Raw genomic sequence first — 226,987 nt, 5'->3', positions numbered from 1 at the left:
GAGGTCAGGAGGTCGAGACCAGCCTGACCAACATGGTGAAACCCCATCTCCACTAAAAATAAAAAAATTAGCCGGGTTGGTGGTGTGCCTGTAGTCCCAGCTGCTAGGGACCCTAAGGCAGGAGAATCACTTGAACCTGGGAAGTGGAGGTTTCAGTGAGCCAAGATGGTGCCACTGCTGCACTCCAGCCTGGGCAACAGAGCAAGACTCCATCAGAAAGAAAGAAAGAGAGAAAGAAAGAAAGAAAGAAAGAAAGAAAGAAAGAAAGAAAGAAAGAAAGAAAGAAAGAAAGAAAGAAAGAAGGAAAGAAAGAAAGGAAGGAAGGAAGGAAGGAAGGAAGGAAGGAAGGAAGGAAGGGAGAGAGAGAAAGAAAGAGAAGAAAGGAGGGAGGGAGGGAGGGAGGAAGTTAGGAAGGAAGGAAGGAAGGAAGGAAAATAAAAGAAATGGAATCTCTGTTTCCAATCCTTGAATCTGGGCTGGCTTTGAGACTTGCTTTGCAGTGGAAGCAACATTATGTGAGTTCCAAGCATGAGGCTCAAGAGGCCTTGTGTTCTTTCTACCTTGTTCTAGGAAGTCCTACCACCACTGCCACATGGGCAAACCCAGAACAGCCTGCTGGATGATGAGAGACCATGTGGAACAGAGATGCTCCATCTCATCTGAGCCATCCTAGACCAGCCCACCCTCAGCTGACCTGGCCACAGACAGCAAATACATGAGCGAGCCCAGCCAAGTTCAGCCAAGCTTGGCCCAGATCAGCAGAATTGCGCAGCTGAGCCCGGTCCAAATTGCCAAACCACAAAATTGTGAGGTAAATAAATATGTGTGTGTGTTTGTGTTTTGTAAGCTACTAAATTTTGGGGGGTAGTTCCTCTCTCAGCAAAAGCTAACTGATAAAATTGGTTTCCCATCTTCTAGTTTTGGCCCCACTACAATGGAGCCTCACCATTGCCACTGTGATGGTCTTTCTAAAGCACCACTCAATCACAATACTCCCCCAACATTTTCCCATTGCCTCTATGTAAAACCCAAACTTCTCAGTTGTACTTCATCTTTCACCAAACAGCCACAGGCTATAACAAGTACCTGCGATTTCCTGGGCCTACAGTGTATTCTTTCACCTCCATACTTTTGTGAATGCTCGCTATGTGCTGAATTGTGTTTCTCCAGAATTAGTGTGCTTAAGCCCAACCCCTAGTACCTCAGAATGTGACTATATTTGAAGATAGAGTCTTTGAAGAGGTGACTAAGTTAAAAAGAGGCAATTATAGGGGACACACACACACACACACCCCCCCCCCCCACACACACACACACAGGGATGGCCATGTGAGGACACAGTAAGAAGGTGATCATCTGGCCGGGCGTGGTGGCTCATGCCTGTAATCCCAGCACTTTGAGAGGCTGAAGAGGGTGAATCACTTGAAGTCAGGAGTTCAAGACCAGCCTGGCCAACATGGTGAAACCCCGTCTCTACTAAAAATACAAAAATTAGCCAGGCGTGGTGGTGTGTGCCTGTAATCCCAGCTACTCAGGAGACTAAGGCAGGAGAATCACTTGAACCCGGAGGGCGGAGGTTGCAGTGAGCTGAAATCACGCCACTGCACTCTAGCCTGGGCAATAGAACGAGACTCAGTCTCAAAAAAAAAAAAGGTGATCATCTGCAAGCCAAGGAGAGAGGCCTCAGAAGAAACCAAACCCACCAACACCTTGGTCTTGGACTTCCAACCTGCAGAACTGAGAGAAAATACTGTTATTTAAGCCACCCAGTCTTTGGTATTTGGTTATGGCAGCCTGAGCTGCCATGTTTTCTTTCTACTGGGAAGTCCCTTCAAACTTTAGTACATCCACACTTGCTACTTCCTCACCTCGCTAATTATGACTTGTCCTTCACACTGAACTCACCACCTTGGGGAAGCCTTCTATTATTCTCTTTAGGCTGGTTAAGTGTCCCTGGTCTGTGATTCCTTCCCTGTATTAGAGCACTTATCTAGATGCTTCAGTTTTTTTTATTGTGGTAAGAACACTTAACATGAAATCTGTCCTCTTAACAAAATTTTAAGTGAACAATAAAGTATTGTTAACTATAGGCCCAATGTTGTACAGCAGATCTCTAGAACTTCTTCATCTCACGTAACTGAAACCTTCTCTCTGTTGAATAGCAATTCCCTATTTCTCCCTACCCCCATCTCATGGCAACAGTCATTCTACTGTCTGCTCCTGTGTTTGACTACTTTATATACCTCATACAAATGATGTCTTGCAGTATTTGTCTTGATATGATTGGCTTATTTCACTTAGCACAATGTCCTCAAGTTTCACCCCATGTTGTTGCATATGGCAGGATTTCCTTCTTTTTTAAGGCTGAATAGTATTTCGTTGTGTATATATACCATGTTTTCTTTATCCACTCATCTTTCAATGGATATTTAGGCTGTTTCCATATCTTGGTTATTGTGAATAATGCTGCAGTGAACATGGGAGTGCAGACATCTCTTTGAGATCTTGATTTCAATTCTTTTGAATAAATACCCAGGAGTAGGAATGCTGGATCATATGGTATTTCTATTTTTAATTTTTTGAAGACCCTCCATACTGTTTTCCACAGTGGCTTCACCATTTTATATTCCCCACCAACGGTGTACAAGTTTCCCTTTTCTCCATATTCTCACCACTACTTACCTTTATTTTTTTGGTACTAGCCACCCTAACCAGTGTGAGGTAATATCTCACTATGGTTTTGATTTACATTTCCTTGATGATTAATGATGTTGAGCATCTTTTCATATATGTGTTGGCCATTCGTATGTCTTCTTTGGAAAAAATGTCTATTCAGGTCCTTTGCCCATTTTTCAATAGGGTTATTTGGGCTTTTTTTGCTACTGAGTTGTATAAGTTAATTGTACATTTTGGATATTAACCCCTTATCAGATATATGGTTTTCAAATATTTTCTCCCATTCTATCGGTTGCCTTTTCATTTTGTTTATTGGTTTCTTTGCTGTGTAGATGCTTTCTAGTCTGATATAGTCCCACTTATTTATTTTTGCTTTTGTTGCCTATGCTCTTGGTGTCATATCCAAAAAATTATTGCCAAGACCAATGTCAAGTGGCATCAGTAACTTTAATGGAACAGGTAACAGCCCTGTAGGTAGACTCATTCTTACTTTGGAATGGAATATGTTACTCATGCCCTGAGTTGCATTATCTTTAATAAGTTTTAATAATATCTTTAATAAGAATTGTTTGAGGAAGTTATATTGCTGTATCAGTTACAAGTAAGATTGGCTGCATAGAACAATGCTTTTCTCCCAACAAATAACAAAATAGCATTTTTCTCTCCCATTTCTCTCAGGTAAAGGAAATCTGGAGGTAGGCTGTCCACAAATGGTATGGTATCTTCGGGTTGTCATTGAGCACTCAGTCTCATGTTTTCATCCTACCATACACAGCACACAGCTTTCATTTTCAAGGTCACATCATGATCCAGATTCGCTGGTGGTGCTTCAGCCATCAAGTCTGTTTTGCAGGCTGGAAAGAAGAAAAAAAGGGGAAGGACAAAAGGTCATGCACTGTTAAAGATCCTAGCTGGGAGACCTGCCCAGAGCTTCCACTCACATTTCACTGAATGGATCTTAGTCCATGGCCATACTTTGCTGTAAGGGAGTCTGGGAAATTTAGTGTTTTGTTTTTGTTTTTTAGCTGGACACATTGACTAGGTGTTTTTTTTTTTTTTTTTTTTTTTTTTTTTTTTTTTGAGACGGAGTCTTGCTCTGTCACCCAGGCTGGAGTGAATGGCATAATTTCGGCTCACTGCAACCTCTGCCTCCCAGGTTCAAGTGATTCTCCTGCCTCAGCATCCTGAGTAGCTGGGATTACAGGTGCCTGCCACCACACCCGGCTAATTTTTGTATTTTTAGTAGAGATGGGGTTTCGCCATGTTGGCCAGGCTAGTCTTGAACTCCTGACCTCAGGTGATCCGCCTGCCTTGGCCTCGCAAAGTGCTGGGATTACAGGCGTGACCTACTGCGCCTGGCCTAGGATTTAGTTACTAAAGAAGAAAGGGATAGAAGAAAAGGATATTGGAGGGTGACTAGTTGTCTCTGCCTCAGCCACAGATAAGTGGCTCATATTAAAACTACTACTGCCAAGATGAATTTGTAGGGACTGAAGTATAAATGCTGTACAAAGCTGATTGGCATAAAGCTCGTAATATTTTGTTCAGCAGAAGGGAAGAGAATATTCTTTTTTTTTATTGAGGTTAAATTACATGTAACCCCAAACCAACCACTTTAATGTATACAATTTGGTGGTGTTTAGTACATTCACAATGTTGTACAACAGTCACCTCTATCTAGATCTAAAACATTTTCATTATTCCAAAAGGAAACCTTAAACCTGTTAAATGCTTGCCCTCAATTACCCCTTCCCTCTCACCCCTAGTAACCACCAATCTGTGTTCTGTCTCTATGGATTTGCCTATTCTGGATATTTGATATAAATGGAATCATGTGTCTGGCTTCTTTCACTTGGCATAGTGTTTTTGAGGTTCATCCACATTATAGCGTTCCTTTCTATTGGTGAATATGGGAGGAGAATCCTCTTAGCAGACACAGTACCATCCTCCATGGCACATTCTAAACAAAGGCTCCAGCAAAAATCGGTTGCCTTATAATTGGGTGTAATGCTCCTGATTAGTCTCGTGGAGGTAGAGCTTAGCACTTGCCTACCCACTCCCTTCTTCATAGCTACTGGATCCTTAATTTTCTTTGAAGCATCAGTGTGCCCTGCCAGGCAATGTCTTGCAACTGCACCAAGCCAATTGTGACAAACTGTTCCCCATTTTTCCAGCCTCTCTTGCAGCCAGAGGTGGCCACTTAATCAAGTTCTGGGCAATGAGATCCAAACAGGAGTTGGCTGAGCCTCAGGGAGATAGGGTTGAGGAAGCTTTCACCTTCTTGATAAAAGGAGAGAGGCTGCAGGGCCCTTCCCACTTTTCCCTGCTCTAAACCTATACCTGATGTTTCCAGTTGCAGTATCTCTTTCTCAATCCTAACAGCTTGGCATGTTAGGATTGCATCCTTGAGTCGTGTTACATCCTTGAGTCACTGAGCTGGTGGTTTCCTACTGAGAGAATGCCTGTTATATGAGCAAGATAAAGTCTTACTCACTTCAGTCTTTGGGAGCAGGTTTTCTGCCACTTACAGCAAAAGCATTTCTAATAAACCTTAAGAGTTCCTTTTAAGTGATCAATTTTCCCATACATGGCAGAGGCAAAAGTTTGCAGCTGCCATGGGAAGAGGATGATCAGAAGGGACTCCTAAGGTTACTGTAGCTAACCCTGAATAGGGTCTGAGGTAGCATTTTTCTAACATGGCTACTGAATCCTAAACATACAGTCCATGTGGGTCTGTACAGACATGAAGGCAAGGGTGCCTGGGTCTTCTCCGTGTCTTTCTGCCTCTCTTGCTTTAAGATAAGGATTATCTATTTATGTTTATGGTATTCAACACATCTGCGAAGGTTCCCCAGGGGCTGTTCGACCTTGCCTGTCATCGACTCACAGAGTGGTGCACTGCAGTGGGAGCTTGGATGGAAGCCCAAATCTGGAAGATGCTAAAAGGAGCTAAAAACTGCAATTCCTACATTTTGCTATCTGTAGTGAGACAGGAACAGGCAGATAGAAGGGACAATCCTGAACTGTTAATAAAACCTTTAGGGAGTATCTTGAGTTCATAATAGGCTCTTCTTGATTTTAAAACATCTTGCTAATAAGGGCATTCTCTCCTGCATTTGCTGAAATATTTTCAGATGAATTTAAGATAATTAAAAAGGAATCTGGAGGTTTCCCAAGGTTTTGCTTAAATGACTCACATTTAGAGGAATCTCAATGTGCATAATGAGAAACATAAAACAAAACTATGAGTGCCTAGAAATGACTTTGCTTTTGTTCTAGAGAATCTGAACTAAGATTATATTTTGAAATTGACTTGGGAGGGATATTTGGTTTTTGGAAATAGAATAAAAAATGAACAGCTCTGGTTTGGAGGTAATAAAGCAGCTGACAAAAATAACCCCTTTATATTTAAAAGTAGCTTTTATTTAATTTGAAACATGCTACAGGGTTACTATAGCATTAAATATATTTAAATCTTTAAATATATTTAATTAAAGATATTTAATGAAATATCATTAAACATTAAAGATATTTAATTAAATATCATTAAACATTCAAGATATTTAATTAAATATCATTAAACATTCAAGATATTTAAATCTTTCCAGTTTCCCCGGACTGAATTGAATTTTAACTATACATATTTACCAACATAGATCAACTAAGTGAATGTTGCCAGCTGATATTCCATAGAAACAGAGCAACAAAAGTAAGAAAGAGGCAGAAAATACATTAGAAAAAAAGCAAATAATGACTAAGAGATATGAATTCTAAATAAAGTAGATGACCAAGAATCCACATGGGGTACCTTGACAAAATATAGAATGCACAAAATGACTTCCAATTAAATTGCATTATAAGTATATAGCTAAATTTTTAAAAACATATCCTCTGCTTTATTTATACTTTATAATAAATGTATTTATTTATTTTGTTGAAATAATTTATTCTTTCAACAAATATTTTTGAACATCTGCTATGTACCAGGCATTATGCTCAATGCATTTTTTAAGCTAGAGCTAAACAAATAAAACAACAGCAAAAAATACAACAGAAGACACTCCATCCCTGCCTCCAAAGAGCTTAATATAAAGTGGGTATATCAATAAATAATCTGATAATATGATACAATGTGGGAAATGTCATGTTAAAAGTAAACAGGAGGCCATGTTTACTTTATAGGTGTGGCGGTGGCTCACGCCTGTAATCCCAGCACTTTGGGTGGCCAAGATGGGTGGATCACTTGAGCCCAGGAGCTCGAGACCAGCCTGACCAACATGGCAAGACCCCGTCTCCACTAAAAATACAAAAAGAAAAAAAAATTGGCCAGGCGTGGTGACGCACGCCTGTAGTCCCAGTCACTAGGGAGGTTGAGGCAGGAGAATACCTTGAACCCAGGAGGGGAGGTTGCAGTGAGCCGAGATCGTGCCACTGTACTCCAGCCTGGGTGACAGAAGACTCTGTCTAAAAAAAAAAGAGTAAACATGAGCTATTAGGAGAAAATATAGGAAACATCCCAGATCCAGATGAAGGAGGCTTCTTGGAGTAGGTAGCATCTGAATTGGGCTTTGAACAACTAGCAGCAGCTGCCAGGTCAAAATGATTGGTAAGGCAAGAGGTGGAGCATAGGCACAGCCCAAAGGTGTAAGGTATCTTGATGCATTTAGGGAAGAGTGAGACGGAGGGGAGGTGGCAGGGGGTGAATCACAAATGTATTATTAGTCAGGATAGGCTACTTTACACTGTGGTGACAACCGTGAAGTAAAATAAAAATTATCTCCCAGACTACATGTCACACAGGCTTTTCCACCCTATAATTTACCATCTCAGCGTGAGGCTTTAGGACTCACTGCAGCAGGTGGAGAGAACACATGCATCTGCTCTTAAATACTTTTGCCCAGAAATGACATTCACCACTTCTACTCTCATTTCGTTGGCCAAAGCAAGTCATAAAGTCACCTCAAACGTCAAAGAGGTGAAAAATGCAATCAATGCAATCCATCTGTTTTGCAAGAAGGGAATCAGAAATATTAGGAACCACCAGCAAAGTCTACCATAGGCCCTGTGTACCGCGCTTTGAAATTGTGATTTTATCTTCAAGTGCAGGAACAAATGCAAGCAGAGGCCAAACAAACACAAGGAATTCAGGGTCAGCTTCACAACTGGTTGCCCTCTGACTCTATACTTCAAGTCTCCAAAGGCTGAGTATCAGTCAGCGTCCACAGGAAAACAGGCCACTACATGTTCCCACAGAGGAGGTTAAGATAAGGAATTGGTTACATAGGTAATGCAGAAATGAGATAGCAAAAAGGCAACTGTGAGAGAACCCAGAGATAATAACTACAAGAAGCAGCTACTATCCCTAAACTTGGAAAAACAACAGGGAAGAGGTAGGATTACCAGAACCTGGCGGTACAGAGCAAAGGCCATGCAGAATAGATATGAGGTCCTCTTAGGATGCCTGGTTGCTGCTGCTGAGGTGCTGCCAATGGGAGGCACTTGTGGGAGAGTGGAAGGCAGCCAGAGGGGAGAAGCTTCCTTCCTGGTTCTTTTTTTTTTTTTTTCCTTGAGACTGAGTCTCCCTCTGTCACCAAGGCTGGAGTACAGTGGCGCAACCTTGGCTCACTGCAACCTCTGCCTCCTGAGTTCAAGTGATTCTCCTCCCTCAGCCTCCTGAGTAGCTGAGAATACAGATGCCGCCAACACACCCGGCTAATTTTCCTATTTTTAGTAGAGATGAGGTTTCACCATGTAGGCCAGGCTGGTCTCAAACTCCTGACCTCAAGTGATCCGTTCGCCTCGGCCTCCCAAAGTGTTGGGATTACAGGCGTGAGCCACCACGCCCCGCCAATGCTAGTGTTTATGCCCATATATTTCATAGTATCCTGTGGGTGTGCCTGAATTTAAGGTTTCAGTTTTCCTCATCTGCCACATTTCAGGGTAACTGAACCCAGGACATAGCTCTTGGGGACTTCTTGAGGCCTTAACCACCGTCTTAAACTAATATAAAGTTGTAGCATGTCCAAGGGTAAGCAGAGGATTTGTTAACACATGACAGAGAGAAATTATTTAAGTTAACTTACAGCAATATTTATTTTTCTTGTACAATTATTTGAATTTAACACATGTACAGATTCATACGACCATCACTACAATCAGAATATAGAATGGTTCCATCATCCCCAAACCTCCCTTGTGTTATCCCTTTATAGTTATACGCTTCCCCTCCCACTTAGCCCCAGACACTACTGATCCATTCTCTGTAACTATACTTTTATCATTTCAAGAATGTCATAAAATGGAATAATATAGTGTGCAACCTTTTGAGACTCACTTCCACTCAGCATAATGCCTTTGATATTCATCCAAATTATTAGTATATCAATTGTTCATTCATTTTTATTGCTGAATGGTATTCCATTGTATGAACATACAACAGTTTTTTATTCATTCACCCACTGAAGGACATTTGGGTTGTTTTCAGTTTTTGGCTATTATAAATAAAGCTGCTAATAACATCCATGTAAAAAGCTGGGCGCAGTGACTCACACCTGTAATCCCAGCACTTTGGGAAGCCGAGGCGGGTGGATCACTTGAGGTCGGGAGTTCAAGATCAGCCTGGCCAACATGGTGAAACCCTGTCTCTACTAAAAATACAAAAATTAGCTGGGCATGGTAGCACATGCCTATAATTCCAGGTACTTGGGAGGCTGAGGCATAAGAATTGCTTGAACCTGGGAGGCGGAAGGTGCAGTGAGCCAAGATTGTGCCACTGCACTCCAGCCTGGGTGACAGAGCGAGACTCTGTCTCAAAACAACAACAAAAAAATCCATGTGCAGGTTTTTGGATGAACACATTTTCACTTCCCTTGGATATATACATATATACCTAGGAGTGAGATTGCTTGTTCTTATGGATAAATGCATGTTAACTTTATAAGAAACTGCCAAACTCTCTTCCAGTGTGGTTTACCATTTTGCATTCCCACCAGCAATGTAAGAGAGTTCCAGGGGCTCTTCGTTCTCATCTCCAATTGGTGTTGTCAGTATTTTTTATTTAGTCATTCTATTTCTAATATTCTAAGTCAATCTAATAGGTGGCAATCATGGTATTAATTTTTATTTCCCTAATGGCTAATGGTGTTAAACATCTCTTCATGTAATGATTTCTCATCCACATACCGTCTTTTGTAAAGTGTTAGTTTAAACCTTCTGCCCATTTTTCAACTGGGTTGTTTTCTTATTAAGTTTGGAGAATTTCTTATGTACTATGGATATAAGTCCTTTGTTGAATATGTTTTGTAAATATTTTCTCCCACTCTGTAGCTTGTCTTTTCATTACTTTAAAAGTGTCTTTTGCAGAGCAAAAACTTTTAATTTTGATGCAGTCCAATTATCAATTTTTTCATATAAGGATTGTGCTTTTGGTGTCATATCTAGGCACTCTTTGCTTAATCCAAGATCAGGAAGGTGTTCTTATGTTTTTTTGTAACTGTTTCACAGTTTTGTATGTTACATTTAAATCTATAATCTACATAAAATTCATTTTTGTACAAGGTATAAGATTTAGCTCAAGGTTCATTCTTTTTGTGTATGGATGCCCAATAATTCCAAACAATTCATTGAAAAGAACGTACCTTGTCCATTTAATTGCTTTTGCACTTTTGTGAAAAATCAATTTTGTATGTAGACCTATTTCTGGACTCTAATTTTGTCCCATTGATGTATATATCTATTCCTTCACCAATGCTACCCTGCCTTAATTATACTTTATTACTTTACATAGTAGCATTACAGTACATCTTAAATTGGATAGTGTGAGGCCTCCAATTTTATTCTTCTTTTTCAAAATTGTTTTGGCTAGTCTGTTACTTTGACTTTCCTATTAATTTTATATTTCACATGGCTATATTCACCAAACATTTTGCTGGGATTTTTATGGAAATTTTATTAAATCTGTATATCAATTTGGAGAGATTTGACATCTTTGCTTAGTCTTTCAATCCATGAACATGGCATGTCTCTTCATTTATTCAGGTCTTCTTTGATTTCTTTCATCAACATTTTATAGATTTTAGCATATAGATCCTGGACATGTTTTGTTAAAAATTTATACCTAAATATTTTTCTTTTATGCTATTGTGAATGATACATTTTAAAGATTTTTTGGCCAGGTGCAGTGGCTTACACCTATAAACCCAGCACTTTGGGAGGCCGAGGCAGGCGGATCAGGTGAGGTCAGGAGTTCGAGATCAGCTTGGCCAGCACAGCAAAACCTTGTCTCTACTAAAAATACAAAAATTAGCCAGGTGTGGTGGTGGGTGCCTGTAATCCCAGCTTGGGAGGCTGAGGCAGGAGAATCACTTGAACCCTGGAGGCGGAGGTTGCAGTGAACCGAGATCGCACCACTGCACTGCAGCCTAGGTGACAGAGCCAGACTCCACCAAAAAAAAAAAAAAATCTCCAGTTGCACATAGCCTGTATATAGAAATATGATTGGTTTTTGTGTGCTGACCTTGCACCTTGAGACCTTGCTAAACTCGCTTATTTGGTTCTAGGATTTTGTAGATTTCATGGGATTTTTCTAAGTAGATGATCATATTATCTATGAATAGGAGAATTTTTCTAATATCCTTTGAGAATTTCTCTTTTTTCCTCCCTTTTCTTTTTGTTCCCTCTGTTTTTAGTTCCTCTGTTTCCCCAGCATTCCATTAAAATTTACATATTGTGATTTTTGCTATATACGTATGCCTTTTATTTCGTTTTTCTGTCTTAGTGCACTGACTTGGAGTTCCAATACAATGTTGACTAAGAGTGGTGATAGTGGACTTCCTTGCCTTTTCCCGACCTTGGGGGGAAAGAATTCAGTCTTTTAAGAATAATGCTAGATATTCTGTGCGGTTTTTTTTTTTGGGGGGGGCGGGTATCTGCTCTTTATCAGGTCAAAGAAGTTCCCTTTTATTCCTATTTTGCTGAAAGCTATCATGAATGGATGTTGAATTTTGTCAGTGCTTTTTTCCGCATCAGTGAATATGATCAGGCAGCTTTTCTTCTTTAGACAGTAAATATGGTGGATTGCATTGAGTGATTTTCTCATGTTGAACAAGCCTTGTAATCCTAGGATAAATACCACTTGGTCATGGTGTACACTTCTTTTTATACATTGTTAGATTCAATTTACTAATATTTTGTTAAGAATTTTTATGTCTAAGTTCATGAGAGATATTGGTATGTAGCTTTCTTTTCTTCAACTGTCTGACTCTCTAGAAGAGACTGTACAGTATTGGTGTTATTTCTTCACACGGAAATCTATTTTTGTTGGATGTATTATTTTTGGTTAACAGTTCTTTCAGCACATTAAAAATGCTGTGCATGTCTTTATGACCTTCTTGGTTTCTGATGAGAAATCCGTAGTCATCTGAATTGTTGTTACCCTGTATGTAATATTTCATTTTTATCTTTCTGCTTTAAACATATTTTTTTGTTTTTCTTTTCAGCAGTTTGAATATAATGTGTCTGTGCTTTGATTCTTTGGGCTTATCCTGCTTGGGTTTTGCTGAGGTTCTTCAATCTGCAGGCTTGTGTCTTTTGCTTTATCTGGAATGTTTTCAGTTATTATATTTTCACATCTTTTTTTCTGTACCACACTGTTTCTCTTCTCCTTCTGTAACTCTAAAGACACAAATGTTAGATATTTTATTATCTCCTATAGGTCTTTGTGGCTCTATTTATTTTTCAGTTTTTCCTCTCTGCTATTCAGGTTGGATAATTTCTATTGATCTATTTTCATATTTACTGACTCTTTCATCTCTATTCTGCTATTGCATCCATCCAATTTTAAAATTCCAGCTATTGTATTCTTCACTTATAAAATTTTTTTTTTTTTTTTTGAGATGGAGTGTCACTCTGTCACCCAGGCTGGAGCGCAGTGGTGCGATCTCAGTTCACTGCAAACTCCACCTCCCAGGTTCAAGTTATTCTCCTGCCTCAGCCTCCCAGTAGCTGGGATTACAGGCACATGCCACCATGCCCAGTGAATTTCTGTATTTTTAGTAGAGATGGGGTTTCACCATGTTGGCCAGGCTGGTCTGGAACTCCTGACCTTGTGATCTACCCGCTTTGGCTTCCCAAAGTGCTGGGATTACAGGTGTGAGCCACTGTGCCCAGCCTAAAATTTCAATTTGGTTCTTCTTTTATCTTTTACTCCTGTGCTGAGCCTTTTATCCTTACATTCATTTCAAGATTATTTGTCCTTACTTGTTGGAGCATCATTATAATAGCTGCTTTAAAGTCTTTTTCAGATAATTCCAACATTGGTGTCACCTCAGCAGTGGTGTCTGTTGTTTGCCTTTTCCCACCCAAGTTAAGATTTTCATGGTTCTTCAGGTATTGAATAATTTTGGGTTGTATCCTGGACATTTTGAATATTATGTTATAGGACTTTGTATCTTGTTTTAATACTATGGGGAAATATTCATATTTTTGTTTTAGTTTGTAATAGACATGCTTGGGTTTAGATCACAAGTTCTGACATGCCTTTTGTGGATAGTGGCTCCAAAGTCAATTCAGTTTTCAAAAGTTTGTAATGCTATTCAGATCTGTCCTACATGTGTTTTATCCAGTGGCTAGTCTAGGGCTTGGGTGGTGGTCTGCCTCTTAGTTCAGTTATCACAGTCTTTGGTATGCTGTTTAGGATCAGATCCATGTGCAGGTTGGGGTGAACCTAGGAGTTCATAAAAACTTTATGAGGACCTTTCCCAAGGTCCTCTCCTCTCTACTGTCTCCTTGGTACTTTGTAATGCCTTGGAGTTCCCCTTTTAATCAATTGGCAAGAAATCTAGACTATTTAATTTATTTAAAGACAGGGTCTCGCTCTGTCGCCCAGGCTGGAGTACAGTGGTGTGATCATAGCTCACTGTAGCCTCGAACTCCTGAGCTCAAGTGAGCCTCCCACCTTAGCCTCTTGAGTAGCCAAGACTACAGGCAAGCACTACAGTGCCCAGCTAATTTTATTTTTAAATGTTTCATAGAGACAGGGTCTTGCTACATTGCCCAGGCTGTTCTCCAACTCCTGGCCTCAACAAATCCACTCACCTCAGCCTCCCAAAATGTTGGGATTACAGGGGTGAGCCACTGTGCCTGTCCAGAAATCTGGGTCTTTATTTAATCCTCTCTGTTATGTATTTCCTGAAACTTTGCCCATGTCTTGGGCCAAGCATCAGGACAGAGAGAGTGAAAAAATATATATCATTGAGGTTTTGGCCCCACTGTCTTGGGACCAGAGCTACTTCAAACAGAGAGGAAGGTTCTCCCCTCCCTTAGCATTTTTTGGGTGCTTGAAGGTATTGCTGTCTCCATTGTCACTGTTGACTGAGGTGCCACAGTGGGATTGCTTATTGGCTAAAATGTAAGAGAATGGAGAAAAGAAAAAAAATGGCACATTTCTCCTACTTTCTCTGAATATTAGGAGACCAATTTTCTGCTTTTCCTGGAGCTCTCTCTGTCCATGTTGATGCTCCCTTCCGGGTGTTAAGCTGCCTTGAGTCCAGTCTAGTGGAGACTGGAGGAAAAAAATGGTAAACTCACCGCCAGTTCAGTTTTACTTCAAATTCTGTTGTTTTTCCTCAGTTTATGTGGTACAATTTACTTTCCAGAGTCCTCAAATAGTTGCTGCATGCATTCTGTTCACATTTTATAGCTGTATTCAGTAGCAGGTAATGGGTTTAGTGTGATTATTCTGTGTTAACTGAAATCAGAACTCCTGTATTATATAGGTTAGTTTTCACACATAAATATGTAGAGATAATGGAGTGTTTTCTTTGGTGTGTATTTGTGAATGGTTGGGACTAGTCTTTTCATACTCTACCCAAGGGAACTACTTTACATAATAAATACTCTTCTGGTTATCTATTGCTGTGGAAGAAACCACCCTCAAACTTAGTAGCTTAAAATAACACCAATCATTTTATTATGCTACAGTTGCAGATGTTGGTTAGGTTCAGCGACATGGTTCTTGCTTGGGGCCTCTCATATGTCTACAGTAAGATGGTGGCTGGGAATGAATTGATTTGAAGACTCATTCATTCACATGTGTGGCATTTGGGCTGGGAACACTCAAAAAGTTGGGTCTCCTGTGGCATCTACCTCTATTGCTACATGGTCTCTCTACATGGTTTCTTCAGTATGTCAGCTTCCAGGTAGCTAGATTTCTTTGTCTGTTTGTTTGTTTTTTTGTTTTTGGAGGCAGGGTCTCACTCTGTCACTCAGGCTGGAGTGCAGTGGTGCAATCTTGGCTCACTGCAACCTCTGCCTCCCAGGTTCAAGTGATTCTCGTGCCACCACCTCCCAAGTAGCTGGGATTACAGGCACACACCACCACACCCGGCTAATTTTTGTATTTTTAGTGGAGACAGGGTTTTGCCATGTTGGTCAGGCTGGTCTTGAACTCCTGACCTCAGGTGATCCGCCCGCCTTGGCCTCCCAAAGTGCTGGGATTACAGGCGTGAGCCACCGTGCCCAGCCTAGCTAGAGTGGAAAGTGACAGAATGAAACAGGCAGGAGCTAGATTACCTTTTATGACCTAGCCTCACAAATCACATAATCTCCATTACCACATTATATTCTTTGAGGGAGTCACAAAGGTCCACTGAGGTTCAAGGGGAGGGAACATAGATGCCCCTTCTTGATGGGGGATGGTAAGGTTCTGGGATTGGAAATATGATTGTGGCCATCTTTTTAAAAAATACAATCCGCCACAAATACTAAGAAGTCTGTACTTTTAAGGTAGCTCCTGAGTTGCCCTTTTCTAAAGAGAGAAATTCTGTCCTTGAGTACTGGGCACCCAAAGGGGCATAATATTATGACCAACACAGTGCCCATCCAGGTTTTAAGTATTTGCAATTTTATTGGAAACCTGTGTGGAACTTCAAGGTATACGGATGTTTGCAGGGGCTGAGTGACTGCCTAGAGGAGTTGGGAAAGGGGCTAGCTAAAATGTAGATGAAGAGATTTCCCTGCTTTAAAGAAACCACTAAACAGCTTTGGCAGAGTGCTCACCTACAGGGGAACCAGGAAGGCTGCAGTACTCCAAAGAGTTTTCTTACCTAATGCTACCTCTACCCTATTATTTCATTTGGTTAAGCATCACCTTCTTCAATGAATCCTCTTAAAAATGCAAACTCCCCTGGGAGCGAAAACATGGGCAGTTTTGGTAGAGATTTCAGAGTGGTTCAATAAACACATGAGTACAGTGCTAAGCACTGGGAACTCAGTGATTAATCTGATCTTGTTTCTTCCTTGACCAGAGGAGCAAGGTGGATTGAAGATTCTAGTTTTCCTGAGAATTTGTTCCAAGAGGCTTCATCCTTCAGAGTCCACGCCATAATTTTGTTCAGAGCTGGGTTTGGTCTTAAGAGTCATTAAAAGACTCTCTGAGCTACCAGGTGAGCAACATAAAAGAAAGGGTCATCAGGGTAACCCCCACCCCCCACCACCACCTTAGGACCAGCTACTGCTCATCTACCAGGAATGGCAAGCGTTCAGTTCCTTCTGGTTCAACCCTATTCCCCAAGGGGATTAGTAGCACAGCGCAGACGAAGTCTATTCCCTCAAGTGAGGAAGGAGATACTTCAATGCCCTCCCCCGATTCCAACTCCTTATCAGTCCTCACATTTGAGTCTGATGAGAACAGAGGTTTGAATGAAACCTAGCAGATTCTGGGGCTGGAAGGGCAACCTGAGAGATGAGGAAAGAGAGGTGTAGGGGCTAACGTGGCTTCGGGGCTGCTCGGTTCACTGACAGCCCCCACTTTACTGGGCCCAGGGCGGCTGCACACTGGCCTGAGATTAAACACTTCGCCGTGGCGCCAGAGACGGGACTCGAGACCGCAAGGCTAGTCACTCCAAGCCGATGCTCCCGCTAGGCGCCGGCGACCTCTGGCGTCCCCTTTCGGAAGTGCGGCGGCGGCTGCCCATGAACTGGCCCCACGACCCCAGACTGCCTGGGCAGGTGCGCCAGGACGGGGTGAGAAGCGCAGAGAGGCAAGCAGCCGGCGGCCGGCCCGCAGACCCGAGGGCAACACCCGGCCCCGCCTGGGTGGCTCGGTTGGCCCGCGGGGCGGTGCGGCGTGGCGCGGCCGGGGGACGAACAGGTGCGCGGGCGGGGGGCGGTGCTTGGGGATCCTGCGCACTGCGCGCGCCCCTCCCCCGCGCGGCCCCGGGCGCAGCCCCGGCCCGGCGCGAGTAGGAGGAGGAGCTGCAGCGGCCACGGCCACTCCGGCAGGTCCGCGGTGCTGCCAGAACCCGCCGACGGCGCGGGCTGCTGGTCCCCGCTCGGAGGAGGCGCGGGGGGCCCCGGGACCATGGAGCCTGGTGACGCGGCGCGCCCTGGCTCGGGTCGGGCTACCGGGGCGCCGCCGCCGCGGCTGCTGCTGCTGCCGCTGCTGCTGGGTTGGGGGCTGCGAGTCGCGGCCGCGGCCTCGGCCTCCTCCTCTGGGGCGGCGGCGGAGGACAGCAGCGCCATGGAGGAGCTCGCTACTGAGAAGGAGGCGGAGGAGAGCCACCGGCAAGACAGCGTGAGCCTGCTCACCTTCATCCTGCTGCTCACGCTCACCATCCTCACCATCTGGCTCTTCAAGCACCGCCGGGTGCGCTTTCTGCACGAGACCGGGCTGGCCATGATCTATGGTGAGCACCCCTGTTACACCCCCCGCCCTCCACACCCCTCGGCCGCCGCGCTCCTCCTGGCGCCGCGCGGTGCTCCCCCTTCACTTGCCAACGTGTTCCGTTTCTTTTACGTTTCCCGCTGCGACGGTGTTGGTTCCCAAGGTCAACTGTCTGCATTTTCTGGCTCTCTGCTACCGTTAAAAACAATTCCACCCCTATTCCACGTTTCTGCATTGGGAACCCAGGAAAATGAAAGGGACAGAGGTGGTCCGGTTCCGTCTGCCCCGTTCGGTCTCTGTTGCAAACCTCTTACCCACCACCTCCCGCTCCAGTTGAGCTCGATAGGGTGTGTGTGCCTGCGTGGTGGCTGGAGGTGGGTGGCTTCCCAGGTGACTGCATCACCTCAGGGGACAGGCCACAGTAGGGAGTGGGGACGAAGTCTGAAAGTGTCTTTGCTTGGGTATGGGTTAGTGGGGCCTCTTGGACGCCACATCCATGGTCAGCCTGGGTGGGTACCCACTCCTGAGGTCCACATTCCCAGGTCTCTTAATGATAAAGTCAGAGCATGAAGTGTGGTGAAAGGTGAGCAGTGGTCCAGGACCCAGAGTGGGTGGCACCACCATGTCAGGCCTGGACGAGGAGACAGGCACGCCTCCTGCTCTTATGTCCCGAGTGGAAAGTTATACCCAGTTACTTGCTTTCTCAAACGAAGAGGAGCTTTTGTATTCCTAAGACGGTAACAGGGAGTGAGTTTGAGATACATTTCCGAATGTATGAAGGGGAAAAGTCGTGGTTTTAATTCCGGAGTCAGCCATCTTTTGTTGTTAGGGGTGGGCTGATGCTACCATCCTTTTCTAGATTTAATGGTACACAGTGTGTTACATGCACAGTGGTCAGTACAAATCTCCCTTTATTACATGGATGTCAGCCATAATCTGAGTCATCCCTCTTCCTCTTCTGTGCCCCCTGCCTCCCCCCTCGCCCTGCCCATGACTCCAAAGTGGAGTCAGGTATTCTCTTTTTGAATGTAATTCAGTGGTGTTAAAGCCCCTGAATTGGCATCCTCACACGAAATAGACGAGCCACTTCATGATTGTTCCCAACGGGGAAAATTTTATTTTATCACATATACTGAGGGATTTCTTTATTCAGTTTCCATCCAGGTGCCCTGATAGAGAATGGAAAGCAGAAACCTTAACCTTTAATGTGAAAATTACCCTTGGTTCTGGGCCTTGCTTCTCATGTTTCTTGATTAGTTGTTGACAGCCGGGGCTCATGGCCACCAGGCCCTCGCAGCCAAACCGTGTAAGGGGCAAGCGCTGTTAAGAGCCCTCCAGTTTTGATGAAGTAGTGACCTACACAGATCTTGAAACAGGACCAGGTCTAAAACCGAGTTTGGTGATTGCGAATTATAGGTCTCAACACAGACTTTGGCCTCCATCCCTGACCGTTGTTGAGCTCTGTGGTTTGTGTCAGTTGGTGATAAATGACTGATGCCAGGCCTGCAGGTAAGCTGGGAGGTTTCCTGAGAAGACAGACAGGGGGGAATTGAAGCACGTGGTCATTGCAGGTGATTGACTCCAAGCCATGATGCAAATGAAAATTGCCTTTATATAGATAACCGTGAAAATATTTTTATTTAATAGGCCCTAGACCCAGTTTCTTAAAGGACAATGTGAAATAGGAGGTAGATTTGTCAGATTCGTAAACACATGCTCAAGGGATGGAAAATAAATGGGGATTTGAAAATATATTTTCTGGAGAGTACTCCGTGTTCTGAGGAGTTCAATCACCTTTATCTTAAGGCTTAAAGACAACAGTGGAATTTTCCTTTGCTGATACGTACTTTTAAAACTCACCTCCATCTTTCAGCCATTTGGTTGTGCTACAGTGTACTGTTTTATTTTGTGAACAATCAAGTTACAAATCTAGTGTAACTGATGGCTGTTCAGAAAAGGCAATATCATCTCAGCATTCCTGTGTAATTTTGTTCTATATCTTTGAGTATTAGTGTTTCTTTAAATGTATAAAGAAATTTAGTTTGTCAATATGTGATGTCTCAGGTTATGCCAAATATTAATATTTTAAGGACTGTCTGTAATTGTGAGAAAACATTTCTTCTTTCTCTCAGGTATGTTTGGTCTTCTACTGCAAGGTCCCCCTAATCTGAATTCTAATGTCATGTGATTAGCTAATTATTCATAGTATACTGAAGACTATTGGGATGGGGATTTTAAACTGATCTTAAAATTCAGTTTGCAAATCTTTTAAAAAATTGTCTGCATTTAAGATGTACAACATGATGTTTTGATAAACACAATGAAATGATTACTACTGTCAAGCAAATCTTTGAACACAAGTAAATCCAGTAAAGATTTTTCAAGACTTCTCTTTTTTAATAGTAAAAAATAAAATTTGATTTCTCTATATCAATAGAGGAAGTGAGTAATTGTCCTCTTGGCTCTGAATAAGGAACGACAAAAAGACCTAAGGAAACATTTTTAAAGTATCCACTGTGTGCTGGGAACCCAACTTAATTTCTGGAGGCAAACAATTTAACTTTTAAATGTTTATGAATGAAAGAGTTCAACTGTGAATTTCAAAACTCTTTATTTTGAGAAAAAGTTTTAAAATGTAATTTCTGCCACCTTTTTGTGTTTAAGTGACACTTTAATCTGAGAAGAACAGCGTTTACATTTAAGATAAATTTATATATATATAAATTTATATATTTGTTGGTATAGTCGTAAAATATCTCTGGAAGGACATGCAATAGATGAGTAACATTGGTTTCCTTGGGGGAGAGGAACTAGATGGCTGTGAAATAGGAGTGGGAGGGAGAGGTCACCATATAACCTTGTATGCTTCTTGGTCTTGTAATAGCTTTTTTTTTTTTTTTTTTCCAAGACGGAGTCTCACTCTGTCGCCCAGGCTTGAATGCAGTAGCGCAATCTCGGCTCACTGCAAACTCCACCTCCCGGATTCAAGCAATTCTTCATCTCAGCCTCCTGAGTAGCTGGGATTACAGGCGCCCGCCACCATGCCCGGCTAAATTTTGTATTTTTAGTAGAGATTGGGTTTCACCATCTTGGCCAGGCTGGTCTTGAACTCCTGACCTCCACCCACCTCAGCCTCCCAAAGTGCTGGGATTACAGGTGTGAGCCACCGCACCCGGCTGTAATAGCATTTTAACGTGCTCCTCAAATCACTCAATTTGACGCCTACTTCTCCCTATTTAAATCACATTATGTTATCAATTTTCTTCATGACTTTTCAATTCTTAATTGTGCCCTTGGAGCTTTTCTGAGCCCTGTGTCTGGGATGGAGATAAAATGGGGAAAGGGGAAGAGATTTCTCTCTCTCTCTCCCTCCCTCCCTCCCTCTCTCACCCTCTCTTTCCCACTCGCTCTCTCCCTCTTTTTCCTTCCCTTTATTCCATTATCCTCAGAGAGTAGTCAATGTTACATTAGCAGTGATGTGCACAAATAGACCCCATAATAAGTGCTTGCTTGGATGCAGAGGACCTAAGGAAAATAAAAGACACACTGTGAATGCTTAACGTTTAAACAGAAAGGAACTCCCCCACCCACCAAAGGACACTTATAAGCATTCCTCCCTGACAGGCCAGGGCAGCTACAAGGGAAGGTAGCTACAGACCTAACTCCCCAGGAAGGTTGAAAGCAGCCCCCAGACCCCACCACTGGAGCTGCAAGGCAGCGGGGCCAGGCACTTGCCTGCCACCAGTCTAACCTGTTTTGTCAGGCCAGGGAGCTCCCAGCTGTCTGTCTCTGTTATGTGATTAAGTGCCATCCTAAAGTTACTGGGCCCTACATGTCTTTGCAGCAGAAATAGAAAGTGTTTAGGGCAGGGAAAGTTGGTATAAACAGACTGTGCCAGTTCATTGTGGTTCTCTCTCAGATGTACGGTAGTTCCACTTCCCCCATAATGTTTTTGTGACAACTGATATGGATCCAAAATAATCTGACTCTGCCATGCTAACCCACCACCTGCTTCTCGCTTCCTCCTCCTCCACCACCCCATCACCTTTCCAAAAATATGTTGATCAGCCCCTCTAGGTTCTATGGGTTGTGGGCTCACTGTTGCTGTGGTGGAGCTGGATTGCTAAGCACAGCCTGAGAGTGGGCTCATAGGCAGAGTCTGAAGGGGAAAAAGATGACTCTTTGCGGTAACATGAAATTAACATTTGAACCTGTAAGCAAACATTTTGGAACCATCTCCTTCCTGGTTAATCAGGAGTCCCCCCTTTTAAGAGCCCCTCACTTTGGCCCCAGTTGGGAGCAGCTTCTGTATGGTCTCACTTTGGTACCAGATAACCCTGGGTTCAAATGCTGGCCCTGTTGCTTATAAAACTGTATAGCATTGGATAAACTCTCTGAGCCTTAGCTTCCTCTTTTGGAAAATGGAGATTATGTTACCTCACAGAATTGCTGTGTTATTGAGATATTCTAAAGGGTCAAGTGCAGTGTCTGACACTTAAGCACTTGGTAAATATTAGTTCCCATTCTCATTTTAGGCTTTGTGATTCTTTGGCAGGCTTTACTACTTGAGGTTTGTTCAGTAGTGGACTGTTGTAATTTTAAAATGCATTAGGACACAGTTAGTGGAAGTGAGGAAAATTGTATATTTTGGGGTGAGCTTTTGGTTAATACCTAGAAAAAAATTTACAACACACCTACCCTTTTAAAATTTTATTTATTATTATTATTATTATTATTATTTGAGACAGAGTCTCACTCTGTCGCCCAGGCTGGAGTGCAGTGGTGCGATCTCTGCTCACTGCAAGCTCCGCCTCCTGGGTTCATGCCATTCTCCTGCCTCAGCCTCCAGAGTAGCTGGGACTACAGGCACCCGCCACCATGCCCGGCTAATTCCTTTTTGTATTTTTAGTAGAGACGGGGTTTCACCATGTTAGCCAGGATGGTCTCAGTCTCCTGACCTTGTGATCCGCCCGCCTCAGCCTCCCAAAATGCTGGGATTACAGGCATGAGCCACCGTGCCCGGCCCACACCTACTCTTTTATTCAGCATTTTCAATTCTTGGACTTTCAGAAATCTATCAGAAATACTTGTGCTAGCATGTTGCAATATATAGACAGCAATATTTGTTGCAGTGGACATAAGTTGCAGAACTCATCAGATGAGACTGGTTAAATTGTAGCACATTCCCATTAAGGAATACTATGCAGCGATAAAAAGAGGTGTTTTGAGATGTCCTTTTAAGGCTACTGTCCACACATAATGTTGTGGAAAAAAAGCAAGGCACAGAACATCATGTATAGTATTATTCTATTTGATCTTTCAATAACTATATACTGTATATACACAAACATGATGTATGTAATTTATATATGATATATGTGCTTTTATGGAAGGATATGCAAGCTTTATCCTTTGGGAGCAGGATGAGTTGTTGGGAGAGAGAGAGGGGAGGTGGTACTTTTCCTTTATATTATTCTAAATGGCCTGAACTTTCTTTAATACTGACACATTACTTTTGCAATTTAAACATTATTTAAAAATGAAGCAAATAACTTATGTAGCAAAAAAATGCTTTATAAACAGAAGATTGTACTATGTGGTTACATAGCATTTTCCTTGGATTGTCGAAATGTTCTTTGTAAAGCGGTCTCTGGATATAAAGAATACTTTTACTTATTATTTGAAAGTTATAAATGGAAGTAAAATGTTTGTATCTTAAAAAATAGAAAAATGACATTTACTAAAAGCATTTCTTAGAATATTAAAAAGTTAACCTTTGTGGAACGCTGTAATTAGAAAAATCACAATTTTTCAACCTCTAGTGATAGTTTATTTAGACAAGGGTTTTCAATGAATTCCAGAATCCTAGGTGAAAGGTTATTGGGGAACATGGTACTTGCAAAGTACTATCACCCCACAGGTTACTTGCCTGTTGCAAAGAAAAGAAGGTACCTTTACAGTGAAGAGGTCTGGCAGTCACCATCTTATAAGCAAGTCATCAAATGTATCCTTGCTCATTGTGGGACTATCTAGTATCATGGTATACAGGAAGTGTACAGCTTTACCTATGTAGTATCCTTCCTGTATGTGTTTAATCTGAATCAAATCAAGGACTTAGACACATCTTCCAGTTTCCAGGAAATGCAGAGGATAGAGAAACAAGTTATAAAACACCATGAGAAAACAATCAGATAAATCCAATATATGGGATGATCTGTAAGACAGTTGCCCCAGACTCTTCAAAAAGTCAACGTCAAAGGAAACAAAAAGGCAGGGTGAGTGTTCTAGATTAAGGGAGGTCAAAGAGACTAAATGTAGTACGAGAAACTTGATTGGCTCCTAGTTCATGAAAATGAATTATAAAAGATGTTTTGGGGATAGGTAGGGATATTTGAATGTAGACTGGGTATTAGATGATATTAAAGAATTACTATTATTTTTTGTAGGTGTGATAATTGAGGTTATGCAGGAGAATGTACTCATTCTTTGGAGATGCAAGCTGAAGTATTCAGGGGTAAAGTATATGAATCCTAACATATGCAACTTTCAAAAAGTTCAGTAAAAAAATATACATACCACCTATATAGAGAAAACAAATATTGCAGCCTACTAGCTAACTGTTAAATGTAGGTGCCTAGTGAAAGGGTATGCTTTATATACTCTTCTTTCAACTTTTCTGTATGTTTTGACATTGTCATTAAGATGAAAGATTGGAAAAGAAGTTAATCCCCCTCTTAGCTTGCAACCTATTAACTTCCCTGCCTGGAAGATTGTACAGGTGAGGCTGTACACATCCTGTCTGTTACTCTCATTAAACTCTTTCTAGCACTGATTAACACTGTTTGACATTAGTTTACCTGAGGTGAAGTTAGGCTTACGTGACTTGAGAATCAGTAACTTCTTTCTTCTTTTTTTTTGAGACAGGGTCTCACTGTGTCATGCAGGCTGGAGTACAGTGGTGTAATCCTAGCTCACTGTAGCCTGGACTTCCTGGGCTCAAGTGATCCTCCCACCTCAGCCTCCTGAGTAGCTGGGACTACAGGTGCTCACCACTACGCCTGGCTAATTTTTTGGTATTTTTTGTAGAGACAGGGTTTCGCCATGTTGCCCAGGCTGATTTCGAACTCCTGCGCTCAAGCCATCCACCTGCCTCGGCTTCCTAAAATGCTGAGATTACAGGCATGAGCTGCTGCACCTGGCCAGTAACTTCTTTTTCATTTTACTTTTTGTTTGATTCTTAAGTTCATGTATTTTTTAAATTGCCTCTGTTTAACATACAAGAGAATATGTGTTAGGAGAATTTTCTCTTTTAGTTAAAGCATGCTACCTGGCTTTTAATCAATATGGGTATTTATATTAGAGTAATACTAGATGTTAAAACAAACCAACCCCAAATTTCAGTGACTTAACATAGGAGAAATTTGTTTTTCACGCATGTAATGGACCAGTGCAAGGGACTGGCAGGTGGCTGTCTCTACGTTGTGATTCAGGGACCAGATGCCTTCCATCTTGTGGCTTCCCCATCCCATATGGCCTTGGAATCCTCCTCCTCCAGTTGATGAATGAAGCAAGGAAATGAAGATCATATGGGGAAGACTTATGTGCTAAGCCTGGAAATGTTCTGCATCACTTTGCCCACTTCTGTTGGACAGAACTTGGTTACAAGGCCACATCTAACTGGAAGGGAGCCAGGGAAACATAGTCTAGTTGGAAGAAGAGGAACAGGTTTGGAAAGCAGCTAGCCAATCTCTATTGCAGTATTTGATGAGTACTTTGTTATACATAATCCAGAAAAGAGAAGTAATAGGATTTGCATGTGATTTGTGTGTACCACAGTTTACATACAAATGTAAAGGACACTGAAGGACATCTTGGTTGCTTCCAAGTTTGGGCAATTATGAATAAGAATATTTAAGTTTTCACCCTTCAAAAACATTCACTATGTTGTTTCTAATAAAATAATAGTAGAAAAAAATAGTAACTGTTTATTGAGCACCTGTTAGAATAGTCTGTCACCGTGTTAAGTACTTTGCATACGTTAAGCCATTTAACCTTCACATCAAATGTATGAAGATCAGGCTGGGTGTGGTGGCTCATGCCTGTAATTCTAGCACTTTGGGAGGCCGAAGCGGGAGGATTGCTTGAGCCCAGGAGTTGAAGACCAGCCTGGGCAACGTGGCAAAACCCTGTCTCTATTAAAAATATAAAAATTAGCTGGGCATGGTGGCATGTCCCTGTAGTCTCAGCTACTTGGGAGGCTGAGGCTGATGGAGGATTGCTTGAGCCTGGGAGGTCAAGGCTGCAGTGAGCTGTCATTGCAGCAATGCACTCCAGTTTGGGCAACAGAGTGAGACCCTGTCTCCAAAAAATAAAAATGTTTGAAGATCCTAATATTGGTCCCATTTTCCCAGGTAAAGAAATTGAAACCTAGGTCAAGTACCTCCTTTGTTTAAGGTCACATGTTTGAAATTGGGAAATTGGGATCTATTAAAGGATGAACTCAATATAGCTGAGGATGTATTTGGCCAGGATAGAGCAGAACCTGAATCCCGCCCATTACCACTTCCTAGGAGGTCTCTGAGGGAAATCTATGCCCAGAGTAGAAAACAAAGCAAAGTTGACCCTTTTTTTTTCTTTTTTCTTTTTGAGACAGAGTCTTGCTCTGTCCCCCAGGCTGGAGTGTAGTGGCACGGTCTCTGCTCATTGCAACCTCCGCCTCCTGGGTTCAAGCGATTCTCCTACCTCAGCCTCCCGACTAGCTGGGATTACAGGCATGCTCCACCACGCCTGGCTAATTTTTGTACTTTTAGTAGAGACGGGGTTTCACGATGTTGGCCAGGCTGGTCTCAAACTCCTGACCTCAAGTGATCTGCCCACCTCGGCCTCCCAAAGTGCTGGGATTACAGGTGTGACTACTGTGCCTGACCCAAAGTTGACTCTTTTATGTTAGCTAGGACTTTTGCTCTCAAGCTCCAGTGTAGAACAGTGAGGAATGAGGCAGGATGACAAGGAAAACTTAGTTTTCCTGTGCTAGATCAGCCTGGGGGCCTTGGATCCAAGTAGGAGCAAAATGCCTGCTCCTTTCAGCCCAAAGGTCACACTCCAGGTGTTATTCCATTGATATGACAGAAGGCTACCAGTGTTTTAGGGGAAAAAATGTTAAGAGCTGTTCAGAGTGGCAGCACCAGGCCTTCGTACATGAGAGTAGTTGCTTGAAAGCATTCTCATCTCTAGACCTCACTATCAGAGAGGTGGGGAGGCGGATAGGGTTGGGTCTGTGCAGCTCTCATGTCTCTCCACTCTATGCTAGTTGTGATGGGCATATCAGAATCTTCTGGAGAGCTTTTCCAAAATGCATTAGAATGTAAGCCCTGGGCAGACAGAGATATCTATCTTTTGTTTGTGCTGTCTCCCCAGACCCTAGAACAGTGCCTGACACCTAGTAGATGCTCCAGAAGTGTTTGTTTAGTGCATTCTATTTTGTCTATCAAAAAATAAGATGCTATAACGCTACCTAGCATTAAAGGTCCTTCCTTCAAGTTCTTCCCTCCCCTCCTCCTTCAAGTTCTTATGCCTCAGCTTCACACTGACAGTGAAGTTTCTGAGAAGGAAACCTTTGTGTGTGAAAACATTTGCCTGAATTGCAGCAGACTGTTTAAGGAAGGAGGATGAAGGAATAAATGAGTACACAAATAATGTGTGTTTGCAGAAAAGTATGTGTTTGGCTGATAAGTCACGTGGTAGTTGTTTATTTTTTTTTTGGTAAAATATACATAACATAAAACTTGCCGTTTTATCCATTTTTAACTGTATAATTTAATAACATTTATAATATTCACAAAGTTTTATGGCCATCTCCACTATTTCCAAAGATTTTTTATTGCCCCAAACAGAAACTCTTCCAGTTAAGTAGTAACTCCCCATCCACCCTTCCTTCTAGCCCCTAATAGTCTCTAATCTACCTTCTGACTTTATGAATTTGCCTATTCTAGATCATTCATATAAGTGAATTCATATAATATTTGTCTTTTGTGTCTGGCTTATTTCATTTGGCATAATGTTTTCAAGGTTCATCCATGTTGTATAGCCCATATATGAACTTCATTCCTTTCTGTGGCTGAATAATACTGCAGTGTGTGTGTGTGTGTGTGTGTGTGTGTACACGCACACACACACACACACTCCACATTTATCTGTTCATCAGTTGGTGGACACTCGGGTTATTTCCACCTTTTGAATAATGCTACTATGAACACTCACATAGAGGTATGTGTTAGAGTCCCTGTTTTGTTTTCCTTCCTTCTGTCTGTCCTTCCTTCCTTCCTTCCTTCCTTCCTTCCTTCCTTCCTTCCTTCCTTCCTTTCTTTCTTTTTTTTTTTTTTGACAGAGTTTCACTCTTGTTGCCCAGGCCGGAGTGCAATGGCGCAATCTCGGCTCACTGCAACTTCTGCCTCCCAGGTTCAAGCAGTTCTCCTGCCTCATCCTCCCAAGTAGCTGGGATTACAGGCATGTGCCACCACGCCCAGCTAATTTTGTATTTTTAGTAGAGATGGGGTTTCATCATGTTAGTCAGGCTGGTCTCGAACTCCTGACTTCAGGTGATTCACCCACCTCGGCCTCCCAAAGTGCTGGGATTACAGGCATGAGCCACTGTACCTGGCCATTTGTTTTCATTCCTTTTGGCTGTATACCTAGGAGTGGAATTGCTAGGTCATATGGTAATTCTATGTTTGACTTTTTGAGGAACCACCAAACTGTTTTCCACAGTAGCTGTACCATTTTGTATTCCCACCACAATGCACAAAGATTCTAATTTGTCCACATCCTCTTCAACACTTGTTGTTTTCCATTTAAAAAAAAATGATAGCCACCCTAGTAGGTGTGAAGTGGTATCTTGTTGTGGCTTTGACTTGTATTCCCCTAATGACTTATTTGTATTTCCCTTCATGTACTTTTTGGCTATCTGTATATTTTATTTGGAGAAATGTCTATTCAAATTCTTTGCCATTTTTAATCAGGGTTTTTTTGTCATTGAGTTATAGGAATTCTTTATATATTCTGAATATTAATCTCTGCCTCCTTCCATTATATTGTCATTGTCAAAGAGCAGATATTTATATATTGTGTGCTCATTAACATAGGTTTATAATTTTTTTTGCATTTGCTTTTTTAATCATGTAGGAAAAATGAGGAGTTTGAAACCCAAATTGTTATGTTTACCTGTTTTTTTAAAAACAATATTATTTTGTTTATAAACGAATTATTTCATGTTGCTTTATTTTAAAACAATTTAAAAATTGATGCATAATAGATGTACATAGTTTTGAGGTATGTTATAATTTAATAAATTTGTATAATTTGTGAAGATTAAATCAGTATATTTGAGATGCCCATCACCTTAAATATTTGTCTTTTCTATATGCTAGAAACATTTGCATTATTCCCTTCTAGCTATTTCAAAATGCACAGAGATTATTGTAAACTGTGGTCACCCTACTGATCTACCAAACACTAGGCTTTGTTTCTTCCACCAAACTGTATATGTGTACTCATTAATCACTTTCTCTTCGTCCCTCCTCCCTACCCTTCCTGGCCTCTGGTAACAACTAGTCTACTCTTTATCTTCATAAAATCCACTTTTCTGGCCCCCACATATGAGTGAGAGCATGTGATATTTATCTTTCTGTGCCTGGCTTATTTCACTTAACATAATGACCTCCAGTTCCATCCATCCTACTGTGAGCAAGAGGATTTCATTCTTTTTTATGGCTGAATAATATTCCATTGTGTATATATACCACATTTTCTTTATTCATTCGTCCATTAATGGGCACTTAGGTTGATTCCATATTTTGGTTATTGTGAACAATGCTGCAACAAACACAGGAGTGCACATGTTTCTTTATTATATTGATTTCCTTTGTTTTGGGTATATACCCAGTAAGTGGAATTGCTAGATCATGTGGTTGTTCTAGTTTTAGTTCTTGAGGAACCTCCAAACTGTTCTCCATAGTGATTGTATTAATATACATTCCCACCAACTGTGTATGAGGGTTCCCCTTTCTCCACATCCATGTTGTCATCTGTTGTTGCCTGTCTTCTTGATAAAAGCCGTTTTAACTGGGGTGAGATGATATAAAATTGTAGTTCTTATTTGCATTCCTCTGATGATTAGTGATGTTGAGCATTTTTTCATATGCTGGTTGGCCATTTATATGTCTTCTTTTGAGAAATGTTTATTTAAATCTTTTGCTCATTTTTAATAGGATTTTTTTTTTGCTGTTAAGTTGTTTGAGCTCCTTATATATTCTGGTTATTAATCTCTTGTTGGATGGATAGTTTGCAATTATTTTTTCCCATTCTGTGCACTGTTTTTTGTTTGTTTGTTTGTTTGTTTTGAGATGGTGTCTCGCTCTGTCGCCCAGCCTGGAGTGCAGTGGCACCATCTCTGCTTACTGCAACCTCTGCCTCCCGGGTTCAAGCGATTCTCCTGCCTCAGCCTCCCGAGTAGCTGGGATTACAGGTGCCCACCACCACGCCCAACTAATTTTTTTTTTGTATTTTCAGTAGAAATAGGGTTTTGCATGTTGACCAGGCTGGTCTCAAACTCCTGACCTCAAGAGATCTGCCCACCTTGGCCTCCCAAAGTGCTGGGATTACAGGCGTGAGCCACTGCGCCCGACCTGTTTTTTTTTTCTTGATTGTTTCCTTTGCTGTAGTACATTTTTCATTTAAGTTACTGTACTTTTTGGCTTCAGAATTCTAATGCTTCTTTTTTATAATTTCTGTCTCTTTACTGATATTCTTATTTTGTTCATACATTGTTTTCCTGGCTTCCTTTATTTATTTGTCTGTGGTTTCCTTTAGTTTTTTTTTTTTTTTAATAGAGACAGGGTCTCTGTCACCCAGGCTGGAGTGCAGTGGTGTAATTGCAGCTCACTATAACCTTGAACTCCTGGGCTCAAGTGATCCTTCTGCCTCAGTTTCCCAAGTAGATAGGACTACAGGCACATACCACCATGTTTGGCTAATTAAAAATTTTTTTTTTATAGAGACAAGTGCTTACTATGTTGCCTAGGCTGGTCTTGGACTCCTGGCCTTAAGCAATCCTCCTGCCTCAGCCTACCAAAGTGTTGGGATTACAGGCGTGAGCCACTGCCTTTCATTCATTAAGCATATTTAAGACAGCTGATTTAAAGTTTTCATCTCATATATCCAGTGTCTCAGCCTCCTCAGGGATAGTTTCTATCAATTTTTTTCCTTTGAATGGCCCATACTTTTCCTCCCAGGTAGCTGCAGGGTGTTTTTGTTAGTTTGTTTGTTTGGCCTACCTTACAACATTTTTCAAGCAATGCTTGCTGCTTGTCCGCTATGAGTGGGCTCCAAGTTAGGCAAAATGGAGATGAGAACCTCAAGTCATTCCTTTGGGTAGTCTTCAGACAGGTTAGAACAAACACAAAAAATTGCAAACAAGCCCTGCTCTGCTCCATCTGGAACCAGGGACCAGGGGATATTGGCTGCTGTGTTCAAGACCACTGCTGAGCTGGTGAGGGGGTGGGACAAGGGCAAGCAAAATGCCACACAGCCTTCCTGCCATTTTAAAGTTGCCTTGTTCTTGAGTCATTGTTCACTTGGTTGCTGTAAACCTTTGACTCTCTTCTAGAATTCTGACAAAATTGGCTCTGACAGCTTCTGCTTGTTTTTCAATGTTTCTGTGGAGGAATGGGAGTTTGGAGCTGTCTACTCTGCTATTTTGCTACACAGCCTTCCTACCATTTTAAAGTTGTCTTGTTCTTGAGTCATTGTTCACTTGGTTGCTGTAAACCTTTGACTCTTTTCTAGAATTCTGACAAAATTGGCTCTGACAGCTTCTGGTTGTTCTTCAATGTTTCTGTGGAGGGATGGGACTTTGGAGCTGTCTACTCTGCTATTTTGCTAATGCTCTTTACCAAACACGGTATTTTTAAAAAATTAAGATTCTGTATATCTTCAGAGACACTGCAACCTTTGGGGAAGAACAGTGTTAAGCGCTATGTTTTGTTAAACTTAACATGTTACTGAGATAGTAAATGTCCCAGAGGTAGTCTTTCAAATTGTATCATAGGCTCTTATCACATATTTTCACTGAGAAGCTAGAGATCGAGAAACATCTAACTAGTGTGTAACTTCAGGTTCATAGTCAACAAATTTTCTCCTTTTACTTCTTCATATCTACCCCTAAAACTAATTTTAGGTAAAGACACATTTACTTCAAATTGTCTTGGGTTATTAAAAGGATTGATTCTCAGATTACTTTTGTTGAGTGTAGAATGAACGAGGTGTAGCAGACTCCAGTTACCTCCCAATATCCATTGTTCCTTTCATTGTTCCAGTAGAACCCTGTTCTAATTAGCTCAGCATATTGCTGTGCAATAAGAAAACTACATTTCCTGGCCTGTCTTGCAGCTGGGTGTAGTTATGTGATCAAGTTCTGGCCAAAGGTAGGAGGAGAAGTATGTGGGATTTATGCAAAGTATTCTTAAAGGAAAGGGGCGTGCCCCTCTTCTACCATGCCTTCTGTCTGCTTCCTGGAATGTGGATGTAATGGCTAGAGCTCCAGCAGCTGTATTTGGTCAAGAGGTAACCGTGGGAATGGAGAACACTTCTGGCAATACAATAAAATAGATGACGCTGTAGTCTCTGATAGCATAGAGCTGCCATGCCAGATTTGGACTGAATACTTATGTATTTCTTATAAGTAAGAGAGAAATGGGTTTTTGTTATTTGCTGCTGAACCTGAATGTAACTTTTACATCAGGCACTGAGTTGCACTTGGAACTTGGGTGTGACATACAGGGCTGTTTTGAGGACTTGGTGCAGATGTTCGTACCTATGATGAATGTGGCACTGCTTGGGATTCTAGGGGAGGCCAAAGAGTAGACAGTACAGGGCCAGAGAAAGGATTTGAGGAAAAGATTCAGATTTAAAGTGTTGCTTATATTTGGGAACTTTGGGGCATCTAACAACTACCCATGCATTTGATGATGTGCCAGAAAGACTCACAGGATCCAGAGACAGTTGTATTAAAGCCATGACTTATTACAGTGAAAACATACACAGCAAGATCAGCAGGAGAAAAAGACATAATGGGTGGAGCCTGAAAGAGTAAATGTGAGCTTCCTAAGTTCTCCCTTAGGAGGTTGGGGGTGGGGCTGCATAGAACAAACTTTTTCCACCTGCAATTAAATGTAGCGGCACATATGCAGTGTTTCTGTTTAGGGAAGCTTGCTTAAGACACAGGCTTTTCTGTATTGAGGGCTGATCAGGCGTTCTTATTGAAATTTCTGAGTTTCAGAAGGAAAGCAGGTGTTCACCATAAATCACATTTGCAAAAGCAATTTAGCCTGGCTGGTACAGCAGAATTCAGTGTTCCAGGCACACAAAACAACCTTATCAATTAGTAGCATAGGTAATATCTCACAGGCCAAGTTCCCAGGACCTATTGGAATATGAGGTCATGCAGGCATGCCCTCCTAGAGATAGCAACATCAGGCCTGTTATATTAACTTTTTCCTGCAGAGTAATATGTGGTGTCAACTGGCTGTTAGCTTTTTGTGTTCTTGAGGCTTCCTCAGTTTCATCCACACTCTTATTTTTTTCATCATTACCTTTTTAGGCTCATTAATTTTTTTTTTTTGAGATGGGGTCTCACTGTGTCACCCAGGCTGGAGTGCAGTAGCATGATCACAGCTCACTGCAGCCTCACACTCCTGGATTCAAGTGATCTCCTGCCTCAGCCTCCTGAGTAGTTGGGATTACAGGTGCATGCCACCACGCCCGGCTAATTTTTAAGAACTTTTTGTAGAGATAGGATCTCACTGTGTTGCTCAGGCTGGTCTTGAATGCCTGGGCTCAAGTGATCCTCCCACCTTGGCCTCCCAATGTGTTGGGATTATAGGCATGAGCCACAACACCTGGTCAGATTTATTAATTTAATTTTTAACATTATCACAAGTAAAATTGACTTTTTACTTTTGATATACAGTTTTATGAATTTTAACATATAGATAGATAGATATGTGTAACCACCACCACAACCAAGATGAAGACTTGTTCCAGTGTAAAAAACTCTCTTGTACTACCACATCACTTGGACAACCACTGATCTAGTCTCCATCACTGTAATTTTGTCTTTTCAAATATGTCATATAAATGGAATTGTACAGTATGTAACATTTTGGGACTAGCCTTTTCACTCTTCATAATGCCTTGGAGATTCACCCTTGTTGTTGCATGTATCTATAATTAGGTCTTTTTTTTTTTCTCTGTGGGATTCCATTTTATGAATGTATCACAGTTTATTTGCCAGTTGAAGAACACTAGGCTTGTTTCGAGTTTTTGATAATTATGAATAGGGCTGCTATAAACATTACTGTACAGGTTTTTGTATGAATGTAAGTTTTTATTTTTCTATGGTAAATACCCAGGAATGGGATTGCTGGGTCAGAGGGTAGGCATATGTTTAACTTTATAAGAAACCTGCCGAACTGTTTTCTAGGGCAACTGTACATTCCATCTAGCAACATGTAAGAGTTTAGTGCTCCACATTCTCTTTAGAACTCGGTATTGTTAGCATTTTTAATTTTAGCTATTCTAATAGATGAATAGCAGTATCTCATTGTGGTTTTAATTTATATTTCCCTAATGTTGAATATATTTTCATGTGCTTATTTGTCATTTATATATCCTTTTTGGTGAAATGACTGAGTCTTTTGCCCATTTTTAAATTGTACTGTTGTTTTTCTTTGGAGTTTCGAGTGTTCTTTATATACTTTGATGGAAGTACTTCATTAGATGTGTAATTTGCAAATATTCTCTCCTAGCTTTGGGGTTTTTTTTTTCTTTTCAGTATCTTAACCATATCTTTTGGAGAGCAAAACTTTTAAATTTCGATGCAGTCCAATTTATCAACTTTTATTTATCATGCTTTTGGTGTCATGTCCAAAACTATATAATCCCAGGTTGAGAAGATTTTCTCCTATGTTTTCTCCTAAATGTTTTATGGTTTTGCATTTTATATTTAGATCTATGATTTATTTTGAGTTAATGTTTGTAGAAGGTATGAGGTTTAGGTTGAGTTTTTTTATGTATAGATGTTCAATTGTTCCAATATTTTTGATGTTCTTTTGTTCCAAAAGATTGTTGTTGACAATCTTTTCTTCACTGAATTACTGTCACAACATTGTCAAAAATCAATTGTCCATATTTGTGTGGATCTATTTCCGGACTTTCTATTTTATTCCACTGATCTGTGTATCTAGCTCTTTGCCAATACCACACCATCTTTCTTACTGCAGTTTTATAGAAGGTCTTAAAATTGGGTAGTGTGAATCCTCCAACCTTACTCTTTCTCAAAATTGTTTTAGCTGTTCTAGTTCCTTTGCCTTTCCATATACATTTTAGAGTCAGGTTGTCTCTACCTGCGGAATGTCTTGCTGGTACTTTGATTGGAATTGTATTGAATCTGTTAGTCAATTTGAGGAGAATGGACATTATTACTGTATTGGATTTTCTGATCCATGATCATTATATTTCTCTGCTTAGGACTTCTTTATCTCAAAAATGTTTTATAGTTTCAATGTACAGGTCTTACATATATTTAATGGACTTATCCTTAAGTATTTCACATTTGTGATGGTATTACATTTGATATTATTTTCATAATTTCAATTTCCAGTTGTTCATTGCTAATATATAGAAATACAATTAATTTTTATGTATGAGTCTTGTATCCTGTAACCTCACTAAACTCACTTGTTCGTTTTAGTAGCTTTTTTTTTTTTTGCTTATTTCATACATAGACAATCATGTCATCTGTGAATAAGGACAGTTTTATTTCCTTCTTTGCAATCTGGATGACTTTGATTCCCTTTTTCTTGCCTAATTGCATTGGTTAGAACCTCTAGTACAGTGTTGAATTAGAAGTGGTAGGGCCATAGTGGACATCCCTATCCTGTTACTGATTTTTGGGGAAAGCAAAGTTTTTCACCATTAAAGCTAGCTGTAGGTTTTATTTGTTTGTGGCTATTGTAAGTGGGGTTGCCTTCTTGATTTCTTTTTCTGCTAGTTCATTATAATGTATACATATACATATACAATGTATATATTACAATATATGGTCGATATATAGAAATGCTACTGCTTTTTAATGCTGATTTTGTATCCTGCAAATAAATTGAATTTGTTTATATCTAAGAGTTTTTTGGTGGAATCTTTAGGTTTTTCTAAATATAAGATTATGTCATTTGCCAAGAGGGATAATTTGACTTTTTTTCCAATTTGGATGCCTTTTATTTATTTCTCTTTTCTGATTGCTCTGGTCAGGAATTTCAGTACAATGTTGAATAGGAATGGCGAAAGTGGGCATCCTTGTCTTGTTCCAGTTCTTAGAGGAAAGGCTTTCAGCTTTTCCCCATTCAGTATGATGTTAGTTGTGGGTTTGTCATATATGGCCTTTAGGGAAGCTTTAATTTTATAAACGTGTTTTGATCTTTCTTGTTATTGTAATCCCCATATACATACACTCTGTCCTTTGGTATTTATTTTTCTTGAACTGTGGACTTCGTGTGTGTGTCTGTATGTTTATACAGTTAAGTATATGTAAATGTGTTTAAATACACATTTAAAACAAGTCTACCATGGACTATCTTTTTCTAGTCTAGGACTCTGTTGACTGCTGTACATTTTTGCTGCTGAGAGAACTAGGGGGAAAGAAAAGATTGCATTCATTAATAGAGTGGGCTATGAATGAGCCAGAATGATTCTCCCCAGTGGTATGAATAAGACAATTGTCTATTTTCAATGGCAGTGTTATGCTGAGTGTTTATGATGGCTCTGAAGAGAGACAGACAAGATGGTGATACTGTAGTGATTTTTATCCATTGTGGGAAAATCTGGTAAAGAGTCAAGGTCTGTTATAGCAGATGAAGTCCTCCCAGCAAAGTTGGGGAAAAAGAGACAGGTAGTTCAGTAGGAGACAACTGTTTACCAAGGCATTGGAAGAGCTGAGAAGCCAAACAGAGTGTGTTGAAGCAAGCTAAAGATGAGCAACAGCAGAAAGCTACTTTCATCCCTGGGGCTGACACAGGGAGAAGGTAGTATTACCAGAGCCCAGGAATGAGGTTGCCTGGCAAGAACAACTATTGTGAGGGCTGTTGGGACCTGGTCGGAGGGCTGTCTGATGGGAGCTTCAGCCATGGAGAACACATAGCCACCACCAGAGAGAGAGAGAGAGAGAGATGATAGGAGTCACTCCTTACCCTGTGACATGTGCAGAGCAAGAAAGGGCATAAAATGGATCCAAGGGCCAAGACTAGCATGAAGATTCTTCTTCAGATTGAATACCTATTCTGGTGTGTAGTATATCCAATACCTACATACAATATGGAAGGGAGGAAAAAAACTGTGTGGTCAGGGTCAAGAAGAACTAATATGTCTGTCACCAAACTCAGGGGGAAAGGAAATCAGGTATCGAGGCACAAGCTGGAACTGCTGTGGTAATATATGCCTGAAGGATGGGATGAGGTAATTATGACAAATTTCTCATTTAAAATATTAAGCATATGTGTTAAAAAACCTCACATCAGCTATTTTGTAAGCTTATCTGTCGTTGTTTTATTGAATTATTATATATTATTTAGGGAGAGGAAGTGGCGGTAGATATGGAGATAGAAGGAAGAACACTTTTTATAGTGTAAGTAATGTTGTAATTTAATATACACATTAATCTTTGTAGGCACAATGGTAGGTATTTCTGTAACAATGCCTTTTTTCAGAGAGCCACATTAACAGTGATACCCTGGTATCTCCAGGACCGTTTTTGATGAGTTTAGCCAGAGAAACTGTGCCCGGGGTGGGTACTAATCTCTCTGAATCAATGCTATTTGGTGTTTGTTTGTTTGTTTTGTTTTTTTTTTTTGAGATGGAGTCTTGCTCTGTCGCCCAGGCTGGAGTGGAGTGGCATGATCTCAGCTCATTGCAACCTTTGCCTCCTGGGCTCAAGCGATTCTTCTTTCTCAACCTCCCGAGTAGCTGGGACTACAGGCACGTGCCACCACACCTGGCTAATTTTTGTATTTTTAGTAGAGATGAGGTTTTGCCACGTTGGCCAGGCTGGTCTCGAACTCCTGACTTCAGGTGATCCACCCACCTTGGCCTCCCAAAGTACTGGGATTACAGGCATGAGCCACCATGCCAGGCAATGCTATTTGGTTTTATAGTAATGTTTCTTCAATTTCTATAATTCAGGCAGTTCTTGAAAAATTCCTAAATAGAGTTGGGTTTCCGTAAAAGAGGACATTTCCACAGGAGTCCTGTAATTAAGCCCTTGCTGGTGTGGAGGGCTTGGTCTGGCCAGTGACACAAGGTCAAGGGATGATGTAAATTTGAGAAGTTTTTTCTGCCTCAAAAGGCCAAATGGACATCAAGCATTTATGTGTTACAAGAACATATAAGTTAACGAAAACAAGTTCTGTCTTTGAATTATAGCAACTCAGGTGAGACTATTAGTTATTTCAAATTGATCACAATTCTTGATTGAATGTTAATACTATAGATGTCCAAACTTTTCTTTTCTTTTCTCTTTCTTTCTTTCTTTCTTTCTTTCTTTCTTTCTTTCTTTCTTTCTTTCTTTCTTTCTTTCTTTCTTTCTTTCTTTTTTTTGAGACAGGGTCTCACTCTGTTTCCTAGGCTAGAGTGCAGTGGTGTGATCTCTGCTCACTGCAGCCTCCACCTCCTGGGCTCAAGTGATCCTCCCACCTCAGCCTCCCAAGTAGCTGGGACTATAGGTGCATGCCACCACACTTGCTAGTTTTTTTTTAATTTTGTAGAGATGAGGTCTCACTATATTGCCCAGGCTGGTCTCGAATTTCTGGGCTCAAGTGATTCTCCCACCTCAGTCTCCCAAAGTGCTGGAATTACGGGCATGAGCCACTGCACCCAGCCCCAAACTTTCTGTGTATGACTGATTAGCAAAATATTCAGTGAGTTATTACCTAATGCATTGTAATTTGCTTGATGCAATCTTTCAGTATTTCAAATATCCAGTCCTTGTGGGAAAAGGCTGATAAAACTGGAAATACTAATAAACAGACTTCTGGTTTCAGCCTAGATATGTGGCATGCAGAGCTGTCATCATTACAAAAAGAAAAAGCTGGACAAATGGAAAATTAATAACTTTTCCTGAACCTAGGAAAGAAATGGAGATTTCAGGGCAAATGATTAACCCAAAATCAGGAGAGAGACAGGTACCACTGAAGAAAGAAACAGGACCTGAACATTTGCTTACTTGGGACAGATACTGTTGAATGGCATATAAACCAGTAAGAAGATTAAACCAGAAATTTGTAATGAATTGCTCAAAGTTGGGGGCCACAGATATAGGGATTTCTTGCCCTCTTACAGGCTTTTCCTCCAGGATTCCTGCCAAATACTCACAGGGAAGATCAGGGAGAATCCTGAGAAAGTTTTTCCTGTGTCTTGGCTGGGGTAGAAGAACAAAAGCCACTGCCAAAATCTGCCTAGATATCTCTCCATCTCCCTAAGGAACAAAAGTCTTAATCTGCAGGAAGAAAGTAACAGAAAGTGAGACTACTGGTGGAAACCCACTGTAATTGGGGAAGGAGAAGAGGAAAAAGAAAGAAGATCTACTTTCTTGGGAAAGGAAATGAATGCCTGGTAGGCCTGGCATTGTGTTTGGAGGAGGATCAGGAATGCTTATGAAGGCCACAACCCCAAGACCCAGGTTCACAGTATCTGCATAATATTGCAAATTAATCAGAATATCAGAATACCCCCATTTCTCACCTCCTTACTATAAAGCTAACAAGCATCAAATAAAAATAACAATGGAATAAGGCCTGGGGAGCTGCAAGAGAGAGATTGTCTCTGGGGAGCAGTACAAAAACTTAAAAGTCAAGTATGGAGACCCAAAGCCAAGCGAGGGGAAGACATTGAGAAAAATCTTGTGGCAAATTACCCAATGCCATAAAAACAAGCTATCAGTACAGGAATATGAAGGCTCCTGAGGCCCTGAGCATAACCATGGAAACAATAATCTTCAAACCTAGCCCACCTCCTGATTACATTAATACAAACCTCAATGCTAAAGGCCTATCAGAAAAAAAGGTGTACTCATCTTCAAGTATAAAAAATATTTACCTCAGTACCATTTTGATACAAAATATCTGACCATCAGAAATACATTACAAGACCAAAAAGGCAAGAAAAGGCAAGAGACAAAGCAGTCACCAGAACCAGGCTCATGTATGACACAGATGTTGGAACTATCAGAGAATTTTTTTTTAAACTATGATTAATATTTTTGAAGCTCTAATGGAAAAAGTAGATAACATGCAAGATCAGATAAGTAATTTTAGGACAGAGATGGAAAATAAAAGAAAAAATCAAATTCAAATGCTAGAAACAAAAAATACAGTAACAAATGAAGTGGACTGTGGACTGTAAGAGTCAATGAACTTAAAGATATTGGAAGGCAAAGGGTGAAATGATCAGAACAGAATATCCAAGAGAAGAGTAACAATGTCAAATGGTCTAACATTCACATAATTGGAATCTTGGGAGGAAGAGAGAGAATGAGAATGGGACAGAAATATTAGAAGAAGTAATAGCTGAGAGTTTTCCAAAATTAGTGACAGATGCCAAACCACAGATCCAAGAACTTTAGAGAACACCAAGCAAGATAAATACCAAAACAATAAACAGATACCCAGGCATATCACATTTGAACTGCTTAAAACTAAAGACAAGGTGTCTGGGTGCGGGGAGAGGGCAGGGGGAGGAGTAGAGGAGGAAGTGCTATATACAGAGGAAAAGGATAAGAAATACAGCAGACTTTTCAGTAAAAGACCATACAAGCAAGAAGACAGTGGGGTGGCTTGTTTCAAGTGTTGACAGAAGAAATTGTCAACCCAGAATTCTATATCCAGTGAAAATGTCCTTCACAAATGAAGAAGAAAAAAGACTTTTTGAGACAAACAAAAACTGAGGGAATTTATTGCCAGCAGACCCACTCTACAAGAAACGTTAAAGGAAATTCTTCAGGCAGAAAAAAGTGATATAATTTGGAAAACTGGATCTACAAAAAGAATCAAAGAATGTCAGAAATGAAGTAAGTGAAGATGAAATCTTTTAAACATTTAGTTGTTCTAAAAATAAGTGATTTTTAAAAAATAAAATTTATAACAATGTGTTGTGTGTTTATAGCATATGTAAAAGTGAAATGTATGACAACAATGGCACAAAGATGGAAGGGAGGAATTGGTAAAATACTGTTATAAGGTCCTATGCTCCTTGTGAAGTGGCTATATTATTTGAACTCAGATTATTTAAAAACATTGTAAACCCTAGGATAACTATTTAAAAAGTTTAAAAAGAGGTATAAATAATAAGTCAATAGAGGTGATAAATTGAATAATAAAAAATGCTCAATAAAACCCAGAGAAAGCAGAAAAAAGAGGAAAAAAGGAACAAATTGATCAAATAGAAAACAACTAACAAGATAGTAAATTTTGACCCTCCATATAAATAGTTGCTTTAAATGTGAAAATGTGAATCATCTAAAAGACAGAGATCATCAGATTGGATTAAAAAAAGCAGACACAATTTATAAGCTGTCTACAAGAAAAAGCCCACTTTAAATATAAAGACATAGATACATTATGCTAAATGAAAGAAGTCATGCACAGAAGATCAGCCACTGTGCGGTTTCATTTATATGAAATGTTTAGAAAGGGCAAATATATAGAAACAAAGTAGGTTAATGGTTGCCGAGGGCTGGAGGTGGAAAACTGGTATTTACTGTTCATGGATACCAGGGATCTTATTGGAGTGATTGTGTTGATGGTTGCATAACTTGTTAAATTTACTAAAAATCATTGAATCGTATGCTTAAATTGAGTGAATTTTGTGGGATGTGAATTATAACTCAATAAAATTGATTTAAAAAAACAATAAGTGTGGTGATGCAAAAAAAAAAATGACTGTGGCCAGTTTGGCCATTTCTTGTAGAAGAGTCTCAGCCACCTGAAGGCTTCCAGATCCTTAATAACTCATCAGGTCCCTGCCAGCACAGGGAACATCATAGACCTGTCAGCACTTAAAGGAACAAAAGTAATGAACATTTACATTAAAAAATGAGTGTGAAATAATGACATTCCCAGAAAAACAAAGATTGAAATGTTAATGTCTGTTCATTTTTGCTTCAGTGATTTGGTATTCTGTTTTTAGATGTGTCCACTTTAATAATTTTTATATCTTCCTGATGACATTATGATGAAGGGTCTTTCCGTCTATAATATTTATTGTCTAGAGTTTATTTCATCTGATATAAATGTAGTTACTGTAGTGCTTTTATGATTGGTGTTACCTGGCATATGTTTTCCAGTCCTTTTACTTTAAACGTATGTGTGTGAGTGTGTGTGTGTGTGTGTGTTTTAATCTACAACAATGGTTCTCAACTGGGCAATTTAGCCCCCTTGTGACATGTGACAGTAGCTGGAAATATTTTTGGTTGTCATACCTGCATGGCAGCTACTGACATCTAATGAATAAAGGCCAGGGCTACTACTAAATATCCTATGATGCACAGAAGAGCTCTTACAACAAAGAATTATCCAGCCTGAAATTTCAGTGGTGCTAAGGTTGAGAAGCCCTGATCTAAAATGTGCCTCTTTTAGATAGCATAAAGTGGAATCTTGGTTTTTTCCCCAGTGTGACAATTGCTGCCTTTTGATTGCAGTGTTTAGTCCAGTCCCCTTTAATGTAAGTATTCGTATGGTTGGATTTATATCTGCAATTTTGCTATTATTTTCTATATATTTCATGAAAGTTTTGATTCTTTGTTTTTTTTTCACTGCCCTCCATGTGTGTGGGAGAGATAGTACTAGTTTACCATTTTAATTCCTTTGTGTTTTTTCCACTATATTTTTGAGTTAGTTTCATAGTGGTTGCTCTAGGGATTACAATAGTCATCTTAACTTAATCTACTTTAGTGTGATGCTAATTTAATTCCAGTAAAATATTGAAACTTTCTTTGATTCTAACTCCATTACCACATCCCTCCATCATGCTAGTATCATAAAATATGTATCATCTATATAAGCTACAACCCTAACAATACAGCATTGTAATTATTGTTTAATTCAGTTTTATGTCTTTTTAAGAGTTTAGAGAAGAGAAAAAGGTATACATGTATATAGTGTTTTATAGTTACTCATATTTTTACATTTTCCAGTGCTCTTAATTTCTTTGTGTGGCTTTGAGTCATTGTCTAGTATCATTTCCTTTTACCTAAAAGACTTCCTTTAGTATTTCTTGTAAGGCAGATCTGCTAGCAACAAATTCTTTGCTATGGATAGCAGCAAATAGTCTTTTTTAGGTTTGTAACGTGTATATAGCCCTTAATAATGTATTGTTTAGTCTTGCCTATTTTTGTGCTTCCTGAGTCTTTTTTGCCAATATTTTAAAAATGTTGAGTAGTTAATACATTTACATGGTCTACATATAAAAGCAAATTTAAAAGGGACAGATTGAAAAGGTATACCTCACCCCCAACTCTCCATTTCTCCTTAACATTGTAGTAACCACTTTTCTTAGTTGTTTGTCATTTCAGTGTTTCTTTACATAAATAAAAGCAAATACAAATATACGTGCTAATTTCCACCTTTTCTCTGACCAAAGGTAGTATACCATGTGTCCTGTACTGCACCTTGTGTTTTTCATTTAATTTGTCCTAGAGATTTTGCCATATTGGTACGAAGAGGTATTCCTCATTCTTTTCTTTCATAGCTGCGTGGTATTCTATTGTTTGGATGTACCATAATTTAGTCCTTTGTTGGTGGGCCCTAGGGTTGTTTCTTATAGTAATCGAACAATACTGTAGCAGGAAACCTTGAGCATCTTATGTATGTGCGGGTGTATTTGTAGAATAGATTCCTGGGAGTGGGACTGTTAGATTAAAAGGTATATGCATTTGCAATTTTAGATGACATTGCCAGATTCTTCTCATTAGAAGTTGTAGCATTTTTTACTTCCTCCACAATATATGAAAGTGCTTATTTCCCCATCTTCTCACCAACAGGGTGTGTTATCAAACTTTTGGATTTTTTTTTTTTTTCTTGAGACAGTCTCAATCTGTCGCCCAGACTGGAGTGCAGTGGTACGATCTTGGCTCACTGCAACCTCCGCCTCCCGGGTTCAAGCGATTCTCTTGCCTCAGGCTCCTGAGTAGCTGGGATTATAGGTGCCCACCACCATGCCCAGCTCATTTTTGTATTTTTAGTAGAGATAGGGGTTTTACCATGTTGGCCAGGCTGTTCTCGAACTCCTGACCTCAGGTGATCCTCCCGCCTCAGCCTACCAAAGTGCTGGGATTACAGGCATGAGCCACCATGCCCAGCCAAACTTTTGGATTTTTGTAAGTATGAGTGAATGATGTCTCAACGTCATTTTATTTTATTTTTTTGAGACAGGCTGGAGTGCAATGGCACAATCTCAGTTTACTGCAACCTCTGCCTTCTGGGTTCAAGTGATTCTTATGCTTCAGCCTCCCTCTTGAGTAGCTCGGATTACAGGCGCCTGCCACCATGCCTGGCTAATTTTTTTTTTCTTTCAGTAGAAACGGTTTCTCCATGTTGGCCAGGCTGGTCTCAAACTCCTGACCTCAAGTGATCCACCCGCCTCAGCCTCCCAAAGTGCTGGGATTACAGGCATGCGCCACCACACCCAGCCCTCAGTGTCATTTTAATTTGCATTTCTCTTATAAGTAATGATGAATATCTTCTTAAAAGTTTTAAGGGCCATTCGTATTTTTTTTTCTGTGAATTGCCTACTTATATTCTTTGTCTATTTTTTTTCCCATGGGCTTGTCTTTTCTCTTGAGTCCTAGGAGTTTTTTGTATATTACAGAGATTAGCCCTTTATCTGTGATAAATTGCAAATATTTTTTCTGTTTTTCCTTTTTAGCTTTGCTTATGTATTTCCTCCTTCTTAGAAGTTTGTTGTTATAACTATCAAGTGTTTAGAATCTTCAATTTTTTTATTTTTAAATTTTTATTAAATTTTTATTTTTTAGAGACATGGTCTCTGTCATCCAGGCTGGACTGCAGTGGCATAATCATAGCTCACTGTAATCTCAAACTCCTGGGCCCAAGCAGTCCTCCTGCCCCAGCCTCACAAATAGCTAGAACTACAGGTGCACACCACCACACCTGGCTAATTTTAATTTTAATTTTTTTTAATTTTTTATATGGAGTATGGCTATGTTGCCTAGGCTGCCCTCGAATTCCTGGCCTCAAGTGATCCTCCCACCTTGGCCTCCCAAAGTGCTGGGATTACAGGCATAAGCCACTATACCTGGCCCATTTTTTTTTTTAAGATGCCTGGACCTTATCATTAGAAAGATATTCCCCACCAAATGGCTACCAAATTGTCCCAACACCAGTGACTAAAATGTCCATATTGACCCCACTGATTTGAGATGCCTTCTCTTTCATCCACTACCTGTATATATTTCTGGACTTTCTGTTCTGGTCCATTGGTATTTCTCTATTCATGAATTAATACCACAGTACCAATTGTTATGGACCTTAGAACATATTTTAAAATCTGGTAGGGCTAGTGGCTTCTCATTGCTTTTTTTCCCCCTGAGTCTTCCTGGTTCTTCTTGTTTGTTTAGTTTTGTGTATGACTCTAAAATTAGCTTTCCTGTTTTCTGTCCAAATGCCTATTGGTATTTTTATTGGATAGCATTGGATTTATGAGTCGAAGTGGGAGAATCATTTTTATGATGTTGATTCTTCCTATTCAAAGATATCCTGTGACTTTCCATTGGTTAAAGCCTTTTGTGTTCTTCTGGAGTGTTTTTGAGTCTTCCACTTAAGTTTTGTACATTTCCTAAGTTTATTCCTGGATATTTTATATTTTTGGTACTATTATAAACAAGGTCTTCTCATCCATTTTATATATATATATATATATATATATATATATATATATATAATTTTTTTTTTTTGAGACAGTCTCGCTCTGTTGCCCAGGCTGGAGTGCAGTGGTGTGATCTAGGCTCACTGCAGCCTTGACCTCCTGGGCTCAAGCAGTCCTCCCACCTCAGCCTCCTGAGTAGCTGGGACTACAGGCATGCACCACTCTGTCCAGCTAATTTTGTTCATTTTTTGAGAAGACCAGGTCTCACTTTGATTCCCAGGGTGGTCTTGAACTTTTGAGCTCTGGTGATCCTCCTGCCTTGGCCTCCCAAAGTGCTGGGATTACAGGCATGAGCCACCACACCCAGCCTCATCCATTATGTCTTTAACCTCTATTGTTGTTCTAGATTTCCTTTATTTTCTTTTTTTAAAAAGATTTTGCTTAGCTCCATTTTTTTTTCATTTTTAACTCTCATTTTCAGGATATTTTCTGAAAATTTTCAAGTGATTCTTACTATATTTCTGTCTTACAGTGAATTATCTTGAAAATTAATGTAAGAAATCAACATTGTGAAGATTGATTAGGATTTCTAGTGTAAATGTTGGATGTAATGGTGAGTTTATCATAAGTCCTTAAAGGGTATGAAGGCTGAACCCCAGAGTGTATTTTGACATTGGTTTAGTGAAGGCAGGCTGAGCATGAACCAGAACTTGAAACCGTGAAAGTTAACAGATTAGCTACTGAATAACTATTTTAGCTAAATGTTGAGTGGCAAGGGTTAAAAAATAAATATTTATCCAAACCAAAATATCACCAACTTAGAATGAACCTCTGAGTTAAATAAATCTGAAATTTTATTCAGAAATATATTATTATTGCAATTTTATTAAAAATTTCAGGAATCATCTTTTTAAAGTTTGACATTGAAGGCAAGAGATCATTTCTTTTCTTTCTTTCTTTTCTTTTTCTTTTTTTGATGGAGTCTCGCTCTGTCTCCCAGGCTGGAGTGCAGTAGCGTGATCTTGGCTCACTGCAACCTCTGCCTCCCTGGTTCAAGCGATTCTCTTGCCTCAACCTCCCGAGTAGCTGGGATTGCAGGCACCCACCACCATGCCCAGCTAATTTTGTATTTTTAGTAGAGATGGAGTTTCGCTGTGTTGGTCAGGCTGGTCTTGAACTCTTGACCTCAGGTGATCCACCCATCTCGGCCTCCCAAAGTGCTGCGATTACAGGCATGAGCCACCACGCCCAGCCAGCAAGAGATAATTTCTCAGCACCATCAGTTGCTAGATTGCATGTGAGTTCATTAGATTGTATGTATGTCATACGAAAGACATAACTAGAAATTAAATGCAACTCTAAAAGTTTGTTTTGCAATGTTATGTTAATGCACCAAACAATTCTACAAAGACTAGAATTATGTTATAATCTAATATCTATTATTGTATCTTGTATTGTTACTTAAATTTTTAGGTATTTATTGGCTTAACCAAATATATTGTTTTTCCTTAAGTTATTTAATTATTGCACTCTTCATTCATTAATTCACTCAAATATTCACTGGCTGTTTACCTATTTTTTAAAGTATTCCCTTTTTAAAAGCCAGGTTTATTGAGGTATAATTTACATACAACAAAATTCATTTCTTTTAAATATACAGTTCAATGAGTTTTGACACTGCGTACACTTGTGTAACCACCACCAAAATCAAGATAATAGAACATTTCTATCCCCCTGGAAATCTGCTTTTGCAGAACATGCCCTTCTTCTACCCTAGCTCTTGGCAACTACTGATCTGTTTTCTGTCTCTATAGTTTTGCCGTTTTTAGAACATCATGTATTAGATAACCTTTTGTTTTCTAGCTTCTTTCACTTAGCATAATGCTTTTGAGATTCATCTGTGATGTAATGTGTATCAATAGTTTGTTCCTTTCTTATTGCTGAGTAATATTCAATTGTCTGGATATATCACAGTTTACTTATATATTCACCATTCATTGAACATTTGGGTTGTTTTCAGTTATGAGGTATTATAAATAAAGCTGCTATGAACATTTGCTTACATGTCTTTGTGTGAGCATGGGTTTTCATTTCTGTTGGAATAAATACCCAAGGTGAGATTCCTTGGCTGCATGGTGAGTGTATGTTTAACTTTAAAAACCTGGCAATCATTTTTAGAAGATCTGAACATTTTTCATTTCCATCAGCAATGTAGAAGCTTTTCAGTTGTTCCACACCTTTACCAACTTTTGTTATTTAGGAATTTTAAATTTTATCAATTCTAGTATGAAGTGGTATCTTACTGTTTTAATTTGCATTTCCCTACTGACTAATAATGTTGAACATCTTTTCTTATGCCTATTTGCCATCCATATATCCTCTTTGAAGTCTCTGTTTGTACTTGTTTGCCCATTTTAAATTTATCTTTTTTTGTCTAATTGAGTTGTGTATTTTATATTTTCTGGATACCAATCCTTCGTCAGATAAGTAGTATGCAATATTTTCTACCTGTCTGTGGCCTGTCTTTTCATTTCCTGAACTGTGTCTTTTGAAGAACAGAAATTTTAAGTTTTTGACAAAGTCCTGTTTATCAATTAATTTTTCCTTTATGGCTTGTGCTTTTTGTGTTTATCTTAATACATTCTTAATAGGTTAACTATTTTGTATATCAAATTAACCGCTCTCACAGTCATTAATTGGTACTTTATTCTTACAATAATAAAGATCAATATATCTCTCAAGAGATTAATACAATTTTTATTCCATCTTACATATAGACTTAATAAATACAAATGGTACACTTTTTTTATATTACTCAGATTGTTATGCTGGTCACTGTGCTATCGTGCAATAATTGGTCACTAACAGTTAAGGGATACCAAAAATGATATTGCAGGAGACGTTCAGTTACTTCTGAAGATCAGAGATGATTTTTGCCTAAGTCAAACTTTGGGATATCCCTAATTTACATTGGCTAGTTCTTTGTGTTTATTTTGGCATTAAGTACAGATTTAAATCTTTCCACGAAGAGACTCAAGCGCAATCATAATTTTTCACAAGACTAAGTCATATGCTGGTTACCCAAGCATTTGCTGACTATTTGTTGTACAGGGACACAGGCTCTACTCACAAGGATGGCTATGGGAACATTGTGCAAAGGGAGTTATTAAGCAATTAGCTTTGCGATCCCTCTGGCGTATCTTCCTCCTGCTGTGGAATCAAGAGAGTGGTTTGGATGAGGCTTGTGGCCTTTAATATTTCATGTGTATAAGGATCACTGTCATCCAGACATCGGAACTTTTAAAATTCCATGACTTTCCTTCACTGTACCAGAGTAATTGTGACCCAGCTTCATTTGCTTAAATGCAGTTAAGGTTTTGCTGAATTTTTAGTGTTTAAGAGATTGCATTGGGGTACCAGGTGATAGGAAGAGAAAATAAAAGGTTTCTGCCCCCGAGTTGACACTCTTGAGTGTAACACAACTGTGCACAGTGAGCCAAAGGGTGAAGCAGGCTGTGTGGCTGAGTTTAGGGTATGCGGGGATCAGTTGTAGGAGATGAGACAGGAAACATATTCAGGCAATAGATTGTGGGGGACCTTGATTGCCCTTTTGGGGCCCAAGGCTGCATTCCATTAAAAAGTGAATTGGCATTCATGAGTGAAGGCTTGGGCTGATATAGGCCTACCTGAGAGTGACCCTGGCCTCCTATGCTCTATGTTGTTGAAAACAGTAAGAGTTAAGATAATTGGGGGATGTTGCGCCTGCCTTGGTTGTCACATGGAGCTGCCCCTCCACTGGGAAGCTGTAAATTGGCATGGGGACATTTGGCATGCCTGAGGGTGGTATAAAAGATTGACAGGAAAAGGGGCTGTTTTTTTCATCAGCAAAATCCGCAAACATCTTGCCTATCATCCGTGGCAGTCATACGTGACCTGTGTGGATGAGGGACACAAGTAGCTGTAGACTTGGGTAGCTGCTGGTCCTCCCATTGAGATGAAGCTGCGGTCCCTGATGGGTTTCCTCTCCTGTGTCCTAATATAAAGATAAGTAAATATTGTATTAAATGGAAACCAGTGTGTGTCTTGGGGCTCTGGTTGCCGCTTGGTCTCATCACCATAGCTGTGCCACTGCACTGACACCTTGAAATGGAAGGTTAGCATTACAAACTGGGCTAACTGGACTCGTGTTGGGGATGCAGGGGATCTGAATGGGGGTTAGAGCAATGACAAGGTGAGAATAGGGAGGATCATCTGCCTTCAGGACAGACACTGAGACTCCTGTCAGCAGTTCTGGCACATGGTCTGGGGAAGAAGGAAGAACAGAACTTCCAACTTTAGCTCTGGTGAGAGGTCTGAATGGGGCCAAGGGCTCTTCTTAGCTGTTTAAACATTTTAAAAGTTTTTATTTTAAATAACAAAATTTAACAGTGCTTATATATGCCAGGCACCATTCCAGGCATTTTATTTTATTTATTTTTATTATTTTGTTTTTGAGACAGGGTCTTGCTCTGTTACCCAGGCTGCAGTGCACTGGTGTGATCATGGCTCACAGCAGCCCCAATGTCCTGGGCTCAAACGATCCTCCCAACTTCGGCCTCCCAAAGTGTTAGGATTGCAGGAGTGAGCCATGGCTCCTGGTCCATTCCAGACATTTTATAAATATTAACTCATTTAATTCTTCTAACAACTCAATACCATTTATAGTTTCCTGATGAGAAAATTGAGGCACAAAGAAGTTGAGTGACTTGCCCAGGTCATGTAGCTTAGTAAATGATGAAGCTGAGCTTTGAATCCGGGCAGTCTGCCTCTAGACTCCCTGCTCTGAACCCTTCTGATTCCTATAGCTCCTCTTCCCCATTTTTCCTCATAAGAAATAAGTGGTTTATGGTTTTGCTCCAGTGTTTGGGTTTCTTTGCGGCCGCTCAAGATCAACCAATTCTTCGGGAAAGTGAAACCCAAGGCTCCACTGCCCAGCCTGACTGACTGCATTGACATGGTGGACAGCAGGGCAGAATCCATTGACAAGAAGATTTCTCGATTGGATGCTGAGCTAGTGAAGTATAAGGATCAGATCAAGAAGATGAGAGAGGGTCCTGCAAAGAGTATGGTTAAGCAGAAAGCCTCGTGAGTTTTAAAGCAAAAGTGGATGTATGAGCAGCAGCAGGGCAATCTTGCCCAATAGTCATTCAACATAGAACAAGCCAATTATACCATCCAGTCATTGAAGGACACCAAGACCACGGTTGATGCTATGAAACTGGGAGTAAAGGAAATGAAGAAGGCACACAAGCAAGTGAAAATCGACCAGATTGAGGATTTACGAGACCAGCTAGAGGATATGATGGAAGATGCAAATGAAATCCAAGAAGCACTGAGTCGCAGTTATGGCACACCAGAACTGGATGAAGATGACCTAGAAGCAAAGTTGGATGCACTGGGTGATGAGCTTCTGGCTGATGAAGACAGTTCTTATTTGTATGAGACAGCATCTGCACCTGCAATTCCGGAAGGTGTTCCCACTGATACGAAAAACAAGGATGGAGTTCTGGTGGATGAATTTGGATTGCCACAGATCCCTACTTCATAGATTGGCATCATTCAAGTATATCTTGTAAAACAAACACATATTATGGGACTAGGGGACTAGGAAATATTTATCTTTCCAAATTAACGTAACAGATTTACGTTTCTTTCCTTTCTTTGAAGGAAAGTTTAATTACATTGCTCTTGTATTTTTTCCATTAGGAGACTCATTGTTTGGGAAACGCTTTTTTTGTACTAAAATTTGATTCCTTTTTTCTTATGAAAATTGAACTTAGTTTAAAGGTATCTTTGGCTTGTATGACTTGTTTTCATTCATTAGTAATAATTTGAAATAAAACTAAGGAAATGGAATGTTAAAAATCTATGACACTATAACTCTGCAGTCTCAAAATGACCTGATAAACTGATAAGACAAAGATGAGATTATTGGGGCTGTTCATATTATGTTTCAGAACCATTTTCTATTGTGGTATTATAGGTTGGTTAAAGTGATGGCCTTTTTGATGGGTTTTGTTGTGTCTTGTGAACAAATCATTACTGTGTCCAATATTGGAATGGAGTTATCACTACTGTATCATGAGTGGGTATTTTTATTCTATGGTTCCCTCAGTATTACATCTTGACTTGTAATCAATAATGAATATTTCTTGATATTTAATGTATAGGACATTTATTTATACTCAATAAATATTTTTCAAAAGGATATAATTTTAATGATATCACTTCAGCTTAAAACCTCTACTGCGGAAACCACATTTAATAGAATTTTAATGTCATTTTAGCCTATAACTCCACTCCAGAAACCAAGTTAACCATTGTGAGGAAAGAGCAAGGAACAATCTGGGCTTGGGCCCTGGGTCTACCATTTACTAACTACTGAGTAGTCTATTCAACTTCTCTAAGCTTCTGTTTCCTTATTAGTAAAATCATGCTTATATCTCATAGAGCTTTTGTGAGGAATAATTGAGGTAATGGTCATAAGTACCTTATTAACCGCAATGGGCTATTCTCATATGAGGGATTGTTAACAATAAAAAAGCAACTGCTTCAAAAAAAAAAAGTGGAATTAATTGTTTTTAAAATGTCATCGTTGCTGCTGTTGTTGTTTTGAGAGGGAATCTCACTCTGTTGCCCAGGCTGGAGTGCAGTGGTGTGATCTCTTCTCACTACAACCTCTGCCTCCTAGGTTCAAGCAATTCTCCTGCCTCAGCCTCTCAAGTAACTGGGGCTACAGGCGTGCGCCATCACGCCCAGCTATTTTTTTTTTTGTACTTTTAGTAGAGATGAGGTTTCACCATGTTGGCCAGGCTGGCCTTGAACTCCTGACCTGAAGTGATCCACCTGCCTCAGCCTCCCAAATTGCTGGGATTACAGGCGTCAGCCACTGTGCCCAGCCAAAATGTCATTGTTATGACTGAGTCAGAACACTCACACAGGTTACAGCTGCACAGGGTGACATCAATGGGCAGTTTCCAGGAAGCATGGATTCCTTATGGTGTGTGTGGGTGAATATAGCACCTGCCCTTTGGCTTGTACCCCTGTCCTACATACCGAGGAAGTCCTATGCTATGGTTTTAGGGCCTCATATCACATTTCTTGACCCGCTTTGCTACTGAGACAGCCCCCTCTCCAAAATTCTTGAGGTCGGAAGGTGTATTTCCCCCTCCTCTTGGCATCCTTGACAGGGTCCATGGCTTTGATGCTCCTGTAGTCTCCTACTTTGCCTTTCCATAGGAGAGTGAGTAAATTTTCTTTGGGAGGAAACCCGGGCAAGTCTGAACAATGAGTGTGCATTTGGGGCTGACTCAGGGATTCAGACATTGCTTTGTGGTGGTGTTTTTGCTTTCTTTTCTTTTCTTTCTGTTTTTTTTCTTTCTTTCTTTCTTTTTTTTTTTTTTTTTTTGTAGAAATCTTATTGCCGATACACCACGGGCTGCCCCACCCAGACACATTAGTCATGGCAAAGGGAGCAAATCATTCCTTTTTGAAGATGAGCCTTATATTACATGAATCATTATATTAATCCTTACATGAAGTCCACCTGTTATATATGTGGTGGTGATTGTATTTTGTCCATATTTCCTTTGCTGGGTGGGGAGATCAACTGTAGCTTTTTCATCCTGATTTTCATTCCTTGCTACAAAGCAGTGATTTGGTTTCTAGGTCGGCATTGTAAGGAGCCTAATGCTTTGTCACAGTACTCCAGCTCCTCACACTGATGGCTGAACAGAGGCTGCTAAAATAGGTTGATCAAGTTGTGTTTTTCATTGTCATATTTTGCACCAAATGAAGTGTGACACATCCCACTCTGTGACAGAAACTGTGAGTGACAATTGGTTCCGTGTGGTGGCCTAAAATTACAGAACGTTACCTGCTGCTTACTAAGGAAGAATCTTCTGGAGGTTTTCCCTGTACCTCTGATTGGAGCCCACAATAGAACTTGTGTATGGCATCTAATAAATTGCAATCCCAGTGTGACAAAGACCTGTAGGCACAGAGAAGAAATAACTTGGTCACATAAAGTTTTGGAGTTCCCAAATCACTCATTTAATGTTATTTTTAAACATCCATCTCTCATTTGGTTACTTTCTTTAATAGTCCAATTCTTTATGTGTAATACAGAAATCAAATATAAATGGGATTGATAAAAGTCCTTCTTTGCCTCGTGGAATTTTAGTTTTTACAAATAACCTTAGAATAATTCAGGTAACTAAGGTATTTGGAGTAACAGTGCTTACTTGTACATGAAGAACTCAACTATCACTCTCTGTTCCCCATTTTTCTGCAAGTAACTCAATTAGCTAGATTAACAAACATTGTCACAGAAACAAAGTGTTTTTTTTAAAGCTATGGATCCTTGTGTTTATATTTTTAAAAAGCCATAAACAGGCATTTCTACCTTATTAAGAGGACTTAAACAGGTGTTTAAACACTAAGACAGTGATGATTTTAAAACATAATAAAACTCTAAGTTAAGGCTTTTGTTTTGAAACCCACATTCATAGCTACTTATATGTGGAACACCTTTGTATTTGGGGGCAACGTGCTATTAAGGCTGTTGTTGACCCTAGTACTCACTACTCGCCCTTACACACACACACACCCCCACACCCACACACACACCCACCAGAGAGAAACAGTGTTTTTTTAGAACCCAGGACCATCAAAATAGTTTTTTGACTTATCAAGCCTTGAACTGGAATAGGAAACCCACATTTGTTCTAGTGTTTATGTGTTTAATAGTTCATACCATGAAGTTATATGTTGATTGCAGATGTGGGAAGCAAAATGGAAAAAAATGCATCTTGCTGACAAACATCGCCGACTGCCTTCACTAACTGCACTTAGCACAATACGTAATCATCTTTTCTCTTTGTTTACTCATTTATGGGCTACCCCTCCCTACCTGCTCTAGACTGAAGTTGAGAAAGGCAAGGCCTTTGCTTGTCTTCCTCGAGATTGCTCAGATATTGTTTGCAAGAGAGTCCCCATAGCCTTTGGTGGGTTGGTGGCTGTGATAGGGAGGGTCTTTTGTCAACCCTGGGCCTTCACTTTGGAAGCTGTGCTGTGTTGCAATTAATTCTAATAAACCCATGCAGCATCTGAAGATAACCCCACAGGGAATTGAATTTTGAAGCAAACGTGTTTATTTCTTGGAAGCTTAATGGATGGATTGGAAAAAAAAAAAGAATCATTTGCTTCTAGCTTTGGAAGCCAGAGAAACCACAGGCTGAGGAGCATGCCCTTGTCCCTCAGTCTCCTATTAGCTTGCAGCTCTAATTTCTATCCAGGGTAATATGACCGAGGGGAACTATTTGCATCTTTGAAAATTCCACTCTTCTGCTGGCTTATAACAATAGAACAGTGCAAATGTATCTTGTGTGTTCTCTACCATTATGGATAATTACTAATGAAGTCTCTTTCTGGCAATTCTCATTAAGTGATTTAATTTTAGAAGTGGAAAGAACCATACCTATTGGAACACTTGAATCTCAACAGACTATTAAACTTTATTAAGAATAAGAATTATTCCCTGGAATTTTGTAAGATCACCTTAAATCAAATTATATTTTCAAAAAGGACCATAAAGATAATTGCAGTAAGAAAAAATGTTTTAAATCATTATTAATGTAGTTATATGTATAAGGACCAGAGGCGATCCTTTTGTGGGCATGCCGATTTGAAGTCCTTTGTTCAGCCTGTTTGTTCTTAAGTTTAGATTTTGTTGTACTGTGAGGCCTTACGTTTAACATCCACTCATGTGATGCTTTATCACTTTTTTGAGAGGTTTTATTCTGGAAATTCAGGATATAGTCTTGGCAGTCTAAAAACGTAGGTGGTTTTGCTTTGTTATATCATCTCAGTGATCTTCAGGAGTTATTTGGATGATCAGTTCCATCAGCTAGGGTCCCCTTCTTTTCTCTTCTCTGCCACGGCTGTGAGGGAGGTCTTGGAGGACAATAATGCCAGGTAGAGGAGGATGCAAGGTGTATGTGGGGAATTCTGAGGAGTTGAATATGAGTGTTTATGTGTAGGGGCAGATGGCAGTGGGAAGTGAAATTGGCAGGTGCCAGTGCTTTGTGGGCCTTGAATGCCATGTTAAGGAGCTTGGATTTTTTTTTTTCCCATGGATGATGAAGCTGCTGAATAATTTTAAGCAGGGTCATGGCGTGACTAGCCTCATTTGTGATTCAGAGAAATTAGTCTGGTGGCTGATGGAGAAGGAATGATTGGGGAATCAGGGGAGAAGCAGGGGGGATAGTTAAGAAACGACTGCAGAAAATCCAGTCAGGGAGCTTGAACCAGAGTAATGATAATAAGGAGAAGAGGGGGTGATCAGGAAAATACTTGAGAAGTAGAGTTGGCAGGAGTGGGAAAGGACAGGATATGGGTGTGATGAGGTGCTACTCAGTGGCACTAAGTTTTTATGCTTGAATCAAATAATTGCTCAAGTCCTAGAACCAAAGTTAGTTTCTGAGGAAAGTCTTGTTTGTGATTATAGAACTTCTCTTCAGCAGACAAGAATATGCAGGTCAAGATCTTTGATTTCTTTTTCATAACAAGTATCATTACAACCAACATACCTGGAAGATGTAGCCTATAGATCTTTTATGTTACCAGCTATTGAGGTCCTCAGTAATGACCTTAATCATGTTTGTTGTTCATCTTGTTCTTGTCAGAAGGCTGGCTGAAAATTTTGGTATTTGAGAGAGGAATGTTCTTAAGGAATATATTACTTACTAGTTTCTCAAAAAACAATTTAAGTCAAAACATCAGGAAATGACAGATTAGACCATGTTATTGTGCCCTTCAGCCTTTCACTCCTGGAATTGCCCTTATAGAACCAAACTAACTTTATGTCTTTAGTTTTCTCTTAGAGCTACTCATATATGGAATGCCTTCACATTTAGGAGAAAAATGTTATTAAGGCTATTGACCTTCGTGGCCCCCTCCCCCTAATTTCCACAAAACCCTGAGATAGTTTCTTCTTAGAGCACAAGACCAACAAAATATTTTTTTGAGTTATCAAACCTTAAGCTAGAGTAGGAAACCTATGTTTGTTCTAGTGTTTTCTATTTTGTTCTTGTCAGCAAGAAGCACAAAGTTTTAAGCTTATTTTCTATGGTTTTCCTCAAACAACTTTTAAAATTATTATTTTTGTTGTGCTCTTTTATTTATTTTATTTATTATGCTCATATATTAACTGGTTTTGTGTTTTTAGTTTAACCCATTTTAGTCAGTTGGATAAATTTTTTTTATTATACTTTAAGTTCTAGGGTACATGTGTACAATGTGCAGGTTTGTTACATATGTATACATGTGCCATGTTGGTGTGCCGCACCCATTAACTCGTCATTTACGTTAGGTGTATCTCCTAATGCTATCCCTTCCCCCTCCCCCCACCCCACGACAGGCCCCGGTGTGTGATGTTCCCCACCCTGTGTCCAAGTGTTCTCATTGTTCAATTCCCACCTATCAGTGAGAATATGCAGTGTTTGGTTTTCTGTCCTTGTGATAGTTTGCTCAGAATGATGGTTTCTAGCTTCATCCATGTCCCTACAAAGGATAGGAACTCATCCTTTTTATGGCTGCATAGTGTTCCATGGTGTATATGTGCCACATTTTCTTAATCCAGTCTATCATTGATGGACATTTGGGTTGGCTCCAAGTCTGCTATTGTGAATAGTGCCACAATAAACATATGTGTGCATGTGTCTTTATAGCAGCATGATTTATAATCCTTTGGGTATATACCCAGTAATGGGATGGCTGGGTCAAATGGTATATCTAGTTCTAGATCCTTGAGGAATCACCACACTGTCTTCCACAATGGTTGAACTAGTTTACAGTCCCACCAACAGTGTAAAAGTGTTCCTGTTTCTCCACATCCTCTCCAGCACCTGATGTTTCCTGACTTTTTAATGATCGCCATTCTAACTGGTGTGACATGGTATCTCATTGTGGTTTTGATTTGCATTTCTCTGATGGCCAGTGATGATGAGCATTTTTTCATGTGTCTGTTGGCTGCATAAATGTCTTCTTTTGAGAAGTGTCTGTTCATATCCTTCACCCACTTATTGATGGGGTTGTTTGATTTTTTCTTGTAAATTTGTTAAGTTCTTTGTAGATTCTGGATATTAGCCCTTTGTCAGATAGGTAGATTGTAAAAATCTTCTCCCATTCTGTAGGTTGCCTGTTCACTCTGATGGTGGTTTCTTTTGCTGTGCAGAAGCTCTTTAGTTTAATTAGATCCCATTTGTCAATTTTGGCTTTTGTTGCCATTGCTTTTGGTGTTTTAGACATGAAGTCCTTGCCCAGGCCTGTGTCCTGAATGGTATTGCCTAGGTTTTCTTCTAGGGTTTTAATGGTTTTAGGTCTAACATTTAAGTCTTTAATCCATCTTGAATTAATTTTTGTATAAGGTGTAAGGAAGGGATCCAGTTTCAGCTTTCTACATATGGCTAGCCAGTTTTCCCAGCACCATTTATTAAATAGGGAATCCTTTCCCCATTTCTTGTTTTCGTCAGGTTTGTCAAAGATCAGATGGTTGTGTATGTGTGGTATTATTTCTGAGGGCTCTGTTCTGTTCCATTGGTCTTTATCTCTGTTTTGGTACCAGTACCCTGCTGTTTTGGTTACTGTAGCTTTGTAGTATAGTTTGAAGTCAGGTAGCGTGATGCCTCCAGCTTTGTTCTTTTGGCTTAGGATTGTCTTGGCAATGTGGGCTCGTTTTTGGTTTCATATGAACTTTAAAGTAGTTTTTTCCAATTCTGTGAAGAAAGTCATTGGTAGCTTGATTGGGGGTGGCATTGAATCTATGAATTACCTTGGGCAGTATGGCCATTTTCATGATATTGATTCTTCCTATCCATGAGCATGGAATGTTCTTCCATTTGTTTGTGTCCTCTTTTATTTCATTGAGCAGTGGTTTGTAGTTCTCCTTTAAGAGGTCTTTCACAGCCCTTGAAAGTTGCAGTTGGATAAATATTTAAAGTATGTTTCTGAAATGAATAAAGATTGGGGCCAGGCATGGTGGCTCACACCTGTAATCCTAGCACTTTGGGAGGCTGAGATGGGTGGATCACTTGAGGTTAGGAGTTCGAGACCAGCCTTGCCAACATGATGAAGCCCCATCTCTACTAAAAATACAAAAATTAGCCAGGTACAGTGGCGCACATGTGTAATTCCAGCTTCTCAGGAGGCTGAGGCAGGAGAATCGCTTGAACCCCAGAGGTGGAGGTTGCAGTGAGCTGAGATTGTGCCACTGCACTCCAGCCTGGGCCACAGAGCAGACTGTGTCTCAAAAAAAAGATTTTGGATGACCCTACATCAGTATTTTTTGGGACATTTAAGAAGATGACTGCTCCTTGTGCAGTAATTTTCTCTTAAAAACTTCAAAACACTTTATTACACAAATACAAGAAAAATTAACACAAGTATCAGGGTGATTTTTGTGGTACAATGTGGCATTTCTAATCACCTGACCTTTGGTATAATTAGTATGTATAATGTATCTGTCCATCTTATAGAACTCAGAGCACCTTTTGAGTATTTTCCAGGAATATGTAACACAATTTCAACTTTGGTTTTTATGACATAGTTCTTGTCTGCAATGCTGATTACTTACTCAAGAATGGGACACCCCCTTCCCAATTATTTCACAATTTCTTTAGGAAAATGCGGTTATTCTGGTGGATGCGTGTTGCCATAACTCATGAGACCAGGTGTCCACAATGGAGAAGTAGGGCTAGGATTTTTTGTTTCATTTCTGTCCTGGGCAGCCTTTATCGTTTTGGTCAGAGTTCTGGCTTTATCCAGAAGCCAAGTGACTTCAGTACAAGGTGGTTTCCCCTTCCCCAAACAGCAGGGAACTAGAATCAGAAACAGGAAAAAATAAATAAATAAAAAGAAACACATTATGATCAAAATAGCTTCAAATAAGGTTTTAAAGCCACTTGGGTACTATTTGCCTATTGATATCAGAATCGTCCCTTCTTGTTTGGGTATAAATCAGTTAGATCTCCAATTTGCTAATGGTTACAATGGATATTTTAAACCAGAAGAGTCAGTACATTTATGATAGCCATAGAGTCTGCATGATTCTATATTTAAAGTGTTTTAGGGGGTGAGTGAGTGGGAATTTGAGAACAGACTTGGGCAAGGAAATTCCTTCCCCTCTGTGCTTTTGTAGCACCTGTGTCTGTTGCAGCATTTGTGCTGTGTGCTAGAGCTTCTGGTCTTACTGAAGAGGATCCTGCCTAAGTCGTCTCAGGGTTCATAGCATCCAGTGGCTGAATGTTTATTGAATTAAGGCAGGCAATAGGGATTCCTTTCTTGGTTTATCAATGTTTGTTTCTTCTCTTTTTAATAAAGAAACTGGCTGGTTTCTATTTGCGTGCTCAAAATAAGCATATCTTTACCAAGTCAGAGCCCTCTAAGGCCCTGCAAATTCTCACCTTACCACTTATCCCCTTAATGATATATCATGCATCTAGGTTTATGCATCTGAGCATTGGACTGGGATCTAGAAGTCTCAGGTCTGAGTCACTCCTTCAGTCTTCAGTACCCATCTTCACTTGAGCAGACCACTTAATATCTCTAGACTTCAACATCTTGATTTATAAAATAAGATTACTATTATAAGTCAGGGGCTGTCTATATGTGCACTGCCTGCCTTAAGGACTTTTGCCAGAAATAAAATTAAGTAATGTACAGATGTTCCTTGACTTATGATGGAGTTATGTCCTGATAAAGCCATCATAAGTTTAAAATATTGCAATTTGAAAATGCATTTAATGCACCTTACCTACCAAACATCATAGCTTAGCCCAGCTGACCGAAAATGTGCTCAGAACACTTACATTAGCCTGCAATTGGGCAATATCATCTAACACAATGCCTGTTTCATAATAAAGTGTTGAATAGCTCATAATTTATTGAATACCATACTGAAAGTGAAAACAGAATGGTTGTATGGATACTCAAAGTTCAGTTTCTACTGAATGTGTATCGCTTTTGCACCATCTTAAAGGGGAAAAATTGTAAGTCAATTCTAAGTCAGAGGGCATGTATAAGGCTTCTCAAGACTGAAAAATACACTCTGTGCGACATTTGTCATTTTCAACTAACCGAGAATGAGGGCACATTCGCAAAAATTTGATTAGATTCAGAATTTAACCTTATACCACTGGACTCATATTTTTGGGATCAGTGAATCATAATGTAGTTATTAACAATTTTGTGACCATTTCCAGGAACTAACTGTAACTGAGCCATTACAAAGAAAAAGCTGTTCAGTTATAGGGACCCAAAAATATACCAAATCAGTCAAGTGTTTATTGAATGCCTACTGTATGCCTGTTACTGTGCTATTCCACATGTGAAATAGAAAAGAAATCTTACCTATAGGTCTGATCCTCAAGGAATTTACAGTCTAGTTAGGGAGGGAATAATTTAAGAACTGGACTAATCTGTGATATAAATAAATACTTTAAAAATTCTTTAAAAATTATTTTTAGGATACTTATTGAGAGAAATGAGATATCAATGTGAGTAAGGAGCTTGGGTAGGGTCTTAAAGAGTTGAAATTAAACCTGGGAACATAATCCAAGTGGAAAGGAATTTTGTCAAGATGGAATAATTTAATCTAGCGCAATGTCTGATATATAGTACATGCTCAATAAGTATTAATTTGCTTGATGAATGAATCTCTTTCAACAAATTTATCTTCTAGTTTGCCAGTTCTCTCTTTACTGTGTCTAGTCTGCTGTTGAACTTGAAAATGAAATAAAAATGCTAAGGTCATGTTTTTCTTTTCCAGGATTTCTATTGGTTCTTTCTAAACTCACAATCCTCTACTCCACACTACACTCCTTAACCCTTTCCCTGCCTTATTTTTAGCCATAGCACCTACCGTATTCTAACATACCATGTAATCTACTTATTTTGTTTCTTATGTTTCTTCCCTTATTAGAAATATAACGAAGTCCAGAAAAGCAGGAATTTGTATTTGTTTCGTTCACTGACATATATCTCCAAACACTAGAACAGTGCCTGGGACATAGTAGGATCTCAAAAAATATTTGTCGGGGATCTCAAAAAATATTTGTCGGGGATCTCAAAAAATATATGTGTTGTCCATAAGTATGGAGGCAATAGTGAAACCTGCCAAATTAGATTGGGGTGGAGATGAGGTCCTTGTAGAGTCCAGTAGGAAATAAAATTTGGGGAGGGGCTTCATTATGGCCAGATTATATAGAGCATCCTGTGTTGAGGGGAGGTTTGGGGCTTCAACGTAGTAGGCATGTATATTATTTACAAAGCTGAGCCAAATATCCATAATTTACTTGTCATCTGGGAGACATCAGGAAATAGCAGAAAGAACTCTGGCTTTGGAATTGGAAGTATGCAAGTTGGAATCCTACTTCTACAGTTTACCAGCTATGTGGTCTTAGGGCAGTTACTTACTCTTGAAGATCCAGTTTTTTTTTTTAACTGTAAAGTGGTGTTAATAATCCCTACCTCATAAAGTTGTGGTGAAAATTAAGAGATAATATTGTAAGTAAAACCCCTAATACAAAGTGGGTGCCCAGTAAGTAGTTCTTAGACTACACTGACTGATTTGAAACTATTAGCATACTAAAATGTACTTTTTCTGTTTGGGGCACATTACTTAGAGTAGTAGGAAGAAGCAGAAAACATTGAGTATAGTATATTGAGGTAGAGTATTGTAACTGTGGTTTAGGAAAAATAACTACCAACTGTGAGTAAAAATGAAAAGGAAGATACTATATTTGGGTGTTTTACAGTCACGAAAAAAAAAAACCCACAGAAATAACTAGTATCTTTTCACTTCTCCAAAACGTTTTGAAACCTTGAGTTAATTAAGAAGGGAGAGGAAAATCCCCTAATAATACTAGAGTCACTAATAGTGTGGTCTCTGAAAGTACCGAACCACAGGGAAGTCACCGGGTTCTGGAGGAGATCAGCTTTCCTGGAGTGGTCCAGTCCTCATGGATATTCTCTTCTGGGTAGGACCTGCATGTTGACATGAACCTAGGGCACTAACTTGACCCTCCGCAGAAAAAACTTTCAATGTTAAGTCCTCTGCTTGCTAAAGGTCACCCAAGAATATTTCTCCTGGAGAAGCCTTGTGCATTTTCTTTTCTTTTCTTTTGTCTTTTTTTTTTAATTTTTTTTGAGATGGAGTTGTACTCTTGTTGCCCAGGCTGGAGTGCAATGGTGTGATCTCAGCCCACTGCAACCTCCACCTCCCGGGTTCAAGCGATTCTTCTGGCTCAGCCTCCCAAGTAGCTGGGATTACAGGCGCCCGCCACCATGCCCAGCTAGTTTTTTGTATTTTTAGTAGAGACAGGGTTTCACCATGTTGGCCAGGCTGGTCTTGAACTCCTGAGCTCAGATGATCCACCCGCCTCAGGCTCCCAAAGTGCTGGGATTACAGGCATGAGCCACCATGCCCAGCCTGCCTTGTGCATTTTCTATATAACTGGTTGTTAAAGATGTTATCCTTTTTTGCTAATTGACCCATGGATAAGGGGCCATCTGACAGCTTTGAGAATTTAGGATTAAGCAAACATTTATTTCTCTTAACTGGTTATTCCCTCTTATCAGATTATGAGAATTAAATAGCACACAATGCTTCCTTTTTGTTTCAGTTATCAAGAAACTCAGAGCACCATGTAATGCTTGATTACAATAACAAAAAGTCTAGGAGGACCATAAATTTACTTCCTCCTTGTATGCTATAGTTCAGTACTGTCGTTTTCTATTTTAAGTGGCTTGCTGTGTAGAGCATCTTAAAGGCTTTACAAAATAGCCTGAGTATACCTAATTTGGCATTTGACTAATTTAACATTTCCCCAGATGTGACTCAAACATTTTGTAAATGTAGTGAATTTAAAAGACCCAGGTGTCTAGCAGTAGGGACATGGTTTAATAAACTGTGGCATATTAATACACTGCATTTAGAATTTTTATCTTAAATTCTAAAGCAAATCTGTCACTGAGCCCTTATACAAGACTCAGTGCACAATGTATAACTGAACAGCAGTGAACATGAATGAATTTATGTTTCAACGTGAGTAACTGATATGGTTTGGATATTATTTGTCCCCTCCAAATCTCATGTTGAAATGTGACCTCTCATGTTGGAGGTGGGCCTGGTTGGAGGTGTTTTGATTAATGGGGGTGGATCCCTCATAAATGGCTTGGTGCCATCCCTGCCACTAATGAGTGAGTTCTTGATCTGTTAGTTCAGGTGGGATCTGGTTGTTTAAAGAACCTGGCATCTCCCCACTCTCTCACTTGCTCCCTCTCTTCATGTGACATGCTGGCTCCCCTTCGCCTTCCACCATGGTTATAAGCAGCCTGAGGCCCGCCTCAGAGACAGATGTGGACACTGTGCTTCCTGTACAGCCTGCAGAACCATGAGCCAAATAAACCTCTTTTCTTTATAAATTACCCAGTCTCAGGTATTTGTTTATAGAAATGCAAATAGACTAACACAGTAACCTGCAAAAAACATAATATGGAGTTAAAAAAGGGAGATGCAGCAAAATTCATTCAGTTAATACAACAGAAAATGCTGCTTGTCCCCCAGTATCTGCTTTCCATTTTTTTCCTCATAATAGACTTTTAGAAGGTTCAATGACCTCCCAGAAAGAAGACTTTATTTTCTTGCCTCTCTTGCAGCCAAATATGATCATATGACCAAGTACTTGGCCAATAGGATATCAGTGGAAGTGTGTGTGTGTGTGTGTGTGTGTGTGTGTGTGTGTGTGTAATTTAGAGGCTGTGCCGTTAAAGGGAGTGCCTTCCCTGGTTGTTTTCTCGTTTCCCTTTGCCTGACACGTGGGCCTGATGGTGAGGGCAACACCCTCTTGGTGGTAGAGCAGGAAGATTAGGGAGGGGTAGTGAGGGAGGAGTAGGGAGCCACCACTTCATCCCAGGAATACTTATGCACTGACTCTTCTGTGAAGGAAAGAGAAACTTGTCTAAGCCACCATTATTTTGGTCTTTGTTCCAGCAGCTACACCTGCTTCCTAATTCTATATGATACTATTTATGTAAGTTAAAATGAGCAAAAGAATATTTATTATGTATCTGCGGACATGTATATTTAGTAAACCTGGACTGGATACAGACTAAAATGAATGACAGTTGCCTCCGAGGTAGAAGGGAAGGAATGGGACCAGGGAAGGAGGAAATACAGCCTACTTCCTCTCTTTACACTAAGCCACAAGGGATTCTCTCTTTTCTGTGTGTCGTGCTCAGTCAACTATGTCAGAGTAGGACAGTCAATTCAATGATGAAGAATCTGTATGTTTGTGATCTTTGTGATTGCTTTATGCCACGCGGTTTTCTGTTGGCTTTTAACAGTGACTTTTACCCCATATGAAGTGATTGGATTAAGAGAAAATAGTGGCTCACCCTTAAAACAAATGTGGAGGACAGAGCCATGGCTGTCATAACAGGAGTGAGCTATGAAATAGACCTGGGAAAACAGATGCTATTGCAGTTTGATGGTAAGGCCTGTGGCACAGGTGTTGCTGGCAGGCTGCAAGAGGCCCCAACAGGGGGCCTTCTCCATTTGCCCAGACTCTAGACAATGCCATTGCTGGCTCAAAAGCTGAAATCGTCAGCAGCCTGGGTGACTGTCTCTTGGGGTCAGGCTCACGTTAATCAGGCTCAGAGAGCCTGAGGCTAAACCAGAGTGCCAATCGATTAATTTATGATAAGAGATTTGGCTGTTGCAGAGCAGAATGTATGTTCAGGCTGAGCAGAGCATTTTTTTTCTGAGTAGGCAAGTAGCAGGGGACCCCAGGTTGTCATCAGAAAGTTGCTTAGAAAGGACAGAGGAAGAACAGAGGCAATTGGTTATGGTATGCTCATAAATAGACTGGAAAAGCCTGATGGGTCCATCTCCTTGCTGGAATAGCCTTGACTCCACCTCTCCCCACTAACAGCCACTGTATCCTTTCCTTTATCAGTGGTTACATGCATGATCTCATCATCTGACTTTTGGAGTCAGCCTTTCTTCTCTCTCTCTCTCTCTTTTTTTTCCCACAGTATTTTTTTCAAACTAGATTCCACAGAATGGACTGGGTTTTCCCTAAACGAATCTCAGGTGCATTCCAGGTGAGTCACATTGCAGTTTGGGGATTCCCAGGCTCTTAAGGGCATACAAACAGCTCATCTGGTTTACTCCCTCAATTTGCCAGTTACATCCAACATATGACAATTTTGCTGGCTAACACTGAGGGAACCTTCATTCTCTTACCTCTAAATCTATGGGGGCCCTCACTGTCCACTTCCCTATTCCAGGTACATTCCATGATGCATTTAGTTGTATTTCTGAATGCGGTTCTTCTTGTCACATGGCAGTCCTTCTGTCTTCCCACTTGTCCCTGCTTTCACTCTGTTTACCTAAATGTGGAAGTGCCTAAGGGGCAGTCCTTGCTCACATAACTTTGGCTCTCTGATGTGTGGCTTTAGAGATCATTTGTGCACAGCTAGCTTCCAGGTCTTTATATTCAGTCCTGAATGTATTCTTACAATACAGTCCTAAAAGTCACTCCTTTTATAAGTAGTTGTTGGACAAGATAATACATATGATAGTACAAAATTCAAAAGTTAGAAGGCAAACTGAAAAACCGGCCTCCCTTTCTCCCTGGAGATAAATGTATTCCATTGTCTTCTCTGGAGACAAATACACTCATCAGTTGAGCCATTTCTGCCTGAATGTGCCATGCTGTATTTAAAATCAGCGTATGTAATAACGCAGTTGGCACTGTTGCTCTAGAGTGCCATCAACACCCACCTAGATGTTGAGGTGCCCTCCCTTCTCACATTGCCTAATGGTTCCCCGGAGAACCTTGAGAACCCCACTGCTATAGTATAAACTAAAAGAATGGCTGCTGGAATTTCCTTACGATGCTTTTTTGCTTTTGTAGAATTCACCTTCAGTTAGCTATGAACTCTCAGAGGATAGCAATTGTTGTATGCTGTTTCTGGCATATCCCCTTTAGTGCTTTACACAGTCTTATACATACAGTAGGGTTTTTTTTTGTTGTTGTTGTTATTTTAGGTAACATTTTTTGAACTTTTTTTGTTAGTTTAGGTAATGGGTGTAGGCATTTGTTTTTAAAAACATCAAAAAAAGTAACTGCTGGCAGAAAATGTAATGAAAAGAAGATGAGCAGCTGCCTGTTGTATTATGTATTATGATAGCTTAGTACCTTTAAATTTTTTTTTCTGAACTTATTTTTATTTTTGAGAACAGAGTCTCACTCTGTCACCCATGCTGGAGTGCAGTGGTGTGATCTCAGCTCACTGCAGCCTTGACCTCCTGGGTTCAAGCAATCCTCCCACTTCAGCCTCCTGAGTAGCTGGGACCACAGGTGCGCACCACCGCAGCAGGCTAATTTTTGTATTTTTTTTTACAGAGACAGAGTTCCACTTTGTTGCCCACGCCGGTCTCGAACTCCTGGGCTCAAGTGATCCTCCTGCCTTAGCCTCCTAAGTAGCTGGGATGACAGGCATGTGTCACCACGAGTTTAGTGCCTTTTTCAGTGGAACTTCTTTCCTTGTTCTCTGATAGTGTACCACTGTCCTACCTCAGCACATCCCACGACACTGCCTGAGCTCCTTTCCTCCTTACCACTTACAACATACTATTTAACGCATTTATCTTATTTTTAAACATCTTTCCCCCTGCTAGAATGTAAGCCCTATGAAGGGAGGGCAGGATTTTTGTCCCTGTTGTTGACTCTTATGTTCCCAGAGCCTAGCATATGGTAAGCTGCTCAACAAATATTTGTTGAATGTATAACCTGGTGAGATACCAATTGTTTATGTTGTCATTGAATTGATTACCATCACCAATCCTAGATTTCTCTTTGTTCTGTCCCCCACTGATACTAGGTATCAGTGCTTTGAGACCAGGAAGACATTTTTCGTTTCTCTGCAAACAAAACCTGTAGTTTGGGGCTGAGTGACTTAGAGGCATGTGGAAGGAAGAAAGAACATAATCAGTGGTGCTAGAACACAACGCCTTGCTTGGGCTCTGCTGTCAGTGCCTGACATATTCTCCAAACAACACTCCCCACTTGTATTTTACTAGCCTAGTTTGAGTACCTCTTTTTTTTTTTTTGAGACGGAGTCTCACTCTGTCGCCCAGGCTGGAGTGCAGTGGTGCGATCTCGTCTCACTACAACCTCTGCCTCCTGGGTTCAAGCAATTCTCCTGCATCAGCCTCCTGAGTAGCTGGGATTACAGGCACCCGCCACCATGCCTGGCCAATGTTTTTGTATTTTTAGTACAGCTAGGGTTTCGCCATGTTGGCCAGGCTGGTCTCCAACTCCCGACCTCAGGTGATCTGCCCACCTCGGCCTTCCAGAGTGCTGGGATTACAGGTGTGAGTCACCATGCCTGGCCTTGAGTACCTTTAATAAAGGTGATTCATGTCCCTATTTGTTATTTCCACCACAGAGTATATCATTTTTCGTGGCTTAATTTTTCTTTTTTAAAAAAATTTTTGAGACAGGGTCTTGTTATGTTACCCAGGCTGGTCTCGAGCTCTTGTGCTCAAGCAGTCCTCTCACCTCAGCCTCCCAAGTAGCTGGCACTAAAGGTACATGTCGGCCGGGCGCAGTGGCTCACGCCTGTAATCCCAGCACTTTGGGAGGCTGAGGGCGGGTGGATCGCTTGAGGTCAGGAGTTTGAGACCAGCCTGGCCAACATGGTGAAACCCCTTCTCTACTAAAAATACAAGGATTAGCTGGGCATGGTGGCGTGCACCTGTAGTCCCAGCTACTTGGGAGGCTGAGACAGGAGAATTACTTGAACTCGAGAGGTGGAGGTCGCGGTGAGCTGAGATCGTGCCACTGCACTCCAGCCTGGACGACAGAAAGAGACTCTTGTCTCAAACAAACAAATAAATAAAGGCACATGTCACCACACCTGGCTCAATCTCTCCTCTTTTTATGGTTAATATCTCTTTTGATTCTTTTGCTTAGATGCTGTCACTCTGATATTAAGGAGAAGGCCAGTTTATTGCATTTGAGTTTGAGCTTTAACTAGGTTATTTAGTCTCACACAGAAAAATTCTGTTTTGTGGCCACATTTTGCCCATGTAGTCAGGCAGCTGCCATGAATATGTGAACCTTGGGCTCCCTTTCCTGAGAGGGCAGCCAAGTAGACCTTGGCATAAATACAGAATTGAGAGGATGCTGGCTAGTGACGCGGGCTTTTTGGTAGGGGCTGCCTGGCCACCTTGCCTCAAGTGATCTCCTACTGTCACTGTGGATGTCACATGCCTCCTGGCTGTGCCACTTACTAGTCAGATCCTTAATTAGTTCTAAAATGGATTTCATGTCCTTTGTGAGAACGGAATTCACCAAGATGATATCAGGGAAATCTCATTACCTTATAAACACAAAGAGATCAGATCAACAGATCTTACTTTGCTGAAGAGTTGGGCTTTTGTCCTCTAGCTGGCGAGGAGCCATTGGAAGCCTTTAAGCCAGCAGAGGTGTTTCTTTTAGAATGACTATCCTTGCAGTGGTTTTCAGGTAAAGTACTGAGGAGTGTGAGATGGATGCAGGGAAGGCAAGAAGCTGTCAAAGAAAAAGTTTACCTGAGGCTGGGTGCGGTGGTTCACGGCTGTAATCCCAGCACTTTGGTAGGCTGAGGCAGGCAGAACACCTGAGGCCAGGAGTTCGAGACCAGCCTGGACAACATGGCGAAACCCCACCTCTATTAAAAATATAAAAATTAGCCAGGTGTGGTCGTGTGTGCCTGTAATCCCAGCTACTCGGGAGGCTGAGGCAGGAGAATTGCTTGAACCTGGGAGGCGGAGGTGGTGGTGAGCTGAGATCATGGAGAATAAAAGAAAGAAAGAACAAATAAAAAGTTCACCTGAGAAGAATGGCTGCCCCTGGGCAGAACCTAGATGCCTCCAGTGCAGGTGAATGACATAAGGATAACTCCCAGGTATCTGGTTCTCACAGGGACAGGGAATGCAGAGAAGAAACAACACTGATGGGGAGGAGAGAGACTTACTCTTGGATCTGTTGAGTTAGAGGTGTCAGAGAGATGGCAAGCAGAGGTTTAGATGTAGGTTGTGGAACACCATGGGAGAACTCTGTGCTCAACCTACAGTTGCTAGAACTGCTCCTTTAAAGTTCCTGCTGGGTGAGTGACTTTTAAAATATAACCTCTTATTATGGAAGGTTTCAAACACAGTAGAGACAATAGTATAATAAACCAAATCCCATGTACCCATTACCATGCTTTGTTAATTACCAGCTCATGATCCGTCTTATTACATCTATACCTTCCAGCTACCTCTTCCCATGTCAAGGTGATTTTGACACAAATTCTAGATGTCGTGTCATTTTATTAGGTTGGTGCAAAAGTAATTGCGGCTTTTGCCATTACTTTCAATGGCAAAAGCCGCAACTACTTTTGCACCAACCTGATATTTGTAAATATTTCAATATTTATCTCTGAAAGACAGTCTTGTAAAAATATAGCTACAATACCTTATCCATCCTTAAAAACCATAGTAATTTTGTGATATTTGTCAAATATCCAGTGAGTTCGCATTTCCCCAGTTGATTTTTTTTAAGCTTCATTTATGATGTAACTAAGGGCCCTCCAACAGCATTTGGTTGATATGTCTCTGTGTCTCATAAATCTCTCTTAATCTGTAGATTTGGGTGTAAAACTTTTCAGAGCATTTTGGGATCTATTTGTGTGAACCTGAACTATAACCAGCACTTCAACAAAAGAAAGAGGTAGAGGAATATGGGATAATGTAGGGATCTTCTCTTTTTTTCCTTTTGAGACAGGGTCTCACTCTGTCATCCAGGCTGTAGTGCAGTGACCCAATCATGATTCACTGCAGCCTCAAACTCCTGGGCTCAAGTGATCCTCCTACCTCGGTCTCCCGAGTAGATGGAACTATAGGTGCATGCCACTGCACTCAGTTGATTTTTTAATTTTTTTGTAGAGACAACATCTCACTGTGTTGCCCAGGCTAGGCTCAAACTCCTGAGCTCAAGCAATCCTCCTGCCTAATTTTTTAAATTTTTTGTATAGATGTAGGGTCTCCCTATGTTGCCCAGCTGGTCTCAAACTCCTGGACTCAAGTGATCCTCCCACCTCAGCCTTCCAAAGTGCTGGAATTACAGGCGTGAGCCACCACACCCAGCCAAGATCTTCTTAATTGGAGGTGTGATTTTAAGTTTTTTCCCCTGGGAGGTATGATGCTTCCAGGAAAGCTTGATAAAGCTCTTGTACTTGTAGCCTCTCTCTCCTGCAGTCAATTCTCTGTACTGCTATGGTATCTTCTAAAAGTCAGTCCTGATTGTACCCCTTTTTAGTCCAGAAGTCTATGTGGCCTCTGTTTCCTGTGTGATAAAGTCTTATCTCATGAGCTTGGCTTAAAGGGATGGCTGGCCATCTTCCTTGTGCCAACCTCCCTGCTTGACATTTGGTCTCCACCCTTCCCCTTTCTCCCCTGTGTGGGCTAGCTCCAGCCATGCCACTGTATCTAATGTGCACTTTCCTACCTCATGCTAAGGGCTTTCTCTGAAATATACTTCACGCCTCCTCTTTCCTCTGTACAAGTCTGACTCATCTTGAAAGGCCCAACTGTGAAGTCACCTTTTCTGTGAAGTTTTCCTCAACAACTTTTTCATCTGAAAGACTTATTCATTCTGTTGTCTGCTATGTCGCCTTTTTATGCCTCTGTTTTGTGGTGGTTGTTACAGCCTGGTTGGCTTTATTGTCAGTAGTGTGTTGGCAGGTAGGACAGGTGTGTGTTTGTGTGTTTGTGTGTGTCTCAAGAGGGAAGATACTGTGTCCCGGCCAGGCCTGTGTCTCCTTAGCACTCAGCACAGAGACCTTCCCTCCTGAAATACAGGGTCCACCAGTTGGGTACAACTCTTAGGAGGATGAATAACAGATTTCCTATTCTAGATACTCCACTCCGTGTTCTGTTTTAAAATAAATTTATTAAGCAGCCTATTAAAAATGACATAGTTTAGAGCTAGGCTGAATTAAAACCAGTATATAATTAGATTTTATTCTGTCTTTGTAAATGCATAAAGGATATCACTGGGTATGTGATATGAAGCATTCCTTGTGTCCCAGACACCAATTTCATGACTCAGGAAATTTCAGCAAAAACACAAAACTCTAATCTTTCCAGATACTGTTTTGTTGCCTGCCAAAACTTAGACATAAATTGCAGGGGGAAGAAAAGCATTATGTCCACAATTAAGAGAATTGACACTTTATGTGTATATAATCTGTTACTATTATTTGTGCTCAGATTACAGTTTTTGATGTTCATTATTTCATTCTTTCAGCAAACATCTGTTGAGTGACGACCACATTCCAGACATTGTGCTGGGTTCAGTGGAGCTTGTAGTCTCATGAGGAGGACGTGCAGTAACAGTTGTATAGGCAACGACAGCACAGGGAAAAGAGTGGTTGACTTTGTGACACAGGTGGTCCTGCAGGGTGAATAGGAACTGATCAAGTAGACAGGGTAGGGAGGGTGGAGCTCAGGAGACATACCTGACAGAGTGGACAGTGTGCGCCAAGAATGGAGAAGTAGGAAATGGCATGGCTTACTTTAGTATTTAGCTGTCATTTTCATTTTTAATAGGAAATATATATTGTACATGTTGTAAAATGCAAATAGATCAACAGTGACAGTTAAGTCCTATCTTTCCTCTGACCCTCAGCCACACAAGTCCTCTCCTTAGAGAGAGCCACTGTTACATTTTCTTGTAAATGCCCTTCCACGGAATTATGATACATTTATAAACCTGAGATAGATTTTTATCTCCCCTCAAAAGGTAACATGTTATGCAACTTGTTTTTCATCTTGCTTTTTTCCACCTAATGCATAGGATGTGTGTAGAGTGGCTGCATTCTTTTTAATGTAATGGCTATAGACTCCATTATGTGAGTGGACAACAGTTTATTTAGTTGGTACCCTTTGGAGGAGACATTTAGGCCTTTTATAATAATGTGGTGTCGCCTATCCCATGATGTAGATTGGAATAAGTGAGCAACAGCCAGACTACAGAGCTGAGGGTTGTAAATATATTCAACTCTTAGTTCAGATTCTGCTAACAAACAGAAAGTCAAGCATGTTGGAGAAAGAACCAAATCGAATTCCAAGAAATGCAATATATTCATTGAAATTACAAACTCAAGATAAAGAACTGAAAAGACAGCACTGAATCCTAACCACTAGACTACCAGATTTAAATGTAAACTATATTAATCCTAGTAGAAAACCTAGAAAGTACCCTTCCTGACATCAGACTTGGCATAGAATTTTTTGGCTAAGTCCTCAGAAGTAATTGCAACAAAACCAAAAGTAGGCAAGTGGGACCTGATTAAAGAGCTTCTGCACAGCAAAAGAAACTATTAACAGAGTAAACAATCTACAGAATGGGAGAAAATATTTGCAAACTATGCATCTGACAAAGGTCTAATTTCCAGAATCTGTAAGGAACTTAACAAGCAAAAAACAAATAATCACATTAAAAAATGGACAATGGAACAGACACTTCTCAAAAGAAGACATACAAGTGGCCAAGAAGCATATAAAAAAAGTTGATTATCACTGATCATTTGAGCAATGCAAATCAAAACCACAGTGCAATACCCTTCCATACCAGTCAGAATGGCTGTTATTAAATAGTCAAATAAAACAGATGCTGGCAAGGCTGCACAGAAAAGGGGAACACATATACACTGTTGATAGGAATGTAAATTAATTCAGCCACTGTGGAAAGCAGTTTGGAGATTTCTCAAGGAACTTAGAACTACCATTTGACCTGGTAATCCCACTACTGGGTATATATCCAAAGGAATATAAATTGTTCTATTATAAAGACACATGCATTCATATGTTCATTGCAGCACTATTCACAATAACAAAGACATGGAACCAACCTAGGTGCCCATCAACAGTGGATTGGATAAAGAAAATGTGGCACATATACCCCAGGGAATACTACACGGCCATAAAAAAGAACAAGATTACGTTCTTTGCACCAACATGGAAGTAGCTGGAGGCCATAATCCTAAGCAAATTAACACAGGAACAGAAAACCAACTACTGCATGTTCTCACCTGTAACAGGGAGCTAAACATTAGTACACATGGACATAAAGATGGAAACCATAGACACTGGGTACTATGAGAGGGGGAGATGGGGGTGTGGATTGAAAAATTACCTGTTGGGTACTATGTTCACTACCTGGGTGACAGGATCCATACTCCAAACCTCAGCATCATGCAAGTATACCTGTGTAACAAACCTGTACATGTTCCCCCTGTATTTAAAATAAAAGTTGAAATTATATTTTTAAAAACAGAACTGAAAAGAGAACTGGTGAACTGAACAGTGGATCTGAAGAAATTATCCAGAAAGTGCCACAGAGAGGCAGAAAGAAAATGTATCCATATGCTGAAATACTACACAGCAGTGAGACCACATGAACCAGAACCATGTGTCAATCTGGTTGACTCTCACAAGTGTATTATGGGGAGAAAAAAGGCAGGTTACCTAATAATCCATACCATATATAGTTTAAAACATGCAAAGTTAAACAACATATATCTGTAATACTACTCTAAGGGCACAGTAAACACCAAATTCAGTCTAGCAGTGTCCAGAGAATGGGGTATGGGAATCGAAGGACTTGGGTGGGAAGGGATACCAAGGATGCTTAGCTCTCTTGGTAATGTGCTATTGATTAAGCTGAGTGGTGGACACCCAGATGTCCAGTAGACCATTTTTATCCTGATAAATTCTTGTAAAATATATTAAATATACAAAATAGTATATGTAGCTTATATGCAGAAAAAAATGAAATAAGCATGTCCATACTCACTGCCCGGCTTGAGGAACAGAAAATTACCAGTGCCTTTGAACCACTCCCCCCATGTATTCCTTCCCAATTATGGTATACTTTGCCCCTGAGGTGTACTATATCTAGTCCTTCATGTAGCTGATATATTTCATAATAAGGGTTTCTTTTTGTTTTTGTTTGTTTGTTTTTGAGACAGAGTCTCGCTCTGTCGCCCAGGCTGGAATGCAGTGGCGTGATCTCGGCTCACTGCAACCTCCGCCTGCTGGGTTCAAGCAATTCTCCTGCTTCAGCCTCCTGAGTAGCTGGGACTACAGGCATGTGCCACTGTGCCCAGCTAATTTTTTGTATTTTTAGTAAAGATGGGGTTTCACCATGCTGGCCAGGCTGGTCTCAAACTCCTGACCTCGTGATCCACCCGCCTCGGCCTCCCAAAGTGCTGGGATTACAGGTGTGAGCCACCGCGCCCGGCCCATAATAAGAGCTTTTAAGGGGATAAAGCATCTTACTAGTATATTTGATAATTAATTTGAACTCAAATTTTCATCCCCCTTTTTAAGAATTGTTGTGTTGGTCATCTAAGTAAAAATTATATCTTGTGTGCCTATGATAAAACTTCTAAACATAACATATTTTCAGCATCTCCCCAAAATATGTGATGTTTCAAGAGCATAGTGAAAATTAATCTTCCATCTGGCCCCATCAGTTTTAATCAGGGAGAACCAAAGTTAAGTAGTTTCTTGGTTAGTGCCTTAGGATAATACCATCTACAAAAGTGGAGTTCATGTCAGGAGGTTATATGTCAGAAGTCTCCTTTGGAAGATCAAAAAAGCTCATTTTGATGGTGGTGTGGGAAGAGGGAAAAAGAAACTTAAAAACATATCTGGAATAAGGGTTAGGGACCCTGTGTTAGAGCAATGGTACCTTAACTTCTCATCTGTAAAAGAAATGTTTACTAATTGGGAGGTGAGATCTGAGTTAGCAATAGGGATGTTGTTGATGGTCTAGAGAAGCTATGTGCAGTTTCCCAAAAAGATGGTGTATTAGTCAACTTGGGCTGCCATAACAAAATACTATAGACTAGGCGGCTTAAAGAAGAGAAATTTATTTCCTCACAGTTCTGGCGGCCAGAAGTCCAAGATCAGTGTACCTGCATGATTGAGTTCTTACAAGTGATGTGTACATTGTGACTTAAAGAATGGTTAAGAGTTAACCTGGTGAAGATAGTTACGGAGGAGAGAATGGAAAGAGAGTCCCCGGCAGAAGCTCAGAGGAAAAACTGATTAATCTATTTCAAAGCGTAGCTGATGTTTAGCTGAAAATCTTGACCTGGGTCTCTAAAGAGTGACAAACAGGTCAGGAAAGTTTGTGTTCATCTGTAGTAACCTTTTTAATCCAGTCCTTAGGTAACTGACTTGGATTTGATTAATAAGTTTAATTAAAGGGAGAAATAGACAAAACAGCAATAAAAATGTGTTAAATGATCCCTCAGCCACAGGCACACTGTCCTTGATTTTGGGAAATGTCAGAGTGTGGGACAGAAACAAATATTCATACAACTGATTTAAAACAGAAAGCTGATATTATAATTCCAAAGGGCCTTGGACCTAACCCAGGCATCTGCTGTCCTCCCATTATTTTCTGTTCAAATATATCTGTGATTTTTTTTTTTTTTTGAGACAAGGTTTCGCTGTCACTCAGGCTGGAGTGCGGTGGTGCAATCACGGCTCACTGAAGCTTCAAACTCCTGGGTTCAAGTGATCCTCCCATCTCAGCCTCCCGAGTAGCCACACACCACTATGCCTGGGTAATTTTTTAATTTTTTTGTAGATACGAGGTCTCACTATGTTGCCCAGGCTGTTCTAAAACTTCTGGGCTCAAGCAATCCTCCCACCTCAGCCTCCCAAAGTGTTGAGATTGTAGGCATGAGCCACTGTGCATGGCCTGTGAATTTTATTTTAGAAGCATTTTAAAGAAAATGTGTTTAAGAGTACGTATGGGTGCCCCTCCATATTGTTGGGACTTGAGGGGTCTAACTAGTGATACTCTAAATTCTCTACCAAACTGAAGCAGTTGGGAGATAAAGGAGCCAGATGGGTAGCAATCCCAATGTCTCATTTATTAGTGGCAGAGCTAGTAGAGTATGGCTTAGGTATGTGGCAACAATTGACTTCTTGAGACCGTAGTCCTGGAATAGGCAGCAATAATCCCTCCAGGTCCTGGGACTATTGAGCTAGCACAGGCCCCAACTAGAATGAGGCAAGTATAATCAACCTACACTTGGATACCATATTGAACTCAGTAAAAAGTTCAGTTGTGAAGCCCAAGTCTTCCTCCTTGGTTCTAGTTTTCAATGAGCACCTCTTCCATTCAACATTAGAATGGGCATGTTCTTTTGCAAAGACTATCAGAAGAAGGTATGTGGTCTCCCATAGAGAAATGCTGTGCAGCACAGCAACGATGGCAAGTTCTTCCTGGTGTCTCACCCAAGAGCTTCATGGCGCAATATAACTACATTTTCCATGTCTAGTTTTCTTAAGTAGTATATAAGACCTAAAATCATTTCCCCCTCTTATTACTAACTGTAACATTTTGTATATGAGGAAACTACTTAAAATTGATGGTGTATTTTGAATCACATGAACTTGTTCCATCTTGGTTTGAGTTAAATCTTTGGAATTTCAGCTGTTGAAGAAGAGGGGCATTGGATTGGAGGTCAAACTCTTGGCTGATGGGCTTGAATTTCACTCTTTTAGTGTATTGTTCTAAGGGGATGAGATAGAACTTTTGTCTTGAAGAGCGATTGACTCAGGTTATTTCTTTAATTAAACTCAGCCACTGTCAGAGCAGCACTATTCCCAGGTTGGTGAGTCACAGATTTTCTATTGTATTGTCAAGAGTTATCAGTAGCTACCTCTCCCCCACACTCCAGATTCTGAGCCCTTTTAAGGATGAATTTCTGCCTACTGTCCAACAAAGTGGAGTGAAAAAAATGTACGCAAATCCCTTTCCCCAAGAAATTATTGAAAAGGTAATATGTTAATTCTTAATACTTAAAAGATCACGTCTCAGCACTACAAAGGTGTTTAGGCACTGGAATATAAATCCATGGTAATAGCTAAACTATTCCAAAGTGTAAGTCATTTCACAGGCTGGGTGTCCATATGCAGTAGGGGTTCCCGGGCTTGGGAGAGAGAACAACCAGTCCATAAATGACAAACTTTTATTATGATATATTTATGTCCCATGTACTTTAAAATTTTTAATTGACAAAAATTGTATGTATTGTGTACAACATGTTTTGAAATATCTATACACTGTGGAATGGCTAACTCTGTCAGGGAAGTTGCCCCAATATTCACGTAGGTTCTTTTCTATTTTCCTTAAGCGTCGGCCAGCTTGAGAAATAAAGGGACAGAGTACAAAAGAGAGAAATTTTAAAGCTGGGCATCCGGGGGAGACATCACGTGTCGGTAGGTTCCGTGATGCCCCACAAGCCGCAAAAACAAGCAAGTTTTTATTAGGGAGTTTCAAAAGGGGAGGGAGTGTGTGAATAGGTGTGGGTCACAAACATCAAGTACTTTACAAGGTAATAGAATATCACAAGGCAAGTGGAGGCAGGGCGAGATCACAGGACCACAGGACCGGGACGAAATTAAAATTGCTAATGAAGTTTTGGGCACCTTAGTCATTGATAACATCTTATCAGGAGACAGGGTTTTGAGATCAACCAGTCTGACCAAAATTTGTTAGGCGGGAATTTCCTCTTCCTAATAAGCCTGGGAGTGCTATGGGAGATTGGGGTCTATTTCACCCCTGCAGTCTCGACCATAAGAGATGGCCATGCCCAGGGGGGCCAGTTCAGGGACCCACCCCCAGGTGCACATTCTCTTTCTCAGGGATGTTCCTTGCTGAGAAAAAGAATTCAGCGATATTTCTCCCATTTGCTTTTGAAAGAAGAGAAATATGGCTCTGTTCCTCCGGGCTCACGGGAGGTCAGAGTTTAAGGTTTTCTCTCTTGTTTCCTAAACATTGCTGTTATCCTGTTCTTTTTTCAAGGTGCCCAGATTTCATATTGCTCAAACACACATGCTGTACAATTTGTGCAGTTAATGCAATTATTACAGGGTACTGAGGCGATATACATCCTCCTCAGCTGACAGGATTAAGAGGTTAAAGTAAAGACAGGCATAGGAAATCACAAGGGTATTGATTGGGGAAGTGATAAGTGTCCATGAAATCTTTACAATTTATGTTTAGAGATTGCAGTAAAGACAGGCATAAGAAATTATAAAAGTATTAATTTGGGGAACTAATAAATGTCCATGAAATCTTCACAATCCACATTCTTCTGCCGTGGCTTCAGCTGGTCCCTCTGTTTGGGGTCCCTGACTTCCCGCAACATAACTCGAGCTAATTAGCCTATGCATTACCTCACATACTTTTCACTTGTTTGTGGTGAGAACACTTAAAAGCTACTTTGTTAGCAATTTTTGATAATACAACACATTTTATTAACTATAGTTATGTTGTCCAATAGATCTCTTGAACTTATTCCTCCTAACTGAAACTTTGTATCCTTTGACCACTTTCAAAATTGTATTCAGTTTTTGTAATGTAGCATTTTATGTGTCTTAATAAAAGTCACCTTCTTATCCCAAATTGCTTCAGCTAGGAACCTGGTAGTCATCATTAATTCCTCCCTGTTTATGATCTCCCACAGTCACTCCATCGACACGACCAGTTAGGAGGTTACTGAAGAAGTCCAGGCGAAAGACGGTTGGGGTGGATTGGCACATTGGCCATGACCAGTCCTGGGACTCTGGAGCCAGACAACCTGGGATTGAATCTCAGGTCCTTCGTTTGCATGTGACCTATGTGTAACCTTGGGCAAAGTCCTGTTTCTCTTTCTGCCTTGGTTTCTTCAGCAATGTAATAGGAATAGTCATAGTACCTTACTCAAGGGATTGTTGTCAGTATTAACTCAGTTAATATGCCTAAGATGCTTAGAACAGTGTCTGGCACATGGTGCTAGCAGTCACTATTGTTTTTGTTTATCTGCTCTTTCAGATTGTAAACTCCATGACAGCAGAATATATGTTTCACTACCATATGTCCAGTTTCTACCATAGGGCCTGACACATAGTGGGTACCCAAATATTTTTTGAATGCATGCACGAATGAAGAAATATTAATTCATCAATATATAAATAAATAAGGAAGGAAGGAAGAAAACAGTGATTGTGAGCTATGTTTAGTAAGCAAAACCAGGATTATGATATCTAATCACTTTCACAGGATAGAATTATTGATTTATTTTTTGGTTGCTCCTAAGCACCTGGTTGGTAGAAGCTTTCATGTATTGTAACGCTAAACCTGTAATTTTTCAGGGCTGGGGAGTGGGAAGGGGGTTTTCATTTAAGGACGTCTGTGCTTTAAGAATATTTTAGGTTTGTGGTCCAGCTGACGTTTTCTTTATTTTAAAGTTGGAGAGGCTGGGCGCAGTCGCTCACGTCTGTAATCCCAGCACTTTGGGAGGCTGAGGCAGGCAGATCACCTGAGGCCAGGAGTTCAAGACCACCCTGGCCAACTTGGAGAAACCCTGTCTCTACTAAAAATACAAAAATTAGCCGGCCGTGGTGGCGGGCGCCTGTAATCCCAACTACTCAGGAGGCTGAGGCAGGAGGATCGCTTGAACCCAGGAGGTGGAGGTTTCAGTGAGCCGAGATTGCGCCACTGTACTCCAGCTTGGGCAAGAGAGTGAGACTCTGTCTATAAATAAATAAATAAATAAATAAATAAGTAAAAATATAAAGTTGGAGAAATGAGATTCAAAGAAATTTTTCTAAAGTCAGAAATGTTTTCTCATGTCCAAAGTGGGATACCAACTCTTGTTATATATTTCATTGTGGGTACTCTTAATATATAGGTTTGAGTGTAGTTCAGCCTCTATCTGATTGCCAGCGAGCAAATATGTTTTGAGTACCTAGTATGCCAGGCACTTCCATGTGCTAAGGATACAGAGGGGAATTCAACAGATCCCCCACACCCCACCTTCCATGGAGCTGACAGTTGGACCAGCTAGGCAGACCAACTGTCCAGATGTTTATAACAAAGTGTGGCATGTTTACAAAAGAGGAAGCACATAGTGCAGTGGGACTACAAAGCCTTGGAACCTAGCCTAGCTTAGGGAGTCAGGGAGGGCCTCTTGGAGGAGGTGGCATTTAGGCTGTGTTTCCCATTGGAAAAAATAATAGTAAAGTTGCATTTAGATATACCACCTATATAGTTAACCTGCTATCACTTCCTGAGAGTCATTGTATATTCCCCTCTGTTTCTTCCAGGGTCCTGAAGGATTTACGTTTGTGTTACATATTTGATCTGCATATAGGTATTCATGCGTGTAGCCCTTGCACTACAGAATATATTGTCTGCTGGTCTTACATCAGTTCAGTTCTCACTTTGAGAGATACTTATTGGAAAAGTATGGAACACTAGTACTGGAAAAGGATCGCACATGCGATCTCTAGATTCATTTTCTCATTTGCTCTTTTTTTAAAAAAAAACTTTATTGACATATAATTTACATATCATAAAATGCACTCATGTATACAATTTCAGTGATTTTTGGTAAAATCACAAAGTTGTGTGACCATGATAATTCAGTTTCAGAATATCTTAATCATCCCAATAGGATCCTTCATGCCTTAGCCCCTGGCCACCATGAATCTACTTTCCATCTCTGTAGATATACCTGTCCTAGACACTTCATAGAAATGGAATTATACAATATGTGGCATTTTTGTGACTGGCTTTCACTGAGCATGTATGCTTAGTGTAATATCTTTTAGGTTCATCCATGTTGTAGCATGTATCAAGTTCGTTCCTTTTTCTACTGTATGGATAGACCACATTTTGTTTATCCATTCATCAGTTGATGGACATTTGAGTTGTTTTCATTTTTTTGCTGTTATGAATAATGCTAGTATGAACATTTGTCTGCAAATCTTTGTGTGGACATCTGTTTTCAATTCTAGTCTAGGGTAGAGTGTAAATTGCTGAGTTGTATGGTAAGTTTGTTTTTAACTTTTTAAGAAACTGCAAACTGTTTTCCAAAGTGGCTGCACAATTATACATTCCCACCAGCAGCGTATGAGGGTTAGGTTTGCCACATGCTCTCCAACATATGTTAGTATCTGTATTTCTGATAATTGCCATTCTAGTGGGCATGAAATGGTATTTCATTATGGTTTTAATCTGCATTTCCTGAATGATCTATAATGTTGACCATCTTTTCGTGTGCTTATTAGTCATTCATAATTTCTTTTGGTGAAATGTCTATTCTAATCTTTTGCCCATTTTAAAATTGAATTATCTTATTATGGAGTTATATATTTATATATCCTAGATACAAGTTCTTTATCAAATATGTGTCTGCAGTTTTTTCCTCGTCATTTTCTTAATAATGTCTTTTTTTCTCTCTTTTTTTAAGAGACAGGTTCTTGCTCTGTCACACAGGCTGGAGTGCAGTGGTGTGATCATAGCTCATTGTAACCTCAAACTTCTGGGCTCAAGTGGTCCTCCCACCTCAGTCTTCTTTTTTTTTAATTTTGACTTTTATTTTAGATACAGAAGATACATGTGTAGGTTTGTTACATGAGTATATTGCACCCAGGTAGTGAGCATAGTACACAATAGGTAGTTTTTCAACCCACTCCCCATCTTTCCACCCAAGTAGTCCATCATATCTATTATTCTCATGTTTATGTCTGTATGTGTTCAGCATTTATTTCCCACTTATAAGTGGGAAAATGTGGTATTTGTTTTTCTGTTCCTGCCTTAATTCGCTTAGGATAATGGCCTCCAGCTCCATCCACGTTGCAATTTTTTTGTAGAGATGAGGTCTCACTGTGTTGCCCAGGCTGGTCTTGAACTCCTGGCCTCAAGTGATCCTCCCACCTTGGCTTCCCAAATAATGTCTTTTGAAGCACAAAAGTTTTGAATTTTGATAAAATTTAAATTATCAATTTTTTATTTTATTGTTTGTGCTTTTCATATCATATCAGTGAAAAATTTACCTAACCTAGGAACTCACAGATTTTTTCCCCTAGGCTTTTTTTTTCCTAAAGGTTGTATAATTTTAACCTCATAGATTTAGGTCTTTGACCCATTTTGAACTAATTTTTATATATATAGTATTAATTTTTATATATAGTAGGAGGTCAGAGTCTAAGTTCATCTTTATGCATGTAGATATCCAATTGTCCCAGCACCATTTGTTGAAAAGATTGTCCTTTCCTCAATTGAATTGCATTGTCATCTTTATCGAAAATCAATTAACCATAAACACACCATTTTATTTTTGGACTCTCAGTTTTGCTCCATTGAGCTATGTGTCTATCCTTATACCACTACCACACTATCTTTGTAGTGAGTTTTGAAATGTGGAAGTGAAATTCACCCAGCTTTGTTATTTTTCAAGGTAATTTGCGATCTTCTGGTGGTTTTGCATTTCCATGTATGTTTTAGGCTCAGCTTGTCAATTTCTGCCAAAAAATTTGCTGGAATTTTGATAGGAATTGCATTAAGTCTGTAGAGCAATATGGGGAGCATTGTCATGTTAGCTATATTGAGTCTTCTAATTTATGAATATGGGATGTTTCTCCATTTATTTGGGTCATTTCATTTTTCTCAGCAGTGTTTTGTAATTTTCAGTGTATAAATCTTACATTTTGGTCATTCATTTTTCACAGAACGAGTATTTGTACAATTTGGATTTTTTCATACAACTGGCACTTAGAAAATTCTGGTGAGGTGGGAATCCAGAGCTTGGAGAAGTATGGCTTCTCAGTGGTCATAATAAAAGGGGCCTGAGACCAGTGGGCAGAAGCTACAGGGAGACAAACTTTGACTCTGTTTAGAGAGCCAGTGTTGTCCTGCTGCAAAAAGGATAGACCTGGAAGATGGTGAGCCCCCTCACTGTCTGTATTTAAACAAGAGCTGTATAATATCATGGTAAGAAGCTTAGAGACCATTCGTTCTCATTTCTGAGCATGCATTGAAATCAGATATGGAACTTCTTTAAATCAAAATACCTCAAACACCCCCTAAACCTACAGGATGAGAAGTTACAGGAGAGACTCTAGACACCTGTACTTTAATTGGTTCCCCAAGATGACTCTGAATACCACAGTATAAGACCTGTCTGCTGTTGAACAGAGTGTTTTATAAATGTGATGGATAATTGGACTTGTATTGTCCCTTCCAACATTGGCATTTTGTAGTGGCATGAGATCTGGATAAAATGAGTGTGGGGCAACTGTAGACATGCCTTAGGTATGTAGGAAACACAAGCAGAGGGATTTTCCTTGGACAAGCAGGCAGGACCTGTGGTTCTGTTTGTGGTGGGCTTCATATCTCATTCGGATGGTTCAGTGCCAATGCTGAATCTCAAGCAATTCTGAAAAAAATCTTCCTAATGGTGCCATGCAGGTCATCTGATTTTAAGTGACCTGAATGCATTAGAGAAATTGAGCAATAAAATCAGTGGCTTGTGTCTCACACTTCAGGTTTAGCCCATTATATGGCAGATACTTATTTCCCATTTTAATGGGAATTTTTAATAGTAAGGTTGCTAGCTCCATGAAACCTGTCTTCCTTGCAGTCTTTTAATTCTTATTAAAAGAAAACTGATAGAGTAAGGTTGCTTACTTTTTGGCCTGTTTACCAATCTACAGTGCCACAAAGATTGATGATGATACATTATATGATGATACTGTTTTATTACTATCATTATGTGTTTTGCTAAATCCCTGGGAGAGTCTTCTAAATAAATCAGCATTTATACAAGGACAATTATGCCTACCCTTGAAATTTTCCTCTGGTGAAAACCCTATATAACTGTAAAATTGCTGTAGAAGTGCTCATTTTACAGGCACCTGGGAAGCTGCTAGAGGGACAAATAAGGAAGTTATGGTGTCCTGTGCCTTTGCTGGACAGGACAACTTCAAAAACAGTGAGTTCTGTAGCTACTTTTCTAGAGATATTTTTTCTATTTTGCTCCAGCCCACATATCACTTGTCTTCCTAACCTCCATCCCCAATATGCACTATTTTTATAGCAAGAGATGATGCAAAGGAAAATAACTAATTCTAAAGGGCTCATAAAAAGCAGCATTTGTACAGCTTTTGACAGTTTATAAAGGGTTTTGACATATGCATGTTCTCACTACATTCTTACAACAGCCCAATTTTAGAAATGAGCAGCAGAGAGGTACTTTGTGCTGGATTGTAGCTAGGTGGAAAGTGAAGTTACCTACCCAGGTCTTCTGTCACTGAATCTACCAAATTCTTCTCCATTATGCTTCCTCATTACTACCAGACAAAATAAATATATCAGGAAAAGTTGGTAAATAGCAACAAATAATGCCTTAGAATTAATTTGCTACAATATACAAAAGCAAACATTTTCAGTAAATTTTTGCTTCTTATACATTTATAAAACATGGCAAGATAACAAGCATGTAGGAATTCTGTTATTCATGCTCATGGGAGGACTTCTGGAATGACTGTGTGAGAGCTCAATAAATCTTCTTCCCAAAACACAGCAATAAAATTGGACAAAGTTGTCAAAAATAACTATTTAGTCTCTGTAAATTGATGAAAGGTCAATTAAATTGAGGAACATTTATTAAAGAAAATCTACTGAATCTTGGTAAGAATAGTAGGTGTCTATGGCATTTAAGATTGCTCCCATCCCTGCCAGATCCATGTTCTGGATGATTTATCACAGGCAGGTGGAATAGACTGCAGTGACCACCAGCTCCCATTTCTCCCACCAGCTCCAGAAATAAACCATTGTGTTTATGGTCAGTTGATTTTCAGCAAAGGTACCAAGAGAATTCACTGGAGAAAAGACCGTATTTTTAACAAATGGTGCTGGAGCAATTAGATACCCGTATGCAAAAGGATGAATTTGGACCTTAACCTGACACCATACACACTAAGTTAACTCAGATTGTATCAGAGATCTAAATGTAAGCATCAAGGCTATAAAACACTTAAAAACATAAGAAATATTCATAACTTTGGGTTAGACAAGTGTTTTTTAGATATGATACCAGAGCCACAAGCAATAAAATAAAATGGATAAATTAGATTTAATCTATCAGAGTAAAAAAATTTTGCTCTGCCAAAGACAATGTCAAGAGGCTGGAAAGACAAGCTACAGTCTGGTAGAAAATATTTGCAAATCATATATCTGACAAAGGACTTGTATCTAGAATATATAAGGAACCCAAAATGTATAAGGGAACCCAGAATATATAAGGAACCCATAAGAAAACAACCCAGTTTTTAAAATGGGCAAATAACTTGAAGAAACATTTCTCTGAAGAGGGTATTAGGATTGCCAATAAGTACACAAAAAGATATTCAACATCATTAGCCATTAGGGAAATGCAAATTTAAAGTATGGTGAAATACCACTACACACCTATTACAATAGAATGGCTAAAATGAGAGATATTGGCAATACCAAATGTGGATGAGGATGTGGAGCAACTAGAACCCTCATATGATGCTGTAGGGGACAGTGGTTAAAAAATGGTATAGTTGGGCATTTGGGTTGGTTCCAAGTCTTTGCTATTGTAAATAGTGCTGCAGTAAACATACGTGTGCATGTGTCCTTATGGTAGAATGATTTATAATCCTTTGGGTATATACCCAGTAATGGGATTGCTGGGTCAAATGGTATTTCTTTGATAGAATGGATAAAGAAAATGTGGCACATATATACAATGGAATACTATGCAGCTATAAAAAAGAATGAGTTCATGTCCTTTGCAAGGACATGGATGAAGCTGGAAGCCATCATTCTCAGCAGACTAACACAGGAACAGAAAACCAAATACCGCATGTTCTCATTCGTAAGTGGGAGTTGAACAATGAGAACACATGGACAGAAGGAGGGGAACATCACACACCAGGGCCTGTCAGGGGGTAGGGGGAAAGGGGAGGGAGAGCATTAAGACAAATATCTAATGCATGCGGGGCTTAACACCTAGATGATGTGTTGATAGGTGCAGCAAGCCACCATGGCACATGTATACCTATGTAACAAACCTGCACGTTCTGCACATGTATCCCAGAACTTAAACAAAAAAAAAAAGAACTGAAAAAAAAAAAAGGCATAATTACTTTGAGAAATGGCTTGCAGTTTCTCATAAAGTTAAAGATATGCTGCACATATGACCGAGCAGTCCCACTCTGGGTATTTACCTTAGAGAAATGAAAACATGTTCATATAAAAACTTGTTCATGGGTGTTCATGGCAGCTTTATTTGTGCCAGCCAAAAGCTGGAAAGAAGCCAGATATCCCTCAGTAGGTGAGTGTTTATACAATGGAATACAACTTAGCAGTAAAATGAGATGAAGTGTTAATTCACACAATACTTGGATGAACCTCAAAGGTGTTACGCTGAGTGAGAGAAGCCAGTCTCAAAAGGTTACATACTGCATGGTTCCATGTATTTAACCTTGCAAAGACAAAACTGTATTAATGGAAAAAACAAAACAAAACAAAACAAAACAAAAAGCAGTGGTTGCTGGGGTTAATATGTAGGATGAAGGTATCAGTGTGAAGAGATAGTACAAGAGAGTTTTGGGGGAGTGGTAGAACTATTTGGTATCCTTGTTGCAGTGGTGCTTACATGAATCTATATGTGTGTTAAAATTCATAGAACTGTACACCAAAAGAAAAAATAATTCATTGTATAACAATAAAGCAAAAAAAAAATTTTAAGACAACATCAGAGAAATTTTAAAAAAGAAAGGAAAAATATAGGTCATAGATTTGGGGAAAATATTTTCAAATTGTATTTTCAATAAGGGACTTCTATCCAGAAAACAAAAAGTTTGGGTTTTTTTTTTACCATTCAATAAGAGAACCTGAGTTAAAATATGGCAAGAGATTTGAATGACGAGACATTTCACCAAAGAAGATATACAATGGCCTATAAGCACATAAAAAGATGCTCAGCATCTTTAGGCATTAGGGAAATGCACATTAAAACTACAATGAGATACCTCTGAACATTCTCTAAAACAGGTATGATCATAAGACAATAACAAGTGCTGCTGTGCCTGTAAACAAACTATAACTCTTTTTTTTTTTTTTTTTTTGAGGCGGAGTTTCGCTCTTGTTGCCCAGGCTAGAGTGCAATGGCACGATCTTGGCTCACCGTAACCTCCACCTCCCAGGTTCAAGCGATTCTCCTGCCTCAGCCTCCTGAGTAGCTAGGATTACAGGCATGTGCCACAACGTCCAGCTAATTTTGTATTTTTAGTAGAGATGGGGTTTCTCCATGTTGGTCAGGCTGGTCTCGAGCTCCTGATCTCAGGTGATCTGCCCGCCTCGGCCTCCCAAAGTGCTGGGATTACAGGTGTGAGCCACTGCGCCCGGCCAACAAACTGTAACTCTCATGTGTTGCTGGCGAGAATGTAAAACAATACATTTTTCCCAATGTAGTTTGGCAGTTTCTAAAATATTAAACATAGATTTATCATATGACACAGCAGTTCCACTCCTAGGTATCTACTCTAGGGAAATGAAAACATGTCCACAGACTTGTATGCAAATGTTCATAGCAGCGTTATTCACATTAACAAAAAAGGGAAACAACTCAAATATTTATTGATTAGTTAATGGACAAATAAAATATGATACACTGGTACAGTGGAATACTATTTGGCAATAAAAAGGAATGAAGTACTGATACATGCCTCCAACATAGATAAACCTTGAAAACATACTAAGTGAAAGAAGCCAGACACAAGAGGCTACATATTGTATGACACCATTTATATTAAAAGTCCAGAAACGGCAAATCTATAGTACAGAAGGTAGATTAGTAGTTGCCTGGGAATTGGAGTAGGAAGCAGGAAGTGACTGCAGATGGAAATGTTTCAAAATCAGATTGCAGTGATGATTGTGCAACTCTGTGAATATACTAAAAATCATTGAATAGTATACTCTAAAATGGGTGAATCTTATGGTATGTAAATTGTACCTTAATAAAATTGCTTTTTAGTTTCACCACATATTCAAAACAAGGAACAAAAATATTTTGAATGAATTCTCCTTGAAACTAATATATCAACGAATAACACAGCTGCATAAGTAGCAGAACAAGTAGAACAAGGTATTGAAAGGGCTGTAATATTCACTCTCAAAATCCAAGTCATGTAAATTACCCCCAAACCTGAAAAGTCATTGTCAACTGCTGGAATCCATTGGATTCTCTTTATTCATTGAATTAGAAATAGTTATCACCATCTTCAAACACTGTGTAACTGGATGCAAAATGAGATACTTTCTTTTCTTGGAATTTCAGATGAAGCTTTAAAACTCATAACAACCCCTACTGTGCTGTAAAAAACTCCACAGTGGTGGCCACACTGATCAGGTGATCACCTACCCTCAGTACCTTACATAAGAAAAAATGAGGTCTCACTAAAGAACAGTGCACCCACGTACCTGTTCTCCTCCGTAACAAAGGCTTATTAACATAGACATTTAAATATTGTAGCTGATGGATGGCTGTCTAGAATTAAACCTCACCATGTCCACTTGTTCAGCTCTCCTCCCAACAGCCTCAGCCACAAAAGGAAAACTGGCACCAGACCAATGGGAGCTGGTTTCTTTAATGAACCCGTGGGATTTTTAAACCACACGTTGCTCTCATGATTATATTCCTTCATCATACTACCAAGTTTTGGATAAGCACATACATAAACTATATATATGCAAGTACAGTTGTGAAGTGAGTTTTTTTCCTATCCACAAGTTGAAACAGTCTCGAATTTTTGCCCCTTTGGAGTTTACCATCTTGTTTTAAGCCACATCAAATGTCAAAGGAATTTCATCCATATTTGCTTTCTGTAAAAGTTCAAAACAATTCTTTCATTAGTAATGTACCTACGAAATCAGTGATTGTCTCTTTATCAGCTGACATTTTATGTGCTATTTTCCCTGGCCCAAACACACAGTAGGTTATTTCTCTTTGTGATCTAGAACACTAGGCTGTTAATCTGGTCAAATCATTAGTGCTTCTGTTGCTCTCCATCATTTTTTATGAATACTGAACTTTCTGAAGCTTTCAAAAAAAAATCTAGTGCATGTTTTAATTCCTTGTAGCTATGACCACTTCACAGTTCCCTGTCAGGATGTCTCCGAGATCCAGCAGATGAAAATATGCTGTTCATGTTTTCTCCAAGTCTTTATCATTTTCTCACCTAATTACCTTCCTGCAGTTCTAATATCCTATTCTTTCTTCAACTGGAAAACGCCAAATATGAACTTAATATCATGCCATGGAATATAGTGGTAATAAATATGAATCTAAAATGTCTGGGGAGGTACCCAAACTCTACCTTGAGTTAGTGGTGTACCCTGTGGCTTGGTATATTTTTGGTCAAAACTGTCAGGATGGTGTTAACCTTACATCTCTGCTGTGGTGTTTTGTGTTGCCATATTTTAACCACAAGGGGGCAGCATCACCACCTTCGCTGTCTCCCTTCCATCTTTAATATGAGCGCATTGGGCCCAGGGTAGAGAAGAAAAGGTTTTACAACTTTAAAAAGCAATATTCGTCATCTGGTGATGATTGTAAATATGATAGTGATGATTACTGGAAGAGAGTTGAAGAATGTTTCCTCTAATTGAGGAATTTGTCTACAAATATAAACCCTCTCTTGTTAGAGTAGTATTCATGAGGACCTTTGCTAGTATGCTTCAGTCTTTCCATTAGCTCTGCTAATAATGAGGTTAGAAAAGTCAAGAAACAATGAGTTACATGAAGCAGGTTCTGATTTTTAGGAGAAAGATAGTCTGTAAATGACTTGTTTTGGCTTCCTGATGACAATTTAAGTTAAATCATGTTCCAAATAGCTGCCTCCAGATGCTGCAGATCATCCTGTATTATGATGAGTGTTGAAGGGCTAGAGTCGTCTTTGCCATGTAAAACTTCGTCAGAAAATAACTGTCTAACCAGGGAGTGAAATAAGACTAAAAAGCATCACAGAGTTCCATCTAGAGTGGAGAGAGAGCCCCCCAGAGCCCTGAACAGCTCCACTGCCACCAATCTCATTACCATCACACCTGCAAAGGGGCCACTGCTGCCACAGCTGGCCCCAGTCACCATTACTGTGACCGCAAACATGAGCAGTGAGGCTGAGACACTTGGCATGACACCATGGGCAGAGGCAGAGGGAGTGGCAGCCTGCAAACAGGACAAGAAGGTTATCCCAGTGAAAGTTTGGGAACAGTAAGATGGTTCAGTGTAAGAAATATATATGGTTTCGTCCACAGGAATGACACTGGGTGAGATGTATTTGTATGCCAGATTGTCATAAAGAAGAATAACCCCCAGGAAACACCCTGGCAGTACAGGGGATGGAGAAGCTGTGGAGTTCGATGTTGAAGGAGAAAACGGTACACAGGCAGCAAAGATTGCAGGCCCTGGTGGAGTTCCAGTGCCAGGCAGTACAGATGCAGTAGACTGAAGCCATTATAGATGTTATCTGCATCATGGGGGTCTTCCACACGGTCACCAGCACAATTACCAGAACAATGAGAGTGGGGAAAAGAAGGATTGGAGAGTTCCCTTAAACGTCAGGCCTTACAGCACACAGAAGATGCCTCCTCCCTTGCAGAGACCCTATGATTCTTGACCAGAGTGTTCTAACCCTCCTGTGCAGAGACAAGTGATGGAGGGTGGTGACAACCAGGGTGAAGGAGAAGAGGTAGGTCAGTGAGACAGATTACGTATTGGGGTTACAGACCACGAATCTCCAGGGCCCCTCCTCACCTAGAACAGTAATGAACACCCAAGGCCAGCAGCCATGTCATTGTAGGCACCCCCCAACTTCAGTTACCAGCACAGACACCCAGAAAACCCTGAACCACAAGATGGCAAAGAGACTGACAGCTAGGAAGTCCGTTGCCAAGGCTGAGCAGAGCAGGACAGAGTAAATGCCAGCCAACCATTTCTAGTGTCATCTGGTTTGTCATCCTACAGGAATAAATGAATATAAATTCCAGCAATAAGACCTGAACAAAAGATTGGTTCTGAAGACCTTAAGTGACTGCTTTTGGCCCATTTACCAGACAGCTAGCACTATCTGAGTTATGGAGCTTTCATTACTTTTCCCTACAGACATCTCTTTTTGGTAATGATAAATATGTTTTTTTAAATATGTTTTTTAAAAGGTCTGGGGCCAGGCATGGTGGCTCACGCCTGTAATCCCAGCACTTTGGGAGGCCGAGGTGGGTGGATCACCAGAGGTCAATAGTTCGAGACCAGCCTAGCCAACATGGTGAAACCCCGTCTCTACTAAAAATACAAAAATTAGCTGGGTGTGATAGCGCATGCCTGTAGTCCCAGCTACTCGGGAGGCTGAGGCAGGAGAATTGCTTGAACCTGGGAGGCGGAGGTTGCAGCAAGCCGAGATTGCACCACTGCACTCCAGCCTGGGTGACAAAGTGAGACTCTGTCTCAAAAAACAAATAAAATAAAATAAAAGGTCTGGTTTTTCTTATATGCCTTTAAAGGTTTTCAAATTGTTTCGTATCTGGTCAGATTGAGATTATTAAGAAACTCATTTTTAAGTTGTAAAAAAAATCAAGTTGTTTTATTACAAGTCAACAAACTGCAAGTATCTGTTAATATGGGTCTATAATAATTATAATAACACAACACAGATGCAGATTTTGGCTCAAAGAACTATATTTTTCTAGATTTTATATTTTATTTGCTATTCAACAATGTCTTGTGAGTTCTTATATATCTTGGTGATAAGAGACATTATAGAACATTACACATGGAAGACAGTAAACATCGTTCTTTTTCTCAGCAACTTTCTCCATTAATGGCAAAATGAGATGAGGAAGCAAATATATCATTCTGTCTTTTAATATTGCCAGCAAAGAACTGAATTTAGAGAGAAGTCTGAAATTTTCCTTCTAGAGAATTATAGAAAGTGTCTGATAGTGATTTATGGCTGGTTTTTTGTTTTTGTTTTTTAATCTTTCACTCACTTTTACTTGGGCATGTCTGACTCGTGTTCAGGTCCAGGGAGCCACACTCCTTCCTTATTCACAGAATTGAATGCTTATACATGATCTTGCTGTTTTTATTTTTCCTAATGGGAGAGCCCTACTAAGAAGGGTATGAGACTTACATACTTGTAGCTGATGATCTTAGCCATCTCATAGCTACAGCCCCAAGAAGCCAGCTCTCCAGCCCCTGAATCCTGACTCCTCAAATGTACACTGCAGTGTTTCACTTCCCAAGGGGTGTAATTACCTTCTCCATGATACCAGTGTTTCAAATGACCTAAGCAAAAGAATTTCTTTTTTCTCCCCTTTCCTCTGATGTGTGGCAAAGCAAGTTACATTTATAGCAACTGGAAATTCCAGTGGGCTGGTCCTTGCTGGCACATGGCAACAGGACTGGCTTGAGGGATGCTGCTGAGTGAAATGAAAGAGCTCAGCAGTTCTGCTTTGTGCTGTCCTGGCCAGAAAAATCTTTGCTGCTTGTCATCCCATCTTCCTCCACTAGAAGCCTGAGAAATGAGACATGCTCAGGTGTTAAAAGTGGTCACAGGGCTGGCTGGATGTGGTGGCTCACACCTGTAATCCCAGCACTTTGGGAAGCTGAAGCCAGCAGATCACTTGAGGTCAGGAGTTCGAGACCAGCCTGGCCAACATAGTGAAACCTTGTCTCTACTAAAAATACAAAAAAAAAAAAAAAAAAAAAATTAGCCGGGTGTAGTGGTGGGTGCCTGTAGTCCCAGCTACTTGGGAGGCTGAGGCAGGAGAATTGCTTGAACCTGGGAAGCGGAGGTTGCAGTGAGCCCAGATCACGCCACTGCACTCCAGCCTGGGTGAGAGAGCGAGACTCCACTCAAAAAACAAAAAAGTGCTCACAGTGTCATAATACCACTGAAGGTACTGTCCCACCTTGTCCTCCTGGTGGCCGAGCAACTTAAATCGGACCAGAATAGATGGATGCTTAACCCTTTCAATCCTGAAGGCCCATGCAGTTTCTCCTAAAATACATACCCCATGCCCAGTTTCTAAGATTACTGCTGCATTTCTTAGTTGTTGAAAGTCAACTATGCCATTATTTCCACACTTTCTCTATCCTTCCTCAGGCCTGATGAGTTTTTTTCCACTCTTTCAGGGCTCATCGTTGGGGTGATCCTGAGGTATGGTACCCCTGCTACCAGTGGCCGTGACAAATCACTCAGCTGCACTCAGGAAGACAGGGCCTTCAGTACCTTATTAGTGAATGTCAGCGGAAAGTTCTTCGAATACACTCTGAAAGGAGAAATCAGTCCTGGCAAGATCAACAGCGTAGAGCAGAATGATATGCTACGGAAGGTGAGCTGGGGACACTCAGCCATCCTTGTCCTGACATGGTTGTTGATTCCCTGACTTGTCTTGACCTTGTGGAGAGAAATCCTTCCAAACTCCTGGATTATCCGTAACATTCCTGGCTCTCTGTTTTGTTACAAAGCTTTTTGGTCCATGATGAGGAGAAGGAAGAACCAGATCTTCAACTTGAGCCTTTCAGCTGGTGACCTTTGTGGGTCTGTTAGCATCTGTAGCTGAAATGGGCCACTGATTGTGCAATGGATTTGTACGTCCCCACTCAGCTCATTTATCCAGCCACCATCTCCTCTTTGCTATGTCTCTTATCCTTCCTGTGGTTTAGGGATGATATTGCTACTTTCTTAAAATAAGATTGATTTCACTTTTAGCTTAATTTATTCAGTATTCAGAAGGGTAATTCTTAGTTCTTCGTGGTTCTTTTGCTATATCCTACAAATATTTGAGTGCTTACTCTTATCAGTGATTGATGCCAGAGGCTTAATGAATCTTCAGGGGAAGAAGAAGATCTTGTTGTCTTAGAATTTGAGTCCAAGCATTTTCATTTAATGTTGGGGTAGCAACATAGTCCACATGAAAAAGCATTATACATCTTGCATGGGTAATTTCCAGGATAAGCAAGAGATCTGTATTAATTGATGTATACTCCATTACCTTATAGACCAGGGTTTATCAGAAGGAAGCCTTCTGTATAGCGGTCTTGGGAGATCCAGGTTGTGGGGAGCCCATTTTAATACAGCACAAGGCTAAGGTATGTGAAGGCTGACAGTGAAAGGCAGAGTGTAGCCTGTGCTCCAGAAATTAAATTATTGTTGTTTTTGGAATCTACCCTAATCCTTAAGGAAAATTATTCTCTACCTGGAGCATTAAACATGACCATCTTTTCTGTGTCCCTAATGGCAGCACTCTTTGCTCTCAACTCTTCATAAGAAAGCATGGGGTTTTCATAAACATTCTGAAATTCAGCGCAACTGAGAATGAAATCCAATGTAAATACCACACTTAATGGCTGTTTGGAAATGGCAGCTTGAGCCCTTCATATTGGATAAGATGGGGGAAAAGGGAAATGATACCAACACATTTCCATCTTTCAGGTCATAATAGAAGATGAAGCTGACTTTTGCTCTCTTATCTTTAGAAACCTGTTTATTTAAATCCCCTCTGTTTAAAATTTTGCTGCACAAAGCAAAGGTGGGAGAACAAACAAGGCCAGGATGATTGTTGCTAGTTGAGGGAAAAGAGACATGTTGACATAGCTTGGTTGATAAGAAGAGCATTGGACTGAGTGTCAGAAAACCCTTGTGCTAGTTTGTACATTATTGGGTTTGGTGGCATCCAGCAATTTTCACTGCCTTTGGGCCCAGTGTCCTCATATTGGGTAGGTACTGTCCAAGGCTCCTTCTCATTCTGACATTCCCTGCTTTGCAGAACACTCTTATCTTTAACAAGAAGAGAGAATAAAGCATCATTTGAAAGAACCTACTTTTATTAGGCTGATTAACACCTCCAGTTTCTAAACAAATAAGTTAACATTTAATAACTAGAATGAAGGTTTAAAAATAATTGAAACACAAGCCAAATAATCTACCAGCGTGAACAAATTCTTTAAAAAGATTAGCATGTTTATAGCATGCTTAATTTTTTTCTGGATATGATAAAACTTTGTTCTCTAAAAGTTTCAGAGTAATTTGATTAATTTCCCTGTATCAAACCTACAAGAAATTTCAGTTCCTTTAAAGTTGCCCAATTTATGCTGATGTTCAGGAGCCACTAACATCACTGGTGACTTTGATTTAGGCTACATCAAGTGTCACAGAAGGCTGGTCACTCAAAAGAGACTTAAATTCAGCACAATTTTGTCTATAAAGGATTCTGTGAGGGGATCCAGGAAGTTAATAAAGAATCACGACGGCATCTTTTACTGCAGTTGAGTCTTTATAAACGTGTGATGAAAATCAAGATTTTTTTTTTTTTTTTTGAGATGGAGTCTCGCTCTGTTGCTCAGGCTGGAGTGCAGTGGTGCGATCTCAGCTCACTGCAACCTCCGCCTCCTGGGTTCAAGCGATTCTCCTGCCTCAGCCTCCCAAGTAGCTGGGATTACAGGCATCTGTCACCACACCTGGCTAATTTTTGTATTTTTAGTAGAGATGGGGTTTCACCATATTGGCCAGGCTGGTCTCGAACTCCTGACCTTGTGATCCACCCGCCTCGGCCTCCCAAAGTGCTAGGATTACAGGCATGAGCCACCGTGCCTGGCCAAGATGTTTTTATGAAAAACACTGGCCAGAAGCTTTCTGTGAGTTCTCAAAATTGCATGAAACTGTTGTGTCTTATTATGTTTTAAAACAGCACAAGCAAGATCATAAGAGCAAAAGTGTTATGGGGAGAAGAGCATGCCAGTCCATGGGGAGTCATAGCTTCTCCTCTGGGATAAGTCCATGATTTTTCACATTTATGTTGTTTGCTCTAAATATTCAAACTTTAGTCAATGGCTTCAAATATTAAGCAGATATTATAGCATGAATTGGAGTTAAATAAAAAATTGGCTTTTTTTTCTTTTTAAACTTTCAGGTAACATTCGATCCAGAAGTATTTTTCAACATTCTTCTGCCTCCAATTATTTTTCATGCTGGATACAGCTTAAAGAAGGTAAGATGTTTTTGCCAGTATTTCTGAAATCATGTGAATCTCTGTGTTAATTTACCTGCATAATTTTCTAGTTATTTTTCTTCTCCCAGATTGCTTATTACTTTGTTCTGCACCCACTCAGAGACTATAGTTGACTTCTCATCAATGATTCATTTCTGTTTTAAAATCTGGAACTCCCATACATTGCCAGTGGGAAGGTAAAATGGTACAGCCACTCTGGAAAACAAGTTGGCAGTTTCTAATAAAACTAAAGTTGAAATTGCCATATGACCCACAGTTTCACTCCTAAGGATTTATCCCAGAGGAGTGAAAACTTATGTTCACGTAAAAACCTACACATGATCGTTCATACCAAGTTGTAATAGACAAACACTGGAAACAACCAAAATGTTCTGTAATAGGTGAATGGTTAAACAAACTATGGTATATCCATGTTGTAGAGTATTACTCAACAATAAAACAGAACAACCTATTGATACACCCAACAACCTTTATGAATCTCAAAGGCATTATGCCGAGTGAAAAAAATCCAATCTCAAAAGGTTGTATACTCTGTGATTTCATTTATATAACATTGTAGAAATGACAAAATTATAAAATGGGAAACAAATTAGTGGTTGCCAGTGAATAGGGATGGTGGGGGCATTGGGGTGGGGGTGCTTATAAAGGGGTAGCATGAGGGACATCTTCAGGGTGATGGAACAGTTGTGTATTTTGATTGTGGTGGTAGTTATGCAAATCTACACATTTGATTAAATGATAGGGAACTATGCACACACATAATACATATAATGCTAGTTTCTTGGTTTTGATATTGTACCATAGTTATGTAAGATGTAACCATTGGGGGAAACTGGGTGAAGGCTACATGAGACCTCTCTGTACTTAATCTTTGCAACTTATGTGAATCTATAATTATTCCAAAATAAAAAGTTTTAAAGAACCTAAGTATCCTTATTACTGAGGGTCATCGTGCTAGACAGCAAGGTTGGGCCAGAGCTTCTAGTTATTTAAAATACTAAATACCAGCCTGGGCAACATAGCAAGACCCTGCCTCTACAAAAAGCAAAAAAATTAGCTGGGCATGGTGGTACATGCCTGTGGTCCTAGTTACTCTTGGAGGAGTCTGAGGTGGGGAGCTTGAGCCTAGGAGTTTGAGGCCGCAGTGAGCCTTGATTGTGTCTCTGTACTCCAGTCTGGGCCACAGAGCAAGACCCGGTCTCTAAAAATAAATAAATAAATAAATAAATAAATAAATAAATAAAAACAAATGCCAGATATCTTTACAAATATTTATGGATGGCTCCCTCCCTCTCCCATTGTGGTAATATTGTCTGAAAATTAAGCCTCCTCAAAGGCAGGTAACAGCTGTGGAACTTGTTTCAGCTCTCTTTCTGAATGAGGACTAAAGGAAACCCTTTCAGTGAGTCTAGAGAAGAGAGATTTTGCCTGACAATAAAACTCAACAACATCCTTAGGATCTAGAGAATGCCTCTGAAACTGATAAACTCTAGCTAGGTCAGTTGAGAAAAAGGGAGGAAAGAAACAAATTACCTGTATTAGGAATAAAAGAAGGGACTTTACTACAGACCCTTCAGATATTAAAAGGATAATAAGGGAATACTATGAACAATTTTTGTGCCAATAAGTTTGACAACATCATGATGAGATCTTGCCGTGAAAAACAACTCAAAAAAAGAAAAATAAATCTGGCAACCCAGGTGAAATGGACAAATTCCTTGAAAGACATAAATTATCAAAACTGACCTGAGATGGAAAGCTTGAACAGACCTATATTAAAGAAATTGAGTTTATAATGAAAAACCTTTCCACACACCCATATGGCTTTACTGGTGAATTATATCAAGCATTTATGGAAGAAATAATACCAATCTTATACAAATTCTTTCAGAAAATAGAAGAGGGAACACATCCCAATTCATTTTATGAGAGGATGCCGGCCCATCAGGCTGGGTTTTCTATCAAAGCCACTCTGCACTTTTCAGATGATTTTTAAACAATTTCCAGCCAACATAAATATAGTTTACAGAGCATTTGCTGTGTATTAGGAACGGATATTCTTTATTTCTGTTTTTACATCCATTCTTTCTAATCTTCACAGAAACTCTGTAAGAAGGTGATGGTGATTGAAGATTAGTTCACACTGCTTCTCCTCCAGGTTTCCAACTCATCGATAAACAGATACAAGGAGTTAACTTGTGATTAAATGATTGATTTATGATCCTAAGTCCCTGGTAAATGCATGTTGGAGTATGTCACTTAGCCTTTAGTAATGGGGCTGCTTACAACCTACCTCATGAATTGAGGACAGGTACCCTTTAGCCACCAGGTCAGTCACAGTTACACCTAAGGAGGCTGAAATGGAGAGATCCTAGAAATTGTTGGGCCTGCGCAAAGCTGCCTCTTTCGCTCATAGCATGGAGGCTAGAGGAGCAAGAACAATTCCCCACCTTGCACAACAGGGTCAAGACTACAAGTCAGGGTCAAACTCACTTCCTCTTTCAGAGATCAAGTGACCCCTCCTTACTGCATAACCTTCAGGGCAGGAGGGGAAGGGGGAGAGGAATGGAACATAAGTTCTGTCTGCATAATAGGTGCTTGAGGAACGGAGGCTGTGTGTTTCTGCACGCCAGCCCAGTGCATTTGTGTACTCACATGTAGAGTGTCCTGTGTTTTACTGATGATGAATCTCAGCTCAGAATGATTAATGATGCATATGAGGTTACGTAGATAACGCGGGACTGAGTCAAGGTGATACCCTCTCTGTCTGACTCCAGGGCCCAGAGTTGTTCTTTTGTGCCTTATTGCCTCTGGATTTAGGTTTTCTGTACAAAAAAGACTATATTGTTTTCCTGACTACTCTGGGGTTGCCAGGGTCATCCGAATTTGTATGTCATCTATTGACATGTAGTAGATAGGAGATGGTTATTATGGGTATAAATAACGTTATTTTTTACGTAAGTGGAGAATTTGGGAACTCTTCTTCAGATCAAATGGGTGATGAGTAATTTGATATTTTACATAACTAATCTTAATGTATAATCAGTTATAGTTGTTTTAAAATGAAACCAAATCATGGGTTGTGAAAGCCACTATGATGGTTGAAAGACATTTTAGTTTTTGCAGAACCTTCCCTTTATCAGCACCATTTTCTCAAAAGAAAAACACCTCACAGGCTTTGCCAGTTCCCAATCAATTTGTTTTTGAGATGCTAGCCTGAGTGGGAAAAAACTCACAAATTGGTTTTTCTCTGCTCTCACACTACAGTAACAACACAGAAGACTTCTGTGATTAAATGTGGGAGGGATTTCTCCCCACCAGCAAACAAGCAATGAATTCTGCAGCGGACACCAGCTGAGTGTCCTCCAGATCAGTTCTGACACTATCTACCTGGAGATAATGCCAGATCCCACGGAAGGCTCAGTCCCGCAATACTGCCCCCCCGCCCCACCTCAGACACCTGTCACAAGTCTGGGACTTCTGACTGCCTGGCTTCAAGTTGGGGTTCCCACGACCCCCTCTTTGAGTTTCATTACATTGCTATAGTGGCTCACAGAACTCAGGGAAACACTCATATTTACCAGTTTATTATAAAAGATATTACAAAGGATACAGATGAAGAGATGCATAAGGCAAGGTGTGGAGAAAGGGGCACGGAACTTCCATGCCCTCCCGGGACACCACCGTCCAGGAACCTCCATGTATTCAGCTGTTTGGAAGCTCTCGGAACCCCATCCTTTTGAACCTTTTACAGAGGTTTCATTGCATAGGCGTGATTGACAACCATGTAGAAAAGTGATTGGACAAAAGGGATGTGATGTAATGCTGATAGACTGAGTGGGGAAACCCAGCAAGGCCTGTGTGTTCAGATTCTTCTTGGCCTCTCTGTGTGGCATTCCTTCCTCCCCAGTGTGGGGCAGGATCCCTTCTGAAATGAGGGTCTTATGACCTACTTCAAAAAGGCAGGAGAAAATTAGAGTATATTTTTAGTTTCTATGCCCTGCCTTGGGACAAAAAAGGAGCAGATGAAAGGAGGGCAAGAGAAGGTCAGAGGGATTCTATTTTTTTGCTACCTGCTTCTGAGGCCTAAAGTGCCCAGCATTACAACAAAAGACTGTAACAAGAGCTATGGGAGTTTATGAGCCAGGAATTGTAGATGAAAATCAGTACATACACATCATAATATCACAGCTAGTCTTTCAGGTTATGAACTATTAGTTTAGTCTCTTTCCTTTTTAAATTGTCCCTATAAAAGCACCTAAATAGTTGGTCCTTAATATGGTTGCCATCTCTGATGAAACCTGTTGTCAGTGAAATGTGTAATAAATACTTCACCATTTAACGGATGGTATAACATTCAGACCCTCTGGCCTATTCACATCATATAGCTATCATGCAGACCTGGGCTTTCTGACTTGAAAAAGTTCTCATTGGATTTAGCTTTGATTTTGTGCTACCACTCATGGTTTGCTTAGAGGGCCTTGGCAGGGAAATAATTCACCCATAGAAGCCGTTATTGGTGGACTCCCCCACCAAACACACACACACACACACACACACACACACACACACACACACACACACACACACACACATTCACTCTCTCTCTCTTTCTCTCTCTCTCTCCCTCACTCACACACACATATACAATAACATGTTAAAACTTGCCAGTGAGGAATGGGAGGGGATAGGATTTCCCAAGGAGTAGCAGTGTGAGGCTTAGAATGGTACAGCTAGGAATTGGGATATCAGGTAGATTTTCACCAAAGCAAAACTTCTCATCCTGGCCTGTCTTGGGCTTATATTTTTGAAGACTTTGCCAGGGCATGCCATCATCTCCTTTTGTCTCTTCTTGTCATTTTATAATTGAGGAGGAAAAGTAAGGGAGATTCTGAACTAGTCATGGCTGTATTGTAACCAAATAAGGGTGGGATGAAAGATCTAGGATTTTACCGGACACCTCCTGTCCTTTCTTTCCCAAAGAGAAGTGGGAATCGAAGAGCTGGGTAGCAGGGCAGCTTGCGCAGTGAGAGCATGATGCTTTGGGGTCAGGAGACCAGCTTTCCAGTCTGTGGCTTGGTTTGGCGGACGTGTGACTTGAAACAGCTTACATCATGCCTTTGAGCCTTGGGTTCTCTCGTATATGATGGTCCAAATAACACCTTCCAGATAGATCATTGTGAGAATTGGATGGGCTAATATATGTGAAAACACTTTGTGAACTATGAAGTATACGTTTAAGTACTAGACATAATACACAAATAGGTAGTATAGCTTTTCAAAATACAGTTAAGTTTCAGCTCACATCAGCAGATATGAACGGGAGATGGGTAATAGTGTGTGTGTGATTTTAGAATATATTATGAAAGTATTTTTGGCTGCAGATTTACATTCCTAATTTTTTTGCTTTGGCTAATGTCATGAATATGTATTTATCTAATTTATATTCAGAGTTACCATGGGAATATCTACCCAAAGGAAAGCTGAGTGGCAAGGAAAAGCACATCTGGGATTGAAATTTGTTCTTGGATACCTCACAAGTTCATTCATCTCATGCCTTGTTCTTGGTACACTCCTAGCCCTCCCTGATTGAAGCCCTTTATGGAGATTTTAAAGGGAAGCAGACTCACAGCTGTTGATTTTTTGGAAATATATATTTTCTCAAAACATTGGTGTATAAATGCATTCGATTAAAAACAAAAAGGCGGTTATTTAAGAGGCAAACATAATGTGTCCATCTTATGTACAGGCAGCACCCTCATTCGGTGCCTGTCAGCATGGCAAGCCCTTGAAGGATTCTCTCCTGAGCAGGTGGCTTAGGGGCAGCAGGCATTCCTTAACACCTTCTTCACTGACTCAGATAGGGGCAAGCACTGGGAAGGCCCTGTGTCTGGGATGCAGACCAGAGGACGCCTGCAGCCCTTTGTCTGGTCATGCTTCATGGTAGCTGCCTGATCTAGGCTGGGTTCTTCTTCCTGCACCCTGTTTTTTTCTGATGTTGCTCAGCTGACATGCTGGGGCTCTCCTGCCTTTTAAAAAAATTTTAGGTAAAGTATTCCTGGCCCTTGTTTGATCAGAGTGTTGGGAGATTTTTGTCTGTTTTTGTTAAATAGTTCTGATTGTCAAATGAGAATGGCTTATGCCTTGAGGAGGCAGAACTGTGTCTTAGGATCCCAAGAACAGGCAGAATTTCCTCCGTCAAAATATCCCACAGGCCTAATGACTTGTAAGAAGTAAATCCTTCCAAGACAACATGGTAAAACAAGTAAATCCGTGTGTGTGTGTGTGTGTGTGTGTGTGTTTATATTTTTAAGGTAACCAATGAATGTGCAGAAGCATTGAAAGGATTGCAGTTTTGCCACTTTCTGAATAATTTCTAGCTGTGATATTGATATGTGTTTCTTCTTGTATAAACTTGGCCATCTTAAATGGAACTATCTGTTTCTCATTTCTCCACATCCATCTCTATTGTCCCTCTTTCCCAGGCTTCAGACATTAATCTAGATGAATATAAGGAGACGCTTCAGGTTCCATGAGCAGATATTTAGGACTCTGTTTTCTGATATCAAATTAAGCAGAAAGCTCATGACATAGCACCTTCACACTTTATTTGTTTTAAACTTCTATCTGTGATGATCTTCTGAGGTACCACCAGAACTGGAAGTGACGTGCTGTATCACTGAGTAAAATGGTTTGGGTTAAATCTGTAAAAATGATTGGTCTACTCACACACACACGCACAACATATACACACACTTAATGTGATTTAATGTAATCATCCAGAGCAGTTTTGTCTGAAAATTTACTAAGTCCTTGCTTACTTGCTCAGTACCTGGCTGTATAGAAGATAACTTAAAACCATGATGTCTAAGGTTAAATAACACCATATAGGAGTAACTTCAGTTGTTACTTGATGTAATGGAAACAGTAAGTAGAGTTCCACTTTTTAGAGACTTTTAATGTGTTTCTTAAGCTCATTGTTGAAAATCACAATGTGATTCCTGGGTTTTGTTTGTTTGTTTTATTCAGAGACACTTTTTCAGAAATCTTGGATCTATACTGGCCTATGCCTTCTTGGGGACTGCTGTTTCATGCTTCATTATTGGGTAAGTGAACCTTTGTCATATAACCAAATTAACACACGTTCCATAGGGATGAGATCCATTTGGGTCCACAGAGTCCAGTATTTTGATATTTTTGATGATGGCAGTCAGGATCAAGAGTTACACCGTTCAGTATGGTAGCTATTAGCCACGTGTGGCTATTTAAATTAAGATCAATTTACATGAAATAAAATTATACCCAGCACCCAGATCTTGGTTTCTGTTATCATTCTTTGATAAAAACAACCAGAGCCCCTTGCAGAAATGGCTAATTCTAGGGCTGGGGCAGGAAATATACAAGATGAAAAGGGAGTATCTTGTAATGCCAGAAAGTAAGGAAGTACTCAGAAAACAGACAGACAAAAGAATGTGGGGGATGTCAAAGGGACACAAGAGCCAACCTGAAAGCCCCTGTAATGGTCAAAGCCGCCCCACAATGGCTGAAGAACGACAAAACAAATAACATTGCATTAGATTATCCCCAAGAGCATAAAGTAAGTATCACTGAGTCCATATGGATATAAGTAAGTGATTGGATGAATAAATAAATGGGGGAAAGAGACAAATCTCCTGTGCAGAAGAATTCCAAATACTTTATGTAGATACATCCCCCCTCAAGGAGGTGGAGCTCAGTCCCCTCCCACTCCCTCTTTGACTGTGGGCTGTGCGTAGTGACTTCTTTCTGAAGAGTACAGTACAGAAAGCAGGAAAAAAGAGTAGCTTTACAGTGGAGAAACCTGACAAATACTACCTCACCCAGGTGATCAAGGTCAACATCAGCAGTGGTAAGTCACGTTGATAGTATGTACCTTGATATTTGTGATGAGAAGGATACTCTACCTCTCTGGTTGTTCACTTAAAACCACATTACCTCAGTCTAACCATGAGAAAAAAAATCAGACAAATCCTAGTCGAAGGATATTCTACAAAATATCTGAGCAGTACTCCTTAAATCTGCCAAGGTCATCAAAAATGAGCAAAGTCTGGCAGGGCGAAGTGGCTCACGCCTGTAATCCCAGCACTTTGGGAGGCCGAGGCGGGCAGATCACAAGGTCTGGAGATCGAGACCATCCTGGCTAACATGGTGAAACCCCGTCTCTACTAAAAATCCAAAAAAAAAAAAAAATTAGCCGGGAGTGGTGGCGGGCGCCTGTAGTCCCAGCTACTCAGGAGGCTGAGGCAGGAGAATAGCATGAACCCGGGAGGCGGAGCTTGCAGTGAGCCGAGATTGCGCCATTGCACTCCAGCCTGGGCGACAGAGTGAGACTCTGTCTCAAAAAAACAAAATGAGCAAAGTCTAAGAAACTGTCACAGTCATGAGGAGACTAAAGGGATTGGATGACTAAACGCCATGTGGTATCCCGGATAAGATCCTGGAACAGAAAAAGGACATTAGGTTAAAAACTAAGAAAATCTGAATAAAGTTAGGATTTTTATTAATTTTTTAACAATTAGCTAGAAACCTGGAGATAATAGCAGGGGCCTTTTGTGCCATCAAAAAAGGAGGGGCTTTGACTTATCCTTTAAGAGATACATATTATTGAAGAATGACACTTTACATAACTGGCATTAGTGATGATAGGAAGCAAAATGGGGAAAAGGCTGCCGGAGAAGTCTATTGTTTAGGTCACAGACTGGTGGAAGGAAATGGAGAGGAAGGTCTTGTTCCAGGAATGTTTAAAGGGTACATGAAAGAAGCCTTTGATAAGCAACAAAGGGCAAATCAAATCTGTAACATACAATTCCTGTGAAAAGAAATTGAGCTGGTTAAGTGTCTAGAACAGTGTCTGGCACACAATAGGCAAGCATTAAGTTATAGCTGTTTCTTCTCAAAATGATTCCATTCTGTGAATAGTTCTTTTGCTTCTAGCTTAGCTAGTCCACCCTTCTAAGCATTTGAGACACAAAGGTGGGCAATGGCATCAAGAATCTCATTATTAGAGCATTGGCTGTAGGGTATAATGAGTCAAGTCCATGGTTATTTTTACTCCTCTAACCCCTGCAGCTGCTGCTATCACTGCTGCTGCCACCACACGCACACACACAGACACACACACACACATGCACGCACAGATACCCTTGTAACATGTACTAGACCTTTTCACACTCCTCACTCCTCCCAATTTGTAAGCTGTCCTGTAGGAAATGTGCTTCCACCAAGCTGAAAAATTTAACTTGGTAGTCCCTCTTAGCCCACGTCATAGTCTACATAGCATAAGGAGGGCTATTGCTGGCCTGCCTGACCCATGCAAAGAGTGAAAGCCCAGATATCTTGATGGGTATATGGATGTTCTAATAGGACATTTAAAGATATTCGCCTCTTTTTCCTTTTTTTGAAATAATTCTTGGCAGAGAAGGCAAGATCCTTTGGATCTTTGTGACCAACCCATTTTTTTCTCTCTAGTTGCATCCAGTCTACTGATTTCTCTGACTTTAAATGCATTATCTTAGAGTCTTATGAGTTTTGTAGCAACTTATTGCTACAAAAACATTATGCCAGGTTCTGTCTCTTCCTTTCCTCTGTATTACCCAGTTGCGTCAAATGCCTTAGCTTTGTTGCTAATTGAAGACTGTGCTTCATGGTTGCTTTAGTTGTTAGCCAGTACAACTTTTAAAAATGAAATGTTCAGATATTTCAGCAAGATGACATTAACTGCAAACTATTACTTGATGCCAAAGTCCTGCTGGCAATGTCTCTGGTAAGTGTGAAACCATGGCAGCTGCCTGTTGTTTTCATAAATCTCTAAGAGCAGCATTCTAGTGCTATTCTGCTTGCGTGTTTGCTAAGTTACTTATTTTTTTCTCCTGACATAGTTTACCTTACCTTCTTACAGAAATCTCATGTATGGTGTGGTGAAGCTCATGAAGATTATGGGACAGCTCTCAGATAAATTTTACTACACAGATTGTCTCTTTTTTGGAGCAATCATCTCTGCCACTGACCCAGGTATTTGGCTTTGTGTATTTGTCTTTATTATTATGATATTCCATTATTTAAATCTTTAAAAGTTCAGAGCAATCATTAACTTTTGTTGCAGTAGGGAGAATGTAGTATTTATTTGCATGGCATGGTGGTGGAAGAAGTGACCAATAGGTGGGTCTAACAGACTTAGATGGCTTTTCTTTTCCTTTTTCCTTTTTTGAGACAGGATCTCACTCTGTTGCCCAAGCTAGAGTGCAGTGGTGCAGTCACAGCTCACTGCAGCCTTGACCTCCTGGGCTCAAGCAATCCTCCTGCCTCAGCCTCCCAAGCAGCGGGACTACAGTTAGATGGCTTTTCTAAGAAGGGCATGCAATTTCCTTTTTTATTATTAATTTTTTTTTATTGTTGTAAAAATGCCTGACATAAAATTTACTATCTTAACAATTCCTTTTTTTTTTTTTTTGAGACAGAGTCTTGCTCTGTTGTCCAGGCTGGAGTGCAGTGACACGATCTCGGCTCACTGCAGACTCTACCTCCCATGTTCACGCCATTCTCCTGCCTCAGCGTCCTGAGTAGCTGGGACTACAGGCGCCTGCCACCACGCCTGGCTAATTTTTTTGTATTTTTAGTAGAGACAGGGTTTCACCGTGTTAGCCAGGATGGTCTCGATCTCCTGACTTCGTGATCCACCCGCCTTGGCCTCCCAAAGTGCTGGGATTACAGGTGTGAGCCACCGTGCCCAGCCTATCTTAACAATTTCTAAGTGTATAGTTCAGTAGAGTTAAGTATACCCACATCATTGTGAAACCAATCCCCAGAACCTTTTCATCTTGCAAAATTGAAATGCTATACCCATTAAACAACAACTTCCCAGTCCCCCTTCCCTGCAGCCCCTGGCAGCTACCTTTGACTTTCTGTCTCTATGAACTTGACTACTGTAGATACTTCATACAAATGAAATCATACAGTATTTGTCCTTTTGTGACTGGCTTATTTCACTTAGCATAATGTCCTCAAAGTTCATCCATTTTATAGCATTTCTCATAATTTCCTAACCTTTAAGGCTGAATAATATTCCATTGTATCTGTATAGCATGTTTTTTTTTTGTTTTGTTTTGTTTTTGAGATGGAGTTTCACTCTTGTTGCCCAGGCTGGAGTGCAATGGCACAATCTTGGCTCACCGTAACCTCTGCCTCCGCCTCTGCCTCCTCTGCCTCAGCCTCCGGAGTACCTGGGATTATAGGCATGCACCACCATGCCCGGCTAATTTTTTTGTATTTTTAGTAGAGACAGGGTTTCTCCATGTTGGTCAGTCTGGTCTCAAACTCCCAACCTCAGGTGATCCGCCCACCTCGGCCTCCCAAAGTGCTGGAATTACAGGCGTGAGCCACCGTGCCCGGCTGTATAACATGTTTTGCCTTTCGTCTTAGAATGACTAATTTGGTCATAAGTTTTACACTTAGATTTTCTTCTTTCCCAGTGTTGCCCTTTTGCCTTCTTTTATGTAACATAGCATTTGGGTTAAATAATACCTTTTCTTAGTAGAAACACACATGATTATCTGTAGTGAATGTAATTTAATTTGTAAACTCCTTTTGTGCGGCATTCCTGCAGGACTGTGCACTGTGACATGGTTTTCTATTCATCAATCCCTTGCCTTGTATTTTTCAAGTGTTGGTTGAACCAATTCTTACAAGTGAATTATTACACCCTCCCTTGCAGCTCAAAACAAACAAAAAAGTTCTCCTTTCCAAGTTGAAACCTATAATTTGATCAGTTTGCATAAAGTAGTTACAGCTATTCTCTTCCTTAGTGTCATCTATTGAGAGTACACCTTAGGGAAAGAAGTTCTGGAGAATGAGCTGCTCCTGTCCTCACGGTAGAGATAGAAAGGTCTGCTCAATGTCTCCAATGCCCTCTAATATTCTGAACAGTAATAACCTTAAAGATATTAAGATACCCCACTTGACCATGCCCCTTGGGGGTCCTCTCCATCAGTGCTATCTTTCTGTGAAGATAGAGATGTTCTATAATCTGCAAGTCCATTGTGGTAACCAGTAGCCACATGTGGCTTTTGAGCACTTGAAATGTAGGGTAATGCAATAGGGGGACTGATTTTAACTTTTATTTAATGTTAAGTAATTTAAATGTATATAGCCACATGTGGCTAATGGTTACCACATCAAACAGCATAGCTCTAGACAGTTGTGTGGTTCTGAAGAATCTCAATGTTCAAAAAAAAAAACATTGACCTCTCTTACCCTCATATTTTATTACAAACACCCTGAGTAAATTAGTATTGAAGACTTGGCTGTCGAGGCACTCTGGTTTGTGAAAAGGTGGGATTTGGAGTCACAGGCCTTGGGTTTAGTTCTAGCCCTACCAATCACTGATCGGGTGGCCTGGGCACACATTGTCCCCTCACATCAGTTTCCTCATATATAAAGTAGAAATGATGGCACCTATCTCCTAAGGCTATTGTGAAGATGAAATGAAACAACACGTGTAAGGCACTGAGTGTACCCTGTCTAAATTATGCTGGTCTGTGTCCACATCTGACTCAGGCAGAGATTTCTCAGTTTTCCTTATGTTTAAAAAATAAACAAATAACAGATCATCTCTGAAGCCAAGCATGTTTCCAAAGAGAACTCTGAAAATCAGCTTTATTATTTTAATCCTGTGCTGTCTGTGACTGTCTCCAGATGTGTGTCTGTGGAGAAATAGATCTTCATAAGTCTGAGAAAGGTATTTAGTCTGTCCGAAAATGTGTTTCTAAGTATACTCATCTATAATTTTATTACTGACATCTTACTAGTACCACTAACAAGTAAAGGGAAGTTAGTTTAACATAAAGATTATTGATATTGTTTCCTGAGCTATCAGTGTTACTTCATTTAATTGGATAGAGAGGCTTACTTTTCTAGATTATCTTTGTAATTGTTTACTTCCCTTTAATGTGTCTATGCTATGGTAGAGAATAATGGAAGGCATTACCATGCTACTCCATTTTCATTTGGCCTATGAAGACTGGCACAGTAAGGGCTTTATAGAAATGGAAGTTGTAGAAAATTGAAAGTTTAAACTTATTAAGCATCAGGACATTAACTTTAACTGCTTTTTAAATAGAAATATTCCTGAAATGTAGAATGTTTTTGTAAATTAGAAGTGTTTTACCAGCCTCCTAAAAAATCTGTTGTTTGAAAACTTGGGTCATAAAAGAGATAAAATCTTAAGTGCAGAGTTAAGCATCACAAGACCAGATTGACTTCTAGTACCTGGTGCATCAAACAAAAATTCTGATATTGGCAGCCTGGGCAACATAGTAGAACTTCATCCCCACAAAAAAATTGTAAAAATTAGCTGACCATAGTGGTGATTGCCTATAGTTCCAGCTACTCGGGGGGCTGAGGCAAGACGATTGCTTGAGCCCAGGAGTTTGAGGCTGCAGTGAGCTGTGATAGCACCACTGCACTCCAGCCTGGATGACAGAGCAAGACCCTGTCTTTAAAAAATGAAACAAAAAACTTTATAGTGTTAGGATACAGAGTGGTATTGACTGATATGAAGGAATAAGAATCCTTGTCCCTGATTACTGTACTTGGCTTGAGACATGAGTCTTTGGTCTTCTGGTCAAAGGTGACATAATATATGTGGGATAGTGTAGGCTGCACTGTGACAGGGAGCCTTCTCCACTCTGTGGTCATGTGTCATGGCTGCCATGTGCCATCTTTGTGGGCTTTTGTTTTAGACGGATCCACAATTAAAGAAAAAAAAATGCATTTGCACCCCATGGTGCCTTCCTAGGCAGCCACCAGAGAACACATGCCACTGCACTCCAGCCTAGGCGACAGAGACCCTGTCTAAAAAGAAAAGAAAAATAGAAACCTGTGAGTCAGGCTGATTGACTCAAGGAGTACAAAGGTGATGAATTAAAATTGGGGAAATGACATCATGATGGTTCACAGGAAGGGCATGCAATTTCCTTTTTTATTATTAATTTTTTATTGTGGTAAAAATGCCTGACATAAAATTTACTATCTTAACAATTTCTTTTTTTTTTTTTTTTTTTTTTGAGATGGAGTCTTACTCTGTCGCCCAGGCTGGAGTGCATCCTTTGGGACTTGGTTCAAATGTGCCACCTGCCTAGTCACTCTTTCTAGACTCCATTATCTGCTCCCTCAGCTCTTTGAGTTAGGTCTGTTTTGTACATGTCAGTGCTTGCCACTTTGTACTGAGTGCTCACAAGTGCTAAGTGCCCTTGACTACATGGATGATGTGTCCAAGAAAAGTTAGTTGAATGAACACATTTAGGTCCTTGAGTTTTTCCTTCTTCATATATCTGCCATTCTTTTGTTTTTCCCACTGCCTGTACCCAGTGATCTTTAGTTAGTTAATTGTGATTTCTCAGTCTGTGTTCAGTTGGAAATAGCTGTGACCCTGCTCACCCTGATTTCAAGGGTCCTGCTGTAGGGAGGAGGGCAGTTTGTTTCATCTCTCCCATTAAAGACCACTTAGCCAGTCTGTCATCCCCATCCCATCGTCTTCCAGTTGTCAGCACCCACATCCCACCCCCGTGGTCAGGCACAGACTTGCTCAGGAGGGGCACAGAACGGTTCCTGACCTGTTTTGTGAGATAATGAGCAGGGAGAATGAGAAGTTGAAACAGATCAGTGCTATGTACGTGTTTATTGTTATTATTATTAATTATGCTTTTAGGCCAGGTGTGGTATGCTTCTGTGGTCCCATCTACTTGGGAGGCTGAGATGGGGGGAATTGCTTAAGCCCAGGAGTTCCAGGCTATAGTGAACTATAATCACACCACTGTACCCCAGCCTGGGCAACAGAGCAAGACCCTGTCTCAAAAAATATATAGAAATAAAAATAAAAATAAAATTTTTAAAAAATGGGCAAAACCAAATGATAGTGTCAGGGAATGTGCATTTGTGTGATTAAATTATAGGGAAAGGCAAGAAAATGATGACTATAAAATTTAGTTTAGCGGTTCCCTTTAGTGAAGGAAGAGGCTTCAGACTGGGATGGGACATATAGGGGACTGACAAAGTTCTATTTCTTGAACAGGGGTGTGGTTACAAGACTGGTTGGCTTATAATAACTCACTAAACTGAACATTTGTTTGGCTTGGTTTTCTAATTGTATCAATTAGTAATGCTTTTGGCTGCAAAGAACAGAAAAACCTGGCTAATCCCTGCTTAAACAAATAGATATTTATCTTGGGTACCAGTACTGGGCTGATGTCCCGGCTTCCACTACAATCATAAAAAATACTACACTCAGTCTTTCTGCTCCACTGTTCTGGGGTTTCAGTCACACATCAGTTGCCCCATGGAGGCAAGATGACTGCGTTGGTGTCTGGCCTCTCTGCCCTCTTCCTGACAGGAAGAGGTAATGCTTTCTGCAAGGGAAGCTGGGAAAGTGGGTTTTTAGTTTTTGCAGTTGTATGGTAGAAACCATCAAGAGAGAGGGTAGTTGGGTATGAGTGTTGAGAGAGAACACAGCTCTCGTGCATGTATCTAGATCGGTGGTTCTCAGTCAGGGGCGATATTGCCCCTGCCCCCACCCCCGTCATTATTATTTTAAGCAACACACACACCATGTTTCAAAGGCTTGGCACAAAGATGGAATTTATAAAATCTAATTAATCTTTTTTTTGAGACAGAGTTTCACTCTTGTTGCCCAGGCTGGAGTGCAATGGCGCAATCTCGGCTCACCGCAACCTTTGCCTCCCAGGCTCAAGCAATTCTCCCACCTCAGCCTCTGGAGTAGCTGGGATTACAGGCGCCTGCCACCACACCCGGCTAATTTTGTATTTTTAGTAGAGATGGAGTTTCTCCATGTTGGTCTGGCTGGTCTCGAACTCCCAACCTCAGGGATCTACCCGCCTCAGCCTCCCAAAGTGCTGGGATTACAGGCGTGAGCCACCGCACCTGGCCCTTTTTTTTTCTTTCTTTCCTTTTTTTTTTTTTTTTTTTTGAGATGGAGTTTCACTCTTGTTGCCCAGGCTGGAGTGCAATGGCACGATCTTGGCTCACTGCAACCTCTGCCTCCTGGGTTCAAGTGATTCTCCTGCCTCAGCCTCCCAAGTAGCTGGGATTACAGGCATATGCTACCATGACCAGCTAATTTTGTATTTTTAGTAGAGACGGGGCTTCACTGTGTTGGTCAGGCTTGTGTCGAACTCCTGACCTCAGGTGATCCACCCGCCTCGGCCTCCCAAAGTGCTGGGATTACAGGCGTAAGCCACCACGCCTGGCCCTTTTTTTTTTCTTTCTGTTTTTGAGACAGAGTTTCACTCTTGTTGCCCAGGCTGGAGTGCAATGGCGTGATCTTGGCTCACTGCAACCTCCGCCTCCTGGGTTCAAGTGATTCTCCTGCCTCAGCCTCTCAAGTAGCTGGGATTACAGGCGTGTGCCACCATGCCTGGCTAATTTTGCATTTTTAGTAGAGACGGGGTTTCACCATGTTGGTCAGGCTGGTCTCAAACTCCTCACCTCAGGTGATCCACCTGCCTCAGCCTCCCAAAGTGCTGGAATTACAAGCATGAGCCACCATGCCCGACCAAAATCTCATTAATCATTTTTATAATAACTTTGTTATTTTAACCTTGGCTCTATTGAGCCAGAGAAATCAAAGAGATTTCAACCCACTGGTGAAGCCAAATCACATTGATTGTCATTATTTTTTGAAGTTCTGTAACAGATACTTTCAAAGTGTGATGGGATCACAGTGGAAAGCATAGTGTTTTGGTGCAATATCATTAGACTCAAGCATCATATCAAAGCTCCTTCAGATAAGGAAGATTGCGGTTTTCATTTCTGCCACAGATAGATAAGTCTATCTTTGACTCCCTTGCTATCTCTTGAATCACCCAGTCCCACCCAAGATAGGAATTGCCTCTATAAATCTGTAATCAGTGATTTAAGGTCAGAAACCAAAACTAATTTCTGTGCTTTCGGCTCACTTTTCAGTGACTGTGCTGGCGATATTTAATGAATTGCATGCAGACGTGGATCTTTACGCACTTCTTTTTGGAGAGAGCGTCCTAAATGATGCTGTTGCCATTGTACTGTCCTCGTAAGTAGCAGTGTTTCTGCTGGAGAAGAGACACCCCAGTTTCCTCTATGCTTTGGGCTAAATTCAGAGGCTTATCTTAAATGTATTACATATTGAATTGGGTGTTTTTCTAAATGAGATTTATCAGCTTTGTGGATAAAATTACGTTGCTTTGTGTGCCCAGCAGCAATCAGAATGCTGACACCAGCGTAACATGGTGGCTGCAGATTAAATTAAATGAATTTACCCTGGGCAATGCTGGCTGCAGATTAAATTAAATGAATTTACCCTGGCCAATGCTTGACAAAATGTAGATAGACCTATGTTTGTCGATATTTTCAAGTACCATAGTGTAAAACCTGTGCAGTCTTTTAAAACTGTCTCTTGTTTTTAAACTTTAGGTCTATTGTTGCCTACCAGCCAGCGGGACTGAACACTCACGCCTTTGATGCTGCTGCCTTTTTTAAGTCAGTTGGCATTTTTCTAGGTATATTTAGTGGCTCTTTTACCATGGGAGCTGTGACTGGTGTTGTGACTGCTCTAATATCCTTTTTGTAGTTTCAGCTCGGGCCTGGGTATGCGTGTGTGGCATTACACTTTCAAAAAGAAAGTTCTCAGCTGTTCTTTCAAATTGGAATTTTACATTGAGTGTTCCACTGGGGCATGATGGCTCCTGAAATATGTCACTTTGGTGAAGCATGACGGTTGGGTCCCTAGCTGAGAGTCTGAGAAAATGTTTAGGAATGCAACCCTAGACTTCGCTCTGTCTTCACCTTTGCTGTTTCTCTCCCTTTCTTGTGATCCAGTTGGAGCATCAGTTTTAGAGGGGTGAAAAGAGCTGAGGAGGCAGGAGGAGACTGAGAATTAGGGACTACTGGCTGGGAAGTACTTTAGCCCCAGCTAGCTGCTGCCAACTGCTGTTCCCGGCCACATGGTGTTATGTGGCGATAGCTAGTTAGTGGCCTTCCGTAAGCAAAGGATGGCCCAGTATTCAGTTTAAACAAACTAAAAAAACAGTGTGGAAAGAGCAGGCATCCCTTCCACAGATGTGGTGAGTCCTGCATCATATCCTCTTTGGTGGGCATTACTATGTAATTTAAACCACATCATTCCAACATGTAATCAATATGGAAAAAAATAACAAAATTATGATAAAAATAATTTTTTTTTCTTTTTTTTTATTATTATTATACTTTAAGTTTTAGGGTACATGTGCACAATGTGCAGGTTAGTTACATATGTATACATGTGCCATGCTGGTGCGCTGCACCCACTAACTCGTCATCTAGCATTAGGTATATCTCCCAGTGCTATCCCTCCCCCCTTCCCCCACCCCACAACAGTCCCCAGAGTGTGATGTTCCCCTTCCTGTGTCCATGTGTTCTCATTGTTCAATTCCCACCTATGAGTGAGAATATGCAGCGTTTGGTTTTTTGTTCTTGCGATAGTTTACTGAGAATGATGATTTCCAGTTTCATCCATGTCCCTACAAAGGACATGAACTCATCATTTTTTTATGGCTGCATAGTATTCCATGGTGTATATGTGCCACATTTTCTTAATCCAGTCTATCATTGTTGGACATTTGGGTTGGTTCCAAGTCTTTGCTATTGTGAATAATGCCGCAATAAACATACGTGTGCATGTGTCTTTATAGCAGCATGATTTATAGTCCTTTGGGTATATACCCAATAATGGGATGGCTGGGTCAAATGGTATTTCTAGTTCTAGATCCCTGAGGAATCGCCACACTGACTTCCACAATGGTTGAACTAGTTTACAGTCCCACCAACAGTGTAAAAGTGTTCCTATTTCTCCGCATCCTCTCCAGCACCTGTTGTTTCCTGACTTTTTAATGATGGCCATTCTAACTGGTGTGAGATGGTATCTCATTGTGGTTTTGATTTGCATTTCTCTGATGGCCAGTGATGATGAGCATTTTTTCATGTGTTTTTTGGCTGCATAAAAGTCTTCTTTTGAGAAGTGTCTGTTCATGTCCTTCACCCACTTTTTGATGGGGTTGTTTGTTTTTTTCTTGTAAATTTGTTTGAGTTCATTGTAGATTCTGGCTATTAGCCCTTTGTCAGATGAGTAGGTTGTGAAAATTTTCTCCCATTTTGTAGGTTGCCTGTTCACTCTGATGGTAGTTTCTTTTGCTGTGCAGAAGCTCTTTAGTTTAATTAGATCCCATTTGTCAATTTTGGCTTTCGTTGCCATTGCTTTTGGTGTTTTAGACATGAAGTACTTACCCATGCCTATGTCCTGAATGGTAATGCCTAGGTTTTCTTCTAGGGTTTTTATGGTTTTAGGTCTAACATTTAAGTCTTTAATCCATCTTGAATTAATTTTTGTATAAGGTGTAAGGAAGGGATCCAGTTTCAGCTTTCTACATATGGCTAGGCAGTTTTCCCAGCACCATTTATTAAATAGGGAATCCTTTCCCCATTGCTTGTTTTTCTCAGGTTTGTCAAAGATCAGATAGTTGTAGATATGCGGCATTATTTCTGAGGGCTCTGTTCTGTTCCATTGATCTATATCTCTGTTTTGGTACCAGTATCATGCTGTTTTGGTTACTGTAGCCTTGTAGTATAGTTTGAAGTCAGGTAGCGTGATGCCTCCAGCTTTGTTTGGCTTAGGATTGACTTGGCGATGCAGGCTCTTTTTTGGTTCCGTATGAACTTTAAAGTAGTTTTTTCCAATTCTGTGAAGAAAGTCATTGGTAGCTTGATGGGGATGGCATTGAATCTGTAAATTACCTTGGGCAGTATGGCCATTTTCACGATATTGATTCTTCCTACCCATGAGCATGGAATGTTCTTCCATTTGTTTGTATCCTCTTTTATTTCCTTGAGCAGTGGTTTGTAGTTCTCCTTGAAGAGGTCCTTCACGTCCCTTGTAAGTTGGATTCCTAGGTATTTTATTCTCTTTGAAGCAATTGTGAATGGGAGTTCACTCATGATTTGGCTCTCTGTTTGTCTGTTGTTGGTGTATAAGAATGCTTGTGATTTTTGTACATTGATTTTGTATCCTGAGACTTTGCTGAAGTTGCTTATCAGCTTAAGGAGATTTTGGGCTGAGACAATGGGGTTTTCTAGATATACAATCATGTCATCTGCAAACAGGGACAATTTGACTTCCTCTTTTCCTAATTGAATACCCTTTATTTCCTTCTCCTGCCTAATTGCCCTGGCCAGAACTTCCAACACTATGTTGAATAGGAGTGGTGAGAGAGGGCATCCCTGTCTTGTGCCAGTTTTCAAAGGGAATGCTTCCAGTTTTTGCCCATTCAGTATGATATTGCCTGTGGGTTTGTCATAGATAGCTGTTATTATTTTGAGATACGTCCCATCAATACCTAATTTATTGAGAGTTTTTAGCATGAAGGTTGTTGAGTTTTGTCAAAGGCCTTTTCTGCATCTATTGAGATAATCATGTGGTTTTTGTCTTTGGTTCTGTTTATATGCTAGATTACATTTATTGATTTGCGTATATTGAACCAGCCTTGCATCCCAGGGATGAAGCCCACTTGATCATGGTGGATAAGCTTTTTGATGTGCTGCTGGATTCGGTTTGCCAGTATTTTGCTGAGGATTTTTGCATCAATGTTCATCAAGGATATTGGTCTAAAATTCTCTTTTTTGGTTGTGTCTCTGCCCAGCTTTGGTATCAGGATGATGCTGGCCTCATAAAATGAGTTAGGGAGGATTCCCTCTTTTTCTATTGATTGGAATAGTTTCAGAAGGAATGGTACCAGTTCCTCCTTGTACCTCTGGTAGAATTTGGCTGTGAATCCATCTGGTCCTGGACTCTTTTTGATTGGTAAGCTATTGATTATTGCCACAATTTCAGATCCTGTTATTGGTCTATTCAGAGATTCAACTTCTTCCTGGTTTAGTCCTGGGAGAGTGTATGTGTCGAGGAATTTATCCATTTCTTCTAGATTTTCTAGTTTATTTGCGTAGAGGTGTTTGTAGTATTCTCTGATGGTAGTTTGTGTTTCTGTGGGATCGGTGGTGATATCCCCTTTATCATTTTTTATTGCGTCTATTTGATTCTTCTCTCTTTTTTTCTTTATTAGTCTTGCTAGTGGTTTATCAATTTTGTTGATCCTTTCAAAAAACTAGCTCCTGGATTCATTAATTTTTTGAAGGGTTTTTTGTGTCTCTATTTCCTTCAGTTCTGCTCTGATTTTAGTTATTTCTTGCCTTCTGCTAGCTTTTGAATGTGTTTGCTCTTGCTTTTCTAGTTCTTTTAATTGTGATGTTAGGGTGTCAATTTTGGATCTTTCCTGCTTTCTCTTGTGGGCATTTAATGCTATAAATTTCCCTCTACACACTGCTTTGAATGCGTCCCAGAGATTCTGGTATGTTGTGTCTTTGTTCTCATTGGTTTCAAAGAACATCTTTATTTCTGCCTTCATTTCGTTATGTACCCAGTAGTCATTCAGGAGCAGGTTGTTCAGTTTCCATGTAGTTGAGCGGTTTTGAGTGAGATTCTTAATCCTGAGTTCTAGTTTGATTGCACTGTGGTCTGAGAGATAGTTTGTTATAATTTCTGTTATTTTACATTTGCTGAGGAGAGCTTTACTTCCAAGTATGTGGTCAATTTTGGAATAGGTGTGGTGTGGTGCTGAAAAAAATGTATATTCTGTTGATTTGGGGTGGAGAGTTCTGTAGATGTCTATTAGGTCCGCTTGGTGCAGAGCTGAGTTCAATTCCTGGGTATCCTTGTTGACTTTCTGTCTCATTGATCTGTCTAATGTTGACAATGGGGTGTTAAGTCTCCCATTATTAATGTGTGGGAGTCTAAGTCTCTTTGTAGGTCACTCAGGACTTGCTTTATGAATCTGGGTGCTTCTGTATTGGGTGCATATATATTTAGGATAGTTAGCTGTTCTTGTTGAATTGATCCCTTTACCATTATGTAATGGCCTTCTTTGTCTCTTTTGATCTTTGTTGGTTTAAAGTCTGTTTTATCAGAGACTAGGATTGCAACCCCTGCCTTTTTTTGTTTTCCATTTGCTTGGTAGATCTTCCTCCATCCTTTTATTTTGAGCCTATGTGTGTCTCTGCACGTGAGTTGGGTTTCCTGAATACAGCACACTGATGGGTCTTGACTCTTTATCCAATTTGCCAGTCTGTGTCTTCTAATTGGAGCATTTAGTCCATTTACATTTAAAGTTAATATTGTTATGTGTGAATTTGATCCTGTCATTATGATGTTAGCTGGTTATTTTGCTCATTAGTTGATGCAGTTTCTTCCTAGTCTCGATGGTCTTTACATTTTGGCATGATTTTGCAGTGGCTGGTACCGGTTGTTCCTTTCTATGTTTAGTGTTTCCTTCAGGAGCTCTTTTAGGGCAGGCCTGATGGTGACAAAATCTCTCAGCATTTGCTTGTCTATAAAGTATTTTATTTCCCCTTCACTTATGAAGCTTAGTTTGGCTGGATATGAAATTCTGGGTTGAAAATTCTTTTCTTTAAGAATGTTGAATATTGGCCCCCACTCTCTTCTGGCTTGTAGAGTTTCTGCCGAGAGATCCGCTGTTAGTCTGATGGGCTTCCCTTTGAGGGTAACCCGACCTTTCTCTCTGGCTGCCCTTAACATTTTTTCCTTCATTTCAACTTTGGTGAATCTGACAATTATGTGTCTTGGAGTTGCTCTTCTCGAGGAGTATCTTTGTGGCGTTCTCTGTATTTCCTGAATCTGAATGTTGGCCTGCCTTGCTAGATTGGGGAAGTTCTCCTGGATAATATCCTGCAGAGTGTTTTCCAACTTGGTTCCATTCTCCCTGTCACTTTCAGGTACACCAATCAGATGTAGATTTGGTCTTTTCACATAATCCCATATTTCTTGGAGGCTTTGCTCATTTCTTTTTATTCTTTTTTCTCTAAACTTCCTTTCTCGCTTCATTTCATTCATTTCATCTTCCATCACTGATACCCTTTCTTCCAGTTGATCGCATCAGCTCCTGAGGCTTCTGCATTCTTCACGTAGTTCTCAAGCCTTGGTTTTCAGCTCCATCAGTTCCTTTAAGCACTTCTCTGTATTGGTTATTCTAGTTATACATTCTTCTAAATTTTTTTCAAAGTTTTCAACTTCTTTGCCTTTGGTTTGAATGTCCTCCCGTAGCTCAGAGTAATTTGATCGTCTGAAGCCTTCTTCTCTCAGCTCATCAAAGTCATTCTCTGTCCAGCTTTGTTCCATTGCTGGTGAGGAGCTGCGTTCCTTTGGAGGAGGAGAGGCGCTCTGCTTTTTAGAGTTTCCAGTTTTTCTGCTCTGTTTTTTCCCCATCTTTGTGGTTTTATCTACTTTTGGTCTTTGATGATGGTGATGTACAGATGGGTTTTTGGTGTGGATGTCCTTTCTGTTTGTTAGTTTTCCTTCTAACAGACAGGACCCTCAGCTGCAGGTCTGTTGGAGTAACCGGCCGTGTGAGGTGTCAGTCTGCCCCTGCTGGGGGGTGCCTCCCAGTTAGGCTGCTCGGGGGTCAGGGGTCAGGGACCCACTTGAGGAGGCAGTCTGCCCGTTCTCAGATCTCCAGCTGCGTGCTGGGAGAACCACTGCTCTCTTCAAAGCTGTCAGACAGGGACATTTAAGTCTGCGGAGGTTACTGCTGTCTTTTTGTTTGTCTGTGCCCTGCCCGCAGAGGTGGAGCCTACAGAGGCAGGCAGGCCTCCTTGAGCTGTGGTGGGCTCCACCCAGTTCGAGCTTCCCGGCTGCTTTGTTTACCTAAACAAGCCTGGGCAATGGCGGGCGCCCCTCCCCCAGCCTCGCTGCCGCCTTGCAGTTTGATCTCAGACTGCTGTGCTAGCAATCAGCGAGACTCCATGGGTGTACGTCCCTCCAAGCCATGTGCGGGATATAATCTCCTGGTGCGCTGTTTTTTAAGCCCATCGGAAAAGCGCAGTATTCGGGTGGGAGTGACCCGATTTTCCAGGTGCCGTCTGTCACCCCTTTCTTTGACTAGGAAAGGGAACTCCCTGACCCCTTGCGCTTCCCAAGTGAGGCAGTGCCTCGCCCTGCTTCGGCTCGCACATGGTGCGCGCACCCACTGACCTGCACCCAATGTCTGGCACTCCCTAGTGAGATGAACCCGGTACCTCAGATGGAAATGCAGAAATCACCCGTCTTCTGCGTTGCTCACGCTGGGAGCTGTAGACCGGAGCTGTTCCTATACGGCCATCTTGGCTCTTCCCCCAATCATGATAAAAATAATTAATGAGATTTTATACATTCAATCTTTGTTCCAAGCCTTTGAAATATGGTATGTGTGCTGGGCGTGGTGGCTCACACCTGTAATCCCAGCACTTTGGAAGGCCAGGGTGGGCAGATCACCTGAGGTCAGGAGTTTGAGACCAGCTTGGCCAACATCGTGAAACCCTGTCTCTACTAAAAATACAAAAATTAGCCAGGTGTGGTGGTGTGCACCTGTAATCCCTGCTAATCGGGAGGCTGAGGCAGGAGAATCACTTGAACCTGGGAGGTGGAGATTGCAGTGAGCCGAGGCCGTGCCATTGCACTCCAGCTTGGGTGACAGAGCGAAATGCCGTCTCAAAAAAAAAAAAAAAAAAAAGAAAGAAAGAAAGAAAGAAAAAAAGAAATACAGTGTGTGTGTTGCTCTTACAACACATCTCAATTTGGACTAGCCACATTGTAAGTGTTCAGCTACCACATTGGATAGCGCAGATTTAAATTGCTTTCTTCACAAGGGCCCTTTTGATGCCTTGGAGACGTATATTGCTCAGTGAGATCTGTCATGAGATGCTTCTATGCTGGCCGTGTGTTGAATGGCACTGTTACAAGAAGGATCTCTGGTCCCGAAAGGTGACACCAGCACCTGGTAGCTGTCTCAAGAATTATGCATTTCTTTCTTTCCTGTGCCTTCCTTAGGCACCTGTTGTGGACTCAGGTGGCCTCGGTGGTGCACAGGGGTCAGGGTCTCACAGGCCTTGTCTTCACAGCCCTGCTGGAACCAACCCAACAAGCCAGCCTGACGTCATGACCATGCCTCTCAGAACCATGGCCATTCAAGGAGCACAGAAAACTAGTTGCCAGTTTCTCTAGAATTCTGAATTTTTAAAAGAACAGCCTTATTGAGATATAATTTATATACCATACAAGTCACCCATTTAAATTTAATGGCTTTTGGTATATTACATGATAATTTTTTTTTTTGACGGAGTCTCACTCTGTCACCCAGGCTGGAGTGCAGTGGTGCAATCTTGGCTCACTGCAACCTCTGCCTGCCGGGTTCAATTGATTCTCAACCTCCTGAATAGCTGGGATTACAGATGCGTGTGACCACACCCGGCTAATTTTTGTATTTTTAGTAGAGACAGGGTTTCAGTATGTTGGCCAAACTAGTTTTGAACTCCTGACCTCAGGTGATCCACCTGCCTCGGGTCCCAAAGTGCTAGGATTACAGGCATGAGTCACCACACCTGGCCTACATGATTAATTTTTTAAAATTGTGGTAAAATATAGCCAACGAGATTTGTCATTTAACCATCTTTACGTGCACAATTCCGCATTCACAATGTCATGTAGCCATCTCCCTGTCTACTTTCAGAATTTTTTCATCATCCGAAACAGAAGCTCTGTACCCATTAAACAATGTCTCCCTGTTTCTTCCTCTCTCCAGCCCCTACAAAACTTGTGTTCCACTGGAAAGCTTAATTTGTATTACTTAAGAAATCTCCAGCAGCTTTAGAGCCTCCAAAAAAAAAAAAAGGTTGAAGGGAAAGGCTAGCCCTTTGGGGAGGGGTCCTGGGCTAGTGGAGTATGGTTCTTGGTGGCCCTGATACATGTACCTGGAGACAGGGTCCTTGACAGAATGCCAACGTGACTAAGTTTACCAAACTGCACTGCTTCCCCCTGCTGGAGACGGCGCTGTTCTTCCTCATGTCCTGGAGCACGTTTCTCTTGGCAGAAGCCTGCGGATTTACAGGTAGGTTTTTTCTACTCTTGGACCACCCTTCCCCTCACTGTAGTGGGGTCTGTGGGAACTTGAAGGAAGGGAAGAATTCTTAGATAACAGCTGCACAGAGTTTAACTGTTCAGCAAGTGTCCGTATGGAGGATTGCTGAGCAAGGCTATTGTTCTGTCTTAAATGGATTATTTACTTTCCAAAAAGCTAGACTTTTTTTAATTTTATTTTTTTAGAGACAGGGTCTTGCTGTGTCACCCAGGCTGGAGTGCAGCAGCACAATCATAGCTCACTGTAACCTCGAACTCCTAGGCTCAAGGGATCTTCCCCCTTCACCCTCCCAAGTAGCTAAGACTACAGGCACGTACCACACCCAGCTAACTTCTTTATTCTTTGTAGAGATGGACAACATTTGCTATGTTGTCCAGGCTGGTCTCAAACTCCTGACCTTAAGTGAACCTCCTACCTCAGCCTCTCAAAGCACTGGGATTACAGGCATGAGCCACCATGCCCAGCCTGAAAAAGTAGATTTTAATGATAAAGTTTATCATTCCAAAGTCAATTACATTTTTGAGTACTCATTCTAACTGTAAGTAGATGTTAAGGTGCAAAGAATCTATTAAAATTTTATTTGTATATTTCCCTTGATTGCTATGTTATTTTGCAAACAGTAGCAATAACAAGCAAAATATGTGTCCTTTAAAGGGTGATTTTGCCTCTGCTCAGATGAGTGTGAACACGGTTTTTCATTGTTTTGTTTCTGGGCTATTTAATCATTGCTTTTCAATATCACATTTTTATGGTGTCAGTTTCATATAGTATTAGTGAGGTGAAACATGTGGTTTTACTTCCTCACATTCTTTCATTTTAAAAAAACATTGAATTTTTCCATTAGAAAATTCAAGTACAGTTCTGTACATAATCCAGGTACTTAGGATGTACTTTTGTCACCCTTTCAAAATACTGTAGCAAATCTTTATATGCAGCATTACAAAATGCCCCACTTCCTTAAAATTTAACAGTTATCTGTAAATGTGTAGGCAAAGTCCCAGGTGTGTCATTTGTCTCGCACAACAAAATGGTTACCATTAACCAGAAATATAGAAGATCGGGGCTTGGATAAATGGAATAGTACTCTTGATCTATTTTGTCTAAAGCCCTAGACTGTGAAAAAATCTAGGCCAGGCACAGTGCGCATGCCTATATAATCCCAGCACTTTGGGGCCAAGGCAGGTGGATCCCTTGAGCTCAGGAGTTCAAGACCAGCCTGGGCAAGATGGAGAAACCCCATCTCTACAAAAAAATACAAAAATTAGCTGGGTGTGGTGGTGTGCATCTGTAGTCCCAGCTATTCAGGAGGCTGAGGTGGGAGGATCACTTGAGCCTTGGAGATAGAGGCTGCAGTGAGCCGAGATCATGCCACTGCCGTCCACTGAGGGATATATAATATATAATCCACTTTGTCTCAAAAAATATATATGTATATAAAGCATTAGTTTGAAATTCAGTTCATTCATTCTAAAAACAGTGAGGAATATGGCAAAAATTTGGATGGGCCCTCACAGTCTCTTTGAAGGAATGAATGCTATATGCCAACTACAGATGGTAGTTGGAGGAGTTTAGAGGAGGCAGGAGATACCCTTAAAACTGGAACAAGGAGGGGATGTTGAGGTACTTGGCTTTGAAGGAAGGCAGGGTTGGGAGACACAAAGGTTGAGAGGTGAGGGGTTGTAGGAGTGTTCAGTAGTAATAGGAAACTTTTTTTTCTTTTTTTTCTTTTTCTTTTTTTTTTTTTTTCTTTTGAGAAAAGGTTGCCTTCTGTCGCCCAGACTGGAGTGCAGAGGCGTGATCATGGCTCACTGCAGCCTCGACCTCCCAGGCTCAAGCGATCCTCTCACCTCAGCCTCCCTAGTAGCTGGGCCACAGGCCCACGCCACCACATCCGGCTAATTTTTTGTATTTTTGGTAGAGATGGGGTTTTACCATGTTTCCCAGGCTGGTCTCAAACTCCTGGGTTCAAGCGATCTGCTTGCCTTGGCCTCCTGCAGTGCTGGGATTACAGGTGTGAGCCACTGCGCCCGACCCAGCAATAGGAAAGTTTCAAAAATATTCAGGAAGTTGGATATGCTAGGCTTGCCTACCTTAACTTTTTGTTCTAGCAGGGTTTTTTTTTTCCCCTGCCTCTTTTTTTTCCATTGATTTTTTTTGGGGGGATGTTTTAACAGGTGTTGTAGCTGTCCTTTTCTGTGGAATCACACAAGCTCATTACACCTACAACAATCTGTCGGTGGAATCAAGAAGTCGAACCAAGCAGGTGAGAGAGAGGCTTGGTACTCACGAGTTGCTTGTTAACACAGGGAAGGGGGAACTGCAGGGTTACAGCTTCCTTTTCCCTTCTCTGTGCAGCTCTTTGAGGTGTTACATTTCCTGGCAGAGAACTTCATCTTCTCCTACATGGGCCTGGCACTGTTTACCTTCCAGAAGCACGTTTTCAGCCCCATTTTCATCATCGGAGCTTTTGTATCCTTTTCTTGTTCCACCATTTTCTACATGCAGAGACGACCACTGTTGGAGAAGCTATAGTAATAATAGTCATAATAATAATATAAAATAACAATAATATAATAATATAAACCATCATAAAATAATAATTACTATTTCTGTTTTGGGTAGGTGACTAACTCCATGCTAGTTCACAGGGTTTTTATGATGAAAAAAAGAAGGCTTAAGTGGCATTTCATAACACTAAATGTATTTGATTTAAAGGACTGCATGTATTCCAAGATCATCCTTTCTGCCTTTTCTATGTAAGATGGCCTTTCTGTTAAACTGGTGCTCGGCAGGTGATTGTTTTGTAAAGTGCTCTTCTTGGTGAATCTAAAAGTCAGCAACCATGTCAGTCTCCAGTGTTATTTTTGACAATTCATTGCTGTATGAATTCCAATCCAGGAGGTTCCCTGATTTGGATGACCCAAAGGTTCTGTTCCTCTTGCTCATGACTACGTCTGCAGTATGGGCAGCCCTTCCTCACACTGCCCAGGGTTGCCTGCAGGCAGTGACCCTACTTTTTCTCAAGCTTCCCTGCTGCTGCAGATCATGGTGGGAAAGACTCTTTCTCCCCGCCCCCACCAAAAAAAAAAGGAGAAGGAAAAAGAAAAATGAAGGGAAGAAAAGATAAAATAGAAAAATATTTGGTTCCTTGGTCTGGGCCCATTGTAAATGCAGTTTCTGGAATATAGACATAGTTTGGGGGATTGGCTTCTCATGTGCCTACCAGTGGATGGACAGCTGAGGGTTTTGCTCACTTGGCCTCAGATACTATGTTTTTATTAAAGTGAACTTTTCTGGGGCTTGATTTCAAGATACTGAGCGCAGTCCCCTATTGCTGGACATTCACATTTGCCTTTTCTGAGGCCTCATGATTATCCTTAGATTTTGGAATGCTGGCAAAAAAGCAGTGTTTTTCTCTTCTGGGCTTAATTTATTGTGCAGGAATGACTGACACTCACCAAGCTGCTGGACAGTGACAGTGGCCTAATGCAATGCTGGAATCCTTCTAGCGTGAGAGCCTCCTACGCTTAAACCAGTGGCTCATTTCTTGGATTTCCATGCTTACCAGACTAATAGCTAAAAATCTGCAAGATCAGTGTTTTTATTCTTTTTTGAGAAAGACCTTGCATGTTGTTTTGATTTGTATTCCTAGCATGACACCCTGTGAGAGATAGTGAGAGCACAGCCCTGTTTACAGATGAGGGCCTGGCAGAGGCCAAGCCGGGTCCTCTGCAGATCCTAACTGCTGCTTACCACTTAAGGACTTTTGTTTCTCTTCTGGGATGGAATGTACTTTATAAGCATTACCTGGTTCTTTCTGCTTAAAACAAAACAAAGAAAACGGAAGAAAAACAGGCAGTGCTTTACCCTGCAGGAGACAGAGAAGATAGTTCCGCCCTGGCTTCTGTCTGAAACAGCTGCAGCTCCTGCAGCTGGTGTTTTGCCAAAACGGAAGCTCCCTGTTCCTCTGGCTCCCACAGGGGTTCCCTTCTCTGACCAGGGGAGTGTGTAGCTCTCTCAGTTGGGCACTATTCTAAGCTCAGCAAGTAACAAAGGACCAGTTTCCCTGCATTCTTTGGTTTCCACAGCAGAGTTCCTTTTTCCATACTCCTTTTCCATTTCTTACATCTCCAAAAAACATTTTAGCTACTTAGGTAGAGAAATATCTCCCTGGGTTCATTCCTATGAGTGATCTGAATGTCTTTTAGTGTGGTGAATATTTTAAGTTTCCCCACCTCTTATTTGCAGGCTCTTCCTGACCATTAAAGTCTCTGATGTTTACTTGCAAATGAAGCCTGCAAGCGCTTATCCAGCAAACTTTTTCTTTATAGTTTGACTGCAGGATTAGCAATTGTTTTCTTCTAGTGCCTTTTCTTTTAGTAGAGCCCAACACACACTGTTTGCTTCTCTCAACTGCTCTCTCCTGCTGTGGTACTTTAGCTTATTTCTGGACTCCTTTTTAGATAGATTTAGATAGATGGATAGATAGATAGATAGATAGATAGATATCAGTTGAATTAAATCAAGAAGTTACAATATTGTGTTTAACAAGCTAGAAATGATCTCTATGAATCAGGAGGTGGGAAAGCTTGGCCAAATTAGTCCCATTTTGTTGCTGAGAAACTTGTCTAGGGGGGAACTAGACAGTCAAGCTTCTTTGGGCAGCTCTCTGGACTATAACGAGGTGTCACAGCATTCCTAAAATTCTCTGCTCAGCCGGAGGTTGTGTGGAATGCCATTCTGGAAACTGTTGGTCCCTTAACCTTCTACCTTGTGGTCAGGTTGCCATCTTCCTGGGCAGAGCCGCGCACATCTACCCGCTCTCCTTCTTCCTCAACTTGGGCAGAAGGCATAAGATTGGCTGGAATTTTCAACACATGATGATGTTTTCAGGTAAAAAGGCGTAAGTGTAAAGAAAATGAGTTTTATTCAGCAGGTAACAAGAATATGATTAAAATGTAATTGATAAGGTTCATAAAAAGACAAGCATTCAAGTTTCTGGTCCGTTTGTATCCCCTGCAGTGAGAAATAGACAGATGTACATGTTCAGTTGAGTTAGTGTTGATTTTGCAAACCGTACTACCAAATGTGAACATTCTCCCCTAAAATATTTGCATTTCTATTTCATCACTACCACTCAACGGACCTGGAGATATGGTGTTTAAAGTGCTTGATTGTTTTCTAGAAGATCTTCATAACCCTTAAGCTTCCTGAAGGGCACCAGCTCTAGAATTAGAAGGAAAAGAGCTCCTGATGAGAAAGACCACTGGCCAAGTCACTCAACACCTCCCAGCCGCAGTATCCTCCCTTGTAAAATAATGAAATTGAACTAATTAGCTGAGGTCCCCCAGCTCTAACTTTCTGTGGAGCAAAAGAAATAAAATACACTCATGTAAGCAAGAGGGACCCAACACTAGAATTTAATAACTGTGATCATCCTGCTTAATTGACACTGTCTCCCACATGCCCCCCTTTTCCCTGTAAAGCTGAGAAGTCTGGAGAAGCCACTGAGGGGACAAAGGACAATAAAGAAAGCTGTGGAAGTAGAGTAAGGAGAGAGCAACTGGCATGAGTGGATGATGCAGTGAGGGTGGTAAGCGTCAGCTTTATAGAAATGGACCCAAGTTAGAGCATTTCTGCAGAACAGAGGGAGGAGAAGTTAGTTGCAAAAGGCTACTGTGACCCTTAAAGGCACCTCTGTCCTTTAAGACAGAGAATGAGTTGCAGCCACCTTTACTGCCATGCAGTGGTCGTACTGAAATCAAACCAACAGGCACTGCTCAGTAAAGCAGTCATTTTATCTCATGCTAGCTTGCCTCTGAACTTAGATACAGGTACAGTCTTCTAAGATGATTTCCTTTTACTCTGACAAACATTTATTGAGCATCCTCTTTTCATAAGCCACAGCTCTAGGTTGTGGAGCATGCAAAGACCAGCCTCCTTCATGGAGCTCACAGTCCGCTGCGGGGAGGCAGGTACACAAAGAGTTAATTTTCTTCCAAGAGAGGTTGGTGAATTGCACAAAAGAGGTCTGAAAGAAATGTGAACAAGAAGAGAATGGCTCAGGGCCATCTTCACAAAGGGAGTGGCCTTTTAGCTAGGCTTGGAAGAATGGAATTTCAGGAGGCAGCAGTTTGGGAAGGCAGAAAAGCATTAGCATGCCTGGCTCGTTTAGGGAAGGGCAGCAGTCTGGTTTAAATGTCAGATACATGGAGTAATGCAGAAAGAGGGTGAGGTTGACCACCACTGCCGCCTACCAGCTGTTGCTGATCTGGCACGGTGAAAGTGCCTGGAACCTGGAGAACTGCTTCAGTGGCTGGAAGGACACCGCCCTGAGCCCGGGAGCCACAAGGAGGCGAAGTGTGGTGGACAGGCACTGCAAGATACTGGCTATAAGTTCAACATCTACTTCACATCAGTGCAGAAGAGAGCGATCTGGACCCTCTGGACAGTGCCAGATGCCACTGACCTGATGTGGCTGCCCGTAGTGAGGACTTGGCATCTTAATGAGTGGCACTCTGGTGGTCTGACCGACCTCCGTAAAGCAGAAACTGCTGCCAAGCATGGTAAAGATCTGGAGGCGCTCCTGTGATGTCCCACCACCTCTCATAGAGCCCGATCATCCCTTCTACAGCAGCATCAGTAAAGATCGCAGGTATGTACCCCTCACTGAAGATCAGCTACCCTCTTGTGAGGGTCTGAAGGACACTTCTGCCAGAGCTCTGCCCTTTGGAATGAAGAAATAGTTCCCCAGATTAAGGAGGGGAAATGGGTACTGATTACAGCCCATGGCAACAGCTTCCCCGGCATTGTCAAGCATCTGGAGGGTCTCTCTGCAGAGCAGAACCTGCTGACTGCTATTCTCGTTGTCTATGAATTGGACAAGAACTTGAAGCACATCAGGCGCATGCAGTTCCTGGGGGATGAAGAGACCGTGCATAAAGCCATGGAAGCTGTGGCTGCCCAGGATAAAGAAAAGAGGTAAAGGCCAGCGGACAGACTACTTTCGCCGGGAACACCTTCCCTGCCCGTCCCTTCCTCTGCCCCTCCCCACTACACATGTCACACTGACCACATCTGTAGGCATCTGAAGTTGTAGCTACAGATGAGTACCAGTGGCTCCCATTTTTCATTTCAGCCATTTTTCTCCTGCACCCACTGTCTTCACACAATCTAGACAAGATAGCATCTCCGGGGAGGGCACAGATTTTCAGTCCAAGCCCAGGGAAAACTCCCCTTATCCAAAAGAGTTGAGAGGTAGGGACTTGGGTTTTTACCAGGGCTTTGTGTACTGAGGACCTGCTTGAGTAGGAGATAGGGAGGAACCATGCTAAGGCATGGCCAATGAGGAGAAGCAAGAGAGCCTGTTTGCCCCCAGGAGCCAGTCCTGTGTTCTTCTGTAGTCAGGCTACTACCTGGAGGGCTCTAGTCATTCCAGTGGAAGATGAATGTAACCTGCATGGTGATGTAAAAAAACAAAAACAAAAACAAAAACAAAAAAAAACAGTTTCCTCCCTGACCCCAAAGGGGCTGGCTCTACTTGATGAGTGGGATCAATCCTGAATTAAGTTTCTGTTGCATTTATTTTACAAAAAAAAGTATATAAATAATACAAAACAAAAGTCCTTGTGGAGTTTCTAGTGGCAGTTGAAATAATCCCACGTGATCATCAGAAAATAAACCATTCCTTATACCAATATGGCATAAGCTCCTTGACTTGTAAGGGGTAGGAGTGCCTCCTGCTGTGTATTTTAGAATCCCTGCCCCGCCTTGTTTCATGGCAGTGAAGTGCCTCTTGATCACGTCCAAGTGTGTCTTTCACTGCCTGTTTTCTGAATCACGTTTTAGTTACTTGGCCATGCCACATGGGCCCAGTACTCATTTTGAGCATAACTGTACTAAATCTTTTTTCCAAATCAGTATAAGAAAGGAATGATATGCAAAAAAAAAAAAAAAAAAAGGGAGTGGGGAAAGAAGGTGAGGTTGGAAAGGAGAATTGTATCTAAACTCATAATTTTCACCGTTTAGGTTACATCAGAATTGCCCATTGGGCTTGTTAAAGTGCAGATTGCTGGGCCTCACTGTCTGATTCTGGGGATATGGAGTGGGCTCTTCTAACATTTCTGAGCTGCCACTGCTGCTGGTTTGAAAACCACACTTTGAGAACCACCACTGTAGGTAGAGTGGAGACCTCAGAGAAGCTCCAGTGCTGTGCCAAAGAGTTTGAGCTTCACTCAAGAGCAGCAGGGAGACATTCAGAGCTTGGTGAAGAGGACGGTGATAAGCTTCTATGTACATATTAGGAATATGCCAGTGGACAAGAGGAAGATTAGTTGGAGCTAACCCTGTCATCTAGGTCAACTTAAATATGCTCATTGGCTTCTGTACTAAAAAGCTGAGAAGTGCACAGTGCTGTTTAATGATATCTCCAATAAAAAATATTTTATGCTGGGAGAAATCTGCCTATCAAAAGGAACTCATTTGTCAAGGCTATGAAATACCTGAGGTTTCACTTTCATATTGCTTACCATGCTTACCTAATGAAATAAAGAAAAATGTATTATACTTGGTCTCTCTCTGATGCCCAAGTTTTCTTTGAGTCAGCATCCCTTGAGAGGCTTAAATGTTGACCAGTGACATAGCTGGCTGGCTGTAGGGTGACCTAGATGTGTATAAATATCTAGGACAGATTAATAGAAAACATCAACTTTGTTTTCAATGTAACTTTTATTGATGTCACTCTTCTTTAGTGAATTGTAGTGAAGTGCTCAGATTACATATATTAATAATTGTGAAATTGCAAAATAGAAAGATGTACAAACAGATATAGTAGGTCTAAGTTTTCATTCTCTCGCATGTTATACAGTCTTGCCCATGGTGAATAAAAATTAATGCTAGATATGTACTAAAGACTGTAGATTCAGTCTTTTTTTTTTTTTTTTGAGACACAGCCTTGCTCTGTCCTCCAGGCTGGAGTACAGTGGCACCATCTTGGCTCACTGCAACCTCCGCCTCCAGGATTCAAGTGATTCTCCCACCTCAGCCTCCCAAGTAGCAGAGGACTACAGGCACATGCCATCATGCCTGGCCAATTTTTGTATTTTTGGTAGAGATAGTGTTTCACCATGTTGGCCAGGCTGGTCTCAAACTCCTGAGCTCAGGTGATCCACCCACCTTGGCCTCCCAAAATGCTGGGATTATAGGTGTGAGCCACCACACCCGGCCAGATTCAGTCTTTACTATAAAATAAATTATGAGCGTGATATGGGAAAGGAACAAAAGAGCTTAGAAGGATGAACTCCAAAACATTAAACTGATGGTATTAATCTTAAATCCATTAATGCAGATCAGGTACCAGCAAACTACAACCCCTGGGCCAAATCTGGCCACTGCCTGTCTTCACATAGCCCGTGAGCTAAGAATGTCTTATACAGATGAATATTTGTACTCTATTTGATGTAGACAACACTGACTTTGAAACAACAGTTAAGCAAAATATCCCCTCCAGAAAGAATTTCCCTCTTTTCATTATTAGACCTGTATTACAACAAAGTGGCCTCAATTATTATTATTGATTTTTGATAGTAAACATTTGTGGAAATGTTCGTCCCTTTGATCTAAGTACCCACATAATATTCTTGATTTTGCCTCTTGGCCCACAAAACCTAAAATCTATAATATCTGGCCGGTTACAGAAAGAGTTGACCACCCCTGATGTAGATTGGGTTATGTTTTCACTTCTCTGTGTGGTTTCCCCTTTTGCTAAGGAAATGCTGAACTGTTTTCCACAAATTTGACATACTCGTACCTAGCCTGTTTTTTAAATTTATATTGACTGTGTAGTGCTTGGGTTGTGTTGGGATCACAGTTTTAGCTTATATTATTTTTTACTTATTTATATTTTACTTCATGTTACTAGCAGAATCATGTAAGTAATAGGAGTGTTATTATTCTGAAAAAGTGCTGTACAAAGCAGTACAATGCTTTTTCATTGTGTTGGGGAGTTTTGCAAAAGACAGCATCAAATAAAAGAAAATCATGCCTTTAAGGTTCTTCTTTCTGAGTAAAACAACTTGGCCCCTGAAGCATGAATGAATAGAGTTTATTAGCCCCAAATGGCAGCAGTGCATTTTGAGACAACATTGTCATTTAATCCTTATAAGTAGATCTTCTTCTTTGGTCCCCGCAGGCCTCAGGGGAGCAATGGCATTTGCGTTGGCCATCCGTGACACGGCATCCTATGCTCGCCAGATGATGTTCACGACCACCCTTCTCATTGTGTTCTTCACTGTCTGGATCATTGGAGGAGGCACGACACCCATGTTGTCATGGCTTAACATCAGGTTGGTTTGGAACCAAGGCTAATTGAGTATGTCAGTTGTCACCGTTCCTGAGAATGTTCAACAACCTGTGCAGGATGTGCTACTTTAGTTCATGGAAACCTTTTACAGTCTTTGGTTTTGTTTGTGAGGGGGGATTAACAATTTTTTTTAAAACAATAAGTAAAAGTTTGGAGTATGGGGTTTTCCAGGAGAAAAAATGTAGTCATTAAAAATTTTTGTCAGTGCAAACATACAAAGAATGAGAAGTGCCTGGATCTTGCTAGAACAGTGACATTAGAGCAAAAATTTAAAAAGTCTTAAAGCTGCGGGAGAGAAAATAGACCAAGAGCCCCTGGCAGAGTCCAGTATTTCATGTTCCTTTGAAATGAAATCCAGACTCTGAAGAATAAGCTCACCAGCCAGAAATAGAGGCAATTAGAGTTTTATTTTAGCATGAAGCTGTATGCTGTCTCTTCTTGCTTGAGTGTACAAAAGAGGTGACATTTCCTGGGTAACCCTCACCTGTTGCAGTTTCATGGATGTCCTCTGCCTGTGGCTTTGTAGCTGTGTCAGGACAGAAGGAGCACTGATACGAGTTTGACTTTTTCAAGAGCGCTTGAATTCCAAATTGTGTTTGTGAGCTCCAGCATCTTATGGTAAAGAGGTCACTGGAAATAAGGTTCAAGAGACCCACAGCCCAACTCTGGCTTGGGTTAAAGACAAGCCCCTCATGTCTTTGGGCCTCAGGTTTCCTCAGTGTTAAGTGAAGACACTCTGCCAGGTGATTTCAAGGGCACTTCAGCTGTAGGTGTCGTGCTGCACATCACTGGATGTGCTCTGGCCACTTGCCACAGTTTCAGGTCTGCAGAGGGTGACCGTGTTCTGGAACAAGAAGACACTTGGGTAGTGCAAAGGTGTGAATAAAAATTCTCTGAAAAGCCACAAGGTGGCAATGGTTTTTCTTTCTCTGCTGGCTTTTTTAGTTTGTATTCTCTAGACTGTAGAATGCCCGACACAGCTGCAGAGCGTACATAGCTTGGAGGAGAGAAAATGAACAGAGATCTCCCAGTCATCCTTGGGGTTGGGGGGAAGAAACTAAAATTTGAGAGAATCATCTCCTGTGTCTGGGGTTTTTGTATAGATGTTAGGCAGAGATTCCTGGGCTGCCACTTCTGCTGCCAGCCACTGCCACTTCCACTTCCACTGCCAGCTTCACCATTTCTGGGCTAGTGTATCTCTGCCTGAGATCCAGGTGGGTCTGCAGAACCAATATGGGGTTTATCAGTGTTAGTCATAATAATAAGTAACACTTACGTTGCAGGCATTGTTCCAGATACCATACATATATTAAGATAATTCTCATAACATTCTTATAAGGGAGATAGGACTATTATCTCAATTTTAGAGTTGGGGAAACTGAGGCACAAAGCAGTAATTTGCCCAAGGTCACAGAGCTTTAAGTGGACAAGCTAGGATTTGAACCTAGGCACTCATACCACAGAGTCCACACTCTTAACCACTGTGCTATACTGCCTGTAAGAAGAGTTATAAAATTTGGGAAGGTTAGAATTTCAGTTTCCTGGCATGAATCTCAAGGGTTGGATTAAGGAAAAGAATCCATCTTTGAGAATATAAACCTGAAGAAAATTTACAGTCTCTTACTTTTAAACTTAAGACATAAGATGGTACCATCTTTGTTCTATGTAGCAGAATTAGGGCAAGAAAAAAGGTTTACCCTCTACACAGTTGAGAATCTTTGCATTTGGTGACCTCTGAGATTACTTCCTGCTCCTGTTTGTCTGGTCACCTAGTAGATGCTCTGGATGCTCAGAGCCTCATTAAATCATGTTTGTTTTTCATGCTAGTTTATAAATCCTTTTCTCCCCCACCCCTCAAACATATACGGGACCAAATAATTTTCCATTGAGAGTAGAGAGTTGACTTTTGACATTTTGCTGTTGTAACTGCCTTGGAGATCCATGTAGGTTGTTCATGTATCAAGTTTGTTCTGTTTTATTGCAGAGTAGCATTCCAAGGTGGGCCTGCCACATTCCTCCTCTGGTCCCTGCTGCCTAATTAGTGGCTCCAGCCACTAATTTAACCATTTACCCCTCGAAGGACATTTGGATAGTTTCAAGTTTTAGGCTATTATAAATAAAGCCACTGTGAATATTCTTGTGTAGGTTTTTGCATGGGCATAAATTTTTACCTCTGCAAGATAGATGCCCAGGAGTGTGCCTTCTGTGTTGGATAGTAAACGTGTTTAGTTTTATAAGAAACTGCCAACTGTTTTCCAGAGTGGCTGTACCATTGTACATTCCCACCAGCAGTGTATGAGGGATCCAGTTTCTCAGCATCCCCCCCAGCATTTGGTATTGTCAGGGTATTTCATTTCAGCTGTTCCAATAGGTATGTGGGAATATCTCATTGTGGTCTTAATTTGCATTTCTCTCATAGATAATGATATTAAGCATGACTTCATGTGTTTATTTACCATTTATATGTCTTCTTTGGTGAAATATCTGTTCAAGTCTTTTGTCCATTTTTAAATTGGATTGTTTGTTTCTTTGTTGAGTTTTTAGAGTTCTTTATTCTAGACTGTAGTCTTTTGTCAGATACATGGTTTGCAAATATTTTTTCCCAGTGTGTAGCTTGTCTTTTAATCCTTTTAATAGGGTCTTTCATAGAGCAGAAGTTTTAATTTATAATTTATCATTTTTTTTCTTTTATGGGTCATGCATTTGGTATCATGTCTAAGGACTCCACCAAGCCTTAGGCCTGAAGATTTCTTCTGCGTTATCTTCTAAAAGCTTTTTAGTTTTACACTGTACATTTAAGTCTGTGATCCATTTTGAGTTAATTTTTATATAAGATGTGAGGTTTAGGTTGAGGTTTTATTTGCCAATGGCTATCCAGTTGTTCTAGCATAATATGTTAAAAAGACTATCCTACTCCATTGAATTAATTTTGCTCCTTTGTCAAAAATCAGTTGTCTCTATGCATGGGGGTGTCTTTCTGCACTGCTCTATTGGTTTATGTGTCTATCCTTCCAAGACCATACTGTCTTGATGACTATACTTACGCAGCAAACCTTAGCATCAGAGTGATTCCTCCCACTTTATTGTTATGGCTATTCTAGTTCCTTTCCATATAAATTTTGGAATAAATTTGTCTACATGTAAAAAAAATCTTGCTGGGTCTTTCATAGGAATTATGTTAAACCTTTACATTAATTTTTGGGGAGATTGACATCTTTATTATGTTGAATCTTCCAATCCATGAACATGATATATTTCTCCATTTATTTAGAACTTCTTTGATTTCTTTCATTCGATTTTTGCAGTTTTCAGCAACCAAGTCCTGTACATGTTTTGTTAGTACTTGTATCCTGTCACCTTACTGCTGAACTCACTTACTAGTTCTTTAGTTCTGAAAGTGTTTTGGTCCTTTTTTTTTTTTTTGGTAGATTCTTTTGAATTTTCTACATAGACCATATAGACCATCATGGTATTTGTAAATAGCCACAGTTTTTTTTTTTTCCTTCCTTTTCAACCAGTGTACCTTTTGTGTCCTTTTCTTGCCTTATTGCTCTGGTTAGGATTTTCACTACTATGTAGAATAAGAGTGGTATAAATGGACATCCTCATCTTGTTTCTGATCTTAAGAGGAAAGCATTTTCCAGGGACGGTGGCTCACATCTGTAATCCCAGCACTTTGGGAGGCTGAGGTGGGCGGATCACAAGGTCAGGAGTTCGAGACCAGCCTGACCAACATGGTGAAACCCTGTCTCTACTAAAAATACAAAAAATTAGCTTGGAGTGGTGGCAGGTGCCTGTAGTCCCAGCTACTTGGGAGGCTGAGGCGGGAGAATGGCGTGAACCCAGGAGGCAGAACTTGCAGTGAGCTGAGATCACGCCACTGCACTCCAGCCTGGGCGACAGAGCGAGACTCCATCTCAAAAAAAAAAAAAAAAAGAGGAAAGCATTCGGTCTTGCCTTATTAACTATAATATTAGCTATAGGGTTTTTGTAGATGTTCATCTTCAAGTTGAGGAAGTTCCTACCTATTGCTAGTTTTCTGAGAGTTTTTTTCATGAACAGGTATTGAATTTTATCAAATATTTTTTCTGTATCAATTGATATGATCATATGATTTTTCTTGTTTAGCCTATTAATATAGTGAATTACATTGATTACTTTTCAAATATTGAACCAGCCTTGTTTCTCTGAAATAAACCCCACTTGATGTGGTATATTATTCTTTTACATATTGCTGAATTATATGAGCAAACATTTTGTTAAGGATTTTTATGTCTGTATTCATGAGGGATATTGGTAGTAGTTTTTTTTTGTACTGCTTTTGTCTGTTTTTGGTATCAGAGTAATCTGGCCTCACAAAATGAGTTGGACATGTTCCTGACTCTTTTTTTTTCTGGAAGAGATTGTGTAGAATTGGTGTTAATTATTTTTCTTAAACTTTTGGTAGAATTCTCCAGTGAAACCATCTGGGCCTGGAGACTTCTTTTTTGGGAGTTTTTCAATTATGAAGCCAATTTCTTTATTAGTTATAGGGCTTTTCAGATGACCTATTTCATATTGGGTAAGTTGTGGTAATTTGTGAAATTGGTCAGTTTCATTTAAGTTGTCAAGTTTATGTTGTTTGTAGCATTCCCTTGTTATCCTTTTGATGTCTGTGGGGTCTATAGTGATATTCCATTTTTGATATATCTTCTCTGTTTTTGGTCGGTCTTGCTAGACATTTGCCAATTTTATTGATCTTTTCTAAAGAACCAGCTATTTATTTCATTGATTTTCTGTATTGTTTTTCTAATTTCATTTTAATTGATTTCTATCTTTATCAATTTCCTTCCTTCTGTCTGACTCTATCCAGACAGCATAATGCCATTACTGAAAAATATATATGTGTCAGCTCGTTGCATTTTTCCAGATGTGTATAAATAATGATTACATAAGTGTAGAAACTGACATTTACAGAGATTACATCAAAAGAAATTCCCTCTGAAATAAGGTAATAAAACAGATTAATTTTTCTGGCTTGTGGCTTGTGGTGTGATGGCCATGAATCATTTCTGTAACCCAGGTTCTTATTCTAAATTGATTCAGAAACCCCCTGAAATTCAGTTTGGCATTTTGACCCCTGTGACCTCGATATGATCAGCACTGACTCATTCTTTACTTCTCCAGGCTACTGATAGAGGCCCTGATGAGCTGTTAAGTAGCTGCCCAGAAGTCAGAAGCCCAGGGTGGTTCTTGGAGTTCACCATAAATAGGAGTTAGCTGTGTTTCTTACTATGGCTAATTTCAAGTCTGTGTATAAAATAAAAATGAATATAACTATAAATCCAAAGCCAGGTCACTGCTTTCCATAAATCCAATTTATCTTTTTACATTGGTGTTTTGTGATTGATATTTTAAAACATAATGGCAAAATGTGCAAATTGCTTTCTGTTGAAACATAATATTTTTCTCAGTCTCTTGAGTAAGAGTTGTTATTGACAAAGGACATAATTTTGGCAACTTAAAAAATGATGGTGGGATTATTTTGCCTGATGAGCCTGTGTGTGTCCTGACCACATTGTGACAGCATGGTGGCCGTCTTCTAGGAGCCGTCAGCTTCAAGTAACACACACGAAATGGTGGAGATAGTGGGTTGGGGGGGCGGTGGAACGACATACACCCAGGTGGCCAAATGAACTGTAACTTTCACATTCCAGGGTGTAGTAATATAATCCTTCAAGGACAAGTAAGAATGCTCTACTTGGCATAATCCTGTTAGACTGAGAATTTATAATAAAGCTCTTTGCAAGATAACATAAGGAATAAAGGCAGGGAGAAGCCCTGAGCTCTTTATGTAATAACATTTGCAACTGGATATTTTAAAAGAACTTAAATATGCCTCCTTGGAATCAAAGGCAGTATCCTATAAGAGGAAGAGCTGAGGCTCTGGAGACGAGCAGCTTGAGTTGGAATCTTGGCTCTACCATTTCTACCTTTGTGACCTTGGGCAACTTATTTCACCTGTATCCCTCAGTTTCCTCACTGATTAAATGGGGACAGTCATAGTGTGAGGATAAAATGTGGTAATAAATAATGCAATGAAAAATTCTCTCATCAATGTATCATCTGACACATAAGCACTTAGTATATTTTAGCTGTTATATTAATAGTATTAATCATAGCATTACAGCTGCTACTATTATTAATACTATTTCTCAAGAGACAATGAATCTTACATTAAGGAATCTGGCTTGTTTTTCTGGTGTTTGCTATAATTTTTCGATGTTGTAGTAATAGAGTCTGATTTAAGTCACATTCTGAACATGTAACTAATTAAAAGTACCACCTTAAGAAGCATCGTGTCCTCACTTGCATATGTCAGGGAATATTAATAACATGAGAATTTGGGCATTGTCTAGTGAAGTAGTTCTCAATCTTTTTTTCGTTATTGCCGCTGCTGAGGAGCCTTTAAAAACTTTTTCCTCAGTTACCTCCCCCAGTGAAATTTGAATATCACAGATCTGCTATGCATCTCTGTCTGTGCTGTGGCACTTTGGAGGGTTACAAACCATCATAATATCTGAGTGGTTTTTTTTTTTTAACCTACAAGAACCAATTTTTATACCCATGAGGGTGATACTGCCTCCATTGAGAAAACGTGGTTCAGTGCAGTGATTTTTCAACTGAGGGCAATTTTGCCGCCCAGGGGACATTTATTTGGCAGTATCTGGAGATGTTTTTAGTTGGCCACAACCAGAGGAAGGGGTCAAAACCTCAGCTTCTTGGTGGGTGGGGTTGCTACTAGTATCTTGTGGGTGAAAGCCGGAGACTCTGTTAAACATCTTACAGTGAGTGCACCATGCGGGTCACCACAACAGAGAATTATCTGACCCAAAATGTCAATGCTGCCGAGTTTACGAAACCCTGCTCCAACATGATGGTAAGATTCAAATGCACTCTAAGTAACCCAGAAATTATTAAGGAAGGTGAAGGTGGACCATGTCAATTCAAAAGGCTACAAGCTAAAGAGAATAGCAGAAGTTGGGTTGCCGACTTTCAGGTTGATCCTATGTACAACATGGTGTGCTTGTCTGGAAAAAAAGGCCATCTTTGTCTTCTTAAGTATTGTTGCTGTTTTTCAATAATATCATGCTTTTTGTTCTTTCTGTCAAATATGTGTAAAAATATGTGTAAACACTTTAAATATGTGTAACATATTTAAGCAACAATTTCTTTTTTCTATTTTTGGTATCTTTATAAACAAATGAATTTCTGAAAAAATTATGTAAATTTGTTTTCTATGAGGTGTATTTCATCCTCTGATTTTATTACATTATATTTTGAGGGGCTCATCCTCATTCCTGATCAATCCTCATTTGACCTGGCTCTTGACATTGTTGCCTTAAATTTAAATTTAGTGGCCTCTCAGCCTCTCTGGGTTTTAGAGGATGGGGACAGTTTAAGAGAAGATATGGATTCATATTGAAAGTGAAAAATATTCTCTGGTGGACATGGTCCAGATCATTTGCCCAGAGCTCCTGGCTCTCCTGTTGTCCCTGTCACACTCACGTTCCCTTCTTCTGCTGCCCAGAGTTGGCGTCGAGGAGCCCTCCGAAGAGGACCAGAATGAACACCACTGGCAGTACTTCAGGTGACACAAGGGCATCCTCAGAAAAAATTAACTGGGCCTGGCTTTTCTCCTCTTTCTAACCTCAGATATTTCTCTTTACACTATTTTTCTCTTCCTTCCTGCGTGTGCCAACCCCCACTTTTAGTAAAGGTGCAAAAGGTTGAGTCAATTCTAATCATTTTTTCCACCCCTCCTCTGGGTTGATTGATGTGTCAGTGTTCTTGGGATTCTGTCTGCTTTCCCCACATTTAGGCAATGTATTGCCAACATAAAGCCTGAGTTGTCAAGTGTCTCCTTTTCGTACAACTGAGCTTAGTGTTAAGAGCAGCTCACTTTCAGAGCCACACTTTTCCCACAAAATCCTGCTTGTGATCTAGTAAATAAGGCTCTTAATTCATAAAGAGAACTAGAATTTTCATATTTCAACCATGACTGGGGTAAGGCTTACACCATCTTAGTTAAATACCACTGCTATTATAGTTTTTCAAAATACATATTTGTGTACTTGTGCCTTGTCATGGTGAACCAGAAGATATGAAGAATGTTTAACCAAAAAGATAAAGATTCCTCTAATGCAGTTTGTTTCTTGTATCCTTCCAAGTTTATGATATAACTATGCTTAAGGGTGGTGATGTCTGGGCAAGCAAAGTACAAACTTTAATGTTTCTTCTTTCCTTTCTGTTTCTCTAATTGGCATGTTTTCTTCCTGATCTGATTCTCGGTGCTGATAGATAAATCAAATGCAAAATAGGCTTCAACTCTGTTCTCGGCACTGTGAGAATATCTCACTTCCTTGAGGGCAGTGGTGAAAGCAGTGGGACATGGGTCTTGGGATATCACTAGGCCCCGTATGTGTACTGTAATGACTCACATGAAATTACTTTAAGTATTTAAGCTCACTGAAATCACACTTTTTTCTACACACACATGTTCATTTTTGGAGACTGACTTTGATACCAGCTAAATTGCAGAGGAAACCCTTTCCTTTGAAGCATGCCTTCAAGAAGGAAAGTCCTTCAGGCAAAGTGTAAGTTATTAGACTTGGGACATGAGCAAATTCAGATTATGATATGGTGTTCAAGGTGTTATATGAAGATGTGTGTCTCATATTCCTCAAATTATTCAAAACCTTGACCATTCAGGGTTTTTTTTTTAGAAAAAATTATTAATTAACATGGAATACTTCTAAACTTTCCGAGATTTTATGGCATTTTATCTGTTAATCAGAATGGACAAATTATACCAGCAGAGAAATTATCAATGATATTATCAATATCATTCTGGTATTTATTCATTCCAGAATGAGCACATCAGTTTGCTTGCTTTATTTATTCATTTAGTGTGGGATGTCCACATTTATCTAATTCCTAATGAAAATAAAGATAATTCTGCCCATTCTGGAAGAAAAGGCTGTCATTTGTGTTCTTATGAGCTTAGCCCTGATGTATCAGGGGAATGCTAAAATAAGATATAATAAAACAGCATAAAAAAGTTCCAGTGTCCTGGATCAAAAGCGTTATACCAGGTCAGGAGAGAGATACATAAAGTGGACAGTGACCTGGCACTAGGAATTTCAGAAAGTTGGGGGACCCTAAAGTCTTCTGAGGCTTTAAACCTGCAATTAAAATCCTGTACCTGGGCCGGGCATGGTGGCTCACGCCTGTAATCCCAGCACTTTGGGAGGCCGAGGTGGGCAGATCACCTGAAGTCAGGAGTTCGAGACCAGCCTGGCCAACATGGTGAAACACCGTCTCTACTAAAAATACAAAAATTAGCCAGGCATGGTGGTACCTGCCTGTAGTCCCAGCTGCTCGGGAGGCTGAGTCAGGGGAATCACTTGAACCCGGGAGATGGAGGTTGCAGTGAGCTAAGATCACACCAGTGCACTCCATCCTGGGTGACAGAGTGAGACTCCGTCTCAAAAAAATTCACCAAAAAAAAAAAAAAAAAAATCCTGTGCCTGTTCTTTCTTGCTGCCCAGTTCCACACCAAAACACCCTGGCCCATTGCTTTACCTCCTCTTCCCAGAGATCAGTTTGGTTCTGGGCTCTGCCCCAAGGGTGGGGCTCTTTGTAGGAAGCCACAAGGTCCCGTGTCATCCTTGGGGATTGGTCCAAGAGGCCCTCAACCCTGCCAGAAAAGTAATTACTAAATCGCCCTAAAGTAAACAACCTTGAATAGGGGAAAAAAAGTGCAAAACATTATTTGTGTCTCACGGCCCCGATCTGTTTTTTTTTTTTTTTTTTTTTTTTTTTTTTTTTTTTTTTTTTTTTAGCAGCAGCAAGCTGAGAAGCAGCTCTTTGTTTCCTTTCTTAGAAATCTCCTGTTCTGCACTTATATCAGTAGCAAGGCCCTCCAAGAGACCCCAAGGGCCTTCCCACACTCCTCTGTCTGTGGCAGGGCCCAGGAGGTTCTTTTAGACTCTCTGCTGTCAGGAGTTTGGGCTGCATTTCATACTTGGTTGATATCAAGTGGCTGCCGTGAAGGTCGGAACTTCCATGGCAGATATAGGATTTTCCTGGCATCTTTTTTCTTTCCCCCATTGCCCAGTGTTATCCATGTCATCCATGGCACAGTATCCTGCCTCAGAATGAGGAAGGTGCAAGGATAAAAAAAAAAATTGCCAGATGCATAGAGTGCCAGTTAGTATGTTTCTAAGCCAAGACAACTGCCCTGGTGCTTTTATAGTATTTGTTATAAATGAGTCCTGCCATTTTGCTTTTTCTTTCTGTCTTTAGTTGTTGCTCTCAAATGTGTGAGTTCTCAAGGCTATCTTGATGCAAGAGGGTATAGGGGCACCAGGATTGAAAGCAGGTCAGGACTCTAATTAATGATATTGTTAAAGAAAACATTATTCTGATGTATATTTAAACAGTAAGGCAGACGTTGTTCAGGACCATCACGATTGGAATAGGGACCACTGTGATGGGGTTTTGCAGCAGGGGAGAGAAACGGGTCAGTGGATAGGGAAGTACTGAGAGGAAATATCAGGGGCAAGGGGGATTCTGGCTAAACTGACCCAATAGGATTCTTGCTGAAGACAGGCGAAGGGGATTAGACACCACCTGAGGGATTGTGGGGGGATGAAGAATCCAATCAGATGTTGGGGATAGGCCATTCAGATGTTGGGCTGTGGCCAAACCAACTTAGACAATCAGACATCACCTGAGGGATTGTGGGGGGATGAAGAACCCAATCAGATGTTCGGTTCTGGCCAAACCAACTTAGCAAACCTCTTGCTAAAATTGGGCTATGCTGAGATGGACATGGAAGCCCAAAAGTCAGTGCCTAGTTGGGAAGTGAATTCCTAGGAGCCTGACTAAAGTTTGGTCAAGGAGAGACTCTTTGTCAATATGCACGTGAAGTATTTAGGGGAAGTATTCTGATGTCTGCAACTTTATCTGAATGTATCCAAAGAAAAAGTAAGATGGGTGATAGAGAAATGGATAGATAGGTAATAAGGAATATACAGTAAAATGTTAATGGTAGAGTCTAGTGATGGTGGGTATATAGGGGTTCACTCTAAAGTCTTTCAACATCTCCCTGTATATTTGAAAAAGTTTATAACAGAATGTTAGAGAAATTAAAGCAGGCCAGGGCAGAAGTGAGGAAGCAGCACAAAGGAAGGGCCCAGTGCAGTGAGACCCCCATTTTGATAACTGGGACCACCTGGTGCAGAAAAGCAAGTGGACAGTTGCCAGCATGTGTTGTGTTCCGGCGGCCTTGCTTAGAGTGTGAGCACATGGGATTCATCGCCCCTCTGACCCTCTGGGATCTGAAGTGGTATGCGACCTCTTTCTTATGACTTCTGCATGACAGCTTTCCTCACCTTTTAGCTAACCACTCCTTATGCTTCGGGAAGATGATTAGCCTCCAGGCTACTTGCAGCCTGCATGGCTACCATGGGCCAAGCTAATACGCTCTGTTTTTCTCTTTGTCTTTCTCCCTGGTGACTTTCAGAGTTGGTGTTGACCCCGATCAAGACCCACCACCCAACAACGACAGCTTTCAAGTCTTACAAGGGGTAAGTCACAAGAGATGCTTCTTCCTGGGGAAGACATTTGAGCATTCGCCACATGCCAGGCACTTTACCTAGATTCCCTCAATGTGATCCTGACAACAGCCTTATGAAGCGTGTACTGCTCTCCCCATTTTACAGATTAAAAGTTGAAGTTTGGGAGTTTGAGTCATCTCAGAATAAGTGATGGAGCCAGGATTTGTCCCCAGGGTATGTGTTCTTAATCAACATTATGAAGGGTGTGGGCTCGCCAGAAAGAGTCCCTGACTCTCCACTTTTCAATAGTGGATATTGGTTCTACAACTGGTTCCGAGTCTATCAGTGGTGCCCAGGAGAAAGAGAGCAATACGATTTGACTCTCCAGCCCAGGGATCTGAGGAAGAAAGGAGAGACATCAGGTGCCTGAAGGCATTCCTGTTTCTCCAGGGCCTGGGATCCTCTAGGTGAGCAATTTGGAAAGGGCATAGCAGGGACGGCTTGCCTTTTCTCCATGAAGTCCACGGCCCCAGGTGGGAAAACCAGGAGCCTGGGGCTGGAATCATGCAAAGGTTCATTTACTCATATGTCTGGCACCTGGGCTGGAAGGACCCAACCACAAGGACTTCTGACAGGAATGTCTGTGCAGGGCTTTTCCATGTGGCCTGAGCTGCCTGCCAGCATGGTGGCTGCTGGGTAGTTGGATTTCTTATGTGATGGCTTAAGGTTCCAAAAGCAAGTGTCCCAGCAAGCAAGGTAGAGGCTATATCACCTTTTCTGACCTAATCTTGCAAGTTCTACAGCATCACTTCCGTGGCTTTCTATTGCTTAGAAATGCATTCCTAAGACCAGCCCAGACCCAATGGGAGGGGATAGAGACCATAACCTCTGGATGGGAAGAGTATCAACAAATTTACAGACAAGAATTGAGGTTGCCATATCATCCCTGTTGTGCAGCTGTCGGGATGATTTTGTCTCTAGGTCTGGCTCTTTATCCAGGTCAGCATGACCTGGGCAGGCAAGGTGGGGAAAGGAGAGTTATGATAGGGGCAGAAATGTGTTACCAATATATTATTTGACCTTGGGAGTCAATAACTATGTCGTTCAGCATTGAATGCCCAGTGCTGAGCACAGTGGCTGGCACATGCAGGAACCTGATAGGTGTTTGTTGGGTGGATGAGGGAATGAGAGAGATGCAGCATGCAACAGGCAGCTTTACTGACCACCTGTGTATGTTGTCCATGAAACCCTATTCTTTTTTTTCCAGTCAGCTTTGAATCTGACTCATCATTGCACTTAATCCTGCAGCAGTCTGCAGCAGACTTCACATTCCATAGGATCTTCTAAATGATTCCATCTACCAAATCAGATTTAATAAGGCTGGCAAAATGTGGTGCTGTGTGGGGTCAATGGGGTGCCACTGTGGCCTTTTGTGGTTTCTTTCTCTTTAAGGGTGGCCACAGCCTGATAAGGCATTTATAGCATTGATGTCCATTCTAGGTCCCTGCTCAAGGGACACAAAGCCATGACCTGGAAAGTTCTGGACATTTTGGGAAGAGTTTTCAATAAGCTTCATTGGAGATTTGGCACCCACTTTAATGAGCTCCAGAAGACCTTTGAGATGATCTTAGAATTGGCCATTATGTCAGTTGGGAGCATGTGGTCTCAGTGAGTTCTCTTTGAAAATTTGCTATTTGACTCTAGCTTTGATTAAGGACTTTAGAAAACAGGAGTTCAGGAACTGAGCACCTCGAGGCTAATTTAGAGTATAACAGTTTGGGAGATCTTGAAACTCAGCCTGAGAAAACCCCAGGGGAAAACATGATGGCCGTCCTTATTTCACCAAAGGAAAGATAATGGCTCTGGTAGGACATGGCTGCCCTATTCTAAAGCATCCTCCACAGAACTGTGGCCAGTCTAGATTAATTTTGTAAGAAAAAAAGGCCAATAGCAGCTGGATCATAAGATTTGGAGAGATTTCATCTTGCTCTGGACCATTCAAAACATCCCCACCCCCTTTGCTGTTTCCCATTGCTCCTACCTCTGCATTCAAGCATCTGTAACAGGAAATAAGTGAAAGGATTTGGCTGGTCATGTAGTAGAACTTACTATGTATCACATGAGCCCTGCGCACTGGGAACACTGGGCTTGTAATTAGATTCAGTAACAAGCTTACTGTCACTTTTCTGTGGAAATGTTTGAGTGAGAAAGCAGCAGGTCCAAAGTGCTGAGGGTTCTTGTATTTAGTCCATGCAGTAACAGCTAAAATAGCCCCCACCCCCAGGTGGAGTGAGTCTCAGGAACCTCCCTGGATGGGCCTGGATGGATGAACTCAGTGTTCCTGTCAGCTCCCAGAGGGCCCCTTGGGCTGAGAGCACCGCACATGTGGTGTTGTGAACGGGCTGGCAGCCACTCGCGCTGCACTCCTAATGGCACCCTGTTTGCCACAGCCCTAGCCAGAAGCTGTGTCACAGCTTCCCCCTGACCTCCTTCCTTCCAGACCTCATACACAGTCATGCAGAGGGCCCCTCAAAGTCAGTTCCACTGACCTTTTGAAAGGTTTTCAAGATTGCTGTCATATGGGGAAAAACATGCAAACTTCAAGCTTGGTTCTCCAGGACACCCTCTTAGAAATGACTCACGCCCTTGTGCAGAGAGGACCTTATTTCTCCAGTTCCTCCTGGTCTGACCTCCTCATTCTAGTGAGCCACTAACAGCAGGGCTCAGTGCACTCTGTGGCCATGAGAAACAGGAAAACAGAAATAAATGGGCTTCTCATTTTTGGGTGAAACCCTGGGTTCTTGCAGTTTCCCCTGAAATAGATCCAGGTCACATGCTCAGTGTTGTCATGAAACTGAAATCAGAGGTAGGGAAAGTCCAGATGTTTGTTCTCCACCAGAGAAAAAAAAGGGCGGTTCTCTTTACCTCATTTTCTAAATAATCTTCCTAAAAACAACAAACAAAAAAGTGACATTTGATGGGAAGGCATGTCTTATAATGAGCACAATTCTCCTCACTGGTCTTGAAGCCCAAGGCTATAAACAGAGTCATGGCTAGGGAGCTACAGAATATTAGCTCATGTGGGAAAAGGAAGGGAGCTGTTGGCTAGAACTTTGCTTCATGTGGGGAAAGCATAAAAATATTGTGGGCAGACTTCAGCTTTGTGTCCCCTGGTAAGTTTGACTCATTAGAACAAAACAAGACAAAAAAAACAAAAAACAAAAAACAAAACTCAGTGCTTTGTTTCTCTGGAGGTCTTGGTGACTTTGCAACCAAAACAAAAACAACCCTAGCTGGAGGCAAGCTGCCCAGCCCTGGGGGTGGCCTCCCACCCCGATAAAGCAGGGGACTTTTCATGCCAGACCAGACAGCTGAGATTTCTGTTGGCCGTACATGCAGACACATCATTCACTTCCTTCCCTGAGTTTACAGAAGAGCACTCATTGATGAGGCCACTTTGGAGCAGCTAAGAGTGTGAATCTGAATTTATCCCAGTTTCACCATATCAACAGGACAAGGTCACAAGCCGGATATTAATGGAGTGTGGAGGAAAGGAAACCACCAATGCCTGTGTATATGCACACGTGTGTGCGTGTCTGTCTGTGTGTATGTAGTGAAAACTGTAGAAAATCAGCAGTTTATTGTTGCGTTCACATATGACTTTCTGAGCAAGTTAGAATCATTTGTTTCTGGGTCCTCCGTGTTTTTTTTTGTTTGTTTTTGTTTCTCCAGGCTGAAATCTGATACCCGTAAATCTGTCACCTAAATCTTTAACTTCAAACAGTTGCAGAGGTGCCTTTCCTCCAGTTGCTACTCTGTGACCACCGCCCCCCCCCCAACCCGCCCATTTTTTTGTGCTTCCAAGTGCCTCCCTTGGCCCCTGATTTCCCTTTCTGCTCTTCCTTTTCTGTTTTCTAAAAACTCAGAGTCAAGATCAATTTATTCATTTATTTGACAAATAGTTATTGAGCACCTGTTCTATTTCAGGCATTCTTTCAGGTTCTGGGAAAATATCTGCAACAAGGTAGATGAATCTGCATCCTGAAGGGCTTGGTGACAAGGTGATAAAGGGTGAGGGTGGAGAGTGGCAGAAGCAAGAGAGTGGAGACACTCAGGCCTCACCAGCCCCACTGAAGCAGAATCTGCATTTTAACAGTGTCTCCAGGGAATGTGTGTACATTTTACCATTAGAAAAGCCCTGATCTAGGCAATGTATAGCTCTGGAGAGTTTTAAGCAGGGAAGAAAACTATCTGTGTATCACGGTCAGAGATTTGACTCTGGTTTTTTTTTTGTTTTGTTTTGAGACAGGGTTTCCCTCTGACGCCAAGGCTGGAGTGCAGTGGTGCAATCACAGCTCATTGCAGCCTTGACCTCTTGGGCCCGAGGGATCCTCCTCCCTCGGCCTCCTGAGTAGCTAGGACCACAGGTGTGTGCCACTTCACCAAGCTAATTTATAAAATATTTTTCTAGAGACAGGGTCTTGCTTTGTTGCACAGGCTGGTCTCAAACTCCTGGGCTCAAGTGATCTTAACCCTCCCAAAGTGCAGGGATTACAGGCATGAGCCCACTGCCTGGCTGATTCCCTGTTTCTAAACCCTATTATTACCCTCTGCTGAGAAATCTTGGATCCATTATCCCAATGATATGACAAAGGCCCTGTATTAGTCCATTCCCACACTTCTATAAAGAACCACCTGAGGCTGGGTAATTTATGAAGAAAAGGTTTAATTGACTCATAGTTCTGCAAGCTGTACAGGAAGCATAGCTGGGAGGCCTCAGGAAACGCACAATCATAGTGAAGGCAAAGGGGAAGCAAACACATCTTACCATAGCGGAGCAGGAGAGAGAGAGAGCAAGGGGGAAGTGCCGCACACTTTTAACCAGATCTCGTGAGAACTCACTCACTATCACAAGAACAGCAAGGGGGAAGTCTGCCCCCATGATCCAGCCACCTCTTACCAGGCCCCACCTCCAACGCTTAGGATCACAACTTGAGATGAGACTTGTGGGGGTACACAGAGCCCAAACATACCAGGCCCAGGCCGGGCGTGGTGGCTCACACCTGTAATCCCAGCACTTCGGGAGGCCAAGGCAGGTGGATCACCTGAGGTCAGGAGTTCAAGACCAGCCTGGCCAACATGGCAAAACCCCATCTCTACTAAAAATACAAAAATTAGCTGGGCATGGTGGCAGGCACCTGTAATCCCAGCTACTTGGAAGGCTGAGGCAGGAGAATCGCTTGATCCCGGGAGGCGGAGGTTGCAGTGAGCCGAGATCACACCACTGCACTGTAGCCTGGGTGACACAGCGAGACTCCATGTCCGAAAAAGAAAAAAAGCATATCAGGCCCAAATCAAGTGACATCATTTATTTACTCTTCTGCTCCATATTAGTTGTCTGTGACTGCTGTAACAAATTACCACAAATTTAGTGGCTTAAAACAATAAAGTTTTGTTTTTGTTTTTGTTTTTTTTTAAGGGACAGAGTTTCACCATGTTGGGGCTGGTCTTGAACTCCTTGGCTCAAGTGATCTGCCTGTCTTGGCCTCCCAAAGTGCTGGGATTATAGGCATGGGCCACCATGCCCAGCCAAAACAATACAGTTTTGTCATCCTTACAGTTCAGTAGATCAGATACCTGGTGGGCTCAGCTGGTTTCTCTGCTTCAAGTTTTTCAAGGTGTTGGCAAGGCTAAGCTCTGGGGAGAAGCCACTTCCAGGCTCATTCAGGTTGTCAGTAGAATTCAGTTCCATGTGGTTGTAGGACTGAGGTCCTGTGTTCTTGCTGCAAAGCCAGCAACAGTGGGGCAAGTCAAGCTCTGAATCTCTCCCGCCCTTTCTTCTACTGCATTCCTTCCTCTGACTCTTTTGCCCTCCATGTCCTTTTTTTTTTTTTTTTTTTTTGAGAGAGAGACAGTCTTGCTCTATTGCCCAGGCTGGAGTGCAGTGATGTGATCTCAGCTCACTGCAACCTCCACCTCCCAGGTTCAAGCAATTCTTGTGCCTCAGCCTCCTGAGTAGCTGGGATTACAGGTGTGTGCCACCACACCCAGCTAATTTTTGTATTTTCAGTAGAGACCGGGTTTCGCCATGATGGCCAGGCTGGTCTTGAACTCCTGACCTCAAGTGATCTGCCCACCTCAGCCTCCCAAAGTTCTGGGATTACAGGCGTGAGCCACTATGCCTGGCCCTCCTTGTCCACTTTTAAGGGCCCACGTGATTGTCCTGGGCCTACCTGGATAACCTTAAGTCCATCCACAAAGCCTTTTGCCAGGTAGTGTAACAGGATCCAGGGATTAGGCTGTAGAAAGCTTTGGTGGGGTGGCCATTATTCTGCCTACCACATGCTCCATCCCTGAAAAAAAAAAAAAAAGTAAGCTGTTCTTATTAGTGTAATGACCTTATCTTTTAAAAACATCTTTTAATATTATATAAGAATGGAATGAAATGTAACTCTACACAGATATCATTATGCATTCATTCTAGAAAAATTATTTCAAAAATAGGACTGTTTGCTATTCCCCAGTTCTTTAATCAGCTTTCTTTTTCTTCATTATATTTGTCAGTCAATATGTATTTGTCTGTCTCCCCTCCCCCTACCCCCCAACCCTCGCCACCTTCACCTTCTGGAAAGAGTGCTCCTTGAGGCCCAGGTGCTAAGTTACATTCCTCTTTGTGTTTCCAGCACCCAGCATGGTGCCTGGCACATAGTAGGTGCTTAATGAATGCAGAAGAAATAGACACTCATTGTTACATGCTCAAAAAATGATAATAAGCAGGGTTGGTGGTATTTTCTTGAAGGGGCTTCTCTATTAATAATGGCAGTAAAAAGATGAAAATTCCTTGTGTAAAAAGCCACACAAGATAGCCAAATGATGTTAATGGCTAGGCGTTTTTTTCCCCCAAACAAATATGTGCTTGAAATTACATATCCAGTCTTTGGAAATGAACTTAATTAGTAATATGAGCTCTAACTACATGCCAGATTCTGGGTTAAATATTTCACAAATATTTAATCAGCACAAAAAGTCACATGGCAAACAATAATGAGTCAATATTTGTTGAGTGCTTGCCACATATCAGACACCATCCTAAGTTCTTTAAATGAAAAATCTTTTACAGTTCTAAAATTAAAACCTATTTTCTCTACATTCACACCACTTTTAATGCCAAATATGTAGGGTCTTTTTGTATACCAGCCAGTTCTCCAATTCCCAATGAGTACCAACTGGACCTCCTACAGTTTAACTCACTACGTACCTGGAGTTAGCGTCAGATCCCACAGGTTAAGGACTCAGTCCCACAAGACTGTCCCCACTTCAGACACCAGTTGCAAGTCCCAGGTCGTGACCTGTACTTCAGACTGACTGGCTATAGGGGGGGGTTCCCAACCCCTCCTCAGGTTCGATAATTTGCTAGAATGACTCACAGAACACAACTTTTACCATTACCAGTTTGTTATAAAGGATACAACTCGGAAATAGCCTAATGGAAGAGATGCATAGGGCAAAGGATGGGGATGGGAGTATGTGGCGCCAACTTGGAAGCCCTCCAAATTGTGTCATTTAGGGTTTTATGGAGGTTTCATTACATAGGCATGGTTGATTAAATTAGTAGCCATTGGTAATTAACTCAATCCCCAGTCCTCCCCTCCTAGGAGGTTGGGATGGGGCTAAAAGTTCCAATCCTCTAATTACATGGTTGGTTTCTCTGGCAATCAGTGTCCATTCAAGAGTCACCTTATTAGCATAAATTCAGGTGTGCTTGAAAGGAGCTTATTATTAATAAAAAAAGATGTTCCTCCCACCCCATCTACTCAGGAAATTCCAAGGGTTTTAGGAGTTTTATGTCAGACAAAAACCAGATATATATTTCTTGTTCTATCACAACATTACAGCCTCATAATGCCCCTAGAGGTAGGTAATTATTAATATTTCCAGTTTACAGATGAGGATACTGAAGCACAGAAAGGTTAGGTAACTTGCCCAGCATCACACAGCAAGACAATGGCAGCGGCACAGTCAGGAGCCAGATAGTCTCTTGAGAGAGCCTGTGATATCCACACCTACACTTCTTGGAGTGCTATGTCGCTTTTGAAACATTTCTTAGAGAAGCCACGCTTCTGCACAGGCTTGAAAGGTGAATAGAGGTTGGCCGGGTAGGTGTTCTGGGTGGGAGAAGGTGAGAGGAAAAAAGAATGCTCCAGGCCCTAGAAGTTGCCTGAGCTGAAGACATGAGGTGCGAACCCAGGTTTTGAGGAGGGGCGAGTTGAGAGAGCAAGTCTGTGCTTTTTCTGTGGACGGCACAGGAGTGGAAAATCCAAGAGTCGCCAAGTACAGCCAGGAAGGAGGCTCCGCCTGTTCCCACAGTGACCCTTCCTCAGTCCGGTGCTGTTCGGAGCCCACAGGAAGGGCTCTCAATGGCTTCTCTGTGACAGCAGCCCCAATCATGTCATGAAGCAGTTATTGCTTGTCTTCCGGGTCAGCTTTAAAAAATTAGTTCTGTCCCACAGAACTGCCCTGATTTCCCCAAAGCCACCATATGTGGATTTATCTAAGTTCTTCCTATACCTAATCATGCTTCTGGCACCATCTCTTGGAATAAGAAGTTGTTTAACACCCTTTTCACAAAGTTACACCTTTGATTTGTCCTGAATTTACCCCTTGTAGCCTCTAAGCGTTGTTTCTTAGTTCTTACATTTCGGGATTTGCTGTGGAGTCTGAGGTCACTTTATCTTATTCATGGATTGCAGGCATATCTTTCCGTAGCCTGAGAAGACCTTTTGTTAGTTTGCTGTCAAACCATTCCCTTGCTTTACTCATTTTAATTGTCTTTTTTGGGGCTTATATAAGTCTCTTGTAGCTTTCTTTTTTTAAATTTAACTTTTAACTTCCGGGGTTCTTGTAGCTTTCTTGAGATTAAATGGCAAGAAATTAAGTAGTCCAGTGATAATAAATGCTTTGTGGTTTTGCAGAGGTTAAGATGACAGAGTAGGGTTCATTGTTTTCATCATTGATTTAAGGGAAGAAGCGGAAGAAACTGACTTTGGGGTACTCGTTTTGTGCCTGATGGTTTAATAGTATCCTTCCTGATGATGTTTATCGTTGTGCTGGCTTTTTCCTTAGTAAAATTCTACAGGCACTTAGAACTGAGAACTTAGAGCCTATTACTTTATAAAGAACCATTTGATTTTTTCCATTATATATTTGCCTATCAAAAAAGTCATCTGCTACTTTTCTACTCAGTCATGTGGCATTTTGGAATCTTCCCAGAGTTGTCATTGGGTTAGCAATCAGTCACCCTGCAAATGGAGGCATTTCTGTGCTCTCTCTCTTGCTCATGATTTATAAAAATGTAAAATCAAATTGGTCTCTGGGGTCTCTCCTTGTTTATATTTCCTCATCCACAGAAGGGCCCATTTAACTGAGCCATTTCCATATCCATCACTAAACATTCCTGAAATACCGAGGGGATTCAATTTTTAAAAATAATCTTTGCTGTTGGAAACTTTAGGAGTGTATTAATAAATAGTGCTTGCTAATTTCTCTCCTTCTCTTGTCTATGTGCTTCTCAAAGATCTTTGATTAATTATTTGATGTTGCCATTGCGGGTAGAATTTACATTCACCATGATTTAAAACTACTTGTAATTTTGGTTCAAGTTGTATTTGGTGATTGTCAATTGTCCCTCACTTGCAGAGTTGCCTCTCCCTGTAATATTAAAGAGAATGATGATAATAATAGCTTCACAAGCAGTCTGTGCTTGCACAGCCCTAGTAGTACCCTCAAATTGCTGCAGTCAGTCTGAGTTTTATATTAACTGTGCTGCTTCTGATACTTGCACAGAACAGATTTCCTAAACCTCAAATGAATGTTTGATTTTGCAGGTTATTTTGAAAGTTACACGATGGGGATGTTTAAACTGGAAGGGCATGAGAGTAGCAAGGAACTTGCTACTTGATGGTAGATAAAATAACAGAATTGTTAGTTCGAGCTCGTTTCTCCTGCCCACTGATCCCACCTTCCTAAAGCTGGTGGGGAAACAAGTACCTTACCACCTGGAGCACAGTGTAGGTCCCTGGGTAAGGACCACAGAGAAGCCTTAACTAGTTTGTCAGGATACTCAACAATATGTGGTTTCCACAGGCCTACTTTGGGGATGAGGATTGGAAAGTTGCTTTTACAAAAAGCTTTTAAAAATATTCGCTATAAATCAATTTTGGCCTGTTAGTATCTAGAGTATTTTAGGGTAATTAATCTGCTGAAAGACACTTTGAGGAAAATTGCAATAAGAATGCCAAAAGAAATGTTGTTCCATATTAAGTTTGAGCTATCCACAGGCATAACCCAGCCTTTTTACTTTGGAGACTGATTTTTCTGCCTTTTGAGTTTAATTTCTGCTCAAATGCTACCTCCCAATATATCTTTGAAACTTTGCTGACATGGGATGTTTGACTATGAGCTCCAGAGCTATACAAGTTATTAAAAAAGGTTTTTTTTCCCCTTTCTTTGAGATCCCTTTTGTACAACTAAGCATGTGCCCTCTTGTTTGTTCCTAGGACGGCCCAGATTCTGCCAGAGGAAACCGGACAAAACAGGAGAGCGCATGGATATTCAGGCTGTGGTACAGCTTTGATCACAAGTATCCTTTTAAGTAGCATCCCCTGTGTCGGTGAAACATTGGGGATGAAATCTTGTTGAATTGTCGGTGAATGACACCTGATAAGTAAGGAAAGATGCATGCTTGGGACAGGGATAGCCCATCCTCTTATGGAACGTGTGCATTGAGCATTCAACCATAGGTAGTCCTGGTGAGTATCTCTCTGGCCAAGAGGAATGTTTGCATATCCTTAGAGTAACCAGCCCACAGCCTGGTAGACTCATGTGGCTCTTAAGAGCTTTGTGTCCAGGGAACTATGCCTTTTTAGGTGATTAGATTAAAATTACGCAATGAATCGTGCTGTGGTCAGAAAAGGAAGTAGAACTTCAGCTGTTAATCCATATGGGGAGGATAATTCCTATTGGATGAACTCGGCCAAGTCTGATCTTGTATGATCTGATACTGGCATAACTGGGCCACATGCAGGGCAAACCCTGTTCCAGTAGATTCACTTGGTCTCAAGTGAAAATTAAAAACCAAAATGTTAAACCCTCATGGTTTTTTTTGTTTGTTTTGTTTGTTTGTTTGTTTTTTGTTTTTGAGATGAGGTCTCACTCCATTGCCCAGGCTGGAGTGTGGTGGCGCACTCAGCTCACTGCAACCTTCCCCTCCCAGGCTCAAGCAATCTCCCACCTCAGCCTCCCAAGTAGCTGGGACCACAGGTGCATGCCACCGCACCCAGCTAATTTTTTGTATTTTTGGTAGAGATAGGGTTTCGCCATATTGCCCAGGCTGGTCTCGAACTCCTGGGCTCAAGCAATCTGCCCACCTCAGCCTCCCAAGGTGCTGGGATTACAGGCATGAGCCACTTCACCCAACCCCTCATGGTTTCTTAAGTTGACATAGTCATCAAATGGGCAGGTGGCTTATTATATATGGTCTTTGGAGACGCCAAAACTGTTAAAAATTTATTGAAGTATAGTAGATATACAGAAAAGTACACAAATAATAAGTGCTCAGTAAATTATCAGAAAATAAACACACTCATTTAACACCAAACGAATCAAGAAACAAAATTCCAAGGCTGGGCATAGTAGCTCATGCCTTTAGTCCCAGTACTTTGGGAGGCCAAGGCAGGTGGATCACTTGAGCCCAGGAATTATAGACCAGCCTGGGCAACATGATGAAACCCTGTCTCTACAAAAAATACAAAAATTAGTCAGGTATGGTGGCACACACCTGTAGTCCAGCTACTTGGGCCCTGTCTCCAAAAAAAAAAAAAGAAAGAAAGAAAATTGCCAAACCCCTCATGCCATGACTCAATTACTACCCCTTCCCCCTCCCCAAATGTAATTGCTCTGTTGACTTCTAGCAACACTTAATAGTTTTACCTGTTTTTCAACTTTCTGTAAATAGGATTATACAGTATATATATTTTAGTGTCTGGCTTATTTGGCTTGACATTATGTGTATAATACAGCCATGTTGTTATGTGTAGTTCTAGTTCATTTGTTCTCCTTGTTCCATAGTATTTCTTATATAAATATATCACAATTTATTCTATTATTGATGTACATGTCTTTTGATGTACATATACATATTTTTTTTGGTAATCTACCCAGGAGTAACATTGCTGGGTAATAGGACATGGGTAGGTTCAACTTTAGAAGATAGTGCCAGTTTTCCAAAATAGTGGTACTACTTTACACAGTCACTTCTAGCATATGAGAGTTCCAGTTACTCCACATCCTACCAACATTTGGTGTTGTCAGTCTTTTTAATTTTAGCCATTCTATTGGGTTTGTAGTGGTATTTAATCATGGCTTTAATTTGCATTTCTCAGATGACTGATAGGGTTGAGCACCTTTGCATATATTTACTGGCCATTTGGTATGTTTCTTTGTGAAGTGCCTGTTCAAGTCTTTTGCCCATTTTTCTATTGAGTTGTCTGCCTTTTTCTTACTGATTTGTAAGAGTTCTTTGTGCATTCTGGATATGAGTCTTTTGCTGATCATACATGATAAAAATATCTGCTACCACTTTGTAACTTGCCTTTTCACTTTTTTTTTTTTTTTGAGACAGAGTCTCACTCTGTCACCCAGGCTGGAGTGCAGTGGTGTGATCTCAACTCACTGCAGCCTCTTCCTCCCGGGTTCAAGTGATTCTCATGCCTTAGCCTCCCGAGTAGCTGGGATTACAGGCACACACCACTACACCTGGCTAATTTTTGTATTTTTAGTAGATAGGAGGTTTTACCATGTTGCCCAGGCTGGTCTGGAACTCCTGGCCTCAAGTTATCCACCTGCCTTGGCCTCCCAAAGTGCTGGGATTACAGGCGTGAGCCACCATACCCAGCCTCACTTTTTAAATAGAATATTTTGATGAACAAAAGGTCTTAATCCAATGTATTGATCTCCTAGTTAGTATTTTTTATGTCCTGTTTCAGAAATCTTTGCCTACCCCAAAGTCATGAAGCCAATTTCCTATGTTATCTTCTAGAAGCTTTATTGTTGGTCTTCTGTGCATCTCTTTTTTTTTACTGAGTGACAAGCATGGGCAATTTTTTCTCTAGAAAAAAAATCTAGAGATAATTTGAGATGCTCTGCCTAACATCATCATCCTTCAGAGATGATTTAAGCTTATATCTGATCAGTGGCTAGGCTAGGGGTATTAGCAATTGCAGATCACTTTAATCCAAACAGGAATAAGGATGATTTGATGCTGGGCCCTAGTTCCTGTGAGAGTTAGTCTTGACTGTTTTCTCTTTACCCTTTATTCTAGGATCCCCACCTAAAGCCTGGTTTCCATCTTCTTCCTCAGTAGGCCCTGGACTTTCTTTTTTGTCAGGTTCACTCTATCTTTGTGACTCTGCCAAATGCTCTGCTCTGTTTCTTAGGTGCCTTTAGGGAAACTGTGGCTCACCAACCACAGGGCTCACCTCTTTGGTTTCCTCCTCTCAAATTCCACCCCTCTTCACTGCCTTGGTAGCTTTCTGAAGCCTTCAAGCAGATGGTTTTGTCTTATTTTATTTTGTCTAGCTTTTCTAGTTGTTCTCAGTGGAAAGGTTGGTTCAAATTACCTTGTTTGCTACTAACTGAAGTAGAACCCCCAGGGATTTTTCAAGCCATGTGGACTATTAGAATCCAGAATGCATATTGCCTGCTGGTCTCAGAAAGGATGTAAAGAAAATGGAAGAGTATCCACCAGGAGAGTGACACAGTGCTAAAGTGAGAAACTGATCCTCTGAAGAGGAACAGGAGTTATCTCTAAAGTTTCATCTGAATCTAAATTTTAGTGACTTTGGGATTTCCACTTTTTAGTTTGGAAAAAAACTAAAAAGGAGAGAAAACTGTAATGTAAGACAAAGGTAAGTCTTGAGCCAATTTGTCCAGATGATTTTATTAAAGAATGTTAAGAACAGCTGCAACAGGTACTTCCTGTGTCAACAGATCAATTGGTAGCTGCTAATTTTTTCTTCAAGCCACAGATACCTAAAGAAAGTTAGAGACACTACCTGGAGAGGGCTTGGTAGAGAAACAGATCTTGAGGGCATCAAAGATTTTTCTCTTGAGAGTCACTCCCCACCCAACTTTGGCCATGGTAGGAGTCTGTACCTGCCTGATGAAGAGAAAAACTAAATAGAGACATGAGGGACTAATTAAACAATTATGTACTTTTTGATTAATCCTTAGAGAGTTGAAAGGCTTTTTCAGTCATGATACTAGAGAAGATTATTAGAAAAAGGAGTAAATCAAACAAAAAATTCTTGAAAATTAAAAACAAGGTTTCTGAAATTAACCAAAAAAATGTAATGGATAGCTAATAACTTGAATATGATGAAGACCAAATTGTTGATCTGGAAGATAGAGTTGAGAAAAAAAAAGTCCAATAATTATAGCAAAAAGAAACATGTAAGAGGAGAGTTTCAAGATATGGAGGTCAGAATCAGTTGGTCCAAATCATTTGACAGGATCTGAAAGGAGAGGACAGAGACTTTGGAGGAAAAGTACCAAAGAAATAATGGAAGAAAAATTCCCTTAGCTAAGAAAGACAGTTGTTTCCAGAGTGCAAGGGCCCACCAAGTGTGAGTAGGTTGAATGGACACGTTCGGGGGCATTCCATAACTACAAGAGAAAAAGAGGGAATCTTTGAGGTTTCCAAAGATAAAAACAAGCAACCTCCAAAAAGCAAGAATCAGACTTCTCATCGACAAAATTGGTTGTTAGAATACAGTTGAGCAATGTCTTCAAAGTTCTAGGATGAAAAAAAGAAGTCTGAACCTAGAATTCTACACCCAAACTGTCAATCAAAAATAAGAGAATGAAGGAGGGTAGCTTTCAGACATGTAAAAATTCAGAAAGTTTAGCACCATGCAGACCCTGTAAGAAGGAAGAAAAATAACATAAAGATCAAACAAAACAAAATCCAGCAAAGGGGACAGTGATTGTTATAACTCAGAAGAAGTGAACAAAGTCAAAAAGAAAAGATCTTTTATTTGGCAAGATACTCAAGGGTTCTCTTCTGACTGACAAAATTTAAATGACAGTGTGTTACATTTCCTTTTATATTGCTCCAACCACTTTGCTTGGTTCTCCAGAGAACAGCATTCATGCAATGATGTTATATTACAAATGCTGCTTACTGGTTTTTGTTTTTTTGTTTTTGTTTTGTTTTTTTTTGGGGGGGTGGGTTTTTTTTTTTTTTGAGACAGGGTCTCACTCTGCACTGATCATGCAGTGGCACGATCATAACTCACTGCAGCCTTGACCTCCCTAGGCTCAAGTGATCCTCCCACCTTAGCCTCCCAAGTAGCTAGCATGTGTCACCACACCCTGCTAATTTTTGCTTTTTTTTTTTTTTTTAAGAGATGAGGTTTCACCATGTTGCCCAGGCTGGTCTTGAATTTCTGGGCTCAAGCCATCTGCCTGCCTTAGCCTCGCAAAGTGCTGGGATTACATGCCTGAGCCACTGCATCCAGTCTGCTTACTGGTTTTTAACACTTAGACTCAATCTATACACAAAGCATAAAAAATCTACTTATTAGTTATAAAGTAGAAAGCAAATGTTATATATCTCCAGTATAAAGTTAATTATAATAAAAATTGGGAAGAAAAAATTGGAAAAAAGAGACAGGAGTGTAAATGAGTTAAACGTACCATCCTTACTAGGAAGGAAAAGCCTCAGACTAAAGTTTATAAATCAAGAAATGGGGGAGAAGTGTATTATCTAAAGTTGTAATGTAATTACCAGAACAACTAGAGTGGGATAGAAAGACTTGATGTTTTATTTTGTCCCATCCAACAATTTGAATATTTAAAAACATATATATAGCTTACTGGTTATATATATATATATATATGTATATGTATATACACATATTTCTTTTCTTTTTTTGAAGAAGTTGTCATGGGGCCTTCTGGAGAGGAGGAAGGGGGAGCTTGTCTTTGGAGTACCTGAGGTGGAGAACTGAAAAGCAGTCTCTGAGTTCCCCTGGCCTCCTGCGTATTTGTCATTCTACAGATCTGAGCCTCTGTCATCTTCTGAGCCAAAGACACAAGAAAACTGACAGGCCTGTAGGGTCTCTTCCCAAATTGGAGGAGCGCCTGGTCTGCATCTCTCCCTGGGAATGTGGTTCAAGGACAGCAAAGGGGAGCTGGTTCCGCGTATAAAGAGCTCCAGGCCGGGCGCGTTGGCTCACGCCTGTAATCCCAGCATTTTGGGAGGCCGAGGCGAGTGGATCACGAAGTCAAGAGATCGAGACCATCCTGACCAACATGGTGAAACCCTGTCTCTACTAAAAATACAAAAATTAGCTGGGTATGGTGGCACGCGTCTGTAGTCCCAGCTACTTGGGAGGCTGAGGCAGGAGAATTGCTTGAATCTGGGAGGCGGAGGTTGCAGTGAGCCAACATCTCACCACTGCACTCCAGCCTGGCAACAGAGCGAGACTCCGTCTCAAAAAAACAAAACAAAAAACAGAGCTCCAGCCAGGCCTGCACATCCTCTTTGGTTGAGTAATTTCAAACTAGAAGCATGCTCCAGTGTCTCCCTTCCATCTCCTCCTCTAGAGAGAGCTGCTTTTCTCTTGTGCTGCTCTAAATGAAAACAGAAAGTGAGGGGTGATGCTCCCAGCAGTCATCCTGTTAGGTACAGATGGCGGTGGCATCTCCTCAACTTTCTTTGAAGTCTCTTGGCCATCCCTGTAGTGGAAGTGGCCATCTGAGACCCCACCTTTTCCACACTGCTTAGGCTGTAGGTTTCAGAAGTGGTCCCGGCTGTATCAAAATGTGGCTGGTGCTTCATGGAGCTTCCCACATAGGGCTGTGCGTTTGGTAGCGCTGATATTCACCAAGTGACAGACAAGCAAGATAAGCTCTCTGCTTATCCGTTGACCTTCATGTTAGAGCAGTGGACAAGTTTGCTTCCCAGGGGACATTTGGCAATTTTTTGAAGACATTTTTTATTGTCACAACTTGGAGAGGGGAGTAACGGTGCTACTGGCATCTACAGACAGTCCCCAACTTAAGATGCTTCAACTTAGGATCTTTCAACTTTACGATATAGTGTGAAATTGATCTGCATTCAGTAGAAACCATACTTTGAGTACCCATACAACCATCCTGTTTTTCATTTTCAGTACAGTATGTAATAAATTACATGAGATATTCAATACTTTATTATAAAACAGGCTTTGTGTTAGATGATGTTGCCCAACTGTAGGCTAATGTTAGTGTTCTGAGCACATTTGATGTAACCTGGGCTAAGCTGTGATGTTTGGTAGGTTAGGTGTGTTAAATGCATTTTTGGCTTATGATATTTTCAACCTAATGGGCTTATTGGGATGTAACTGCATCATAAGTCGAGGGGCATCTGCAGTGTGTAGAGATCAGGGATGCTGCTCAATATCCTACCATACACAGAATAGCCCCCCATAACAAAGAATGATCTGGCCCTAAATGTCAATAGTGTTGAGGTTGAAAAGCCTTGTGTTAGCGTCTAGGAGAGAAGCTGTGGGTAGAGTGAAGAATGGTCCTGTATGGGAAGTTGAGAGACTTACAGTCCGAGTAACCTTACTGAAATCATTTCATGTTGCCAAGTCTCAATTTCTGCCTTTATAGTAGCCCCAGGCTACCTCTAAGGTCCTGTCCAACTTCAGCATTTCCACCACCTGCCCTCTGGGTAGAGTGGTTTAACAGGAATCCATGCAGAGAACAAGAGCAGAGGGGACACAGGGGCTGCAACTCCCCACTCCAGGGACACTATCTCCTGTTTCCAAGGCCTGGAGCCAGTTGTGTGTCAGAGGCTGAAATGCTGATTGAAACCAAAACTTCCATTCAACATGACAAAGGGAGAAGGGGGATCTAATTTCTAATTAATCAAATACACGTTTGAACTGAAAATTGGGAATTACCAACCTGAGAGTTAACAGTTACTATTTAAGGCTGATAGGGCGTATCTTACTCTTTGATTCAAACTGTTGCATGTTACAAGTATTTCGTGTGTTGTACGAGTAAAATGGGGAAAAGAAGGTTTTTGTGGGTGGAATGTCGGGCAATTTTTTAAGCACATTTTGTTGTGTATATGTTTTCTTTGCAGCCATTTTTCCTTAATTCACATTTTAAAGTTACCTGAAGCCCATCCTCACACACAGTGGTCCCCCACTAACCACCACGCTCCCCGCCTGGTGTGGCTTACTAGCTCGATGTCTGACCAGTCCCCAGGTGTACGATGTAAGTACTGCACATCAGGGTTGGAGTCCTGGTCACCATGCCAGGGTAGTGTCTTACGTAGGAAGAAGAAACCATCATACTCATGCCTCCAAATCCACAGATTTTTGCTTCTCTAATAAGCTGATTAGAAATGGCCATCTTCCATATGTTTATAGATTTCGCATAGTAACAGAGAAAGCTTTTACCAGGGTAATGGGATTCCCCCACATCGGCCGCTGTGGTGTAGTAGAAGAACACTGGATTTGGAATCAGAGCCACTGGATTGGAATGCAACCCCTGACAGGCCATAGATGTGCTCTGCATCTCAGTTCTTTCTCTCTCTCTTTTTTTTTTTTTTTTTTTTTTTTTTTTTTTTTTTTTTTTTGAGACGGAGTCTCACTCTGTCGCCCAGGCTGGAGTGCAGTGGTACAATCTCGGCTCACTGCAACCTATGCCTCCCGGGTTCAAGCAGTTCTCTGCCTCAGCCTCCCAAGTAGCTGGGATTACAGGCGCCTGCCACCACACCGGGCTAATTTTTGTATTTTTAGTAGAGACAGGGTTTCACCATGTTGGCCAGGCTGGTCTTGAACTCCTGACCTCGTGATCCACCCACCTCGGCCTCCCAAAGTACTGGGATTACAGGCGTGAGCCACCATGCCCGGCCTGCATCTCAGTTTTCTAATCTATAAAATGGGCCTAGTAGTACAGGCTGGCTGGGAGCATTAAATGATGAAATACATGAAGATACACTGAACCACAAAGCATGCAAGGATTCCTTTTCTAAATAGTTTATTTATGTTGATATGGTTAGGTCCTTTCTTTCCATTTTCAGATTATAGAAATAGACTCAGCACAGTATGAAAAGAACATGTACACTGGTGGACGTCTTAGATTTAGGGCTGACTCCTGCACTCCTGGTGTGGGTTGCAGGGTACAGGGCAGAGAGGTAGAGAGAGCAAGGTAGCTACCCACGTGGAAGGAGTAGAGGAGAGGTCAGAGGCCTTCCTTCATCCCTCTTCGGCCATCCTAATCATCTTGTCACTAACACAGTCATTATGCCCTAGAAGAAAAGAATTTCTAAAATTTGCGTACAGCTCTAGAGTTCACAAAGGCTAAGTTCATTCGTTGGGTCATACCATGAATCAGTGAGTACTGCAGCATTACAGAGAAGGAAAGTGCATCTCAGAGAGGATGTGAGTTGGCCCCGGGCCCACAGTTAGTAATTAGCTGGGACCCTCATGCAGGTCTTCACATTCTTAGCAAATAACCTGCAGTTTACTTGATTGGTGATGAGAAGGCAGAACACAAAGCCTAGATCTGAAAGAGAACGGCCCTAAACAGGTAAGTTCTAACGAGGGGTAGCAGGGTTAGGAAAGGCAGTGCACATTCATGTGGTATAGAGGGGAAAGGGATGTGGACACCATAGCTAGGTGGGGGCGCTGGGGCGGAAGAGAAGGGCAGCCACATCAGAGCAGCCGAGATTGGAGGATGCAGCTCCTTAAATGGCACGCTCTTCCTTCAAGAACAGGGATGACAACTGCCAAGTCACCATGTGTCCTAAACCCGCTGCTGCAGAGAGCTCTGTGTGTCTGTCATCCCTAGGCCCTCGGACCTCTCCTTGGCCCCCTCAGAGGAAGGTGACCATTGAAAAGTCCTGGTAGGCAGCGACAGAACTTTACACTGGGAAACTCAGCTGGGCTACTGGGTTTCACCCCCTTCACAGCAGGTTCTGCCTGGTAAAAATGTAGTTCTGCCACAGCCGTTGCTTGGAAATTTCACCAAATGTGGCAGTAGCGTTCATGTGTCTTTCTCTTAAAGATAGTTGAACTTCCAACACCCACGGCTCCTCCCCATATAAAAATGAAATTCCTGTGCCACCTGTGATAAACTGGTTTTAAATGACAAAAAAATATGTAGGATGGTGAGAACACCATTTCTGTAGAACTGCTCCCAGTTTGTAAAGTGATGTCTAATGCTTGCGGTAAGTTTTAAATGTAATATCTATCAGCCTAAATAATAATGCTAGTTACCTGTTAGGTTAGAAGGACACAAACCAATAGATTAAAAACTTAGTTTTGTAATTTCTCATCCTGCTACTAGCTTACTTAAGAAAAGCTGTCTTGTGCTGAATGCTGAATGGTTTGCTCAGTTTGGCCCGCTGTCTAAAGTGGTAGTAGGGGCCCTTTACATACATCATCGGAGACAAAGGGTGCTGACGGCATTTCCACTTCTCCCACTAATGAAGCCCCAACTGTGATTACACTTTCTGATCTTAAGTTTCACTGGGTTTATATATATAAATTTGTCTTCTAACTCTAGTCTCTTCTAAACACTTTGTAAAACTTTCCATCTTAATTGGGTTTTAATAAGGATCACTTTTCATGTCTATGTAATAGTAAAACAACAAATCCACTATTAAAACTTTATAAAAACCTTATCTAATCTGAAGCTTACTAACCAGTCCCTTGCTCATAGATTAGGAATATCTGGACTAGTTTGAACTCAGCATAAACTCAGTAAGCTTACAATTGCATCAATTTCAAGTGCTTCTCCCAGCAGTTCAAGGGACCACTCCAAGTTTGCTTCTGGGGGTCATGTTTCAGCTGTGACTCCCCACAGCCAACCTAAGACTGAGTGACTTGGGCTTCTAGTGAGAATCACCCTCGGTCCTGCTGCTGCTGCTGCTTTGAGCCGGGGTCCTGCCTAGGGTCTCAGCCAGCTCCAGACATGGTGGGGCCTGCTGCTGAGACAGTGGGAGCAAAGGGTCTCTTCAAAATTATCAGTGGAGGAACCCAAAACTGACAGAGGTGAAGGGGCTCACTGCAAAGTTTAGTGCCTGGTGAGGGTCTCAGACTGGGCAGTTCTCGTAGATTTTGACACCTGTTGCATGGTTCTTACCCACCATCTAAAAGGTGTTTTCTACTTTGCCAAGTTTATTTGGAGATTTCTAAGATGTTCATCAGTCATTATTTCCACTAACGTTAAACCACTTAGGTGTGGTATCCAGCTTCCTAACAATGTTCTTTCACTTTTGAAAATGACTTCTGGTTATTTAAAATGCACACATCCCCACACACTGTTGTTTGCAGGTGTTTTCACTGCATTTTCATAGCAGACTTAATTGCACAGCTAGTTACATGATTATATAGACCTTCAGCGTAACAAAACAAACTTGTGTTGATCCTATCATCTAGAATTCAAGGGAGCAGGTTAGTTTTATCATCTGCATGTAACATTATTAGACTTTGATGTCAGAATCACTCTCCATGGGTTGTTTGTTTTTTGAGACAGTCTCGCTCTCTTGCCCAGGCTGCAGTGCAATGGTATCATCTTGACCCACTGCAACCTCTGCCTCCCGGGTTCAAGCGATTCTCGTGCCTCAGCCTCCCGAGTAGCTGGGATTACAGCTGCGTGCCACTATGCCTGGCTAATTTTTGTATTTTTTGTAGAGACATGGTTTCACCATGTTGAGCAGGCTGGTCTCGAATTCCTGACCTCAAGTGATCCGCTCGCCTCGGCTTCCCAAAGTACTGGGATTACAGATGTGAGCCACCATGCCTGGCCTCTCCATGGGTTTTTTTTTGTTTTCTTTTGTTTTGTTTTGTTTTTTGAGACAGAGTCTTGCTCTGTCACCCAGGTGGGAGTGCAGTGGTGCAATCTTGGCTTGCTGCAACCTCTGCCTCCCCAATTCAAGCAATTCTCCTGCCTCAGCCTCCTGAGTAGCTGGGATTACAGGTGCCCACCACCACCACCCGGCTAATTTTTGTATTTTTAATAGAGATGGGGTTTCACCACGTTGGCCAGGCTGGTCTCGAACCCCTGACCTCGTGATCCACCCTCCTTGGCCTCCCAAAGTGCTGGGATTACAGGCGTGAGCCACCGCACCCAGCCTCCGTGGGTTTTACTATGGCCTTGTTTCTGAATGACCTTTCCTTGAGTACTATGTCTGGGCTTGGGAGTTTCAGAAATGCAATGGGTTGACATCCAGTCTTGTTTTCTCCTGTCAGTGAATTTAGGCCCTGCTTCCCTCTGCAAAGAGTGAAAGCGGACCACATCACAGTTCATGCCCAGGGTTTCCTCTGTGGTGCTGTGGTGGGCTTTCCTTCATTTGCGGAATTACCCTCACCTGCAGTTATCCTGTGTTTGCCTCTGTCCTTCCATGGCTCCAAACCTTGAAGCAGTAAAATATGTGCCAGGACCATTTCCCTGAAAACTGGGAGCCAAGAGCCCTGGCAGAGAGATTTTGACAGAGATGAACAAAATCATTATGTAGCACGTGTATGAATGGGAGAATTGGGATGTGCCGAGACAGGGAAGGTGAACTCCCCAGGAGTTGGAAATTCGGATGGGAGACATAAGCTACCGGCTGGGTGTGGTGACTCACGCCTGTAATGCCAGCACTTTGGGAGGCTGAGGTGGGAGGATCACCTGAGGTCAGGAGTTTGAGACTAGCCTGACCAACGTGGTGAAATTCCATCTCTACTAAAAATACAAAAATTAGCTGGGCATGATGGTGGGCACCTGTAATCACAGCTACTCAGGAGGCTGAGGCAGGAGAATTGCTTGAACCTGGGAGGTGGAGGTTGCAGAGAGCCAAGATTGCACCATTGCACTCCAGCCTGGGTGGCAAGAGTGAAACTCCATCTCAAAAAATAAAAAGAAAAAGAAAGAAGGCTACTGTAAAGCAGATTGAGTTTCGGGACTTTCTAAACACTGGTAAAGAGGAGGAAATTTGGGAGTTTAAATCAAGTTTTAGAACTGTGCTCTGAGCATCTGCCTGAATATAGGACTTTTATCTCATTGGGCATTTGCACCCTGCTTCATTCCAGTGAGGATTTGAAGCAGCAAGTGAGAGGAGTTGCGTGCTTGCCTGTCAAAAATGCTGAAGCATTAGTTAAGTGGAGTCACAGTGTAGACTGTGTGTAGGGAAGTTGACAACACTGAGAATGCAGAAAACAAGTATGTGATTGTTGCCAGTGAGTGCACAGAAATAAGTCTGGGAGAGGAAACGCAACCCATGAGTCTTCCCTAGCTGGTGCATTTACCTGGCATTCACTTAGCACCTACTGTGAGGTAAGCACCATTGAGGAAGGTGCCAAGGTGTGGAGAAGGAGGTCACTGCCCTTTGGCGTTTGTCATCTAGATGGGGCTGATCTCGGGGAATCTGCCCATGGCCTTGGGCAGTGTGACTGCGCGGGGGCCCTGAGGGGGTCAGAGAGGCCAGTTCGGCGCCCTGGAGGCTCTGTCTCATAAGAGGATGCAGGACTTCAGATGAGCTTTGAAGGGTCGGTGGGAAACAGGAGAGAAAAAATCAGTTTACCCAGCGTATTTGACACTGTGTTTGCCCTTCTAGAAGGCAGTGCACAGTACTCAATAGGCCTCAGTGCAGCGCGGGAGCTGGGTTGTGGCCCTCCCCTTGTTTTGTTGGTTAAATCTATTGGAGGAAGAAGGTCCTGTCTGACCTCGTGCCGTCTCCGACACTCTCGCTACCATCTGATAGTTCAAGTGGTTGCAACTTTGCTCTCCCTCGATCATTTGATTCATCCACCTGAGGATGTGGCGGGTGGGCTTCCTATCAGGGTTTTCCTGTGGGGAGATGACAGGGGAAACAGGGAGGAAATCCTGATTATGGCTTGTCCTCTTCCCTGAATTGCTGTCTATGACAAAGAGTAGTTCCAATGTAAACAAGACGGGTTGGAGACGGTTTGTATAGGGCAGGAGACCCACCCGGAATGCCTACCCAGAGAAGACAGTACCTGAAACCTATTTGCAACGTTTGCCCAATTACCCTACTCTGGCCTTGCTTTGTGTGTTGATTGGGAAGCTGGAAATCCAGGCTGGTCTCCCTTTCTTCCCTTTTTCACTAACCCCAAGCTGTCAGACATTGAAATTAGAAACTGTTTTCTAGTATTCTAAGTCCTAGTCCTGGCAACCGTGCCCGGCCCTCTACAGTTTACATCCAGTTACCACGCTAGAGGCTCAAGGCAGGCAAGTTTCATAGTCCCCAGTTTTCAGATGAGGAGTTGGGATTGGGATTGGGGTTGGTGCCAAACCTGGAAGATATCAGTCTCTCATTTTTGTTGTTGTTGTTGGTTGCACTTTTCAGAACCAAGAGCCACTGAGAGAGGAAGACTCTGATTTCATCCTGACCGAAGGCGACCTGACATTGACCTACGGGGACAGCACAGTGACTGCAAATGGCTCCTCAAGTTCGCACACCGCCTCCACGAGTCTGGAGGGCAGCCGGAGAACGAAGAGCAGCTCGGAGGAAGTGCTGGAGCGAGACCTGGGAATGGGAGACCAGAAGGTTTCGAGCCGGGGCACCCGCCTAGTGTTTCCCCTGGAAGATAATGCTTGACTTTCCCCCCAAGCCCTGGCGCGATGGGGTAGGCTCCCGATGGGGTGAGGACAGCTGCAAGCCCTAGTGTTGTTGGAGGTGGGGCAGTGACTAGATTGAACTAACTCTTCTATTTTATTGGGGTCTGAAGCTATTGTAACACTTAAAATTTAACTCACAATGCAGATGGTGAGGCAAAAGTGTCTCTAAATTCAGACAAACGTAGACCTATTCCCACTTTTTTCACATAGTAGTGCGCTGTTTCAGAGTTAAACAAACAAAAAAAAATAGCATGCTTTAATGGTCTCCTAATTCATTCACCTGCAGTATCTGAACAAGGCGAGGCAGGTGCTGGGTGGGGGGATTCCTCCCATGAGAGGCTGCATCTCAGTACACAGCAGTGCAAGTCAAGCTGACCATAGAATTATCAAGTTAAAGAGAAGGAAGGCAATTGAGATCGGAACTCCAAGGATTATGGGAAACTTGGTGTTAAATGGGACAGAAAACATGAAAAAGCAATTTGGAGGCTCTGGCAACGAAGTCTGCTTGACTGCAACCTCATATCAGGATTCCTGACTTTATGCTGCCTGTGTTTTTTCTAGACTGAAGATTTGAAAATACATCCACGAACATTTCAACATGGAACGAAGAATTATAGTTCCTTCTCTGGCTATATCCATAAAGAAGTAGTTATGAAATGTTTAAAACCAAAGGCAAATAGTGTTATACTCTTATTTTTTGATTAATCTGAGGAAAGGAGGTATTTAGAAACTGATGATGGTATCACTGCAAAAAGCATTCAACTTTTTTTTTTTGTTGAGATGGTGTTTCACTCTGTCACCCAGGCTGGAGTGCAGTGGCGTGGTCTTGGCTCACTGCAACCTCTGCCTCACGGGTTCAAGTGATTCTCCTGCCTCAGCCTCCTGATTAGCTGGGATTACAGGTGCCCACCACCATGCCCAGCTAATTTTTTGTATTTTTGGTAGAGATGGGGTTTCACCATGTTGCCCAGGCTGGTGTCAAACTCCTGACCTCGTGATCCACCTCCCTTGGCCTCCCAAAGTGCTGGGATTACAGGTGTGAGCCACTGCACCTGGCCAGCATTCAACTTTTGAGGGCTACCATATGAGCTGACAGCCTAGGGAAATAATCACTAGGACTGAAGTATCTACTCTGGGTTTAGAAATAACACCAAATTTTGTAGGATGCTATTATCTGGGAAAGGGAAGGCAGCAAGAAACCTACAAGGCACCAGGCTAGAATTCAGAGGGAAAGAAATCTCAATGCAAAAAAATTACTGCAAAGAAATACAAGATAGTAGTCTCAAGACTAGGTAGAATTCCAAACTTTGAGCCGACGAATGCATGAGATTTCAGTGGCCACCTGAGGAATCAGAGGGCAAACAATGGAACATTAAGTATTTTCAGCCCACTAGAAAGCTCTGTCTTCTATAAGCTTAAGAGTCCGAGTGTCTTTACACCACTGAGTGCCATGCAGAGAAGGGTCATTTTCCTTGTATCTGGGGAGGCTGCTGCACCAGCTTAACATGTGGGTGTGATTTGAAAGTTAGGTTTTCAGTTTGGATTCTTTCTGGATGAGCTGTTCTGTCTGCCCACACCTGTAGTGCTGAAATACAGAAAGACCTCTCGGGAAAAGTTTGAGTTTCTCTTAATGTCTCTGTGCTTCAGTGCTAGCTTATTTTTGGCAACCCAATTTCTAAAAAATGCTTTCAATAACGTGGGCTTTTCTTTTTTTCTTTCTTTCCTTTTTTTTTTTTTTTTTGAGATGGAGTCTCGCTGTGTCACCCAGGCTGGAGTGCAGTGGCGCGATCTCGGCTTACTGCAACCTCCGCCTCCCGGGTTCAAGCGATTCTCTTGCCTCCGCCTCCTGAGTAGCTGGGATTACAGGCACGCGCCACCACGCCTGGCTAATTTTTTGTATTTTTTAGTAGAGACGGGGTTTCACCATACTGGCCAGTTTTTCTTATGATGGAAGACAAAATATTGTGTCCCAGTCTAGTCCACCCGTAGTGAAATCAGTCATTTAATCTTCTCAATTCGCATGTTTAATGCTTAATTTTTAAATAAGACATTGCTTCACAACTTTGTGTTTGAATTGATAATTTGTGCAAATCAGGAAAATACGTATTTAATTAGGTTGAGCCATATGAGTTTGCTGATATTCGACCATTTTGTAAAAACAGGAGTGGCAATTTCATATGGTTCAATAAAATAAAATTGAGACCGGGCACAGTGGCTTATGCCTGTAATCCCAACACTTTGGGAGGCTGAGGCAGGAGGATCACTTGAGCTCAGGAGTTCAAGACCAGACTGGGCAACATGGCAAAACCCTGTCTCTACAGAAATACAAAAATGAGCCAGGCATGATGGCACATGCCTGTAGTTCTAGCTACTTGGGAGGCTGAGGTGGGAGGATTGCTTGAGCCCAAGAGGCAGAGGTTGCGATGAGCTGAGATCATGCCACTGCAATCCAGTCTGGGCAACAGAATGAGACCCTGCCTCAAAAAAAAAAAAAAAATACAGTTGAATGATTTTTATTCTCCTCTTTCCTTTTTATCTACAATAAAGTCCATTTTGATTTTATGGTCATCCATGGGCTTTGGAAGTTTGAAAAATGCTAAACAACCTATCCAAACCCATGAGCCCTCAGGGTCAACTAGGCTAGTGAAGGACTTAAGAATAAGACCTACACCCCACAGCCAGAGAAAGAGCTTTCATAGCCCCTGGAAGGGAAGTTCTTATATCCTGGGGTGAGGTTGCAGACAGCAGCTACCAGGCCTGGCAGAGGCCTGTATTATATGTGTGCTGGAGTCCAGAACCAGCACAGGATTTTTTATTTAGCAGAGTTATCTTAGTAATGACCAGTCATGCCATATAAATCTAAAAGGCAAGACTTGTTTTGTTTTCATTTTTGTTTTTGTTTTGCAGAGATGGAGAGATAGGCTGCTTGGGTCTTTGGTTGGGTCTTTATAAAGCTTTGCTTATCTTATATTGCTTACTTAATTTTGGAGGGAAAAAACTAACAGACACACCCTGGTGATGGTTCTTTGTTCACCTCAAGGCTTTGTTGTTGTGTTGTTGTTGTTTGTTTTTTGTTTTGTTTTGTTTTGTTTTTAGATGGAGTCTCGCTCTATCCCCCAGGCTGGAGTGCAGTGGCATGACCTCGGCTCACTGCAATCTCCACCTCCTGGGTTCAAGCGATTCTCCTACCTCAGCCTCCCGAGTAGCTGGGATTACAGGCACATGCCACCACACCCAGCTAATTTTTTTATATTTTTAGTAGAGACAGAGTTTCACCATGTTGGGCAGGATGGTCTCGATCTGCTGACCTCGTGATCCACCCGCCTCTGCCTCCCAAAGTGCTGGGATTACAGGCGTGAGCCACCGCCCCTGGCCATTATTTTGAGTTTTTTTTAGAAAGCTTTTACAAGATTACAAGAAATGACTCTCTTAGGGAAGAAAAATAACCACCCAGTTTCCCTTCCTAGTCTTAGTTCAATTCATAGAGTGTTGTGTTTATCCCCAAAGGGTCTTGTAGTCTTCACTGCAAACATTTGATTCTGATCTACTCACATACAAGGAAATGTAGATTGCCAAGACCAAAACTAGAGGGGTGGGCTTCCCATCAGGGTTTTCCTGTGTGGAGATGACAGGGGAAACAGGGAGGAAATCCTAATTATGGCTTGTCCTCTTCCCTGAATTGCTGTCTACGACAGTGTAGTTCCAATGTAAACAAGGTGGGTTGGGGATGGTTTGTATAGGGCAGGAGGCCCACCCAGAAGTCCTACCCAGGGAAGAGAGGGCCCAGAATCTAGTTGCAGCATTTGCCCAGTAACCCTACCCCGGCCTTTCTTTGTGTGTTAGGAAGCTGGAAATGCAGGCTGGTCTCCCTTTCTTGCCTTTGTCACTAACCCCGAGCTGTCAGCCATTTGGAATCAGAACTGCTTTCCAGTGTTCTAAGTCCTTATTTGATTACAAATATTTGGTGAATCAAAGTAAGGCACTTTGGTCCTAATTTTTGACCTTTGGTCCTAATTTTTGTTTGTAAGATGTGGAGAATAACCCTGACCTTACCAGGGGTCCTGGGAATGTGAATCCATTCGTCAAGTGGTTCCACATCTAGAAGAATTTTGCCTATGCCATGTCAGGCATCATTCAACACAAGGCCAACTATCTGCTGCCAGTCTGGCATAAGATCAGATTGAAACTGCTAAGTAATGGTACATCCAAATAAACAAAGTTCTTCCAAGAGAGTAAACCCAAGTCCATCTTATACACGTATTTGTTCTGGGTTGGTGGGGACGACAGTTCAGCCGAGTCCGATGTTCTAGAGCAGAGGTTCTCAACCCTGGCTGTGAATTAGGATCATCTGGCCAGTTTTTGTTTTTAAATCAGTGCAAGGGCCCTCCCCTCAGAGATTCAGATTCAGTAGCTTCAGGTGGGACCTGGAATCCATGCTTTGTTTGGAACCTCAGGAGTGTTCTTGATGTGCAGCCAGGATTGACAAGAGCCTTTAGTCTAGAGCTCGCAGCAGACCTCTAGACTATTTGGAATCTGATTTTAAAGAATGGCCCAGCAGATGAAGGTGTTTTTTTAAATTGTTAGTCATGTGAAACGAACTGAGTATTGATCAGTAATACAGACAGGGCAGCTGTGAGAGAGTTTGATGCTAATCTTTGCAGAACTCAAGAACATACTCCATAAAGTACAGCTGAAAAGATCACGAAAACCTTGGAGCCTTCGAGGAAAGAGAAGGGTGACTTGGGGTATGTATGGGGAGAACTAAAAACCTGTCATCTTGGTTCCCACTTGTGGGGAATAAAGGGAAGGTATTGTCTTAACTGAGCTGCTAACTAATCAAGCATGAAGGTTTCTGGGAAGCTGTTTTGTTTTTTTTTTTTAATTTCACCTGGAATTAAATTAATAGTCCCCTCTGGAGTCAGATTTTCTTTTCCTTCACCTATCCTCATGCCTGAGTCCACACTGGATTCCTCAGAATAAGGGTGGGCCCATTTACTGCTGGAGCAAAGTAGAAGGTTGTGGTCCTTTGCTATCACATGGTGATGGTGGTGGTTTCCGTAGCAGGTAATTAAGGAGATGCACACTTTTGTATAGCCCTGACAGAGAGAAGATGAAAGCTGCTATTCCTTTTAGTACACTTTTTGAGAACTACCAGAAACCTGAACTTTCTCTCCTAGGGAAGAAAATTTGGAATTTAAATAAGGCCACATTTCTTCCTAGGACACAATCACAGGAAGGGCATATGGATCCGAGCATCCAGGGTGGTTACTGGGGTGATCAGACAAATAAGCATTGATGCCTGGAAGGCAGAAATCACACTGCGACATCAAATGTTTCATCAAGCAAACAGCAAGGATCTCTTCAGGCTGTGTTCTCTAGACCCGAAAATGTCCTCTGTGGTTTGGCTGACAAATGGAATCTCTTTAGAAAACATGCAAAAGGGTATCTCAGCTATCCATGAACGATTCGGTCTAGGACAAAGAACTAACAGTTCCTTCCAAAATAGAGGTCTGTTGGTCTGTTTGACGTCATCCCATCATCCTATCTCTCCCTGTCCTTGTCTGCAGTAGAAGTTAATGTAATCATACCAGATGTTTAATGTGAACAAGTAATTTCCAAATGTAGAAACACCACTGATGCACTTAGGGGGAAAAACAGTGGCAGGGTGTTAGAGCATCTCATCAGAGGTGAAAATCACCCACTTGGAAACCTACTGTGCACCCGTTGTGAGTTCTAAGAGTGTATCAGAAAGCTGATTTTACCATCTGTTGTGAAAGATTATCTGCAATGAGGGCTGCTAGAAAGTCAGCCTGCTGATCTCACAAGTATATGACTTCTTATTCCACTTCAAAAGTGGGGAACTTGACAAGTTTCTTGTCTGCCTTTTGATGTTGATTCTATAGATTAATTAGTTCAGGAACAAGTCTTTCATATACATTAGACTGGTATCATTGAGTTCTGAGCTATTCTGTTGTTCTTTAACTGACACTCTGGATTGCCAGTGTCGGCTGCTACATTCTGATACAGTAAGTCAAAGGAATCTAGTGGCCAAGAGTTGTAGTTTAGAAACAACCCATCTGAATACTGCTTTTACCACTTTGATACCTGAAAAGATCATCCCCCTTTCTAAAACCTGAAAACAACATATAGAGAAATACTGTAGAAACCATTGCTAGTGTCTTAACTAGGAAAAGCAAGTAGACTCATCAACAATCCTTTCAAAACAAGACCTAGAGATAAACAGTTTTTTCCAGTGTCAATTTTCATAGACATTTTTAAAAAATTAAACACATCTTGTCACCCAGTGCTAGCAAAAATTGTAAAGAGCAAAACCAAAGTTTTTGATGTTAGTCTTATTTTTGTAAGCAGGGTATACTATAGTCGTGGCCCATATGGAACACACAGGCAGCCGGTTTTCTGCTACCTGAGCCTTGGAGAAGATGAGAAGGAAGGGCTGCCTGCTGTGCTGCCCTTTGAAAAGGTCCAAAGCAGACAGGAGCGCACACAGCAGAAGTCACCTTCTCCTTCTGATGACCACCTTTCAAAAGGCTTAACAGAATCACCAAGTGTCACAGTCAGCTCTTGGCCAGTGGAAAATTGTCTGGGCCTGTATATGTTGGAGGAACTCAGATAGAAAAGGACTTGTAAACAGCATGGAAACCTCAACATCTGCTGTCTCAAGCACTTAAAAAAGGCTACAATTCAGGTGTTACTGGATGACTTAACTGCATGGACATTTAGGGGCTGACTTGTGTTGTGATTATTCCAATTGTGGGCTTTGGAGAAGCAGAGGGATGATTTTCAGTTGTGTGGGTGTTAAGTCTATGGATTGGGAATTTACCACTGAAATTGATCGTTCAAAGTGTGACTTCATAGTAGGGCCAGCTCCTCCTAAGTTGTCCTTTTGTTTTTCACATAAAATACATCTGGTACTTTTTACTTGGAAAGTTGTACTATGTCCATGAAAATGGTTAAATGAGAAGGCCATAAAGATTCATTTAATAGCTGAAAAGCAACTTTTAAAATAGAATAGGACGAATTTAACATGGAATGATGTGACCTTCTAGGGAACTTTTTATAGAGAGCTTACATAGTGTAATTGGGGAGAATTTTGTCTTCTATTTCCATTCAACAGTAGCAAACTGGTGGTTTTATAAAATTAACATTATAGTATGTTATATAAATAAACGTTATATAAAATGACATTAAAGTATAACTGTGAAAAATTAAAGACTTGGCGTTATCCACAACCTTTATGTGCAATAAGGAAAACTGCAGTAGGCCCCCAAAGTGCCGTCTTTCCCTAGCATTTTACTCAATGTTTGCCTTTGTGTATGTTTAGATTGCTATTGTAAAGCTAGCCATGTGTGTTCCTGCCCTTTACTGATATTTAACACATTTTCTCAAAGCTTTTCTTTTTTTAAAAAAACAAAACTCAAAATAAAACAACTAACTGGCTGAGCTAATTTTGTTTTGTATTTTAAAGTAAAGTATCATCTGTTGGTAGAAGGCTGTAGTGTGATACTATTCTTAGTCTGTTTCCCTCACTGAGAGGTTCTTTTCTGGGTGTAAGCTATTCCTCTCCAGCTTTCTTTAGGCCTGGGGTTGGCAAACTACAGCTGGCTCCTGAACCAAGTCCAGCCCACTGCCTTTTTTTGTAAATAAAGTTTTATTGGCATGACTAGGCTCATTCATTTGCTTACTGTCTGTGGCTGCTTTCCTGCTACAATGACAAAGCTGAGGCGTTGCAACAGAGATCATATGGCCCATAAAAAGTAAACAGCTATTTACTATCTGGGCCTTAACAGAAAAAGTTTCTGCCAGCCTCTGATTTAGATGCTTGAAGAAATTCAGTTTTAAAATAGGGCTGGGCACAGTGGCTCACACCTGTAATCCCAGCATTTTGGGAGGCCAAGGCCAAGGTGGGTGGATCACCTGAGGTCAAGAGTTCAGGACCAGCCAGGCCAACATGGTGAAACCCCGTCTCTACTAAAAATACAAAAATTAGCCAGGCATGGTGGCATGCACCTGTAGTCGCAGCTACTCAGGAGGCTGAGGCAGGAGAATCACTTGAACCCAGGAAGTGGAAGTTGTTGCAGTGAGCCAAGATCGTGCCACTGCACTCCAGCCTGGGTGACAGAGCGAGACTCTGTCTCAAAAAACACAAGATGTAAAAATCACAGCAACAGATTTTTGAGACTTTCTAAAATGTGCATTAGGGTTAAAAGATGATAGATATACTTTAGCCTCTGCCTGTGACTCCTCCTTGCCTGTAACCATCTTTAACAGGCTTTGAATGTAGAACCCTGAAAAAGGCATCACCAACTGTTGGCAACATCAGCTAGTAAGACTGAAGCAAGTGGATTTGACATTGCAGCTTAATGCTTAAGTTCTTCTTTTACCGGATAATTGCTGAAATTCTTAAACCCAATATACAGTTTCTTCCACAGTCTTCATATTCCTTTGTATGTAGGCTAGCTTTTACCCAAACCATGCAATTGAACTGCATCCAAACAAAACAAATCCTGTCATTAACATGACTCCAGAGTCATTTAATAGTATGATTACAAAAACGCCAGACAGAAAAATTTTAAAGTAAAAGTGTGTTTCAGTTCATTAGGGTTTTCCCAGCCCAGGGAGAAAAATTACTTCTTTTTAAAAATCAGTTCTGGGTAGAGGGAGACGGAGCTATTTGAAGGACAGCTGGATGAGTCAGGTTAAAAACAATACTGCCCAGACCTATTATTATTTAATAATATTATTAAGTAATTTAATCAAGACAGGACTGCACTTGGCCCTTATTCACATTGATGTTTTCGTCCAGACACCTGCTGGTGTGAAATGGTACCAAATCACATCTCTTCTTTGTTGTGAGGATGCCTTGTTGAAATGGCTCCAGCAGTGGCAGGTTCAGCCTGGGAACTAAAGCTCTTCCTATTTTACAGCCATAAATATCCACATTGCACTGTCACTTCCTTACTGGAAACTTCATCTCAACCAATGCGTCCGTCATTATTGAACAGCTCATGATATTCCTGCTCAGCAGAATTGCACAGCAGTTGTTGGTAGCAAGTCAAGTCCCAGACTCTGAGAGTGTGACAGATTGCCCCCACAGCGCTGCTTCTCCAGTGCTGGGGCAGCATGCCGAGTGCCCCTGTTCGTGGTGACTGACCTAGAAGGGAAGGAACAAAGGACGTCTGAACTTCAGAACACAGAAATCCCCAGAAAGAAAGTCTGTTGGACCCTGATGACATAAGGCCTTTTAAATCAGAAACCTATAATCTTCCAAACCCATACCGAATCAGTATCAACCATTTCTGGCTTGTGAAGACAGACCAGGAGAAAATGACCCAAGAGGTGTTGGGTGAGGGTGAAGATGGGAAAACTCCGGGGGCGCCTCTGTTAGCATGGCTGCGCTTTCTGCAGCTGCTGTTGTGGAGCGCCTGCTGAGGAGAACAGGGCTTTCTGGGACCTTCTGGGTAGTGTGTAGGAGGAACTGGGATTGAAACCGTACCTTTAGGCACCAACCACGTACCCATCCATTCTTCACTTATGTACCAGTTCATATGTGCAAAACGCCAACAGCAACTGACGATTCTATAAAACTGAGGCTGTAGATAGGCAGTGAGTCCAGCTTTCTATCTTTGTGGCACCTGAACTTTTTTCTTCTTTCATTTAAACACATTGCTTGTGTCACTCTATGTGAGCAGTGGAAAGTGGGCTGACTCTAGTGTGTCTGAACTAGTCCTGTCACCAGTTTCTTGCTCTCCTGTGATCCTTCCTCTGATCCTGGATGTGTACCAAATTTGACATTTTCTAATGGAGTGAAACTGTCCATCAGCTTAATAGAACCACTGATGCAAAGTTTGGGAAAGGCAGTTTCAAGATGATTTAAAATGTGCAATAAAGATTCACACTAAGCATTAAGGAAAAGCTAATTTCAGAAATGCTTTGAGGCCTTTCTATAATTTTTTTTTTTTTTTTTGAGACAGAGTCTCACTCTGTTGCCCAGGCTGGAGTACAGTGGCATGATCTAAGCTCACTGCAGCCTCCACCTCCTGAGTTCCAGCAATTCTCCTGCCTCAGCCTCCTGAGTAGCTGTGACTACAGGTGTGCAGCACCACACCTGGCTAATTTTTTGTATTTTTAGTAGAGACGGGGTTTCACCGTGTTGGCCAGGCTGGTCTCGAACTCCTGACCTCAAGTGATCCACCCATCTTGGCCTCCCAAAGTGCTAGGATTACTGGCATGAGCCACTGTGCCCAACCCCTTTCTATAAATCTTTAGTATTTTGCTAGTACACATGTTTCATGAAAGGGCTATATAAGCAAAGTGACCCCCAAATGCAGAAGGGGCTGAGAAACCAAAGAAGGAGGCAGATAAGTCCAGCTTGTCATCACAGGGTGATTTTATCGGGGAACTTATGGACAGAAGTATGGTCTTGAGCAGCTGCAAGGCAGATAGATCTCCACACCATTACCCCCCACCCCCAGACCCAGGGATTATAAACCACAGGAAAAGGTACACGTGTTTCAGAGGGAATGAGTAGGAGTTTGATCTAAGGGCAGGATTTATGGTAAGGATGTGCTCTTAACACAAGGAACAATAGATGAACTGGAAATCTCAGAGGCATTCCTGGAACCAGGGTTAATCACAAGTCAACATAGTGGATTAGCATCCAAGATGGAGTTACTTTAGCCTCCACAACAGGTTACTTACATAAAGAGCCACCATGTCAAATTTCAGTCTTTAATAAAAACCAATTTCCAGGTGGGCCGACTTTTTTTTTTTTTTTTGACAGAGTCTAGCTCTGTCACCCAGGCTGGAGTGCAGTGCAATGATCTCGGCTCACTGCAATCTCTGCCTCCTGGGTTCAAGCGATTCTCGTGCCTCAGCCTCCCGAGTAGCTGGGATTACAGGCGTGCACCACCACGCCCAGCTAATTTGTGTATTTTTAGTAGAGACAGGGTTTCACCATGTTGGCCAGGCTGGTATCGAACTCCTCACCCCAGGTGATCAGCCCGCCTCAGCCTCCCAAAGTGCTAGGATTACAGATGTGAGCCACCGCGCCCAGCCAGATGGGCTGACTTCTAGTTGACAAGATGGAATAGATGCACTTCTTATTCCTCCCACAAAGTATAACTAAAAACTCCGAATATTATGTATAAAACAAAGATAAGAGTCTGAAGGGTGGAGAGAAGAAGGCCAACTGACTAGGAACCTTGGCAACTGAGGAATACTATGACCCTGAGTTTTCTTTTTGCTGCCTCTATATCCTGAATGTTGTGTGCTAAAGAAGCCAGCAAGCCAGAAATGCCAACTGTGACAGACACACACAAAAAAGCCCTGAAAAAAGCCTGTTACCTCTAGCCAAAGGACAGGAAAGGTTCACTCTAAAAAAGACAGAAACCAAGCACCACAATTAAAAAAAAAAATCCCCTCTCCTGTGAGCAAAGCCCTAGTGGGAAGCCAGGATCTCTGGACTGCCACCTTGACCTGGCAGTAACCAGGTGATGTGCCCCTTTCTCCACCAGTGTGGTGTCAGTGGAGGCCTGCTAAAAAAGAAGATTTAAATAAGATTTGGAGATTCATAAGATAATTCTTCCAGTGTCCAGGACAATAAAAAGAGCACTTGTCAAACCAAGAACCAGGGAAATTTCAGCTTGAATGAGAAAAGACAACTGATACATACCAACACTGAGATGACACAGATGTTGAAATTATCTGAAACAGATTTTAAGTGGCAATCATAAACATCCTCAATTAGCCATTACAAACACACTTGAAGCAAATAAAAAAATTGAAATTCTCAGCGAATAATTTTTTAAAAAGCAACCAAATAGAAATTTTAGAACTGTAAAATACAATAACAAAAATTTGAAAAACTCACTGGATGGGCTCAATAGCAGAATAGAGATGATAGAGTAAGGACTTAGTGAATCTAAAAATAGAACAATAGAAATTATCAAATCTGAACAACAGAAAATAGAGTTAAAAAAAGATAAACAGAGCCTCAGGGGCCTGTGGAACCATAATAAATGATCTATCATGCATGTCATCAAAGTTCCAGAAAAAGAGACTGAAAAAGTACTTGAAATATGGCTGAAAGTTTCCCAAATTTGGCAGAAGACATAAATTTACAGATTCAAGAACTTGAGCAAACCCCAAAGAAGAAAAGCTCAAAGAAATCTACACCAAGCCATGGCATAGTCAAACTTCAGCAAAGTAAAGACAAAAAAATCCTGAAGGCAACTAGAGAGAAATGACACATTAATTATGGGAACAACAATATGAATGCCAACGGATTTTGTATCTGAAAGCATGGGGGTCAGAAGGAGGTGACACGACAGTTTTCAAGTGCTGAAAGAAAATATCTGCCAATCCAGATTTTTCTTTTTTTTTTTTTTTGGACAGAGTCTCACTGTCACCCAGGCTGGAGTGCAGTGGCGTGATCTTGGCTCACTGCAACCTCCGCCTCCTGGGTTCAGATGATTCTCATTCCTTGGTCTTCCAAGTAGCTGGATTACAGGTGCCCGTCACCACACCCAGCTAATTTTTGTATTTTTAGTAGAGATGGGGTTTCGCCACGTTGGCCAGGCTGGTCTTGAACTCCTGACCTCAAGTGATCCACCTGCCTTGGCCTCCCAAAGTGCTGGGATCACAGGAGTGAGCCACAGTGCCCAGCCTCGATCCAGATTTCTATATCCCATGATAATATCCTTCAGGAATGAAGGTGAAATAAAGACATTTTCACATGAAAGAAAACTAAGATAATTTTTGCCAACAGAACTTTTATAAAAGAACTGCTAAAGTTCTTCCCCAGAGAAAGGAAATGACAAAAGGAGGCTTGAAATATCACAAATGAAGAAAGAACAACGGAAAGGTAAAATATGAGTAAATTTAATAAACTATTCTCTTGAGTTTTTAAAATTATTTTTGATGGTTGAGGCAAAGTAACATTGTATGATGTGGTTCTCAATATATGTAGAGAAAATTTTTAAGAGACTATTTAAGGGGCAGGATAAAGGAACCTAAATGGAGATTAGTTTTCTACATTTCATTGGAGGTAGTAAGATGTTGACACCAGTAGGCTGTGATAAGTTACACATGTATAATTCAAGGAAACCACTAAAATAAACATACAAAGAGATACCCTCAAAAACACTACAGATAAAATGAAATTCTAAAAAATGTTGAAGTAACTCAAAGGAAGACAGGAAAAGGAAAACAAAGGAATAAAAACAGAGGGAACAAACAAATCAAATTGAAGTCCTAAAATATCAATAATTAGATTAAGTATAAATGGTTTAAATACATAAACTAAAAGAGATTGGCAAAATGGATTTAAAAACATTACCATTAATTTCTAATATAATGAGATGGGCTGAAAGTAAAAGGCTGAAAAGGATACACCATACAAACATTAATCAAAAGAAAGGAAGAGTAGCTATATTAATATTAGATAAAATAGACTTCAGAGCAAAGAAAATTACCAGGGACAAAGAAGAATGTTACATAAGGTTTAAAAGGTCAATCCAAAAACAAGTTATAGCAATCCTAAATATGTACAGAGCAAATAGCAGAGCTTCAAATTTCCTGAGGCAAAAACTGAAAGAACAGAAAGAAGAAATGGACGAGTCTATAGTTGAAAACTTCAACACCATTCTTTCAACAAATGATGGACTCACTAGACAGAGAGTCAGTAAGGATACAGAAGGACTGAACAGTACCATCAACCAACAGAATTGAACTGACATTTATAGAACATTCCACCTATTAACAGAATACACATTATTTTTAGGTATACATGGAACATTCACAACATGAACCTATCCTGGTCCACAAAACAAATCTGAACAAATGTTTAAAAATTGAAATAATAATAATAAATTAAATAACCATAGTGTAATCAAACTAGAAGTCAATAACAGAAAGATAGCAGGAAATTATCCAGAAATTTTAAAATTAAAGAACATACTTAAATATAATTCATTGAAAATAAAACTATATTGAATGAAAATGCAACATCAAAATTTGTGAAGCTAAGAGGAAAATGTGTAACACTAGATACATACATGAGAAAAAAAGATCTCAAATCAATAATCTATGTACTTACCTCAAGAAACTAGATGATTAAAAAAACCCAAAACAAGCAGAAGTAAGGAAATAATTAAGATAAAAGGAGAAATCAGTAAAACTGAAAACAAAAACAATCAAAATACAATGAAACAAAAAGCTGGTACTTTGAAAAGATCAAAAAACCTCTATCAGCCAGGTACAGTGGCTCATGCCTGTAATCCCAGCACTTTGGAAGGCCAAGGCGGGTGGATCACTTGAGGCCAGGAGTTCGAGACCAGCCTGGCCAACATGGCAAAACCCTGTCTCTACAAAAAATACAAAAATTAGCCGGGTGTGGTGACGAGCACTTGTAGTCCCAGCTACTCAGGAGGCTGAGGCAGGAGAATTGCTCGAACCCAGAAGGCGGGTGAGCTGAGATTGCATCACTGTACTCCAGCCTGGGCAATGGGAGTGAGACCCTGTCTCAAAACAAAACAAAACAAAAAACAAAAACAAACAAAAACAGAAAACAAACAAAAAACTTCTATCAAGACTGACAACAGAAAAAGAGAAGACAAACATTACCAGTATCAGCAATGAAACAGGGGTTTTCATTACAGACACCACAGACATTAAAAGGCAAAAGAAAAAAAAATTACTAAAAACAACTCTACATCCATTAATTTGACAATTTAGATGAAATGGACCAATTCCTCAAAAAGCACAAACTACTATAACTCACCCAATATGAAATAGATAATTTGAAAAGTCCTGTAACTACTAAAAAATTGAATTAATAGTTAAAAGGCTCTTGAAAAAGAAATCTCATTCACGTCCTTTGCTGGGACATGGATGAAGCTGGAAACCATCATCCTCAGCAAACTAACACAGGAACAGAAAACCAAACAGCAAATGTTCTCACTCATAAGTGGGAGCTGAACAATGAGAACAGATGGACATAGGGAGGGGAACGTCACATACTGGGGCCTGTCAGGGGGTGTGGGGCAATGGGAGGGAGAGCATTAGGACAAATATCTAATGCACGCGGGGCTTAAAACCTAGATGATGGCTTGATAGGTGCAGCAAACCACCATGGCACATGTATACCTATGTAACAAACCTGCATGTTCAGCACATATATCCCAGAACTTAAAGTAAAATAAAATAAAAAAGAGATTTTTTTTAAAAAAAGAAATCTCGGCCAGGCGCGGTGGCTCACGCCTGTAATCTCAGCACTTTGGGAGGCTGAGGCGGGCAGATCACTTGAGGTTAGGAGTTCCAGACCAGCCTGGCCAACATGGTGAAACCCTGTTTCTACTAAAAATACAAAAACTAGCTGGGTGTGATGGCGCACCCCTGTAATCCCAGCTACTGGGGAGGCTGAGGCAGGAGAATCGCTTGAACCCAGGAGGCAGCGGTTGCAGCGAGCCGAGATCGCACCACTGCACTCCAACCTGCGCGACAGAGTGAGACTCCATCTGAAAAAAATAAAATAAAAATAAAATGAAATATAGTGACAATACCAAATACTGTGAAGATGTAGAAAAATTTGATCTTTCAGACATTGTTGGTGGGAATGTAGAAGGGTACAGCTGCTCTCAGCAACAGTTTGGTAGTTTCTTATAAAACTAAACAGACACTTCCACACGATCCAGCAATTGCATTTCTGGACATTCATCCTAAAGAAATGAAAACTTATGTCCACACAAAAACCCATACACAAATATTCATAGTAGCTTTATTTGTAATAGCCAAAAACTGAAAACAATCCAAATGTCCTTCAGTGAGTGAATGGTTAAACAAACTGGTACAACCATACCATGAAATATTACTCAGCAATGAAAAAGAACAAACTATTATTAAACAAGACAACCTGGATGAATCTCCAGAGGATTACAACTGAGTGAAAAATGCCAATCTCAAAAGGTTACATATTATGTAATTCCATTATATAACATTATTGAAATAACACAATTATAGAGATGGAGAACAGATTAGTGTTTGCCAGTGAAAGGGGTGGGATAGGGTAGGGTATGTAATGATAATGAGGGTAGCACAAGAGAGTTTTTTTGTGTTGATGGACTAGCTTTGTGTCTTGATTGTAGTGGTGTTTACACAAATCTATATGTAATAAAATTACACAGATCTATACACACACACAAAATGAGTACACGTAAAAACTGCTGAAAATGGAATAAGGTCTGTTGTTAGATCTCACCAGTGTCAATTTCCTGGTGTTGATATTGATCTACATATAAGGTGTTCCTTTGGGGGAAGCTATTTGAAGGGTACACTGGACCTCTTGTACTGTTTTTGCAACTTCCTGTGAGTATATTATTTCTGCAGTGGCGTGATCATAGCTCACTGCAACCTCAAATTCCTGGGCTCAAGTAATCCTCCCACCTCAGCCTCCTGAGTAGCTAAGACTACAGGCACACCCAGCTAATTTTTTATTTTTTTGTAGAGACGGGATGCCCTTATGTTGCCTAGGCTGGTCTTGAATTCCTGGGCTCAAGTAATCCTCCCGCCTTGACTTCCCTAAGTGCTGGGATTAAAGGCATCAGCCACCACACTCGGCCTATATAATTATTTCAAAATAAAAAGTAAAAAAAAAAAAAATCTGTCATTGTTTCTTTGTGCAACATGTTGAGCTCTTCACTTGGGTGGCTTTAAAGACCGGAAACAAACTTGGCATTAACTCAGGATGGTTTTGTCAATGACTAACCAAGTGCTAAATGTTGCCAGGTCAGATCCCATTTCTCAACAAACTTTTATGGAGAGTACTACCAGCCCAACATCTGTACCCATAAGCACTCTTTTATATCCTTTTATTAAAAAATCTTTGTATCTACCCAAAAGGCTGCTTTTCATGCAGGTTCATATTTTTTATTGAATCGCTGGCAGTACAAGGTGAGGGAAGGAGAGATGTGTGCTCTGAAAGAACTATTGCTGGCTGCTGCTGGGGTATTTGAAGAACTTAAATGAAGTACCGCTAATTCAGGCAGGGCAACCTCACAAGGCCCTTTCTTTCTGCAATGGGTTCCTATTCCCCCGTGTTGGCCTCTAGTTCCTGAATGTCCCTGAACTATGTCAAGGATGCTTATATATCTTCCGGTTCTGACTTACACCTTCATGAGACCTGTAGCTCCCAAGTACACCCTAAGTAAACTATCAGCTAATTTCCTACCATTTCTCAATATTTTTGGTTGTGTTTAAAACATAAATGTGTCTATGAATTCTTACTGTGATGTTTCCTCAAACTCTTAAGTCCCCAGAATCTTAAATAGAGGATTAAGAATTTAATTCACTCTTTTTTTTTTTTTTGAGACAGAGTCTCTCTCTGTCGCCCAGGCTGGAGTGCAGGGGTGCGATCTTGGCTCACTGCAGCCTCTACCTCCTGGGTTCAAGCAATTCTCTGGCCTCAGCCTCCCGAGTAGTTGGGATTACAGGTGCCTGCCACCACACCTGGCTAATTTTTGTATTTTTAGCAGAGACGGGGTTTCACTATGTTGGCCAGGCTGGTCTCAAACTCTTGACCTCAGGTGATCTGCCCACCCTGGCCTCCCAAAGTGCTGGGAATTACAGGTGTGAGCACAAGGATTAAGAATTCAATTCACTCTTAATCCGGATCCCAACTCTTCTTAATATTATGGGGCCCTGTTCATAGGGAGCAATGAAATATTCATCTTTGGGTGCATATTTAGAACTCAAACCCTCAGTTTACCAGCCAGCTGCAGTTACCAAGTAGCTAGTTTTGTCCTTTTTTTCAGCTGCTAGATGTCTGACAAGGAAAAATTAAAATTTTAAGCTGCTAAACTTCTTGGTTACAACTGTTTCCACTTGCCCAGAATCTGGGGAGAATGAAAATGTTTGCTACTCTCTGTCTCACCTGAAACAATCATAGACCCTTCTGTTTATTCCTAAGTCAGAACTATTTAAAGACCTATCCTGTAATAATAGAAAATTCATAATAAAAAACTGTCTTCATGCAATTAATCTCAAGAATTATAAAGGTTTTTATATACCGTTGTTTTGAAAAGCACGCATAAAAGGTTTTTTGTAAAAAAAAAAAGTGACATTGAAATGTGAGGTCATTCCTCAATATTCAAATAATTCAAGAATTGGCTTTCACTTTAAAAAAAAAGCATGGTTATTTATTTAAAGATTGAAAGTCATATTTCAATGAGCTGGGTGTAATTTTATCTCCTTTGCTACAGTTCCCTTGAGTGTTTAAATGACCAGCCAGGCCCTAAATGCAGCTGGTTGACCTACTAATAGCCTCATTGCCATCAAAGGGAAACTTCATTCTGGGTTCATTCTGGGTCTATGGAGCCTGAATTGCAAGCACTTGGCTCGGCTGAGGCTCCTGGGGCTACAGCAGAATAACTCAGGAAGACGCGCTTTTAGCATTTTAATCATACTTTCTTCAATCTTTGAAGCCGGGATGGGGGAGGGGGATGAATCAACTTCCTGCTGGCTTTAAAGTTAGAGAACAGAAGATTCAAGCCAATGAACTTGCAACAGGCTCTGCCTCTCTCAGTGGCCTTCCTGTGCCCCCCATTTCAAGTCAGGTAATGAGCCTAGGGCCTCCCAAATGAATCTGGGAACTTGCACGGGGACCTCATTTCTACTCCTTGAATTATGTTTGTCAATTTGGGCCTGCTCCTCTTCAAGTTTTTCTTGGTCTTGCCTCCAAAACATACATGCCTGTGACTGGACTCAGTTATCCTGTCCCTGCCCACACACTTGCACCAGGTGAGGCACCCTGGATTGACCACCAAAACTACTTCACAGATGCTAAAAGTTGGTGCTGGCGCTTAGCACTTGAGAGAGCTGAGATTTCCGAGTATTCAGCAAGTCCTGTTACCACCAGCTGGATGACTTTCCAGCCTATTGTAACAGCCTTCCTCCTGGACCACCTCCAGAACAAATGGGCTGAGGAAGGGCTTGAGCGTCCTTTGCAACGGCTGTGTCCTTATGGGGTCTTCTCCCAGCATCCTAAACTGAAACCACACTTTGTGGATGATGTTAATATCTAAGCTTATCTGTTAACCCAGGTTAAGCTTTCTTAACCTTCCTGTTTTCACTTCAAATTAGCAACTACAGTGCCAAGGAAAACGGAAATGAGTGACAATGTTTACAACAATAGCACCATTAAGTTGTTTTTTAAGGGAGCTGCTTAGGGATAATGTTAAAATAATATTTGAAATAGCAGAAATCTCAAAGTACATTCCCTCATTGTGACTCCAAAGCAAAATGTAATAGGAAACATTTAGTTTGCTAATATAACTGCACCCCCAGATAGCCTGGAAACGTACTTTAAACAGCATTAAATGTTATTCATAATTTCCAGACATTTAATCTGAAAAATTATGTGGCAGTGGCACGGGGTGCTAGTTATTTATACTTGCACTAGTCAATAACAGTTTCAGTCATATTCAACTTGAAACAACTCTCCACTCAGGTTTAAAAAGAAATAGAGGCTGAGTCAAAACAAAACAAAAACAAAAAGACAAAACTCTGGACTGGGGAGTGAGGGGAGAAACTTGCCTGGACTTGGATGGCCCCAGTGGAGAGCTAAAGAGACACACACTCCCGCCGTCACCTCCCACCGTGGGAGGAATTCAATGTAAAATCTCAATCCACGTGAGTCATTCAAGCCCAGAGTCAGCCAGTACAAAAATTAAATGGGCATTATTTTTCCTCTTATTCTAGAATAGAATAAGATAATAACATCTCTCCAGTTTTATGATACCCACCCCAGCTAAAAATTTCCCAAACTTTTGAGCTCACTTGAGAACAAATGGATGCACACCAAACCAGTATTAATAAAACCTGGAGCCAGGCGTGGTGGCTCACGCCTGTAATCCCAGCATTTTGGGAGGCCGAGGCGGGTGGATCAGCTGAGGTCGGGAGTTTGAGACCAGCCTGACCAACATGGAGAAACCCCATCTCTATTAAAAACACAAAATTAGCTGGGTGTGGTGGTGCATGCCTATAATCCCAGCTACTCAGGAGGCTGAGGCAGGAGAATTGCTTGAACCTGGGAGGCGGAGGTTGTGGTGAACCGAGATCGTGCTATTGCACTCCAGCCTGGGCAACAAGAGTGAAACTCCATCTCAAAAAAAAACAAAAAAAAAAACTTGGAAACAGCTGAGTTTGCCTAGTTGACTTTTGTTTTTTCCTTTCATTGAGCTGCTCCAAGATATAAATTTAGTTTGCATACCTAATTGCTTTTGTGAGTAAAGTTGCTCCCAACTCCAATAAAGGAACTGACTCAGTATTTTATAATATATATTTGGACAAGCCACCTGCAGATGTTTGTGATCCACTAAGTGAGAGTGGAAGGGATTTGGGAGAGCACAGAGCTGGGAAGTGACCTGGAGCTTAGATCTGCAATTCAGGCTGCCATTGGTCCCCATAGGGGTTATCAGTCAAATGAGCAACTGAAGTTTCCCTACCCCCACACTGGGACTGCCCAGGAAGTCTCATTCTCTGCCCTTGATCAGCTTTAAGATTCCCAGGTTAGAATGGCTAGTCAGTGTACAGAATCTATGGACCAGCCAAACTCTAGCCAATCACTGCAGGTATCTCTCCCTGCAGAGTGAGGCAGTATGTTTGTTCCACCCTTTCCTAGCCTTTCTTGTCCATGGTCTTGTGGGAGTAAAGTGGCTCCGTGGCCTAGAGCAGGTTCGTGTTGGCATAGGACATTGGATCGTGGAGGCCAGTCTACAGGATTGCTGGAGGTGGCCGCACTAAGGATCAAGACATGGGTTTTTCCTGAGCTCAGATGATTTCTCTTCCCCTTTGACTGTTGAAAAATAAAAATGGCTGGGTGTGGTGACTCACCCCTCTAATCCCAGCACTTTGGGAGGCCGAGGCAGGCGGATCACTTGTCAGGAGGTTGAGACCAGCCTGGCCAACATGGGGAAACCCTGTCTCTACTGAAAATACAAAAAAATTAGCCAGGCGTGGTGGCAGGTGCCTGTAGTCCCAGATACTCTGGAGGCCGAAGCACGAGAATCGCTCGAACTCAGGAGGCACAGGTTGCATTGAGCCGATATCGCGTCACTGCACTCCAGCCTGGGCAACAGAGCAAGACTCCGTCTCAAAAATAGATAAATACATACATAAATAAATATGAAGTAAAATTATTTTAAAAGGCATTCAATAATGTTAGGAATTTTGTTATTCTTTGCGAGGGATGTGTACGTTTTTGGCCAATCATCTCCTTTTTGCAAAATTGCCCTCTGTAATTCCTAGCAGCTAGAAAATGGGAGGGTGGGCCAGGTGTGGTGGGTCACCCCTGTAATCCCAGCACTTTGGGAAGCCAAGGTGGGTGGATCACCTGAGGTCAGTAATTCGAGACCAGCCTGGCCAATGTGGTGAAACCACATCTCTATTAAAAATATAAATATTAGCCGGGCGTGGTGGCGCATGCCTGTAGTCCCAGCTACTCTGGAGGCTGAGGGACAAGAATTGCTTAAACCCGGGAGGCGGAGGTTGCAGTGAGCCCAGATCATGCCACTGCACTCCAGCCTGGGCAACAGAATAAGACTGTCTCAAAAAAAAAAAAAAGAAAAGAAAAGAAAAAAAGAAAGAAAGGAAAAGAAAAAAAAGAGAAAGTGGGAGGGTGCAGAAAAACAACAAAGAGGAACTTTTTTGTTATGTGCAGACCCTGAAAAATGTGTTTTTTTCCTTTATTATATCCATGTTAGTGATATTCTTTATTATAGCAAGAGACAGATCTACTTCTCTTACTTCTAAAATCTGTGTATTTAACATATGCCAGTTCTTGGCTGGTCGCCAGTTGGTCCTATTTTTAAAATATTATGTTGATTTTAGCATTTTTGGCTTACTGTTCCTATAATTTCTCTGAGGCAGTAAAGAGTCCTTTTTGAGAAAATATGGTCTCAATCATGGGAAAAGTGACCTCAAAGCTCTGGTACAATTTTTCCTAATGTCTACCTTATCTGTCTGGATGTAATGACTTCTTCAATTAGCCTCTGAGTTCCCTCCTAAAGCTGCTCATAGCTTTCCTCACTTCATCATCTTTACTGAAGAACTCACAGTCTTGATCACGGCTGCACTCCCCATGCCTTACAAAGCTTTCTGTGATGTTCTATTTCAGGGCAGAATTACACACTTCAGCCCTTCAGTTAGGTTGGCTTCCTGGTTTCCAACCTGCTGGATACCATGAACCAGTGATATTAAAATCAAACAAGCACTCGCTCTAGGCATTTGGATTTCAGGCCAGACTTCAGGCTTCTTACTGGCCTACTGGCCCAGAGAGTACCCTGCATCTATCTTCAGGGCACCTTTTTTTTTTTTTTTTTTTGAGACAGTTTCACTGTTGTTGCCCAGACTGGAGTGCAATGGTGCGATCTCGGCTCACCACAATCTCCGCCTCCCGGGTTTAAGTGATTCTCCTGCCTCAGCCTCCCGAGTAGCTGGGATTATAGGCATGTGCCACCACGCCTGGCTAATTTTATATTTTTAGTAGAGGCGGGGTTTCTCCATGTTGGTCAGGCTGGTCTTGAACTCCCAACCTCGGGTGATCTGCCTGCCTTGGCTTCCCAAAGTGCTGGGATTACAGGTGTGAGCCACCGCACCCGGCCAAGGCACCTTTTAACATTCTAGAAAGGGCTTCGATTCTGTAAGCAAAACGTGTCTACCTCAGTGGCTATTTTCAGAATGTGACTCTACAGCAAAGTTCTTCCTGCTCCCATCCATTTCATGGGAGGGGAATCTGCTGGCACAGAATATAGTCATCATTGAAATCAAATGTGGTGGCCCTCTTTCACAGCCTCTTAATCTCCGAATTTAAAAATATTCACCATCAGAAGAACTGGAAGTCATTACGTTAAGTGAAATAAGCCAGGCACAGAAAGACAAATATTGCATGTTCTCACTCAGATGTGAGCTAAAAAAGTTGATCCCATGGAGGTAGAGAATAGAATGGTGGTCACCAGAAGCTGCAAAGGGTGTGGGGGTTGTCGTGGAGACAGATTGGTTAAATGGGTATGAACACACAGTTAGATAGAAGAAGTAAGTTCTAAGTTCAATAGCAGAGTACGGTGACTACAGTTAACAACAATGTATGGTGTATTTCAAAATAGCCAGGAGAGAGGACTTGAAATCTTCCCAACACATCAAAATTATAAACACTCGAGGTGATGGGCACCCCAATACCGACTTGATCATTACACACTGTGCATGTAACGAAAAAATCACATGCACTCCATAAACATGTACAAATATGTATTCATAACAAATTTTTAAAAATATTCATCATCAGCTGATGCTCTAATTTATTCTCAGCATCCAGCAGGGTGGTCTTAATTATGAACAGGGTCAGCTGCAGAAAATGTCAGACCTGGCCACTGGCTTGGTGCCAGGGTGCCAAGCGGGCCGGGGAGCAAAGCTGAAGGACTCCAATTATAGACACATCACTGAGCTCCGCAATTTTCTATTTTCTCCAATTAAAACTGCTTCCTATTCAATTCCCAAACAGTTCCCACTTGCCTGTGGACTTGAATTTGAGCCAGAGCTGTTTCTTAATCCCTACTATTCTTATTTTATACTGCACCTCAGCAGAAATGTCCTTTTCAATAGAGCAAGTTCCTTTTATTTCCACTATGAAGCAAGAGGCTGAGGAGCCAGGAGACCTCACAAAGAGAGGGGTTCATTTATTAGTCACCTTGTTCAACTGGAACGTCAGACACAAAAAAGTGAGGCCAGTTTAGTTTTTTTTGTTTCATTCTTTTCTGGCCTGCTCATGCTGAGGGCAGGCTGAGACAAAGCATACTGAAGAATGTTAAACCAGCTGTTTGTAAATGTTTTTCAAAAGCTTCACTCCCAACTATTTATATTACATTCATATTCATGGGAAGAAAATCTCTGCCAAGACAAAAAAAAAAAAAAACCTCTTAGAAAACCGTCTGAATCCTGCCTCAAAAACTGCAAATGGGCACTTCTGCCCTTCCCCTGCTGAGACCACAAAGAGGGCTCTCAGGAACATAGAGAAAATGTATGAATGGTTAAACCTTATTTAAAATCAGCCTAATTTCCCCAGTGATAGGGTCCCCAAATTGTTTATGCTCGAGTCAGTAAGTACAATCCCCTGCAACAGTACCAGAAGAAGGCCGCCTGAACAAGAACCTTGCTAAAACCTGATGTCCTGTCGAAGTGTGATTTTCTAAAGGGATAATTTTTATACCAAAATGTATCCATTTCTTCAAAATAATCACAAAAATAACACTCTCTAAATACATGTGGACTGTAGAAGGGCTAAGAAGTTGATTTCATTTTGGCATTCCAGTGACTACAACCCAAAGTATGAGGCCATCATTCATCATCAGAGATGAACTGTAGGGTCAGAGAGAGCCAGGATGCCAGCAGCAAGAATTTTCCATTCATCAAACTGGCCAAGATGAAAAAATGAAATCAAATCTATGTTGTTGAAAGTCTGGGAAACAGACGTTCCAAGAAATTGCTGGTGGTAGTGAATGTTGGACGACTTTGAAGAACATTACCTCTCAAAATGTACAAAGCATATACCTTTTGCTATATAAGGTCACTCTGCTATAGGAATTTTTCTGACAGACATACTCACATGTATGCAAATACAAGGACCCTACTAGAAATGCAATGAAATAGAGCACAAAACTATAACAACTAAATGCCCTACAGTATGGAACTAGGAGCTAGTTAAATATGTTATAATACATTCCTACCATGAAATACAATATAGCTATTAAAAAGAAGATGAAACGGGAAGATTTTCAAAGCAATAAGTGAAAAAAGTGCAGAACAATAAATAGAGTTCAATCCCATTTGTGTATAAAAAGGCTATATTTTTCTGCCGGAATTTGCGTAAAACATTTCTAGACATATACTACAAGAAATATTGTGGCTGCTTCTAGGAAGTGAGACTGGCAGGTATTTTATAAACTTCTATCCTGTTAAATTCTATTTTTGACCGGGCGCAGTGACTCACGCCTGTAATCCTAGCACTTTGGGAGGCTGAGGCGGGCAGATCACCTGAGGTCAGGAGTTCGAGACCAGCCTGACCAACATGGAGAAACCCTGTCTCTACTAAAAATACAAAATTAGCTGGGTGTGGTGGCGCATGCCTGTAATCCCAGCTACTCAGGAGGCTGAGGCAGGAGAATTGCTTGAACCCAGATGGTGTAGGTTGAGGTGAGCCGAGATCGTGCCATTGCACTCCAGCCTGGGCAACAAGAGCGAAACTCCGCCTCAAAAAAAAATTTCTATTTTTACCACATGCTTATGTTATTTCTACAATTTTTTTTTCTGAGACAGAGTCTCGCTCTGTCGCCCAGGCTAGAGTGCAGTGGCGCGATCTCAGCTCACTGCAACCTCTGCCTCCCTGGTTCAAGCAATTCTCGTGCCTCAGCCTCCTGAGTAGCTGAGATTACAGGCACGCGCCACCATGCCCGGCTAATTTTTGTATTTTTAGTAGAGACAGGGTTTCACCATGTTGGTCAGGCTGGTCTCGAACTCCTGACCTTGTGGTCCACCTGCCTCGGCCTACCAAAGTGCTGGGATTACAGGCATGAGCCACTGCACCTGGCCCTTATTTAATTATTATTATTATTATTTTTTTTTTTTTTTTGGAGACAGAGTCTGGCTCTATCACCCAGGCTGGAGTGCAATGGTGCAATCTCAGCTCACTTCAACCTTTGCCTCCAGGGTTCAAGTGATTCTTCTGCCTCAGCCTCCCGCGTAGCTGGGACTACAGGTGCCCGCCACCATGCCCAGCTAATTTTTGTATTTTTAGTAGAGATGGGGTTTCACTATGTTGGTCAGGCTGATCTCGAACTCCTGACCTCAAGTGATCCGCCCGCCTCAGCTTCCCAAAGTGCTGAGATTACAGGCATGGGCCACTACGCCTGGCCCAGAAATCCTTTTAATTTGACTTCCTCTTCTTATTGGTAAGAACACTAAAGCTGAAAAGGTTTAGGGACTTGCCAAAGGTCAATTAAGTAGTAACCAGGAGAGGCAGGCCCTGATGCCTGGGTTCCCATGCCGTAATTCAAAAACTGACTTCATATAGAAAGCAAGGAATGACTGTTACTACTTTATGTCCACCCCTTGCTTTGTAGGACCAGCCTCCTTCCCTGTTCACTCATCAGACTTGACAAGTCTTGACTTTTCCTTAACACCGTATCCATCAGCTGAGGGGTCCTGCCAGGGAAGGCAGGCCCAAATGGGAGCTCCGAGTGCCTTGATCAAAGGTAGCATTAACCTCACAAGGAGCAATAATGATTTGGACATGGATGTATTTTTAAAAATTGTTCACACCTCATTGCAGCCCTGCTACTCAGGTACCTATCCATGTGCACACACACATGCGCACACACACACCATCCTAACTTCCAGCTCTCTGGCTCAAACCTAGCACCCAGGTTGATATGCTATTAGGAGTCTGAAGATAATTTTGTTGAATGAGAAATTCTATATAGGAGCAATGTTTCAAAAATGTCCATTCTGGGCTGGGCACGGTAGCTCACGCCTGTAATCCCAGCGCTTTGGGAGGCCGAGGCGGGTGGATCACGAGGTCAAGAGATCAAGACCATCCTGGCCAACATGGTGAAACCCCGTCTTTACTAAAAATACAAAAAAATTAGCTGGGCATGGTGGCACACACCTGTAGTCCCAGCTACTGGGGAGGCTGAGGCAGGAGAATTGCTTGAACCTGGGAGGCAGAGGTTGCAGTGAGCCGAGATCGCACCACTGCACTCCAGCTTGGCAACAGAGCAAGACTCCATCTCAAAAAAAAAAAAAAAAAATGCCCATTCTTTAGCAGTCTGTGTGTAAGCAACAGCTTCACTTTTCAGTGATATTTATTTATCTTTTGAGACAGGGTCTCTCTCTATCATCCAGACTAGAGCGCAGTGGCGTGATCACAGCTCATTGCAGCCTCGACTTCTTGGGCTCAAGCGATCCTCCTACCTCACCCTCTCAAGTAGCTGGGACTACAGATGCGCGCCACTACCCTCAGCTAGTTTAAAAAAAAATTGTAAAGATGGTGGGGGTTGTCTCACTATGTTGCCTAAGCTGGTCTTGAACTCCTGACCTCAAGCGATCTTCCTGCCTCAGCCTCCCAAAGTGCTGGGATTATAGGTGTGAGCTACTGCACCCGGCCTCAGTGATATTTATACATAAGCCTATATAAAATGTTTGTGGCCCAGTTTCCTGATTAAAATAGATTTTCAAAATGATTTGGTGGTGGTTGATCATTTCTTTTCCTGTTTACATGATTTCTTTAGAAAGAAAGCTTCCTGATTGTTAGGGTTCAAATTACAGGGTGTTTGCCTTCTTTCCTAATTTCTTTCAAAGGATGCATATGTCATGTCAAGAGCAAAGATCAAGGTGCCTTAAATGCCTAGCGGGATGAAACTTTGGGACCTACCAAGGGCAGACATTAAAGGGAGACATGCTGAAAAGGACAGGATAGCACATCAGTCTGTCCAGAACAGTGGTGGATAGTGTACAATGATGGATTATTAGATAATTAGATAATGAGCTACAGACAACAAAGCATGTGAAGGCATGTGAGAGGGTGATAAATGGACCCATGTATAATTGAGGACATTTTCCCCTTTCCATAATAACACTCTACATCTGCTTGGCACTTCATAGCTCCAAGTTCTTTCACATAAATTACTGTGGCAAGCAGTTCAGTGCTCATCAACAGCCCTTTATTCCCCATCCTGATCTTGTTCCGGTGGCAGCCTTCTGGTCCCATCTGGCCCAGGGGATGAACCATGACTGGTCTGAGCCAGAGGTTCTCAGCTTTGGCTATACAGTAGGATCATCTGGGGAGCTTTTCAAACATCCCAGTGCCTGAGTCTGGGGACTCCACTCCAGACTACTTAAATCAGAATCTCTGGGGGTGGAGCTCAGGCATTGGCATTAAAAAAATAAATAAAAAAGCTCCTCATGTAAATGTAATGTTCAGCCAGGGCTGAGAACCGCTGGTCTAAGCCAATCACAATGCTCCCATTCCCTTTCACCAATGATTGGGCTAGGGCAGGCTGTATAACCCAGTTTTAGCTAATGAGACATAAAGGGACGTCGGCTGGTAAAGGGGGTTCTGGGAAAGGTGTTATAATTTATTAAGGCTGGGTGCAGTGATTCACATCCATAATCCCAGCACTTTGAGAGGCCGAGGCAGGCAGATAGCTTGAGCTCAGGAGTACGAGACTAACCTGGGCAACACAGTGAGAGCCCCCACTCCCCGCCCATCCCCAATCTTTGCAAAAAAAAAATTTCTTTTAATGAGATTGAGTGGTGGTGTGCACCTGTAGTCCCAGCTACTTGGGAGGCTGAGGTGGGAGGATTGCTTAACCCTGGGAAGTTGAGGCTGCAGTGAGCCATGACATTGCACTCCAGCCTGGGTGAAAGATTGGATGTGGTGGTACGCACCTGTGGGCCCAGATGCTTGGGAGGCTGAGGTGGGAGGATCACTTGAGCCTGGGAGGAGGAAATTGCAGTGAGCCAAGATTACACCACTGTACTCCAGCCTGGGTGACAGAGTAAGAGCTGCCACTCAAAAAAAAAAAAAAAAAAAAAAAAGAGCATGGCAGGAGGAAAAACCCCTCCACCCCTTACTGGCTAGATAGCTTCCTTCCTTTCTGTATTTTAATAACCCTGTGTCGTTGTGTGAAGATGTTTTGCTTGGAGCTGTGGCTACCATCTTGTTACAGTGGGAAGATAAGCCAGTGAATGAAAGCCAAGATGTAAAAGATAGAAAGGGCCTAGGTCCTTGGTGACTTGGTTCAGGGTGCTACGGCCCCTACCCAGACCAGAAAAAACTTCACTGACTCCCTCACTGCCAAATCCTGGCCATTGGGTATGGACCATCCAGAAGTTACTCAGGTTAATTCACATGTGGCCTCTCTCCTCAGTTGAGCTGAGGGCACCCTGAGATGCCCTGTGGGGAGGATGGCTGTAAAGTTGTCGGCTTTCCTGTGTAGGCACTGTCGGCAGCTCAGGGATATTTTATTTGTTCAGTGGTTGGGACATATTAGTAATAAAGCTGAGTGTGTTTTCCACCTCATACTAGCCTAGCTGGAGTATCAGGGTGCTGCCAGGGAATGCCAAGGCAGGGGCCAGGTGAGGTATAAAAGAGAGGATTATGAGCTCTGGAGTCTAACACCAAACACTGTTCCACCCTCACCAGCCCAGGTATGACTTTGGGCAAATTACTTCTCTGAGTCTCGGATTCCTCATCTGGAAAACTGGTATAAATAATGATATATGTACAATGCCTAACTCAGTGCATGACACATAGCCCTTCAGTAAGGATCCCTCCCCCTCTCTTCTCCTCCCTTCTCTAGAATAGAGTGTGACAAACTTTTGGAAAACCCATCAGTGAGTCGGCAGTAACGTTATCTTCCTAGGAACCAAGAATACAAGCACTGTAATCAACCCACTGATTGGTGGTAAGTGCCCAATGCGGGAGGAAGGACTCAGTCACTAAAGTCTGGAAGAGCCTAAAGCTTGCTCCCAGATGTCCCTGCAGCCCTGCAAAGGAAGCCCCATCGGCCTTCCAAACAGCAACACCAGTGTCTTCCCTCACAGTCACTGTCACCCACACAGACTCTAACCTCCTAGAGGGCAAAGACTGTCCTCTACCCTCCTCTCTATTCTCTTTAATGCTTCACCCCAGCCAGTACTCAAATAGATGTTAGTAAAAATGAAAAAAAAAAAAAAAAAAAAGCAAAAGTTTCTGGGAGATTGTCATGTCTTAAAGCCATAAAATGCACAGCATTCCGCCCAGGGGAGGAGTTCCCTCAGGCCTGTGAAGAAGGGTTAGGGACAATTACTGTTATATCTGTAAATACAGGATCAGCAGATGAAAGGATGTTTTTGTTAAGATGTGACAAGTCACCCTGTGCCTTACCTTCCATCACTCTGGAAATCAGGAAAGAACACAGACTTCCTAGCAATTTCAGAAACTGACTAAGAAAACCATTTGATTACTGGGAGAAAAATTAGTTAGCCAGCTTCTGAAATCACTCTGAAACCCTGGTTCTGTAACAACAACAAAATCCCTCTTCATTAATATCTTCAACGTTTGTCCTCAGAGCTTCATCTCAGGGGAATGCTGAATTACACTATAAAATAATGAATGGAAACTTAACTCACTTCCGCCCACCCAGCACTACTTTTCCTCCTCCTCTGGACTGACTGCACAGTGCAGAAGGCGGCACCCTTCCAACTCACATAAAGTTTGGGGAAACACACTCCCATGTCACTAAGTAGACTCCTATGGTCAGCACTGTGCAGAACAAACCCTTCCCTCAGGCCATACACTGACCCACACAGAACACATTTTGAGACTGTTTAAGCCCCACTTTAGCATCTTCAGATATACAGAAAAAAACAAAAAACAAAAATGGAAAAACAAAAAAGAGGGGGCAGTGTCTTTTCACAAAGCTCCTCCTGCAGTCACAAACTGCTACTGCCAATTGAAGGCTCCATCTGTCAAACGGATGGGGTGGAGTGGGGGACACCCAACCCTGAGGTCTTGTCGACACTAGAGGAAGCTGACCAGGCAGCTTTTGTGACCTGATGTGAATGGGATATGGTCAAATATCCTGCAAACGCCAGCTACAGGGAGAAGGGGGAAGGGAGAGGAGGAGGGGAAGGGGGAGGAAGAGGAAGAGAGGGAGAGGGGAAATGAGAGAGGGAAGGAGGGGGAGGGGAGACAGAGAGGCGCACATGAGCCAGGGGAAAGCAAGTCTATTCACTACACAAGCGCCTGAGACACACAATGTGCAAGAAGTGTTGCAAGAGCCGCTGGACTGTGCCTGCATGTTTGGAAATTCAGGAGAAAAGCCCTGGAGCCTGCGCATAAAACAGACAGAGAAGAAACATGAAACAGAAAGATTAGGGATAGGTAGGGTTAGAATCAATGCCTTTCCACCAAACTCTCTGCTTTTGGCTTTCTCTGTGCCTGTAAACACCATTGCAAAGTCTCCTCACAGGACAAACTGGCATCAAGATAACTCCATAATCATCAACCTCAAATGGTTTCCGAAATCCTATACTCCACATGTCAATTCCCAGTCTCACGGCTCATTATGACTGTTTCAAACCTTCTCTACTCTCCTCAGCCCTCTGAAACCTCCTACTTCATACAGGGGAATGGGAATGCAGAGACCTGGCTTCCACCTCAGTCACGCCTAAATATCCTCTCTCATCTCAGGATCTCCCTCTAAGGAGGCGCGAGGCTAAGCTGGAGATTCCGATGAATCTACCAAATTCTACGAGCAGGACTTTCCCATCCTCTTGGACCTGATCTGATAGAATGGGATCCAGCATGGTACCCTCCCCCCTACACTTCCCCCTCCCCAGGCCATTCCAGGCTCCCGGAAGACCAGTCCCGGTCCCTGCCTTGCCCCGGGCCACCTTACCCGGATCCGTGCCGGGGACAGGGATGGGAGGCTACGTGGCGCCGTCGGCATCCATCTCCAGCGGCGTCTCCCCTTCCCTGGGCTGCTCCGCGTCGCCCTCCTCTCCGCTGCGAGGGTAGGCGAGCAGACGCATGGCTGGAGCGCAGGCGGCCTCCACCTGGCGCACCTGCTCTCGGCTCAGGCGCTCGCGCCAGGCGTGCACCGCCTCCCGGGCGTCGCGCGCTGACAGGTGGAAGGGCCGGTCGGCGCCGTAGGCCGCGCCGCGAGTCATGTTGAGCGCGAAGGCATCGAGCGCTGCGAGCGCGCGTAGCCCGGAGAAGCGCAGCAGGCGGCGCAGCTGGGCGCGTGGCTGCCGCACCAGGTCCTCATAGCGCAGCCTCAGGTAGCGGCGCCGCAGCCAGGCGGGCGCGCCGCGCGCGAAAAGCAGATCGCGCAGCCAGGCTTCGCAGATCACCTCGAGCGCACCGGTCAGGAAGAAATCGGCGCGCGGCGCGGCGGGCAGCGCGCGAGACTGGCCCCCGGGGCGAGCACCCACGCCGTGCGCCAGCAGCACACGGTGGAAGCGGTCGCCCCTCTGGCGGGTGCGCAGCACCTGGATGCTCTCGCGCAGCAGTCCCTGCCTAGACTTGAGGCGCGAGTTGTGCACCGCCCTCGGGTCGCGGAAAAGCTGCACCACCTTCAGGTTGAGGCCTGGATCACGCAACAGGGGCACCAGCACGCCCAGATCGAGCAGGCGCACGTCCTTGATGACCACCACCGGGTACTTTCGGCACTCGGCCTCCAGGGCGCGTATCGCCACGGGTGGGCAGCTGCGCTCGCAGGCGGTGTCCTCGACGAGGCCCACCTCGGCCCGGGCACGGGGTGCGCCAGGACACAGTGGCGGCGAGCAGATGACCTTGTTAGTCCGCCAGCGGAAGAGGGCGGCCGTGGTAAGATTGGCCGTGTCCGGGGCGCGCGCAGCGGGGTCCCCCGGCGGCGCGTACAGCCGCAGCACGGAGAAGTCGCAGCGGAAGAGCGAACGCAGCATGTCGCGCAGCGCGCCCTGCAAGCTCTCGGCGTCGCCCGGATACAGCGCCTGCCATAGATGCCACATGGGCTCATACAAGTAGAAAACGTCCGGGTGCTGGTTAAAGAGTTCGCCCAGGAAGGACGAGCCGGTGCGCCAGGTGGCATGCACGTAGATGTGCTGCTTCTCGCGAGACACTGCCTCCCCGACAGCGCCGCTGAGGTTGCTTGGGAACCGAGGAGACTGGTTCGCGCCCCCTTCCTCGGCGGCCCGCGCCTCCGCTCCCTGCTCGCGTTCGCCGGCCGCCGCCGCCTCCAGGCTCCACACTCCCAGGCTGCGCTGCAGGCCGGGGCAGTGCTCGGCGCCCTTGTCCCCGTCGCGGCCGCCGTCCAATACGGAGGGGACGAGCAACAGCACCAGCGTGTACAGCACCAACAGCAGCGCGAACTTGCAGTACTCTCGGCGTCGCCGCCGCCGGCCCTTCATCGTTCACCGACCCTCCAGAGCGGGTCGGGCGCCAGTCTTCTCCCGTTCCTCAGAAATCCCGTGCCAGGTCCGCTCCTGTGGCCTCTCCCGGCCCCTCTGCGCCGGGAGGAGCAGAGCCGCGGGGCCGCGCATCCACAAGGGGAAACTTGGAAGGCGGTGGTGCTACTGACGGCGCCCCTGCCCTCTCGGCTTAGCAGCCGGAGAGCCGCCTATTGGCCGGCTTGGCAGCCGCCCGCCCCGCCTTTCTGCCCGCCTGGGTTCGCCCACGGCTCTGCCAGATCTGGGCGGGGCTGTAGCGGGGCTGGGACGCCGGCTTACCCAGCCAGACCCCCACCTTTCCCCAAACCCTCCGTAATGAAGTCTTCATCAATGACTTCAGGCAAAGGAGGGGCCTGTGTGTACAGAATGTACCCAGTAAAGGGCCATAGACCCCACCCGGAGAAGGTCACTGCCTCTTCTGTTTTATGTCCCCTGCCTAGCCATCGCTATCCTAGGCAGATAAACACTCGCCACTATACATCCAGCGCCCCCATCAGCCCTGGAGTGGGTGTTACTGAGTTCCGGACTGAAAGATAGAAGATTGTACGTGGCAGAGCGGTCCAGGGGGGTTGGAGATACTACTGCATCCACGCAGCACATTTCATAAAGTCTAGCCTTTGTGAAATTCTAAGTGTTGTGTTCCTTAGGGTTTCACCAGCTGATGGGCTCTGCACATTTTACCAATACTCTGGGGCCCAGTTTGGTCATTTGTAAAATGTGAATAATTCTTAGTACCCATGTACCTCCTGGGATTGCGAGATTTGGGGGTTGTTACCACAGTATAACCCAGCCTATTCTGACACCTATGAGCAAAAGACATTTACAGAATCAAAGTGGTAGAATGGTGACCTTTCTCAGGAGCTCGGTGTTTAAAAGGACCCGTAAGAAGAAATGTGTACCCAAAGATAGATGAAAAAGAGACAGGAAGTCCAACAGGCAGATGAAGACTAGAGTTACTAAAATTCAAAACAGAACCAAAAAAGATACATTTTGCTCTGTTTCATCAGGCTAATGAATAAGGAAGTGAGAGCTTCCTTTCACCAGCTTGGGGAAGGTGTTGTAAAGTTAATAAAACATAGAAAGCATATCTACTTATCTCCACCAGGGGAAGGTGTTCAAATTGGAAGAGTGAGAACATATGCAATGCTCTCCACTGGTCTTTTTCATCACGGAAGCTACTCCACCTGTGAAACCACTGACTCAAGCATTTCGTTTTCTTTCCACAATTCCCCTCTTCTTCCAGCCAGTTGTTCAAATCTTCCCTATTCTCCAACCTCCACTTTTTGACCACCACCCCCACTTTCTTCTCAATTTTTCATATTCAGCTGAAAGATGCCATACCATTATTTTAATAACACTCCCTCCAATAAGCTAAACTCACGTGCCCTCTGCCTTTTCATTACTCATCTAGCAAAATCCCCCAAACCCTGCTTTTGGCTTTCTCTGTGCCTGCAAACACCACTGCGAAACATTTCTCCACAGGTGTGAGCCAGGCACAGTGGCTCACGCCTGTAATCTCAGCACTTTGGGAGCCCACAGAACAGATCAGCATCAAGATAACCTCATAATCATCAACCTGAAATGGTTGCTGAAATCTTAGGTTCTTCATGTCACTTCCCAGTCTCCAGTTCCATTATGATGATTTCAAACCTTCTCTAGTCTCCTCAGACTTCTGATACCCCTCTTCCCCCACCCACCTCTTCTCAGCACATGACCTTACTGCCTACTTCATAAAGAAACCATGTTAGACGATCTCTCACTTTTCCACTACCAAACTCATATATGCATTGACCTCTGTACACATCTCGTTTATAGCAAGGATATGATTTTGCAATATTAATCTACAACTTTCCCTTCTGTTTTCACTTTTCCCTCCTCTCTGGCTTTTTTAAAAAGCTTTGAGACAGGGTCTGGCTCTGTCACCCAGGCTGGAGTGCGGTGGCACTATCACCACTCACTGCAGCCTCAACCTCTCAAGCCCAAGCGATCTTCCTACCTCAGCCTCCCAAGCAGCTGAGACCACAGGCATGTGGACCACACCCAGCTAATTTTGTTTGTTTGTTTGTTTTTTGTAGAGACCGGGGTCTGTATGTTGCCCAGGCTGGTCTTGAACTCGTGGGCTCAAGTGATCCTCCCACTTCGGCCTTGTGCTGGGATTACAGGCCTGAGCTACTGTGCCTGGCCTCCTCTCATCTTTTAAGCAAGTAGGTGGCTCTGTGCTGGTGTGAGGGGAGAGGTGTGGCTGGGCAGAATGCAAATAGTTGCTGGTGTTTCCCGCTTCCCCCCACCCCCCGCCCTCCGCTCCAAAAGCCTCAACTCTGATAGTGGAAAGTGTGATAGGTTTTTTAAATAACCACAAAGTATTCCCCTCCTCTGTTTTGCCTTTGGGCAATGCCTTCCCATACTGACTCTGGGATGACCATGTGGCTTGCATTGGCCTGTGGGACAGTAGCAAACATGACACAGCAAAGGTTTGAAAAATACTCCTGCTGTGGGAATTGCCCTCATCCTGCTCTTTGGAACCCTGAGATCGGCTCGTGAAGAAGCCTGGGTTAGCAACATGGCTCAGAAAATAAGCCCTCCCAGCTGAGGCCCCCCACCCCCCAGACAAACAAGCCTGCTGACCGCCAGACAGGTGAGAAAGGAGATAGATCCTCGACCAGTGCTTCTCAAACTTTAATGCTTGAAGGCTCCTGTCAAAATGCAGAAAGTGGGCCTGGCCCAGTGGCTCACACCTGTAATCCCAACGCTTTGGGAGGCCGACGCGGGTGGGTATCCTGAGCCTAGGAGTTCAAGACCAGCCTGGGCAACATGGTGAAACCCCGTCTCTACCAAAAACACAAAAAAAGTTAACCAAGCATGGTGGCGTGCACCTGTAGTCCCAACTACTTGGAAGGCTGAGGCGGGAGGATCACTTGAGCCCAGGAGGTGGAGATTGTAGTGAGCCGAGGTCATGCCACTGCACTCCAACCTGGGTGACAGAGTGAGACCTCATCTCAAAAAAAAAAAAAAAGCAGAAAATGATTCATTACACCTAGGGTGGGGCCAGAGAGACTACATTTCTTTTCTTTCTTCTTCTCCTTCTTCTTTCTTCTTTCTTCTTCTTTTTTTAAATAGACAGGGTCTTCTCTCCCTCTGTCACCCAGGCTGGTGGAAGGCTGGAGTGCAGTGGCGTGATCATAGCTCACTGCAGCTTCAACTTCCTGGGTTCAAGCAATCCTTCTCATGCCTGGCTAATTAAAAAAAATTTTTTTTTAGGCTGGGCGCGGTGGCTCACGCCTGTAATCCCAGCACTTTGGGAGGCCAAGGCAGGCGGATCACGAGGTCAGGAGTTGGAGACCAGCCTGGCCAATATGGTGAAACCCCATCTATACTAAAAATACAAAAATTAGCCAGGTGTGGTGGCACATGCCTGTAGTCCCAGCTACTCGGGAGGCTGAGGCAGAAGAATCACTTGAACCCGGGAGGCAGAGGTTGCAGTGAGCCAAGATCGTGCCACTGCACTCCAGCCTGGGCGACAGAGTGAGACTCCATCTCAAAAAAAAAAAAAAAAATTGTAGGGTCTTGCTATGTTGCCCAGGCTGGTCTTGGACTCCTGGCCTCAAGCAATCCTCTTGCCTCGTCCTCCCAAATTGCTGGGATTACAGGCACGAGCCACTGCACTGGGTCCTGAGACTACATTTCTAATAAGCTCCTGGGTGCTTCTGATGCTCCTGGTCTGAGGACCACACTTAGAGTAGAAAGGTGCTACACCTTCCTGCCCTAACTGAGCTGACCCACCAAATTGTGAGAAATAATAGATGTAAGTTTTAGGGGTTTGTTTTGTAGCAAAAGCTAGCTGATATAAAGAAGGTGTGAGGGCTTAGACGAAATGTTTTGGAGAAGCAAAAGAAAGAGCAGCAGCACTCTAGTGCCCCCAACCCCACTGAGACATTTTCCTTAGGCTAGGAGGAGTGGGCAAAGGGAGAAGTCTATGGATCCTGCAGCCCAGGGCACCTGAACTCTTTTTCCTGGCAATGTGTCAGGGCAGAGCAGGAGTCAAAGAGAAGTGGCCACATGGTTCAGCTTGACAGAGATGATCAGGGGCACTGTGCCAAACCTTCCTGGGCCCCAGGCATAGCTTGGAAGCAGCAGAAGGGTCAAGTGACAGTGATGGAGACATCTCAGGGCAACTAGGTGAGCCAAAAACCCAATGATTCTAAGACCCCAGATCAAGAGTACATACAACCTTGGGAGTAGAGGAACCCTAGGAATTAATAAGGTCAATCAATGGTCTGTCATCCTAGCAGAAGGAAAACTCAATCAGAATTAAAGTTGTTTTCTATTAAGTGATTTCTATCACATCTAAGTTACTAGATCTGCTATCCATTTTTCACAATAGAGTGGTACAATAGAGTAGGCCCCGGTCCCTCCTATCAATCACCATTTCTCCTCCCTATTCAACTACACCCTCTCAACCAGATTATTTCCACTGATGTGAAAATTAAACAGTTTGATCTCTTTCTCTGTTTCTTCCTCTATCTCTCTCTCTTTAAAGTCCCATTTATTTGCATCCTCCTTTAGCATAGCTGCTGCTAACACATACAGTACCCTTGTGAGAATCAGAAAGTGCCCCCTCCAGACAGATGAATTGCAAGGGGGCTGACCCCATTCAAATAAGTACCCCTTCCTTCAGGCCACAGCCCCAGTCCAAGGTTAACAGCTTGAAGGCAGAACCTGGCCAGATTCTAGCCCGCTGTTGCATCTTTCTGCCAGGTACCCTCACTCTGCCCTTCTCCTACCCTTGTCCTGTTGCCACTGGTTTCTCTACCCACTCCTCACAGCCCAGCTTCTTAGTAGAGCTGTCTATACTAGTTCTCTCTGTGCTCTCATCTCCTACTCATTCTGTGGCAGGCCAGGTCTCCCTAACGGCTGAACAGGCAGGCCTCCCTAACAACTGTTTCAGCACTGAGTGGTTAAGCTAACTATTAAAAGCTAAGAGAGCCAGTGCCCTTATACAAAGGCTGGAAGGTAACAAAAGCACACCAAGAGTTTTGCCTAGGTCTTTCCTGGGCCTTGAAGCGTGACAAGAGAAGGAAGGAGTTCTTAACAGGACCCATTTAAGATTAAACAAGTTTCTCTGGGTGCAGTGGTTCATGCCTGTAATCCCAGCACTTTGGGAGGCCGAGGCAGGCAGATCACTTGAGGTCAGGAGTTCGAGACCAGCTTGGCCAACATGGTGAAAACTCGTCTCTACTAAAAATACAAAAATTAGCCGGGCGTGGCATGCACCTGTAATCCCAGCTACTTGGGAGGCTGAGGCAGGAGAATCACTTGAACCTGGAAGGCGGAGGTTGCAGTGAGCCGAGATTGAGCCACTGCACTCCAGCCTGGGCAATGAGTGAGACTGTGTCTCAAAAAAATAAAATAAAATTTAAAAAGATTAAGCACATGTTATTAGTGGTCTGAAGGAACTCCCCAAACCTCCATGATTTAGCAGGAGATAAGATAAGGGCAATCACCCCAGCACCTGGATCCATTTAGATTAAGTAAATTTACTGAGGCTCCAGAGGAAGGTCTTCAGGACTCAGACCTTAGTTATAGATTAGAAGAAGTTAATCACTTATGTCTTTAGATGAATGCACACTTACACGTAGACATGTAGCTTAGAAGGTATGTAAGCTCTGGAAAACTTTGTAATTTTGAGTTGGTCTGGTGATAATTTCCAGGCCTTCTCCCTGCACCTGGTTACAGAAATAAAAACTCTCTTCTTTCCCAGTTCACCTGCATCTTGTAATTGGGCTGAGAGAATAAGCAGTCCGACCCTCGGCTTGGTCCAGGAACAATTCCTCAGCACACTCCAATCTGAGTTCTGCCCCCATATTGCCACATCATCAGTTCTTTCTAAGCTTATCAATGGCTTCCATGGTTTTTTTTTTTTTTTTGAGTTTAGCTAGGATCACAGATTCACACCACCACTCCCAGCTAACTTTTTTATTTTTAATTTGTGTAGATACGGAGTCTTCCTATGTATTCCAGACTGGTCTCCAATTCCTGGGCTCAAGCAGTCCTCCTATGTTGGCCTCTCAAAGTGCTGGGATAACAAATGTGAGCCACCATGCCTGGTGCCATGTTACTGAATCCAGGACACTTTCATGGCTCACCTTACTTGACCTTTCAATAACATTTTTAACTGACACATTGTAAGTGTACATATGTATCAATAACATTTAACACTGTTGACAGTTCCCACCTTCAAATCATCTCTTCTGCCAACTTCTATGACATCACATGTGAACTGTTCTCCTAGTTCATAGCTACACCTTCAGAGCATAGCATTTGAGAGATTGACCTTTGGAGTCAGGCCACCCAAGTTGATATCCTTTATCCTTTGGAGTGAGGCCACCCAAGTTCATAGGCCAGCTCCACCACTTCAGCTCTATGGCCTTGGGCAAGTAAGTGAACCTCTCTGTGCCTCATTTATCAAACATTAGTTCTAATAGTACCTATCCTCCCCTATCCTGCAGGGTTGTTGTAAGAATTAAATTATATATATATATATATATATATATATATATATATATATATATATGCAGTCATGTGCCACCTGATGTTTTGTCAATGATGAGCTGCATATACAAGGGAGGTCCCATAAGATTCTAATACCTTATTTTTATTGTACCTTTTCTATGATTAGATGATATGTTTAGATGCGCAAATATGATCTCATGTTACAACTGTCTACAGTATTCAGTACAGTAACATGCTGTACATATAGCCTAGGTGTGTAATAGGCTATCCCATCTAGGTTTATGTAAGTACACTTTATGATGTTTGCACAATGATGAAATCGCCTAACAACGCATTCCTTGGAATGCATCCCCATCATTAAACAATGCACAACTGGGTGTGGTGTGTGTGTGTGTGTGTGTGTGTGTGTGTGTGTGTGTATAATCCCAGAACAGTGTATCCCATAGAGTAAGCTTTAAGTCTTATGAGTCGGTACATTGTTGCTGCTGTGGGAAGCTGATTCCCCAGGCCCTCTTCCTTTTCACTTTATGATCTCTTCAATGACTCCAAATTGACATTTCCAGCCCCAGCCTCTCCTTGGGGCTCCACACCTAGAAATCCAGTTGCCCACTTGACATTCCCTCTTGGTTGCCTCAATGGCATATCAATTTTAATATGTGAATGATAAAACTATCTATTCTATTATGCAGTCAGAAACTTAGGAGCCATTCTGGGTATCTCCCTCTTCCTCAGTCCCTCTTCTTCAATCCAATCTATCATCAAGTCAGGTGGGTTTTACCTCCTAAATGTCCTTTCAAATCATTCACTTATCTTCATTGCCATTGCTACTACCCTAGCTCAGAGGACCAACTGTCCCCTAGAGCACTGTAGAAACTGCCTAGCCAGTCTCTGTTTCTATTTTGCCCTCTTTTAATTTTTTTTTTTTTTTTTGAGACTGTGACTCACTCTGTCGCCAAGCATGGAGCGCAGTGGTGTGATCTCAGCTCACTGAAACCTCTGCCTCTCAGGCTCAAGTGATCCTCTCTCCTCAGCCTCCCGAGTAGCTGGGATTACAGGCGCACACCACCACGCCTGGCTACTTTTTTTGTAGAGACAAGATTTCACCATGTGGCCCAGGCTGGTCTTGAACTCCTGGGCTCAAGCGGTCTGCCTGTTTCGACCTTCCAAAGTGCTGAGATTAAAGGCATGAGCCACTGCACCCGGCCTAATTTTTAATCAGTGATAGATTTCGGTCAATGCCATTTCTCTGCTCAGAATCTGTCTTGGCTTCCAATTGGTCTTTGGATAATGATGCAAATCATTAAGGTTTGAAAATTATGTTGTTAGAGGTCTTGAATGCCAGACCTTATCATGGTGTCAAGCACATAGTAGGTGCTCAACAAGCATTTGTTGTCTGATTGACTGCTGGGAAGAAGCACTTTACATTTGAGCTTTGATAGCAAACTACTGATGATTTGTATTGAGGGAGTAAGTAACGTTAGCAGAAATGACTTTCCAAAAATAGTCTTGCTGGGATCCCATAGATTGGGATTGAGAGAGGAAGACCTATTGGGACAGAATGAAAGAGCAGAGAATTTGAAATAGATGGCAGTTGGAAAGAAAAAGATGAATAGAGATTGGGAAGGCAGAATCTGCCTGCTTGGCTGAGAAAAAAATAAGACTAGCATTTTAGACTGAGAAAAAGAAAAAAAGATTTCTTTTGATTCGTTTTTTCTGCTATCCTCTCTCTCTCTCTCTCTCTCTCCTTCTCTCTCTCTCTCTCTGACAGGATCTTGCTCTGTCACCCAGGCTGGAGTGCAGGGGTATGATCATGGCTCACTAAAGCCTCAACCTCCCAGGCTCAAAGGATCTTCTCACCTCAGCCTCCTGAGTAGCTGGGACCACAGCTGTGTGTCACCGGGCCTGGATAATTTTTTAATATTTTGTGGAGATGGGGTCTCACTATGTTGCCCAGGCTGGTCTCAAACTCCTAAGCTTAAGCGATTCTCCTGCCCTGGCCTCTCAAAGCGTGGGGATTACAGGTGTGAGCCACTGCTCCTGGCCAACATGCCTTCTAAGGATTTTCACAGTCTGGCTCTAATCTACCTCTACAATCTCCTTTTCTGTTTTTCATGAGGTTTCCAACATTATAAATAGGGGTGCTAAAATCACATCTTTACTACTTTCAAAACAATGGACCTAGAGACCAGACTTTTTCTTATGTATTCAAATATTTATTCAAAAATATGTATCAAGTGCAATCATGTATCTGGGGTTGTGCTGGGCAGAGGAGGTACACAATGAGCAAAACAGTCCCTGACCCTGTTGTCCCTTCCAGCCTAAGAGAGGAGACCAACTTTAACCAAATCAGTCTCCTAATGTGTGAATAACCCCAAACTGAACCAAGTGCTTGAAGGAGAGGAACGCAGTTCTGTGAGAGTGTATAACATAAAGGTCTGCCCCAGGGCTGGGCGCAGTGGCTCACGCCTGTAATCCCAGCACTTTGGGAGGCCAAGGTGGGTAGATCACTTGAGGTCAGGAGTTCGAGACAAGCCTGGCCAACATGGTGAAACCCTGTCTCTACTAAAAAATACAAATTTTCCAGGTGTGGTGGCGGGCGCCTGTAGTCCCAGATACTCGGGAGGCTGAGGCAGGAGAATTGCTTCAACCTGGGAGGCGGAGGTTGCAGTGAGCCGAGATTGTGCCACCGCACTCCAGACTGGGCAACAGAGCGAGACTCAAAAAAACATCTGCCCACACACACTCTCTCTCTGTCTCTCTCTCTCTGTCTCTCTCTCTCTCACTCTCTCTCTCTCTCTGTCTTCTCTGTGTGTGTGTGTGTGTGTAGTAAAGACTTCCCACAGGGGATGCTTGAGCAGAGATCTGAAGGTGGAGAAGGACCTGACTGAATGAGGTGGAAATGGAACATGATGGGTTCAAGAAACTTAGACCATGTAGCTATTCTTGCATATTTATTTTTTCATATGAACTTTAGTATCAACTTGTTTAGGTCCAGAATAAAAGCTTATTGGTATTCTTACTGAAAGTTGGTAAGTTTATAACATAACATAGGAAGGAGAATTGACATCTTCATGATATTGACTTGACCTATCTGTGAGAGCCACCATTTATGTAAGAGAACATAAACAGAGGTTCCAAGGATCAGGACATGGATATCTTTAGGGGCCATCATTCTTCTCCGCACAAGTACTATTTACAATAATACCAAAGAAGGCCAGGTGCAGCGGCTCACGCCTGTAATCCCAGCACTTTGGGAGGCCAAGGCAGCCGGATCACTTGCGGTCAGGAATTCAAGACCAGCCTGGGCAACATGGTGAAACTCTGTCTCTACTAAAAATACAAAAATTAGCCAGGCATAGTGGCAGGCGCCTGTAATCCCAGCTACTCAGGAGGCTGAGGCACGAGAATTGCTTAAACCCAGGAGGCAGAGGTTTCAGTGAGCTGAGGTCGTGCCACCGCACTCCAGCCTGGGCAACAGAGCAAGATTCAATCTAAAAATAAAATAAAATAAAATAAAACCAGAAAAATGAAATATTTAGGTGTACATTTCACAAATATGTCCTAGATCTATGTGCTGAAAACTACAAAACAATGATGAAGGAAATAAAAGAGAGCTAAATATATGGAGATTTAGAAATGTATGGAGAACTGTGTTCATGGATTGGAAGACTCAATATTGTGAAGATGTCAATACTCTAAAAATTTATCTATAGATTCAACACAATTCCAGTCCAAATCCCAGCAGGATTCTTTATAGATATCAGCATGGTGACTCTAAAATTTACATGGAGAGGCAAAGAAATTAGAATATTCAAAACATTTTTTAAAAATAAGAACAAAATTGGAAGATTCATGCTACTTAATTTTGAGACTTACTATAAAGCCACAGTACTCAAGACAGTGTGGTATTGATGCAAGGATGGATACGTAGGTCAATGTAATAGAATAGAGAGTGCAGAAATTTACCCATACTTTTTACAAAAATTCACTTAAAATTAATCATAGACCTGGCTGGGCCTGGTGGCTCATACCTGTAATCCCAGCACTTTGGGAGGCCAAGGCGAGTGGATTGCTTGAATCCAGGTGTTTGAGACCAGTCTGGGCAACATGGTGAAACTCTGTCTCTACAAAAAATAAAATTAAAAACAAAATTAGCCAGGCATGGTGGCACATGCCTGGGAGCTACTTGGGAGGCTGAGGTGGGAGGATGGCTTGAACCTGGGAGGCAGAGGTTGCAGTCAGCAGCGATCACACCACTGCACTCCAGCCTGGGTGACAGAGCGACACCCTGTTTAAAAAAAAAAAAATCAATCATAGACCTAAATATAAGATGTATAACTTTTAGAAGAAAACACAGAAGAAAGTCTTTGTTTTCTGGTGTTAGGCCAATAATTCTTAGATATGACACCAAAAGCACTATCCATAACAGAAAAATTTGATAAGTTGGACTTCATGAAAATTATGAGCTGTTGCTCTGCAAAAGATGCTAAGAGGATGAAAAAACAATATACTGGGAGAAACTATTTATAAATAACATATCTAACAAAGGACTTGTATCCAGAATATACAAAGAGCTCTCCAAACAATGAGGAAACAAACAATCCAATATAAAAATGGGCAATAAACCGTGGAAGCAAAGGACCAGTAGGTGAAGATAAAGGCATCAGAGCATTTAAGGAATCTGCAAAGCAGACACTGGCTCCAGCAGCAAGTGTAAGTGGCAGCAGGAGATGGCCAAGAGCACCCAGGGAAAAGGCGCAAGCCCTAGAAGACCTGGCTGGCTTCAAAGACCCAGCACCAGGTCATACTGAAGAATCAATGACTCATGACAAAACCACCAAAATACCCTGCAAATCACCACCAGAACTAGTAGACACTGCAACAAGCTCAAAGAAATGGCCCAGGGCTTGTGGCCAGAAAGTAGAAGTGAAAGAAGAGCTATTAGCAGTCGGCAAGCTCACACAAACATCAGGGGAGACCACGCACACCAATAAAGAACCAGAAGGTGAGGGCAAAGGCATGAAAGCATTTAAGCAACCTGCAAAGCAGAAGCTGGACCCAGAAAATGTAACTGGCAGCAGGAGATTGCCAAGAGTGCCCAAGGAAAAGGCCCAACCCCTAGAAGATCTGGCCAGCTTCCAAGAGCTCTCTCAAACACCAGGCCACACTGAGGAACTGGCAAATGGTGCTGATAGCTTTACAAGTGCTCCAAAGCAAGCACCTGACAGTGGAAAACCTCTAAAAATATCCAGAAGAGTTCTTCAGGCCCCTAAAGTAGAACCCGTGGGAGACCTGGTAGGCACCAGAGACTGTAAAATCACAAAGCAAAAGCAACACCTCCCTGCCCCCACTGCCCTTCAAGAGGGGATGTGGAAAAGATGGAAGTGTCACAGGAACCAAGAGGCCGCACTGCATGCCTGCACCAGAGGAAATCATAGAGGAGCTGCCAGCCAGCAAGAAGCAGAGAGGGTTGCTCCCAGGGTGAGAGGCAAATCACCCGAACCCTTGGTCATCATGAAGAGAAGTCTGAGGACTTCTGCAAAAAGAATTGAACCTGCAGAAGATCTGAACAGCAATAACATGAAAACCAACAAAGAGGAATACGAATTACAAGACTCAGTCCCTGAAAATAAGGGAATGTCCCTGCTCTCCAGACGCCAAAGTAAGACTGATGTAGAACAGCAAATAACTAAGGTCATTGTATTAGCAGAAAGAATTCAAATAAACTGAAATGAAAACAAGCCCATGAAGACCTCCCAAGACATGGACATTCAAAATCCAGATGATGGAGCCCAGAAACCCATACCTAGGGGCAAAGTCAGTGAAAACAAAAGGTGCTTGAGGTCTGTTAGACAGAATAAGAGCTCCCAGCCTAAAGTGGCAGAGGAGAGCAGAGGGCAGAAGAGTGCGGGGGTTCTCGTGCAGAATCAGGAAGGGAAAGGAGAAGCAGGAAATTCAGACTCCATGTGTTTGAGAGCAAGAAAGATGAAAAGCCAGTCTGCAGCAAGCACTTTGGAGAGTGAATATGCACAGAGTAACGTGGAATGTCAAGAGGCGTGCAGAAAATCCAAAGAAGGCTGAGGGCTGGGTGCGGTGGCTCACGCCTGTAATCCCAGCACTTTGGGAGGCTGAGGCGGGCGGATCACGAGGTCAGGAGATCGAGACCATCCTGGCTAACATGGTGAAACCGCGTCTGTACTAAAAATACAAAAAATTAGCCCGGCGTGGTGGCGGGCGCCTGTAATCCCAGCTACTTGGAAGGCTGAGGCAGGAGAATGGCGTGAACCCGGGAGGCGGAGCTTGCAGTGAGCCGAGATCGCGCCACTGCACTCCAGCCTGGGCAACAGAGCGAGACTCCATCTCAAAAAAAAAAAAAAAAAAAAAAAGAAGGCTGAGGACATTGTGTGCGTCAAGAAAATAAGAACCAGAAGTCACTGGGACAGTGAAGACATTTAACAAAGAAATCTAACTGGGAAAAATATAATAAAGCTAGTTTTGTGATAAACAAACAAACAAAAAGGGCAAAATATTTGAACAGCCATTTCACCAAAGAAGATATGCAGATGTCTATAAGGAAATGAACAAGCTGCTGAACATCAACAGTAAAATGCAAATTAAAGCCATAATGAAATACCACTGATGCACCTATTACAATGGCTTAAAAAAACTGACAATACCAATTGCTGGCCAGGCTGTAGAACAACTGGAACATTCATACATTGCTAGTGGGAATGCAAAAATGGTTCAGCCACTTTGGAAAAACAGTTTGGCAGGTTTTTAAAATAAAGTTAAAAATATATTTACCACATGTTCCACCAATTCCATGCCTACATATTTCCTTAAAAGAAATGAAAACTTATGTTCACACAAAATCCTATATGCAAATGTTGATAGCAGCTTCAGTCGTAATTGCTAAAAACTGGAAGCAACTGGTGAATGGAGAAACAAATTGTGATCAACCATACAATGGAACGCTACTCAGCAATAAAAAGGAACAGACTATTGATACACACAATGACACGTGTGGCTGAATCTCAAATACATTATTCTGTGAGAAAGAAGCCGGCTCAAAAGTCTACATTCTGTATTATTCCATTTATATGACATTCTGGAATATGCATAAGTATATTGACAGAGAACAGATTAGTCTTTCCAGGGATTAAGCACAGAGTAGAGGAATCAACCATAACAGGACAGCATTAGGTAGTTCTTTGGGGGGAATTAGAATTCTTCTGCATCGTGACTGTGGTAGTAGTTACATGGCTTGGTGAGTTTGTCAAAATTCGTAGAACTATACACCAAAAAGAATGAAATTTACTGAAAGATACATTTTAAAATAAAATAAAATAAACCCCAGGTATTCATGGCTCTACTTCCAATGCCCAAGCTGCCTTGAGCTTCTGAGCTCTAATGGATGAAAAGGTGGATGGATATAGGGTTTGCCTGCAAGCCTTGTCCAAGCCCTGTGATTTCACTCACATTATAGGTTGAGTTCTCTGGGAAGCAGACTCTGAGTTGGAGATTAGCACCCAGGATATCTTTTTGTTTTGTTTTTTTTTTGAGATGGAGTCTCGCTCTGTCACCCAGGCTAGAGTGCAATGGCACGATCTCTGTTCACTGAAACCTCCGCCTCCCAGGCTTGAGTGATTCTCCTGCCTCAGCCTCCCAAGTAGCTGGGATTATAGGCACCCACCACCACACCTGGCTAATTTTTGTATTTTTAGTAGAGATGAGGTTTCACCATGTTGGCTAGGCTGGTTTCAAACTCTGCACCCAGGAGATTTATTAGAGAGGGCCCTTGAGATCAACATCTATTGAAGGGAAGGGAAGGATGTAGGATTGGGCAGAGGGGCAAGTCAGGTGGCAGCACAAGCCCAACATTGTCTCTCTTGGTCTACCACATGGTGATCTTTGAAGATGAGGTGGTTATTCGGAGTTGTCGCTTGTTGAGGGGAGAGGGCTGGGCCCCCTGTTTTTCAGCTATTAGATGCAGGCTGACCCCTAGAAGGATGCAACTTTGGGTGAGGCAGCTCTTTTTAGCCAAGGCAATCACTGAAGTTGCTGACAGCTGAGGGTTTTCTGTGGGCACCGCTCCCAGCAGCTGGAGAATACTTCCTTTATTCCAGAAGGAGAATCTGGACAGCATCTACCACACTTCCTGACCTCTTCAAAAGAGGAGGTATTCCAATCTTTTTTACTACCTCCCAGAGGGCAGAAATGGTGATTTCCTGTTGAAATCCAGTGGCAGAACACTTACCAGGTCCTTTTGAGTTTTCTAATAAAAACATAAATCAATAAACAAACATATTTTCTGGGCAAAGAGTGGCTTCTCACAGGAATTTTTTCTAATTTTACACATTTTTCTTCCTTGTGATAATATGTATAATTTATTTTATGAGAAGTAAAACATAAATTGTAATAGAACTTAGTTTTAGTATTTTTTTTTTAAGAGATGGGTACTCATTCTGAAGCCCAGACTGGAGTGCAGTGGCGGCAATCATAGCTCACTGCAGCCCCCAATCTCTGGGGCTCAAGCGATCCTCCCACCTCAGCCTCCCAAGTAGCTGGGACCACAGGCATGTGCCAACACACCCGGCTAATTTTGTTTATTTTTGTAGAGATGCGGGTCTCACTATGTTGCCCAGGCTGGTCTTGAACTCCTGGGCTTAAGCAATCCTCCTGCCTTAGCTTCCCAAAGTGCTGGGATTACAGGTGTGCGCCACCGCCCCCAGCCACGTTTGCTAATTTCAACATTTTCTTAACAAAAAGGAAAATTAATTACATGGTGTAGGTCAGGCATCTTTTATAACACTCTTACTTCTTCACATTCTTAAAATGTTGACTTTCTAATGTGAAGACTGGACAGGCTTCCAAGCTCTGGTCAAAGTGGGGCAAGGATTACTCTAGAGAGATTGTTAGGATATCACTGTATACCACTCCATCTCCCATGAGTATACAAGTTGTGCTGTGAGAGGAGTTTCTCACCATCTTTTGTACTTAAACATCGCTTCATTTCTTGCTCCTCCTTAATCCTCTTCATAGCCTCTACCTAACCTAAAATATTGGGAATCCAAGGTTCCATGTTGGGCCCCCTCTTCTTGTACTCAACCACCTGAGATTTTCAATTCCCATGGCTTCTCCCAACAAGTTTACATTATTCACTCTTAAATATCATCTCCAGGCTGGGCATGGTGGCTCATGCCTGTAATCTCAGCACTTTGAGAGGCCGAGGCAGGTGGATCACCTGAGGTCACGAGTTCGAGACCAGCCTGGCCAACATGGTGAAACCCCGTTTCCACTAAAAATACAAAAATTAGCTGGGCGTGGTGGTGCCTGCCTGTAATCCCAGCTACTCGAGAGGCTGAAGCAGGAGAATCGCCTGAACCCAGGAGGCGGAGGTTGCAGTGAGCCAAGATCACGCCATTGCACTCTGGCCTGGGTGACAAGAGTGAAACTCTGTCCCTCCCCCACCCAAAGAAAAATCATCTCCAGATTTATCTCCTGAACTCCAGTTAGTCTCATGTTTTCAATTCTGTCTCAGCACCTCTACCTGATGTCCCCCCAACCCAGGTGCCCCACATTCATCTTGTCCCCAAGCAAATCCTCTACAAATCTGCTATTCCTCATGAATTTCTGTTTTGAATGTTATTATTACACAGCAAGATGCCAGAATTAGAAACCCCACAGTCATCTTTGGGCATGCCTCTCCCTTTCTCGGGCACCACATCCAATCAGACATCCTAGCCCCATAAGTCTACCATGCAAATATCTCTTAAATATGCCTCCATCATTAACTCTCCCCCCAACAAGACGCCACCATTCATCAATCCACATTGTGCTTTTCCTCTCTAGCTTTGTGTGATCCATCATCTCTTAATTGGTCTTTCTGCTTCCATCCTCTACCATCTCCACACCTTCTTAAGAAGGCTATCTGGGGCCAGCAGAATCAAGTCCACACTCCTTAGGACACCTCATAAGGGTTTTTACAGTGCTGTCCTTATTCCTTGGCCTGCCTTCTAAGGATTTTCCCAGTCTGGCTCTCATCTACCTCTGCAGTCTCTTTCCACTGCTTCCTCTCTCTTCCTCCTCCGTCCTGTATCCCAATTCTGTTGGCACACTGACTGTTTAATACTGTGAGTTCTAGTCAGAATTTTCTGGGTTTCACAAAAATGCTGAACAGTTTGATGCTTCTATATCTGAGCTCAAGTTGTTCCATCTGCCTAAAATACCTTTTGTTCACATTTCAGTCTGTCATATCTCACTTAAATTTGAAGCTCACATATAAAGTTCATTCAACAGAATTAATGATTCATTTTCTAGGTTTCCACCTTGTACACAGCTGCATTAAAACATCTCCTATGGCCAGGCACAGTGGCTCATGCCTGTAATGCCAGCACTTTGGGAGGCTGAGGTGGGTGGATTACTTGAGGTAAGGAGTTCAAGACCAGCCTGGCCAACATGGTGAAACCCCATCTCTATTAGAAATATAAAAAAATTAGCCAGGCTTGGTGGTGGGTGCCTATAATCCCAGCTACTCGGGAGGCTGAGGCAGGAGAATCGCTTGAACCCAGGAGGCAGAGGTTGCGGCAGGCTGAGATTGCACCACTGCACTCCAGCCTGGGGGACAGAGTGAGACTCCGTCTCAAAAAGAAAGAAAACCTCTTACATTAGTGTTATGAATTTGTTTCTCTTTCTGGATGGACTGTGAGCTCAGCAAGAATATCTGAAAGATGAGAGATCTCCAATTGATGTTCCGTTTGAACTAGTGAATGAAATATCCCTGGTATAATTGGCACATTAAGCTGAGAATACTAATTACATATACCTAAGAATGAATTTTAATTATATGCTATACTCTCGGTTAGAAAGTAGGGAAGCAAACTTTACTGTGTGAAGCTTAAAGGAAGGAAGAAATAATACTAAAGAAGGAATTTGAGAAACAGAAGAGTGAAGGCCCTGCATGGAAAAAAGGAGTGAAGAGAAATCAAAGGTGGACATTTTCTTAGAGACAGGGTCTCACTATGCTGTCCAGGCTGGTCTTGAACTCCTGGGCTCAAGCTACCCTCCCACCTCAGCCTCCCAAAGTGCCGGGATGACATGTGTAAGCCACCATGCCTGGCCTGAGATGGACATTAATTAAAGACAGATTTGCCCTCTTTAGCATTTTGTCCTTACTATTTTATTTTTGTAAATAGGTAGGCTGATGTGACCTGATGAGAAAATATCTAGTAAAAACACTGTGCAAACTAAGAATTGAAGACATTGAAAAATTCTTTTTTTTTTTTTTTTGAGACATAGTCTTGCTCTGTCGCCCAGACTGGAGTGCAGTGGTGCGATCTCGGCTCACTGCAACCTCCACCTCCCAGGTTCAAGCGGTTCTCCTGCCTCAGTCTCCCAAGTAGCTGGGATTACAGGCACCTGCCACCATGCCCGGCTAATTTTTGTATTTTTTTAGTAGAGATAGGGTTTCACCATGTTGGCCAGGCTGGCCTCGAACTCCTGACCTCAAGTAATCTGCCCACCTCAGCCTCCAAAGTGCTGGGATTACAGGTGTACAGTGCTGGCATGACATGCCTGGCCTGAAAAATTCTACTTTCTATATGTTATTTTTTAATTGTTCTTAGTCTTCTTTTCATAAATGTTACTTTTTAAAAAACATGCTCTACATGTTCAGAGAAACTTTCCTAGGAAGGAACTATAGAAACGATCCCTTGCTGGGCATGGGGGCCCACACCTGTAATCCCAGAATTTTGGGAGGCTGAGGAAGGATTGCTTGAGCCCAGGAGTTTGAGACCAGCCTGGGCAAGACAGTGAGACCCTGTCTCTACAGAAAAATTTTAAAAATAGCCCAGTGTGATGCTGTGTGCCTGTAGTCCCAGCTACTCAGGAGGCTGAGGTGGGAAGATTGCTTGAACCTGGGATGTCAAGGCTGCAGTGAGCCATGATGGCACTATTACACTCCAGCCTGGCTGACAGAGTGAGGCCCTGTCAAAAAAAAAAAAAAAAAGAAAGAAAGAAAAGAAAAGAAAAACAAATGACCCCTGAAAGCATAGTCTTTAAATGTTACTTCCTGATGAATGCCTTTTTGTAAATGAATTCAAGATGTAGATAAATGAGAAATGAAATAGAGACGATTATATTTCAGTTATATAGCTCACTCATCCATTTGGATAATTTTTCCATATTCTATAAAATGTCACCATCTGCTGGGGGAAGAAAAGATGTACAATTCAACTTTGTTGCGTAAGTGGTATTTCAAATCAACATGATTACTTAGAACTGTAGAACTTTTCTTTAGCAAGATGATTACACTAGCTCAGCTGGTGAAAAATTACCAGAACACATAGGCAAATACTATTCACCACTGTGCTTTGTTTGAGGATATTCTTTCTCCAATGGGCAATTCAGATCAATTATCCTTTAAAATGTTTTAACAAGTAGCACTTTTTGTTTGTTTGTTTTTTGAGTCTCGCTCTGTCGCCCAGGCTGGAGTGCAATGGTGCGATCTCGGCTCACTGCAACCTCCGCCTCAGCCTCCTGAGTAGCTGGGATTACAGGCACACACCATCATGCCCAGCTAATTTTTGTATTTTTGTAGAGATGGGGTTTCATCATGTTGGCCAGGCTGATCTTGAACTCCTGACCTCAAGTGATCCTCCTGCCTTGGCCTCCCAAAGTGCTGGGATTACAGGCATGAGCCACCTCGCCCAGACTCCTTTTCCATTTTCTATTCATATGTTCACTTTTACATACGTACACTTTTACATAAACACTTTTACATATTTTACAAATAGCAGTTTGTGGGGATATTTTTTTATTAGAGACATTGTAATCATCCAGTGGGTCCTTCTGTTAGAATAGGTAGCTAGGCAGACATGAACAGGGCAGGAGAAGGCCCCCAAATCCCCAGGCAACCATCAGGTGATGGTCAGGTGGTTGTTAAACTGTCTTGCTAAAATAATAATTGGTCGCAGCTGGCACCAGAGAAAGGCAATCTCTCAATGGATAGAAACACCTGAAGCTGGTAATGAGCAACTTCCAAATAAGATATCAGGAGTTAGGCAAACGGGCTCAAGTATGTGCACTAAGAGGCAAAATGGCGGAGTTTAACTGGTGTATGACATTCCTCTAGGAACGCTTGACTGGTAAGGGAAAAATGCCTCAAATGAGCATGTGCCTAACTTCAGTAAACACACTGTGCGTGCAGCCTCATCCAAGTGCTGGCAGGCCATGGTGCATGCAGACAGCCCACTCCAAGGAAAAACAGAGGAGAAATGGAAATCTCAGAACCATGCCAGCGTATAAAACAAGTCAAGGGCTGAACAGCACACTTGGATCTCTCAAGTTGCCCACTTGACCCTCTTCCAAGTGTACTTTACTTCCTTTAGTTCCTGCTCTAAAACTTTTAAATAAACTCTCACTCCTGTTCTAAAACTTGCCTTGGTCTCTCACTCTGCCTTCTGCCCCTTGGCCAAGTTCTTTCCTCCAAGGGGGCAAGAATCGAGTTTGCTGTATAGACCCGTTGGATTTGCTGCTGGTAACACTTCCTGCCCACTGCACAGACAAAATCAGTTTACTGAGACCATGGCATTGCAATAAAGAGTTTGGCTGGGTGTGGTGGCTCACATCTGTAATCCCAACACTTTGGGAGGCTGAGACAGGTGGATCACTTGAGGCCAGGAGTTCAAGACCAGCCTGGCCAACATGGTGAAACTCCGTCTCTACTAAAAATACAAAAAATTAAGGCCGGACATGGTGGCTCATGCCTGTAATCCCAGCAATGTCAGAGGCCAAGGCAAGTGGATCACCTGAGGTCAGGAGTTCAAGACCAGCCTGGCCAATATGGTGAAATCCTGTCTCTACAAAAATACAAAAATTAGCTGGGCATGATGGCATGTGCCTGTAATCCCAGCTACTTGGGAGGCTGAGGTGGGAGAATCGCTTGAACCCAGGAGGCAGAGGTTGCAGTAATCCAAGATCATGCCATTACACTCTAGCCTGGGTGACAGAGCGAGACTCAGTCTCAAAAAAAATAGCCAGGCATGGTGGCGCATGCCTGTAGTCCTAGCTACTCAGGAGGCTGAGGTAGGAGAACCATTTGAACCTGGGAGGTGGAGGTTGCAGTGAGCCAAGATCATGCCACTGCACTCCAGCCTGGGTGATGGAGTGAGACTCCATCTCGAAAAGAAAGAAAGAGTTTAATTGACATGAGGCTGGCCACGCCACGTGGGAGATGAATTATTACTCAAATCAATCTCCCTGAAAACTCAGAAGTTAGGGTTTTTCAAGGATAGTTTGTCAGACAGGGGGCTGATTGGTTGGAAGTGCAATTATAGGGGTGTGGAAAATGGTCCTTGTGTGCCAAGTCTGCTTCTGGGTGGGGGCCACAAGACCAGTTGAGTCATGAGTCCATCTTGCCAGTCCGGAGTGGAGCCATCCGGTCACCATAAATGCAAAAACCTGAAAAGACATCTCAAAAGGCCAATCTTAGGTTCTACAATAGTGATGTTATTTACAGGATTAACAGGGGAAGTTGCAAATCTTGTGGTCTCTGGAACAATGGCCATTAATCATTTAACTCCACCTACATCTTAGCAAAATTCAGGCCCCTTTCATCTTTCTTTTTTTTTTTTTTGAGATTGAGTCTTGCTCTGTTGCCCAGGCTGGAGTGCAGTGGCACTATCTCGGCTCACTGCAACCTCTGCCTCCCTGGTTCAAGCGATTCTCCTGCCTCAGCCTCCTGAGTAGCTGGGACTACAGGCACCGGCCACCACGCCCGGCTAATTTTTGTAATTTTAGTAGAGACGGGGTTTCACCATATTGGTCAGGCTGGTCTTGAATGCCTGACTTCAGGTGATCCACCCACCTTGGCCTCCCAAAGTGCTGGGATTACAGGGGTGAGCCACTGTGCCCGGCCTCATTAGTTTTACAAAGGTGCTTTAGTTTTGGGGAAGGGCTATTATCATCTAAACTGCAAACTGCATTTCCCCCAGTTAGCTTGGCCCATGCCCAGGGATGACCAAGGGCAGTTTAGAGTTTAAAGGCAAGATGGGGGTTGGTTGGATCAGATCTCTTTCACTGTTATAATTTTCTCACTGTTAAAATTTTTGCAAAGGCAGTTTCAATATCACCTCTCTTCTTAAGTGTTGCAAATATTCTTCCCAGTCTATAACTTGTCTTTTGATTTCCTATGGCATGAGGACTAAACTCTGATCTTGAAATTCCTATCTAAGGGGTCTGGGGAGTCATGCCCTACAAACTATAAAAATCTAATTCGATTTTTAAAATTAACCTGACACAATGTGGCTTACTTTCCAACCTGACTCTGGTATAGCATCACATGATAGATAGCAGACACTGAAGGAAACCAAATTATTTTATCCCAAAATATATTTCTTTGACATATTTTAAAATGGCTGCCACAGGGCCAACACATTGAAGTGACTCTGCAAAGCTGCCTTTTGCAGTGGAAATTTGCATTGGTAGAGAATCTCCATTAATGCACCCAGGCCTTCCCTTTCTAGGCCTTTTCCAGATCTAGGAGAGATTAACTGCCAGTCTGATGTCTTTAAGGTCTGAAAGAGACATTTACCATCTATTCTCTCTGAGGGCTGCTACTTAGGAACCTTCATCTACATAACAAGGTCCTCAGCCCCCATAACCCCCTTATCTTAACTCAAGCATTCCTTTCTACTGACTTCATGTCTTCAGACAACAGCTTAACTCTCTCAACCAACTGTCATCTAAAGAATACCTAAAACCGGCCGGTCGCGGTGACTCACGCCTGTAATCCCAGCACTTTGGGAGGCCAAAGCAGGCGGATCACCTGAGGTCGGGAGTTCCAGACCAGCCTGACCAACATGGAGAATCCCCACCTCTACTAAAAATACAAAATTATCTGGGTGTGGTGGCACATGCCTGTAATCCCAGCTACTCAGAAGGCTGAGGCAGGAGAATCCCTTGAACCTGGGAGGCAGAGGTTGCAGTGAGCTGAGATCATGCCACTGCAATCCAGCCTGGGTGACAGAGTGACACTGTCTCCAATATATATACATTTTTAAATGAAGTCTAGGATTTACTTTATGGCTTCAGGGTTGTCCTTCTGGTTTATGCTCCATCATGATGTTATATAATATTCATATATATATAATTTATTTATTTTTGAGACAGAGTCTCACTCTGTCACCAGGCTGGAGTGTAGTGGCATCATCTCGGCTCACTGCAACCTCCACCTCCCGGGTTCAAGCGATTCTTCTGCCTCAGCCTCCCGAGTAGCTGGGACTACAGGCAGGTGCCACCACGCCCAGCTAATTTTTGTATTTTTAGTAGAGACAGGGGTTCACCATGTTGGCCAGGTTGGTCTCAATCTCCTGACCTCGTGATCCACCTGCCTCGGCCTCTCAAAGTGCTGGGATTATAGGCGTGAGCCACCACACCCAGCCCGTATATATTTTATTATTTTTCATATTTAATTTTAATCCACTTGGAATTTGTCATTATATATAATATGTAGGGGTCCAGGATTTTTTCCTTACAGATTTATATCACATCAATCCTGTCAATTTTCACAAACTGAAAACACCTTTAATTTTCAATACATACATGGATATACATTGGAACTCTGCCTTCTACTGACGTTTTTGTCAACCATTATAACTTAGCATAAGTAGGTTTATAATAATTTTTTTTTGCAGCAGGGTCTCACCCTGTTGCCCAGGCTGGAGTGCAGTGGCATGATCAAGCCTCACTGCAGCCTCAAAGCTCTGGCGCTCAAGTGACTCTCCCACCTTAGCTTCCTAAGTAGCTGGGACTACAGGCACACACCACCATGCCCAGATTTTTTTTTTTTTTTTTGGTAGTGATGAGGTCTTACTATGTTGCCCAGGCTGGTCTCAAACTCCTAGGTTCAAGCCATCCTCCCACCTCAGCCTCCCAAAGTGTTGGGATTATAGGCGTGAGCCACCATGCTTGGCCCCTCTCAACTTATTTTTTCATACTTTTTAAGGTAAACGTCAGACATTTAGTCTTCCCTGTCTTGGGTACAACTGAGTGGGGATGGTGTTGTGGACAGTAAAGGAATTTTGCCAAAACAGTCATAGGTAAAGAAAGGCAGATTTATCAGAGAAAGTTTGAAGATACGTTGTAAGGGTTCAATGGGCAGCACAGCAGAGAAGAGGCTGTCTGAGAGGCAGGGGCTGGAGGTTTTAAGTTTTATAAGGTTGTGCTGGAAAGGCCACATGCAAAACAAGGTATCTGGGAACAGGATGTGTGCCAGCAGGTTGTCTGCAATTAGCCATCTATAGAACAATTGTTCTCTCTCACCTGGGACCCCTTCCTTCTTGTTGCTTACTTATCAGGACTCCACATTCCATATATTCTGATTCTGGATTTTTTTGTTTCAGTGATCTAATTCTGCTCTATGCCACATTATTTACTTTAGTTTATAATGCCCTCTAATATCTTGTAAGATGAGTCTTCCCATGTTACCTCTATCCACCAAATACTCTTAGTTGTTCATATATTTTTTCTGCCAATTAAAATGAAGTATAATTGTACTATAGGCCCCTGATCCCATTTAGCATATTGGTTAAATTGCCTTAAATCTATCAATTAGGCTTAGGGACAATTTCGGTTTTTTTTTTTTTGAGACGGAGTCTCGCTCTTGCCCAGGCTAGAGTGCAGTGGCGTGATCTCGGCTCACTGCAAGCTCTGCCTCCTGGGTTCATGCCATTCTCCTGCCTCAGCCTCCCGAGTAGCTGGGACTACAGGCACCCGCTACCATGCCCGGCTAATTTTTTTATATTTTTAGTAGAGACGGGGTTTCACCATGTCAGCCAGGTTGGTCTCGATCTCCTGACATGATCTGCCCGCCTCGGCCTCCCAAAGTGCTGGGATTACAGGCGTGAGCCACCGTGCCCGGCCAGGTTTTACAGTATTAAGTCTTCACTAAGGAGTACAGTTTATTTTCCTTTATATAGATGATGTCCAACCTTCTTAGGCTTATTTATACTTGTGTTCTTGCTTTTTGAATTGCATCATTTTTCCTACTATATATATTTTACTAGTCATCATTCACATGTACATTACAGCTAATCCAGATACTACAAAGCCCATAGTTGGTATCTAGCTAGGTAATAGCCACAATACCATTTTCATTTCAGAAAAGAAAGTGACAATGCAAAGGTGGACTTGAGACACAGAGGGAAAAAGGAACCTGGAAGATAGTATGCTAAATGAAATAAACTAGACACAGAATGACAAATACTGCATTATCTCACTTAAAGGTGAAATCTTAAAAAGTTGAA

The 226,987-nt window shown here is 41.9% G+C and overlaps 2 protein-coding genes, 1 long non-coding RNA gene and 4 pseudogenes across 12 annotated transcripts, besides 13 other annotated features; 5 read left to right on the top strand and 2 right to left on the bottom strand.

Moving 5' to 3' along the window:
• Window positions 16,666–17,015: a silencer, noted in NCBI's record as "silent region_20794". NCBI's record gives its function as "represses an Ori minimal core promoter by ATAC-STARR-seq in GM12878 lymphoblastoid cells {active_cell/tissue: GM12878}" and the evidence as "EXISTENCE:reporter gene assay evidence [ECO:0000049][PMID:35858748]".
• SLC9A7 (solute carrier family 9 member A7) lies at window positions 16,947–176,814 on the top strand. Of its 10 annotated transcripts, XR_007068203.1 has the most exons (19): window positions 16,947–17,360; window positions 93,530–93,729; window positions 96,310–96,387; window positions 103,438–103,514; window positions 106,346–106,458; window positions 113,422–113,527; window positions 113,908–114,049; window positions 122,351–122,456; window positions 124,661–124,749; window positions 124,842–124,955; window positions 127,268–127,379; window positions 132,676–132,829; window positions 140,417–140,476; window positions 144,416–144,479; window positions 155,006–155,088; window positions 162,671–162,776; window positions 168,862–169,141; window positions 169,695–173,878; window positions 175,503–176,814. XR_007068203.1 is itself a non-coding variant. In XM_017029905.2 (18 exons), the coding sequence occupies exons 1-17, from the start codon at window positions 17,036–17,038 to the stop codon at window positions 169,111–169,113; spliced, it is 2,181 nt and encodes a 726-aa protein (XP_016885394.1). In that variant the 5' UTR covers window positions 16,947–17,035; the 3' UTR covers window positions 169,114–169,141; window positions 173,795–176,814. The 10 variants fall into 10 exon arrangements, 9 of the variants coding, with proteins under 9 accessions (XP_016885394.1, XP_005272739.1, XP_011542292.1 ...); XM_017029905.2 differs by having other exon boundaries at window positions 173,795–176,814; XM_005272682.5 differs by having other exon boundaries at window positions 169,695–176,814.
• Window positions 17,036–17,175: a silencer, noted in NCBI's record as "silent region_20793". NCBI's record gives its function as "represses an Ori minimal core promoter by ATAC-STARR-seq in GM12878 lymphoblastoid cells {active_cell/tissue: GM12878}" and the evidence as "EXISTENCE:reporter gene assay evidence [ECO:0000049][PMID:35858748]".
• Window positions 50,217–51,203, top strand: CHMP5P1 (CHMP5 pseudogene 1; annotated as a pseudogene).
• Window positions 61,821–61,920: an enhancer, noted in NCBI's record as "active region_29574". NCBI's record gives its function as "activates an Ori minimal core promoter by ATAC-STARR-seq in GM12878 lymphoblastoid cells {active_cell/tissue: GM12878}" and the evidence as "EXISTENCE:reporter gene assay evidence [ECO:0000049][PMID:35858748]".
• Window positions 64,915–66,114: an enhancer, noted in NCBI's record as "BRD4-independent group 4 enhancer chrX:46569386-46570585 (GRCh37/hg19 assembly coordinates)". NCBI's record gives its function as "activates an origin of replication core promoter dependent on BRD2, P300/CBP, MED14 and CDK7 cofactors, and independent of BRD4, by STARR-seq in HCT116 cells {active_cell/tissue: HCT116}" and the evidence as "EXISTENCE:reporter gene assay evidence [ECO:0000049][PMID:35650434]".
• Window positions 70,513–70,602: an enhancer, noted in NCBI's record as "active region_29573". NCBI's record gives its function as "activates an Ori minimal core promoter by ATAC-STARR-seq in GM12878 lymphoblastoid cells {active_cell/tissue: GM12878}" and the evidence as "EXISTENCE:reporter gene assay evidence [ECO:0000049][PMID:35858748]".
• Window positions 70,663–70,832: an enhancer, noted in NCBI's record as "active region_29572". NCBI's record gives its function as "activates an Ori minimal core promoter by ATAC-STARR-seq in GM12878 lymphoblastoid cells {active_cell/tissue: GM12878}" and the evidence as "EXISTENCE:reporter gene assay evidence [ECO:0000049][PMID:35858748]".
• Window positions 71,824–71,893: a silencer, noted in NCBI's record as "silent region_20792". NCBI's record gives its function as "represses an Ori minimal core promoter by ATAC-STARR-seq in GM12878 lymphoblastoid cells {active_cell/tissue: GM12878}" and the evidence as "EXISTENCE:reporter gene assay evidence [ECO:0000049][PMID:35858748]".
• On the top strand, window positions 90,567–91,277 carry YBX1P8 (Y-box binding protein 1 pseudogene 8; annotated as a pseudogene).
• PGAM1P7 (phosphoglycerate mutase 1 pseudogene 7) lies at window positions 128,727–129,666 on the top strand (annotated as a pseudogene).
• Window positions 149,159–162,677, bottom strand: LOC124905182 (uncharacterized). The gene is made up of 2 exons (XR_007068222.1): window positions 151,708–162,677; window positions 149,159–150,802 (listed from the first exon to the last, which is right to left on the bottom strand). It is a non-coding gene; the product is annotated as an uncharacterized LOC124905182 (long non-coding RNA).
• CHST7 (carbohydrate sulfotransferase 7) lies at window positions 177,569–202,300 on the bottom strand. Its single transcript, NM_019886.4, has 2 exons — window positions 200,642–202,300; window positions 177,569–178,305 (listed from the first exon to the last, which is right to left on the bottom strand). Exon 1 carries the CDS (start codon window positions 202,131–202,133, stop codon window positions 200,673–200,675), a length of 1,461 nt encoding a protein of 486 aa, NP_063939.2. The 5' UTR covers window positions 202,134–202,300; the 3' UTR covers window positions 177,569–178,305; window positions 200,642–200,672.
• Window positions 187,249–187,852: an enhancer, noted in NCBI's record as "OCT4-NANOG-H3K27ac hESC enhancer chrX:46447648-46448251 (GRCh37/hg19 assembly coordinates)". NCBI's record gives its function as "activates a minimal SCP1, AML or CMV promoter by ChIP-STARR-seq in naive and primed H9 embryonic stem cells {active_cell/tissue: H9 hESC(naive and primed)}" and the evidence as "EXISTENCE:reporter gene assay evidence [ECO:0000049][PMID:30033119]".
• Window positions 187,853–188,457: an enhancer, noted in NCBI's record as "NANOG-H3K27ac hESC enhancer chrX:46447043-46447647 (GRCh37/hg19 assembly coordinates)". NCBI's record gives its function as "activates a minimal SCP1, AML or CMV promoter by ChIP-STARR-seq in naive and primed H9 embryonic stem cells {active_cell/tissue: H9 hESC(naive and primed)}" and the evidence as "EXISTENCE:reporter gene assay evidence [ECO:0000049][PMID:30033119]".
• Window positions 201,053–201,112: a silencer, noted in NCBI's record as "silent region_20791". NCBI's record gives its function as "represses an Ori minimal core promoter by ATAC-STARR-seq in GM12878 lymphoblastoid cells {active_cell/tissue: GM12878}" and the evidence as "EXISTENCE:reporter gene assay evidence [ECO:0000049][PMID:35858748]".
• Window positions 201,233–201,282: a silencer, noted in NCBI's record as "silent region_20790". NCBI's record gives its function as "represses an Ori minimal core promoter by ATAC-STARR-seq in GM12878 lymphoblastoid cells {active_cell/tissue: GM12878}" and the evidence as "EXISTENCE:reporter gene assay evidence [ECO:0000049][PMID:35858748]".
• On the top strand, window positions 213,305–214,773 carry MKI67P1 (marker of proliferation Ki-67 pseudogene 1; annotated as a pseudogene).
• Window positions 213,429–213,958: an enhancer, noted in NCBI's record as "active region_29571". NCBI's record gives its function as "activates an Ori minimal core promoter by ATAC-STARR-seq in GM12878 lymphoblastoid cells {active_cell/tissue: GM12878}" and the evidence as "EXISTENCE:reporter gene assay evidence [ECO:0000049][PMID:35858748]".
• Window positions 223,562–224,460: an enhancer, noted in NCBI's record as "OCT4-NANOG-H3K27ac hESC enhancer chrX:46411040-46411938 (GRCh37/hg19 assembly coordinates)". NCBI's record gives its function as "activates a minimal SCP1, AML or CMV promoter by ChIP-STARR-seq in primed H9 embryonic stem cells {active_cell/tissue: H9 hESC(primed)}" and the evidence as "EXISTENCE:reporter gene assay evidence [ECO:0000049][PMID:30033119]".

Source organism: Homo sapiens, chromosome X (genome assembly GCF_000001405.40).
Source record: "Homo sapiens chromosome X, GRCh38.p14 Primary Assembly".
Classification (NCBI taxonomy): domain Eukaryota; kingdom Metazoa; phylum Chordata; class Mammalia; order Primates; family Hominidae; genus Homo; species Homo sapiens.
Note: the sequence above shows the minus strand (reverse complement) of the source record. Positions and strands in the feature narration are given on the sequence as shown.

Bases quoted from the DNA above. Each gene is read 5' to 3' on its own strand.
- CHST7 (NM_019886.4), bottom strand. From the start codon at position 202,133: ATGAAGGGCCGGCGGCGGCGACGCCGAGAGTACTGCAAGTTCGCGCTG.
- SLC9A7 (XM_017029905.2), top strand. From the start codon at position 17,036: ATGGAGCCTGGTGACGCGGCGCGCCCTGGCTCGGGTCGGGCTACCGGG. The intron at 17,361-93,529 runs GTGAGCACCCCT...CCACTCTTTCAG, and splicing joins CGGGCTGGCCATGATCTATG to GGCTCATCGTTGGGGTGATC. The intron at 96,388-103,437 runs GTAAGATGTTTT...TGTTTTATTCAG, and splicing joins CTGGATACAGCTTAAAGAAG to AGACACTTTTTCAGAAATCT.